Raw genomic sequence first — 248819 nt, 5'->3', positions numbered from 1 at the left:
CACTGGACATCAACTGGCAGGTGTTGGATTTGATCTAAGCCATAGGTCATTTAGTTTTTGTCAAATAAAGACATGGTAACAATATCAAACAAGAGACCCTAAAGGTCTTCATTACCTGGACCTTCATTACTAGGTGTGTTACTAGGTAGCAGAATTTCTGGCTTAAGCAGCTAACATCAAGCTTAGCATACATGACATAGAAACAGAATAAATTATATAGAGATATGTTTAGCTCCACTAAGCATTTATTACGCATTGGCAATGTATGTGCATGCCCTATATGTTCAAATGTTTGTAGGCACCCGTTTTAATGGATACGTTCAGACTATCTGGAGCAGATAAACATGAATCTATTGGCACTGTGCCTAATGTCAGGCATGGGTTAAAGGAGTATGAAGCCCCCAGCATTGCGCTGTGGAGCAGTGGAACTCTCAGTGTTCTCTGGAATGATGGTTGGTGCTCCATCCAATACTTTTGGGGTGAGCTGGGAAAATGGGGATGAGGTTGGGTGATGCACTGCTATGTGGTCTATATAGCTGAATACAGCAGTGAGGAAAGCAGGCTTCTCATCCTCCAGACCTTTATGCTTCGTTTATTCATGTGGTGGACGTACCTTTCAAATGATTGACTTCATTTAGCTGTGCTTTAAATAGAGCATCGGGAAGGCCTTTTGGAAGTCTTACGTACCTTACGCCACTTACGAGCACAAGCAGAAGTCTGACAAGAAGTCTGACAAGATTTTCAGCCAGCGTTCGACAAGGGCTCTGTTCTCAGAGCTACATATATGTTAATGTAAGTCGAAAGCTTCAAATAAAAAAACACAGGAAATTAATTTAGCAAACTTGACATGTGTTTAATCTAGAATCGCCAAAAATAATCACGACTCTAGCATTAGCATTATCACAAAGCCATTATCACTGGGGAATGATAATGCAGCACGGCAACAAGATAATGGGCCACTTCTGGCCTGCTGCCAACCTACCGGATATTTTTAGTAGTGCAGTTCTAGTCCGGCCCAATACCAGCAGTAAGCTGGCTGATCTGTCTGAACTTCAAATGTCTTTGTTTAATCTATAATGGACAAAAATATTGAATTAAGATATTGAAATAATTCTAGCAGGAATTAGCATGATTATAAATGCATTATCGCTGGACTGCTTTAGTTGTTTGTTTTTTTGACAACAGTGTTTTGTGTTTAATGTGTCTGAATGTGTAGTTCTGAATCAAAACGCCTAAGATCTGGTATATGACCAAGATAAAGACTTTTACAGAACTTACAAATAGAGACATCAAGAAATTTACAGAACATGCAGTCAGATGCAGTGAAAAGCTCAAATCCTCAGTGGGGAACGAAAGCCATATTACAGTGGATCTGAGACGTCTGAGATCTACTGATGATGTTAAAAACCTGAATTGATTAAGCTAATTGCTGAACCCCAGCATAAACAGACTGTCTGCTCTCATGTTTGCATTATTAATGCTAAATTAGTCCTGCTTTGATGTCACATGATCCTCACCTCCCTTCGGCATGACTTATGAACACTGGAGTCAAACTAATGGTAATTAAAGCACACTATTACTGAACCAACAGTACCATACAAAGCAGCTCCCTCACTTACGTCCCAGATTCCTGTGATCGATTACATATGAACTAATATCTTCAGATTCAATTACTGACAACAGGCTGGGAGGATGAAGGATGATGGCACATCAGGTGACATCATTACAGCAGTGTTTTCCAGGAAAGATCATTGGTTTAAGTCAGGCCCAGCTTTCTGATGTATGCAATAAATGAGTTGTCAAGAAAGCGAACCACAAGAGGTGGTTATTAAGTCACCCTATGTTTTGCAGTGTTTGACTGTTGAACTGAAGTTATCCACATCTGCATGACAATCTCAAATACTATGATAACTCTTACGTGTTCTGGCTCATACTTTCACAAAGGGAACAGATCATGGAAATGTATATTTTTTTCATAAAAGCTTGACATACTATGTTAACACTGCTTCACTTTCTAGATAATGTAAGATTCTGCAGCAGTATTTTGTTAAATAATGAAATTAAAATGAATAAAAAAAACCACTCAAGGCATTTTGGAAGTCTTACATACAGTCCATCACTGACTGTGAGCGCAAGAAGACGTCTAACAAGAATTTCCACCAGCTCTCTACCAGGGCTCTGTTCTGAGAGATACGCATATGTTACTTTGGGCTGAAAGCTACAAATAAAAGACAGGAAATGAATTTTGCAAACTTGAAATGTCTGTGTTTATTTTTTAAGGGACAAGAATATTCATGACTTTAGCAGGAATTAGCATTATCATCATCACTGGGGAGTGATAATGCAGCAATGGCAACAAGATAATGGGCCAGTTCTGGCCTACCAGAATTTTTTAGTAGTGCAGTGGGCTAGTCTAGCCCAATACAAGCAGTAAGCTGGCTGATCTGTCTGAACCGGTCTGTATTTTTGAAAAAAAAAAAACCCAACAAAAAAAACCATTCGCTTTATGAGTTATATGTTAAATATGTAGGTACTGTATGTAATGCCACTTTGAAGCCAAGAACAGGTGTTGGCTAACTGGGAATTTCACAACGTACCATTTACTCCCAGTTTATACAGTCTATACATGCAAACTAAGCTGCAAAAATTTTGAGGTTTTTAATTTATGAAAGTTTTTCCTAATGAAAACATTACACATGTATCTGCCTATTCGGCCTACAGCAGGTTAGCACGCCATTATCACTGAAAAACAGTTTCAACCCAGACTGTTTCATGAACAACATACACTACAAGACAGCCAATCAGGCCAGAGGTTATTTACATATAGCAAGATTGGAAAATGTTTGCATGAAAATGCCCTTTCAAAATGCGGCTGTGCACTGCTGTGATTGTAGCGGTATGCGATTGTGCAATTCAGTTGTCATATACTGTCATATACATATAATGAAAATACAGTGCAGAATGGCTTTCTGTCCTACATAGTGCACTATATAGTTCCCAACATTGGCACCCAAACATGATCCATAATACATAAAACAATTAATTATGTTTAATATTAATTAATACATTTATTTAATATTAATATTAAAATTTAATAAGTTAATATTTGGGTGTAGAAGCCAAAATCTGCCGACTCACCTAACGTTAGTGTTCTACCTAGGCTGGGTCAACGTTCTCAATGATCTTGGTGATAAAAGGCAGATCTGAGACCGGTCTGTAGTTTAATATATAGAAGCATCTTGATTTCTCTTTAATTTAATTCTCTTTTGTTTAATGCAGAATTCAACTGTCATGAGGTGGTGATAGGTATAGTGTTTAGAAAGCTGCACAGCCAATCAGATTTCAGGACTGGGGCGGTCAGTGTTATACAATGACTGTAAAAAGCATGAGGCTTTTGTAGAGTCATTGGTTTTATTTGAGTGTTTTTAATACGTATAGCTAAACAACTGAACTAATGTCTTAACCCCTTAAGGCAGAAAGGCTTATTACTGTTATACTGTTTATTTTGCAGTGGTGGGGTGACTTCTTATTCCACTGGGTCTCCCCCTGACCGTCAAGAAGAACAGCTCAGCTGCACATTATACACTGATGTTTAGCAGCTGCTCTGGACATGTCTGAAGGAGTGTATCTCTTCTGGGGCCAGTTTCCCCAAAGCATCTTAGTATAAAGATCATCTTAACTGGAAGATGGAGTGTCCAGTGTGATGATTTCTTAACCATTTAAGAATGACTCTCGTTCTATGATGCTTCCTGGAACCCCAGTCCTGTTCAATTTACAGTGAAAGACCACAAATATCCAAAAATGACTGGATATTCCAGGAAATCCATGGACTGTACAATATAACAGAACACAGATCACTCAGCGAAGAGGAGAAAATGCTGGTGATGAGGTGAAAACACTAAACCTGCCCATCCTTTCTCTGCAGCACTGAAACAGCAGAAATGCACCTAAATGAACTCGACAGTTAAAGCATCTGCATCTGGAGAGTCACATGGCTGAGAACTCTGTTTCCGATAGGCTGGCTTTCAATCCTTTAGGTTTGTACCCTCATTGCTCTCTGCCATCATTCATCTATCCATGTAACACAGTGGGTGTAAAGGAGTCCGGATCAGCACTTCAGAAGTTTTGTACACATGACCCAGTGTGTGTTCAGTCTGGAGTCTGAGGGCAGTCAGAGTGGAGCTGAGTGTGGCCTGGGTGACAGGCTGTAGAGGAGAAGGCATTGATAAGAAGAGAGGGGCAGTGGGTGGGGGAGGTGATCTGTATGGAGAGAGACAGGCAGACGCCCTGTGGCTGTCGTCAGCAGTCGCCTGTCTGAGCGCATCACCGTGCCGTCCTGTCTGTCTGACTATTACACAGTATACACACATCCGCTGACTATTTTTGACCTCAGAGTTGCCTGCCGTCCGTCACAAACTTAAGGCCACAGCCAATCGCAAACAGCAATGTTTGTGGAACTGCGTAATGGCAATGTTACAGCACCTAGTTTCGGCACAGATTATTAGCTACACACTGGCCATTTTAATAGAAATACCTGCCAGATAATTGCACCTATTCAGTATTCACTGCCTGTACCCTTCAGTTCCAGAGCAATATCAGTACAATCTTAAATATGGATTTTGAGTTGTAGAATAGAATACCTTAATTAATGTGTAACAATGAGAAGCACTGATTAAAGTTTTGGAAGTTCTGAAAGCGTAGCTGTTTTTAAGTAGATGGTTTTAGATGCAGGCTATTAAGGTAGCCCTCTAGGCCAAAAAGGGTTATCTGACTCACAACAGTACTGAAACTCTTTTCGGTGCTATATAGAACCATCTACAAAAGGTTATCCACCAATCTGAGGCTCCCCTCAAACCAGACAAAGAAGCTTTTCAGTATCTAAAGGGTTCTTTAAGTCACCACAGTTTTATATACACTGATCAGCCCAGCCATAGCTTTATCACCACTGACAGATAATGTGAAAAACACTGATCAAACTGTCAGAGGGTGGGATATATTAGGCAGTTCTTGAAGGTGATGAAGGTGTTCAATGCAGTACAAAGGGACAAGCAAAAGAGACTGAGCCACTTTGACAAGGGCCAAATTGTGATAGCTAGACGTCTGGGTCAGAGCATCTCCAAAATATTGTTGTCAAAATAAGTCTTATGGGTTTTTCTGGTATGCAGTGGTCAGTACCTACCAAAAGTGCTCCAATAAAAGAACAACCAGTGAAGTGGCATTTATGGCTCTATGATGCAATCGATAGAGGCCTTGCCTCACAACTTCCAGGACTTCTGCTGCTAACATTTTGGTGTCATGGTACTTATTCGTGGCCAGATCTGTTATAGCGGCATAAAATTATGCTAATGTTATGGCTGATCGGTGAGTATATATATATATATATATATTTGTAGCCATATAATCATTTGTCATTACTCAAGAACCCCTACTGAACCTTTTTTATAAAGAGAGCATCCAATTGCGAGGCCTTTAGCTGGAGTGTTTTGGGTTTGATTCGTAAATCTACCAATAAACTGATTGGCTCTTTTTATCGTTTACTTTTCATTACCCAGCCTCCATGTTGAGCCTTCCTATTCATATTTCAATCAGTGAACCAGTCTCCTTTTATTAGGGCTCAGTTCTCAGTTATGTGTCGTTTGTGTGCCCCCCTCTGCCCCATGTCCTCCTCTCTCGTTCCCTTGTGCTTAAAAAAGGTGTGTAAATATTGTTGTCAGAACTTATACGTAGTGTGTAAACCCCCACAAAACACTGCTATGCCTGGTAAACACACACCACCAGGAACATGCATTGATATGGCAGTTCATTCTTTAAAGGATGCTACAGTCAAAAGAAATGATGCTGTTGTCACTGATATATTCAAACGGGCATGCATCCAACCTCATATTGTGGTACACCCCCAAAACATAATGCACAATACTAGTTCCCCTAGTAATATGGTAAGATTATAATAAAGGTCTTAAGACTGAAATTTTCACAATTCATACAGCTTTTCTTGGAGAGTTTTTTAAAAAGTGGCTATTCCAAACAAGCCTCTTTCAGTTCAGTCTGAATGGCACACTTTTCACTAAACAAAGCTTAAACACAGCAAATCCCAGTGAATGCCTAAACAAAGCCAAGGACTGAATTCACCCCAAAATGTGCCGAAATAAATGGAGCAAGGCATTAGCTCATATGGGAGCATTCAGACTCGGACATGATTGAAAGCCTCAGCAAGTTGTTGTGGAGACTTCAGTGGACTGAATTTACTTCTCATTATTGGGTCATTGGGCTTTATTGGGCTGGGCTGTTTAATAATTTGGCACATTTTCACTTCATTTTCTATTCTCATCACTCTTATTGTTTTCATTGCTGCATCATGTGTTGTTTGTCCACGTGGGTTCTGGACCTGGACTTCTGTAAAGCTGCTTTGTGACAAAGTCTGTTGTCAAAAAATGAATATGATTTTGAATATGTTTGAAAAAGTATGGTACGTCTACTAGAGCTTTGTACATGATTCTTCTTTCCACAAAAAGCCAGTGGAGTTATCTCAGGTACAGTCAAAAAGGTCATATTCTTTTGATGTCATTTATAAGACATCTACACCTCCAAAAATACATTTACATAATGAATTGACAAGACAACTGAGTCCAGAGATTTCTGCAACGAAAAAAACTACCACTGACGGTGAGATGATCACTTGTCAACGACAAATACTCAAATACTGAAATAAAGGGTATTAAGGGGGAGCTTCAAGAGAGCTCAGACTGATGCCATATCACTTAGCCTGTGCTTAGCCTCCTAAACTTTCCCCCCACTGTTATAACTTAGGACAATGCCGCTAGTTTACACTGCTTTGCTTGTAGTTACCGAATAGTAATCCTAAGGGTGTAATGAAAGTCAATTCCTTCCTTTTTTAAGCATATAGGCCAGGTTGAGTGCTCAGAGACTGCATGTACCAGCTGGCTTTTGTACCGATCTGGCTTATGCATAGATCAACAACAGCAGCTCCAAAACCATCATACTGCACTCAGGTGAGCCTCAGGGGTGCATCTTCAGCTCACTGCTTTCTACACTACTGACTGCACTGCCATACCCAGCACCAACCACATCATCAAGATTGCATATGACATCCCAGTGGTGTACCTGATTAGCCACGATGATGAAACATCCTTCAGAGAGGAGGAACAAAGGCTAGCAGACTGGTGCAGGAGCCAACTATCATCTATTTCATTTTTCCAATGTTCAGAGACAGATTGTTGACATTAGAAGATCCTGTCCAGACGGTGCAACAGTGGAGAGAGAGTCAAGGACCACCACGCATCTTGCAAGAGCTGACACAATGAACTGTTGGTTTGAGCCTCATATGCCATGTTTACATGTTGTACAACCATATAGTATACATTAACGTGTTTCTACCAAGAGACCCTCCAGTCAATTTAAATGCCAGTGTTCATTGTACTGTCCCTTTTTATACAGTTCACAGTGTGTTTCTTATGTGTTAGTCTTGCCTTGTTGTGACTGGATAAACCAACATGAAGACCACAGAGCTGCATATGGAAGAAAAGCAAGAGAGAAAAAAACACTATTGCACAAGCTTTGGGAATAGACAATACAATTACAGAGCTTTTATGAAAAACTAAAAAACAACAGTGAGTGACATCATGACAACCTCCACAGGGCAGGGGTGAAGGTATCACAATCCACCACTCAAAGGGCAGAAATATAGAAGCCATACCACAAGATGCAAACCTCTTATCAGCAGTAAGAACTGGATAGGAATGTACAAAGAAACCCGAGATAGGCCGCAACAGTTCTGGAAGTTCTAATGACTGAAGACCAAGACTAACCTCTGCCAAAAGAATAGAGAAAGAAAAGATCTACTCATGATCCAACACATTGAAGCTCAATGGTTAGCGGTCAGTCAGGAGTGTCATGGCTTGGGTTCATATGTTGCTTCTAGGAGGGGTTCACTGATCTTAATCGATGAGGTTACTCTTGATGGCAGCAGCAGAATAAATGTACAGAAATTTACAATTTACAGAAAACACATCCAGTCTGGCTGAGAGGAACATCATCATGCAGCAAGACAATGACACAAAACACACAGCCAACTGAAAAGTAGTGGACTGGCCTAGTCAATCACAAGACCTTAATTCAACTGAGAATGCATTTCACCTCCTGAACAGAAGACTGAGAAACTCCCCAAAACAAACCGCAACTGAAGTAATCTGCGGCAAAAGCTGAAAAAAGCAGCACCAGACAAACAGTTTGCTACAGTTTAGTGATGTCCGCAGGTTCCCCGCTGGTGACGTTTTCACAAGCAAAGGACATGCAACCCAATATTGAGTGTTATTTACACTTCTTCTCACCTAAAATTAGATGCAAAAGTGCAGCTGTAATAAATAAAAACTGATCAATTGAAACCCATGTTCATGTTTATACCTTAAACCCAAATGTCTTCAGAATTTGCCTTGCCATTCAAATACTTTTGGAAGAGACTGTATCTACATCATCTTCAGTGTTTCAAGTCAAGTCAAATTTATTTGTAAAGCTTTTTACAACTGTTGTTGTCACAAAACAGCTTTACATAATTAGTAATAAGTAAAAGAAGAAGACATTAAGGATCCAAGACCCCCAGTGAGCAAGCCAACGGCAACACTCCAGCAAAGAGGTAGTGTTGAAATGTTTATTTAAGAAACAGTTGGTTTATTAAGCAAGCAAATATTGCTGAAAAATAAAGATAGCGTACAAAGCTGTTGATTGTTTATTAATAATTCTAATTAGATTTATTGAATTATTTTGATTATGATCTGTTTGTTTACTTATTTTACTGTTGACATTCTGAATACAGCCAGGGTTTGCTCTAAAATTATGGTATGGTAAAATTTTGTGCAGGTGTCATAAGAGCATCACCAAAATCCTGTTCTCCCTTATCAACCCCCCTGTATAATCTGCAGCAATATGCATTTGAGGGTAACATGTACACTCACCAAGACATGTCATCAAAACCAATTGGATGTGTATCAGGCTTGACACCCCAGAGATAAGGAGGGGAGTATAATTTCGACATTTCCATTATTCTACAACCAACACACACACACACACACACACACTCACACCACAAAATCATCCTCGTACAACCTACAATAAAATGCATTCATAATGTACATAGCAAGACATTATCAATAGAAACTGGATGTGTATCAGGCTTTACACCCCAGAGATAAGGGGGCAAATTATATTAAATCAGCAGTAAGGTGACCATATTTTGTTTTTTTAAAAAGAGGACACTGGGGACATGGCCATCCACCATGGTTAGGATGTTGTGGCTGGGGTGCTTTAAGTAGGCCTAAGTTGTAAGACCATAGTGGTGTGTATGTGTGAGGGTGGTATGGACTTAAATACCTTTAAAAACCTTAAACTACATTAGTATATTTACATATAATCATTTACCAAGACCGTAATAGCCTTTACAAATAACCGTAATAGCCTATTTGGACCCAGACTTTTTCTTGGTGTGCATTCTTAATTTCTTCTATTTGGGATTAGTAGGACCAAACAAGTATAAAAGCTAAATGTAGTCTTTGTACAGGAAGTCATTTTTGCAAAAAACAATGTCCTCAATTGAGGCCAAAGGATCAAAGATTTAAAAAATGAACTATCATGGTGCAGAGAAGCAGAAATGTAATATCCCCATATGAGGACACAGGGTCTCAATATTAATCATCAATAATATCGTCAGCTACCTTAAAAACTAACATTTCACCTGCACTGTTCAGTCCTCCCATGACATTTCAGAATATTTAATCTACTTGGTTTCATGACTGATTAGTATATTTCTGGGGGGGGTTATTTTCGTTTTTTTTGCTGTTACTCCTTGATATCATTTGAATCTGAGTGAATTTTTTACACTGTTTCAGAATTTCATGTTGAATTGAACAATGGAAATGCTCCAAAATGTCTTGGAATAACAACAAAGCTTTTGGAGATACAGGTTTTTGCATTCACAGACAAATTACATTGTATTAAATGGAATTAAACATTTTTAGGCTGCAGTCAATCGTTACCTCCTGCCATCTTGCTCCCTATAGAGCAGCTAAGATGGGAAGGTGGGAAGTGTTTACAGCTGTTAAAATCTGTACACTGAATATGAGGTCTCGGAAAGAGTCAACCAACCAACCCCAACCAACTGTAACCTACAGGCGAACATCTGAAAACTCAGATCTTTAAAAAAACTTGTCGCAGCCCAGATACAGCCTTAAACATACATATAACTAGCCAAGTTATTGACCATGTCTACAGTTCAAGTAACTGTTCTAGTACATTTGGCGAGTACCTGACGTAACTATATAAACTACCAAAAAAATGAATGTGATGAATCAGACTGGATGTTCCCCGGTGTGTAGTGGTCAGTGTTGTCAGGGTGAAAATGTTTCAGGTAGAGTTTGAAAGGTGTGTGTGTGTGTGTGTGTTTGGGCAGCAGATAACAGGAACAGACCTTTCAGAACCCACACAGGGGTGATAAATCAGCTCCAGCTGTGTTTTGGGATTAAATGTAGGGCGACTGTCTGCCCAGGCCCAAGACGTATTGCAGAAAGTGAAATGTGTGTGTGTGTGTGTGTGTGGGGAGGGGGGGGGGGGGTGTTTTTGCTTCACACCTCTCTCTTTTTCTCTCTCTCTTTTAAACTAGATTTTTTTTCCATATTTTTTCTTTTTTTTAACTCACTGTTTTTCCAGAAACCCATTGAAAAAGAGAGGAGAGGAGAGTGGAGGGGAAACCTTGCTATGTGGAGACCAAACGCCCTTTTTAATTTTGGCCTTTGCTATTCACCATGGTAACCAATTGACAGTGAAGTGGCCAATTTCATCAATATTCAAATTTGGCCATTTCCTCCAAACTGTGATTTAGACGTGTATCAGAACCCGGTGGAACCCTGACACCTGCTGGCAACACCTGCTGTATTTCAGCTAAATGTGAAGCAGCGTAGCAGTGCATGCTGACGATTGGGTGACTGTAGGGTGGCTTTGGTACCCAGTACTGTATTTATAAAAGAGTGGTTCTTAGGAAATGGCATGCTCAGATTCGTTTAAAGCAATGATTTAAATGGAGCTCCTTGAACTTATGTTTGCAAATATTATAAGTTATTTCAATTAATTTTAATTATTTTCATACACTTTCATCATCAACAGAAAAAAAACATAACATAAAGCCCATAAAAATAAGACTCTTTATTTAAATGTATACTCATCATATCATCAGACACATCATATTCAAGCGTGTATATATAAATGCATATGTAGAAAAATACTATGGAAATTAGTAACTGTATGTAATGAATAAAATGCATGTACATGTAACTGACAGCCTGATATATACTGATAAATACATAACGTCTGCTCTCCACACTGTATAATCTCAATATTGCAACAGAATGGTCGTGGTAATGAGAATAGGTGTGCTGCAGTAATAGGATCTTTTTTGTGATTATTATTAAAAATGATCAAATTTGAAATTTTGAAATTCTTGCAGTTAGTGTGTTTTAATCATCTGTAGTTATGAGAATCGCTCATGAACAGGAAGTGTAGCGGTAAGTCATTCTTAAAGGACTAGTTTCTATGGGTGTAGTATGTAGATAATTCTAACGTTAACAATTACTGGAAGTCAGCAGTATGGGTAGTTGCTGGCAGTACCTATCATGATCAGGAGCAGGGACGAGAGGTGAGGCCTGTGACTGACAGGGGCCCTAAAAAAAGAATGGCAGCATTGTTAGTTGTGGGGCCTTAAATCCCTGGTGGTGCCCTTGATCACGATACAAGCAGCACAATAAGACGTGATACATTGATGTGACACACCAGGATTGTAAATCACTCTCTATGACAGAAATAGCACACTTTATAATGTTTCAGCTTGTTGTAGTGCTCTTTAAAACCTTGTATAATCGTTCAGCCATTCAATGGCCATTCTCCAGCTGGTTCACTTTATAGCAATAAGTAACCGTTATAAACTCAAAGCAAACATGGTGTTGTCAATGTTTTAAACCTACAGTAATACATAAATAAATGCACCAATAAGGTTGGGGAAATTATAATGGTCATTTTATATAAATGTTAAAATAGTAAGTATTCATTATTTAATAATGCAGCTGAGGTAACTTCCAAACATTGAATTTTAAGTTGAATTGACTGAGGTGCTGGTTCAGCTTTGTCTTCCTTTTCTAACCAATTCTAAACTGTCATAAAATCCTTATTTTAGAATTGTTTTTAGATATCTCAGAAAACCTATTTGAGAACAGCTCCATGGACCATCTGTTGGGCTAAACACACATGGAAGAAGCCAGCAAGTGCCCTTTATTGCTGTGGGCAAAAATACAATGCGCTGCACAGAAACCCAATAACAAGAAACTTACTAAACAGGAGCTAACATTTGCTACACAAACATAAGGTTGAACGCAGAATGAGCAATGTTAACTACAGGTCTGTAAACACTGGAGCTAGCACTAGCTTGCTAGCTAAAGCTGTATAATGCACTGAACAGTTTGAGGAACAGTTTCATGTGACAATTTGAGTAGTTGAATCTTTTGCAATTGAGTGCCACCCCCTGTTTCTAGTGAACCATAGAAGAAATTGTTGATGTAAGTCAATTTACTCATCCTGCAAAGAAGAGAGCCTTGTAGCATGGGAGGTAAACAAGTTCAAAAAAACATTTTTTTGCCTTTCAAAGTTCGAGATTCATCGATTGTTGTGTCTGAACAGTTCTAGACAAGTCTGAAGACATTTCACACATGTTTTAGTGCTTCGGTAAGCTACAGAATGGGTCTATACAGCTGGCATCATGTTAGCCCAAACTGCTGGATGATGGTATTTTTTTTCCCAAATGGTGGGGTTGGGGTGATTTGTGCCATAGGGCCTGGGTTAAGGTGTACCACTTATGAATATTTTAAAGATATTATTTTATTGTAATTGTAAACCAAAAATAGAAATAGGCCATTATGGCACAGAGTTATAAGAGACATGGACAGAGCAGTTAAACAGGTGAAGAAGAGGAAGTCCATTCGTCAGGTGGCGAGGCGGATGAACATATGCAGGATGTCATTAAATCATACATGGAGTAGATTAAGATAGATTAAAAAGAAATGGCCAGGATTGAAAAAATTATATTTTTTGAAAATGTATATTCCTCTGTAGTATCGAGAAGTGGGATGTTATGCAGTAGCCCAGATCTGTGAAGAGAATTGCAGTCAATTTGGTCTTTATTTAAATTTCATTTTGTTCTGAATATGTTTATGTGGCGCTAGGCCTTGTATAAGAAAATTGACCTTTGAAGTGCTAATGTGACTTTTGGCCTTTAAAATTAGCCTTTAATCTTGTAAAATAACTTTAAATAAACCTTAAATGAGTATTTTTTTTATTGAATTTGTCTAGCTTTTATATGGCATTACAGTTTCTGAGCTCAAAATATACTGTTTTGCTTTAATAATCAATGGCAGAATTTACCCCAATGTATTTACCCTGCACCGGGGGCAAGTTCTGCCACAAGATCACTTTTTCCAGAAAGCTATATTTCATCAATGCTACATTTCAGATCCAAAGTGATTGTTCCCAGGGGTGCACCACATCCTAAAATATATGTACGTATTTTAGTTGGAGGCATTACTGTCATGACCTTGCTTTAAAGTCACTTTAAGCAAAAACTGGCTCAACTCAAACCCCACTCTCCCCTATAATTTAAATATGAAGAAGCTCAATGTTTAAGTCGACAGCACCACATATCAGAGGAAAACGCTAGCGCCATCGCACCCCTCAGATATGAGCGGTGCTGACCAAACGCCACTGCCTTACAAAGACAGGGTTAATTTGAGGCTGTGTGTAGTGTGTAGTGTGTGTAGTGATTAGACAATATTAGAGTGTGATTAGAGTTTTAAAGGGGTTTTTTTTTGTTAACGGCAGGAAATAAGAAGACGGTCTAAAGAGAAAAGTTGTTCTAGTGTTGTTGTGTCAGCGCCTTAACCGCTAGAGGTTGTGTTTCTTGAATCTTGTTGACTAACGAACTTTCAAATAACTATACAATATAATATTATCCACCTCGTTCTGCCATGCCCACTTTCAAAAGTTTATTTCGTCCACCTTCCGCCCTAATGCTTTACGTTCATTTCGTTATAAAAATGAATGCAGTCTGAAGTAGGAACTGCTGTGAACATCGATCATAAAGGGCCATAAAGTGGCTAGCTGTGCTAACCCTACATTCAAACAGCCTGTTTAACCTTCTATAGAGTCTTTCTCAACTCTGGTCCTGGACATTTTAGCGCACTTCCCTGCTTTAACACACCCCTGCAACTCTGAAAGGACTAAATTAATGAATTGGTCAGTTGAACCAGGTGCGTTGGGAGCAGGGAAAGCACGAAAATGTGCAGGGTAAGGTGCCTCCAGGCCCAGGGTTGAGAAACACTGTTCTAGCTAGCTTTCCCACACAACACAAAAAGATCCGACTGCTGTGGGGCACCACATCCAAAAAAGAAGAGGACCTGCACTGTGGTTGAAGGCGCTAATTGTAAAACATCCACCTAAACGTCTGTTCGTCTGCTCTTTCCATTTTGTGGACGTTAGCTTAAAAGCTTATTTAGCCAAAAGCCTCGCTAGCACCTGACGTGTCCGCTTCACCAGAGCTGCGTAACCGAGCCATTTCTCTGGGTAAGGATGTTCTACTGCCGTAAGGATATTTGGGTGGATGCAGACGCAAGTCGGTTAGAAGGTGTCAGATAGTTATATGGCATCTCGCAGCACTCAGCTCCCTTTTTGTGTTATTCAAGCAAGGTCCTCATCTTCTTCCAATAACTGATACACATCTAACTGAGCATGTTATACTGTATTATTGTGAATGTTTGTTATCTCTGTGGTTGTAATCTATATCAGCGGATCCACGATCACACCGGCAGTTCTACACATGATAAACAAAGATGGCCACCCCCCATCGTTTCATAGAAAATAAGGTGGATGCTCTCCTTTTAATAAGAGACAGCAACAGCTCAAGTAAGTGGTAGAGGTATTGTGTAAAACCATAGACATGTACATCACACACAGCACACAGCGCTGTGTGCCAGTAACAGTAACTCACTTCATCTCCGGACTAAAATCATGTCTGTGAAAGTGAAACTAACTTGAAACAGCATGCACGCCTTAAAAGAGGGTAACCACTTCACTCATGCACAGACTTATACATGTACTTTATATAGGTACTGTGCTCAGTTCCTCCAGAACACAGGATGTGCAGCAGGGACTTTAGTGAAACACTTCTTACTTCACTAAAACTGTTCATACAAGATAAACAACCCCCAACTAATGTGTATGTCACTACGTATATTTCCCTATGTTTGCCACAAGCTACGGTAAATGGTAAATGTCACTCTCTCAAACTTGAATGACATATCCAAATCAAAACTTCTCTCAAATCAAAGTAAATTCATGTATTTAGAATATATGGCAAAATATTCTGGCTAATCATACAATGACATATTATAATGACTTATTATTAGTAGTAGGATATAATGTGTTGTGACCCTTATTATGAATCCAGATACATTGTGGTAATAATACATAAGATTTCACTTAGACTTCACTTCACACAGGAAAGTAGACAATTCAGTTTTAGTCATTTTTTTATTACTTAAACCATAATAATCATCCCTTAAGTGTAAAAACTGGTGGCTAACTGGTCATTACTTAGGAGGTCTTCTAGACTGCTATGTTAAACTAGACACTAAACAAGCCAAAGCACTGAAATATATCATTTAGAAACATAACCATCAAATAAAGAAAATAGAAAATAGTACATAATAAAAAGCAAGCTTGTCGGCAAGCTTTGTGATCTTCAGTGTTTTACGTCCTCGCATACAGGACTGGCAGGCGTCTCAATCTGACTATTGTTGAGCTGCTGTGTACTAATCTTCAGACCGTGAAATAACTGAATTCAAGCTGTCCTTTTTTCTGTGATCAAGCACCGGCTTATCCTTCACAAATCTTAATATTATGCTTATTACTGGAGAGGCCTTCCAAACTGGTCTCAGATCAGCTTAATAGGTAATCTCTGGGAGTAGGGGTGAGCAGGTACATGTGTTGTGTATGGTAATGTCCACTAGTAGGAGTATGTACTGGAGTAGGTTTTCTGCACACTCATTGACACCTGCTTAAGAATTCACATAAAATGGGACCATGTGACTATATGTGATATAGACTTCACTTGCTCAGTATACCACCAAAATGCCACCCTGCAGCGTGTTCTGGTTCGAAATGAATTGATCAGGAAAGCTTCCAGCGAAGTAACTCCACTAATCTGGCTTAGATTAGTCCATATAAAATGGATCATTTGAATCGTAGGTCTAATCATATGTATCAAGAATGTCACATTATACACATTCTAAAAATGACGTCATTTTACGGTAGCAATAACTGTTACTTAAACTGCAGTTTTACTGGCTGTGAAAACACAAGAGCATATCAGTATCAGTATCAGCTGATACTCAATATAAACAGACTTGGATCTGATCAAAGGGCAAAGAAGTGAATCAGTACGTACCTGATTTATTTCGCATTTAAGTTAATGTCTAAAAGCTGAGTTAGTGTGTATTAAACACAGTTAAATTCCACAGCTGCACACCGATGAAGGAGTCCAAATACTGGACAAGGTCAAGGTGAAGGGAAAGGAATCCCAAAGCTTACATTCATGTTTTTCAACCTATCAATCTTATTTTAATTTTAGACTTCAAGAGTGATGGCGGAAACAGTAACATATAGCGCATCTTTATAACCAAGAACAGACATGAACGTTTTCTCTTTTGTCTTTAGTAATTTAGTCATATTACAATCGATCAGCTAGCCAAATGACATTCTTGTATTCTCAGTGGTTGGCTGAAAACATTAAACACACTGTAATCAGTAATCAATAAGTCTAAAGAATATATTCAAATGATTCATCATACAGCAGCAATCATTTAAAGTAGGACACATGAACAGTTTCTGGCCGTTTTGCATCTGCTTTTAGAAAGGATGGCAGCTGCTAACATTTCTCTTCATTCCAACCCTCTAAGAGGCCGCTGAGCTGCCTTAAACCCTAACCAACAGACTAATCAGCCTCTTTATCAATATTCACAGCACCTTTCTAGCATTCTTCCGTAATCAAGTTCAATATTGTAAGCTATCACCCTAGAAGATGCTTTGCAAGTTTAATTAGCAGAAACAGAGAGAACAAACAAAACAACAGCCAATATGCAGTGGCATACATATTACTGTAAACACAGATACATTTTCAGCTGATTTACAAAAATGCATAAAGATGAGACATTTTTAAAACATTTTAAGCAATATTGCTCTTTTATTGCCATCTTTTAAAGTTTAAAAATAACATGAACTCTATGTGATCACTATTTTAATCCCACCTTTGGCAAGTATCGCCACTTGTAAACGCTTATTGTAGAGTCTTTTCATTCTTTTTGGGGGGATTTTCACTCGTTCAAGCTTACAGAAGTTTTCTTCTGCTTTTATGAACTTGCACTGCCCTTTCGAGGTACAGCCACGGATATTTAATAATGTTTAGGTCAAGGGAGAGCGAGGGTCCTGGCAAAACCTTCAGCTTGCTGGTATTTAATTAAAGCCATTCTTCCCTCTTCAAATAAAATGCTCCCTGTGCCACTGGCTGCAACACATGGCCAAAGTACGATCAATGCATCGCCACTCCAAAGTTTTTGGTAGTTAAATTGGGGTTTCGATGAAAAGCTTTGCTAGCCAGTGTCTTATAGCTTTCCTTTGCTTTGTGGGCATCAGTGATGTTAATGTTCAGTGTGTTAGGCAGCTGCTTAGAGGAGCCCATTGCTGCTGATTGGAGTTCATCACCCGGCCTTTACTAATGAATGAATGTAAACAAGCTGTAGCTAGTTTGGTAAAAGTTATCTGAGAGCTCAAATCTCTTAGGGTGCCAATGTTTTGTATGGTGCTTCTTGGAAACTAAATGTTATACTTAGTATAAACATGAGGTCTGTCTGTAAGTCTCCATTTTAGCAGAAGCCCACCTAAAACCACTTTATTAATCACTTAATCTCAATTATCAAACACTTGATTACTTATATGAACTGTGGTTCTGCTTGGTTGGACTCACTGACTTCATTTAAACAAAAGAAATGTTATATATTAGAGCGTCCAAACAGTTTATATTAGAAAGAAGACACAGTGGGTTCATTTATGTGATGGATTGATGTTTTTGTATCCGTTTATGAAGCTTTAACTCTGATGGTCCTGTAATTCTTTCAGTATCAACATCTGTCTTTACAAGTGTACGGTCAGGTGGAAAGCAAGTGTAATGAACAGCTCAACACTGGTATATCATTCATTTAAACTGTTAACATTTTAAGAATCTTCAGTTACAAGAATTTGTTAAAGGTGCTAAGGTTAATAACCCCTTGAGTTAGACCGGTTTGTGAAAAGCCCTTTTTTTCTGCAGATTGTCCATAATATATATATTATATCACTGCTGTCAGAACAAAGCAGCATATACAACAATACGGGGAGAGTGAAATAGTGGCCTTATACAAGAACGGAAAAACATTTATAGCATTCAATATCAGTTATTATAACATAATGTTAATGTAAATCACTTTGGACAATTGTATTGGCCTAAATGTGGACACAGTGTAAAGGGCAGCTGGTATTTAATTGTATAATAATAAAAAAGACAAAGGTTTTGTGCTCATTTTTGCTCATCAACTATATAGTAAAAGTTCATGAGATGCAACAAAGGTTTACTACCCTACATTAAGAATCTAATTAAGTTTCATCCTTAATTTTACAAAAAACAAAACAAATATGCAAACAAAAATAATTTCTAAACCTGCAGTGAGTATCAGGTATTTTGTAAAGTGCCATTATATGTGATTACATTTTTAATCACTGATTGATTCAGATGTTTGCAAGTTATTTACACAACATAACATCTAAACATTTTCCAATATTTAACATTCACTTCAAAACTTATATAAACTAAATAATTGACATAGTAACTTGTGTAAATTATTGAAACTCTAATAATTAAGCTTAAATGACTTTTGCAGACATTGATCCCATAAACCATAAAAAGCTTAAAACAAAACCTTATTGAAGTGCTCTAATTACTCATGTTCTACTTACTCTGATTTGAAATAGATGTAGCATTAGGTGAAGTAGTGTGGAAGAGCTACAGAGCTGTGAAAATAGCATTTTAGATATAAAATGGGCAGTCTGTTCAAAAGCAATATTTAACCTCTCCTTTTTATGAGTTTATATTGTGGTTAAACTGTTGGATAAAAGTGCAGACGTTGCCAGGCAGGTCAAGGGCGTATAGTGTATAGAAGAACATCACTTAGAGAAGGGCAATAATGTCTGTTTTGGCTGAGTTATATGAGCAGTTCATTCTTCAGTGCTTAAACCCATATGATGAACTGCCACATTCGTTGGTTCTACGTCTTTAACCCATCTTACAACCATAAGGTTGAATGTAATGTGTCTCTATTCATGGCTCTCTTTGGGCTCTGACAGTGCTGTGATTTGGGGTGCATGTCTTCTTTGCTTGGTTCTAGGTGTTTCTCTCTCTCTGGCTCTCAGCACATAGGGTTTCGGGTGTCTTTGTCAAAGAGGTATTGTGTGGGTCAGCGCACTCTCCATCTCCAGCCAATCCAAGCCACTCTCCTCCCCCATCACACTCACCTGCTCCAATCAAAGTGAAGTCTGAAAATAAACAGCATAGGTTCCACCTCTTTGTTACTGGTATCAAACATGAATAGAGGGAACAATCAGAAGTAAGGAAACATCAAACCTGTGCTTGTGTGGAGATCTAATATGAAAACTGTGAAGGAGTCTGCTTTAAGGTTTGGCCTTTATTTCATGCTACATTAATAGAAGTGATGCGTTAAGAACAGTTTTAGACTAGGCTCGTGCCAGCTGCGGTCAGTTTGATGTTGATAAGTTAACTGAAAATGCTGAAAATACAAACTTACTATTTAGCTTCCACATAAAAAGGCTGATATTTCCACCCCTGAAGCCTTCATTCTTGCACTTCGAGATTCCACGAGGCTCTCTTTTGTTGCAGATTCATCCACAGACATTTCTAAAAGCAAGAGTCCTGCTTTTGGAGATTTCAGCCACAACAGACACAGCTCATCAGTCGCAGATGTAAGTATAATATACATACAGATGGTGAGGCAGTAAGGAGCTATATGAGGTTAATGTGTGCTAGGTCGAGGTGCTGCCGTAGTGATTTTCTGTTAAACATTTGTTCAGTTAAATTTTAATCTGTGTCACATTCTGGCAATACTAGAGTAGTAAGGTTACTACTATTCTCAGCATTAAAAGTATTTTACATTAAAACATTTACTACCTCAGGATTTTCATAAAGAAAACTCTTCGTTTGAACTAATACAGGGCGTTTCAACACAGCCAGCTGTCAATTTTTCAGCCGGTTCTAGAGGCATCAGGACGCCACGCTTGGTAACACACTTGGTAACACACTTTAACCAGCGTGATGCAGGGAGGCTGAAATCAGTGTTTTTCCATCACGACACTAAAGCGGTCAACAGTTGTAGGTATTTTATGGTAGTCATTTAGAGACAGGTTGTTAGATAGTTGATGAGGGTGGGAGAGGGTATAAAGTCATTACTGTGTGGCAATTAAAGAGACAAGATACAGTGACACGAAAGACACATACAGGCAAATCTAGACATTTGCCATTGCTCTGACGCACACAGCCTCATCATTAACATTTTACCCGCATGTCACCTGACGTGCAAGTTAAAGAGTATAGTAGAATTAGCCCTTTAACACAGCAAGGCTTATACACAAAGACACAAAGGTGTATTATTCAGTATACACTTTCAGGGGATGTTCTTTGGTAATAGAAATAGTTTGGAATAACACTTTAGGCCTGCCTTCGGTCCATCGCCTGTTTAAGGGGTTAAAGAAGAGTAGAGTGGGATATAAATGTCTGGTGACCATGTGATTAAAAAAAGCTCTGAAAATCTCTAATTCGCAGAGATGATGGATGAAAAAAAGAACACCACTCGCAATGGCAGCATCGCACACAGTGTGGATTCCAAAATCAAGCCGAATGAGGAGGAAGTCAAAGCAACTGTGCTTCAGAAAGAGGTGAGTCTGTTAGAGAGATTGAAGAGCTAGATTGTGACCTTGCTCTGCAGTGGAATCTGAACAATTTTCTCACGATCATTAGTTTTTCTTTTTTTCCCAGGATATGGGACTGTGTGTGTGTCTATGTATGTGACAGATTTTGTGTGGGGTCTCCTGGCACCACCTGGCACCATCCCTCTGCCCTAATCCCAGACTGCTGGGAAACTGTTCATTTTTATCTACAATCTTAATAGAAACATATTATTAAAAACTGATGTTTCAGTGCTTGTGCACATACATTCGTATAAATACTCATCATGGACATGAATGTCATGGCAATATTGGGCTTTCAGTGATTTCTTTCTGTTGTTTTTCTGTGGCAGATTAATATTTTGACCACAAGGGTGAAGAAGTAGCCATCTATAGGAAAGTTTTATGGTCAGATAAGACTGAGTTGTTTGTCAACAATGACCAATGGTATATTTGGAAGATTAAAAGTGAGGTATTTGACCCCAAGGACCAGCTGTTAAGCATGGTGATGGTAGCATCATTCTCTAAGGCTGTTTTGCTGCCAGTAGTACATTGCACAGAGTGGATGAGGTAATGAAGGAGGACTTTCTCAGACTTATTCAGAATTACCTCAAACCTCGACAGCTGAAAGCAGACTAACATTAAGCTTTTGGAATGGCTTTCTCAAAGTCCTAACCCTATCAAAAATATGTGGACGGTGCTTAAACGTCAGGTCTGTGCCAGAAAACCAACCAACGTAATTATACTCTAACAATTCTGTCCAGAAGAGTGGTCAAATATCCAACCAGAATTCTGCCAGAAGCTTATTGATGGCAACCAAAAGTGTAACGACCAGAGCTAAACACTAACACTAATAAAACCATAACATTAGCGTCATATGCCTTATATTGAATAGGTCCCCCATCTGGCACCACAACATATCTGTTCATTCAATGCATTACCTCCACAAGACTTCTGAAGGTGTCCTGTGGTACCATACAAGACCAGCTGCCCACCCTCCTGCCACTGCTGCCTGTCTAATGACCATGTTAAAACCTAAATGGACTCTTAACTATCTGCCACTATTAATATTACCACCATTAACCATCATTACTCTCATTACTCTGACCATCACTACTATTTCACCATGATTATTATAGACATATTAAGATTATGCTGCACACCTGAGCAGTACAACAGTCTTGATAATTCTTGACTTTTATCAATAATTTATCAATAGTTCTGATCAGAGGAGGATGGGTCGGGTCCCCCTTGTGAGTCTTGGTTCCTCCAAAGGTTTCTTCCTCCAGCTCTGAGGGAGTTTTCCTTGCCACTGTTGCCTTTGGCTGCTCACTGGGGGTCTTGGGTTTTTATGTCTTTGTGAATTTTTTAAAAAGACAAACTACAAATACAAATAAACTTGATTTGATTTGATATCTGGCACCAAGACATTAGCAGAGATCCTGTAAGTTGTGAGGTGCAGCCTCCATGGATTGCAACAGTAAGCCTTAGGTGCCCAAAACCCTGTTTCATTGTTTGTCCTTTCGTGGACTTCTTTTGGTAGTTACTGACAACTACATACTAAGAACACCCCACAAGACCTGCCTACAGTTTTGGAGCTGCTCTGATTCAGTCATCTTGCTTTAAAACATTACTTTCATCCATATTACTTATATGGCAAAAACTACTGCTCCAAAAAACTAGTGCATTAGAGACCACCTCGTATACAGCAGTGTGTATAAAGCGAAATAATCCCATTCCATACTTACATCATTCCTTACCATTGTGTACATTTTACATTGTATTCTTTTCAGCATGTTTAAACTTGGGCCATTATATTTTGTGTGTTGTTTCCTTCTGTATATGTCAGGTGGGTCTGATAAGCGGGATCTGCCTGATTGTGGGGACGATGATCGGGTCAGGCATCTTCATCTCTCCCAAAGCTGTGCTTGAAGGAACAAGAGCGGTGGGGCCATGCCTCTGTGTGTGGGCAGCGTGTGGGGTTCTGTCCACTCTTGGTTAGTAAAGACAGACACTAATGCACTGGTATCATAAGCTTGCTGGCCATCACCAAGACACAATTATTTGTATTCAGTAGATAGACCTTCCAGTCACGTTTTCCCCAGAGATAACTAAACCCTGCCCTGTAGAGCTGAACACACCTGCATCCAATATTCAAATGCTTATGAATACTTTAATTAACTGGTGATGTGTCAGATTAGGGTTATATTGCAGGGTAGATCTCTAGGAGTCACTGCTGAATTCTATACAGAACCAAATTAGAATGAACAGTGCCTAAGAGCCACAGTGTAGCAAATTGTGGTCTTCCAACAGGTTCCACTAGAGGTTATATACTACCTTTATAGAACAAGGGCAGGGATGAGGTGTTGCCAATATTTGTTATATTGTAATGTGATTGTCCTTAGCTGTTATGTGAAACTGCCTTACAATCAATGAAAACCCAACTTGAAGCTGTGTAAATTTCATTCTAACATCAAAAGGAAAAAGAGGGGTAAAGTTCAAATGGGTTTAATCCCTGTTGATAATGAAAAGGGAATGCAATTCCAGTTCAAGTTCCAAGTGGATTTATAGACTGGTGATATACAGTTTTACAAAGGCACAAAAACGGCGTAACAGAAACAATAAAAAAGATAGCAGTGTAGATATGACAGCAATTGCATTTTTATAGTTAAAATGGGCAGTGACACTGCAAAAGGGCAGGAAACCTATGTAAGTGTACCAATTCCAGAAACACAAGGAAATTAGTGCTGGACTGAAAACTACAATACTACCAAAATAAAACTGGTAAAAATCAAATGATCATCATCTGCAGATAAATCATGAATAAGGGTAATGTTTAGACTTTAGAGCAGGCAAAACATTACCTGGAGATTCTACGGTATGGTTTGTAATTATAGTGCTCAGCATATGAACTCAGGCAGGGTTATCCATCTATAGGCAGGATGACAAACAAACACGGAATCACAAATATGGCATAACTTATTCATACATGATAATCAAATAAAAATTAAAAGTATTTTTTGCATAAAATTAATTTTAAATCATAAAATGAAGACCTTTCTAATTTGATTAATTCTAGTATGACTTCATCATGATGCATATTGTAACACTCAATACCAGGCTGGTAGTAGTTAAAGTAGAGCTGCCATTCAATTTGATTATACACCACTGATGTACAGTTGCAAAAAAATTGCAGAAATGATCAATATGCTAGCAAGTAATCAGATAAACATTAACAGGAAATCAGATAAAAACCAAAAGCTACTTAAAAAGTCAAGTTAGTTAAACATTGGTTTTCAAAAACTGGCAATTTTTGGCAATATCTAACTCTCAGTGTACATCAAATTCTTATTCTGAGAATAAGAACAACCTCTTTTGTCACATTAGCACTTTCACACAAAAACTTTATTGCAGGGAAAAAAACTTGAAATTCTGATATAATGTAAAGAACAACTGCCAGATTCACATTAAATCAAAAAGTGGAAAAAAAAAACAAATTGAGCTACAAGGTTTTTGTGTTAAAGTAAGGATATTTTTATATTTTCTCTGTGTATGTAGACTGTAGCATCCTCAGCCCATTCTGCATGCGTTCCAGAAGAACCCAATAGATAATGGATAATGCTAACAGGGGTGACATATAGCCTTACCATTGAGGTTGTAGATTTTGGTAGAAGCTAGCCAAAGCTAGCTCTTTAGTCAGCAGCTGACACAGAAGCTCAGTGGTTAAAACACTGGGTTATTGATTACAGTCCTGTGGGTTTGACACCCAGGTCCACTAAGCGTTCACAGTCAGGTCCTTCAGCAAGACCCTTAAACCTAACTGCTCCTAGAGCGCTGTAGCATGGCTGACCCTTCACTCAGACCCCGGCTTTCTAACCTGGATATGTTGGAAATCAGATTTTCATTGTACTATACATGTATACATGATAATAAAGGGACATTACATCAGGTTAACTGTCTAAGTTAACTGTCCAAACCAAACTTCAATAAACACTGCTGGGCTGGTGACAGCTGGTGCAGTGTGACAAGAGCTTTAAGTTGTATTCAATGCAGAGCTCAGTAATGGGATTATACAGTAGAGTAAACTTGTGTTTGCTCTAAGGTTAATCAGTTCATTCAGGAGCATTCCATCACTCGGCACAATTCATATTCCTGGCACACAAATTCCGAGCGCAGCCCTGAGAGAAATCCTCTTTAGTTTAGTACATTACGACCTCTCCATAGTGGCCTTAGTGACCTCAATATGAACATTAAGCGATATGCAGAGGCTCTGTGTGTTGGGTTTTTGATAGATTTTCTGATATATGTACTTATGTATGTGTATATGTGTGTGTGTGTATCCAGGAGCTCTTTGCTATGCTGAACTCGGCACAATGATCACTAGGTCAGGTGGCGAATACCCATACCTGATGGAGGGCTTTGGGCCTGTGCTGGCATACCTTTACTCCTGGACGACCATCTTCGTTCTGAAACCTTCATCCTTCGCCATCATCGCCCTCAGCTGTGCAGAATATGCCTCCACACCTTTCTACCCTGGATGCACCCCACCAGTGGTGATCAGCAAATGTCTGGCTGCAGCATCTGTCTGTATGTGAATCATTAACATCCCATTATTAATAACTAAAATTAAACAAACTTTGTCTCTCTGTTAGTGCGTATACTGCTGGATAGTTAGAATGTGTTGTTTTTCATATTGTGTCAGAATTTCATGATGATTGGAACCACAGAAATGCTCCAAAATAACTTCTTTTGACTTCTATTGCATGACAGTGACAAAAAATGACATTGAACATACAATATGATCAGGTAAAATACATTGCAATGCAATGATTATTTAGTGCAAAAAATCATTGCATTCAGAAAAAGAGCAAGAAAACATTAAAGAAAGAGTTTTAGATGAATTCATTACACGTTTAATGTTGATCATAACTATTGTAACCTAAAATTCGTTGCACATACAGTTGCAAGAAAAAGCAAGTGAGTCATTTGGAATTAGACAAGCACAATCACTAACCAATTATTAATAACATCTAACCAATTAAACATGCAGAGCCGTGCTGTTCATTGCCTTTTATTGAGCAAAGAAAAAACATCCACAATCCAGGCTAGAAAAACTACTGAATTTAATAACCTATAGATCCTCCCCTTAGGATTCACCTCCACCAAACATTTCCTGTAGCAGCACATTTTCTGCACCACAGAATCTCAAAAGGTTTATGGTTGGGCCACTCCAAAACATACATCTACATCTTCTTTGTCAACCATTTTTATTTTTTATCTTTGGGTCATTGTTTTGATGCATCATCCAGCATCTCTTCTCCTTCACATCATGGACTGCAGCCCTTTTGTTCTTCTGTAAAATGCTTTGATACACCTTTCAAATACCCTTTGATATTGGCCTCATTCACAAATATCTCCTTAATATGTTCTTAAATAAGTTCTTGAGAAAAGTCCTAACAAAAGACCTTCAAAGTACGTCAGATTCAGTTTCTAAATCTCAGAATTGTTCATAGCTCTGCTCTTATAGTGATGATTCCCATTGTCCTTGTAACTAATCAAAGGCAAATAAGTAAACATATGTAAATATCAGAATCTAAAGCAACCATAATGGTTCATCTACCATGCTTCACTGCCGGGATAAGAGGTTTGGTGTTGGTGGGCAGTGTTCTTTTTCTTTTAAACATAGCATTGTGTATTTGTGATAAAGCCTTTGCACTTTTTGGTCTCATCTATCCCTATTTGTGCTGCAATATTTTTTTACAACAGACTTACTTTTGCTCACCCCTGTAGGCCTATATCACTATTCTGTGTTTGCTTTGCATTGTCTGATAATGATTTGTTGTGGCTTGCCTATATATTGGCAAATGTTCTCTCCTCTCTTGACTGATCCACAGTTTTGATTGTGATCGTGAACAGCCTGAGCGTGAAGCTGGCCAGCTATGTGCAGAACTTCTTCACTGCAGCCAAACTCCTGATCATCGTTGTCATAATAGTATCAGGGATTGTGATGCTGGCCCAAGGTTTGCACACATTACTATGCTACCAGTACAGCGTGTAATACCATAATCTGCCACGGCTGTTGCTATGTGACAAGTGTTCAGTAAAATACAGCAGGTATAATTTGGCAGCAGTAGATATTTTCTCTATGTTTACTTCCTTCTTCATTTTGGGTGGGTATGTTAATCAGTGATTTTGCAGAAGATTGATTGAACTGTTGGCAGAGATGTGAAATCATGCCCTTTCATTTATTGTTTTAAGGCAATACACAGAATCTCAGAGATCCGTTTGAAGGGGCTGAAACTTCATTTGGTGCAATTGGACTAGCCTTTTACAACGGCCTCTGGGCTTATGATGGTTGGTAAGTTACCTTTTCTGTTGATTGACTCTGACTGGCAAAGCATGATTGATTCACTGACTCTTTTTCAAAATAAAAACCCTACAACTGCTTATTTTTTTCATAGTATCAAGTCATTATAATTGGGCAGATATCGTGGATGTAAGGTTTATTTTAACATCACAGTAAAAGCTTCAGTCTGCTGATTGGTGGCCGTCTAGCTTACCAGACTGCTTTCTCTTCAAGCTCCTTAACTTTACTCTCTTGAGAAACGCCACAAAATTGTTATATAATAGTTTAATCTACAGTGATTGCCAAGCACTTTTGATATTTAGGAAAAGTTTGTTTTATCTAAACCACATTGCATTGGATGTTAAATCAATATTAGCATCCTTACTCAATGATTTGACATTTTAATATAAATAAATAAAGCTGTCATCTGCGCAAATTATTGGAAGTGAATATTTGAAAATTTAGACAAATCATTAATATTAGAAATGATAATGGTCTAAGCATAGATGCCTGTGAAACCCCATGAAGTAATCTGGCCTTACTGGAATAACAACTCTGAACACAAACAAACTGCCTTCTGTTTAAGTCAACAGTATAATGTAGTCACAGTGTTGATAGGAGATTAAATGTTCTCATGTCTACCCTCTTCAGGAATCAGCTAAACTTCATAACAGAAGAGCTGAAAAACCCATATCGGTAAGTCAAGTCAGTGTTTCATATTGAACCTCACTGATTCATTCTACATAATGCTGTATGATCAGCGGTTTGCATTGAGGTCATTTCATTTCAGTTGCTTCTGGGTAGAATCCTCAAGCTCTGAAAATGCTGCTAACATAGAGCCATTAAATAAAGATAAAGGTTTCATTTAACTTTATTGTATTTACTTATAGTTTAAGTGGAGATTCAGACATAAACACATGATTGCCTCAAGCCTGATATCTTTGCCAACCATGTAATTCCTAATTACACACTCCTCCCTTCGAGCTGTTTTCTCAGCTGCAGAGATGAAATTAACATTTCTTTACAGACAAGAACTTGAGGCCTGGAAACAACAACAACAATGATAATAATAATTTGTCTGCCTATATCAATACTTTCAGGTTAACAAACCTTGTGATGTTCTTTATTGCTCAAGCTGTGAAAAGCTAACAGCAGAGTATTGATGGTCTTGACATCTTGCAGTGGGATGTAGAAAGAATTATAATAATATTTTCTTGGCCTCTCTTAAAGTCACATTTCCTCTTTTTAAGCTACTTCTGCACTGAAGGTGTGTTCTGGATTGTAGGCCAGGAAAGACCCTAGTTCCCTAGCAGAGTGGCTCTAGCCCCTGCTGTTGAAAAGTGTACCACGGTGTAACACCACCACCTCCAGGGCTACCATTATAAAAACTGATAGTGGGCATAGAGTAACCTGTCTCATACACAGTCCTTGATTTGCTCACTGCCCGCCAGCCAGAACCTTCAGACAAATACAGAGTGAGCAGACGGATGCAGAGTGCACCTTTCTCAAAAAGACCTTGAAGATTGTTCACACACGACTCATTCTTCAACACATTGGACATTTTCCTCATACTGTTTATCCTCAGAACTGCCCTTGATGTCTAGCATTTAGATTTGTGTTCATATTTTTCCACCTTAGTCTACACTGAATTGTTTATTCTTTCTTTATTTGTGTACTTTCCTAATCCGAGCGTTCATGTGCTGTTTTGTGTTCAGTTTAAAGCATTCGGTCCTTTATACTTTGTAGTGAACTAATCCTCTTAGAAGAATTAGGTTAACCTTTAATTGAACTTAATCTAAACAAATGTGCTGCCTGCAGTTATTAAAAAGCACATGTTTTGTGTTTGTTTTCTGCTTGTTTAATAAAATGATGGTTAACTGAATATCTCTCTGCCTTGTGGACAGAAATCTCCCACTGGCCATCATTATTGGGATTCCTTTGGTGTCAGTGTGCTACGTGCTTGTCAATGTTGCCTACTTCAGCGTCATGACACCTACAGAACTATTGCAGTCTCCTGCTGTTGCCGTGGTGAGTGCTGTGTAGTTGTCATGGAGATACTGTTCATGATGTATTCATATATAACGCAAGCACTGAGTTCATTTAGTTGGTTAATACTCTACTTTTTTATTTGTTTCTAGTGCTGGACATTTTTAACAGGATTACAAATTCAGCATTCGTCCAGGCTTTGCTTGCTCAAAATGACTTCAGCCACTTTTCTACTCCACAGACTTATGGTGACAGAGTGCTATACCCGCTGTCATGGGTGGTGCCACTGTTTGTAGTCTTCTCCACTTTCGGAGCTGCTAATGGAAGCTGCTTTACTGCTGGAAGGTGAATTCCTAAGAATTCAGATTTTTTTAAACAAGCCTAATAACTGGAAAATAACTGTTATGGAGTGGTGGATTATTATTTATTATATAACCATTTCTAATTATTTTTCGCTGTGTTATTGTATGCAATTATTCGTTTCTGATTTCCATATCATATTTTTTATCCCTTACATTTTTACAGACACTTTCAATGTACTTGTTACAAAAAAACCCAAACTACAAGGGACATTTCATCTGAATTATATGTGATCTTTTCAAATAAGAAGGACAACAAATAACAAATAAAGGCACAGATATATTTAGTTTTTACCTGGCTGACCTAGTGTGTGTAGTGTAGTTTATACTTGGTTGTATAGAAAAACTGCAGCCACACCGGCCTATTGTGGGTATGATAGCTGACCCCTGTTTTAGACTGATAAGCTTGCTATTTGAAAATGCCTATATTATAGTGTGTTAAATATTGGTTATAGTCCAACTATAGGCCCACTTGGTGTTTGTAGGTGCTATAACCATTTTATAGTGTTGTGTGTGCATAATGGTTTAATCTCAAAGGCTCCCTACACTCTACATGTCATGTACTTAAGGCTTCTACATGGCTTCTACATGGTTTTGGTGGCATGTGGCTGATCACTCTGTGCTCATGTTGTACATGCTCATGCTTAGAGTAATTTGCAGATGTTACAAGTTTTGAATAAGTGGAATATCCATCAATTTCTAGACAGTTATTACAAGCACCTACCAAATAGCAGGCAAAACCAACCTTTGGCTCAGACACTAGCAAGATGTTGTGGCATGGACTCTATTAGGTGAGGGAATATAATATCACATAATAAATGAGCCACAGATATATTTTGTTTTTACCTGTTTACCTGAATATCTCAATTAGTAAGTTCCTTTAGATAAAAATTTACCAAACAACAGGGTGTCGCTACATTTAGCTGAGCCTCACAGCTAACTGACGATCTTTTGTGTTTTTGTGTGCACTGCTAAGGCTGACCTATGTAGCTGGACGGGAAGGCCACATGGTGAAGATCCTTTCCTACATCAGCCTGAAACACTACACTCCTTCTCCGGCACTGATCTTTAATGTAAGACCCTTCTTTACTGCCGTAGGAGCTGGAAGATGCACAATTCATGTATGCAGTCAAAAATTCTTCAGTTAGACTGAAAAGAGGAAATCTGTATCACAACCTTGTTGCATTGATTTGATTTGTAATTTCTGTCCTTTCCCAGGGCCTTTTGACAATCTTCTACATAATGCCAGCAGATATCAACACTCTCATTAACTACTTCAGCTTTGCTCAGTGGCTTTTCTATGGGCTCACCGCCTTGGTTCTAATCGTCATGCGCTTCACAAGAAAAGAGTTAAAAAGACCGGTGAAGGTAATTATGAGCTCCCACTGACAGTGCGATTCAATTCTGTATGATAAGCCCAGATGTTGTTAACCCTGGGAATAGCTGTTGATAGCTGTAGTGTGCCAATATTTAGTAAAGACATTGGTTTGTGTGAAGACATAGGAATTGCATGTGAATATGGATCATGAAATTAGGTCAAGGTCAAGACTAACTACAGCCAGAAGATTAACTTATGTTAACGGCATACAGTTGAAGCAATAACCAACCTCTTTTCCAGGTGCCCATAATTATCCCTGTTGTGGTGGTGATAGTGTCCTGTTACCTGGTCCTGGCACCTATCATCGACAAACCTGAGATAGAGTATCTGTACTGCACAGTGTTCATCTTAGGGGGGCTGATTTTTTACTATCCCTTTGTCTACCGCAAGTTCAGCTGGACCCGCAAAATTATGAGTGAGTAACAGCACTGATTTATTCCTTTACTGGCATGGAAGATTTTAGCAGCATGTGGGCAGTAATACAGTGTGTACCATTGTGGTCATGCAAAAACAATGGCACTGAAAAGCTTTTTGTCTCTATCTATTTAGTATTTCCATTTTGTGAGACTTTTCCTTCACTCTACTTTTCAGTGTCTAAAATGCAACGTTTTACTGAAATATAGGCAAACCCATCATTGCTGAACCATTCCCACTGGCTACGGATTGTTCAGTCATAGCTTAGCACGTTTTCAGGGTGATTGCAGTTGGGACACCCTGATCTGTTTTTTTGTTAGTTTGTTAGTTTGTTTGTTTGTTTACTTCCTCCAAAAACACTAATATTAATTATCCAATATTTGAATTTTCATACATAATACAATCATACAGTTTAGACCAGATGTGCTAATCTGCTACTAAAATCACTTGCACTTTCATATGTGAATAGTCTGACATTCTAGATCTGGGGTCACCAGTTTATCTGCAAAGGTCTTGCATGGCTGCAAGTTTTCATTCCAATCAAGCAGAAGCACACTAAGATCCACTTGTTTAATCAGTTAATATCAAGCTTCAGACAGCTGATTAGTGAAAGGAGGTGTGTTTGTACTTGGTTGTATAGAAAAACTGCAGCCACACCGGCCTATTGTGGGTATGATAGGTGACCCCCTTTTTAGACTGATAAGCTTGCTATTTGAAAATGCCTATATTATAGTGTGTTAAATATTGGTTATAGTCCAACTATAGGCCCACTTGGTGTTTGTAGGTGCTATAACCATTTTATAGTGTTGTGTGTGCATAATGGTTAAATCTTAAAGGCTCCCTACACTCTACATGTCATGTACTTAAGGCTTCTACATGGCTTCTACATGGTTTTGGTGGCATGTGGCTGATCACTCTGTGCTCATGTTGTACATGCTCATGCTTAGAGTAATTTGCAGATGTTACAAGTTTTGAATAAGTGGAATATCCATCAATTTCTAGACAGTTATTACAAGCACCTACCAAATAGTAGGAAAAAACAACCTTTGGCTCAGATGACTCTAGCAAGATGTTGTGGCATGGACTGTATTAGGTGACGGAAGGTCTTCATTATAGAGGTTAACTGCTCCTCAGTGGCTCAGTGATTGCTTCATACCACTCGCCGGAGTTGCCATTCACCTCTGGCATCAATGGCTCAGGGGGCACCACCGTTACGTCATTGGGAGAAAGTCACTTCTCCGTACACCCTCACTACAGCAGCTCTTGAACATCTCATGAAGTTAGCTGCTTTTGAGATGCTACCACCCTTCTCCTGGCACCCTACTCTGCTCTTTTGAACATGAGTCCAATTACGTCCTTTGCCCTTGAGGACGGTTTTAAACTCTGCTACAACTGACTGGTGTGCTCGCTTATTTATACGTGCAGCAAGAACCCGGTCACGTGGCATCTGTGACGTCCTGGACCGAGTTTGTTCCAAACCAGGGGTGGTATGGGATGATATTCTGATGTGACAATGAAAGTGAGTGATAGGTGGTAGCATCTCAGAGGCCGGTAATGTTGTGAAGGTGTACCAAGAATGGACTTCTCGCACATGTGGAGCCATTAACCTCTATAATAAACACCTTCCTTCAACCTAATGCAGTCCATACCAAGACATCGGACTAGTATCACCCGAGCCACTGTTAGGTAGGTGCTCATAATATTCTGACATGATTGTGTGTTTATTGATCCCAAACAATGTAAACCTTAAAGTTAACCTTAAGTGACCTGTTTCAGTTGTTTTATGCAGAATATGCCTGACTGTAGCTCTGAAACTAGACAAGCATATGGACTAGAAAGCAGTAATAATCTCATGGTTCACTTACTGACAATTGTGAAGTACAGATACATGTTGCTGAATCATTTTTCAGTGTCCACCAAAGTATTGTTGTATTTTATCTATTGATATGTTTTAATCTATTGACCTGTGTTTATTCCTAGAACCCATCACTATGCATCTTCAATTGCTAATGGAAGTTGTCCCACCACAGAAGTTAGAATGAACAACCTCAGACAGTAAGTTGAGGAAGGACCAGAAGACTGATCTGTCTGCAAATTGCTTCATGAATTCCAAAGGGAAGCTGACTGCACTGAGAGTTGTGCTCTTCATCTACTGCAGGATATTTACACTGGGGGACACCTACTGAGCGAAGAGAACCTTTAAACAGATATCCCCTGGAATCGGCCTCAGCCGTGCTTCTAAAGATCCATAAATGATGCATCACAAATATTACCTCTTGTAGCAGAATACTGGCGTCCCTTGAGTGAAAGACAACAGTAGCAAACCTAGGTGATTTTAGTAGTAAAAATGATGTCAAAATGATACGAACAAACCATAATTCAACTTTACCACCAGGTGAAACCACTTTCGTAGCATTAGAGCATTAGCAGCTACTGAGTGATTCATTAGGAATTGTGGGTGTCCCTCTGGAAAAGTTGTGCAGTGTTAGAACCTGCGTTTCACAAATACAGACCAAAATACTTTTAGAAAACAGTGGAAGAGTTCGTCCTTTGCATTTGAGGCAGATGTATATAGATATTTTATGAAGATGTATTTAAATGTTCTAATTCTGTATTAATTTCACGTTTTGTGTTTTTGTTTTATATATATATGGACTCAGACTATGTTTTTTATAATGCAAAAGCACACATTTTATAATGTATAATTTTTTCTGCATGTAATTTTTGTTTTACAAGGACCTCACGTAGAACTCTCCCTTGTGTGCACATTTTAAGCTACTACTGCCAAAGCCTTCATTGTTGCCTGCTAAATCATATAATGTACTGCTTTTTTGTGTGTGTGATTTACAGTGGTGCACCATCAGTGCCTTAAGAAATTCATACAGGCTAGGCTAGGATAAACAACTGTCCTTTCCTATACTATATCTACAATACTGATAGTATTGCTGGATCATTGTGGAGGTTCTTGATCTCTCTCAAAGTTGACAAGCAGCTGATACACAAGCTACATAAAACATGACCTCTCTTAGAGTGTATAACCATTTACCGGCAGCATTTCAGCATGTAGCAGTGTGGGACAAAAGCTTCATATGCCTGTGAAAGTGCACCTAAAATATAGAATGTGTTACATCCAGCTTTAAACTGCTCTGCCTTCGTTCTTCTGCCATGTTCATCACTATTTAAAGAAAAAAAGTGAAATCTGCTATAAGATATATTTTCTTTCTTCTGGACAAAATCGCATTCACACTGCTGTCGTTGTTTTTTTCTTTTCTTGATTGGGGGTGCAGTTTTACTCAGTTCATGTAATAATAGTTCAGTATAGCTATGTTATATGTTGTGAGTAAATGCAAAGTGCCTGTTTGTGCCTGTTTGTGCCCCCTTTTTTTTTTTTTTTTAATGTGTTGATGGTACATACACCAGTAGCATCTTTGTGATTAGTGATTAGAGATGGAGGTCAAGAGAACTGCTCATATGCTGGTAGCAAAAAACCCCTATGTAACTGCAGAAACCCTGCCCGGAAGGTTTCGCTGTGGACTAATGGAGTTAAAAAGCAATTCTTTGGTCAAAATCAAACAAGTCACTTCTCGTGAAGCATGGAAATGAAGTTTTGACTCTGTAAGGTGTCCAGACCTTTGTACAGGCCACATTGATCACTTTATTTGTATTTGTGCTGAAAATGGTGCGTTTTATGTTTGATGAGCTACAGAGGTTACATATTGCTCATTTGGCCAAGGGAGCCAATATCGTCATCTACACAAGTGCCATAATTAAATTATTAGAATCTATCAGAATATAATGCAGTTATTGTATAGAGTGACCGTAATACATTCATGTCCAGTTGTACACATCCTATCATATATAAGACCATGGCAACCAGAGACGAGCAGGCATTTGACTGAGCACTTTTCAAACCACTGGAGAGATGCTCTAAAAAAGCTTTCTCCCTGACCACACAGACTACTGACCTGTGGGCATAATCAGACAGAGAGTCAAACTGAAGTAGAACTGATCTGATTCAGTTATAAGACATTTCTCAAAGAGTAAAACTGTGAACCACTTTAATCATCAATCTGATTTATCATCCGATTTATCATCTGTCTGATTTACCATCCATCTGATTTATCATCTGTCTGATTTATCATCTGTCTGATTTACCATCTGTCTGATTTATCATCCATCTGATTTATCATCTGATTTATCATCTGTCTGATTTATCATCCATCTGATTTATCATCTGTCTGATTTATCATCTGTCTGATTTACCATCTGTCTGATTTATCATCCATCTGATTTATCATCTGATTTATCATCCATCTGATGTATCATTCATCTGCTTTATCATTTGTCTGATTTATCATCTGTCTGATTAATCATCAATCTGATTTATCATCTGTCTGATTTATTATCCTGTTTATCATCCATCTGAATTATCATCTGTCTGATATATCATCTGTCTGATTTATTATCATATTTATCATCTATCTGATTGTATATCAATCTGATATCATCTATCTAATTTATCATCTATCTAATTTATCAACACATTTATCATCCATCTGATTTATCATCAGATTTATAATCAATTTTATTTATCAGACTGTAATGGGGGTGGGGGGCAATTAAAAGGCTGTAATTGTGATAATATATAACCAGAAGTTAGTGACACAGTAGGGAGATTCCCTCAAGTTATCAAGGATATCTAAACTCAGCAGGCATCTGACGCCAATTTGACGTCAAGAAGATGTCAAAATATATCAATTATATATCAGTTGATAATAAAAATCCGGTCGACATCAAAACCAAACATAGTCCAGACTTCGAATAAGTCACATATCCATCAAGCTCCGCCATTAGACGTTTTCCTGATATTGAATTCTGGTTATCCGACGTCCTGCTCCACATTTAACCAGATGCCGTCTGTTGACGTTGGAGACCAGCTGGTAATGTCCAGACTAAATAGCTCTTCTCAGATCTGGGATCTAATGATCTGATTGATCGCTCCATCAGTAAATGATTGATCAGGGGGAATCGCCACACAGTGCTGGACACTGGGCCACTGGGCCTGGAGGACTGGAAGTGGTGACCCCTGTTGTAGAGCAGGTGAAGAGGTGCAGGATGAGCAGGATCCAAACTGCAACATCACCCACGGTCAGACTGCGGCCAGTAGGGGGCAGTAATGCGCAGGCAGTAAAGGAAGTCCTCTGTTTACTCTGCTGATCACCTTCTGCCTGCAGGGTTAGCGCTGTCTCAGGCATGAACACGGCTCTGAAGCACTGGAAGGAGGCGGCGACGGTGATTCTCGCTGCGGGAATGAAGCGCGGTCCGGTCGCGGAGCCTCCGTGGAGAGCTGCGGACAGAGCGAGCGTCCCTCACGGGTCCGCCTTCGACTACAGCGTGCTGCTGCTGAAGCGGAGCGGGAGAAGCGGCTTCATGCCCAACGCGTACGTGTTCCCGGGGGGGCTGGCGGAGGCCTCCGACTTCTCCCCCGAGTGGGTGGAGTTGTTCGAGCCCTTCCGAAACCTGCCGAACTTCGGGGTAGGGGTGGTGAAACAGCCCCTCGAGACGAGGCCGCCCATTTTCGCCACGGACAGGGTCAAGCTGGGGTCCCCGGTGCCGGGGGACGTCGCGTTCAGGATCTGCGCGGTGAGGGAGACTTTCGAGGAGGCCGGGGTGCTGCTGGTCGTGCCCCGAAAGGAGGCGCACCGTCTGGCCGCGGACCATGACGACCTCTCTCGGTCGTCTCCCACCGCCCTGCCTGAACTGTGTGACCGGGGCGAGATCGCCAGATGGAGGTCCCTGGTCATCCAGAGCTCCTCCAACTTTATCCGCATGTGCAGAGAGCTGCAGTGTTTACCCAACATATGGGCCATGCATGAGTGGGGGAACTGGCTGACCCCTACTGGACTCAGCGGCAGGCGGAGAAGGTACGACACTGCCTTTTACCTGTGCTGCTTGGAGGAGATCCCGGACACCGTGCAGGACGAAAAGGAGATTGTTCACTTTGAGGTGACGGGGTTTATCAATTTGCTGTTTATTGATAAGTTTCATAATCATATAGAAGTATAGCAGCTTTGGCTGGTTTCAGATGGCCTCAGCTGGTCATTCAGGGGGAGCGATATTATCAGCGTATTACACTGGCTGACCACCATATCCCCCGACCAGCATAGCCCCCTGATCATCATAGCCCCCTGATCATCATAGCCCCTGATCATCATAGCCCCTGATCATCATAGCCCCCTGATCATCATAGCCCCTGATCATCATAGCCCCCTGACCATCATAGCCCCTGACCATCATAGCCCCTGACCATCATAGCACCCGACCACAGCATAGCGCCCGACCACAGCATAGCGCCCGACCAGCATAGAGTCCGACCACAGCACAGAGCCCGACCACAGCATAGCGCCCGACCAGCATAGAGCCCGACCAGCATAGAGCCCGACCACAGCATAGAGCCCGACCAGCATAGCGCCCAACCAGCATAGAGTCCGACCACAGCACAGAGCCCAACCAGCATAGCGCCCGACCACAGCATAGCGCCCGACCAACATAGAGACCGACCAGCATAGAGCCCGACCACAGCATAGCGCCCGACCACAGCATAGAGCCCGACAACAGCATAGAGCCCGACCACAGCATAGCGCCCGACCACAGCATAGAGCCCGACCAGCATAGAGCCCGACCAGCATAGCGCCCGACCACAGCATAGAGCCCGACCACAGCATAGCGCCCGACCACAGCATAGAGCCCGACCAGCATAGCGCCCGACCACAGCATAGAGCCCGACCACAGCATAGCGCCCGACCACAGCATAGCGCCCGACCACAGCATAGCGCCCGACCAGCATAGCGCCCGACCACAGCATAGCGCCCGACCACAGCATAGCGCCCGACCACAGCATAGAGCCCGACCAGCATAGCGCCCGACCACAGCATAGCGCCCGACCACAGCATAGCGCCCGACCACAGCATAGAGCCCGACCACAGCATAGCGCCCGACCAGCATAGAGCCCGACCACAGCATAGCGCCCGACCAGCATAGAGCCCGACCAGCATAGAGCCCGACCACAGCATAGCGCCCGACCACAGCATAGCGCCCGACCACAGCATAGCGCCCGACCACAGCATAGAGCCCGACCACAGCATAGCGCCCGACCACAGCATAGCGCCCAACCAGCATAGAGCCCGACCACAGCACAGAGCCCAACCAGCATAGCGCCCGACCACAGCATAGCGCCCGACCACAGCATAGCGCCCGACCAGCATAGAGCCCGACCACAGCATAGCGCCCGACCAGCATAGAGCCCGACCACAGCATAGCGCCCGACCACAGCATAGCGCCCGACCACAGCATAGCGCCCGACCAGCATAGCGCCCGACCACAGCACAGAGCCCAACCAGCATAGCGCCCGACCACAGCACAGAGCCCAACCAGCATAGCGCCCGACCACAGCATAGCGCCCGACCACAGCATAGAGCCCGACCACAGCATAGCGCCCGACCACAGCATAGCGCCCGACCACAGCATAGAGCCCGACCACAGCATAGCGCCCGACCACAGCATAGCGCCCAACCAGCATAGAGCCCGACCACAGCATAGCGCCCGACCACAGCATAGAGCCCGACCACAGCATAGCGCCCGACCACAGCATAGCGCCCGACCACAGCATAGCGCCCGACCACAGCATAGCGCCCAACCAGCATAGAGCCCGACCACAGCACAGAGCCCAACCAGCATAGCGCCCGACCACAGCATAGAGCCCGACCACAGCATAGAGCCCGACCACAGCATAGCGCCCGACCACAGCATAGCGCCCGACCACAGCATAGCGCCCGACCAGCACAGAGCCCGACCACAGCACAGAGCCCAACCAGCATAGCGCCCGACCACAGCATAGAGCCCGACCAGCATAGCGCCCGACCAGAGCATAGCGCCCGACCACAGCATAGCGCCCGACCACAGCATAGCGCCCGACCACAGCATAGCGCCCGACCACAGCATAGCGCCCAACCAGCATAGAGCCCGACCACAGCACAGAGCCCAACCAGCATAGCGCCCGACCACAGCACAGAGCCCAACCAGCATAGCGCCCGACCACAGCATAGCGCCCGACCACAGCATAGCGCCCGACCACAGCATAGAGCCCGACCAGCATAGCGCCCGACCAGCATAGCGCCCGACCACAGCGTAGCGCCCGACCACAGCGTAGCGCCCGACCAGCATTGCGCCCGACCACAGCGTAGCGCCCGACCACAGCATAGAGCCCGACCACAGCATAGAGCCCGACCAGCATAGCCCCTGATCATCATAGAGCCCGACCACAGCATAGCCCCTGACCATCATAGCCCCTGACCATCATAGCCCCTGACCATCATAGAGCCCGACCACAGCATAGCCCCTGACCATCATAGCCCCTGACCACAGCACAGAGCCCGACCACAGCATAGCGCCCGACCAGCATAGCGCCCGACCACAGCATAGCCCCCGACCCCAGCTTGTTTTCCTTTAAGAGTTTGATGGTTTAGCTGTTAGAATAGAGTGGTCAGACTGGCCGTGCTGGTGAACCAGTGTTGTCATTTTGGTCATGGTGGTCAACCAGCTTGGTCAGGTTGGTCATGCTGGCAGACCAGCTAAACCATCAAGCTCATATGAAGGCACAGCATATGCTGGCCAACTGTCACGCCTTGTTGAACCTTGTATCTTCATCTTTGATTGATTGATTAATTGACAACTGATTGATTGATTTTCTTTTTACACAGTTTGAATCCAGCATGGTCAGTTTCATGATAAATGGACCAACAGAAATGACCAAAAATGACTTGGAGTAGAGTCTTTTTCCATTGTCTTCTACTGAAAGTCGCCATTTTGGAGATTAGCAGCAACTACAATCTACACTGGAAAAGGCAATCACTGTCCAAGCATGACCTATTACAGATCCAGTAGATCCAAAATTATGGACAGCGGTTTTCGAATGGCAAAATACAGTAGATGTGGGCTCTTAAAGTATGTCGTCTGGCAAATTTTGTAAACAGTGATTTACAAATCACAAATAATTCAAGAGACTTTTGTTTGGATAGTCGATGAACTCAGTGACCTAAATAATTCCACAGCAATTACCCTGTATTACCCTGTAAGTCTAAAGTCAGAGGCTGCTTTACTGTCAGTGACGTCGTTGGTCCTCACATTTAGAGACAACAGATTTTGAATGACACACCACACTGTATCACATACAGGTCTTTTGGACAAGTGTCCCATAGTTTGGTCCTTGATGCTTCACTATTTAACCATATGTCCTCTGATCTCTTCTACAGTGGTCCACTCCGTCTGAAATACTTAGCAGCTACCTGGAGAGAAAGCTTTGGATAGCACCACCCCAGTTCTACGATCTTGGACGAATGAGCCATATTCCTTTACTAAGTGATCTTCACGACTTTGCCAAAAGAAGATCGGTGGAGGGCTGTGAGCAGTGGTTACCTGTGTACTTGGCGGCTACTGACGGTCACATATCACTCCTACCTGGTATTTATTAGGCACCGTTTGTTATTTTATATACGTATACATATGTTCCCTTACTGACCTCTAGAAGTATTAGCATACTTAATATGCTAAGTCAAGTCAAGTTGAGGGGTCTGTTTTGAGTATGGCATTAATTCTACTTAATTCTACTGTTGCTAAGCTCTGTTGCAGTTGTATTTTCCTATTATATATCAATTTGCACAGCCTGAAAATATAATTATTTTGGGGAATTTATGCCTCTATATACAATTTCAAGTAAAAGCTAGTGAACCATTTGGAATGGCCTGGGTTTCTGCATTGGTTACTAATAAAATCTGACCTGATCTTTATCTAAATCACAATTTTAGACAAACACAATCTCTTACTGCTGCCAGACTGAACTAAAGTGAGACAAGTGAGAGCGCCCAGCAGAGCGCCCATATTGAAGAAAAGTTAAAAAGTGAATCATATGATGCTGTGGAGCAAGGTCACAGGACCCTGCAGTTCCTTATTCAACTGCAATGTGGCGAATTTCACAGGAGAATGTATAGGCAGCAGTCCATGACCTCAAACTGAAGAGACATAGGTGATGCAGAAGCGTTTGTCCACAGTTGGTACGTCAGTAATGCTCAGATTATGATCTATTAGTAATCAATGCAGAAATCAAGGTAAATCCACTGAGATCAATTATTTTTTTTTATTTTTAAGCTAACCATAGAGTGTTGTGTTTAAGGTAACCAACATCCTGAGAAATATATAAGCTGGCTTGTTTGTAGCGTAGGATTTATTACTACAGACTATTTATTTATTTATTTTTAAATATACATTTCCCTGAAAGTAGACGAGAACAGAAACACATTTTACTCAGACTACAAGAGAGATCAACGGTGACTGCTGAATTTATTAAAGAAATGTGTAGACAGAGTGGATATTTCTGTAGAACTCTAATGAAGTATTCAGTCTGAAGCATTTATAGCTGCATATAAATCTGTAGATTTCATTCTATTCGAAAACAGACCACTATTCCCTGAGATATGGATGTGTTGTGTAATGCACGCTGATGGCACATGGATATCAGAAAACCTCAAGGAAAGCAAAAGGAACAGATATATGTTACTCCAGTATCTAAAAGTTGGATAAAACCCTCATGAGAACAGCTTTTATTCAATTTAGTAAATTTCCATTGTTAATTCAGAGTAATTAATTCCACTTCTATCAGTGTCAGTTCTATTGTGTGGTCCACGCTTACAGGTTTTCTGTTTTCTTTAGTGCAGGAAAGTACAGGGAAACACACCCTATAATGTGTTAATATAATATAACGATGTGATACCTGATTTTTTTTTTCTTCATGTTTGAGCGTGCAGGTGACAGCATGTACCCTAAGAATCCAGAGTACACCGAAGAGACGAACAGCTCTGCGGCACCGGAGAAGTGCCGGGAAGAGCTGCTGAAGGGGAGTCCAAACCTACATCGTATTGTGATCCAGGATCTGTACACAGCCTCTGTCTACATGAACATCACACCCAAATACAAACACCTACCTCCTCTCACCAGCTCAGCCTTGAACAACCAGTCAAAGCATGACAGTAAGCTTTAGAGCTGCGGTTCTGCTGGATACACGGAGGATGGCGGAATTCAGCACAACTTCAGCACTAATGAATAAATGAATTTCTATTTATAGTCGGCCACAGAGGGAACGTTTGAACTGGAGAGCACTGTAAATATGTAAATTATACCAGAGAGAGAATTTGTAAATTATAAAATGATGTACAGTGATGCAGATGTCACATTTTGTAATGTACATATCTACAGATAGACTTGGATTAGAACGCTAATGGGAGTCAAGCATCACCTACCCATTCTTTTCTGGAGGTCCTGTAAATGTATCAAGAAAAGCTATGCTGTTATTTGCAGATATTGGTTAAATTTAAACATAACATAGCAATTATCTATCTATACAGATGACTCCAATATTACACCCTTGGGTACACGTCGCTAAAACTCAAAAGTAACTCCTGGTTCTCATTGCCAGTTTTACAACATACTTATACAGGGCTTTTCACAAACGTTCCGTTTGAAATGAAATCCTCCCCTTTATATGCATTTAACATGAGAATACAAGATACTTTTGTAAGTCGCTCTGGATAAGAGCGTCTGCTAAATGCCTTAAATGTAAATCTGTTCCTTTTGTTAAATGCTACTTCATTTCAGCAGTGATGGTTGTATACAGTGCCTGTTGCTTAAGCCTACATTTAACAAAAGTGCAAGTTATACATGAACATTTTTAGAGAAGGCTTATTCATACAATTTCTGAAGAATTAATTAATTTTAAGATTTTGGGTGGGGAGGTAGGGAAACTATCTTTTACATCAAACCCCTTTGAATGACTGTTTGACATCTTGGCAATTTAATAAATTGTATTCAAACATAGTGGAAGCCCCCTTTTTATATTCTGATGGTTTGGATGAATTGCAAAATCAGAACTCCACTTAATGATTTCTTCACAGTCGATAGAAATAAACCCAAATTTCTAACAAACTAATATTTTTAGATAGCACTCCGGCCTCGAAACTGATACATTCCAGAGAGAGAAATTCTTTAAAAAAACAAAAAAAAAAAACAAATAGTAAATGACTAAGAACCTAGAGAAACACTTAGCTGGTACAATGAGGGTGCACAACATTTTACTATGCCGTGTTGCTCGCACAAACATCATAGAAGAGTTCTATACAAACTTACCTGTGACCTCTAGAATCAGGCCTTCACGTGCTGTAGCCTGAAAGTGACAAATGGAAGCCTCAACAAACTGTCTAAAGGGTATATTTGAAGAGGAAGAGTAGCAACATTTGGCAAGCTTGGGTTGTGGATCAGTCAGTAGTAAAGAAAACATTGTGTTTGTAAATTAAAGAATGGATTTGATCACCTATTCTGGAAAATCCTCAAAGGAAGCAACTGTAGACAGCCAAAAATCTGAAGCTAACTGAAAAGGCTGGCAAATGTGCAAAAAATAAGGAGTAAAAATCTGAAACTTTTGGAATAGCCCACCCACTGCCCTGCCCAGCCCAATCAAAATTATTTGGATAGAACCTTCTGTTACCAGACAGCATGTTTAAGCTTGCTTAGATATTAAATATAAAAGTAACTATGCACTGAAACCAATCATTGGAAATTAAAATGGATTGAAAAAAGGAAACAAAAGTAAAAACAAAAGTAAGGTTCAGACACAAAGAGTGTGAATCTTTTCTGTTTAATCAGACAAACAACCCGACCAAAGATAAACTACAAAATGACTTCTTGCTGGGTGTGCATGTTGCTAAATTTCTGTGGAGACAGTAGCATGAAATTCTTAAACCACCATCACATTAAATAAACTTCAACAGAAAACATTCAGGGAAAAATCCACTCCTACATCTAAAAATCAACCCCTCACTCTACAATTCCAATAAAACCATAACTTAAAAATGACAAAACACAAAACAAAAAAAACCAAAATCAGCTTTTAATTGGATTTGAAGGCTGCTTTATAGAATTACTTCCTTAATTCGTACAGACTAATGTTTGGTCAGGGTGGCAAGTTCTACATGGCTCCACGTGCGTGGTAGGATTTAAATTTCACATTGTGAAACAGAACTTGGAAGTAGAAAAGGCAAAAACTGTACAAATCTTTACTATTAAATACAATCACTCTGTACCAATATTGACAAGCATCCCACAGGTAAATTTAGAGTACATTTAAACTCACAAACAGCAGCTTAAAGTCTAAATAGAAAATGCCAAAAATCTCAACCCTCAATCCCAATTAGTTTTTTTTTCCCCCTGTTGAAATAAAGTTTGAAATAATTTTTCAAATTTAAAAGATCATCCAAAAGACGATGATTTAGAGAACCACAAATATAGCTCTCAGGGCTTCAATCATATCGTATGGTAATCAGTTGGCTTTTAGAGAGCACTTTTCAAATGAGACAGACGCTAAAGGCAGTGCTGAAATAGATATGGTTAGACTAATGGCAGAAGAGGGAGAGGAAAAAATAAAAGTAGGTAAACACACTTTGGATTTTTGCTGCCAACCAAACAGTTCCCACACTGTTTCCACAAAAACGGATTAAGTACTAAAGAGAACAGCTTAAATTTGCTTTTGTAGGCACACGTACTTCAACTGAGCTAAGACAAAGCGAATTTGAAAGGTCACTATAAAGCCATGATACCAGAACCAATTAGGAAAAAAATGTAAATAAAATTATGAAAAAAAAGAAGAAAAAAAGGCTCATTCAAACATGGTCTCAACAGGTGTTGAGGTGGGTATTAAAGCCACTGATTATTAAAACAGAGCCATACTGGAAGAGTAAGCAAACGTCATGAAAAGTACAGAAAATGTGACCAACAGCAACATGCAAAACTTTTGGCACCATTTTATTCATTTTATAATTTTGATTATTTTTTTCATTTTTTAAACAGAACTGAATCACATTTTGCTGAGGATGTCAGTGCAGTTACAAAAAAACATGCATACTTTAATATATTAACTAACTGTGACAAGAAACTCAATTCTGCTCAATTTATGCATTTTATTTCAGACTAATCCTGATTTTCACACAATAAGAAAATGAAAAACATTATGTGCCTGTGGTGGCTCGACACAATACAATGGAAAAGAAAAAGAAAGGCAATTCAAGTGTATTGTAATGTCACTCTGTTAATAGGAACTCCCAAAATTACATCATGCCAACTAACCTAGCACAAAATTACAAGGTTATCCTCAGTTTCAGCAAAATGTGACTGCAAAACATCCTAAAAAAAAAAAAAAGATTTAGAACTAACACGTGAGAGAGAAAGAGGAAAAACACACCCACACACACACAAAGTGATTCTATAAATTGATTGGCTGCTTTCAGAAGAAAACAAATGAGTAAAATTGAGTGCACTAGGAAGACTGCATTAAAACGATGAAAAATAAAAATTGCTAAGAAAAAAAAAAAAAAAAGGGAAAACTTAACTGGGTAACGAAACAATGAAAATTAAAAGCTTTTTGCGCTATCTAGTGGTTATGTTTGCAAGTTCTAGAAAAATAGACTCTTTGCTCAGAACAATATTCATGAAACTTTTTACATTTTAGTTATAACAGCAGTCTTTCTAGCGCCCTCTATTGGCAGCACAAACAGAAATGAACACACGAAAAACAAACAAAAGAAGTAAATCACTAAAGCGTCAAAAGTTAACAAAAAAGGTCAAGGGTGAAAATTTCAAGCGCCAGAGAAGCGAAGAGGACAACGGACTGGACGATGAACTTTTGACGTCACATCGACATGCTAGGGAAACGATGAACAAACGGGCACGAAGATATCTAGAATAAAAACAACAAAAACAAATAACGAACAACAAAACTAGGTTAAAGCCACAACGGAAAAAAAGGAAAGGGGAAGAAACAGAAAATCATGTGAAATGATTATCTTTGCATGAGGGGAGGGGGAGGGGAGGGGAGGGAGGTCACAGGTACATATTACCTACTTCAGACAACATTTAATGCAACACAGGGAACAGGAAGGAAGGAAAGTGGGAAGAGGGAGACACAAGCAACATGCCAAAAAGGAGTTAAGGGGAGAATTTTACATCCAACAACACCAAGAGACGACAAACACTGCCTACCACGGCTAAAACAAAACACTGTTTATTTCAGTAGGTAGCTGGGGATTTCAATATACTTCTGAAAATAAGAAAGGGGGGGGGGGTGGGGGGGGGGCAACAACGAGAGAAAAAAAAAAATAAATAAAAATAAATAAATAAAAAGTTGCCATCAGCAACACTCAAACCCAAGCTGCTATTTGTTGCAGCTCAGTGCTCTTCACATTTTAATTGTTGACTAAAATAGATGTCATCAGACCAAAAATGTTTGTGCTTTTCAGATTTGCTAGACCTCTTGCGATGATTTCAGTTTGTGCTTAACTTCTTAATCATAACGTAAAGGCAGCTTATTTGTCCATATCGTTTTCATAGTGGGCAAAACCAGTGGACACAACTGAAATTACATTTACTTTTACCTGAAGGTGAAAAAGTGAACGACAATGGAAACAGAGCTACAGAACGTTCAACGAATATTCAAGTCGCAGAATCTTAAGACGAAATTCTCCACAAGCAGCTTGTATAGGACTTGTTTGGCACATCAGTGGATTTACCATACTGCCATATTGTCGTCGTGCAGCTGCTCTGTCTTAACGTCTCTAACGCAGCAGATCTGCACCAACGGAATCATCCTCATAAAAAAACGTTACCACAAAACATTGAAATAAAAAGTGATTTCCCTAAACAGGTAGATACCAGTAAGACTTACTGGGTAGAGTTGACAAGTTTAAGATGATCTTTGGATTCAATAAACCAGCACTACGCTAGAACACACCCTGTAGGGTTTCCTAGTTTCTTTGATCACTGTTTATGTGAATGTGCATTGTTTTCACACAGGCACAGATCAAGGGGAGGGGGACTGATTCACGGGACCAGAACCTTAACACTGAATGAGGGGCACCAAGAGCAGGGTTCAGGCTAAAGCTGTTGTAGTTTACGTAAAACGAACGATAAGTATATTAATACTACAAAATTAAATTCCAAAATTACGGCAGTTTCTTTTTTTTCATAAAAAAAGGAAATAATCTGCATTTTTCTGGGAGTTATACTGAGAACCAGAATGTATCAATATTCAATAATACTTATTTTAAGTAATCGATATTGGTATGATCTACACGATTACACATTGTCACATTGGGGGGGGTACTTGTGACATCATTCATAAGGGGGTCCTATGGCAATACCAACTATTTCATAAAGTTAGCTTCAAATACAGAAAGAAATTTCAGATGTACAGAACGTCATCTTTTATTTCTGTGAAGATTTCTCCTGATTTCATATTCAGCTTCTCCTGTTTAAGAACTGGGAAAGAACGTAAATAAAACAGTAGCAGTTTTTGCAGCCGTTATGGATTCATTTTAAAAATGATAAAAAAAAAGATTAATTGAAATACTGACGAATAAAAGGTAACGTTCTGTGATCCACATTCGCATCTTAATTGAAACTGTTTGAAAAAGGAAAAATTTCCCCTGTGTATTTGCAAAGTACATTGGATGGCACTGTGCATGACAATCAATTCAACCAAGTCGATCAATTGCAGTGATCGCATTTTAAGAAACCAAACACCTTTCTGCTACTTCACAGAAACGCATCACAACTGACAGACAGCTAAGGGAACGTACTTTACTGTCGCGCCATACGAAAGATGTACGAATTCACGCAGCACAGGTTTTTGATGGGGAAACGGCGTTTCCCCAGGTACAATAACTTTAAACTGAACACTGGAACAGCTTCAGAGACTTCAGCACCCCAGGAACTACACATGAAGAGAGTCAGATACAATTTTGAGTGTTGGACAAAGACAATATACAACACTTAGCTAAAAAGGGCCACACGCCTGTTGCTTTAACAATCTGTGAATGTATTTCACAAAACTTCACATCAGGATTCTACAAAATACTGTTGAATCTTTTGAGTGATTATTAAACAATTGTTTTTAATTCAGAGAAATAATTTACGCAATATTATAAAACCTCTATAAAAATAGAAAAGGCTTAATAGCTAAGTAATATACACGATCTGGACAATGGTTTCTCTTCCATTCCCATAAAAACAATTTAAGACCCTGTAGGCCTCACTTATGCACTGATTTAACTTTCCTCATTGATGATAAACATTTACTAATTATCAATCATGAATACAATTTCAGAGTGTACAGAGGAACTCAAATAGTCATGCTAAACTAGATGTTCTTCAGGGGTTCAATGTTAGTATTAGTAAACCCACACAGAGGCAAAGCTGACTACTTTTAGTGAAGAACAAAACAAAAGGGGTAGAAGTACAATAGCTCATTTCTTTCAACGACAAACTTGAAATTTGGTAGAACGGAGGGGGGAAAATATGAAATGCAGTGTCTTTTTTTGTTATTTTTTTTTTTGGTTTTTGTTTTAGCACTATCAACTGTAACTTCAGACACGCAGGATGCAATTATTGCTGAAAGCATACAACATCCACTTGCACCGAGGTGGAAGATTGTTTGAAACAAACACCACCACAAGTTTAGGATTGAACCTGTTCAGTAGGCAACTCGAATGAAAATCTGTGTAAATGTTATACATCATACTTTGAGTCTGAACATCTCCGTGGCACAAAGTGATACCAGCAGTGAATGGCAATCTGTTAAAATAACTTGGGCAAAATAAAGTGGCTTTAATCATCCTTGAGGCTACATGGAGAAAAAAAAAAAGAAGAGCTAACCAGGGAGCGTGTGCGTGTGTATGCAATGCATAAAACTGTATTGTTCTGTCTAGCTCACCATGAACTGTAGAAATTAGCGACACTCTTCATATTCACCTATATATGCTGCACTGGGTTCATTTTAAGTTAGTTTCATCTGACAAAAGTGAGGCAATCCTGAGAGTAAGCATGACATTCCTTCGCACCTATAGCTGAGTCAACCAACAACTTGTGCTGAATAGCAAACAGTAGACTGTGCCAACAAGATAAGAAAAAAATATTTAAAAAGTATACCAATTCAAAATAAGATGCTGAATTTTTGCTTGCTTTTTTTTTTGGTAGGTGAAACATAAATACATGAATGAAAACATCTAATGAAATATAGATCATTGTTAGCCGAGTTCTCCAAGAAAATAAAAACAAAACAGACTGTACTTTTACATCACCCCATTATGAAAAATTAGCGGTATTCAAAATAAATAAATAAATTAGTGAAATAAATAAACATAATAAAAAAAAGGCATCTATGAAAACAGAGTGTAATGGAGAGCAGCCTGACCTTTCAGATGCTCCAAATCATTATGGTGACAGAATGATTATCTTTTGCAATCTATGCAGCAGGCCTCCAAATTCTATTTAAAAGGCAGCTTAGTAGGAGGCATCAGTTTGACTGTCCAAATATACTGTTAAGAGTCTATAGTGTAAACACAAGAGGATAATCTACAGGGGCATGATCAAGATGAGATAACGACTGTAGAACTGAGAGCAGTCAATGACTGCCTTTCATTGTGCAACATCCTTCGATGCAAGATTTGTACACAGCAAACGTGTAATATGGCACCAAATACTGGTTTAAAAAAAAAAACAAAACAAAAAACACCTTTAACATTAAAAAAAATAAAAACCTGAAACCTAACAATTGAAAAGAATCCATTTCTCAGCTGAACAACCTCGTGGTTTCTACAATTTTGCATGTTGCTTTTCCTTTTCTTGTTGATGGTTAAGAAAGAAGATAATGTAGGAAAGGCAAGAGGAGTGAAGGAATAGTAGGAGAGGGTTAAGGGTGGGGGTAGGCTTTTTAACTTTCCAATATCACACTCCACTTACCAGAAACACATTTTCAAACCAAGTCCATTTTAGAGTAAAAGCACTCAGTATGGCTTGCTGTCGTTTTTGGATCTTTTCAGTTGAACCTTCAGTCGCTTCATTCCGATCTGAAAACCGTTCATTGACTGAATGGCCGCCTGGGACGAAACTGGATTGTCGTAACTCACAAAGCCTGAGACACACACAGAACACACAGTTTGGTCACTCAATGTTCAACAGTTACAGTAATGACCTATTAACACTTAATGGAGTGATGGGTGGATTTATTGCCATCAGAGTTTTCATATTGTTCTATTAAAGAGAGAGTAAAAAATAAATACAAAGTTTATTGGCATACCAAAACACTTGCTGAGGTTGGTCTGTTTATCTATGAACACCTTGGCTGAGATGACATTGCCAAAAGGCATGAACATCTGAAGCAGGTCCTGGTCACCGAATTCCTGTGGCAGGTGATAAATGAACAGATTTGCACCCTCTGGGCCTAGAAAGAAAGGGGTGGGGGGTGGGGGAGAGAAAAAGTAAATGCTTTATTTGGATCTACACGTATTTTCTAGGTGCAGCTGAAAAACTAAGCCATGCAATGTGTTGCCCAATTGGTTTCCAAAAACCATTAGTCTGAGAAATTCCCATTCTAGTTTAAAATGTCTGACTGGGAAAGCCTCCCTGTCTTTATAAATTTTACCAAACCTAACTCATGAATCAGGTTGGTCAAGGCAGGGTTGTTTATCTTTTTTATTAAAATCACTGTACACTTCAGTACTGACCTTCTTTCTGGCTGCCCGCAGCACTGATGCTCTGCTGGGAAAGCAGGCTCTGGTTATAGAGGCTAGGCAGGGCAGCTGCTGCATACTGCTGGATCCCCGAGTATGCTGCCTGGGTCAAGGCCTCCATGGTGCTACCAGAGCCATTAGACAGACCACCACTGCCCAAGCCACCATTTAGCGCAGCCATGCCTGTAGAAAAATCTGAGTGTTTATTCTATAACTGCCACTGAGAAAGAAGTGCCGTCATTGTCCATCTGTGTCCTTTAGACACAGAAGTTAAACGCTGCTTTAAGGCTTTCAATTCACTGAGCAGAACAAACCAAGATGTTCGTTATGTCTCACCTGCTAGTGAGCTCATGTTGAGGCCAGCTCCAGCACCTGCAGCCAGAGACTGCAGGGCACCAAGAGAAGCCATGGGATTCACAGAGGAGCTAGTACTGGATGTAGGAGAAGAACCCGCTGTGAAGACAGAGAGGGGGATAAAAAAAAAAAAAAAAGTAAGAGTGAAAGAACAGACAAAACAAAAGGAATTACAATAAGAGAATGAGAGTTTGCCAAGCAGCAACCTTTATATACACTGTACCAGCCAATAAAATGAAAGATAGACAACCGTAAAAACAAAAGGCTACAAGACAAAAAAATCAGATTAATTAAAAACCTAAACAGTGTAACTTTTAAATAATGGCCAAAATTCTCACACTGAAGAATGTGTATTACAGTGCTAGGTAACTGCATTCTTATAGATCCCTCAGCAAAATCTGTTTTATTAGGAACGCTCCAAAAAGGTTGACATTTGCAACTGTTCAGATGTTACAATAAGTAGTCCATTTTATATCTGGGGCCAAGAAAACAACACGATTTATACTGGCTTTGGTATCAGGTTTTAAATCTTTCAATTCTCAATCTGTTTTTGTTATTTCCTTTATTTACTGTTTTACTAAATGAAAGGCAAGTTCACATTCTATTGCTAATGCACAGAAGTCAAAGCTCAAGTTCAATTGTGAATAATAGAACGCCAGTAACCATCAACCAGCTAAGTATCTGATAAATGTGCAGTTTAATGCTGGTTTGAAACCATTAAGGCACATGGCACACTCACTGGACAGCCCAAGTTTGTGTATTAATCATCTGTCTAATAACAAACAATGTGCATATGACTGCAAGAAAAAACAATTATACAAATATATCAATAAAAAGGTAAACATGGGCAATTCTCTGCTCAGTGATTAACGTCTGTACAGAGCAGGTACTAAAAAGAGTTGCACACTTGGGGCTGGTCTAGTGGAAAACAACAACAAAAAGGCTACATAAAATGTTAAAAGAGCATTGGGAGATAAAAAGCAGAACCAACCCTTGCAGCCATCCCAGGCAGAGTGAGTCTGTTGTCCGGTGGGCGTACCTGAGCTAGTGAGCACGCTGAGGGGCGAGCTGGAGGTGGTTAGCGCACTGCTGCCAGTAGGAGTGGCCTGTGTGGCACTCGCGGCCACCGCCAATGCAGCCAAATTGAGACCTATGCACATGCACAAAAGCACATTAAAACATCCTTCATCAGCCAGGTGACAACTACTTGCTTTTGTAGTCAAAACACTTCAAACATGTGTCATGTAATTTCATTAATATCTTCCAAATCAGAGAAATCAAAGTATCGTAGTTATTGCAGTAAACTTTAGTCTTAACAACTTTAAATTCATTCAGTTTTATCTACAGTCATGTGCCACAATACAGATCCTGATAGAACACCATAAGAAACAGGTTGATGTAAAAACCTATATATAGATGAAGTCATCAGTTAGGCAGACTCCTTAAATGGTCACAGATCAAGATTAACTGCGACTTGTGAAATGAAGCTTAATCGAGCAGTTGCTGTGTGAGCAACATTCAGGTTCGCATGATCACCATGTGTAGATCAGAGATGGTGCGGACGATGGCAATGTCCGTTCAGGACTCCTAAGCGTTTTGTTTTTTTGTGTTTGTTGTCTCATGTAAACCAAACAAGATATACATACAGTGCAGAAGAGTTGCTGAATATCAAGCAGTCTGTGCCAGCAGGCATTACTCCTGAGATTTGAGCAGTTTTAGGACATTTATTCAGCGAAAGCAGCCACTTTCTGCAGCAGATTCAGTCCTGGCTGAAGGCAGGGTAAGCATACTGGTATGGTGATGAACTCTGGGAGCAAAGTTTGCGCGCTCCAGTTACCAGCATCCACATGCAGACCTGGTATGGCTAAACAGGACAAACCGATATCTTTCTTCTCTACCGAGCGAACCACACCACAGAGCTGTTGGGGGAAGTCGTAAACCATTGCACTGGACAAAACTTTTCTACGCCATTCAGGCTGGAGTTTATATTCCACTTCAAGCAGCACAGCAGGGCTCTCAGAGCAGATCACCAACAGACTCTGATTCAATCATTAAAGGAGACTTCGACAGAGCTGATCTCACTCAAACAGCATGTTGCCTTCCCTATTTGGGAGAGTAGACCATTGGTGCACTGTTTTAAAAGAATACACACCACCATGTTCCCCATGAAGCCTCGAACCTCTCAGATCACTGCCTAGTTTATCTTCTCTCAACCTATAGATAGAAGCTAAAATCTGCTAAACCTGTGACCAGTACTGTGGAAAACAGACCAGATTTTACCAGCTACAAGACACCATTCCCCAACAGTGTCATCTGGTTGATGAGCTGAACTATGCCCAGCACAAACCACCTCTCCAAGTTCCAAATCACACCTTATTTAAACCACAGTACAAACATCTGCGCATCTACCCAAAATTCTGACTGCCAAACAACCAACCAGCCTGCCCTGAAGATCGCAGTACAGGCAGCAAGTGAGGAAGGCGTCGGGCAGACGTTCTGCAATAATAACCACTCCCAAGAAAGCAATCATCGCTGGACTAAACGACTACAGAGTGCCCCATCACTGTTACCCTCTTTAAAGACACTGATAATACACCTCTGCAGTTTGCCAACATAAATACATAATGGACCTTTATTCTGTATGGTCCAACCAAGAGCCATAAAGCTCATTTTACCAACAACAACATGGTTGTACTTAAAACAGCTGTGCCACTCATGAAATGCCCTGTGAGTTTAAGTGCTGGCCTTATAAGCAGGAGATCCCAGAATCACAGAGAGCACCACTCTGCAGGTGTCTTGTCAGCTGATAACATAGAACTGGAAGTTAGTGCTTTTCACCAAGTGTGTTCAACTGTCCAATGAGACTGGCTTAGACGGAGTGCTAAAAGATGTGTTTGGCTGGAGACATGCAACCTGGAGGAGAAACATGCTGGCCTTCACTCTTGCAGCACCGGTATTAAGTTATTGTGGAAGTCTGAGCCAATGAGTGGAAATTTGGGGTGTGAAAAACTGGGTTAAAAGAAAAAAAAAAAATCTTAAATCCATAACAATTGCACACAAAACATTTAAAATGGTCACATTACCAGTCACCTTTTTTGGGGCAAGTGTAAGCAATAATAAAGGACCAGGTGTCCTACAGCTAATCCTAAAGGCTGATTTTCGCCTTTGCGCAGATGTCCGTCTGCCCATCAGTAACAATGCGCAGGGAATACAGCAGTGCAGTTATAGCCCCCCCAACTGTGAAGCAGTTTGAAAACTGTTGCCTTAAGAGTTCTAACTGAGCCAGCTAAATTAGATGGCAGTTTAAGAGCATAGTTACCTCTAGAGACAACTGAAACCATTTTCAAGACCCAGAAACAGCCTTTCCAATCTGCAATACTCTGAAATGAAAATAGCCTGTGGGCTCACCTGACATGGGGTGGAGATTGTTGAGTGCATTCCCAGAGGACGCAGATTGCTGCAGGAGCTGCAAATAAAGCTAGACATTACACCAAAACAGAGAACACAGAGAGAGTCAGGACTGCATCCAGGACTGTGAGCACAGGAACGAGAGAGGGGAAAGAGAGAAAGAGCGCGAGAAAGAGTGAAAACGAGAGAACATAGGAATGAGAGAGCAAGAGAGGGGCGAAAGAGAGACACACAAAGTGTAAAGGTGTAAGGTTACACAATCAAAAAAAAATAAAAAGGACAAATGAGAATGGTGGTCCAAGATGGAATCAAGCAGGAGTAAAATAATCCAAAAGTTATGATAACGTCAAAGATTTATGATGAGAAGAAAAGATGAAAGGAGGGGGAAGGGGGGGGGGGGTGGGGCTGGGAAGGAGCTGAGAGAGAAAAGAAAAGAGAAACAGAGGGAGAGAAAGAAAAGAGGATTTTTCACAGCATACCCATGGAGCAGCACTAACACGTTCACACAGGGCTCCACATCTACACTTGCCTAGAAAAAGTGCTAATGCAACATCTTTAGTTTTAGTTTTAAATTCAAGCCAATCAAAAACCCTCCAGAAGAAGAATCGAGATGCCAGATTAGGAACAATTTGGGGTGGCGTCGGCCAAACATAGATCTGTAGCCCAGGTGCAAAAACAAACTTCAAAACACAGCAAAAAAACCCAAAACAAACAAAACAGGTGTGTACCTGACCACCTGAATCACTAATGTAATTATATATAACAAACCAAATGTTTAAAATCATAAATGCTTAACTTATTCAAAAAGGATGCCAGCGCGAGTTTGGGTGCTCAGCATACACCAAGGTTTTAAACTGCATGCTTATGTCCCTCTGCCTATATGAAGCTGCTTGTCTGCCTTTCTGAGCTGTGGGTCTAAATAATAGCATGGTGCTAAAAGAATTTATTACTCTCCTGTGCACTAAAGGTACGTGTGAGAGTGTGGGTGCACGCGACTGCTTGGTAATACTCACTGCGAGGTACTGTGGGCCTAGTGAGTTGAGACCAGTTAAGTTTCCCCACATGGAGGCAGCATTGAGTTGCTGCATCTGCTGTTGCAGCTGTTGTGCCATGCGCTTCTGCTCTTTATCCTTCTGTGTGTCTGCAAACTTCACCACGATCGGAGACGAACAACCCTGACAGACGCCACACACCAAAGTAAGTATCATTTCAAATGTGAAAAAGACCATTTAAAAGCCAGCATATAAGATAAGAAAAAGCTGGACCACGAATATAAACACCGGCAGTCAGACAAGTACCTCCATGGTCTGTGACTGGTGCATGGATTTAATGGCAGACTGGGCCATCTGTCTGGCTGTGAATGTGACAAAGGCACAACCTACAAAGGGAAAGGGGGAAAAAGAATGAAGACTTTGTACAGAAACTACATATAGTTCTCCACATTTACAGAACTCTTACTGTTGTAATACACTGGTCTTATTAATGGGGTACGTATATAGCTATTCACTAGGACTACTTGAGATACAACAGGCATAACTGACAATAAGGGCAGAAAATAAATAAATAAAGGATAAGGAATTACTCCATAAAATAGCACCACCGTGCTATTCCAGCCTTTTAAATCTGATCATTTACACAAACTCTCATGTTGTCCATTTTTTAATATATCTGAAAAGGACTGAATGAATAGCAGTAGAGCATTTCAAAATATGAACACAAATTAATTTATTTAATTCAACATCACTGCACATAATCTAATTATGTTTACTCTAATAAAGCATGCAGTTGGTCAGTGTTCTAGTATTATGGACAATACAATGTATTTTTAGAAAAAGCATCATGGTAATAAGCATCTTGCCTAGCCCAGCTTTATGCATTTCTCAACAGTGATTAAGCAGCAGCAGCAGTGTGTGTGTGTGTGTGTGTGTGTGTGTGTGTGTGTGTGTGTGTGTGTGTGTGTTTGTTTCAGGCCAAGTTGAATTTGTCTCACCACGGCTCAGTCCGTCGGGTCCTCGGAGTATGCGACACTCTTCGATCTGACCATATGGTGAGAACATGAGCCGAATGTCATTCTCGTTGCACTTCTTAGAGATCATCCCAATAAACAGCTTTCTGTCTTCTACCGCTGAAACAGATGGAGAAAAAAAAAGTCACATTTTTATACTTTTTTTTATACCCAAAACAGACTATCCAAAATTGTAGGTCATCATAGCCCCATCATACAGCACCACCAATAGTGTTAGTAGACCAGCGAACATGCTGCTTTCCTAGACAAATGCCATGTTTGGTATCTTTAAAGATTCAAGTCAGAACGGTCCATAAAGTGAGTTGTAAAACATGACCTGATGCCATGTCAGAAATTCCTGTAATGGATAAGATTACTTCAGTACAGTGTAACTGAAATAATACAATATGTACTGAACTGTTTGTATCATATTGGTTTTATATTTACATGCCAAAGCAGATCACAGTTTTTAGCTAAAATCCACAAGCGCCAATTATACATAACAGATTGATGCACACACAAAAATCAAGTGTGCCGTCTTAACCATCTCCCTCCCACTATAATCAAGTATTCAGTACACACTTACAGTTGTTCTTCTCACTGTCTGCTGGCTTCATTTGAATGGGATGATGCATCTGCAACACATGTTTACATATCAGACATTCTGACCTTTACTTAACATACTTAACAGCCATTTCCCCCCAATTAATTTGTAACATGTTTAGTATACTTACCCCTGGAAGAATTTTCATGTTGTGAAGGGCATTTTGTGCTTCTAATGCTGATTTACGTGTGTAATATGTGATGAAACAACAACCTAAAAAAAATAGCAGAATCAAGTAAGCAACACTACGACTACCTCAGCAACTGCTGACATTAAAGAGCTGTTCACCCCTGCTGTGACATCACATTAGTAGCTTGGGAATAAAACTAATTTGGGGGTACTTACAGAGAGGAGCAAGTACTGGAAATTTGCATTACTCTAACTACCACCATTAGCATGCTTAACTGCCAATCTCTAACCTTTGCTCTGTGGGGGGTTTTGACTCCTGTCTCGGAGGACGTTAATTTCGTAGACGGCACCGTAGGGTTCAAAGAGCTCCCGCAGCTGCTCCTCTGACCAGGACCGCGGGATCTGACCCACAAACATCTTTATGGCATCGATGTCTGGCTGGTCCGGGTGGTCCAGTGTCCCATTCATCTTCTTGGTTCTGCAGAGAAAGAGAAACCTTATTGAGAACAACTCTGCTACTCAAATAACAGTTAATCAAATTTGCTCAAGGACTAGACATCACTTCCATACAAAGCAAAACAGACTGTTCACTGGCTGACAGATGATCAGTTACGGAAGTTAACACTTTAAACCTGCAGTTCGACTGGCGCCAAGGATGGAGGTCATAGTTGTGTCGATCGGAGCAGAAAGCAACAAGCCACGCTGTTGTGATTCAAAACAACAGCGAAACAATTTGAAAATGCAAGTCCTTTAGCACAAATAAGGCCTGTTATGTTCTGTTACTGAGGGAACCGCAATATGACTAACTGCCACTCATGAGACGATCAGTGAATGTGAATTTAGGTGGGGGGGGGGGGGGGGGGGGGGGAAACCAAGAGTCGGATAGGTTACCTGCTCTAACACACAAACTAAACATAGTTGAGCAAATTTCCATTACAAAGGTGGTTCTTCTACAGCATCCCTGAAAGAACTCTTTGTAGTAACTTTGAGAGTGTAGTAATGCAGGATTCCACCAAATTACTACAATGATTATAGACTAGCTGCACTAGACAAATAAACTAAGTTACAATTAATTTGGCCCTCTTTTTTGCCATGAAACATGGTAGAGTTTGTGCTCTCAATCCAAGCCATGCTCAGAAAAGCATAATGTTTTTAATAAGGCAATTTCTTACATTATCAGACCCTGTCCTGTCAACTTTCACTCACTCTTTTAAAAATAACTAGTTTTAGTGCCAGGTTACATTCATTTTGCAATAAGCATCTATGCATAGGCCATTAGCAGCTACAGGGTTAATAGATTTGCTTATGCTCTCTTCACACTGCAGTTTTCACAATCAGAAAAGAAAGTGGTTTTATGCCATTTTCAATCAACACTGTCTGCTGCAGTCACAGCATACATGTTCACACTGTAATATAGTAAGCTTCTAGAGGATAGTATTACAGTTTAGTAGCTTAATCATCACAGTGAAGAATGACTCAGTAACTTTAATTGGTTAAAATGACACTTAACCTTCCCTAATTGGACAAGTAACTTAACAGCACCGGCAATGAACCGTTCTCTAATAAGAACAAGACAGCGCAAGCTTTTTTTTAAGGGTATGAAGTAAAAAAAGGCAATTCTGCCATATCAAAACCTCATTTGAATGGGCATAAGGTCAATTCCACAATTCAACAGTATTTTTTTTAAGACCTAGTACAGTTTAGTTACAAGGACCATCACTTAATTCTTCAGAGTTGTAATCTTGCTCAACTGAAACCCATTGGGTTCATCTGGCACAGCAGGACATATTAAACAAGGAAGAGATGGCTGTTAATGCGATCCTAATGGACAGGCTTGAAGCACTTCAGCCGATTAGTATGGCGTCAATTACGGCATGATGTGACCGACTACTTTAAGACAGAACCAAACAGCAATGCAGAGCATAGCTGACAGCCAACAGCCAGATTAATGGAGTGCATTGATCGGTGAGAGGTGCAGCAAATAAATCCTTCCCATTATCGATTCTCCAAAAGCAAGAACAAGGCGATTACACAGACTCCAAACTAAGGCAATAGGGCTTGCAGTGTAATCAACGCAGTCACACTGAGCAGTAACTAAGCTAAAGGACGTTCTGAAATCAGCGCACACTTTTACTACAGAGGACACAGGACTGTTTGTCAAGTGCTGTGAAACATTATGAATAGTGTCTAAGGAGAACAAAATACAGGTGATGTATGGAAAGGACCTTGATCTTGCACATTACGTACATGAATGCATTTTGGCCGACAGAGACATTCACTGTGTAGGAAAGAGTGCAGTGAAGCAATGACCAGCGCATCAAAAATGGCACTCCACACACAAATAGTGAGCCGTGGACTAACTGCCAAAGTTTAACCATTATAGTGGGAAACAGTTTTACTGCTGCTGTAGACTTGTACATTGTTTATTCAAGCAATACACTGACATTTTTAACTTGTACTCCAATAAATGACAAACAGAAGGTGCATTCACCTCTGTAGTTCCTAGTGGACTAAACAGGGAATTTAGACATTTTAAACCATATTCTAAACCTTAGGAATTGAAATCATTTAGTCCTAAATAAACTTCAAACTGCATAGAGGAGTAGTGAGTAACAATTCATCACTACACAGAAGGTTGACCGTAAAGTTCACCCATCAGTCACTGCATGTCTTGGGGTTTAAAACAGCTGCCGCTCATTACAATGCGCAAGACATGCCTCGTGCCGGGCCTGACTGTGCACAGCTGCAACACGCCTTACTGGATTACACTGCATATTTAGAATAGTAAAATTCTGATTTAAAAAACACGCACAACCATAAACCATGTGTAGATCACAATATACTAAAGTTGCATTTCTCAATCAAAACCAGAACTGAACAATGACACTCCCAACATCAAATTAGTGTAATCCAGAAGGCAAAAATCTATAATGTTAATTCTTCATATTGCATATTTTGGGGGGGGGGGGGGGGGGGGGGGGGGGCGCAACGCCTTACACTACATTTGTACTCCGATTTTGCGTTATGCCTAATGTTGAGGAACTAAGGGTACTGAACTGGGACATTCTGGACTCAAGCCACACAGTTGCCATTCCTGCAGCTGGTTTACTGTCAACAGTGGGAACCACAGCAATGGCTGCCCACTGCTCCAGGCACGTGTGCTCACAGTCACTGTGTGTTTTACTGTTGTATACATGTGTTCACTGCATGAATAGGTTAAAGGCAGAAGCAACAGTCCAACAGAAGTGGTGAATATAGTGGTCTTGATACCCTTAGGATGCTTCTACAATGTTTACAAATCTTAAGCACTGTATCAAGCACTTCTACATCAGTATTTATCACTAATCTAATGCGCTTAATTAGCTGTTAATGTATGGCTAAATGACGAATGTCATGTTTGCTGGTTAAGAAACCAATTCCGCCGCACAGAGGCTCACAACAGAGAGGGTCTGGTTTGGGACAACACCGTTCCAATACTGGTTCAGATACTAACAAAATTACCAGGATAGGATCAGATAATTAAACCCATCAACAATCTATCAGCGAGCAATCCATCTTGGCAACATATCTAAAATCACTCACACTCACGAGGAGCGCAGGGATGATGGAGACACGGCCAAACACAGTTTTGAGTCCAAACTGAACAGATTACAAACAGCTATGCTGTTTCTGCCATTTTTCAGGAATGGAGAGACCAGAGCTGAACTGATAACTTGGAGACTTGCGCCAGTAATTAAGGACAGCTGAGAGCGAGGGGGACCGGTAATGACATCACTGCCACAGCTGGTCTTCTATTTAAGGAGAACCAACAAGGGAGGAGCTGCTAGCTCATTTTTGGTCTCACAGACTTCAAATTTCAGAAGAAAAGTCCTGAGCCCAGACAACACTGTGCCAAGGTCCAGCACAACCATTTAGTGACCCAGAAATTCAGTACATTTATACCCGTTTCTTGTGTTCTAATTCATTTTATAAAGCTAGTAATGTTAGGCAATTCTGATTCCTCAGGTCTCTTCCACATGGTGGGGTATATGATTAATTCAACAACGTATCAGTGTCGGCCTGAGGAAAAAGTATGAAACACCACGTAAGCAGGACATTTTCCAGACTTAGACATTTCCCTAAATTAGTGCTTTTCAGACAAAGAACTGGAGCACTGCAAAGAAACCTGAGGACTGGCTACAGTTCAATAGAGGCATCATTCAAGTTAAGGATGACCAGATTCTGTTTGGTTGATCACATACTAAATCGCCTCCGCTACCCATTAGCGACAGGTTTATTATTCAAGCTGATCTGACCCACACTTTAACACACATCAAATTACAGGTAGATCCAATCAGATTCTATATTGTGTCTGATAAAGGTCATTCACTCATTGGATATCGGACAGTGACGGCCAACCCTTTACCGATCCAGATTGAAGTCTGCAGCTTACTTTGGACCATGAACCCACTGCAACATAATGAGATACTGACCTTGAATCTATTCGACATCTTTAGCTTGTAACCGAATGAACATTAGTTGCTGGTTTGACTTAAATATTTCTTAGACTAGAAATTTAGAAACACTTTAATGAAGCACCAGCAGAGGTTTAATGTACTAGAACTTCATGCTAGCCAACAGACAGCAGTGTCTCACTGATGCTTTCCAGTAACAAACTCCCAGCAGACTACCCACAGGCCAAAAGGTAATTAAATAAAATAAAATAAATAATAATAACAATAATAAACAGCCGTTGCTGCAGCAATTGCCCCCAATACTGGGCCTGTTTAGATGATGCAGACAAGCTGAACGTTTCATGATGTTTTTCAGTTTTGCATTTCAAATATTTAATTTTGGTAGACACACCTACAGCTTCAGAACACATTGAATTCAATGCTTTTGAGAATGTTTTGCTCGTCTAACAAAATATTAATGACAATATCCAAGTAAAAAGAGCTCTGTACCAGAATCTGGTCGAACTTGAAAAATGTACCTGCATAAAAAGAGATTAGCTTCAAAAAAAGAACACATTTAGTTATAAAAGACATCAGATTGTCCCTTTATTGTAGAGAAAGCATATCTACTAATCAAAGAAAGTCCTGTTCCTCGGAGTGTTCGTCCTTTCTCTTTTAAATGTTGTCAAGGACAACTCCTGTATTTTTAATTTTAATATTTTTAAGTTTAAACATCCCATAATATACTATCTAACTTGTACGGAAGAACCAAAACTGTACAGACTTCACAGTAACAAATACAATGAATCCAACCTCAGCATCAGTGTGTGTACAAACAAATCCTGTTGTATAAACCACAACGTGCCCTAAAACAGTAGTTGTGGTACATATTTTATGCAGGAGTGAGGTCCATGTTCAGGACAAAGATAAAACCATTACTGTCTGTCCCTTGAGACCTTCTTCATAGAATTCAGAGCAGGCCTTGGGCCTTTTTTGGTCACAGCTACAGATGGAAGGATTGATCAGATATGTAATGTACCGGTGATTTTCAGCTCAAACATGCGATTACTTAACTTATCCTAAGAGCTGATCCGATCATATGATGCATACTTTGTTGTCCTGTGACCTTGTGCAGACCTGCAGCATTTCAGCTGTATCGGAGTCAAATTCACATATTTGTAGAATGTGTAAAAGTAACATGTCTCATGGAGGAATCAGAGTAAAGACTTAATCACTAACCAGATACCCCTCTCGAGAGTCCTTCACTCAGCCCAGTACAGCGAGAATCAGCAGTGCTAGCACTGGGGTCCACAGCGCAGTTCTCAGAGACAGTGTTTTTTTTGTTTGTTTTTTTTTTTATAAATGTACAGTTCATCTAGGCAGAGTGCAGAACACTACAGATGCCCTACATAGTGCATTACCAAGTTCTCCTGGAAAGATTAACGTGGCATCCAGCCATGGGATCGTTAATCGGCCCATCTCTAGTGACAGGCTCTCATTTTCCTTGTGCAAACAGGCATCAGTCAAGAAGATGTGTTTGAGTCGGCATAGCAAAAGAGCTCCTATTTTCAAACTGCAGTTCTGGACCAAGTTGTTGGTCTATAACCACAAAGAACGGCTATACACGTGAATAGTGTATACGTTGCTTTAAAAAATTACTGTACCATAGAATTACAAAACCACTAGACGCTTTAAAGCAATTCTTTAGTTCCAGTTCATGAGCCAAATTACATTTTCCATTTTAAAAGAGCTTTAAAAGTGATTAATCTATCTGGACAGGCCTGAAAAAAGGAGACCAACAGGTCATCAGTTTCTTCTAGCATAGTAGTCACACTTCACAGCCCTTTGTCAAGGGGCAAAATCCACAGACATGTGCCAGCGATCTAGGCTGGGTACAAACTAAGGATGGCTGTACTTACACTGGACTTGAGTTCAGATTGCAGTGGTCCACCATCATCTCTGGCAGAAAGTCCAGCTTAAAGGAAGCCATTTTTCTTAGACACAAATCCACTGTCCCTTCACAATGCCACAACCAAGTGTGACCGATGAGCCTCAAACGAAGGTACAAAGCCTCAACAAGGGGAGGGAAAAAAAAAATCCACGAAGTACAAATTTCTTGCCAATCACAGCAATGAACCAGAGCCTGCTAAATGAACTGTCTTAGTATTCAGTATCTGGGAAAAGTAGATACTGCATCGGCGTGGCAGAGAGAAAGAGCAACACGTTGACCTCATCAAGGCTGATCAGGACAACCAGAAGAAAGGGGTGGGGGGGAAAAATGGAAAAAACACACCCCAAAAATCCAGTACCTGAAGACACAACGAACTCAAATCAACATAGGGCAAAAAAGACACAGCGCTGGCTCCAGCACTGCACTGAGAGACGAACATGGGCCGTGGCCGGTAACCGGGCATGGACTGATAATCAGGCCGGGGTCGACGGGCCACTAAAAGCTGCTCCCCTGTGCCCACAAAGGAAAGTGCTGATGGATGGGGACTTTTTTGTGAGCTTTTCTCTTAGCCAAGCAGAACGGAGTGCAGCGTCAGGTAAACAGAGTGTCAGATTGATGCTGATAAGCGCGAGTGATCGGCAGGAATGAATGGAGACCAGTAACATGCTGGTAATCCCTGTGCTGATGCACCCCCAGGACACAATCAGGTTCCGGCACTGGGCCACTGCTAAAAAGGAGGGGATGTGGACGAGGGGAGGGGTGGTTGGCCATTCGGGGTCATATGACTGGGGTCGCGTAAGCCACTAGACCATGGCTAGCGGTGAGGGAAACTACAGGACAATGGTTGAATCTACAGGACACAATGGTTGCTCCGAAAAAAAATTATCAAAGTAAACAGCGAGGAGAACGGCCTATTTGGGCATCGTTTAGCCCAAATAAGTCAGGAGAGTTCTACAACCTGATGTTATTTCTGAGAATACATTTGCAACTATATTACCTTTTTCTCTCATTTATAAATAGAAAGCTGGGCCTTTCTGTGGGTTGAAGAGGGTATTAAGAGTTCTTCTGGAAAATAAGAGGCTCTTAGGACTACAAATGGTCAGATCTGTAAAGAGTTTACCAAATGACAACAGCAGGTATTTAGAACTTCAGTCTGCCAACAATCTGAAAGAAATAGATGTTGGCATTGGCACAGACATGCTGATACTTCGTCTTGGGGCTTAGTTTTAGGGCAAGGCTTACCCGTCCTTTCACTAGTTTGGACTTAAATGGGAATTAAATGGTAATTAATTACCAGGGTCTTTGATATCATCTTTGGTGACCAACATGAAAGCCATTAAGATCTTTAGCATCATAGGGAGAAAACGCAAGTTGCCTTCCCAGCATATGGTTAAAGAAAAAAAACTAAAACAAACAGATCTTATTCTTATTGTTCTGGGGCAAAAGAAAGGAGTGAATGAGTGAGTGAGTGAGTGAGTTCTTACCCCCCAAGGGTGGGTACCTCCACAGCAGTGTGGGGAAGCTCGCACTGAGGCTGCCCATGCTGCGCGGTGGTCAGGTAAAGAGCTTCAGCGTCGATGCTATCCATCCAGTGCCTTTGACAAATGCTACAGAAACACACCAAACAGTACAGGACACACACATCAGACTCACACAGGAAAACACAAAACAGTGGAAGGGGAATCTCAGGGAAAATAAAAAAAATAAATAAAATAAAAAGAGGAAAGAGACAAGATCTGACGCAACACAGCATGCAAAGAGTTCAATAAAAGGTCATGCACACTGGACAAGACAAACATGCAACAAAAGCCATAACGTAAACAGATTTCCCTTAAGGTGATGGCCAAAGAAGTTTAAGAACCAAGTTTCACCAGAGTCTTCCAGGACGTATGTCACCCGAGCCAAGAACGATCAAGCAATATGGTCATAACGTTGCTTTACCCGCTACCACACGCACACACAAATCAGTGGCCAATTTAATGAATCCAGAGCATGCTCTAAAGAGAGTATGCATTGCATGGTGCATCTTCTTGCCTTTGCACAAGAAACATTGGCTGAAGACTGCAAATGTCATCAATAAAATGAGTCACAGTGCTTGTGATTCAGGCACTGTAAAAAGAGCTTCCTATAAAGTGCAAAGTCTGGCTAAACTCATGCGGGAACAAGATCTTGAGACAAGACAAAATTAAACAAACTTTAACCTGAACAAGGATGATTTAATGGAATTTTAAAAAGTAACATGGAAAGTGGTCTCTTTCTGCTCACTCCATCAGGCTCCCAGGTAAGGTTTGGGTTTCAAATTGACCTGTCTGCTTTGATCTAGAACTCATGAGTACAGGTTCAGGCTTCACTTTCATGCCAGTACTGACCTCAAAGTAAGTTTTCAAGAGTAGGCATGCACAAATGCATCAAAAGCCCACTGACCCCTCACAGCAACTTCGGTTATACATCAACTGCGGTTATATTCAGTTTACTTCAGCAGACAAACTACATTTTCCTTCACACCTTAAAACTAAACACACCAACTTAAACCTCATGCTTCAATAAGCTCCTATTCTGCACTTAAACTGAGTGACTTTCTATGCTAATTCAAGAGTTTAGTATTCAGCCCTCTACTTGAGACTTGTCTGCAGTGACTTGCTCCCTCCTCTGCAACTCCTGAAACACACAAGTGCGTTGTGCTCCCATTCAGAGGAGCAAGAACCAACTTTTTGGTTGCTCAAGAGATTTTTGTAGGGTTTTAAGTAGAGCCTGACCAACAGACATCATGCATATCATTACTGGCTGATTTAAAAGCTCAATATTGACGGCCTGTGGCATTACAGGTATTGTCTGAAAGATCTCTGATTGCTACAGACTAACTGGCCATGGCCTCGACAAGATTCGAACTCCATCTCACAATGAGAGGTGCATAATGCCTGACCCAAACCATAGGATTTTAAAATCGTAACGAAAATGTTGAACGTTTCAGAGAATCCACTTTAGCGGCCTGTCATTAGATGTAGTGTGGGGGATGTTAGGCATACAGATTTTGCCCTGAACAAAACATCAAAGCGCCTTAACATTATGCCCACAAATCAGAGTAGAGACCAATGACCAGCGGTCCTGTCTTGAAGGCCTCAGAATCTCCACACAACCCCCACCCCAACCCCCTCTCTCTAAACCCTGCTTGATGTTGCGTACATATTGAATGCTTAACACTGATCATCATCCCAGATGACTCAATCATTTAGGGTCTGCAATTTCAGTCCTGGCCTGATTCCTGCACAGTTTTGTGCTTTTTCTGATCAAGCACACCCGATTCATCCCACCTGTTAATTTTCCAGGTTTACTAGGTCTGTTAAAGCAGGGAAAAAATAAAAATCAGCAAACTGTGCTGAACTCCAGCTCCCATTGCCCTCCCCTGGTTTAGGATTGGTCTAACATCGAAACACCATTGTGATTGTTGTGAGGGACGAACAGGCATCACAAAGAGCCTGATCTTGCAGGGTCAAGCAGTCCAGGATTAGATCTTTTGCTTCTGAGGAGGTCTGAGAGAGTCACTTTCTCATGCGCACAACACAAAAACCAAAACAGGAAAGAATTACAGGTAGCTCCACTCCAAAAAGGCTAGAAAAATCCATATTTAAAAGCATTAATGGTGTTCACTTTAGTTTAAAATGTAACATGATAAACTACTCCTACAGTCTCGATGACAACACCCCATCAATAATTTATGTACCTCTAGTGGAAACCACATTGTGCAGCTTAACAAAGACACAACATTGACTTACTGTTTTAAAGACAGCTGCAAGACGCATGTCATCATGGCATCTGGTCTGACTATGTAAGGGTGCATAAGCCTGGTATGGAGGCGTCCATGACAGAGAATGTGACAGCATATGGGCAGCAGAGCTCCACTACAAACAAAAACTCTCCCAACACAGCTGCCAGACATGCAGCAAGAGAATCAGAGCTTAGACTGAAGAATCTAGGTACAACCAAGCGCATCTGCAAATCACTGCCTGCAGGACTTACAATCCAAACTACACAGACTTAACACCCTTCAGTCCTTTCACTCCAAGAGTCTCCCATACCTCGGTCCAAATCGTTCTTCAGCCCTTCATGTCACGGCAGGCTTGACGGCGCCTACTTGTTTCCACCCATCCAACACGAGTGTAAACATGGCGAGCAGCAGTACATACTTGAGATTAAATTTGTACGGCTGTTTCGTTCCGATTTTGGGGGCGCACACTGGACAAGTCTATCCCAGTCACAGGGAATTGATTCTATAAATATCTACAGAGAGGTGTCCAGGCCTGCCCTTTCAGAAGGCCAAAGGTCACTGCAGCCACCATAACTTATTGCTCACGTTCTGCAACGGCTAGAGGTTCAAGCACCGTGTAGAGCAGGGACTTGCATAATTTTCTCTTAATGACTGACAGGATTTCAGAAATGGTGTAACTGCAATGGTCAAAGCCTAAAATACAGTGCCTAGTGACATGGGCTCATATTCACAAAGCTTCTCAGAGTAGGGGTGCTGAAAAAACATCTAAACCTAGCTCAATACTGTCGAAACAAGTCATAGGTTGGTTCTAAATGTGATTGGCAAGTATACTCCACCCACACTAAACTCTAACTAGGCACATAATAATTATACATAATATCTTCATGAGCACCAGATCCATATCAACTACATTTTAAGCAAAAATGGCTGCTTGACTTGTAAAGATGGTCTTAATGAACTGAACTGTTTAAGGCAAAGAAGAATTTAAGCAGCCAAAGATCAAGCTGTCATGGTCTATGGCCTATACAGGTCGATGGCCACTGGCTTTCTCACTTTATAAAGAGTGCTGCTCTGTGGACAGCTGACATCAAGGCCTTGAAGTAGACAGGTTTATTGCTAGAAATGCTAGAAATATTGCAGCAACCACAAAGTGGAGCGAGATACTACTAACTATGTCCAGCAGAACAGAAATTAACCTAAATTTTTCTACATCATATATCCACACATATACGTAAACTAAAGCAAGTAATTGTGTATTAAGATGTGCAGAAGTGTGTTCTCTGCAGAGGATGAGTACTTCTTACTGAACTAGATACATTCATACAATACGGTTGCATACAATTGTGCAATGGATTCATTTACACTTCTGAAGGCCCGACCACGGGCGGAGACAATGATCTTTCATGGTATGATCAAGTTAAAAGACCTTAGAAAACGTCAGAGACTGTCCATGTGCCCGGCCTAGTTATGTAGTTTAATGCAGTTTAAACATGGTCAGCATAGCAGGAGTGTCCTGAAAATGCTCGGAACCCAAAACATAACATGAAGTGCACCTGATTTCAAACTAGCAATAAATCTTTACAGATCTGACAACGCTATTCCTACAGGACAAGCAAGTACATCATCAGTACTTGATGACTAAACAGTTCATATTATCAGTAGAAACCACATCAGTGTAAGGCTATTTACATTTCAGCTCCAAGGTTTCTAAACTGTCATGTGATAAGGCCTCTGTTTACAGAGCACTTGTAATGAAGCGATGCGAAACCTAACCAGACCAGATTTTGTTTCCTACACCCCCCCCCCCTTTCCCTGCACAAATGAAAGTGGCGTTCAAGTATAAAATTAGGAGAAAGTTGGAGTCGCCAGTAACAACCGTGAAATCAGAACAAAAGTCTTCAAGCTGACAAGCACCTAAACCAAATCTCACGGAGCGTTTCTTTTTAGACTCTAGTTCGGGTGGTAGAACACAGCGCAGTGTGGGTATTTCTGGAGCCTCGTGCTGCTCACAAAAAGTAGAGCAGTGTGTGATTGATGGCACTTTAAAATGAGCCTGCACTCTGACACACATCCCTGCACCTCCACTGTGGGGTGTTCACACATCTTCATTTGTCTCCTCTCTTTTCCTCAATAACTTCTATTCTGAACAGATGTACACAAAGAGCATTAACCAGTCATTCCACGGAGCGCAATCATCTCCGACCTGCGCGCTCAGTCAAAATTCACAACAGATTCAAAATCGCACACTTAAATTGTTCAATATTAACACACACACAAACTCAACCAGCGCAGCCTGGCCTGCAGTGCCAGATAACAGAGGTGTTGCCATGCAGGACTAAAATGCACCCACAGAGAACAGTCTAGTAGACTGGCAGCTACACATAAGTGGTGTGTGTGGGTGTGCATGTGTGTGCGCGCACACGCTTGTATGTAGGGGGTAGCATGTAACCAAGGAAACCGCTAGTCTTTTAATTGAAGAGACTAGCAGCTTTTAAATAGAACCTTATCCATTACATGCAGTTTTTGTTTCATGCACCTCGACCACAGCACACAGGTTATAACCTACAGGCGGCTCGCAGAAGAAATGCAAGATGCAAAACGGGCGCACGTGTCCATACGAGTGTCAGATAACGAGTATCGTCTGTTCGTTACCAGCAGAAGGCTATAATCCCACAGGGGGACCAACAGCATGAATGAATGTTTAACATGGTGTGAGTGCATCACATATTCTGTGCAGTCATTCCTGATTTGGATCAAGAGTGTAGAACGGCGGATGTGAAGCCTAGGCCTGCAAACTGCACGAGGACAGCCCATTACTTCACTACCGAAGTAGGATTGCTGCCAGAAATTCAAAAGAAAGCCAAAGTGGTTTACATAGAAACCCTCGTCACAGGGCGTTTCCAACTCTCTGCCATGCTCCCATGTCTACGGTCAATGAACAGTGAAATAATGATTTCAACAGAAACTTTAAATTGCATTAAGAGATCTCCTGACTCGAGTATCCATCTTAAAATATGAAGAGTAACTACTGACATCAAAGATGTTTCATGCAATTCTGTCTGGTAATTTGAATATACAAATCGACCTGAGCATGTGTGTATGCTTGTGATGTGCAAAGCAAGCAGGAACTCCACAACAAAAGAATTAGGACTTACCCTGCAAGTGGCCTTTTCTGTATGAAATGTCACTTCTGTCCTGCAAGAAGAACAGAAATCCAGTAAACAGAGCAGCAATCACTGTTAACACACCTGTGCCCATTCCCTGTAGCTTTATGTTTGCGGGGGGATGTTACTGAAGAGCAAGACCTTTAGGTTGCAACCACCAATAACAAGGAATCAGGAAGAGGGACAGAACCAAACCAAAAAATTGTAGTACTAAAGGACAAGACACACACACACACTCAAACATTCAGTATTCAATTACTACAATTTTATATTGAAAATATTATTATTAATTATTATAATATGATTGTTTTACACTTAACTACTGGCTGATACACTAAACTATAACTTGGTGGTGAACAAAGTTACACCCTTAAAAGGGTGTCTGCTGTACAGCTGTGTTTTGATTTGATACATTCAATCGTTTTCAGTAAAGCTCAACACCGCACATTTAAAGAGCTCATTTTAATAACTGTTTTTATGAAGCTTCAGATCGATTGGTTTCATCCTGCTTTACAATAAGAATAATCAGTGCCATCATGGAATTAGACTAATGCTTTTCTGAAAAATCTGAAAATCTGATATTCAAATGTATGAATAGTCAAGTAAACTAATGACTCCAGCTCAGTTTTCCCTGTTCAGTAATGCTAAAGCCAATCAAATCAAATCAGTGTGTAAAACTTTACATACATGGGAGATCAATATAGCAATCTAAACAGATCCAAGGCAATGTTGTCAGCAGAGCTCAAACGAAACTCTTACATCTAGGTACTGGTTTCAGGTAGAGAAGTACTCTGACAGGGGTCAGTGACTTTGTTTACATGTGATTTGGCTTTCACTAGGCATGCAGAAGTAAACAAAAGCAGCAATAAAACGCTTAAAAGCCTTTGTGGTCAAACTTTCTATTGGCAGATTTAGTGGAGACACATTTTATTGAGAAATCTGAGAGTTATATTGCCACTCTACTGGATACAAGCATTTAATAATAATTAATTAAAAAAAAAAAAGAAACTAAACCCCACACATTAACAGTATTCTCCCAGACTCCTGGCCACAAATGTTGAATGTAGCCAAGAAAGAATAGCAAGGGCCTTTGATTTTAGTGTGCTGTAGACAGTCTAGTAACAACCCTAACTGCACTTTCAATCTCAACCGTCCATTTTTACAAGAAAATACATGCCTGTTCCCATAGATCATCAAGGATATGAGTTGCACAAGCATTCAAGGCAGGCAAGTAAACAAAACTTAACTGCACTTGAAATGAAAAAACAAGTACATTTGTCTACAAGTATTAGGGTGTCTACAAGCGTTAGGGGTCACAGCTGCTGAACACTTAGCAAACTCACTTGTACGAATAATCAGGCTGCAATTCAGCTACCAAATAACTGGATTCCCAAGCCAGCAAGCTAATATCACATTAAGACACTTAACTTGAACCACACATTTGTGCCCTGCACTACAGTGCGCTTGTGGCTAAGGAAGTCGCCACAGGTTTGACAATCTCCCCATCACATTTGCTTGCACTGCAATTACTGCAATACTTAAAATGCAAGCAGCAGGGAAATACCTGGTATATCACAGAAACACTGCTCGCCTGCGTCGTGAGGACCTAACTTGCATTCTTTGCATGTCAGCTGACTACGAGCAAAGAAGAATGCAGAAAGTAATAAGGAGGTGAACAAAAGCACTACGCAAAATACATTTATGATACTAAACGACTGTAAGACGTACAGCCTAAATTCAACCCTCGAACACAAATACCTACTCCAGTTAGGTAGAGCAGACATGGAGAAAAGTTTTTTTTAATAGAATTAACCAGAACACCTCCACAAAAACCTCCAGCATAAAGGCACAGCAAGAACGAATGCTTCTTGACACACAGGACCTAAAAAAAGACATCTCGCCAAGAACAATCTGACATTTTTAACGACTAAAAAGTAGGGCTGGGCAACATGACAATTGTTATTCTGATACACAACATGCTTTTGTAAGCATATCGAGGATGTTAGGACTGATCAGAATCTGACTTTATTGGCCAAGTATGCTTACACATACAAGGAATTTGTTTTTGGTTACAGTAGCTCACAGTGCACGATAACTGACATTACAGAAGTAACCAACACACCCAACCTACACACACACACACACACCTGTAAACTTAACATGTGCAGAGTTGTATATTTAAAGTGCTAAGTGCTGCAGTAAAGAACAGTGCAGACTGGATTAAATAGATATAAATATGGAGAACAGAGGAGACACTGGTTGAGACGGTAGTACAGATTGTTCTGAGACACTATCAGATAAATAAAGTGCAGTACAGAGAAAGAAGAGTGAGAGAACATCTGGATAGGATGCATGTATGTAATAGACTGTATTCAGAATGTAGTGTTGTAATGTTCAGCTGTTCATGAGTGTGATGGCATGTGGGAAGAAGCTTCTCTGTAGCCTGGAGGTCTTGATCCTCAACTGGCTGAAATGCCAGCTACACATCAGCTACACATTTCATTACAAACAGATATTATATTATATGCAGCAGATATTAAATTAAAAAACACTAAAAACCTCTAACTATCAGTCAAGACTTTTTTTTTTTTTTTTTTTTGCAGTTTTCATTTTACACAGGAGATACAAGGAGATACTTGGAGTTTCTGGTGTCAGATTTCTGATCAGGTATGTTTGGGATAAAGAAGGGGGGGGGGGGGGGGTATAATCTAATTGACCAAAAAAAACAACCATCCTGCAGAACAGTTTTCACAGTAGGTCCAGACAGTCCACATGTTCCAACAGGCACCAGATGATGGACATCTCAGTGTACGAGCTGCATTGATCCTCTCACAACCTAAAGTCACACAGCTGACCTCCACGGCACTACATCTGTTACATAATGTGAACCATTACAATCAAGAAACTGAGCTTTTGCAGTAATCTTCACTTTCGAGCTCCCTCCTCATCTGTTGATAAGGCCTTACTCCAGCGACTAGGCCAGAGACCACCACCACCACCACCACCCCTCCTCCTCGCTTTGCTCGGGCTCTTGTTCTGCCAGGAGCTAACCTACATAGCTAGCTAACTAAGCAGTGAACGGCTCACACTAGTTTATCACTTTCGTTTAATAATGTGAAACACGGTTGAAAGGGTGTGTGTGTGTGTGTGTGAGAGAGAGAGAGAGGGGGGGGGGTAAGTTTTTCAGTTAGCCAACATGCTAACTAGCTAGCGTCGCAACTCGGTTAGACCCTAACACCGAAGGGGGCGGACAGGCTTTCCCCCAACAGCCAGTTACTGACTTCACCAAGCCGCACATCTGCGTCCAGTCTGAGGAGACTCGGTTCGGCCGGTTTCTCGGTTCACGTTTCGAGGTGTCTGAGCAGAACCGAACCGGGACCCTCCCGGACAGCGGCTAGCTAGCGGCCGTGTGGGGAGGTAACGAGCGGCGGGCCTTGTGGACGTTAGCTGCGCTTAGCTGATGTGATTAGCTGTAGCTCACTTCAACTTTCCTATCGATTAGCAGAGCCTGCTTCTAGGTGAAGCTGGCTAGGTTAGTTAGTTAGCTAGCTAACTGTGACCGTGCAGTTTTAATAAACACCAGCCTGAGCTCGACCAGGGCGAGACACGGTGAGCTAGCTATAACTTAAGCCGTCCACGTTGGGCTCGTCCGCTATAAGGTGACTCCTAGAAGCCATAAAACGCGGCGGGTCGTAAACCGGGCTTCAGGTGGCCCTGATAGCAGGCTAGGGGCAACCAGGCGGCCGCTGGAAATGCGTGTAGATTTACGGAGTGAGTTTAGTCGAGTTGCTCTGCGAGGCAGCGTGACTGACCAGCTGACACACACACACACACACACACCGTCTACGGTCACTAATTTTTAAAGGGGGGGGGAGAGGGGGGGGGGGGTCAGCAGCCGGTTAACCCCCGCTTAGTGACGCACGTTACTTTAGAGCTGTGCAGAGAGTCCACAGTAAACAAGTTAGCGAGCTAGCTAGCTTAGCTTAGCTTAGCAGAGCAGGCTAACTAGCTAGCTAATTTGGTGTTGTGAGCTAGCCAGCGGTTTTCGGACTGCGGGCATGATTTAAGCAGGAGAAATGTAGTACACTTACCCTTGGTGCACCTCTGTTCAAGTGACGGGAACTGAGTTAACACGTGTGCTGAAACAGGGGAATGGTTTTCTTCAACTTGTGGGATTTTTTTTCCAGCTAATTATTCTGTATTGAGAGCGTCTTCCCACGACAGCCCACTTTCTACCAGGGATAGTGCAAAATGGCTGGCTTTCCTGCATTTACCATCGACACGTCTAAAGGGGAGCGGGGTGGAGCCATTATCGACAGGCACTTTTAATAAGTGCGCTTATGCAAGAAACGTGCTCCAACACGCGTGTTTGCAAACCACTCACCAACATCCGTGTGTGTTTATTAAGATTTGAAGACATAAATGTGCGTTATTTTTTATTAGCCATTAGACGCCCACCCCCCCTTCGCCTGTCGAAGTGGACTTTTTGGTCACGTGGTTCCTGAAATCAATAAAATTAAAAGAAGGCGTGTCAGCGGCGATGATCAGTTCGATTCAGTTCACGGAACCGATTCTCCCCGTTGTCCGCTGCACTGAACCGTCTGATTCACTGATTCATTCTGCTGTAAATGTGGGTAGGGTGGTGTTTTTGGTTGTTTAAATGGATGCTGATGTGCCAGTCCTTTTGAGGAACTGCCCGTTGAAATTTAAACTGTGAAACTGTGAACGAGTCAGTCATGATGAGTGACCAAAAAAAAATCAAGGGAAACAAGGGATGGTGGTCGTGAGTAATACGTACAAAAAATGGATAGATGGTGAAAGTTAGATACAGTCCGATAGTTGTTGGATAGTTGTTAGGGAGCTTAGTAAAATTTTTTTTTTTTTTTGCTTTTGATATGCTTATGCTTGTAATCGATTCACTTAAAAGAGTCGATTGATTCGTTTTCAAATGGTCCGTCTGAAAAAACACTCAGGGGGAGAAGGGGAGGGTATGTGTGTGAACTTACGTGTAATTAAAGAGTTTGGCTGCTTTGTAAATACCAGTTAAATGCAAATTCATAAAGTCATATTGTGTCCTAAACCACATCAACCAATCTAGAAGACCCTGATGAAGCCCCCAGTGCGTTTTGAGCAGGTTGAGAAAAGTGTGTGGTGTGTTTACAGACAGTCTGGGTGACTATCGACGTGTAGTGAGTGTCTGTTGGCAACATTAGCCTTGTGGGTCACGTCTGCTCTCTCTCTGAGCCCTCTCTCAGCATTCCTCTCTATGCTTTCTCAGATTTGGCCTTCAACTCAGCAGCGCTTTCGGAGATGTTTTGTTTCTGACCAGCTCCTGTTGACCACCCTCTCTCTCTCTTTCTTTCTTCATTCATCCAGTTCCCTCTCCATCTCCTGCAGCTTTGTGTGAATGACCTCCCTCCATCTCAACCAACATTTTGTCCATCCCTTTCTTCAGCTCCTCTAATCAGCTCCTCCACCAATCCGCACTTCACGGCTCACTCAGGTCTTTAGCTGATGCTTATCTCAGCTTGGTCATCCTCCATCCTCATCCACTCAGCCCCAGCTTGTAAGCATGTATTCAGCCAGCTGTCGGCATCATCATCCATTGTCCTCCTCCTTTTCGTCCTTAATTTTTTTTCTCTTCCTAAACAATCCTACTCTCCAGCTTCTCTCCAGGTCCCTCTATCTCTCCACGGCCTTCTCTGTGCGCTGATGCATCTTCATCAGCTCATGCGCTGTATATTATCCTCTCACCGTGTTCCTTATTCTCTTCCTCTCCATCTGATAATGCCTCTTCTTGCATTATCTCTTCTCCTTTCTCTTTCATTTCCTCCGTTTCTCAGCCTCCTCTCTAGCATCCTTTGTTTCATTACTGCAGGCCCCTCCATGATCATCTCCTTCTCCCCGTGGTGTTCCCGTGGTGATCTCCCTCACTTTTTGCCAGCTTCTTCCAGATATGTTTCCTTCATCATCTTTCTCTCACTCTCACTGCTTCACACGAAGACCTCATGGCTTTCAAAGGATGTGCAGGGAGGAAGAAGATGTGTAATGGTAGAAGAATTTCTACTGTAAGAATTTTGTGCTGTATATTATGGGATGCCGGTGGAGATGTTAGAGTAGGCATTTGTGTGTGTGTGTGTTTACCTGCTATATACTAACCTCCATAGACAGTGGACAGTATATTGTATTACAGTATGCAGTACTGTACAGCATTTTACTAAATTGTATAGATTGTGTAGGTTGTGGCTAGTGCAGTTTTTAATCTATTTCTATAATGTCACACAGTCAAAGCTGAAAACGAAAATATTATCATACGAATGTAATAATTCGAGACACATTTTTTCATCTTAAATAAAAAGAATAGAAATCAAGAGTAAATGTGATAAACAAAGATAAAAACAGTTATAAGAAAGTAAATAAAAATACCCCATGTTATTATATTCTTAAATATTATATTCTTAAAAAAAAGCAACATACAGACTGGCCTACTGTGATCACTGTCCATTACACCGGCCTCCCCATCCTGATCTGCACCAGACCACCCCCGACAGCAGGTGACGCTCACGGTTCAGATACAGAGACGTGATGGTGGCTGGCTCTCAGGGGCTGTGTCCTAAACTGAGCTCCGCATTCATTTTGTAAATGTTAAATGTGTTGGTGGTTGTAATGCTAATCACTCGGTCTCTTGAGCGAGGTCCATTCTTAGGCCTAACTCTGTAAAACTGCACATGAGCTGTACAAATATAGGAGAATAGTTTAGATTGGACATACACTCCAATGTATGTAACAGAGATGTTAAGTGGTCTTCATGTGTACTATGTATGTTAAGCAACGGTGGGGGTTGATTTCCACCGCTTATGGGTTAGCCGATTGACATCCTACATATGGGAACAGTACTATATATGGTGTGTAGTAGGGTATAAAGCGTGAGGTGTTCCTTTGTCTGGGAGAGAGAGCAGAGGGGCACAGAGTATTGGCAGGCTCTCTCCACACTGTACTTTTGATTGGAAAAAAAGGTTTCATGATTGCAACTGAAAGACGGTGGCCACGAGAAGAGAAGAGAAGAGAAGAGAAGTCCTTCCAAGAACATCTCAATAGGTTTCCAGTGGATTACAAAGATGTAGGAATATGTGACGGCCATGGAAAAGAGAAAACTCAATAAACAAGCAGTGCCTTCAATCCTTCAAACAAACTGCCATGTAAACGTAAAAAACGATTGCAGCAACTTCTGCATCTTTGTAAAACCTCTGGATGATCATGTCTTCTTCTGCAAAAAACACTGCAAAGTCACACCATGCTATTTTTGAAGGCCGTATCACGCTTACTCCTGCGTGCTGTCGTCGAAGCCTGAGTGATGTGCTGAACATCACTGATGGTTATTGTTGGCAAATCTTGAAAACATCACTTGTAGAATTCCGCTGGAAAGCGGAAACGCCTGTGCTTACCAGACTTGGAACCGGAAACCAGAAACATCGCCTTTTTGTCAATTTGTCCTGAGCGTTTATTTAGTTATAGTTGGGACTCACTGATCTGCAACATAAAAAATAATGATTAGTAAGTTACAGAGTTGTCTTTCTTAATATCATCAGTAAATGAATTGTTATGAATGAAGAATACAATAGTATATCGTCCACTAAAGAGCTTATAGTAATTGCTAGCTATATCTATACAGAATCTAAAAACCCGCTGTTCTGCTGGATTCAGCTACCTCCTAACCGCCTTATTGGGCAGTAGGTTTCATGTCATTGCTATACATCAATATGTTTACCTAATATTTCCAAACTACTGCTTTGCCTTGTTTTAGGCCACTGGTCTCCAACCCTCCTTCTGGAGAGCTACTATCCGGACACTCCATTCAGCCTATCAAGAACTTCTAAGGCAGTCATTAGTTGGATCAGGTGGGGTGGATTAGGGTTGGGTTTAAAGGCTTTGGAAAGGTAGCTCTCCAGGAGCAAGGTTGGAGACCACTGACTTAGGCTAAGACTATCAATAATTGAATCTAAGTCTTATTCTTTTGTCCTTCGTGTGTGCTTAGGCCACAAGATGGTGTAGATGAGAAGATTGAACTATTCTTTTATTATGAGGTCAGGCCTGTTTGGGATGTCTGAGCTTGTAAATCATGCCCTTTGTGTTGAGACGTCTGATGTTGAGATAGCTGATGAAGGTTTTGAAGCCATAATAGCATGCTACTGATATGTTCTGTAATATCACTAGCATGCTATTATGGCAGAGCAAACCAGTGTTTATTTAAGAGAGTTTAAATTAGGTGTTAATCTTAATCCTGCTCTAAGTATTGCACACCTAGCCTAATTACTGTTATTTAAAATACAATCTTTAATATCTACCCTGATTCATCTTTTTTTTTTAAAGTATCTGTAAATGGATAAGTCAGCATTTTTATGGTTGGAGATTTATACTGTATGATTGGTCATGGTTGCTGTCTTTGGCCAAATCAGACTTGGTTAGACACTAACACTAACATAATATTTTTATCCTCATAACTGATGAATCATTTCAAACAATGTCAAATATGTTTTTCCCCTGATTTCAGAAAGTCTGTCACCACCATTTCCTGTTTGTAACCACAACAAATGAACTGGACACAGTTCTGGAGTGCCACAAGGGACCAACCTTGACCTCTTTGGTAAAGTCATATCTGGCATGACATAGCAGTGACTTTCTGGATGTATGTTTTATTTATTCATTTATTTTAGTATCTCGAAAATGAAAAAATGTGAGTTTAGCTGAGATTTATTTTGATGTTGCTTGGCAATGTTTTTACATAATTATTTGACTGTAATTTGAACATTTTATCAAAATAATAATTCGGACTACTGGAAGCCTTAGATCAGCAAGGCATGATGATGGCAGGAGTTGCAATATATATATATATACAGTGAGTCCAAGAAGTATTTGATCCCTTGCTGATTTTCTTTGTTTGCCCACTAATAAAGACACTATCCTTCTGCACTTTTAATGGTAGATATATTCTAACATGGAGAGACAGAATATCAAGACAAAAATCCAGAATATAATTTTAAAGAATATATTTTAATTAATTTGTATTTCAATGAGGAAAATAAGTATTTGATCCCTCTTGCCAAACACACTCAATACTTAGTGGCAAAGCCTTTGTTTGCAAGCACAGCGGTGAGACGTTTGTTGTAGTTAACCACAAGTTTAGCACACACACCAGGGGGAATTTTGGCCCACTCTTCTTTGCAGATCCTCTCTAAATCATGAAGGTTGGTGGGCTGTCGCTTGGCAACTCTGACCTTCAGCTCCCTCCATAGATTTTCGATCGGATTGAGGTCTGGCGACTGGCTGGGCCACTCCATGACCTTAATGTGATTTTTCTTGAGCCAATCCTTTGTTGCCTTTGCTGTATGTTTAGGGTCGTTATCATGTTGGAAGACCCAACCACGGCCCATTTTCAGATCCCTGGCAGAGGGGAGGAGGTTGTCCCTCAGGATTGTGCGGTACATGGCTCCATCCATCTTCCCAGTGATGCGGTGAAGTAGCCCTGTACCCTTGGCAGAGAAACACCCCCAAAACATTATGCTTCCACCTCCATGCTTGACGGTGGGCACAGTGTTCTTGGGGTCATAGGCAGCATTTTTCTTCCTCCACACATGGCGGGTGGAGTTGAGGCCAAAAAGTTCAATTTTGGTCTCGTCTGACCACAAAACCTTCTCCCAATAACTTGGTTCATCTTTCAAATGATCATTGGCATACTTGAGGCGCGCCTCCACATGTGCTCTCTTCAGCAGGGGTACCTTTCGGGCACTGCAGGATGTGAATCCATTGTTGCGCAAAGTGTTGCCAATTGTTTCCTTGCAAACTGTGGTCCCAGCTGCCTTCAGGTCATTTGCTAACTCCTGCCGAGTGGTTGCAGGACGATTTCTGACTGTTCTCAGCATCATTGCCACCCCACGAGGCGAAATCTTCTTTGGAGCACCGGGCCGAGGTCTGTTGATTGTCATGTTATACTCTTTAAACTTTCTGATAATTGCACCAATAGTTGTTACTTTCACATCCAACACCTTACTAATCTTTTTGTAGCCCATTCCAGCTTTGTGAAGGTCAACAATTCTGACTCTGAGGTCCTGTGACAGCTCTTTGGTTTTACCCATGTTGGAGACTTGAAATCTGTGTGATCTGTCTGATTCTGTGGACAGGTGTTTTTCACACAAGTGATTAGTGAGAACAGGTGGCTTCAGGTCAGGTAACAAGTTGATTGGGAGTGTCTAACTGGTCTGTAAAAGCCAGAACTGCTAATGAATACTAAGGGATCAAATACTTATTTCACTCCATGAAATACAAATCAATTAATATATATTCCTTAGATTTATTTTCTGGATTTTCTTTTTAATATTCTGTCTCTCCATGTAAGAATACATCTACCATTAAAAGTATAGAATGATCATGTCTTTATTAGTGGGCCAACGAAGAAAATCAGCAAGGGATCAAATACTTCTTGGACTCACTGTATATATATATATATATATAGTGGGGAAAAAAGTATTTAGTCATTCACCAATTGTGCAAGTTCTCCCACTGAAAAAAATGAGAGAGGCCTGTAATTGTCATCATAGGTAGACCTCAACTATGAGAGACAAAATGAGAAAAAAAAATAAGGTGGAAAATAAGTATTTGGTCACCTACAAACAAGCAAGATTTCTGGCTGTCACAGACCTGTAACTTCTTCTTTAAGAGGCTTCTCTGTCCTCCACTCATTACCTGTATTAATGGCACCTGTTTGAACTTGTTAACAGTATAAAAGACACCTGCCCACAACCTCAAACAGTCACACTCCAAACTCTTGGTGAAGACCAAAGAGCTGTCGAAGGACACCAGAAACAAAATTGTAGACCTGCACCAGGCTGGGAAGACTGAATCTGCAATAGGCAAGCAGCTTGGTGTGAAGAAATCTACTGTGGGAGCAATAATCAGAAAATGGGAGACCTATAAGACCACTGCTAATCTCCCTCGATCAGGGGCTCCATGCAAGATCTCAGCCTGTGGAGTCAATGATCACAAGAACGGTGAGCAAAAATCCCAGAACCACACGGGGGGACCTAGTGAATGACCTGCAGAAAGCTGGGACCAACGTTACAAAGGCTACTGTCAGTAACACACTACGCCGCCAGGGAATCAGATCTTGCAGTGCCAGACGTGTTCCCCTGCTTAAGCCAGTACATATCCGGGCGCGTCTGAAGTTTGCTAGAGAGCATTTGGATGTTCCAGAAGAGTATTGGGAGAATGTCTTATGGTCAGATGAACCCAAAGTAGAACTGTTTGGTACAAACACAACTCGTGTTTGGAGGAGAGTGAATGCTGAGTTGCATCCAAAGAACACCATACCAACTGTGAAGCATGGGGGTGGCAACATCATGCTTTGGGGCTGTTTCTCTGCAAAGGGACTAGGACGACTGGTCCGTGTACATGAAAGAATGAATGGGGCCATGTATTGTGAGATTTTGAGTGCAAACCTCCTTCCATCAGCAAGGGCATTGAAGATAAAACGTGGCTGGGTCTTTCAGCATGACAATGATCCCAGCACACTGCCAGGGCAACAAAGGAGTGGCTTTGTAAGAAGCATTTCAAGGTCCTGGAGTGGCCTAGCCAGTCTCCAGATCTCAACCCCATAGAAAACCTTTGGAGGGAGTTGAAAGTCTGTGTTGCCCGCCGACAGCCCCAAAACATCACTGCTCTAGAGGAGATCTGCATGGAGGAATGGGCCAACATACCAGCAACAGTGTGTGTCAACCTTGTGAAGACTTACAGAAAACGTTTGACCTCAGTCATTGCCAACAAAGAATATATAACAAAATATTGAGATGAACTTTTGTTATTGACCCAATACTTATTTTCCACCATTATTTGCAAAGAAATTCTTAAAAAATTGAAATGTGATTTTTTTTTTCTCAATTTGTCTCTCATAGTTGAGGTCTACCTATGATGTCACTAAATACTTTTTTCCCCAGTGTGTGTGTGTGTGTGTGTGTGTGTGTGTGTGTGTGTGTGTATATGTATATGTGTGTGTGTATTTATATATATATATATATATATATATATATATATATATATATATATATATATATATATATATAATTATTATTATTATTTATTTTTTTTATTTTTTTTCATTACAAAAAACGAAAGATGAAATTTTAATGATTTTATACCTGGTAGATAAAGATATTCTGAGATATTTTGGCAAATACGCACATTCACTCACTAGAAGCACTCCTAGCCACAGTCAGACTCATGCACTTGCAAAAAGATCAAATGTGACTAATACACTCCTTGTCAGAGTCCAGTTCTAGAGGACCAGATTCCTGCACAGTTTTGTCCTTTCCTGATCAGGCACACCTGATTGCACCCTCTTGTTATTTGCTAGGTTTAGTAGGTCTGTTAGAGCAGGACAATCAGCAAACTGTGCAGGACTCCAGTCACTGTTGCCCACCCCAGTGTCATAATCCTGAAGGACAGTCGGCGGAAGATGAAACTATTACAAATGTTTTATTATATATAATATGGGTTAAATAATTGTCTAAATCTACACCACTGAGTTTGTTTTCTACACACACAGTATCTACACTCGTAGGCCGTTTGATCAGGTACACATTTCGTATATATTCCATTCTGTATATAGGTGCAGTCTCTAGGTTAAGAGTTACTGTCTGTAAGTCACCTGTTGAAGCAGAGTTGATAAGCTCATTACCTCATCTGTCCGTAGAAAGCGACTAGCACAGCTACCAGCGCAAACCTCAACCTGTCACTACCATGTTGTTGTCAGTGCTGTGCTTAGAATGGGTTCATCACCCAAATATCTGGTCAGCAGAGGCCCCCCGGTTAAAAGATGACAAAAGATGGACTCCAGTTGGTAATTGTTGTTTCCTGGACAGGGATTAAGCCTGGTAATGGGTCACATTTTCCGCTGAACTGAGAATCTCCATTCTGAATGCTGTGTACTCCAGGACTAGGCTTAATCCCCATCCACTGACATAAAACCGTCAGTGAAGGATGGTGTATCTCATAGGAATTAACATGTTTTTTAAGAAATATTGTTCATTAATTAATTGTTTGTTATTACAGTCTGAACTGTAAAACTGTAGACAAATCCTAATAAATAATAAATATAATAATAAATAATATATATTTTTTGGAAATGGCTGCTTCTTTCCAAGGCAGCGCAAGAGGACGTGGGTAAGAAGAGAGAATGACAATTACTAACTAACAAACTAACTAACTAACTAAATAAATAAATATAAAATGTAGTGCGTCTTGTTGCTGGTCCTTTTTCTAAGTAGTTTGATACATCTGCTAAAAGCTTACAGATTGAGAAAATTGCAGTAAATAATGCTAAAATAGCTTCACATATACATGAACAAAAGAACAGAAGACTTTCCTTTGGGAAACTTACAAGACAGTATGTTATACATGTTGTGTAGGCTGTTTTTTCTCAGAGCCTGACGTGTAAATATATAAATATTTATATGCGAAGCTATTTTAGCGTTTTGCTGCTTTTATATGCTTTTTTTGAATTGACATTTATATGCTATATGTACATAAATTATTTAACATTTATATTTATTTTATTATTATAATTATTTTTTACATCTTTTATATTTTTTATATAGAAATTGTATTTTTATATTCATTACAAAGTACTAAAAAAGTACTGTGCACATTTATTTTGTTTGGTATGTTGATTTTCTAAAAAAAATCATTGCTGTTCAGGAGTTTTCTCTCAAGTAGGCTAATTTATTATATAATAAATTTATTATATAAAAATAATTTAGGCACATTATTACTAGCGCTATATAAGCAACTAGTCTGTTTTATTGTTATTATTAATAACAATACATAATAATAATTATTCTTCTTATTATTAATTATAAAAAATAACTCTCATGACAACCTTTAAACACATTAAACATTTCTTTTTAAATAGTTTTTATCTCAAACCCTTCACAGCGTGTTAGCCGCTCCAACTGAATTGACCGCTCCATTCGGCTCAACTCGGCTCTTCGGCTCAACTCGGCTCTTCGGCTCAACTCGGCTCCGACTGTTCGCGCAATGCACCATGGGTGCAGTGGTGGGGTGTACACGGGTGTAGTGAGAGCCACAGTGGGCTACAATGTCAGACGCTGTGAGTGTTATGGGCTATGATCTGCGTTAGAATAACTAGAAGCATGTCAGGCGTGTTAGCGCGGGCTCTGTTCTACCCCACACTCGCCTATAATGTCGTGATGGAGAAGGTCTCCTCGAGGCGATGGTTCAACCGGGTGGACCAGACTGTGCTTCTCGGAGCTCTGCCGTTCAGATCCATGACAGAGGAGGTGAGAGGGTCTCTCGTTGAGGGTCAGCTGAGCACCTTTGTAGCTCCGGCTCTACACTCTACGATGTGAATGTGTTTATCTCTTTGATTCACTGCAGTTGGTTCAGATGGAAAATGTCCGGGGGGTGATAACCATGAACGAAGAGTATGAGACCAAGTTCTTCTGCAATTCAGAGGAGGTAAGGATCTAGCTTACAGCTAACATCCCACAACACTGCAGATCATAACAAATGAGGTTTATTAGGTTATTAGGTTAGGTAAATTAGGTTTTGAGCCTGAGCGTAGAATTAACTGTTGTGTTGGTTAGATTACACACACACTCATTATGGACATGAATGCCAGACATGACAGTATCAGGCTTTCAGTTATTTATTTGAGCTGATGCTTTTCTGGGGCAGAATGAATATACAGTATATCTTTAATACAGTAGAACAAGGGTGATAAGCACAGGGTCAAAATTTACATACAGTGGACCTAAGATTTGATTAAAATTCCCTTAGCTAGTTGCACCTTGACCTTTAGTGGTCAGAGTTCAATGGGTCTGAATGCTCCCTGGCATGGACCCGTCCTTTCAGCACAGTCCACATATTTCAATAGGGTTGAGGTCAGGCCTTCAGGAAGGCCGTTCCAAAACCTCAACGTTAGCCTGCTCAACTCACTCCGCAATCACCACTGATGGTGTTTTGGAGTCATTACCGTTTTGACAAACGAAACTGTGTGCTTGAATTCTGAGGTAGTTCTTATAAACTCTTTATTAACTCTTATGAACTATTCCAGCTTCTTTTTATGCAGTGTACCAGTTCACCCTAGCAGCGAAGCAGCCTCAGTGTGCCTCATTATGCTACCACTACCATGCTTAACAGTTGGTGTGGTGTTCTTGGGGCTGAACTCCTCACCTTTACTCCACCAAACTTACCGCTGGTCTTCGTGACACGACAGCTTAATGTCCATAGGAAGACTTTGTCTTTGTCCATGTGAGTAGCTGCAAACTTTAGTCGAGCTTAAAGGTGTCGATTTTGGAGCATTGGAGCACCCCATGTGAGCGTTCATTTTGTTGGTACCCTTCTGGACAAGCTCACCCACTTGCTCATGTCATGAATTGGAGTTATTATTTGCATCTACTCCATATAAATCAGGAAAAAAACAGTGGATTAGTTTTTCAGTATTTGGTCTGGTATATAATTTTACTAAGGCCTAAGTGGGTTTGTTTATGGTTAAAATTAGGTTTACGACTACGTTTACAGTTATAGTTTAGGTAGACTTGGTTATAGCAGTGTTTCCCAGTCCTGCAATTCCCTCGGTCCTACTGGCCAACACATTTAGGTGTTTTCTGATCCAACAGATCTACTCAGCCTTTACTGAGTAGAGGTCATTGTTGGAGCAGTAAAACAAAACATTTGGATGGCGATGGATACTCCAGGAGCCTGTGAAACCTCTATGTTACTCAAATGTAATTACACGCTTAATTACATAATGCTTTCTGATTATTTTTTTATGTTACAACCTGGTAGAAATATGTGATTGCTTTACTTTTAGCAGAGTCTTCTAATCTGCACACAAGAAATCAGTGAAGGATATGGCTAACGTTAGATGATGTCCTCCAAAGCAGCTTATGTGTTGTTGTTTTGTTGTTGTTGTTTTTTACATAGGAGTGGAGGGCAGCAGGTGTTGAGCAGATCAGGCTCAGCACAGTGGACCTAACAGGAGTTCCCAGTCTGGAGCACATCCACCAGGGTGTAGACTTTGCTCTGAAGCACCGTGAGCAGGGGACCAGCGTCTACATCCACTGCAAAGCAGGCCGCTCCCGCAGTGCCACTGTGGCTGCTGCATACCTCATAAGGGTGAGCAACAGGTTTTGTGAGGTGTAAAGGAAATGGTCAGCATGATTTATGAGTGGATGATGCATAAGATGTCACTCCAGGATCACTGATTTTAAATCAGAGCGTTTTATTATATAATGGTGTAACTAAATTTGAATAATATGGAACAAATAAAAGGCATTTCTAAACTTTAACAACCTTCCACTGAGAAAATAATGAGAAATGCACAAAAATGACTACCTAGCAAATCCTGCTCAGCATTTTCTGAGCACTGTTGGTGATGATGGATTGTATTTCTTCCCCCGTTGTTTTTGTGTAGATACACTGCTGGAGTCCAGAGAAGGCCTGCAGCATGCTGGCAGCAGTCCGGCCACATGTCCTGGTCCGCTCCTCTCAGCTGGACGTGCTAAAGAAGTACCACCAACAAGTGTGCGGATCAGGACCAAACAGTGTATAGCACAAAGTATTGTGTTTAAGAGGCTTTGCTAGAGATTTGTGTGCTTGTGTACATAGGCATTGTGATGTGACTTTATAGACCATGCACAGAAGTGCAAAAGCATACCATGTATGATGTCTTTGTATATGATAAAGGAAAAGTTTTGTTACAAATAAATGAAGCTGTTTTCCTAATGACTGATTTTGTTCTAGATGTTTTCTTCTGAATTAGAGAACTGGTGCACTTCCACTACTGTCCAAAGTTTGGAATCACTTTTTCTCAAACATTTTAACAGTATATAGATATATCACTTTCATATTCAGTGATAACTTGATCACAATTAAGACAAACATATTTGCCAAACGTGTTTTGTTCACATGTTATGTGTTTTGGAAATTTTTCATTAATCACAGATATCTTAACACTCTGTTTCCAGTCATTTTTGTCATTGTTAGATTTCCACCATTTCCTTTTAAAATCCTGATATTAATTCACTTTTTAAATAAACTTTACTGTCTTTATCTCTAAATCAATACTTTAGAAACGCATTTAACTTTATTATTCTAGAGATTTCTCAAAGTTGTAATTATTTTTAGAGCTTCATTTTTATATTATAATGAATTTGAAATATATATATATATATATATATATATATATATATATATATATAAAAATTCTGCAAAAAACGATTGGCTTTTTTTCTTTGTTTATTTAAGTACTAGTTTGCATTTCAATTGCCTTTTTGACATTTTGGGGGGAAAATGCTATTACTTTCAAATCTCAAAGATAGTCCTGCTGTTCTATTCATGTTCTCTTGGACCTCTATTGATTTATTCCTAACCAAGCATCTTGAGCGATACAAAAAAGCGTCTTAATAAATAATACTAAAATGATAATGGGATACTAAGTTTTTTATGTCAATTATATATATATATATATATATATATATATATATATATATATATATATATATATATATAGTGTCTTGCTATTGCTTTTCTGCTGTGACACTGTGAATTTCCTCACTGTAGGACTAATAAAGGATTATCTTCTCTCATAATAACGAGATGTTTTCAGGACATCTCACTATAAGATATTTCCTCCAAATAACCGAGCATCTTGAGCGATACAAAAAAGCATCTTAATAAATAATACCATAATGATAATGGGATACTTTCTTGTCATTACACAATAACCCATGTCATAACTGTGGTGTATGTAGCTTTTAACATAATACCCCCCCACCCACTCACCCACCCACCCACCTACATGTTCAATTAAGGGTCAATTTGCAATTATCTGTAAATAATCTGTAAATAATCGTTTTTATTTCTATTATTTCTATTTCTATAAAGACTAATAAAGGCTTATCTTATCTCATAATAACGAGATGTTTTCATGACATATCTCACAATAAGATATTTCCTCCAAATAACGAGACATTTATTGCATAACTAAAAAATATCATGATCACTTTTTTTTTTTATATAGATGTGATTGTGATTTTTGGATGGCAGTAATAAGCCCACAGTTAAGTCATTTATTTTGTCTTTTATATTTGAGGTAGGTTTGGGTGGTAAAATGACTAGCTAGCATGTTAGCTGTGGCTCGCATGGTGTTTCAAACATTGCCCTTTTATAGAGCTGATGAAGCTTCTTATAGCTTTAATCTGACAGATTTAATGACATATCTACTACTGTAACTACACCTGTCTCCATACTTCTCCTCTTAATTGAGTGAGGTAGTGAGGTAGCGTCTGCTGGGTCGTTGCAGTGCTGTGTACCGCTCTCACCTGTTGGCGGCGGCATCACCACTCCAGCACCATCCGCCCGCCCAGCGAAGAAGACTGCCGTTGGCTGAGTGAAGATGGCGGCCTCCTTGGTTAGGCTTGTCCGCGGTGGTATAAGTAGGAGCTTGAACGGTAAGCTGTTAGTCGTACAGAATTACGGCTCTGCGCGATATGCCCACATTTAATCAAGTAGTGTTTGTTCGCGTGTGGTTATTCGACCACTCCGTCCTCGGAGCTCGTCGCTGGCTGGTGACCTTTCTCCTAGCTCTGTGAGCTAACGGCTGCTAGCGGTTAAACCCTGTAACGAGTCTACGACCGAATAGGAGCGGTCCAGCAAAAGAAATAATAAAGAAAATGAATGCCTAGCCGAACTTCAGTTAAACCATATAAAACTCTCCTGATTGTGGCTTGGAAATAATTAGAAAACCGCTGTGTTTTCGGGGTGTGTGTGTTTCGGCTACTCGCATGTTTTGCAGGGGCCGGTAGCGGCGGGGCTGCTGCTGAACAGTCAGACGGTCGGTGTATTTCATTGAGGATTGGGCTTTATTTCTTTTATTTATTTATTACTTCTCTAACACGTTGTTGTTGTTGTTTTAGGGTTATCTGGGTTTTTTTTTTGTTCATTTCGGACCGAATTTCAATCAAGTTATTGATTATTATTACTTATTATTGATAAGTTATTGTCTTTCTCATGTCCCTTAACCAGTTAACCAGCAGGATGAGGGAACTGCCCCTGGATCTCTAGTGTCACGACTGCTCTCTTACTGCTGGAGAAGGGAGAAAGTAGACATAGCTAAGTGATCCACTGGATCCACTATTTTTGACAACATTGCTAAAACAGAGCTTAACAGTGTAAATCAGAATAATCTGTAGTGGGGAAAAAAAATGTCATTTAAAATTTCACAACTTGTCAAAATGCCCAAATCAGACGTGTCTGCTTTCTCTTAAGGTCCTTGACATGAATAAAAATATTATACAAAAAATAAAATATCCTATATATATATATATATATATATATATATAAATTCCTTTGTCCAGTGATTAAGAAAAGTACAACCCACAAATGCAAGCTGTGCATACACACGTTCGAGGCAGCCGTGGGCCTCCGTGTCCCTCTCATCAGTTAAATATCATGCCCTCTGTTATCTGGATCAGTTGTTAAGGGGCAGGGAATGCAGGACGCTGTAGGGTTTTGTGCAGCTTAGCCGTACATGGCACATAAGGCTGGGCTTTTTGAGTGACCTTTCTGCTTTCTTGTCTTTTTAAATCGCTGCAGTTCAGACAGACCGGTTCTTTGGAATTGGTCTGCAACCTGAACTGCAACCTGAGCAAGACAATTTCTCGCAGTTCTTTATATACAGTAGTTCTGTCAAGTTGGGTTCCTTGGGTTCCTTTCTGGCCACAGCTCTGTCGAGGTTACCCCCCCCCCCTCAATCCCCCATCGATCACCCTGAATGCAACTCATGAGGCTCTTGATAATTATCTGATGGGTTTACCTGCTGTGTATAATTGACATGCTCTAGCCCAGTATTTCTAATGATGGTTCTGGGGGCTCACAGTACTGTGCAGCTTCGCTATTGTCTGCCCAAACTGAGCTGATCCAGCTCATGAAGGGCACGTTAATCAGTTGAAGAGCTAGGTCAGATTAGTTGAATCAAAGAGTACTTGAAGCCAGGGCTACAGAAGGCTGCGGGTAGCACACTTTGGCTTAAATTGATTAAAAAAAAAAAAAACCCTTTAATCAACATATTAAACACACAGGCCTTTTGTGGAACGCATACAGAGTTGACCTTAGCTTTACACCTTGTAGGGTTGCAGAGCGGGAGTTTAGAAACACTCCCCTAGGCCAGAGGGTGTCCTTTTTGATGCATTCCCCTGCAGATTCCACCTCCAGCCCAGGACGGACACCCCTGATCCATTTGATCAGTTAAAGACAAATGATTTGATGGGTGAGGTGTAGCAGATTAGGCTAACACCCTGTCCTAACAGTACATTTGAACACTTGCTTAGTATTGCTTTTTCATGGCCTAATGTCCTTCCTGCATTACTGACTCGATAAGTGTCAAACCAATAACTAGTAATAGGACTAATAGGGTACTTAGTCTTTTCCAGTAGGAAATCAAGCATTATCATAAATGATCACACACCGATTAGCCATAGCAATAAGACATTTCTACTCTCATTGTCTGTTTTATCAGCTCCACTTTTAGAAGCACTTTGTAGTTTATAATTACAGACCAGAGTCCATCTGTTTCTCCTCTGCATACTTTGTTAACCTTCTTTCACCCTGTTCTTCAATAGTCAGGTCCACTACAGAGCAGGTATTATTTGGTGGATCATTCTCAGCACTGCAGTGACCCTGACATGGTGGTGGTATAGTTAGTTAGTGTGTGTTGTGCTGGTAAGAGTGGATCAGACACAGCAGTGCTGCTGGAGTTTTTAAACACCTCGGCATCAGAGAATACTCCACCAACCAGATATATCCAGCCTACAACATTCTGTGACCACTAACCTTTGAGCACTGATGAAGGACAAGACACTGACCAACACAAACTGTGCAGCAACAGATGAGCTTCTGTCTCTGACTTTACATCTACAAAGTGGACCAACTAGGTAGGGGTGTCTGATAGAGCAGACAAAAACTCCAGTGGCACTGCTGTGTCTGATCCACTCGTATCAGTGCAACACACACTAACTAACTATACCACCACCATGTCAGGGTCACTGCAGTGCTGAGAATGACCACCCACCCAAATTATAGCTGCTCTGTGGTGGTCCTCTGGGGTCCTGAGCATTGAAGAACTGGGTGAAAGGAGGCTAACCAAGTATGCAGAGAAACAGATGGACTACAGCCTGGACTTGGATGTGGAGTTTGCCTATAAGATTCATGTATTTCCTTCTTTTGTTAAGTCAATTTCATAAGTTGTTGGCCAAGTATGAACAGTTAAATGTTGTGTGCATTACTTGGCGTCATAAGGGTCCAAACAAGCTGATTGCTGAACCTGCTGTTAAACTATGTCACAGATTCAGTCCTGAGTGCTGTCAGTGCTGCTTTTTCCTGTGCATTTATTATGATTACTTTACTTCATAATTTGTGTCGATTGTAATTTGGTCTTCTGTGTTTGCGCATTTGCATGTTATGTAGTGTTGCACTGTTGTCCAAGAAGAACATTATTTGCTCCAGTGTGTACTTGTGTATCTGATAGAAACATCAGTAATGTCTCTTGAACTTGTTTCCTTCTCGATTCTATCCTAGTTGCCAGTCGGAGTGCTGCGCTGGTCCAGAAGCGGCCTGAAGCAACAACAACCGAGACAAGGCGTGAGTAGGCTGACAGTATTTAATTCTGACAGTCTAAAGATCTTGAAACAAACAAATGTTGATTAAGGTCCTGTCTACATGAATTCAAATGTTTTGGGGTTTTGTTTAAAATGAAGAGTTCGCTCACTCCGTTGTTGAGAATATTTCTCTCCACACAGAGATGAAAACACTTGCATGAGCTTACCAACCCTGTATGTGACAGTAGTACCTCATAAGGAGAGAGATCAAAACATCATAAAGAAGAAAGAAAATAAAGGTTTAATCCCAGGTTACACACTGCCCCCTATGTAGTGTGCTATGCAGGTCACAAAATTACTGATTCTAAACAGAGCAATATGGTCTCTGAAATAGAACAGTACTACATTTTTTCATATGTGGAAATCTGATATTTAGTGACGTCTGTGTTGACATGTTGTGACTAAGTAGGTAGTAAGGACGCATTTTGCCATCAGTGTTTTTTTTTTTGTTTTTTTTTCTCTCCTCTTCTTCCCTCAGTTTTCCCTGTTCTCATGACAACACTGAAAACAGTGTTTTCAAACATCTCCACCTTGAAAAGCATTTTCAAAAAGCTCAGTTTTTTGTGACCAACAACAAAGTTCTGGTGTGGACAGAAGGCCGAAACCGTAGACATAAATCTCTGTCGTTGTTGAGTATATTAGTAACTATGTGGGACAGGCTCAAAACTGCAGTGAAGTTAAAGTGTATTACACTTTCCACCTATAGGGGGAGACCAGGAGCAATACAATTCTCGCATAAGGCCACATTGAGCTTCAATTTGAACGTTTACTTGAAATGTCTTCCCCCTCATTCAGGTCTGCAGAGAAGTTTATTTTTGTTTTATAGAACATAAAAAGACTACCATGTTTTGAACCACATCAACATGAATATCTGAATGAGATTGGTGACAGTCTAGGTTCAGTGTTTGTTAGCTACCATAGCCTAGTATCTCCGGTTTTAAACAAAAGAAGCACATGTCAGATACCAAACATGTCGCAGTCGACTGCATCTGGATTCAGTCATAAATCATGTTAATGTCATTTTTCACTGAATTATTCCTTTAAAATACTTCAGAGGCATTTTGCTTGTTCATATTTATTTGTTTGAATCCTGCTCACTCTAATCATTTACTGTCACTGTTTTTACAGCTACAATTAGGCCCAAGGATGCAGTCATGCTCAACCAGCTGTCCCAGTTTGGGGAATATATTGCTGAGATTCTTCCCAAATATGTGCAACAAGTTCAGGTAATCTGCTCAGATTAGTGTTGTCATATTGACTTTTGTAGCAGATGATCAAATAACATATAAAACATGTGTCTTCAGGTTACCTGCTACAATGAGCTAGAAGTTATGATCCACCCAGAGGGAGTCATACCTGTGCTGACCTTTCTTCGAGATCACACCAGTGCTCAGTTCCGCAACCTGATCGACCTCACGGCGGTGGATGTGCCCACTAGGGAAAACCGTTTTGAGGTGATATGATGATAGTGAAAATGAATTCTTCTTTTTATTTATTATTTTACTTTTACTTACATTTAGACAATCCCCCAATTCATCGGTTTCCATCAAGAGCGCCTGTTGAATATAGAGGATGTAGATGTCCACATCTTTAAAAAAAAAAAAAAGTTAGTTTTTGAGAAGTCCAATCAAAAAGTCTACATCTGATTTATGGTATGTTCTTAAACCTCAGAATTGTTCACAGCTCTGCTCTTATGATGATGTATCCCATTATCCTCATAAATAGCGAAAGTGGCAAATAAGAACGCTGGTAAATGTCAGAACTGTGCGAGTGGGTTTAAGAAAAACATTCCAATGTGGTATAGTATGTGGGAAGTATGAATTACTTGTTTACCCACGCCTTGGAATGTCTTCCTCACTCTTAATACATGAAAGGACCCTGATTAATTGGTGATCAATTGGTTAGAAACACTGTGTAGTGTCAAGATCTTGAGAAGTGTTGATAAAACTAGACTATTGGCAAATGTACCAAAAGTCTCCTCTGAAAATATTAAAATGGCAAGGCCAATTCTTTTATTTCTGGTGTAGCCCAAAAACCTCTGGGCTAAAAATCAATGGCTCAATTCCAGGTTCTTTGTTATTTCATCTATGTGTGTTAAAAGGTGCCACCTTTGGTGTCAGTTTACATAATTCTCAAGTGAGGAAAAAATACAGGAACAAATAAAAAGAAAAGAACACATCATATTTGGTTGAATATCCCTTCATTAACTGCATGAAGCCGGTGACTCTCTAAAAAAATATATAAAAAATAAATGTAAAAAAAGTTTACGTTAGTCATACTTGCCTGCCATCATAAATCACTACGCATCTGCTAAAATGCCAACACGCTGTTTACAGCCATGTGTGTAAATTTAGTGTTCAATCCATCTTTATGCTCTGAACAAGGCTTGACTGTCATTACTGGCACCACTGCTGCAGTAAATGGGCAAATGGATTGATTTTAGGGGAAGGAAAAAGCTGCAAGTGAATGGAAGACGTGATCTGGTTCTTGTTATAAACATGGCAGTAACTAGCTATGAGAACACTGACACCAAGCTTGTACTGAGAAAGTCATTAGTGTGGTCTTGACCAAATAACCAGTAAAGTTTTCTTTCTGGAGCAGTTGGCTGTCCTTTTGATACTCTTTTCATACGGCGCAGCTTCTTATTAGGATTTACAGTTATGAGTGACATAAGTCCTGTTCAAGAGGCGGAGTGCTATCGCTCTGTGTTTTCAGGTGGAACAGGAGCTAAACACAGGTACCTTTAGGCTAGGCTAAACACTAGCAGTTTAATCGGCTTAGTATAAGTATCTTGTCTATAAGTTATCTGGCTCACTATGTCAAGGATGTTAACAAAATATACTCAACATTCATGTTATCGACTTCATTTAATTTAGTATGTTTTTTTATTTATTGATTGATTTGTTTATTTAAATGTATGAATTTGCTTCTGTGTTTGTTCCATCTCATCCTTATTACTGTTCGATTAAACCTAGCAAACAGAATTGTTAACCAGCATGGTTCCCGTGTTGAGCTATGACTAGAAAATGGATCTTGCCAATTCTTTTTCAGATTGTGTACAGTCTTCTGTCCTTGAGGTACAACTCTCGCATCCGAGTGAAGACCTACACAGACGAGCTGTCCCCTATTGACTCCTCTGTCAGTGTCTATCAAGGAGCCAACTGGTATGAGAGAGAGGTATGTAATATGATCCTTTATTCTTAATTAAACATGGATTACACACTAAAGTTGATGTTAATTGCAAATTAACCAAACTATCCAAATTGGGCAAATGTTAAGCCCACAGGCTGCAACTGGCCCTATAAAGATTTTAATCCAGCCCAACAAATAAACTTAGACTCTATGTTCTTACCAACTTTTATTTATTAAAAGAAATGAACTCTCCTTAAACTGCTGACGCTAACCTGTAAATATACAGAGAGTCAAGTCAAGTAAAGTGGGTTTTTATTGTCATTTCTACATACAGAGTACACAGTGAAACGAAACAACGTTCCTCCAGGACCATGGTGCAACATAGACACCGTGCATACAGAACACAAGTGCAACACAGTACAGTGCGGACAGACAATACAACACAATACAGACAAGGAATAATAAATAATTAGGGGTAGTGTGAAAATTATGCAGTGTGCAATAAATATTGAGTGCAGTGAGGTAGTAAAGTTATTATTGCAAACAGAGTCCAACTATCAGTCAGAATTTCCATTTAACTGTTCCAATTGGGCAGTGGTGGCTCAGCGGTTAGAGCGCGGGGATATCGATAACAGGGTTGTGGGTTCGATTCCCGGGCTCGGCAAGCTGCCACTGTTGGGCCCTTGAGCAAGGCCCTTTACCCTCTCTGCTCCCCGGGCGCTGGAGTTGGCTGCCCACCGCTCTGGGTGTGTGTGTGTACTCACTGCCCCTAACACGTGTGTGAGTGTGTGTTCACTACCAGATGGGTTAAATGCGGAGGACACATTTCGCTGTACAGTCCACACTGTACAGTGACGAATACGTGCACCTTTATCCTTTATCCTTTAATTATTAGTAGTACCATGTTCAAAACATGTAAAGTGGAGTAAAAAGCCAGATAAAACTCATCTTTGGCTGATAAGGAGAAAGTGAGCATTTCAGAGGTCTGATTTTAAAATATGTGAAATCTGTTTAACTAGTGGTGTAACGGATCATGGATAATTCATAATCTGTTACGCCACTTATATCGCCCCTACAGTTCAGGGGACACGTGAACTGCAGATTAACTGCCAGAGTTGAACCATAACAGTGTGGAATACAGCTTCACTGCAGATGTGGTTACAGTAGTAATTCCCATAATCTTGACGCAGAGCTTTTCATGAATTTATTTATATACATTTTTGTTCAATAAAAACAGGCATAACTGGCATATATTCCTCCTGGGCCCCACTTACAGTTAGGAAGTGTAGCTTGCACTTTGAGCTACCCCTAAAGGACACACTTTTCTGGACAAGCTGAGAGATAAAGAACCATCACTGAAAGTGAAAGAATCATGTGGGCTTAACATGTGGGAGTTTTACACAAATATGGCCCTGATGATACTGCATTTTGCAGTTCTGGAGAGTGTTATTCTGCCTGCTTCTCTGAAGTAACACTGTGTGTGCAGTTAACAGTGTGCCTAGCCTGGAGTAGCAGCCAGTCAGCAGAGCATCAATATGATTTTGTTAATGAAGTTACTTTATGGTTTAAGGTTTGTTCTTAAAATAACAGCTAGATGACTTGCTTGTAGTCACAACTAAAAGACGTTTTGAGGGATCACTTGAGTTTGAGGGGTCATCAGAGTTGAGCATTTTCCAATATAGTTCTGCCCAACTCAACAGGAAAAAAAAGAAGCATGATTGTCAGTATGAACAATAATGTTAGTAGTATTTGTGCAGGTTCTTGAGCAGATAAATGAGAAGCTGACAGCCCTTTTAAAGAAACAGCTATCATAGTAGAGCTTGTAAATGTTTGTGTGTTTGTTTTTTTGCTTAATCTTCAGGTGTGGGACATGTTTGGAGTTTTCTTTTCAAATCATCCGGATTTGAGACGAATCCTGACAGACTACGGTTTTGAAGGCCACCCTTTCAGAAAAGACTTTCCTCTTTCCGGATATGTAGAGGTAAAAAAATGATTTTCTGTTTGGCACCTTTCTGAATGTAATAGTTAAAGTAAACACTCAAGTGTTTTAACCTATTCTGTATCATGGGCTCATTTCTTACGAACAAGAGGTTAAACATGTTTGTGTTCTTGGTCAAAGAATGTCAAATCTGTTGCCTATAAAACAAACTTAAAATTAGGGCTGTCAAATTAATTAAAAAAAAAAATGCAAAAACCTTAATTTCATATAATCCATTGTAATTAAGCTCTTTTTTTACCTGTATAAATGTTACAGAAAATAAGGATTCTTAAGTGAAATGTTATTAAAATGGTGATTTGTTTATGCTAAATGCTTATTTTAAAAACTGCTGGGACAAGAGAAAACTATAAGGGAGTTGTGTTCACTCATATACCAGGTGTCTCATCACTGCTATCATACTCCTTGCACTGTCTGTTCTTAGAGTGCTCACTTTACTTTCGTACTTTCATGACCATTAAAGCATGTGAATGAAGTTGCCACTGTTCATTTATGTAGCAATTCATGACTCCGAGATGGCTGTCATTACCTACTGATGTCGAAGATTCACCCGTATGCAATAGTGGCTGTGAGTTCCAAACCCTGAGCTAGTTTTGCCCTCTCCATCTCGTATGGCTTGTGAATCCTGTTGATGATCGTTGACCCATGTGGTATTTGAAGCTGAATGTACTCCGGTGAGAGCTAAACTCAGCCTGACAATAACTGCACACAGCCTTTGTCTTGTCTAGTGAGCTGTCTGGCAAACTTCAGAACTGAATCTTCCCGTTTAACAGACCTTCCTCCATCACTCACTCACTCCTCTACTCATAATGAGAGATGCCGTGCACGGTCAACATGAGCTACGGATGACTCGCAAGGCCAGATGGAATTCGGTTAATGGCGATATTTTTAAAAATTGAGATTGCATTATCGTTTATCGTGTTAACTTCGACAACCCTACTTAAAATAGAAGCAAGTTGTTGTTGGGCAGTGTGTTGCACTTGTCTGTGGTAAGCAACTATATGCCACAGAGTGTAGCACCAGAGATTATGTATAAAAAAAATAAAAAAAACTTGATACTTCAACTTGTTTTCTTTGCAATGTGTTCTAAAGGCAGTTAGTCAGTTCAGCTCCCAGCTGTTTAGAATACTAATTAGTTTGACCATGGTATCATTACATTATTTTCAAGTGCCTTCTGTAATGTCCCGTGTGTGTCCCTTTGTGTATTTTCAGGTGCGTTACGATGATGAGTTGAAGCGAGTGGTGGCAGAGCCTGTGGAGCTTGCACAGGAGTTTCGAAAGTTTGACCTCAACAGTCCATGGGAGGCTTTTCCTGCATACAGGGAGCCCAAAGACACACCCAAACTGGAGAGTGGAGACAAACCTGCAAAGTAACCTCACTTCCATTCTGTTCTACAACACCTGACGTGTGCTCACACACTCTCCCGTTGTTCTTGCTAGTGTACTTCTGTAAATATGAGACCATGTCTTGTTGGGAGACATCCCAAGCACCCGAATAAAGAGTTAATTTAAAAAATTGCCATGTTGTCATATTTGCAGCTTCACCTTTTTACAGATAATTTGCTAGAGCGAATATGAATCTCACACTGCTAATGTGTGATTACACTGCCTGACAAAAAACTGTAGTGATTCAGATGGGATTTCATTTCTATCGGGTCTTAGGTGTCTTTTTCTCTTTTACAGTAGTTTTTTTGTTTGGTTCTGTTTTCCACTGAACTTAGCAATTCTCTGATACTTTTTCCATCGTCTGGATACATACCTCTATGATTTCCCTGCCGCATGCTGCTTAGCATTTGGTAAAATGGCATTCGACTACTGCTGCTTGTGGTATTCAGTTTCTGAATGTGTCTATATTTCATCTATAACACTTCCCAGATTGTGAAATGGTGGGTGCTTTTGACAAAGGCTCTCAACTAGTGATGTGGTCTGAGTGGTGGGAGAGCATTTGCATGATGATGGAGAACGCAGTCAGAAAAATGTGTTCTGGCAAGCTGAACAGGGTCAATAGAGTGGCTACTACAGCTATAATACATTATTATATTCACATACAGTAAACACCAATTAGTAACTATCCATAATTACTAATGTGATGTTCTTAAAATAGGGTTATTTAATGCTAATAAAACCTAATAAATAAAAAAAATAATAAATCTAATGCACACACCCCTCTGATAAAGGTATTCTATCCACACAAAGCTTTAGTCTATCGTTTAATAGGGTTGGCAGTTCTGGTCCTGGTGATGTCAGATTCCTGCACAGCTTTTGCTTCTCTTCCTCAAATACACCTGATTCAGCTCACAATTGTCCAGGTTCAGTAGGTCTGTTAGAGCAGGGAAATCTGCAAACTCTGCTGGACTCCCACCCCCACCCCTTTTGGTGACCCTTGCTCTAGCATTATTTTAAATGTTAAAAGTGACATGTTTACAATTCAGCAGATTGATATTTGTATTGTCTGTTTCCAGCATGCAAGGACATGTTTAGCTTGGAAGTAATTGTAAGAGCTCATTCAGAAGCTGTGGAAGTGACATGCATGTGGTGCTGGCCTTGAACTGTCTCTGTAATGGACAAGGACAAGTACAGCGTCACAGTGCCCTGGTAGAGTAACTAATGATCCTTCAGCACCCTGCAACCCAGAAGTGGAGAGACTGGAAACAGACAGCAATGGAGATCGTACTGACCTTCTCAGTCATGGCAAATTAGAAATCGATCAGGATCTACTTAGAGAAGATTCCTGAGCTGCCACAGAAAAAAATATTGACCCGGTCAAGCTTTTCTGATGGTGGTGAAAAAGGTACTGTCCTACTTCAGAGCAAGCACTGCCGATGGTGGGTGTCCACACATGTCCAGCAGGTGGCAACATCACTAAAAACACTTAAAGCCTACATACCTAAAACCAACATTAACTGCATCATCATACACACATGGCCTCCGGTCACCTAAATGTGCCCAACTCTCAATACATATGGACTGACCGAAGTTGTGAACTGTCCGGGAGGACCTGAGGACAGATTTGAGAGTCATTCATTTGCAACAAAACAGACTATTGAATTAGGAACTTTACTCTTGGGTGGGAAGGTTCTCCTGTTAGTGATGATTTGATATGTCAAATTTTGGCTTGATATGAAGGAGACCTTACTAATGGGTGGGACCTGACCTAATGACTAAACTGGAGAGGAAAAGATAAGAGGATAAGAGAAGGTACATTTGTTCATTAAACCAGTCCTTGATGACAAAGACCCTTCAGATGTGACCATAGCCAACACTATTACCATAAATATTATAAAGATCAAACAAACTCAACCATAGCCGATCCTCATTAATATACAGAGTAAATCATCTACCACTTTCTCCTTTTGCACAAACATGCAGCCTTCAGCACTCCTGGGCCCGTGCACACACACACACACACACACACACACACACACACACACACACACACACACAAACACACACTGTAAATGGACTACTAAACGGCCTCTTTCCTTATTTTCTTTTTAGTTTCTTTATACTTTGTCTGTTTTTTCAGCCCAAATCACCAGTGAATCTCCATGTGTCTTCTACATAAATCTAAAGGTTAATATATAATGCTGATATGAAGCTAATTTGCCTAATTAATTGTTTCTGAAAATAACTTTTTTGTGTAATAACTTTTTGATGCAGACATGAATGGCTTCAAATGTCTGGATGCTTTCAAAGCACCCTCAATACATCTAAGCTTTGTTCAAATGCAGACATTTGGAAAAAATTTTAATTGTGCCCATTAAACCTTACAAGCACACCTGCTGGCAAAAGAGAAAACTGGCTAGGGCTCCAAAGACTCGACGATCGCATCAAAGCTTTTCAAAAGCTGAAGACAACGTTGTTGAAATGCGTAGTACTTGCACATCCCGATTACATGAGACCCTTAACCCTACCAGTGTCTGTACAGGGGCTCCAGTCTTGTCGGGGCTTGCAAATTGTCCATCTAAGCGGCCAAGATGTGGCACTGATATCAAAGCCTTTGATACTGGTCAAACGGTGTAATTGCCTTGTGCTATCATGAGCCCTGAAAGAGAAACGTTTGTCTGGTATCCTGGCAGGTCATCAGGGACATAGTCAGCCAGGCATTGTCTGGGACATTAAGGAATGTGTCCCCTGTGTTAGTGTGTGTGGTTGGGAAAACTCTGAAACCCAAGGCAGGGGATCCTGGAGATGATATGCATTGATTTTTGGTCAGGTGAATATGGCAATTAATTGTCTGGGGATGTTCTAGTGATCACTGCCCATTTTATCTAACTGGCATCATTATGTATCATTAATGCTAATCACCCAACAAGTTGCTAGAAAGCTGTGGGACAATGCCTGTGGCCTTTCCTGAGAGAATTCATTTAAACCAGGGCACAAACTTTGAGAGCGAACTGATGTCCACAGTCATTGATGTGAATCCTAAAAGGTCAAGTATGCAGGTATCTGTTGTTGGAGGTCAGTTTCTTACCTTTACCTGACTTCAGTCAGTCTGAGGACATTTGCAGTGCTGACAGTGGTGAAGACTCGGACATGGACTTAAATTATTCAAATTCAGCAGCAGTGGCTTCTGAATCACCTGTCTTGCATGATTCCAGCAGCTAGATGTCGTTAATGACCCTTTACAAGGACTCATCACTGCCTGATGTGGTTATTCATGGCAATATGTCTCTAGTGGATTTAGCACCCAGACATGATACATGTGCCCTTGCTAAGCTTTTGCCTAGCCCTTATAAAAACTCCATACTCCATAGAAAAACACCATTGAGCTACATGTTGACACAATACCCATAGCTGGCGTTTCAATCTGAAAGCTGGTTTCCCAGGATAGATTAATCTCATTTTGATCTGAGTTTACATGGAAGATCCTTTAGAAGACTCTTATTTTATTTGTGAATTTGTTTAGCTGTTAATTTGTCAAGATCAAGTGTTATCTAGTGCATCAGGAATCACATTATTTTAGCATCACCTAATTTCTAAGCAGAATTTTGAGATCTGATCAACCTTATTCTTTTAGCAACCATTGTAGGAGGTGACTTGTGGACTGTTGATGTAGACTAGGTCTTCTTTCTCACCTCCTGAACTGCCAGTTAGCCCTCATCAGGTTAAAGGTCATGCATCTATCCCAGTATCAGGATGTCAATGGATTTCACTGAAAGGAAGGAAGGAGGGGTAAATTGGATCCAGTTAAAATGCAAAAGCTACACCTCAATATTTAATCTTTTACATTTTTGCTCATGAACAATGGAGTTTACTGTACTGTTAGGTTAAGAGGCTGATTAAAACAGCACTAAACCAGATAATTACAGCACCGGACCAGCAGACGAGTTCATTTTGAACTCAGACAGTGCTGGATCTTGTACATCTGTACATCTTTTTTCATTTATCGATGCCAAAAAGCTAGACTACAGCTTAGTCCACATTAAAATTAGAAGACATTCTGTTCCAGCACACATAAGATTATATTATTAAGATCTTGTTACATATACAAAACTCTGCACAGCTTGGTGAACTCATCTCCCCTGAATCTTCTCACTAAGATGTGCTTCATCTTTAGCTTGTAAGGTAGGCTGGTTTTTAAATATACTTTTAACCAGATTCTGCTAATACTCTTGTCTTAAGGTTAACATAGAAGCTTGGTGCTCATTAGTTGCAGAGTACTATGGTCTCCTTATGGATTTGTGTGTAGTAGAGTCTAAACTTACTAAATTCAAAGGTATCTTTGAATTATTTGTCTATTAAAACTAGCTGAGTTTTTTTTTTTTGGTAAATAGCAAAGCACTTTTGTACGTCGCTCTGGATAAGAGCGTCTGCTAAATGCCTTAAATGTAAATGTAAATGAAAGAAACCACCCCACTCCACTCCACTCTTATAAACTCACTCCGCACCTTGCATTTTATGCACTTACTGAAACTACACCCACCAAAGACTCTTCTCCCCACTCGCATTTAAAATTCTTACCTAATGTCTATATGTAAATAGTAAACTGTAAAAAACTGTAAACATCTGTTTATTTCATAGTTTTCATAATATTATCATGTCATGTGATGACATGTCATTGTGTATGTATAGTGTTAGTGTTATACATTAGTGTGTATATGTTCTGTGTTTGTATTTTGTGGATTTACTACTGAGAGACTATGCACCTAGGTTGTTCCCACTCACATTTAGACCTGGGTTAATGTGATGTTACAATGGCCATGCTGTGCTGCCTCTGAGTTTTGCCTCATTTGCATAAAGCTGAACAGAGCTGAACTTCATTGTGTCACTCATATTTGCATCTCTGGTGTCTTATTGAATTAACGAGTCAAATGAATGACTTTGGGCCGCGTTCTTGCTTTCATCACCAGAAGAGGGGGTTTGCAGGGTTGCAGTGCATTTACATTGTAGCAAAACAAGGATGTGTGTGAAGGGCTGTAGGTAAATTCTGTGTCCTTATGTTACACTATTAACCTAGTCAACTAACTAGCTACCCACACATGCTAATATATCCCATGCCTTATTAAATGCTTTGTGCATTGTATAATAAATAAATACTAAATATGAATAAATATTACCAATAAATATTAAACCCACCAGGAGCACCAACAATTTCAGTTTCCTTGTTCTTTCATACAGATATGTACAGGAAATCATGACACAGCACTTGGCAACTTCTCAAAACACTGATTTCACTGAGGCCTGACTTATGACAACATGCCTTCCGTCTAGCAAAGCCTGCTCCTCATTTGCCTAAAGTTAAGCTTGGAAATGTGAAGTGATCATGTGAAGAGCATGCTCTGGGTTTTTTACATTTACATTTTACATTTAAGGCATTTAGCAGACGCTCTTATCCAGAGCGACTTACAAAAGTGCTTTGCTATTTACCCAAGAAAAACCTCAGCTAGTCTAAATAGACTAATAATTCAAAGCTACCGCTAAGCTTTAGACACCACTAAACACAAGTCAGTAAGGAGACCACTCTGCTATTCGGCCAAGTATTCTCTAAAGAGGTGGGTCTTCAGTCTTGGTTTGAAGACAGTGAGCGACTCTGCCGTTCGGACACCTAGGGGAAGTTCGTTCCACCACTTTGGTGCAGGACAGAAAAAAGCCTGGACGCTTGTCTTCCGCGGATTTTGAGGGATGGCGGCTCGAGCCGAGCCATACTTGAAGCTCGAAGGGCTCTTGGTGCGGTTTTGGCTTTTGACCATTGCCATCAAGTATGGATGTACTGTATGCTGTGCAGCCATTTCTGCGACAGTATTTGACCTTATGAGATGTGATGTCACTTGTTTATTGTTAAAAGCTATGTTTTTCTATATTCAGCTGCACTGGATGTTTTTTTTATGTCAAATTGAATAAATGTTTAAGGCACCTAAATATGTGAAACTACATGAAAGCAGTTTAAAGCAATAGCCCTCCAGCTAGGCAGGAGAATGAAAGGAAGCACAGATCTGTTTACATTCAGTTTTTTATTCATTTTTGCTTCGAGCTTTGGTGTAGGTCACAAAAGCATCCACTAAACACTGCAAACACTGTACATAATCTCGGCGAGCCTGAGCTCCGACTTCACAAACAGAACAATGCTTGTCCATGGCAGCCTATTCACAACGTTTTCTGCTCATGACCACACATTACAGAACAAATCACTTTGACACCAGTCACGGAATAAAAATGGGAACATTTACTTGAATAAAAATGGATAAAAAAAAAAACCCAGACAAATTTACAGTATGGAGTTGTAGACATGTAGCATGTATGGTTTAATATTATGTTTTTTTGTTACTGCAGCCTGCACAAGTAAGACCAAGCAAACTTGTGATGTGTGTTTTTTAATGAACTGCTTCTGTTTAGATGAGGATGAAAATATTCAATTAATTCTTCGCCCAATAAAAGACCATCTTCTGGCCTTAATATTGTTTCTTTTTCTTTTTTCCCATTTAAAGATGTGACACCCAAAAACTGATACAGTGTCTCCCATAAGTGATACGGAATACGTCTTAGCAAAACTCCAAAATCAACAGTACTCTAGAGATCGACGATATAAGCATTCACATGCAAATTATTCGTGCAAAAAAGGACTGAGAGCAAAATACTGAAAGAGTAAACTAAAGGTGCATGCAGTTTTCCCACCTTTGACTTGTGCATTCATTGGAATCTTTGCTTTCCACCCTTCCAGCTGCCTGCTGTGCTTGCTGAGGGTCAAGGATCTGCACTTTTTGCTACTTAGTTTTTGGTCATTTTTGACACATTTCAATATGAATGCTGAATGGGTACAGTGTCAATAGTGAAGGCCTGAAGCTTTTACCCATGAGCTAGTACCTCATACACATCTTCTGTTGTTAAAAATGCTAAGGTGAGTTTTTTTTATTCCTGCCGAATGTAAAAGGAAACAAGGCTTTCGATGCAAATTTTTGCCCAAAATGTCATTCTTTTTTGGTAATATTTACGCTATTATGATTTTGTGCTTACAGTATCTCTTCTCCGCTTAAAAAATGAAAAGCTGGAGAAATCCAAGATAGCATAGTCTAAAAAGGACAGAACAGGACCAAAAGGTCTCCCTGCAGGAGTTCGCGAGAGTGAGGGAAAGGGAAAGGGTTTCCATGGGTGTGACCCACATCCATTCAAACGCTTTCCCTTCCTCTGCTCCAGCCACAGACATGGACACACTCGGGCTGACGCCTCAGTTCAGCCTACAGCACCTTGTCATGCTTCTGCTGCTGCTGAGCGAGGTTATGGGGGAGCTCTGGATACACCAAGAACCCAGTGAAGGTGATGTACTTGGCGTGGTTACTGTAGGCCCCAAATCCATCCCTTTGGTGGCTGTAGAGCCACACTGTGTCCCCTTTCTTCAGCGACAGCATCAGACTCTGGCTCTGCAAGGCCTTCTCTGTGTCGCTGTCATCATAAATCATGGCCTGTACCTCCAGGTGATTCTTCATCAACTTCACTGAGAGGGTTTTGTGGGGCAGCTTGCCGGCGTTGAACGAAAAGTAGTAGGCCCCGGGCACGCGGCACGCGAACACGCCCAAACTCATGTTGAAGTCGTAGCCGATGTTGACAAACTCTGTGTCAAATGTTATGGGCTTGTGCTCTGGGTAGCCTTTGTCAACACCCACGATGCTCTGGGTGCGGCCCACAGAGAACGCAGACCTCTGGTCATCGTCCTCCTCGACCTCCTTGACCTCACTCTCTCGTACCTCTTCGTCTGTCCGCTCTGGTGCATGGTCAGTGACCGACAGTGGCTGCTCTTTCTGTGCTGGCTCCTGGAAGCCGTAGACATCGGGATAGATCAGGTACCCGTTGAACGTGGTGTAGTGGCCCGTGTTGCTGTAGATGGCATAGCGAGGGTCACCGTGGAGACGTAGCCAGACGGTGTCGCCAAAGTCCAGCTGCAGCATAGCACTCTGGCTCTGGACCTTGCGCTCCTCACTGGCGTTCTCATCGTAGACGATGGCCTGAACCTCATTGCGGTTCTTCATCAGCATGACGGACAGGTCCCGGCGAGGGAACTTGCCCACTGTGAAGGAGAAGTAGTACGCCCCTGGGATGCGGCAGCGGAACAGGCCTGTTTTTGGTTCGAAGTCGCCACCGATGTTCACGTAGGTTTTGTCGAAGGTGACGACCATCTTGGGCCCGCCCTCCATGCTGCTGGTACGAGCGACGGAAAAGGCAGACCGCAGCTCTGCAGTGTCTGACATGCGCGTGAAAGCCCAGGTGGCCGTCATATGGCACAGCACGCACAACAGCAAGGGCCTGGCGCCTGGCAACATCGTTTCTGCCAAGAGAAGAGAGAGAGTGATATCAGGGTCAGGTACAGAGGACAAGAAAATGAACAGGCACATATCCTACATTTCTCAGGTCTGTTACCTTTCCTGTGAGGTCCTCTGATGTTTGTGTGAGTTTATCAGACCCTTTTCAGAACCTCTCTTTATCCCAAATGCGAGGGAGTGAGAAAGAGACAGACAGAGCAGGTGCGCGACCTGATTGGTCTTTCTGTTTACTCAGTAGACCTATCAGTGTTCTCTGTGGGTGGGATTTACAGTCGACCGCTCTCGTTCACTGTGCAGCAGTTCTGTAGGGTCAAAATACCAACAGTGTTGCTGCTCTGTTGCCCATGTGGGTTAAAGGACTGTAAAAGACAAGCTGAGGTGAGTTATCAGCTGACAGTCTTTTATGGTATAAGCTAGCTGTGCCACTCCAGTGATGTCTTTCATGATGAGAACATTGCTATTGATATTTTTTTTTGTTACAACTAATACAAGAGCTTTGCGAAATCCCAGAAAGCTACAAAACAGAGGCAACAGTAGCATAGTGTGGTTGGTGTGGTGCAACAGATAAAACCACTAGCTGCCAGTGAGCTATTACACCATGTGGGAGACCAGGGTTCGATTCCCAGTCTGGGTGCACTACACCAATAAGAGTCCTTGGGCAAGACTCCTAACACTACATTGGCCCACCTGTGTAATACGAGTCATCTTGTAAGTCGCTATGGATAAGGGCGTCAGCTAAATGCCATAAATGTAAATGCATAGAAAACCTCTCTCCAAGCTGGAGGAAGAAACCTTGGGAGGACCCATCAAGGACTTCAATATCACATGGTCAAGGACCCATCATCCTCTAGTCAACCCTACTTAAAACAATACCTAAAAAATGGTGGGAAGTCACTTTAAAACCATTAAGTCTGTTATTGTTCTCGGGCGTACTGATAAAATGACGTTATTTTATGTAATGGTAATAATAATTAAAAGTAATTATAGTAATCAAGTATTAATTCAATTATTAATAGTTTGTCAACGATCAGGTAGTTGTTAATGGAGTGTGGGCAACTGGGTGACTGAGGTGGGCAGCAGGAGACCCCGACGCTCTTCCATCAGAAAAGCGCCAAACACCAAAGAATTCACCAGCAATCAAAACAATAACCAATGTAGCAAAGGAGTTAAAGAGTTCATGTAGAAAAGATAAGGGAATATTGACTGAGGCTCCCCAAGCCAGGCTCACCATGCTGACCACTGTGGTCACTGTGGTTTGGAGCCTTTGAGTGATTCATCATTCTGGTCATCTGCAATATATGGACCCAGGAAACAGAGGGGAGCTATAGGGCTGAAAAGGCTCCTGTTTGAGCTCTTTCCCAAATATACTGTTTTGTTTGATCTTTCAGTGCTGGAAGATCAATTACTGCGGGTTTAGCATGTGACGGACATTTATCTCGGCTTTATTTGTATTAGACAGTGAGATTTTGTGCTCAGGCACAAACGTAAATGATCAGGTGTGTAAACCTGATCTGTGATCGATTGAGTAGTGCGCACACCACTACAACCATATAACAGCAGGTCACAGCTGACTGATGTTGTGTAATATGAGTTAGACAGCGGTTCAGGGATTCAGTCGTGTAGAGTTCTCTCTGCACCAGAAATGAACAGGCTGTTTAGATTTGTTCCTGAACCGTTAGCTAAACTGCTGCAGGCTGAATAAGCAGATACATGGAAATGCGTTGTTTTTATTACATCACAAAAACAATGAATGCAAAATAGCTTTCATTCTCAGCTGTGGCCTGTATGGACCAGGACGTGAACAGCACACTTTCAAATACTAACAGTGTGTATACATTACATCATTTATTGAAGAAAGGTGAGGAATTATGAATTGATTATGGACCCTGTTCTGATCTCTTAAAAATTGCTTTTGTCATTAATTAACAGTGTTAATTATACATATTTATTTTTATTTATTTATTATTTCTTTTCACATTTGTAACAACACCTCTATTAGAAAACCATGATTCAGTTCTGTTCCAATAGACTGGCATCCGATCAGATTTGTCAGCCTTGTCAGGAGTACAGGTTATACACTGCTTAGTTAGCTGGAATATGAAAGTCCTGGCCCAAAATCAGTAATGTACCATTTCAACCATTCATATGTGGACATGCTGGCCTCCCGAACAGCCGGTATTTAGTTTTTGGGTTCAAATGAGTCTACTACTGAGCACTGACCTGTTTAGTTTTTAAAAAGTACTATCTTTTTCATCTATTGCCAACATCCACATGTCATATATCACTGACGTCAACATGATCTCATTCAGCATTTAAATCCAGAGCTGAAAAAGGCAAGAAATCAAAGCTGGGTAAAGGTTTGTTCTGTATCGCATGTCTGTAGAGCATAACCTGAAAAATTACTCTGGTGTGAATGGGACTCTGTGCTGAACTTCAGCTAATGTCATGTAAATGTCTCCCAACGTCAGCAGCAAACATTCCCGGAAGCTGAGTTTCAATTCACACACGTCACAAATGTTGTGAGTAATTACAAAATGTTGTCAAAAAGAGAGAAATAAGCGATTTGAGTCCACTACAGTTGTACGGAGAAACTGTAGAGGACGTAGACTACCGTGATTAGTGAAATGAAGAGATTAAGCTCAGTCTTTGGATCTAGCAGAATCGGCTTTACAGCTGGTTGCAATCTTTGTATGGCTGTGGTGTCTGCGGTTCAGAGACGCCGGGCAGGACAAGCAGTGGCCCATCTAATGAGGGCTGGAATCTCTGTGCCACCTCAACGACATCCATCATACATATGGGAGCGCTAACACATCAGACAGTTCTGGGAGAGCAGTGTAGAGTCATATTCCAGTCGGGTTTTGGGTTCGGCATTTCAACCAAAAGCAACCTGTTAAAAGCTGTGTGTCCTGATCAGAACATCTGTAGAGCCATTTTCAGTCACCGGCCACCCCTACCACACTATTTTCCATCTCTTTTGGCTTTAGCAATATTCTAACTTTTCCACCTTGTCCTAGCATAAAAATGTTTTTGCTTTTTTTACATTTTGGGCTTTTTTCATTCTTTTTTTTTACATTTTGGGCTTTTTTCATTCTTTTTTTTTTTTTTACATTTTGGGCTTTTTTCATTCTTTTTTTATTTACATTTTGTTTTTTTCATTCTTTTTTTTACATTTTGGGCTTTTTTCTTTTTTCATTCTTTTTTTTATTTACATTTTGGGCTTTTTTCATTCTTTTTCTTTACATTTTGGGCCTTTTTCTTTTTTCATTCTTTTTTTTATTTACATTTTGGGCTTTTTTCATTCTTTTTTTTTTTTTTACATTTTGGGCTTTTTTCATTCTTTTTTTATTTACATTTTGTTTTTTTCATTCTTTTTTTTACATTTTGGGCTTTTTTCTTTTTTCATTCTTTTTTTTATTTACATTTTGGGCTTTTTTCATTCTTTTTCTTTACATTTTGGGCCTTTTTCTTTTTTCTTTTTTTTTACATTTTGGGTTTTTTTCTTTTTTCATTCTTTTTTTTTTTACATTTTGGGCTTTTTTCTTTTTTCATTCTTTTTCTTTACATTTTGGGCCTTTTTCTTTTTTCATTCTTTTTTTTATTTACATTTTGGGCTTTTTTCATTCTTTTTTTTTTTTTACATTTTGGGCTTTTTTCATTCTTTTTTTATTTACATTTTGTTTTTTTCATTCTTTTTTTTACATTTTGGGCTTTTTTCTTTTTTCATTCTTTTTTTTATTTACATTTTGGGCTTTTTTCATTCTTTTTCTTTACATTTTGGGCCTTTTTCTTTTTTCTTTTTTTTTACATTTTGGGTTTTTTTCTTTTTTCATTCTTTTTTTTTTTACATTTTGGGCTTTTTTCTTTTTTCATTCTTTTTTTTATTTACATTTTTGGCTTTTTAATTTTTTTTTTTACATTTGGGTCTCTTAATGTCTGGAACATTTTACAACATTATTAAAAATAGAATTTTATAAAGCACATTGGCATGTATCTGCAATGGTAACTTCACAGGGGAAGGACAAAACCTGTGAGCAATTCTAAAAGATTTTTCTTTTTTCATTCTTTTTTTTATTTACATTTTGGGCTTTTTTCATTCTTTTTCTTTACATTTTGGGCTTTTTTCATTCTTTTTTTACATTTTGGGCTTTTTTCATTCTTTTTTTTATTTACATTTTGGGCTTTTTTCATTCTTTTTTTACATTTTGGGCTTTTTTCATTCTTTTTTTATTTACATTTTGGGCTTTTTTCATTCTTTTTTTTTACATTTGGGCTTTTTTCTTTTTTCATTCTTTTTTATTTACATTTTGGGTTTTTTCATTCTTTTTTTTACATTTTGGGCTTTTTTCTTTTTTCGTTCTTTTTTTTATTTACATTTTTGGCTTTTTAATTTTTTTTTTACATTTGGGTCTCTTAATGTCTGGAACATTTTACAACATTATTAAAAATAGAATTTTATAAAGCACACTGGCATGTATCTGCAATGGTAACTTCACAGGGGAAGGACAAAACCTGTGAGCAATTCTAAAAGATTTTATTTCTAGTCAAGGACACAATGTAAAACTGCCAGATTAAAATTAGGACAACAAGTTTAAAAACAACAACAACAACAAAAACAACAGAGATACAGTGTTTTTGCATAACAGTGACATATGTAGGTTATTCTTGAGGCCCTTTAGTAAGAAACATCAGTCAACTGCTTTACATGAAATTGTTGGAATGATGTAGTTCCCCCCTAAAAAGAAGTGAATACATACTTAATATAATATTTATTACAATAATATGCCACTTTTTTTACTGACTGTTCATAATAACCAGAATACAAACTGCTGTTAGGAGAAAGTTATCATCTCTGAGCATTTTACACAGTCTGGCCCATGTTGACTACAGGTGCCCAGCTATTCTATTCTACAAATTCTATAAATGTGTTTATGGATTTAATACCTTAAACTAACTTTATTTCGTTTTAACAGAGGAAATATAGGTTTGCTAACTCGTTAGCTAACATTAGCTAGCTAGCTAAATTAAGTAGTGCTAGCTAGCTAACGCTGGCAAACTAGCTAGCTACATTATTGACTGAATCATCAGTAAAAATTGGCAATATGTTAGCTAGCTATGTTGCTCAGGTTATCTCATGTTACTAAATGAGAGTTTTTTTTAAGTTGTTTTCGCTATTTTTGCTCCTGTTTTTAAAATTCTAGCTAATTAACAGTTAGCTAGCTAGCTAGTGCTTAGATGTCAGACTGGGCTGTGGGCTTAGCATGTTAGTGTTAGCTTCTGGTGCTAGAAGCTTATTAGTATTGGAGCTAATAAAAATAACTCTAGTTAATAAAGTGATACAATGTTAAAAACTGCAGAGAGAGACATTCACTGCTGGGGTAACTGTCTGAGAATAAGGGAAACACAAATGTATGCATTAATGTTTTAGCTAGCTAGTGCTAACGGATCTGCACCCCCAGTCTCACCACTTCCATTGGTGGTCTACATATTTCTACACAGTTTTTCATAAGACTACAAGAGGCTGCTTTCAATAACGTATGATCATACAGAAGGATAAACATTAGAGTATAACACTTGTGAATTTTATGCAACAAGCTTATTTTTAAAGGTGCACGTATTTGTCACTGTACAGCCAAATGTGTCCTCCACATTTAACCCATCTGTGGTAGTGAACACACACTCACTAGTGAGCTAGGGGCAGTGAGTACACACACACACACCCAGAGCGGTGGGCAGCCAGATGTGAGTATGTGAGAATTCTCAAGTTAATGTAAAGTTTACTGTTTTCAAGCAGCGCTGAAACAAATGTAAGCTTTTAATATTGCACAAGCACATGTGTGTCCTGCCCTTTTTTGTCTAATTTGATGATAGCAGATGACTGTCAGTGGTACTATTAAACTGAACTTCTTTTTTTTTTAAGCTTGCCGGGTCATGCACGCCCAAGGTTGCACTCAAGGTCTTTGGAGTGAATTGTGGACACCTTCATTTATGCACAGAGATAAATGGTAAGTCACTCTTCATGTTTGCTTTTCATTCGGTTCCTGTCTAGAAACAAGCTAGAGTGTCATTCCTGCCCTGTACAGCTGACTCCTCTAATCTGCTCATTAAGAAGCTGGGCTGGGCCGGAGTGTGTGGAGTGTGTGCATTAGATTAGAGAAGGCACTAAAATGCACTGGGAAGTTCTCCTGGTAGAATTTGTCCTAACCTGACAGGACATCGGGATCAAACATCGTTACCTGAATGTGAGCTCAGCTTGGGTCAGGGTCAGAGACCATGTTGAGGTTCTCGCATGTCGGCTCCCACTCTTAACAATTACCCCTGGTGTGCGTAGTCCCTCTCTGTATTTACTTTATTCATAAAACAGTGTTTACTCTGTCATGCTGGAGGCATACACTCCTGTTGGTGACAGAATTTAACATGGAGGCCCGTGACCCTCACGCCCCTGAAAAAATGGATGGCAAAAAGTGCATTGATTAAGGCGAGGACAGTGTAGTGCAGCTGAAAGGACATTTATATTTACTTTGTTCAGCTTAAACTACTTTTATGCCACAAAAAGAGTTTAAACAGGAGTAAACAGGTAAAAGCTAGCATAGTAGTCTCCATAGGCTATCAACAGCCCTCAGCCTGAGAACAGCGTGTTGTGGAAATATTTTTTTTTTGTTAAAAATGTTTCAGATGGTGTTCATAAATTTCTTAAAGCTAAGCTAGTGAAGCACTCAGCCATGTTCAAATTAAAGTGCGGTATTGTAGCCTTCTTTATTAAGATAAGATAAGCTAAGATAATCCTTTATTAGTCCCACAGTGGGGAAATTCACAGTGCCACAGCAGCAAAGGGATACCAATATATACACAATAGAAAAAATAAATTGGCCATAGCTACAGTGGGGGAAAAAAAGTATTTAGTCAGTCACCAATTGTGCAAGTTCTCCCACTTAAAAAATTAGAGAGGCCTGTAATTGACATCATAGGTAGACCTCAGTTCAAATGAGACACAGAATGAGAAAAAAATAAAAAAAATCACATTGTCTGATTTTTAAAGAATCTATTTGCAAATAATGGTGGAAAAATAAGTATTTGGTCACCTACAAACAAGCAAGATTTCTGGCTGTCACAGACCTGTAACTTCTTCTTGAAGAGGCTTCTCTGTCCTCCACTCATTACCTGTATTAATGGCACCTGTTTGAACTCGTTAACAGTATAAAAGACACCTGCCCACAAGCTCAAACAGTCACACTCCAAACTCCACTATGGTGAAGACCAAAGAGCTGTCGAAGGACACCAGAAACAAAATTGTAGACGTGCACCAGGCTGGGAAGACTGAATCTGCAATAGGCAAGCAGCTTGGTGTGAAGACATCTACTGTGGGAGCACTAATCAGAAAATGGGAGACCTACAAGACCACTGCTAATCTCCCTCGATCAGGGGCTCCACGAAAGATCTCAGCCCGTGGGGTCAAAATGATCACAAGAACGGTGAGCAAAAATCCCAGAACCACACAGGGGGACCTAGTGAATGACCTGCAGAAAGCTGGGACCAACGTTACAAAGGCTACCGTCAGTAACACACTACGCCGCCAGGGACTCAGATCTTGCAGTGCCAGACGTGTTCACCTGCTTAAGCCAGTACATATCCGGGCGCGTCTGAAGTTTGCTAGAGAGCATTTGGATGTTCCAGAAGAGTATTGGGAGAATGTCTTATGGTCAGATGAACCCAAAGTAGAACTGTTTGGTACAAACACAACTTGTTGTGTTTGGAGGAGAGTGAATGGTGAGTTGCATCCAAAGAACACCATACCAACTGTGAAGCATGGGGGTGGCAACATCATGCTTTGGGGCTGTTTCTCTGCAAAGGGACTAGGACGACTGGTCCGTGTACATGAAAGAATGAATGGGGCCATGTATTGTGAGATTTTGAGTGCAAACCTCCTTCCATCAGCAAGGGCATTGAAGATAAAATGTGGCTGGGTCTTTCAGCATGACAATGATCCCAGCACACTGCCAGGGCAACAAAGGAGTGGCTTTGTAAGAAGCATTTCAAGGTCCTGGAGTGGCCTAGCCAGTCTCCAGATGTCAACCCCATAGAAAACCTTTGGAGGGAGTTGAAAGTCTGTGTTGCCCGCCAACAACCCCAAAACATCACTGCTCTAGAGGAGATCTGCATGGAGGAATGGGCCAACATACCAGCAACAGTGTGTGCCAACCTTGTGAAGACTTACAGAAAACGTTTGACCTCTGTCATTGCCAACAAAGGATATATAACAAAGTATTGAGATGAACTTTTTTTATTGACCAAATACTTATTTTCCACCATTATTTGCAAATAAATTCTTTAAAAATCAGACAATGTGATTTTCTGATTATTTTTTTCTCATTTTGTCTCTCATAGTTGAGGTATACCTATGATGTCATTACCTTAATGTCAGGACATATTATTGGCATTATTGGTCTTTTACACTGCTTTCACTGTTAAAATTGGCTTGTCCCATTAATCTGAAGCTAGCTAGCTAAAGGGCAGATAGACAATGTAAATACTTAAGGTGCTACAAATTTATATGCCAGATAGGTAGCATCTCACCAACCACTATAAACACAAACTGTGCCCACAAACAATTGTCTGCCTCTACACAACACTGCCTCTATGTCCTAACACTTACTTCAAGTTCTTAAAGATAAGGGTTTACATCTGTCTATCTATTTTTCCAGGGAGGTATCATCTCATGTTTTTTGGCCATTGATGACGTTGGAGTTTTGAGAGCTATACACATGCCAGTGAAGTGCATTAGAAGCAATAAGAAGACAAAGAAATGGAGGACTGCGATTGTAAGTAACTAAAGACTGAACAGCAGCAATCAATGTAATCAAATCTATGTGGTCATTAATGGTAGGTCATAAAATGCACAATGTTCTTCATGTAACATCCCTATAGAGATGCTATTGGTGAACCAGATCTCTATAAGAGACAAAAAAAAGCTAGTACACTGTCTGACACCTGATATTGGAAATAAATGAACACATGATAACTTTTCAGCCTTTTATCATATTGCTTTTTTGTCCTGCACCTGGAGGTCCCCTGGGTTCTGTGTTGTTCCTGTTCTAGCACACATAATTCAGCTTCATAATTCTATTAATTGAATTGAGCGTTAGGCCAGGAAAAACTTTTTCAGTGAATTTCAGCAATCCTATCATGATTTATCTAAGACACTCACTTAAAGCCGATACTGTATATTTAAATCCGGCACCCTTTTAGTTGTAGAATAAGAACCTGCTGGACAGATAGACTGGATTCTTGTTTCTCATTAATAATAATTATTATGCATGCAAGTGCCGGCAGGGGGTAGGATCAAAACGGAATATATCTCTGCCTTTGGTGCCAGCAGTACGATGAAAAGACTAATAAGAGGCTCAGACCCCCTCTATCGCCTACAGAGAGAAACTTAATGAGATACACTGTGGCTCAGAACAACACGGGGTAACCAGAGCTGACTCAAATCTGCAGCATCATTTTATAGCCAGAGTATTTTTGCTTAGCTCTGTTTTCTCAGGTTTTCCCTCACATTATTGCCGCACACAAGCTCTTGTTTCCTTGGTGGCAAAATGTCTATTAAAGGGTGAGGGTTTGTATGGGGGGATAACATCGGAACCAACATAGAAAAACGTCTGCAAACATTTGACCTAATGGTAAAAATCCAAGGCATGTCAGCTGAGGCACTGCAAGTGTGATTTTGCAGTTCTCAGATGCATTATGAGTTTCGAATCTGTCTATACTTTGTTCAGAAAGATGAAATTAATGGAATTCATAAAGCTTCAAAAAGATTATTTTGGTATAGACCTCAAGTTCAGTATACCACTAGAACTTACCAGTATATACCATACATGTAGACTTTACAGTAGTCTAAACAGAAGGGGTGTAAAGAACCCTAGAATGGAAAGGCCAGATTAGACTACCAGAAACATTTGAAAAAAGCTTCTGAAACAAGATTCTTAGGACAGATGAAACAGATGAAACCAGGATTAACTTAATTATGGAGGAGAAAAGGAAGCGTTCTGGATCTGAAGCAAATGGGCATGTATGGCTGCCAGTGGAACTGGGTCAGAGGTGCTATTGACTATATGACTCGATATAAGTAGTAGGCCGAATTATGATATAAATATATATATAGAGCTATACTGTCTACTCAGACTGCAGGTGTTTTCATTCAGTCCCATTGCCACGGGTGTATTCTGTAATAGGATGCAACTGTTGCTAATTATATCATATATATTCCACCATCATCTGTGAGCTGGAAGCTTCATGGCTTGAGTTTCCATAAAGATCCATAAAGGCATGGTTGGGGTAAGTTTGTTGTGGAAGAACTTGACTGGCCCACACAGAGAACTGACCTCACCCTATCGAATACCTTTGGGATGAACTAGCATAGAGATTGTGGGCCAGGCCTTCTTGTCCAGCAACAGTGTCTGACCTCAATAATGCTCTTCTGGATGAATAGGTGAAACCTCCCACAGACACACTCCAAAATCTTTTAGCGAGCCTTGACAGAAGAGTGGAAGCTGTTATAGCTGCAAAGAAGAGCCTGACTCCATAATAATGTAGTATCATAAAATCTCCTGTATGTTAAATGCATAGGTGTCCCAGTACTTTTGTCCATATCGCGTAGAATAGTGCTTTACTGTACAGTTCCATAGCCTAAAATATGGGACCAGCCACTGGCTGATTGGTCTATAATTTAGTGTACCCTGAGAAAGTCAGTTACAGCAGCTCTGTGTGAGGCTCCTTGGTCACATGTGGAATCCAGACTTGCCATCGATCGGTATTGGCCCCAAAAACATTGATCGGTCCATCTCTAAGCTGAGATAGTTACCTGACCTTAACAGAACTGAGCAGGCTTTTTACTGACAAAACAGACAGCAGTAAAGCCCACAAACAAGCAGGAACTTAAGCCAGTTCCATTAAAAGCCTGGCAAAGCATCTCAAGGGAGCATACTCAGCATTTTGCAATGTCCACGGGTTCCAGCCTTCAGGCAGTCATTGATTAGTAAGGATTTGCCTTCAAGTATTAAAATAATCGGACATTTATAATTATGATAGTTTGTCCTGCGAAGGCCGCTCTTATGATGTATGGATTTACTTAAATGTATGGACTGTGTTTAAAAATAGTTGTAATTCCTAAATGATTAATGCAGTATTTCTGTTTAACCACTTGAATTAAAGCTGAATTCAAGTTGAATCTTTCACTGTCCAAAAATGTAAAACTTGGCTGCATGTATGGTCAATAATACACATCAAGATATTCAGAAGGATTAGTCTGAGATAAGCTAAACTATTCCATATTCTTAATATGTACTCATCAAAATTCAAATGAGATACAAAAAACATTACATTTACATTACATTTATGGCATTTAGCTGACGCTCTTATCCAGAGCGACTTACAAGGTTACTCGTATTACAGAAGTGGGCCAATGTAGTGTTAGGAGTCTTGCCCAAGGACTCTTATTGGTGTAGCGCAGCATAGCCACCCAGACCGGGAATTGAACCCCAGTCTCCCACATGGTATTGTAGCCTACAGGTAGTGGTGTTATCTGTTGCGCCACACCAACCAACACAAAAAACAGGTTTATTAATGTTAATTGTCAGGTCTGCGTCATCCCGCCCACCCCCGGACTCGAGCCGCAGCCTGCAGACTCCCTTAAGGACTTTTGTTCAGTTTCCGTTCTTGTATCGATTCAGTGACTCGGTTCTTGTTCCTTTACGTTCATGTGTGTTTGGTTCAGTTTGTTTGTGTTCATGTGTGTTTCTAATTTGCACTGTTCATTATCTCTTGTTTAGTTAATGTGTTTCACCTGAGACTGGGGGTACTTCAACACTGAGCTCCTCGCCGAGAATTGCTAGTTTGGGACCTTGAGGTAGCCCGAGAGGTTCCTGATATGGATCACGGTGCGTTTAGGCCAGCTTCGGCTCTTTGTCCACATTCTCGAGCAGGCCACCCAGCCACCCACGGATTTAGCAAGGCTCTTTCGCTCGCTCCCAAGTTAGACCCACGACTCTCGCTCCAGCTAGAGTCTTCCAGGTTTGCCAGGTTTGGTCGGCCTAGCCGTTTTTGGTTCGGCGGCTGGTTCCCCAGCTCTCTTCTCCCCTTTTTGAGTAGTCTCAGCACGGTTTCTCGCGTGTGTTTAGTTCTCCCCTTGTTTCCCCAGACACTGCCTGTAGGTTTTGTTAGTATTCCCCCCTGTTTCCCTGCCCTGCTCACCAAGCTCAGCTCCCAGAGCCCCCCGGTCTCAGGTGTTCTTTGTCCGTTAGCTGCTGCTTCGTTTGCTTTGTTTTGCCCCTTGTATGTTTTTGACTTGTGTTATTAAATTCCTTGCATTGGACCCATCTCTGCGAGTGTTCATCCCTCTGTGTCTGGCCTAACCCGCCATGACATTAATGTAATCTGCCCTGTGGTCCTATTGTGCTGCACTGTTAAAAATATAAGCTCCTTGAAGAACTTTTGGAGGCTTTTCAGTTTGAAACTGTGGAGGAACCTCTTATGGTGCTTTGAGAAATCCTCAAGGAACCCTTTTCTTCTAAAAAAAAACTTTTCTGGAAGGAGCTTCCACTGTTTAAACTGAACAACCTCTAAAAGTACCTTAAGGATCTTATACTTTTAACAGCGTGGTCCCCATCTTGACTCATTCTGGCCTCTAACTTAGAAATTTGACATAAAAATATGTCTGCCAGTAGAAATTAGACTATTATAGTGTATCTTGTTTGGTACATAGAAACCATAAAGATATACTCTTTGTTTTTTTTGAGAAAGACATGTCCATAAGCCATTACACAAAACTAGGGCTTGAGTGATCATTTTCTCCCTGTTTAAATTTGCACATGTAAGTCCCACCTGAGTCCAGGCTGGAGTGGCCAGATGTTCTGATCAGATAAATGTTTAGCATTCCCATGGCTCCAAGTGCTCACTCTGCCATGAGATAATACGTCCAGCCGCTTCCAGTCAGCACAGAGAGGCCAGGAGATTCTCCCGCATGTAAAACGCAAATACTGTGTGAATAATAACAGAAACCAGGTTTTCTTTTAATGAGGTCTCCTGAGACTCGCAGAAAAGCTGCATTCATGTTCTGCTGATTTCAAAGTGAGCAGCACTGACTCTAAAAAGAATGAGAAAAATGGCTCTCCTGCTTTCCGACAGCCGTGAAATTCTGATTTGTGTGTGTTTTAATCTACACAATCTATACTTTTAACCGTCATGGAATAATGTGGAATGAGGAGGAAGCTTTTCATATTTTTGTATTTCCCTGCTTCATAGCAATTAAGGGTCATGGATATAAATAGCATTTTATTAAAACCCTAATGATGCAGCAGCTATTTCATCTCTGTTTTGCGTGGAATAGAACACATCCACTGCCAGAGAAAATTGCAGTTAAACAGAAGGACACATTGATGCATCTATCGGCTGTTGTCTGTTAGGCAAATCTATTTTTATCGGAGCTCAGCTTTCATCTCCCAACACATGAACCCAGCTGTATGTCCAGGCTGCACTGAAAAACAAAGAGCAGAATGAAAGGAAGCAGTGAGGGGAGCGTGGAGACAATGGGAGAACAGTCGCAGGGGGAAATCAAAGAAGACCATTTCCACCTGGGCTGGATTTGATGAGAATCTGTATTGTAAAAAATCAATAGAGGCAGAAAGAACTCGACATCTGGGAGAATCCTGCTCTGCTTCTTTCAAAGCCTGTTCCACCAAATTGTGAGACCAAGCAGTGAAAACATGACGACGATGATGATGATAATGAACTATCTCTAAAAGATTTATAAATGAAAAGGAAGAAATGGTGCACAAACAAATAGAGAATATTACGATCAGTAATTTCAAAGGACTTTGAAAGGATGTTCTTGGCTATTGAGAACGGTAAAGCCAGAAATCTGCTGAAGCGATCAGACACTTTCAGAGGGCAGTTGTTAGATGCAGTGGGATATGTGGGTCAGACGTGGTTCGTGATTGAGTTGTATCAGCATGCTACCTGGGAGATGAACTAACGCTTTCATTTTTGGTTGTGAGCTGTTGTGTTGGGCAGAACAAGCAACATCCGTCTTGTTACTGGCAAGGGAACTGCTTATATTAGCAGTACCCAAGAATAGTCTCCCAGTTTACAACAAGAGGGGAAAACATGGAGAAATATATTAGTCATTTATTGTTTTGTTTTTTTTGTTATGGGAATAGTATTAACCCCTTCACACTCCAAGGCTTATTACACATTAAGGCGTATTGCTATTATTAGATTTAGGCTCCCTGCGGCGTTAATTTAGCAGTTTTTTTCATGCAGTTCTAGTAATAGTTAAGAAATAGGGATGCTAAATGACATCAGAATCATGATTTGCCATTGGCAAATATATGCTTTAAAAATATGAGCATCGAACAGATGTTTTAATCAGTACTTCTGATTAAATAAATCTATATTTCATGATGTGTTTATTGTTCTAGTTCTGGGCACTATGCTACAATATCTGTATTTTATTATGTTTATGTAAATCACCCCCTCATCCCCCTCAATTTTTACATTGACAAACAGTTGTTACTATAAAATATATATATATATATATATATATATATATATATATATATATTTGTGGGTGCAGCATAGATAGGTCAATTACATTACCATCAGCAATACAGTTACAGCTCATACAGCTTAACACATCTCCAGCCCTCTTGGAGCAAGGTCATCCTCCTTGCCAGACTGTTAGTAAAGCTAATAAATTAATAAAGAAATATACAGAGACCCATGTGTGCCTGCCAGTGGAATCATTCTGTTTAGTCTGTGTAGTCACGACTCCTTTGAGAGCCTGGTATGCTTCTGCTTGCCTTTCCACTCGAGTAACAACCAAGAAGGACTAACTGCATAATAAAATATTACAAACCCGCACATTTTAAGAGAGTTTCCTGCATACAGACAAGGCTTAGACTAGGCTGAGTTCCTCTGCTAATAGTAACACTACAGTATGTTCATAGATGAACCACATTGGAGTCCCTAAAGAACCTCACAGTGGATGGCGCAATTCATTTGCCATTTAAATGGTAATAGTAAGGTTATGATCATACAATAGTCCAGATTTCTTTACTCCCTACTTCCCTACTTTCTTGACCATATTTCAACCCCTTCTCCCTTAGTATGAAACAGGCTGATTTTTTGTTTTCAGGCTGACCATTCCCACAGTGGAACCTTAATCACTGTCCAGTAAACCAAGCACCAGGGTTTAATGGCTTTAGTCAAGGGCCTTGGGCTTATTTGTGCACCTGCTCCGTGCTTCAGGTAATGCTGTTATGAGGACAAAGCCGTGGCGTGTTGTAACAGCCTGAAGATGTGTCAGAGGTTCTATTTCAGAGCATTAGAGCTAAGGATGTAAATGCATTAACATGCATTGACATGTGGAGCTTCTGATAAGCACCGCTTCAGTGCTAAAATACCATGGCTATGACATTGTCCCTGAGGCATGACAGCTTGTTTCATTAGCCATTTCAATGGAGAGCACGATTTTGCCTAAATCTGTCACATTCGTGTGCACTCACACACACGGGCACACACACACACACACACACACACACACACACACACACAGAAAAAGCACATTCTGGCAAAGTTCTCCCCACAGAGGGATAAGAGATGACCAGTGAAAGACACTGACTGTAGCTTTGGCTGAGTGTTTTTGATGCATTATTGATGACCCAACAGGTTCACACACTGGCCACAGTCACTAGTAACCTCTCAGCCCTACAAATGCCAAGTCTCTGTTATTGTTAATTTCCCCTTTGAAAATAGGACAAGTGTGTGTGTGTGAGAGACAGAGAGAGAGAGTGAGAAAGTGAGAGAGAGAGAGAGAGGTTTGAGCTGTTGAATCAAAGGTCTGTAGAGTTTCAATGTGAGCTCTGCACTTTAGAACACACTCCAGGGCCCTGTTATCTGTCTATCTGTCTGTCTACCTCTCTCTCGCTCCCTCTTTCAAGCCCCCTCACTTCTCTCTATCTCTCTCTGTCTCTTTTTCTGTCTAGTCTCCCTGCCTTACTGCGTCCCTCCCTAACAGCCCTTATTACCAGATTCTAATACGGCTGGTGCCATGGAGCCGCTCAGCCACACGCTCACACACTCACACACACTGCGCCTGACAGACTGAGTCTCATAACTGCACAGAACAGGACGGAATTAGTGGAGGGCTGAAAAAGCAAAGACACATGAGAACAAGAGAAAAATCAATGACCTGATAAAACATGATTTTATATATAATGAGCACTGTGGACTCCACTGTATTGATTGATCATCTGTGCCTGTTTCTACAAAGTTTGAAAAAGGGTATATTTTTGTTCACCAAGGTGCAAGCAATGTAAAATCTCCCTTAAAGGTACCACAAGGTTTTAAGTTGTGATAGTCCAGTTTTGTTGAAAATCAAACAGGCGGATATATAAACTTAGCACAAAAAGTAAGGAAATTTGTGTTTAGTAGATTATTTCTTTGCTGTAACAAGGATTTTTGGCAGTAAATCTTGGAAAACCGTTGGAAAGCCTGTTAATTTTTTTATTCTAATGGTGCCACATTGGTAAGGATTTGCATTTGTGGAATGAGCAGCAGAGCTGAGTATGTGGGTTGCACCCATGAAAAATTGGCCAAATCTGCCAATGCCAAACATCTTTCTTCATATTCATATTCTGCCATTGACTCATTTGGTGTTTGGTGGACTGGATGATTGAAGTTTGAAGAAATAAGACATATTGTCAATTTAACAATTTATTCACTTAACAAACAGAAGCCTCAGTAGCGTGTGGAAGAACCATACACAGCCACAGCAGCCTGGCGTCTCCTCCTCATGCTGGTCACCAGTCTGGTCACACAGTGCTGCGGGATGTCATCCCATTCTTCAACCAGCATTTGCCGCAAGTCAGCCGACGTGGTTGTTTTGGTCACTCCGACACGAACAGCACGCCCAAGCTGATCCCACAAGTGTTTCATTGAGTTAAGGTCAGGACTGCTGGCAGGCCATTCCATCCTCTCCACTCCCAAATCCTGGAGGTAGTCTCTGATAAACCCCGGTGGTGAGCGTCGTCGTCTTAGAGGATTGAGTTCAGTCCCAGACTGTGGAGTTATGGGATTGACACTGGTTGCAGAATTTCATCTGGATATCTCCCTGCATTGAGATTGCCTCCAATTATGACAAGCCTTGTTTATTCCAGTGAGGGAGATGCAGCCGCACATCATCATGCTGCCTCCACCAAAAGATGTTACTCTATCAGTGCAGCAATCAGCATAGCCTTCTCCGCATCTTCCCCATACTTTGACCCTGCGATCCATCTGCAGGTTCCAGTGCACATGTTTCTGACACCAGCGCAAATGAACCTGGCGGTGAAGGGCAGTCATGGCAGGCCTCCTGGAAGGCCGAAGGGATCGGAAATTGGCTGCATGCAGTCTGGTCCGGATTGTCTGGGCAGAGAACCGTTGGCCATATTGTCCTGCAAACCCTGACTGCAAATCTGTAGAAGAACTGTGGTCACAATCTTCTTGGGGTGTCGTCTTCCTGGGACGCTCACTTCATGGCCAGTCTCTGACATCCCCCGTTATATGGAACTTGGCCTTTAAATTGGAGATGGTAGTAGGGCTCATTTTAAATAATGCAGCTTGGTTTTGCGGAACACCAGCTTGCACACCAGCTATCCAAATCAGTCAAACGTGGCAAACACTGCATTTTTGGAGCAGACACCTACTGCCCACTGTAGCAGGGCCCATGCTCATAGGTGCTGCCAATCAGGGTACCACCTCAGGGTACCAGAAGCTCAAAACAAGTGTCAATAGGAACAGCAAAATAAGCTGATTGGCAATGGCAGTGAAGATTTGGCAAATTCTTCATGGGCGCAACCCACATACTCAGCTCTACTGCTCATCCCAGAAATGTCGCACCATTTAAAAGGGAAATAAACAGGCTCTCTCTCTCTCTCTCTCTCTATATATATATATATATATATATATATATATATATACATATATATATATATACAGACTAAATCAAAGACAAGTGAAATATTGCGATGCTATTACATGAGAGTGGACATGGGACAGTCATGTGATAGTCAGTGGGATCATGGGAATTGGAGATACGGGTAGCATGAAAAAATTTCATAGTTTTATAGAAGGCCTTTTGAAGACTGACATAACTTACCATGTTGTATGTATGCTCTAAAAGGCCCATTTTAAAGTATACAGATATGTACATTATTTAAATGAATGAATGAATGAATCTCTCAGTACAGTGTGCAGAAACATACAGTACAACAGTGTTATATACAGTATAATTCAAACAGCATATTATAGTGTTATATAATGTTGTTATTATTATTATTATATAGAACCCTTTTTGGTGTACTTCTCCCTTCTCTTAAAATGTAATACAGTGTTCTACATGTTTATTTAGATTCGCATATGAAAGAATACAGTTGTATTAAGGATGTACGAGAAAACATATTGATTTGGGTCACTGGTAGGCACATTAGTGTGTATACAATCAAAGGAAATCCTGGGAACAAGTGAGTCCAATTCATTCTGTAATCTAGAGCGCTTGTGTTAAACTGTGTTGGTTTTAGAAGCTGCCCCTGTGGGCTAGCCTGGGTAATCTGTCATCTGTGACAGGACTAATCACCCCTAGCGAGCAGACAGTACCGCTGGTATTCTGCTGTTTAAAACACAACACCGTTCCAGCAGTTGGAGCGGTGCTGAAAATATGCTGCCGTGAATATAGGCTAACCAACTGATGTCACACTGGTATGAAAACACCTTGACAATTTTTTCCCCATTTTCTTCCAATTTGGTACTGTCCTATTAACCCACCCATTAAGCTTCCTTAAAAAAAAAAGGTGCTACAAAAGGTTCTTTGAGTGATGTTGTAAAAGAACCACTTTTGGCTCCATAAAGAACCATTTGTGTTGTAGAGATGTGACCTTTAAATTGACAAAGACCTTTCGCATCAAGAGTTTTGTGGGTCTTTAAAAGATTTTTCACACTCACCCATCTTTCAAGTCAGCCATCTTGCTTAACATGGCATTTTTGGAGCAGACACCTACTGACCACTGTAGCAAGGCCCATGCTCATAGGTGCTGCCAATCAGGTGCCAATCAGGGGCCAATCAGAAACAATTGTCAATAGGAACAGCAAAATAAGCTGTTTGGCACTGCTCATCCCACAAATGTCGCAACATTTTAAAGGAAAATAACCAGGCTTTCCAATGGTATTTATTGCCAAAAAGCATTTTCACAACAAAAAAATAATCTACCAAATACCAAACAAATCTCACCCATTTCACAAACACTCACCCATCTGCCGTCAGCCATTTCGCTTAACAGATGCCTGTGCCAGCGAACATCGTTTCAAGAGGGATCTACCCACCAGCAGAGAGCACAGCCAATTGCACTCTCTCAGACTCTGGCCACTGATGGCAAAGCGGCATGGCTTGGAGGTTGCAAACTTGAATCCAGAGCCATGCCGCTTTGCCAGCGCATTACACCACCGAGCCACTCTGAGCACCACACTGTCACTGAGTGATTTGTTCCTGTTTATTTAAATATACAGTGTTATATATTATATACAGTGGCGTTCAAATGTTTTACCATTTGTTAATGTGACTGGCTAAGTGACTAAAAGGTGGTCAGTAACCCCTCCTCTTGGCTGGTCTTGCAGCACTGCTCTTTTGAGGTCTGTCCACAGATTTTCAATGATGTTTAGGTTGGGAACCTGTGAGGGCCATAGTAAAACCTTCAACTTGCACCTCTTGAGGTAGTCCATTGTAGACTTTGAGGTGTGTTTAGGATCATTACTTAAAGCCGTTCTCATTTCATCTTCACTGTGATGTTCTATCCACTCCGTGCTTAGGCTTTTGCTCATTGCAAAAGGATCACTTTGAATCCTTTGGTGCTGTATTTTGTTGTGAGGACTCAGGCAAGATTTTCTTCTAATGTCATATTTCTGCAAGTGTCACTGCACAGTAGAATAATACACGTCCACTCCGGAATCTGCTAAGTCATCCTAATGGTCTTTTGCAGTCAAATGGGAATTTTGAATTGTCTTTCCAGCAATCCTATGAGAAGTTCCCTCTCAAAGTAGTCTTGGTTTTTCAGACCTCAACTTGACCTCCACCTTTACTGTTATCTTTCATTTCTAAATTACATCAAGAACAGAGGAAAACCTGACCGGAAAAACATTTGCTATCTTTTTATAGCTATCTACTGTTTTCAGTCATTCATTCATCCATCTTCTTGACCGCTTTATTGTGGCCATATTCACGGTGGGTCTAGAGCCTATTGAGAATCATACCCCCTAGACAGGGAGCCATTCTCAGTACCACACCAATTCACACACACATTCACACCTAGGGGCAATTTAGCTTAATCAGTTGCCAGCTTCAGCCTCCCAGTAGATTGGGTTACAGGCACATACCACTGCATCTTGTGGCCAACAATCATTATTATTATTATTATTATTCCCTAACAAGCTTATTTAAGTCTAAAACTTAGATTAAGGCCTGCTTCTCTCCTTGCCAAAGAGTTCTGTTTAGACTTTAACACTCCACAGTATTTTTCCGTTTTATGACTCCTACATGAAGATCATGTTCAACACTAAATATAAACGAAGCACCACCACTCTTGATTTAGATACTCTTTCATGCAAGTTGTTGGCAGTTAAACAGAGGCTTTGCTTTGCCTTTCTAACCAGCATTCAAGCAGTTCTCTCCAAGAGTTTTGATATTTCTTGGTCTTCTTGATTTTATTTCGGCCTCCACAGTTCCCCTAAACTACCATTTATTTATATAATATTATTAAATTGCAAACTAAAGACTCTTGGCCTATCTTGGTCTTGTGGGCATCAATTACTTTGGTTTCCAGATCCTTAAACTGTTGCTTAGAGGAGCCCATGTTGAGTTTATTTTATTTGATTTGTTTAATGCAAAGCACTTCATTGGTCATGGACTCACTCACTCCTATACTCAATCACTTATTAAGGCTTTCTTCACAAGAGAAGAAATATGATTAATAAAATTCTTTCAGATTCTTCCCAAGACAAGGAAAATAATAAAACACTGATTAGATACTGTCAATCAGACCTTTCTTAGAACTGTTTGGGTGTGGTCCTAATAATCTAATGAGCATGCTTGATCAGAAAGACCATCAATAACAGAATTTTCATTATTGATCTGAGAGTTACGTTTCCAGATTCAGAGTACTATATATATATATATATATATATATATATATATATACAATACACAATTTTACTATATATTATGTAGACAATATATAATAATACATTTTACTAAATGCAACATCTAAACTATATCTTATATAAACATGATTATATAAACAACAAGTTGTAAGTACCTGGTCTTATTTTTACAGTTTAATATATTTTGGAATTTTGGTTCAATTTAGAATAGACTTGTAATGGATGTAATGCTCACTCTCTACCAGCACTGCTAAAAGTAAAAATAAATATTTCTGACACCAGTACCAGTATTGAGTAATATCTGTCAGTGCTGGGTACAGATCTGCATGTCATGAGGCATAGTGGATTTTCTAGTGTAAAGATAAATACACAGAGTCTGTGACAGGCAAACTGAGACAAGCTTTAGACTGCTGTTACTTTGACATCTGGAGATCTACCGCTGCGCTGGAGCATTATCCTAAAGCCAACAGTGCTAACTAATTAAAAATGGGGTAAAACAGTGGGTGATATGAAACCTCGCAAGTGGCATCATTATGGACCATCACAGAGATTTGACTCATGGACTCATTTAAGCCATTCATACACTGACATCAAAATTGTTTACATTGAAGTTTTAATATTTATAATCTGCACATATATAATCTTTTAAAGCCTCATAGGAGGCTTAACGTAAATACATATTTCCCTTAGAAATGTACCAAATGTACTTCAGCTTTAATAACATCACATTAAATTAAAAGTGTTTGTAATATCTTGAAAAGAAATGCTTTTACATACACTAGTTTAGCCTCACTCATTTATCCTTAGAATGTGTTACTATTTGAGTGAGACCACTATTTTACAGTGCCACCAATCACTGTGCTTAGTTTTAAAGGGAGAGTAAAAACAAGTGAAAGGGAATAAGAGAGATGGAAAATGAATCATGACCGGTTAATTATGCAAATTCACACAGATAAGTTATACATCAGGAGAAAAATCATTAAAAGTATATTTTCACAGTTTATTGGGTGTCTGTCTAATTCACATGTCCCTGATCTTAAACTGAACTATAATACAGACAGTTCACTTTTCCTGTCTATCATCACTGTCACATAAATAAATAAAAGTTTTTGTTTTGCCTTTTTCTTTTACACAAATTGACAGAAAATTTTACCTTTCATGTATTCCATGATGAATTAACCATGTGGTCCAAAACATGGAACAAAATCTTGCCACTTTAACAATAAAATCATGGACATTTAGTTTGCATTTTGTTCTGCACCTTGATGTAAATAATAATGTGTACTATACTATGAGATAGTAGTGTATATAGTAGTGTGTATAGTAGTGTGTATATACTGCTTGCATTCTAGTCTGCGAAAGCTCAAGAGACAAACATTTAAAAATGTATTTATTTACCTGTTATTTATACAAAAATACTCTTGTATTATCAGCTTTTGTTCGTATCTCAGCAAGCGTCATCTTTAAAACACTGAACTAAACAAGCTAAGCTACCTGCTTTGATTTCACAACTGTCAAAGCTACCAATGTTCATAAAATGTTCACTGTTTTAGCCCCTGTAACAGCTTATTCCCCCAAGGCATTAGACTCCTCATCACTCAGGGACACTCACACATACCTCAGTTGGATGCACACTGACTCTACCTCATCACTCACTGTCACAGACAAAGTTGCTTGGTAAGTGAAGCAACGACTAAACAGCTATCATTGACCCCCATTAAACCAGGCCATTAAGATGAATGAGAACTAACATTTAAAAATTTTGTATTATTGTTGTTTTTCCCTGTTTTGCTCATTATTGTGCTATCCGTGTCTACCAGAAGGATGGGTTCCCATTTTTAGTCATGGTTCCTCTCAAGGTTGCTTTCTCTTGATCTCTTGAGAGAGTTTTTCCTTTCCATTGGCTTTCCATTGGCTTGCCCAAAAAAGGCTCGGACCTGGATCTCTGTAAAGCTGCTTTGTGACAACATTTGTTGTGAAAAACTAAATAAAATACATTTTAATTTAATTTATTTTTAAATTACAATGACTTTTATTAACCTCTCTATTAACCTTCACAATCCAGGTGACTCTGCCTTACATAGAATGCAGGCCCACACAGCTTTTATTCATAATAAATGAATATGGGGTTTTCTCTGCAAAACAGGGAAAAACAGCAATCCGTTAAGTTTGTGGTAAAAAAAAAAAGACAGTCAATTGCCAGGCATGTGTTTATGCATGTTATGCCATGAGAGATTTCAGTTTGGCAGCACTAGCAGTAAATGGTAGATCTCCACCAGTCAGAGGAGAGTCACAAAGCTAGCTCTCCCCTGCCTGGTGCAAAAACTACCACAATGGATGTGCTCAAATCTGTGACTTCTGTGTTTGCGTCACAAAGTGAGCATGCATTAAATCACAGCCGAGCAGGACCCGTCTCTCACCATCTCAGCTAATAGTTAACCAACAGTTAAATCCAGTCAGAGAGCAAAGCTCCACAGGTACTGCAGCTGTAGCTAGTCCCACAGAAGCAACACTGAAACAAGTATCAGGTATATGTTGATTGTTTATTTGACTAAAAAAGTCAAGTCTTGCAAAAAGTGTGTTTAATTTCCTGGATTGAACACAAGTTAAACTTAAACTTGCAAAAAAATGCTCATCTTCTTAAAATGCTGTTAAAATGGTCTTGAGTATTGAAATAAATTGTGCAATATGAAATGGTAATGTGTGATATTGTGATACTGAAATATCACACTTGTTTAGCAGGCATTGAGGGTTAAATGCATGTATACACGATCCATGTTAATGCACTCATGTGGTGGCCTCCTCTGTAAATTGTTTTACAGATTGTAAATGGGGAATATGACTTAGCATGAAAAAACACATTTCATTTCATCACATTTCACATTACTTTAATCCCTGTATATGTTATAAACAGAATGCAGAATACAAGTAATTGTATGTTACATGTTACATATCTCTACACCCTTGTCTTCATCACACACATTCCAGGTCTGTCAGCAGTCATTGTGCCTTTGTAATTACCGTATTTATTGCTATAGGTTTGCACATGTGCACTTTATGTGGTCATGTGTAGTGTTGTGTTTAGGGGTGTTTTAGTTGGCAACTAATTTAATAGTTGATCAGTTGATGCACAATGTTATTCTGCGTGTTTGTTGCGCATACTAGGAATGGTTCAGGCACACGTGAACCATGGATTAAAAGCCAAAGTTTAACCATAACAGTGTAGCATACAGTTTTACTGAGTTTTATTAGTGTAAGACAGCTCATATGGACATGGGATGAGTGTGAAAATGGAGAAAGTAAGTTAGAGACGTTATAAAATGAGGAGACCAACCACTGGTGGAGTGGGTGTTCTCGTAATGCTCAACATGCCGTTTGTTTACGGACCAGTCAGCTTGCTGGTTCAGATGTGAGGAGGTTTGCCGATATTGTGGCTCCGACCAGACCGTGTTAAAATAAAAGTCACTAGTACAAGCGTAACAGTAACACAAAACACTTTCACACTTTCACAAGCTAAAATGGCTGTATACATTGGTCTCTCTTTTTGCTTTTTTTCCTGATCCAAAAAATAATGGGAAACTGATTAAGGGACAACTGGTTTATTTGTGTTCTAATTTATTGCTGCTACTTAGTTTTAAATTATTTTTAAATCATATTTAAAAGGTAAAATATTTACCTTTTCCCTTTTTATTAGCAGGAAAATAAATTAAAACACAGGATACTCATCTTCATTGTTAGTTAGCAAATGCACAAAACAACCTTCAGTTAAAATTAAAAGCTATGCTTTTAATAATTCATAATCTGAATAACTGATTATTAGTTTCATTAATCAATGCAATGGCCGGTGCATCAATAATGGCACCTCCATAAAAATATAGTGGACCACCAGACCATAGAAACACATAATAAGGAACACACGTAGTGGTGTAACATATCACCATATCATAGAAAAGATGTCTGTCAGCTAATAGCTGATTTTCCCCCAAAGACTGCACAATTCCAGCAAGATAGTTGGCCGAATGAGTAGGGAGAGCCCCTTAATGTGAACAAGCCAGTATGTTGAATTAGTTTAAAACCAGTTTTATTTTATTCATGTTTTATGATATTTAAATATTTTTTCATTTCATTTCCAATGTCTGAATATTCTTTATAATCAAAAATGCTTTGCTTTTTTTAAGGGTGTAATTGTATTATGCTATAATATAATCATTATATTAGTTGCATAAAATGGAAACAGGAGGTTCAGTCAGTTCACAAAATGAGTGTCAACTCCGTTTTCCTGAACAGTTACATGCACATACATGCCAAAGACTATCAACCTGTTGATTACTGTAAGTGATATAGCTTGAACTACCCAACTCTAGCTGCAGTTTCACAAATACTTGAATATTTCTACACTTTTTCTAAGCATTGCTCAGTCTGCTAGCTAGCTATTGTCATTTGTTCATAATAGATTGAAGAATATTAGCACTTGCATTAACAGCTAGTGATATTTGGTATTAACTGCATTATCAACTTAGTCAGTTTATGCCAGTATTATTAAGTTAACCTGTTTCATAAACTCATTCTCATTTTTGTTAGGGTTAAAAAAGTGTGGTGAGAATTTGAACTCATCTGTTTTTTTCTTTGGATCACAGAGAGGGAAAGAAAGTAAGGGAGGAGAGAGGAGGAGGAGGAGAAACAATGTGTGAAAATAAACGAAATACAGTAATCCTCTTCTGCCTCTATATCTGCCTCCGTTTACTTTAATTCATATCCAGCTCATGTCTGGTGATTATTCAGATTCGCATTAAGCAAAGAGGGATGGATTTTCATCACCCTATACAACAGATACAGTGCAGTAGAAACCACTGGAGGATAGAAGTTATTTTCCCCCTTTTGTTATCTGCTGTATAAAAACCCCCTTCACTCCTTAGAGAGCGGGCAACCTCACATCCGCTCAGCCTAGAAACACAAACACACACACACACACACACACACACACACCTGTGAGGTGAGGTGAGCTGAGGGAAATTTCCTCCTCAATGCTGATTCATATCTGATTGTAATCACACGACAGTGGGATTTTCTCTCCCTCTTTGTGTTTTTATGTCTCTCTCTCTCTCACACTCTGCGGGGGAGAGAACAGATCTAAAGGCAGCAAGAGTGCACCCCCTGGCATTGTTAATATCGACCCCATGCGCGCAGTGTGTGCGTGAGTGTGTGTGAGAGAGAGAGAGAGAGACTGAGAGAATGAAAAGGGAGACATACAAATTAACTGAGAGAAAGCAGGAGATACTAGGAGAAAGAAAGAGAGAGAGAGAGAGAGAGAGAGAGAGAGAGAGAAACTGAGAGATAAGAAGAGAAACAGATACTAAGAGAATGGGAGAGAAAGAGGGACAGGAAGACTGGAAGAGATGCTGACAGAGAGGGAGAAATACAGAGAGAAAAAATGAAAGATGCTGAGAGTAAAGGGAAGAGATACAGAGACAAAGGAAGAGAGAGAGAGAGAGAGAAAGAGAGATGAACAGACACTGAGGGAGATGGTAAGATAAAGAGGCGGAGATTGCAGATAGAAAGCGAGCTAGAGGAGAACATGGTCTCATGCCATAGAGGAGAGAAACAGATAAACAGAGGCATCATGTCCACTTTACATTCCAGTTAGCTTCACAGTTTGAACTGTCCTATAAAGAGAGCACTGGAAAGAAAATATAAAAAGCTGGTGTGTGTGTGGTTGCTCTGATATTGGGAGAAAGCTGATAATACAACATGCACACAAAGCAGCGGGCTGCGATCCACACTGCATCAGATCAGAGAGAGAGGGGGGGGGGGGGAGATAGAGGGAGAGATGGAGAGATTAGGTTCTTGCTGGTGTCCTTACCGCTGTTCCGTAGGAGGTTTGGGAAAGTTCCTTCAGTGGGTGGATTGGAAGAGTGCTATTCCTCTTTTTCTTTCCTTTCTCCCTGTTTCCTTCTCTGTGTGGGTCCGTTCTCAACCTGCTGCTGATGTCTGGCAAGCTGCGGGCATAGCACACACTCGTGCGAACACACACACACAGGCTCTCACACACATACACTCATTGGAGGATCTAAGAGCAATTGGGGGTCCACAAGCTGATCAGGGGGACTCTGGAGAGGACGAGAGAAAAGAAACGACCGTCCAGGGTAACGCTAGGGGGGCATGTGCAGGGGTGTTTTTTTTTTTTTGTTGTTTTTTTTTTTTGCAGTAGGCAAAGGCAGCAGTCTAGGGCCCCCATGAGCCAAGAGCCCTATTAAATACTAATCAGGCAGATGCTTAATCTTTGCCTAATCTATGTGAATGGGACTGATTACATCTTGATAACAGCACCTGTCGAGAGGTGGGATATATTAGGCAGCAAGTGAACAGTCAGTTCTTAAAGTTAGAAGCAGGACAAACAGGCAACCGTAAGGGTCTAAGCAGATTTGCCAAGGGCCAGATTGTGATGGATAGAAGACTGGGTCAGTATCATCTCCAAATGGCAGGTCTTGTTGGTTGTTCCCGGTATGCAGTGGTCAGTACCTACAGAAGAAATGGTGAATCGGCAATAGAGTAATGGCTCACTGATGTGCATGAGGAGCAAAGGCTTGTGTGTGGTCTGGGGTGTATCTTCCACATTGCATTGAGTTCCACCGAGTGCTGTCACTAAAAAAGTAGTTAGCCAGGCTTCTGGTTTCTGGTTTCTGTGAGGTCTTTGGACCAGGACAGGCTATTTTTTTTTTTTGCAATCTGGCCCGTTTCTTTCATCTGCCTCTGCTGAAACTTTGAAAAGGTGTGAAAGGGTAGAGTCGGCTGAGGTCACTGTGCCAGTAGTTGGGAACCATTTAGAGTACAGGTCAGAGGCGGACACCAAAAAAGCATTGGCGGTTCTGCGTCTGTCTAGTACATGGCCAAATAAGTTCATTCCGCCATTTGCACACACGAGAGCCACAGGGTGGGTTTGCTGTGGGAGCTCATTGATCGGTGATGTAACGCTCTGAAAGCAGGTGGGGGGAAAAAACAAGCCAACCATAGTTGCAAGTTTAGCAACATGCTAGGCTGGAGTTCAGGGAAGAGAAAGCAACCCTGAATGAACCAGTCTGTTAAATGTGTAAAACACTTAATTCACGGTCTCAGGCATGAGGTTTTATCATCTAAACAAGTACAGTAGCTGGAAGACGATCTGTGCTTTCCAGTGAAAGCTTCATGGGAGAGAAGCAGAGAAAAAAAAGGCATGTGGGACCCTCTAAAGTCAACTGGAAGAAGATTTTTTGGTCTGATGAGACTAAAATTAAGCTTTTTGGCCATTAGGCTAGACACAAGCTATGCAAACTGATGTGCAATGGCAAAGGGTGTTTCTCATTTCTATTGAACTTATTTATTATTCATATTTTGCTTCTTCCTGTTCAGGTTCGCAGTGGGTTCAATGCTTGCCCGGAATCATTGGGCGCAAGGCAGGAATACCCCTTTTGGACAGGGTGCCAGTCTATTGCAGGGTACCACACAACCATACACTCACACCTAGGGGCAGTTTAGCACAGGCAGGTCACCTACCATGAGTGTTTTCAGGAGGCGAGAGGAAGCCGGAGTACCTGGAGGAGACCCGCGCAGACATGGGAAGAATGCACCAAGCTTCTCACAGACAAGCTCCTTCCACTCCTAGACAGAGTGAGGATTGAACTCATAGATTTGGATTGGATTGAACCCATATCATATGAGCATAATGTAATGCTGAATTAAGGGCCTGTTAGTGTTCTGGTTCAAATCCTGATACTGTGCACATCCTGTGCTTCCTAAAGGGGCACCTGTGCGTAATCAGGATTTCTCATTGGCAAATCACTTGGCAAATTAAGGAAAGAAAAAATAATCAAGATTCATTCATTACTTATTAAGTCAGTTAAAGTGCTTGAGGTGAGGCACAGCTATACCTGTACCCTGTAAATTTATTTGCGGTGGTGTGATTGATATAGGAGCACACGTGGTTTAGCTACAACAGTGGCAGCAATTTCACACCTCTGCACATAATCCCAGTCATTATCCCGCATAGGGGGAGGGAGAGTGCCAAGCAGGTCCCAAGAGCAGGAGATGACTTGACTGCACTGTACCATGTGATATTGATATCCATCACTTAGGTACCGATATACTGATATGTCTCTCTGTGTTCTCTATCTCGCTCGCTAAGCATTGTCTTCAAGCACTGCTTCCAGCGTGTGTCAGTGGCTGAACTCCATTTGGTTGCATAAGCTGAAAGAGGTGCTGTGGCTGAGGCATCAGGGCTTTAGAGATATGCTGGGGTTGCTGAGGACAAGAATGAAACACGGTTTTTCTTTTAACAGATCAATGAAGCACATAAGGGAACTCAGAATTATGGAGATTTCACAGACCATGCTGTGCTCCATTAGGAACTACTACTTTAAGCATTGGCCCTATCATCAGGGGGTTGCCAGTTCACTCCTTAGTGATGACACAGCCACAACCTGTAGCTGGGAGTCCCAGAGAACATAACTGGCCTTGATTTCTGGTAGGTGGATGGGATTGTCCTGCCTCTTATCCCAATTTCTCAGCATGATGCTAGCCAGGGTAGGTGTCAATTAGCTGAAATAACAAAATTGGCCGCTTGCGTTCTCATCTACGAGTTTTAAGCTGTCGATTGATGTTGTGTTAGTGGCATTGGTCAAATTAGGGTCAAACTAGGAAACTGTTTTAACAGACATCACAGTAGAGCATTAATACTGTATAATTTTTTGTCACGGTTTGTCACGAGACAGAGTGTCACGTCCGCGCTGCCGTGCCCGCCCCAGGGGCGGTCTCAGGCCGCAGCTCACAGGCGATCAAGAACTTCCCCTTCAAAGTCATGTCATGTTTAGTTATGCTCTGGACTTTTATGTTGAAAAGGACTCCCATCTGTGTTGACCCCCATCGTCGCCATCTTGGTTTTAGGTTGTGTTTGTCATGTGTCTGTTCATTGTTTGGTTTATGTGTTACACCTGTGGGCTGGTGCATTTAAGGAGGGCTAGTGTCAGCTGCCGGTTGCCGAGGACTACTCTTAGTGCAACCAATGCATTCAGGATACTCAGCTAACCTTGGGTACTCAGTGTTCACCGGTCTAGTCTGTGAGTCCGTCTGTATCTAGAGGACTCTTCTGGCCGTAGCTAGTTGAGCATAGCAAGCTAACTAGCTACGCAGTATTATTCTCAGGGTCTGTTTGGGGGCTACTGCAGGTCTGCGGCGATCTCGCCAGGCTTCATGGTTTTAGCGTGCTCAGGTTCAGGAGCTCCGGTAGTGAGCAACTCGTACGCTTGTTTTGGCAGGTAGCTTCCCCTCCGTCGGACCAGGTCGGTCGTCTAGGTCTGGCTGTTGAATCCCCACTCCCACGAGTCGTGTAAGTTCAGCGAGCCTGACTAGCGCACCTCTTTTGTCTCAGTTGAGAGTTTTTCCCAGGTTTATGTTTCCGTATAGCGGTTCAGGCTCAGCCCCGGCAGCTAGCTCAGCCCCAGTGCCTCGCCAGCCCCAGGTGTCCCTCTTGGTTGTCACGGTTGTTGTTTCTGTTCCTCTTTGCCCCACGTAATTCTTGCTGCTTTTTCTGTTTGTTTTATGGTTTATTGTACCACAATAAACTTCTCGCTTTGGTCCATCCCCTGCGAGTGTTCACCCATTCTTGTCAGATCATGACACAGAGGCGGACGGAACTCGCAGGATAATGTCTTTAATATAAGACAACAAAACACAATAACCGGAAACCCAACAAGCACAAAGTTTAGCAAAATAAAGAACACAAGACTCACATGAACAGGCCAAATCAACAAACTGTGAACTGGCATGAACACAAATGCAGGACCCACACACATGCACAAGACCAGACCAGTGACGACTGGAACAAAGTCTTATACAGACGCTAACAAGAGACTCACGAGGAACACCTATGACCAACAAGGGGGCGTAGCTACAAAGGAGACACTGGTGGAATCAATAATGGACAGGCGTGGCTAGGGCAGACAAGACACAAACAGAGCCAAACAAAGGCAGACATGACAACAGGGGCAGGCATGACATTATTATTATTATTATTATTATTATTATTATTATTATTATAGTTTACAGTTTGGCCTTCATGTTGTGTATTTTATTATTAGCTTCACTCTGAGCCACCTCCCATCTCTCTCTCTCCCTCTAGGCACCATATGGTTGAGTTCTTACTCATCCTGTTCCCAGCTTTTCCCTTTTTCTGCCCATTTCACTCCTGACCAGATGGAGGGCGTCAGCAGGCAAATCTATTCTTATTTCATCCTTGCTCTGGCCCTGAAAGTTGGAAATCTCTCATCCCCTTATCAACAAATGCATTTTAAATAATAAAGAGGATGAAGAATATCCTGTTGTGTGATGTGTCTGAAAGCGGTGCCAGAGGATTGCAAAATCTTTTAGTTAATTTCAGAGCCGTTCAACTCAGTAAGCTTTACTGGCATATATGATTACAGTACTGCCAAGGCATCATTGATGGAGCAAGAACAAACATTTTAATTTAAGCTTCAGTTGCAAGATAGACTGACATGCACAGTAGTGTTCATCGTTTCAGTTACTGTGAACAGCAGAAGATGAACTGCTACCAATCAATCATTACTTACAGGTGATTGTGCAAAGACTGAGGGGGTCACTATTTGCACAACTGCAACTAGAATACTTTGTGGTTTACTTCCTATCATGCTTCTGGAGGACATTTACAAGTAGATCACCGGCTGAACAATGGAGCAGAAACAGGAGCTTTTGGCCACAGCTGCCTTTGTGCGTGCAGTAAGTTGGAGAACTGTCTGGAGAATGTGGACACACTCTTGTTACATGAACAGGTACAGCAAGGTGCTTCCTGTTTAGTGCTGGAGAGAGCTCACATATTGGTTATTTACAATGCCCATCTGCCTACAGCACAATTTCCATGAGCCAAGACTGAAAACTTTTTTATCAGAACATCAAGATGACAAAAAAAGAGTTATGACAGCTATCCTGACCACTTTACTCCAAATGATCAAGATGACAGGCGCACACTGCAAGTCTAAAAAAATGATTTACAATTACAATTTTAGTCTGACATTGGAAATATGCCTGCAAAAGTGAATTGCTTGAATATTTGCAAGGTGTAAGGTCAGCATTACAGCGGCTGTGCGCCAGAAATAAGAAGCTAGTGAATGTCGGTCATGCAGATTTCTCCTGTACAACATCCAGAGAATTTGACTCTTCCTCTCTAGAGAAGCCGCCCAGGTGCTCGTTCAGTCTCGTTCAGTACTTGATGGCAATGGTCAAAAGTCGATCCGCACCAAGAGCCCTTCGAGCTTCAAGTACGGCTCGGCTCGACCCGCCATTCCTCAAAATCCACAGAAGACAAGCGTCCAGGCTTTTTTCTGTCCTGGCACCGAAGTGGTGGAACGAGCTTCCCCTGGGTGTCCGAACAGCAGAGTCACACACTGTCTTCAAATGCAGACTGAAGACCCTCCTCTTCCGAGAATACTTGGGTGAACAGTAGAGTGGTCACCTTACTGACTTGTGTGTAGTAATGTCTAAACTTAGAGGATCTTTGAATTATTAGCTGAGGTTTTTCTTGGGTAAATAGCAAAGCACTTTTGTAAGTCGCTCTGGATAAGAGCGTCTGCTAAATGCCTTAAATGTAAAATGCAATGTAAATGTTTTCGGGTAGATGTATCTTCAATTTGTAATGTAATAAGTATTTAGAGTGATGGAATGGTCAAGTCTTTGACCTCTGGAAGCATAAACATTAGTAAGATGGTGCACTAAAAAAGATAAGACCTAACTGACAACCAGTGTTCCAGTTTATCCCAAAGTGCCTAGTCAAGTTCTTCCAGATCAAACTCAGACAACATTTCCGTTGGGAAGCACACTTTTAGCATTTAATAATAATGACATACTAAAAGAAGGACGTTACAGTACAGCAAAATTCCCAGACTCTCCCTCTTCCAGAGGTCAAAGACTTGACCATTCCATCACTCTAAATACTTATTACATTACAAATTGAAGATACATCTATCTGAAAACATTTACATTACATTTTACATTTAAGGCATTTTAGGGTAGTTTATATATTTTCCATCTTGATGAGATGTTTTGCATTAGAGATCTAGTCTGCTAAAAGGTTTTCAGGCATTTCCACAGACCTTCACCTGCAAAGCTGCTTTAATCGTAGCTGTAGCAAAGGTGCTGCCTTATTAGGGTTCAGAAACCATCTAAATGATTGCTTTATCGAGCCGTCCATTGATGATTCAGTGACTCAGCCGGCTAACTCACTGACAGTGTGGTTTCCTGTGCTTCAGATCTCCAGCCAGACATGTGGCTACAGACTTGACAAATTGACCAAGGTTTGTTTGACCTTCATGAATAAGTGTCGCAATGAAAACTCTCTCACAATCTCTCTCTCTCTCTCTCTCTCTCTCTCTCTCTCTCTCTCTCTCTCTCTCTCTCTGTCCTTCTCTTTCTGTCTCTCACCGTTCTCTCTCTCTCTCTCTCTCTCTCTCTCTCGCTCTCTCTCTGTATTTCTCTCGCTCTCACTGGCAGGCTCTGGGTGAAATAGGATCTGTCGGAGCTTTGCTGGCTGGTGCAGGACACGGTAGACTTAGTGACAGTGAGAAATGAGATGTTATTCTAATGAATCTCAGTCTGGGGGCTTGAGGATTTTGGAAGTTATTTTTTTGGAGCTGCGGCAGCGTTCACGGTTGATGTTTTAATCTTAATTCTGCTCCTGGGTGAGGCGTTATTTTTGTGACAGGTGTCTTGACAGTGATAGGACTTCACCTGCACCCATACACACACATACACAGAATGACAGAGCTCACTCATTTTGACTGACATTTCTGAGGCTTCACCTTTACAGTTATTTGCATGTTGATGGCAGTTGGTTTACAGCTTACAAAGAGAGTGTCTATATAACCCTTCCTTCTCTTTAAATGAACAGGGGTTTAGCTCTCCCAACAGAAAGGGTGAGGAACAATCAATATTACATAGGTGTCAGCCTTTGACCTGATGCTATTATTACAGTGTCTCTGTAAACACAGTGATTAGATGGGACTGCTAACGCAATGAATAGACTATGCCCAGAGGAAAGAAGTATAGCAGTTTAAATCTCATCTTGATCTCATTCAATTCTATTAAACATGATTAAGTTCTCTTTAAATCAGCGTGAGACTACTTGCATTATCTAACGTCACAGTTCTTAAAGTGGGTTCTGTGAACCCTCTGGGGTCTGTTTGATATAAAAAGAGGGGCTGTGGTGTTTTTCTGAGCTAAACTTTGGAATGCGTGAAAATAAACATGATTTGTGCTACGCCTCAGTGCTTCTACACTCAGCACATCCGAAGCTGCTAGACCAAAATGTAATCTGTCTCAAGATTCTAGCCAACAGAGTCATTACCATGGTCAAGCTACATGTAGTTACAAAGTATCCTGATTATATCAGCATAGCAAAAGATTTTTTTAAATATATAATAAATGGCGAGCCTGGACACTATGACACTATAAATCCTAATGAGTTAAGTCAACTCAAATGGTTGGAGGAAAGCAATTGCCATAAACCACTTAAGTTCAATAGTTCATTCATGTGAACATAACACACCGAGCTAGGTTTAAACAATGCACACACTGACTGTTATGTAGTAAGGTAAATTAACAGAACTGCATTTATTTTGTATCTAATAATTTAGTTTTTTGGTTATCTGGACTCATATGATTTAAAAGAAAAATTGTCTTAAAGGTTTATTGTGTATAAACTTTCTGTAACAACTCTGAAAATGATCAGCATGTAAAATCTGTTTGTGTTTAAGCTGCCTATCCTGCCCATTGCCCCACTCCCCAGTCCTATTGCCACACATATGTATACCTTATCTGTTAAACTGAGCAGTATGTTGTCAGGATCTGTACAGTCGTTACTCCAACTTCAGAGTGAATTTTAGAAGCAGTGGGCTTTTGTTTTTAGGACAATGGGCTTGGCTGTGGCTAATGCAGGCTTGAATGTACTTGAAGCTGGACCATTGCCATCAAATATGGAGGGCGGGTCAAGTCAAGTAAAGTCAAGTCAGATTTATTTGTATAGCGCTTTTTACAACTGTTGTCGTCACAAAGCAGCTTTATATAAATAGTGATTGATAAAAGACAGAGACAAAGAAGAAATTAGAAAATAACGTAAGATATGATGGATCAAAGAGCCCCAGTGAGCAAGCCAACGGCGACAGTGGCAAGGAAAAACTCCCTCAGAGCTGGAGGAAGAAACCTTGGGAGGAACCAAGACTCACAAGGGGGACCCATCCTCCTCTGGTCAGAACTATTTAAACATTAATGATGAAAATTACCAAACCAAATGATGATATTAATAGTGGCAGACAGTTACGAGTCCAAGTGGCAGATAGAGTCCATTTTTTTTTTAGGTTTTAACATGATCACTAAACAGGTAGCAGTGGTAGGCAGGTGAGCTGCTGGTCTGCTATGGGTGGTGGTGGGTGGGGGGCCTGCTGGTTGGACCGGTAGGTGGCAGCTGGGTGGGTCCAGTCTTGTCTTTGTAGGCCAGCCTCAGGGTTTTAAATCTGATGTGGGCAGCAGCTACAGGAAGCCAGTGAAGAGAACGCAGCAGAGGAGTGACATGACTTAACTTAGAAATGTTGAAAACAAAGGGCAACTGAGACCGTAGTCCAGTACAGTTCACAAAACAGTGCAGGAATCCAGTCCTCCAGGACTAGAATTGCTGATAAGACTGGACGCTGCAGCATTTAGCCAACAGAAAGCCACAGTCATTAGCAGAAAAAGTGATACCTTGCTCTCACAGCCTTCAAGACGCAGGCTAGGCAGCTACACCACAATATAGCAATACAGCTGACCAGGGCCTAGGGGGGAATGACTATACACTGGGACACGCTCAGTGGTGTCAGAAGCCAATGGCAATTACTCATCAAGGTTTTACTGCCCATATTACCATATTACATTGAAACAACTCAGATTTAATTTTGTGCTGCCAATTAACGCATCTATTTGTAGCTCCTCCTTGCACTCGCAATTCTCCTGACACTAGGAGCGTAAGGACTTAACATGTTTCCTCCAATACATGTGGAGCCAGCCACCGCCTCTGATGAGGCATAACTGGGTAGCTGGCACGCTCTGAGGAAAGCTCCAGGTCCCCAGCTCCACCTCACTATCTAACAGACGCCTAAATGTCCCATATCGCTTAAGACTGACGACGAAAGAGCTCGGCCAATTGTGCTTTTTCAGTCTCCGGCAACTGATGGCAAAGTGGCATGGCTCGGGATTGGTACTTGTGACCCCCGGCCATAGTTGCAGCACATTACACTGCCGAGGCACTTGGAGCCCAACCACACAGAATGCTTAGTTAAAACATGTCAGAGGTATTGCTGAAGTTACCACCCTGTTGTACAGTTGTAAATAGAAAAATAGCAAATAGCTCTTCTTAAATATGCTTCATTGCTACAGTGCGTAGACCTTTATCAGGGATGTGGCAGATCGGCACTGAACAAGTAATGTCCTAAATTTACTCAAGTCAAATGTCAAATGTAGGCCCCAGCTACATAATTCACACGCAAATAAACGACATCACATCAAGAGTGTTACTGCCAACAGGAAGCAAACTGAAAGACACTGATGAAAAAAAGCAGTAGGAAAGGGATGGTGGAGGGAAGTGCACTGATAAAATGTCTGGCGGTGGCTGAATATAAAAGTATACCCATGTAATGCTTATAAGCTGCTTAGGACGTGTTGTCTTTGATGCAGTGTGTTTATGGCAGTAGGTGGGCATTAGTGTGGCTATTTTTAGAGTGTTTGCTTCTTCTCACACACTCACACTCACACACACACACATTATACTTAATAAGACATATGGCATATGGGCCACCTAGTTTTGCAAGGGTGACAAGGCAAGCATCTGTATCTTCTCTATGGCAAAATTGTAAATAATATACACCTAAAAAAAAGCATCAAAAGAGATGAAGATTAGTCTGACAACCTGCAGCCTTTATTTGTGACAGATTTAAATGTAGTCAAACTGGTCCAAGTAAATGGCATTTTTGTCAATTTCTTACCTGTGTATTTTCACAGCAATCAGATGGAAATCTCTTAAGATTAATAATCATTGTTTTGTACTTTCATCACATGGGTTCATCATGTGTGCTTCATCATAATCACTCCTATATTATGAGACACAATGACAGCTAGCCCTGCCAAAATACAGCCTCCACACTTCAGAGTGTCATAGCTAACACTTCTAAAGAACACAATATCAGTCCATATTTATTTTTTTATGCACAGATTAACCAAAACATACTATAGATATCATGTAGGTGACATGATTGTCAGTTCTGTCTTGCTGAGGTTGAAGTAAGTTTCTTTGGACTTTGGGCTGACACTTGCGGATTGAAAATGATTATGATTATGAACTTTAGATGCTGGACGTTTATTTGCAGCAGAGATGGTCTGAAACGGTCTACTCCTCCACATTTAGAATACTGTGACTCTATCCGTACTGTACCTAACAACTAATGCTTTTTTTTAGATTTACCGTGGCGAGGTTGGAAAAGAGAATGATGGCCAAACTGAGAAATGACAGCACAAAACACAAAATGCCTACATTTAAAATGTGTTATACGCTAGCTTTTCAGGGTGCTTCCGTGTCTGTGTTACCTTCTGGCTCTCTCCTTTTAATTAGGCTGTTATAGTCAGACCTGCCGGAGTCGCCCGAAACACTCTGATACTGCTCAACATTCTCTGCTCTCCATAAAATCCTCTCAGAACTAACTCTCTCTTTTTACCCTCTCCGAGTAAATGGCCACCCAGCCACCTACCATCAGGCTCCCCACCCACCACCACCCATGCCAGACCAGTGGCACACCACTAATTACTAGTTATATAAAGCTGCTTTGTGACGACAACTGTTGTAAAAAGCGCTATACAAATAAATCTGACTTGACTTGACTTGACTTATATCCATTTTATGTACGTAATACTAGAAGAGCTGGATGTAGCTTTTGTCACCTGAGTGAGCTAACGTTAGCATTTGTGGTTGGTGTGGCGCAACAGATAACACCACTACCTGCCACTGAGCTACCACACTATGTGGGAGGCTGGGGTTCGAATCCCGGTCTGGGTGATTGTGCTGCGCTACATCAATAAGAGTCCTTGGGCAAGACTCCTAACACTGCATTGGCCCTCCTCTGTAATACGGGTAACCTTGTAAGTCGCTCTGGATAAGAGCATCTGCTAAATGCCGTAAATGTAAATGTAAGCATGGTGGCAATTCCTTGTTGGTGCTGTCAACCCTCCTAGTTCTTCACAGAATCAACCTATGATAAGCCCTTTAGCAGCTGTGGGTTCTTAAAGCTAGACCTTATTATCATCAGGAGCTCAGAAAGAAATGGATTTGTATGATAAGTTGTACTGAGGCAAAGGAAAGACTGTTTTTTCTGGTTTGCTTGTGTTCAAATGGCTTTAGGGCCGAGACTGTTGTTTAGCTCTTTAGCGGAGTTAGCAATGGCATGTCTGGCAGCTTTGGCTGTGGAAGCTAAGTAAGCACATGAAATCAAGAATACACACAATTTCACGCTCAGCTCGTGACAAGCTGCTCCGGGATGCCAGGCGCCAAACTTCCAGCCTTACGACATCTTTGACAAGACTGCGTATGTGTGGAGTGTGTTTGTCTGTGGGTGTGTGTGTGTTTGTGTGTGCCATTGCAAGAAACACGGAAGAAACCTTCCTTGACAGATCACTGCAGTTATAAGATTTTTTAATTTCCTGCAGTCCTGTATAGCATCCTCTCTCTAATATCTCTCTGGGAGAGAGAGACAGAGAGAGGCTGAGTGAGGGAGAAGTAGGAGGAAAGGCGAATTACCACCCTGCAGCAAAATTCACCTCATTTACCCCATAGCCTCTTTCTACAGGCAAAGTCGTCAATGATGTTGCTTATGTAGGGCCCTAATTATGTCACAGTGTGACTTCTACACACAAACAATGCATTATTAGTCTATAAGACGCTGTGCATCCTATTTTTAGCCCCTGACAGGTAACAGGGCTTTGAAGCCAGTTTGTCAAGTCTGCTGCTACCACATCCACCAGGACGACACTTAAATTGACTTGATACAATCATGGACATAAATATTGGCATCCCACTATTTTTATTCAATTGCACCACATTGTTCCACTCTAGAAATGGACTGGACAAAATTACTGACACTCCCAAATTCATATTTCACTCTTTGTACACAACAACTGAAATCAATCAACTACTGTAACCATGAACCATGAGTGTTTTTACACATCTCTACTGGAATATTTTTCCCAAATGTTCCAGGTCTCTCATATTTAAAGGGCCCTTCTCCACAGATCTTCTATATTATATGAATCTGGACTCATTGTTGGCCACTTCAGAACTCCCCAGTGCTTTGTTTTAAACCATTTCTGTGTGTTTTTATGAGGTTTGCTTTCTGACATGGTTCCATATTGTGCTAAAAAAACTGTGGTACACTTCAGATTTCATAATATCCTACACACAGTCAAGGCATCCAGTGCCAAAAGCAGCAGAACAACCCCAAAATATATTTAAACCTCTACCACGTTTGACTGTAGGGACCATGTTCTTTTCGCTGAAAGCCTTGTTTCAATTTCTCTACATGGTACAATGATGTGATTTACCGAAAAGCGCTATAATGGTCTTATCTGTCCCCAGGATGTTCTCCCAGAAGGATTGTGGATTGCTCAGGTAAGTTCTGGCAATCTCCAATCTGGTTTTTATATGTTTATATGTTTAATGTGTTATTAAATGTGGTCCTCCTGGGTCTCTTACCATAGTGTCCCATTTTATGATGGGATGAAATGATGACGTGTCTGATATGTCAGATTTCTCCTCCATGTCTGTCTAGTTTATGGTCAAAAAAGCTAACTGACTGTACCTGTGTGCTTAGTGACGCGCTAAATTCAATAAAAGGGAAAGCAAGCCAACGTGGAAGAACCAGTCTGCAAGATATCTTTCAAAACAGTCGACTTGCCAGGCCTTATCTTCAAAACGTGTGCGATTTGAGCCTGAGTTAGCTGTGGTGCGGTACTGTGTTTAACCTGCTGGCTAACTTATCTAAGTCTAGATAGCTGGCTATGAGTCCAAACACAGATCCACTGTTTTTTCACTCCCAAAAATAAGCTTTTATCGTCAACACTTGTGTTGGTAGCTCAGCAGTTAGTCACCAGCAGCTGCACTGGGCTGTCTAATCCGCAGTGGATCTGTATCTTAGCTAGCTAAGGCTAGCGAGTAGGCTGCAGATCCAAAACCATGGGATAAAAAATATATTTTAATTGAGCTTTCTGCTCCAGTATATACCATATACTGCGATGATGTTTTGATGCGCTATTTCGAACCATTTGCACCATTCGAACAATCACATACCATCCTGGCAAATACCATCCATCAACTTGTGAATATGTTTCCCATTTCATGTCCAAGGTTGGAAATCATGTTTTTGGAGGGTGAACATATCTATGTTGATTTTTTTTTTTGCTTATGTGAAGCGTTTGCTCTTAATGAAAAATCTGAAAATTGCAGTGTACAAATGGCACCCATTGCGTAGAATGACTCACAAACATCCTACACTATGACATTTGCCTTTTACCCATCAATGACTATCTGTGAGCTTTCACAAGAATTTCATCTAAAAGCAAAGTGGACAGCTTTTCAAAGCCAAGGGGTGGCTCTGGCCTCGCTGAAGTGTACCCAAACAGAGAGTCTGGAGGCTACAGAGTATCATCAGCATTTGTTTGAGTCCTGCTCTGATGCTCTCCCTGATAAACCGCCATCTGCTGCGGCAAAAGGCAGAGATGCGAATGAGAAATGCAGAGAGAGAGAGAGAAGGAAAGAGAAAAGGGAGGCGTGCCAGGCCCGGGGGAGTTCTCAAATCCATTCTCACCTCCCGAGGAGCTCAGAGACAGATGGGGGTGTGTGGAAGGGAGGCGAAATCCGATGATCTGGCAGGCAAAGCTGCTCAGGAGGCAGTGAGGCAGTGCTGGTGATGATTGAGTTAGCATGGCTGATATTAAGCGCTATGCAGTCTATTTTAAGGGGAGGGCTCTGAACAAAGGTGAGAGAAGAGTGTGTGATCAGGTGTGCAGGGAATCAAAGGGTGTAAATAGGTCAGACTAGACAGTTGTCTAGTCTCTATATGTATGCTTTATGCGTGGATGCATGCCTGATGCATCCTTTTTCAAATAAAAAAATTTAGTGTTTGCGTGTTTGTTGTTGTTTGTGGTCGTGTTTCAAAGTCAGAACATAAGTGTGGGTGCGGATTCAAAATAAACCTTTCCTTAGAAAAATTAAATCAATAAACTAAGCTTCATACTGAGGATAATTTTGGAGTTAAAAGACCAACCCAGCATCATTTAACGTAAATGAAGCACACCTCTAATACGAGCCAATATAAAGGTGTTTAAGCATCTGTGCATTGGCTGCTTTGCATGCTCCGAGTTTTACTATACATCAAAATGACTGTCCAGTATCCAGTATGCTTCAGATGTAGCAGAAAAAAGATAAGGTGGAAAAATACTGGCATATTTGTAGATATACTGTATCAGTAACAGTGACACACTGGTCAATAAAATATCCTATAATAATCCCCCAAAACAAGTATCTGTGTCCCTGGGCCATTTTCTATTCTGAGCCACTTTCCTCTGCTGAAAGAGAGGCATGGCGCCAAGCTTACCCAATTATCATAATGCATGTGTACCTATTAGCCTGATTCAAAATACCTGTAATGAGTATGAGACCTATTTACCAATTCAAATGATTACATTTCTTGTGACTGTTCGATGTAAATGCAGAATAAACCTTGGAGCAGCTTTTTGTATTTTGATGGCATTAATCAGAATGATGAATGATGAATGATGTGTTACCCACCCATAGTAAAGCATAGTAGCACTACGATCGTGACAACTGTGAGAATTTTACTATTCAGCATTTCTTACTTCCAAACTGAAAGAAAACCACAGTGCGCAGTGAGCCGATGCTGTGTGTGTGTATGGAAGTCTTCCAAAGCATATACATTTGTATTAAAGAGCTGTTTATTTAGTGATTTCGTGGCTCTAGGCTATATTACAGTTATTAGTAGTAATATAGCAGCAAAATTTACATAAAAGCATGCAGTTTAATCTTGTACAAAAATCTTAATCAGAATTTTGTGATTCTTCCACTGTGTTCAGCATATACTGTACATTTGCAATCGAAATTATTCAAGACAAGTGTCTGTAGTACTTAGTAGAGCACCATTATGCTGTTGATGACCAGCTGCAAACGTCATGCATAGCAAGACACCAGCTTCTGGCAACGTTCCTGAGGAATCTTAGCGAATTCCTCATGGGCAATGGCCATTAGTTCACTAATATGATTGGGTTTGCATGCTGTAACCACCAATAATTTACCTTATAGTGTAAATTATTTATCAAAATTTTTGTAACTTTGTGTCTTGCTATTCCTTTCTGCTGTGACACTGAGAATTTCCCCACTGCGGGACTAATAAAGGACTATCTTATCTTCCACAAATCCCACGAAAGATTTTCTATGGGCTTTATGTCAGGTGACTGGGACAGCCACTCCAGAATCTTCCAGGACTTCTTCTGAAACCAAGCCTTGGTGGACTTTGAAATTTCTAATGCTGCCCAAGCTTCTCCTAGGATTTCCTGATACTTGATTAAATCCATCTTGCCCTCCACACATTGCAGGTCTCCAGTGCCAGAGGAAGCGAAACAGGCCCAGAGCATCAGAGAGCCGCTGACATGCTTCACTGGAGGCAGGGTGAACTTTCTAGTGTATGCTATATTCTTGCTCCTACAGGAACACTGCTGATCCATAAGCCTGAAAAGGTCATCGCTCCACAGAAGAGAATCCCAAAACTTCTGTGGCTTATTTATATCGATTTGAGTAGATTGAAGCTGATGTTTCTTGTGCTTTTGGGTCAGTAAAGGTGTACAGGCATGGAGGCCTTTAGCTTTTAATATGCACCATACTGTGTAAACTGAAACCTTAGAGCCTGCTGCCACTAAATCTTGCTGCAGGTTCTTTGCAGTCTCCTGAAGGTTTTTGACCATCTGCCTCCTCTGGAATCTGGTGGCAGCTGGTAAAAGCTTCATCTCAATGCCATGTCCAGGTAGTGTAGCCAGTGTTTTTTAACTTTGAACTTGCAAACATATCTAGGAACACATATCTAGGAACATTCAGTGCATTTGCTTTCTTTTGATTTCTTTTTATTGTTTGGAAAAGGCAATTATCATTCCTCTGGCACAGGGCTACCACTGCATTGCTGGCTAAAATCTGGCTTGGATACAGCTCCCATTCACAGCCAGATGTAGGACTGCTGGATGGACAGGAAAACTGCCTGGGGGTGCTGTGGGAGCAAATTTCCCAGTGTTGAATGAGTCATATTAAATTACTTTTGAAAGTAATTTCAAGAGAAACAGCACCACCTCTAAGCATGAATAGCCCCGAAGAAGTTTTGCAGACACTGCTCAAAATGATGGCTGCAGGCATGAATGCTCGATATGCTACATTGTCAAAGTGTGCTACTATAGTGTAAATTGCATCAGATGGGATATTTCAGTAGTCTAAATCACTGTTTTAGAGGATAAAGATGAGGTGAAAAGTAATAGTTTTTAATGTAACTCAGTTTGATTGGCAATGTACACTTTGGTGACACTCACACTAACCGTAAATGTAAGCTAAGTATAATGCGCCCAGGGAAAACTTATCATGAAAAATTGATTATGGGTCTATGTGTGTACAGAAGTGCTAGAAAATAAGTAGCTTGACAGAACACCGCAATTTCCTCGAAAACTGGGACCCTTTACCCTTAGGATTACCTAAATCTATTTAGATCAAAGAAAAAGCTTGGTCAGAATTTTATAAAAAAACAAGGTATGGCTGTTTTTGTTTAGAGTTGTGAAACTGAGGATTATATTAAAATGCCTTAAAGCTGGACAGTGCCATTTGTTTTGGTTCAGGCAGAACATTGGTAGCAACATGTGGTAAGGAGAAGTGGGAATTGGCAGTCGCTAAATTGAGACAAATTAGGGGAAAAATGTAGCTCTAAAATCTTTTCACCTGTTGCAATGGTTGTACAGACACACCTCTCATTTTGAGAGATCTGCATATACTAAATTTGGAATGTTTCCAGAAAGAATAACCACTTTTGGTTCCCTAAAGAATGCTAGATAGTGGATGAACCTATTTTTGTGATAAGTGTTTGTAAAGTTGAAAGAAAGTCCATGTATTACAAACCTCTGAGTCAGAGACCATGAAAACCAGAATTTTGTCTTTCTTTCCCAACTACCACCGTTGCAACATCACCGCAACCAACACCAACAGGGAGGAAAGCGCCATTTACCCTGATCTGATGCATCAGCCTGTAGACACCCATGCTGGCCAGCACTGCACTGGAGTGATGTGGGGAGAAAGTGCCAATTGTGCACTCTTGGGGCCCCAGCCGGCAATAGCTGGCAGCATGGCTGGGTTTCAAACTAGTGATCCCCTGGTCACTTGGGGCCTGAAAAACCTTTATAGTGTAAGTGCAAACTGTCGTACAGTAGCTCTTCATATCTATGAGTCAGTGCTGAACGACGCTTTACTACGTTTGGGTTGTGCCAGAGCGACGTCTCATGTGACTCGAAAGACTCTATCAGTGCATCAGCAGCAGGAGGACGTGTCAGGCTGAAGATAGAATCAGAAGAGCATCCTCTGCTTCCATATTCTCTTCACTTCCTCTGTTCATGGGCTGTTGCTAAGAAACCAACTGTCTGCCACATAGTACCTCACATTTCCTCTGCGCGCACCAGTTTCACACCCTCTGCCTGGAGAGAGCGTGTACCTTCCCACTGCAACACACACATATGCACACGGACGCAAACGCACACACACATTGTCTCATACCTTACAAGGTTGCACTATCCCTGAAGAGGACCATACGAGCCTCAGTGCATCAGAGAACGCTGAACACACTTAAAACAATACTGTTGGCAGTTGGAGGTGTTATTCTGTGTAATGGACTGTTTATTTATTTATTTATTTTGCTTGTTGTTATTTGTTTATTTCTTTTCCCAGCTGGATATTAACTGGAGAGCATCTATGTTTGCAGACTCCTGTATCTTTAGGGGCTTAAGGCACACTGTTCATCAAGGGCTGCCATAATTACTCAGATACTCGCCAGTGATAATTAAGGACATGGAATTTTTACAAACCAGTTAACTGGAGGTTGTTATGGTTACAGTTTCAGATGCAGTACACGTCCAACGGTAATGTTAGACGCTGTAGTAGAATGTGGTAGAATGTGTAGTTTTGACATATGTGAATGTCCAGAGCTGTTTGTGATTAGTAAAAGTTGTCCAATGAATGCCAACTTTACAGGAGAAGGAAACCCCCTTCTTAACTTTCAATGGAAGTCAATGTAACAAGACTTTATTCATTTTAGAGCATTTCTATTGGTCCATTCATCTCAAATTATTTACACAGTGTACAGAGCAGCTACAGGGTTCAAATTATGGAGAAAACTAAAAATGGACAAAAGTGAAGATTTTCACTGGACAGTAGCAATATACAGTTATGTAAAAAAAATTCAGACACCCTATGAAAACCTTTTTTAAGCCATTTTAACATATTTTAACATATGGGCATTTGATCTTCATTCTAACAATAAATGATAAATTACCTAAAATATCCATGTTATATTTTACACTGCATTAGGTTGTTCCTCACGCATATATATACCTAAGGAATCTGGTGCATGTCATGGCTGGTTAGACCAGACACCGAGGGATGAAAACTCGCAGAGGTGGGTCCATTGCCAGTACTTTTAATAACATAAAAGGGGAGAAATACACAGTACAAACGAAAGCAAGTAATGCAGCAACTAAAGGGCTTAAACAGGAAAGCATTGTAAACTGGACAACCAAACAGGCGAACACAAAGCACAACTGAGACCGGGGGGGTTCTGGGAGCTGAGCTGGGTGAGCAGGATAGGGAAAACTGGGAAAATACAAAACAACCTTCCAGCAGTGCCTGGGGAGACAAAGGGGGAAATTAAGGACACGTGTGACTCACGCAGAGATTACTCAAAACTGGGGGGAGAAAGCTGGAACCAGCCACTGAACCATAAAGGGCTAGGCTGACCAAATCTGAAGATGACAAGTAGAAGAGGGTCGCCTAGCTGGAGCGTGAGTCGAGGATATATCCAGGGAGCAAGCGAAAGCGCCTCACAAAACCCGAAGATTAAAGCAAGGTCTGCTCGAGGACCTGAACTATGAACCAAACTGGCTTAAACAAACCGTGATCCGTATATAGAACCTCTCGGGCTACCTCGAGGCTCTGAACTTACAATTTTCGGCGAGGAGCTCTGTAGCCAAGCTCCTTAAGTACCCCAAGCCTCAGGTGAAACACATAAAGCGAACAAGACCTGACATAATTAACAAAACTAGGAACATGTGAGAAAACAAATGAACTGAACCAAACACATGAGTATGAACAAAACACTGAACCGACACAAGGAATCAAACCTTAAGGGAGCCTGCGGGCCATGGCTCGAGTCCGCCCCAGACCTGACAGTGCATAGCAGAGCCTATAGCTTATTCGAGGCAAGGAAGTAATTCCTTATTGTATTAAATAACTTTTTTCTTTAAAAGCTTCTTTAAAAAGCTTGCTTTTTTTACAGCTCTGTTTAAAACATTAAAGTCAGATATCATTACTACACAATGTTATCTAGCTAGTTACATTTTCCTCTTGATAATTTAATTCACACTATCCACAGGTAAACTAGTCTGCTACTTATTTGGTGCGCTAGCCTGACATTCTGTGAGCAATAAAAGTAACATATTCCTCTAACATAGCTACTTAGCTGGCTAAAATCTTCAGTCACAACCAGACGTTTTGCCACAGTAATGTAAAGGTAATTTTGTTAAATGCTTTTAAATAATCAATATTCAGTTAGAACTGAATATATTATCAGTTGTCACTCAGAAATGGAACATTTTAATGTTATAAAATATTTGTTTAGGTCTGTGAGCTCTGTTACGTGATCTTCCAGTATACTATAACTTAATGTATTCAGTGGAGGAAATAAGTATTTGATCCCCCACTGATTTTGAAAGTTTGTACTCTGACAAATAATTAAACAGTCTATGATTTTTATGGTAGCTTCATTTTAACAGTGAGAGATGGAGTATCAAAAAGAAAATCTAGAAAAGGAAATAATATTTAAATAAAAAATACTTTGCATTTCATTGAGGGAACTAAGTATTTGATCACCTAAAAACACTGACTAATGTTAGCTCCCACAGACCACTGACACACCCTAATCTCAGTGAAGTCGTTATCTGCATGAGAGACACCTGTCCCAAATTGTCACCTGTTTAAAAGGCCACCTGCCAAGAGACTCAGTGACACTCCAACATCTCCACCATGGGCAAGACTAAAGAGCTGTCTAAAGATGTCAGGGACAAAATTGTTGTCCTACACAAGGCTGAAATGGGTTACAAAGCCATAAGTGAGAAGCTGGATGAGAAGGTGACAACTGTTGGTGCAATTATTCGAAAGTGGACGAAGTACAACATTACTGTCAATCGACCGAGGCCTGGAGCTCCGTGCAAGATATCATCTCGTGGAGTCTCACTGATCATGAGAGGTTAAAAATCAGCCAAGAACTACACGGGAGGAGCTGGTTAATGATCTCAAGGCAGCTGGGACCACATTCTCCAAAAAAAACATTGGGAGACTGGGAAAAGGTGCTGTGGTCAGATGAGACCAAAATTGAGTTTTTCTTTTAAGGGCACAAGCCAACTTCACAGCATCGACGGGAAAATGAACGGGGCCATGTATCACAAAATCCTGGGTGACAACCTCCTTGCCTCTGCCAGGGCACTGAAAATGGGTCGTGGATGGGTCTTCCAGCACGACAACGACCCAAAACATACAGCCAAGGAAACAAAGGAGTGGCTTAATAAGAAGCATATCAAGGTCATGGAACGTTAGGAACTTTCATCAATACTTTACCATTGATCCAACATAGTATTGATATTAAAATTTCAGCCTCAACCAAAATGAAGATTCAGATCAAAAATCAATGATGTGTCAACAACACCTTGCTATCTGAGATAGGTTTGTTTAAACTGTGTGGGCAGAACAAACCACGTCAGCCTCGTGAGAATACTGTGGGATGAAGATTAGCACCTCCCAGTTTACACTGAGAAATATAGTGAAATAAATCAGTGATGTTATTGGAGGGGGGTGTATATTTTTACAGGTATGTGGTCTATGTATAAATGCAGGGAAAAAAAGAAAACATGGAATTTTAAGTTCCTTTAAGCCTCAAAGGCAAACTAACATTTAGTTAGTTAGTAAAACTAAAACCCTGGGAGATTTGAGTGTTACAGCCTGAAACGTTCTTTATATAGCTGCAGGTCAGGGAGAATTCATAAGAAACATGCAGGTTAGCTCTTGCATGTTTATGAGTGTTGCTCCCATGTTGCACTGCATTCTCCTCTTGTAGGAGGAAGTAGGTCATGCAGCAGGTGACCTGTGTGATGCACGTTGTTTAGAGAGACACATTGCCTCTGCCTCTTTACTGCCCTGCAATAAGATGAGCTATGGCTGGACTGCTATCAGCAGAGTAACATAGCTGCTGCCCTTTCACTTTCTATTTTAAATATTTCAAAGGTGGACTAAAAAAACATTCCGCTGATTTCCAGACATAATTAAATGGTTAAAGAAGAAATTATATCTTTTAGAGTGGTTTGATGTGAAACGCCCCATTTTAGAAAAAATGTATTGAGTCAAATTTGTTCACAATGATGGCAACAGGAACCAGATCTCAGTTCTTAACGGCTCTAAAATAAATCTCACGGAAAGCTTATAAATAAAATGTTTCCAATTATGAGGCACATCAAGAACCAGCTGTCTCCTCACTGGACCCACTGTAATTTGCATATCATCCCAACTGTTGGACAATGTCATCTCCAACACACTCTGCCTGGCCCTCACCCACCTAGATAATATGGATACTCAACGTTAAGAGAGCCAAGCAGCAGTTCTACTTCCAGCGTAGACTGGGCAAAGCTCCTCTCTGCCTACCCTTCCCACCCTGTTCTACAGAGTGACTGTATAGAGCGTCTTGATGACGGTGTCACTGTCTGGTTTGGGAATTGCAAAGTCTCTGACTGCAATACAGCGGATAGTGAGGACAGCTGAGAAGATCATCCAGGTCTTGCCCCCGCTCCATTAATGACATTTACACCACGCATTGCATTTACAAAGCCACCAGCATTGTAGACAGCCCCACCCTGTCCTTACGCACTGTCTGGTAGAAGGTGATTTTGCATTACTGTGCACTGTGTATGAGTGAAACGACAATTCAACAAGTCTGTTTAATTCTGTTAGACCCTGAACCTCCACTCTAAAGGAATCTGAATCAGTATGTTACTGTGCACCATTTCTCACCAAACCTACATGAATTACTTTGTTAACAATGACTGTATTATACAGAAATATATATATATTTTTAAATGGTGGAATTGGTCTTTGTGTGAAGACCTACAAAACAACGCCCCAGATTTCTTCTTTCATCCAGTTTAATACTCTTTAACTTGCCCTTGTCAATTTGTCCTTGCCTTTTCCCTTTTGGGTAATCCCCATTACCATTTTAAGAGCCAGAGCAATAGCGCATTAGCTCAAGCTAGGTTCGTTAGATGACCCCTTTGTGAGAAGAGGGGTTAAGTCAGCATGAATGTAGAGTTCATGAACAGCAGAAATCCTCATTAATGTGCTACCCAGCTAGCTAGCAAGCTAACAGCTAACCAGTCAGCAACAACAAAAAAACAGGACAATTCTCCCTGGCTCTTAGTATTTCATTATAGTCAATCAAATTGTATCTTGGTGAATATATTTGAACTAAATATAATGAGAACCTTTTGATCATTCTTTTATATTTATATTTTAAGAAAGTGGATTCGGATTTTTTCCATTCGCTAATGAGAATTGTCACCACTGATTTCGACAGCATTCTATAAGAGGAATGGCAGCACACTGGAAATGCTTTTTTTTTTTATTTCTGAGACTGAGCAGTCAAGCAGCTTTGAGCAGCGAACACTGATGTATCTTCTCACATTCCTCTAGAGGGCCTTGATCGGAGGCTCCTGTGAAGCCTTCTGAGTCTCTGTGAAAAGAGAAAAATGTTCAGTTTGTAAATCTGCATATTTTCCCCATATAAACTGAAAATGTATTATGCTCCCTAGAGAGCCTCGATTTCAGAGGACAATGAGCACATTAAAAAGTCCTGTTTAAATGAATCGACTGTATAACATTATGGCAAACACTCACAGCATTTGTAGAGTCTGTTGAGTCTGTTAATGTCATTTTGGCTCATCTGAGTTGCCTGACCAAAGGGTACATTGCTGTTAGGAATGGGAACCATGGTGGGCTTACCATTCTTGGAGAAAGCAGTCCTGAAATATAATAACACAAAAGAAAGTCAGTGTTTCTCACAATGTTCTCACTGTTAAATATCATGTGTGTTTAGACTCTGGTCATTTAGCAGATGTAAAACAGAGACAGTATTAAAGAGAATGAATGTAACATATTGCTGTAATTTGGCGAGGAGCTCACTTGTGGTACTGCATGACAGAGTTGTAGTCGTAGGGAGTTCCCTGGTTCAGGGTGGCAATCTTGTTGAAGTTGTGCTTCATGCCTGATATAAGATAAGATAGTCCTTTATTAGTCCCACAGTGGGGAAATTCTCAGTGTCACAGCAGAAAGGGATAGCAAGACACTCCGTTACAAAAATATGTAGATAAATAATTTACACTATATACACAATATAAATAAGAATTAAAAAAGCAGTAACTATTATTTACAGGTTATTGCAAATGACTCTTAATTGCACATGTGTGTGGTATAGTATTTTTACATTGAGGGATCTCTGTTCCCTGAACATGTGTGTGTGTGTGTGTGTGTGGGTATGTGGTCCGCTGGGAGCAGTGCTGGTTGTGCAGTCTGACGGCAGCAGGAAGGAAGGACCTGCGATACCGCTCCTTCACACACTTGGGATGGGATGAAGCAGCCTGTCACTAAAGGAGCTGCCCAGTGCTGCCAGAGTCTCATGCATGGGGTGGGAGCTGTTCTCCAGCATGGATGCCAGCTTGGCAGTCAACCTTCTGTCTCCCACCACCTGCACTGGGTCTAAGAAGCACCCCAGGACAGAGCCGGCCCTCTTTATGAGAGTGAATGCAAACCAAAATCAGAAACTTCAGAAACTTCAAATTATTCAATAAAGCAAAAGAATTAAGCACTCGAGCTGGATTGATCTTGCTATTGGATTCAGAAATTTCCATTTCCATTTAAGTTATTTAGCAGACGCTCTTATCCTGAGTGCTTCACTGTTTACTTAGCCAGAAAATATCCTTAGTCAAATTGCATAGGCTAGGATCCAAAAGATATCTTTAAGCTAGGCAAAATCTGAATATTTGAGTTCAGTACACAAATCTGCTGGTTGGTAAAGGAGAAAATAGCTGATATTTCTGCTTGGAGTAGTTCTCCCTTATGCAGCTGAATTGTAGGTAGTGTGAAATGGAGGTATGACTGCTTGAGTTTTACATATGCTGCACTGTCGTGACACTGATGTGCCATGTGTGATGTAAATATGGGGGGAACAAAAACAGCTCAGCTGAGCATGCAAGTATGGGTATGTCTATTACCGGATTAAATATTATAATGAGTATCAAGTATTAACAATAAAATAATGGTCTAGCGTGCTAATAATGGTCATAATGCTCTTGCTCTAAAAGTGGAAAATGTCAGAACTTTACCATCAACAATGTTCTCCCACATGACGCGGATGTGGTTGTCTCGGTCACTGCGGGTCTGCTCGTGGTTGAAGCCCAGAGCATGGAGCAGCTCGTGCTGGACAGTTTTGTGGTAGACACAGCCACTGCGAGCCAAAGACACAGTCTGGGCATTTCCACGGCGTCCAACATAGGAGTAGCATCTGCCAAATAAACAGGGAGTCAGATTTAAGTGCTTCCAGTCTGTGTTTTTAGGTCTAAACCTAATTCTGCTGTTCTAGTCAAATCACGCCCTGCTGTGTCACCTTGTGGTACTGTGCTCTATCCACAACCCTGTAATTTCACCAACTGGCCATGTTGATTTATGCTTGGTCATTGGTCATGCCAGCCAATCATATTGGTCAAACTGGTCATGCCAGTCGACCAGTGTTGTCATGTTAGTTATGCTAGTCAAGAAGTAAAGTGATCTACCATCTTGATAGGGGTAGGTTCCTTGTTTGTAAGGTCTCAAGGTCTTGAATCAGTTGACATTATGTAAGATGAGTGTTTAAACTCTGACTGGATGAGCATGGCAGGTGAATTATTCCATTGAAATACAGTCATTTCAGTGAAGAAGCTTTTTCCCTCTAAACTGTGGGTGGAAGTGTAATGCATACCCATTGCGGGACTCAATGCTGAGGTAATCCCGCTGGCTGGAGCGCCGCATAAAGCGGATGCAGGAAACAGAGGAAAAGGAGTCCAGTCCACGCTGGATGACCTGCACCTCCCGGGAGGCTGAGGGTATACAAGTTAGATGTTCTGTTAGATGCTACGTATTACCTACTCTGCTACACTTGGCTCTTGTGAACACAAAATCTTAAACCAGGGGTGGAGAACTGCGGTACTGGAAAGGTTTTTACAGTCTTGGTGTTTTCCTTCTCAAGCATACCTCATTCAACTCAACCATTAATTGCAGGGTTTAGTAGGTGAGCAAGTTAGGGAAATCACTAATGTACTGGATTCCAGTCCTTAGCTGCTCACCCCTGCCTTAGACAAACATGCATTGCAGCACAGTTGAACAGCTGAACAGATTTGGAAGCTACAACTATGCATTAGTATCAAGTTTAGTACACAGTACAGTAGGACAAACCATATAAAAAAGAGAAAGGAGTTTATCACTGACGTACAGTACTGGTTGGAGATGACGTAGGGCACGTAGACTTTGCCATCACTGGATTTGGGCCACATACACCCACGGGAGGTACAGGGATCAGCATTCCTCTTATCATCAACAGCAATGTCTCCAATCAGCTCAGGCTCATCAAAGTCACGAGCTAATGGAAACACAAGAAAGGTCATGGAGCATGAACATTTCTTCAAGTAAAAATGGGCAGTCCTGGAGCATTGTGTCTAAGGTTTCAGTGATATAAACGAATGTGGATACATTTTGTCAAAAATATTTGGACAGACCAGATAAAATTACATGCTTAGTTGATGTGGCTTTAACAAAATGTCAACATAAGCAGATAAATAGAATTTTTTACATAGAAAATCAACAAAACATGTCATTTGTTTTTACATATGACTGTACCAACACACACTGTATCAGACTGCAGTACGGATATGATTGTCAGTTGTCAGCTCTGCATTTACAAATATTCTCAACTGTTTCATTGCTTAAACTAAAATAAAAACAGTGGAAACTCACAGACCTATATAAAATTAATGCTTCACCACTGAGCTAAACTTCCCAGTATTATTAACAATAGGAAAAGAGTTATGTTCTCAACATTATTAAAGTTAATGTAAAAGCTAGCTATTGTTTTCATATCCTTATAAATTAGAAATGCTGGTCACTTTGAAAGCATGGGTTCATTATAATGTAAAACAATCCACTTTAAAGCGACGTCATATACAAAAGCTTGGACATCCCATTCAAATAATACAAGCGTGAACAAAAAATGAAAAAAGTAAACAAATCCTCCACAGGAATAACAACTGTTTTTTTCATAATTTTTAGACAGATTAATTTAATAATTATTAATACAAATATTAAAACAAAAGCACAATCAATGTCATTACTTTGGCACAACCATTTCTTTAATCTTTCTGCAATATGTTAAATTGAGCAAAACAACTACAGTCATTTAGAAATCTAAAACTCACATGATTTAATCAGGGCTGCACAAACATTTGCATAAGACTGATTTTGCATAGGACATCTTATTTATTTTCACACAAAAAACAATGCATGTGTAATATTATGTGCAATTACAAAGTTCTAGCTCTATATCACAGTGTTATGTGTTTGGCTGATACTGTTTGTGTACATACTGATGTCTCTATTAGCTCTCTCCAGCAGTTCTCCCACAGACAGCTCAGCAGAGGGGTCCTCAACGGCTACAGTACAAGTTGATCAACACACAATCATTAACAATTATGCAAATGCACTACATAATCATTATGCAAATGTACATTATGTAAGTGCTAAGCTTTCATAACAGCTGTTTTGTATTCATTGTATTTGTGATACAGATGTCAGAAAAAGCGTTACATATGTCCTCCAATTTAGTCTAGAGCAGTTTAGCTCCTCCCACTTATAAGAAGTTATATGAAGTGTTTCAGCCTGAACTGAGGTCATTTACATACACAAGTCTTAAAAGCACAGTGAAAAAAACTTGTAATGTAAAGAGATATAATGAAAATCTGTGGGACCTGTGGGAAGTTATAATATGTACCTTGGAATGATGCTCTTTTTAATATCAATAATTTATTTTGCTAGAAACATTTAATGGTCATATTTTGTGTATATGTGAGGAATACGTATTTTGATAAGTCGAATGCACATGATTTACCATGCTACAGAAAGAGTGACACATCACCCATGAAAAAAGAGACAAAATATTAATTCACAACACTTTGAAAGGAACGAATAATAGAGTAGTATGTGCATACTGCCTCTAAAACCTTCTCCAGTTAAATACCAGTGTGTGAACATATTCACATGTGTGAGCATGTGCATATGCATGTGTGTTAATCTCACCTCCTCCTCAGCTTTGACAGAGCAGACCACCAGCAGGGCCAGTAGACCCACAGTCACCTTATTGACAAACATAATGGCTACAGGCCTGCAGGGGGAGCCAGCAGACAGACATATCAAACCCAGTCATTCCAATAATGAGACAGCTTGAAAATGATCGCTGGACTGAATGAGAGTCCAGAGACCAACTGTGATCTGCAACTTATAGACAAAACAGCAAATGTAAGAGTTTAAAGCAGTAAAGAAACAGAGGGCAGATGTCAGTAGAGTGGGAGCTCTTACCTCAGACCTCCTAAAGGAAATGAACTGTTCAGTTGCAGCAGGGGAGAGGGGTTTTATACCCTTTACTGTGTAAGTATGTCAGCTATACGTGGATGTGGAGCTGCTGACTCCTGGAAACACTTATCTATTAACGTGAATGTACAGAACGAGGATTCCTATGGACTGTGCTAATATATAGCAGCTCTTTATCAAGTTTAAAAATATGCGTCCTTGATGTGAAGAAAGCAGATGCAGTTTTCCCTGGCCAGTACAAAGTGGTTCCCAGTTATGGATCTATATATATATGACAGATAAGATTTTTTCCAGATCTTTCTTTCTCCTAGGCCTTGTTTATATGCTGCAAAGCTTCACAGGTGTACAGGTTTGGGGCTAGTTACATAATTATTTTCCAATTGCCTAAAGCTTTTATTCAATTACTGAGGGATGTCAATCAAATATTTCCAATTGATGCAGCTCAAAATGTTTATTTGACTACTAATTGTTTATTAATGTTTATAAATTCCAGTAATTCCAAAATGCATGAGTGACTAACTGTGTTGTGGCAGTGTACTGTCCTCAAAACAACCTCAAAAAATACTTTCAATTTTGTGCTTGGCTGTAAACATGTGGCCGACAAAAGCTTCTAACAAATATTCCTACCTGAGAAAATAACTTAATGGACTACACCTCCAGCCAACAAAATTATGTCCTTAGGATGTTTTTAGAGTACGTTTAAAAGTTGTAAAGATCTTTTTATATAGGCTCCAAGAGATAGTATAAATTTTCCTCCCCAATTTTAGATTAATTAGCCAATTACCCAACCCACTTATTAGTACTCTCCCCCTATGACATGTAATGCTCCCTACACTGGGACTGACAAATGCCTCCTCCAACACATGCACAACCAGCCTCGGAGAAAAGCGTTGGGTACCCAGCTCTGATGCAGATGCTTGTGCCGGCATGATGTGGGGAGAGAGAGAGCCATCTACCCTCTCATAGAGAGCAAGGCAAATTGTGCTCTCTCAGGCTCTGGCTGCTGATGGCAGGCAGCATGACTTGGAATTCGAACCTCATCGGGTCATGGTGGCTCATGGTGGTCATTCAGAGCCAGGACATCTTTTCGGACATTCTTACAGTGTTCCAGGAACGTATCCAAACCATTATTTAAATGTATATGGCATGTATTACTCCTTGGTCAGCTCAAATAACAGGGGCAATTCGTTTTCTTATCCTCTATAAGGGTCAACCCCTTATTTGATTTGTTTTCTGCAAGTGGTGTCATTGCATGAGTTATAGGCCAAAAAAGCAACCAGAAACATTGTCTTATTTTCTTCTTCAGTCACTGCTTAGTAAGTATGCATTGCTATCCAAAATTAGTTCCCACTCCAGCAACTGAAAAAGTCCAAGGACCTAAGGAAGTAAAAGTAATATCCTTTTCCTGTTCCACCCTAGCGCACACAGTAGTTCCACATAGTGCACACAGTCTTGCTATCACAATAAGGTGGAAGCTTGGATTGTACCCTGGTCAGCTGTACCCTGTTGTGATACTGCAGGACATATAGAGTATTTGGGGAAATGCTCTATATGAAAAAGAATCCAGCTGGGTGGCTTACCCACATTTTTACCAGCCTACCCAAAACTGTATTTTAACCTTCTCTTCTTAGATTCACTACTTTACTACACTTTTGAACATTAATAATAGAAATGAAGAGAAACTAAGACACTGGGAGGATCCCCTTTCTCTCTACTAAATCAAAAGTTAACAGATTCATTAACCTAAAAGGGAAAGAATGTTGGAAACACTTGATAAGTTGACTTTGTTATAAATGTAGAACAGATTTTAAGTTACTCAATCTGTCATTAATTTCAAACTCACAACCCACTGTGTGTCACAGGTTGGGGACAAGTGGGTTGTAAAAAGCGTGGTATACATTTCTTTGTTTTTCCATGAGGGCCGAGTTAAGTGAAGGCCACTTTACATTAGAAAATGGAACCGCCCCCACTGCTGCTCTATTGCCACTTGGATGATGGAAAGTCCTATTATTCTGGTTTTTGTACCACCAACTGAGTAGCACCAATAGAGATGCACATTTTGTGCTTATGTTGTGTGTCATTTTGACAGTTTATTTTTTTTGACGGAATAACTAAATTGGAAATAATGAAAATAAGACTTGTTTGATTTATTGATTCACTGTAAAATATGCTGACATGGCAGTGTTCACTCTTGCAATGCTACACGACTAGGCTGTCAGTGTTTTTGGCAAGTTAATAATTGTCATTTAAACAATGAAAGATTGTTATATTAAAAACAATAAGGCTATTCTCCTTCAGTTGAGAGTCTGGATTCACTATGATAATTATAACCTAAACTTAAACATAAACTTATTCATTTTGGTAAAAAAAAGAAACTTAAAGCTACATTTATTTAAGGCAACAGCACGTTTTTAAGTTAAGTAAACTGCACATGACATTTTTGTTGTTATTTAGATCAACATTAGTTGTTATTTAGATCAACCTTTAGATCAATCTATAGTACTTCACTTGAGATAAAATACATTAAATTTTTTTATCCTAATATATTTGTATAATAATTTATACATTGGAGTCCTAGAGAGTTTATAGTTTTTTTTATCTTACCTTTTTCAAGTGAAATGACCAAACATAATAAATTGCCTCTAATTCTATAAATGTTCTCATCTACTTTTCAAGATGTTTTCATCCCTGTTTTTTAGCTGCAAATGAATACTGTCCTATTCTCATCAAAGTTGCAAACGGTGAAATCTGTCAGTATAATCATTTCTATCAGGCCAGCAGGGGGTGAAAATCAGGCCAAACGTTTTGAGAATCAAAAAGCAAAATTGTTCAAAATTAAATTAAACTTTGAACCACGAACAGAACCACTGCCAGGGGGTGAGTGTAACTTTATTTTTTTTCTAAAAGAAGTATCACATGCAAATGTATGTGTTTATGCTACTGGGCTCCCCCTACAGTTAGTACTTTGAGCACCCCCCCCCCCCCTTGTCGACAGCTGTAGACATGCAAGCTATAGTGAAGAAAGCATGTGGACTGATGCAGAACAGTAATAGTACAGGGTTTTACCTAAATACCAAAAGTTTGTCAGAAAGGTTTGTCTCTTCTATTTGGCTATAATGCCAGACATCATGTTGCATGAACTGGTCTCTCTGCATTATATATATAACTTGTAAAATATGTAAAATAAGCAAATGAAAGATGGCTGAACCTCAAAGAACCTGGTCCTATAGCATCTTAAGAGATTCCTAGATGTAACATCTGAGAAACACGGCCAGACAAGAAAACATTATTTAATTGTTTAGTTAAAACATTGTTTAATGTCTGAAATACAATCCACAACAGTGAGGATCCGTAACCAACACTGAGAAATGAGACAAAGGCAAATGTCTGATCACCACTGTGTGTATGATGTATGATCTATTCAGTAATGTGAAAACTGATTGTGATTTCTTTGGGTTAGAATTAATGGAACCCTTTGAGGAGAGTATTAAAATTAGGATACAGGTAATTATATAGTATTTAAAGTGCTAGACAGCTTGACTAAAATGTGTTATTCCCCCATTGTGAATTTCCCCAAATGTGAATTTCCCCACTGTGGGACTAATAAAGGATTATGTTATCTTATCTTATCTTAAACTGAATGAATATTGTAAATTATTTTAGCAGAATCCTTCCAATTGTTTAGTTTCATATGTATCATGGTATCTTACTTTTTATTTAGTAATAACTTTGATTGTCTTTCAATGTGAATGCAGCACTGACTGAAAAATGAAAAAAAAAGATGCCTAATATGATTTTATTAAATATGTTATTATATCCTCTATCAAATCATGATCTGGTCTCTCTGCATCATATATTGTAAAATATGTAAAATATGTACATATTGCATGATAGAGGATATAATAAATATGTTATTATATCCTCTATCATGTATTCTTTTTCACTCAGTTATGACATATTGCATTAAGAACCAAAAGACGAATGACTTGACTGCTTTAACCGATTTTATTCTTAAAACTATTGAATTAAGTTGATTCAAACTGCCATCACAACAGAGGCAGAGGCTCCAGTTCCAGAGGAGTTCGATCAGAGCTTGACCATCTCTCTGCAGCACTCACGAGTCTCTGCACAGCGAGAAATTGTGTAATTAGTCAGCTGCATTTTGATAGTTTTGTTTTCTTCAGAGATTCATTTTCATTGTAGTGATGTAGTTAAACATGGAGGACAAATGATATTATCGTTGAAAACTGAATATATTTACTGTCAAACACTCACAGCAATTGTAGAGTCTGTTAAGTCTGGTGATGTCATTTTGACTCATCTGGGTGGCCTGGCCGATGGGTACATTGCTGTTGGGGATGGGGATCATGGTGGGCAGACCATTCTTAGAGAAAGCAGTCCTGAAAGAACATAACGCAAAGTCAGCTTTTCAAATGTGGATAAAAGATATTTATATATCAGCAAATATTTAAGAAGACCGGTGAAGTGGATTGCTGTAATTTAGTGAGCGTCTGACCTGTGGTACTGCATGACGGAGTTGTAGTCATAAGGAGTTCCCTGGTTCAGGGTGGCAATCTTGTTGAAGTTGTGCTTCATGTCTGATGAGAAAGCAAATTCAAACCAAAATACTCAGTGGTGGAACAGTACAAGCCCTAAAAATCCTTATGATCAAAGGAAAACACAAGGCCTTATGCAATACTGTGCGAGAGCCAAGGTCTATGGCAACGCAGAAAAGTATATTTTAATTTTTTTTTTCTTCAGTAAGCAGAAATTTTGTTTATATTTGCTTGGAGATAAGACTAATAATAGAATAAATGAAATTATATTCATGCAAAAAGTTGTGATTTTATGTGTCATTGTTTTTATTTGACCATTTCAAAACCTTTTCCCTTGTAGTAATCATCCAGTACCTGGTTTAACTAGTACTTATCAATAATTCTTTCTAACTGTTTACTGCATTCATGTTCGCATGAATTCATTTTAATGTTACACAGTGTTTTTACCTGCGGAACATACTTATCAACCAGATAAATGCATCCATAAAAGGTAGGATCTTCAGGTAATGATATCACACAGAACGCTCATGTTTGAATAGTTCTTTCAAAGGTCCAGTGGTTCTATGAGATGGACAGCCTCATGCTGTGTTTTTTAAGAGACAAAGAAATGTAGTTTTTAGAGTGTAAAATATTGGAACTGCACCATCAATGATGTTCTCCCAGACGACGCGGATGTGGTTGTCACGGTCATTGCGGGTCTGCTCGTGGTTGAAGCCCAGAGCATGGAGCAGCTCGTGCTGGACGGTGTTGTGGTAGATGCAGCCATTGCGGGAAAGAGACACAGTCTGGCCATTGCCAAGGCGACCAACGTAGGAGTAGCATCTGTCAAGAAAAAAGAAAGTGACGTTTAATCACTGCTCTCAGAAGCGGACTGATTTTTAATCTACGCTTCATGTAATAATGAAAAATGGTTTTTGAAGCTAACCTTCCTTTATCAGCTACAACAAATATAATGATCCGCAGTTCTCATGCTGGGCATGGTAACGACCATCAGAATGACTTCAAAAACAGATCAGCATTGGCTTGAAATATTCACAGTTTCTGTATAAACTTTCCTTACCAAGCACTTTATTAACTATTTAGTAGTTTGAATTTATGATCAGAAAGGCTAATTTGTGTACATATACGTGTAGCAAATGTAACATAAACATGCAGAAAATTTGCCAGCGTTAAGTCAACACTGGAAGTGTTCATCTTTAACACATTTTTAATATTGGTTTAACATTAGTAGTGTTTTCATAACACTGTAACTGTAAGCATGATTCTAATGTGTACCCATTGCGGGACTCAATGCTGATGTAGTCCCTCTCATTGGAGCGGCGCTTGAAGCGGATGCAGGAGATGGAAGAGAAAGAGTCCAAACCACGCTGGATGACCTCCAGCTCCCGGGAGGCTGAGAACATAGAGATCAAGAAAATATTACCACCCGGACACTCTGGAGTCACTTTGCTCTTTGTCAAAGCACATGCAGTGCAATTATTTGAAGAGGGACAGTATCCAGTAATATTCCCCTACTTTAGCAGATACAGTACAGCACCTAAAGTGGACCCGACAAAGAAACTATGCTATTTCTGCCATTAAAATAGCTACTGTTTCCCTTTAATAACCGCATCTCTCATCGGTTGAGCAGCAGCAAACTGCGAAGGACTCAGGACAACTCTCTGGGCTTGTCCCAAATACACATATAAAAAAAGCCCTAAAAGCCCTGCCTCAAAATATAGCTGGGAATGCATTTAGTAGGGATCCGGTTGCCACGAATCCTGTTTGAAATCCATCCTCACTCTCTGAGTGCAACCTTTGTGGATGACATGAGAATCGAATGGCTACCTGACATACCTGAAGATCCCAGTAATGATAGAGAAACAGAAAAATGAATGTTACGGCATTCGCGTACAGTAATGGTTGGCGATGACGTAGGGCACGTAGACTTTGCCATCACTATACTTGGGCCACATGCAGCCGCGGGAGGTGCAGGGATCAGCATTCCTCTCACCATTTACAGCAATGTCTCCAATCAGCTCAGGCTCATCAAAGTCACGAGCTAACACACACAGCAGAGAGGTTGCAGAACATTTCAATCAACCCAACACAGTTCGTTCAGCACGCAGTACAGTGATCTGTTGGCAAACAAGTCATATTTTCAATGATTTGTGATATGTGAATAAATTAAGTGTGTAGGGAGAGGGGGGTGTAGGTACGGTCATACATACAGATGTCTCTGTTGGCTCTCTCAAGCAGCTCTCCCACAGACAGCTCAGCAGAAATGCCTTCAACAGCTATTAGGCAGAAAACACTACAGCTTTATTACATATAGTTATCTGTAATTTATTTGTATGTTTATTATGTATTGGATATTTTATTTTATATCAACTTACCAGGCTACAAGAGAAGTCCCATGTAGCCCATGTAAAAAAAAGAAAAGAAAAAAAAGGCAGAAAGTTAATTGACTGGATGCTGAAAGGACAAATTAAGCACAGCAAAGTAATGTTTGTTTAAAGGCCCAAATGAAAGAAAAACTTCATGACATTTATGATTTATGGAAATGAAAACATCTGGTCTAAGTTTTGGACACAACATTTAAATGTTTGTTCACACTTTGTTCTTTATTTGCCAAAGTCCCACAGAGTTTGGCTTTTTAGGAAAATTAACAATTTAGTTGATTTGACATTGTGTAACAAAAGTGCATCACATTGAACACATGGCTGTTTATTTACTGGTCAGAAATTTAGCTTGGGCACAAGCTAAAAATGACCTTTTTAACTACTGATGTGTGGTTAGTACATTTACATTTATGGCATTTAGCTGACGCACTTATCCAGAGTGACTTACAAGGGTACTCATATTACAGAGGTGGGCCCATGTAGTGTTAGGAGTCTTGCCCAAGGACTCTTATTGGTGTAGCACAGCATAGTCACCTAGACCAGGAATTGAACCCCAGTCTCCCACATGGTGTGGGAGTTCACTGGCCGGTAGTGGTGTCATCTGTTGCGCCACACCAATCACCCATTTCAAGAACCTTATCTTTTACAAGTTGGAGTCTAACACAATTCCCATATGAAAAAAAAAGTATTTGGACATGTATTTTAAAAATGCCAAAAAAACTTTTTTAACTTCTACTAGCCTATTACTTTATAAATTCCCATGCTCTATGCCTACATGTACTTTCCTAAACTGTAAAGAACTGCTGTAGATTTACAGTGGAAACATTATGGTTTGTATTCCTAAAATACTGAAATATTGCTGTAAAAAGATTGCAGTCTGGGAGATACAGATCAACCTTTTTATCAAAGAAGTTAAAATTTCATATTTTACAGTAATTAGCTGTTATATGCATGGACCTGAGTCATGAGCATTATGTTTCTATATATACACAGTTTTAGTCTGGACTAATTTTTAAATAAAGCACAATATAGAGGTCATTTACATATAATAATACCTTAATAATACATGAACAGTAAAAAGGTAAAGGTGCAGGTTTGTCACTGTACAGCGAAATGTGTCCTCCGCATTTAACCCATCTGGTAGTGAACACACACTCACACGTGTTAGGGGCAGTGAGTACACACACACCCAGAGTGGTGGGCAGCCAATTCCAGCGCCCGGGGAGCAGAGAGGGCCTTGCTCAAGGGCCCAACATTGGCAGCTTGCCGAGCCCGGGAATCGAACCCACAACCCTGTTATCGATATCCAGGCGCTCTAACCGCTGAGCCACCACTGCCCCACAGTAGGTATGGTAGGTAGCAGAAGGTATAAAAAATGAAAGAATTATGTACATAAACCCTTATGAGTGTCATAAGTGGACCTCAGAGTGGCAATACAAGAAAATAGTAGAATATGGTCCCCTTAGTATCTCTCTCTGGCCTGTTGAGTCCTTGTCTAGCCATGTGCCAGACGTGTATGTCTGAGTGTGTGTCACGTTTGTGTGTATATCACCTCTTCCTCAGCTCTGACAGAGCAGACCAGCAGCAGGGCCAGGAGACCCACAGTCACCTTATAGACAAACATGGTGGCCAATGACCTGCAGGGGGAGCCAGCAGAGAGCAGCAACACATATCAAACCTAGTCATTCCAATAATGAGACAACTTGAAAATGATTGCTGGACTGAATGAGATTCCAGTGAGCAACTTTCATCGTTCACTGGATAATTTAGTCAACACATGTAAGAATTTTAAACAATAAAGAAACAGAGGGCAGATGTCAGTAGAGTAGGAGCTCTTACCTCAAACTTCCTACAGGAAATGAACTGGTTAGCTGCAGAGTGAGAGAGGGGTTTTATACCCTTTACTGTGTACCCAACACAATACGCATGTAACCTATACATAGACCATGAGCTGCTGACACCTAAAAAATCTTATCTTTCAACCTGTACAAAAACAGCTTTTTTCGGAAACATGTTGATGTATAGCGGCTCCTTATCACATTTAAATACAAGTAGCCTTGATGTAAAGAAAGCAGGTGCAGTTTTCCACATGCCACACAAAGCTAAAACTGAAGAGGTACTGAAACATTTACAGTCAGTATATTTAATAACATGCAATGAACATGGTTGCAGTTAACAGTGTAAATTGGCATGAATGCATAATTACATTTCCATTTATACATTCGATTAATGATGTCGTTAATACCCGTTTTAAGAACCTTATCTCTTAGAAATAGAGTATAACATAATTCCCATATGAAAAAATATATAAGGATATGTATTTTTATACATTCAAAAAATAATTCACACAGTATAATGATATAATTATATATGCAATGATAATGCCTATATATCATATACATTCTAAATATATTTATTTTATTTTATTTTATCATTTCATCTTTTTTAACTTATGTTAATTTATGTTCGTTTTGTTAAATAAACCCTCTTGCATTGAGTTCCATCTCTGTGAGGTTCCTTCACGTCTGGCCTAACACGCCATGACAGAAATCTGAATAACATCAAGTTCTAGAACAACAAGAAGTTCTAATAAAACAAATATTCAGTATGAATCAAATTTCAAAATTGGAGAAATAAATCTCCAGGTGCATATCATACAAAATACATGAGATCAAACCACAACACGGTTTAAATAAATTACTTAATTATTCATCTTATTATTTAATTTCTTTCTCCTTTTGATTGTGCCAAACTGTATTGCATTGTGATTTAATGAAAAAAAAAAACTACAATTGTTAATACAAATAGACACGTCTTTACAAAATTCCATGGCAACTAACGTAAAACTGGTGTTAAACACTTAGACGTAGACTGTCATGCCGGGTGAGGTGTGGCAAAAAAATAGCGAACACTTGCTAACGCAGAAATGGAGCTAAGCAAGATTTATTAAAAGAAAACACAGAAAACACAAACAGGGTAGCAAAACAAAAGGAGTAAACAGAGTAAGCTGCAATTTAGGGACAAAACAGAAAAATAAGGACTAAGATGACAAACCAACCTGGACTGATGAGCTGATACAAGGATAAGGGAATGACACTGGGAAAGATATAATGGAAAAAAACTGAAATACGCTGATCAGTGCTCAGGAGGGGCAGAAGAAATAAACAACAGAAAACCACAAGCCTTGCTTGGGTGAGTAAAACTGGGAAGGAGCGTAGCGGAAAAAGGGAATAAACCAAAAACTACGAAGCAGTGTTTCGGAAAACGAGAGGGAAGAGAAGAAAACAAACCAAAACAACTTTGGGAGTCCCCGCTCCTTCTATGGGCAAGGAGAGCGGAGTCCTGGGAGCGCCTTGGAGGAGAGCGATACAGCGAAGATCTGACATTGATTTGGAAAGCATATATGCTCATGTTAGGTGTATTTCTAACATCAAGCACTAATAGAACTGTTGAGCATGATAATTACACGGCACAGCCAACTAGATTTAGTTGCAAATAACTGGCTCTGGAAAGTTGTTGAGAACTGAAGGATAAAGATCTCGTTAAGGCTCAATCAAACTCCAAAATAAAACCCCTTAGCCCAGGGGGATCACTGCGTGTAATTTACCAAATTTACCTAAAGGCACATGTTTGTAAATCAGTTACAGGCCTGGTTGTCTTTTATCAGTCAGAGAAAGCTGTATATGACAGGCAGTCTGAAAAGGGATAGGAGAATCAGAATGAGGAGACAGACTGGGTTTTCAAGAATGTCCTGAAAATGACTTGGGAAATAAGGAGACGCTAAATGGACAAAAGTATTGGGACCTTGGAATCATTGAATTTCATTCAGTCCTATTGCCACAGATGTATAACCCTTATAATCCAGCACCTAGTCATGCAGTCTGCCTTTACAACCATTAGTGAAAGAATGGGTGGTTCTCAAGAGTGATTCTGTACTATGGTTTCACTGTTGCCACAAGTCCATTGGTGATATTTCTTCCCTCCTACATATTCCATCAACTGTAAGTGGTAGTGTTTAAACTGTAAGGTGGAGGTGTTTAGGGACCACAGCAACTCAGACACAAGTGTCAGACCACGTAAAGTTCCAAACCTCCTCTGGCAACATTAACATCAGCACTAAAACTAAGCACCAGGAGCTTCATGACATGGGTTTCCATGGATGAGCAGCTGCATGCAAGCCTTAGATCACCACGCTCAATGACAAGTGTGTAAAGCACACCACCACTGGACTCACTGGAGCACTGGACGAATCATGCTTCTCTACCTGGTGGTCTGATGGAGTGATGGAATGATGAGGAACCGTGCACCCCGACCTCCCAGCCTTACTCTCATAATTATATACAGCATGCATTAGCAAAAATAAAAATACAAGCTGCAGGTATTAAGTGTAACTTTGTAAGGAAAAAATAAATATCCATCTTTTAGTCAACTGTTAAATTGTGGTACTTGCTGCACAAAATAAAAATAATAAAAATAGGTAAGATTTGTTAAAAAAAAAAAAAAAAAATTAAAAAAATTAAAATCCAGCTTTCAAATGTGTCTCAGAGCTTTGGGGCATAATTGAGATTCAGGAAACAGGATAAGTGGCACAGTTCATCAATAACAATGACTGCAGCACTGCCCCTGTTGTCATGTCTGCCTTTGTTTGGTTTTGCCATGTACTCCCAGGCACATGGCTCTGTTTGTGTCTTGTCTGCCCAAGCCACGCCTGTCCATTAGTGTTTCCACCAGTGTCTCCTTTGTAGCCACGCCCCCCTGTTAGTCCCAGGTGTTCCTTGTGAGTCTCTTGTTAGTGTCTGTATAAGTACCCCTTTGTTTCAGTCGTCCCTGGTCTGGTCTTGTGTATGTATGTGAGAAGATGTTCCTGTTGTGTTCACGGCCATGTCAGTTCATGGTTTGTAGATTTGGCCTGTTTATGGGATTTTTGTATTTATTTAGTAAGCTTTGCTTGTTTGATTTCTGTTTTTTCTGTTTTCTTGTCTGGCATTAAATTATCCTGCGAGTACGTCAGCCTCTGTCTTGTGGCAATCCGTGGCAACCAGTAAAATGATCTTCAAGTTTAAGTTAAATTTCACATACAGTGGGGAAAAAAAGTATTTAGTCAGTCACCAATTGTGCAAGTTCTCCCACTTAAAATGATGAGAGAGGCCTGTATAGGTAGACCTCAACTATGAAAATTCAGAAAATCCCATTGTCTGATTTTTAAAGAATTTATTTGCAAATAATGGTGGAAAATAAGTATTTGGTCAATTACAAAAGTTCATCTTAATACTTTGTTATATATCCTTTGTTGGCAATGACAGAGGTCAAACGTTTTCTGTAAGTCTTCACAAGGTTGGCACACACTGTTGCTGGTATGTTGGCCCATTCCTCCATGCAGATCTCCTCTAGAGCAGTGATGTTTTGGGGCTGTCGGCGGGCAACACAGACTTTCAACTCCCTCCAAAGGTTTTCTATGGGGTTGAGATCTGGAGACTGGCTAGGCCACTCCAGGACCTTGAAATGCTTCTTATGAAGCCACTCCTTTGTTGCCCTGGCAGTGTGCTTGGGATCATTGTCATGCTGAAAGACCCAGCCACGTTTCATCTTCAGTGCCCTTGCTGAAAAAAAGAGATTGTTTATAGATATAGATAGGAAATACATGGTGCTTAAACAGAGCTATAAATAAAAATAAATAAGTAAAATAAATCAGTAAGATATTTTACAGATGGCTGTTTGGTTGCATCAAACTTTCAACAGAGCTACTTTCAATTGTTGTTTGCAAGGTGCTTGGAGTGATTGAGGCAGTAGAGAGAGTCATGCATGTGTCAACGTATAGATAGGGGGGTCCAAACCTGTGTATGTGTGTGTCTGTGTGTATATGAAAACTTTTGGGAAGAATAATTATAAGGAGTGTGTGTGAGAGAGTTACATTTAACACCCATAGTGTTCAGTTAAATCTAATAGTGTTGATTTAACACTGGCAAGTTTACTGTGTACAGTACCTAAAAGGCAGTCATGTTGTAAAGTATTTGCAACCTTGAAAAAGGATGTCTTAGTCAAGTGAAGCGTCAAACGGAACACATAAGTTGTCATCCAGCTCCTCCTGTTGAGACAATGCACACGTAGTATACGTATGCAATAGAACCAAGTTAAGAATACTGTTAAACATACTGTTAATATAGAGAATAATTTTGTATAAGGAGTTCAATTTGACATTTCAGCAGCTACAACTAAAGAACAAGTCATAAACTAGTGTGTTTGTTTGTAAACTCTGAATGCACATCTTCTGCCTTGTAAACTGGATTGCAATTGACCACACTATTGAAGTTCACCCAGACTTACTCACGGTAAAGAACTTGATATTCATTTAATCATACATTTGTCAACATTAAATTGGCATATGAAATGGTAGATTCAGAAGCTAAGTGTTTGCTAATGTATTTGTGATGAGGACTGTTGATGGAACTAATAAAATGTAATGAGTGATCAGTATCTATCCATCTACTTACTACATTCATCATAGAATGTATGGAACGTATGGAAAAAGATGGCTATTGGCTTTAGTACCTACACAAAAAAGCATTCCACCATGCAATGACTACCAAAAGATGTTAGCTAGCACTCTATTTATGAAGTCCAACAATTTTGTTATCCAGTGTGGGTATATTTATTATTGAACAATGACAGTGTGCCTTAAAGAAATGAATATAATGTATTAAACTGTAAATAATGTCACAGAAAAAAATATTAGGAACGTTACTTGATTTACGTCTGCCTCCAAGCTTAAACCCATGACAGTATTAGGGTTCAATTTAAGGAGGGATGCATTTAGGTTACTTGATGTCTATATAAAATATTTTACATTAAGCTAAAATCCAGAAATTTGTTAATGTAACATATATTGCATTTACGTGAAGCAGATGCAAATACAAAAATTCAAATTGGACAACAAGGGAAAACACTTGATTAACAAAAAGATGCTCAAAGAGATGTATTTTTATTAGGAATGTTGCAATGCCTCTTTAAACCACTGAAAGGTACATTAACAGTGCCCTTATGCAAGTCCCGCAACGTAGTGTACATTTAAAACCCATGACAGTGAATCACCTGGCAAAACTGTTTAACATCCACTTTAATCAGATTAAATTATTTTCACTTATGTTAATTATAGAATCAAGAAGAGGTCTCCAGATCTATGTAGACACAGACAGATCTTTACTGCTGGTTTTCTTGTCTTCTTTCTATGGAAAAAAAAAACATTCAGATGAGAATGTTAAAATTAGAATCTATATATAAATATAATATATAAATACATTAAAGGTGCAATCTCATCAACATATATAAATGTGTATAGACACAGGATGCAATCTACATATATATATATATATATATATATATATATATATATATATATATATATATGCAGATGTATGCTACACTCTGAATTGCATCCTGTGTCAATCTTACCTATCTGTTAATGAGACTGCAGCAGTATTTTGGTGATACTCACAGCACATGTATAGTCTGTTGAGTCTGGTGATGTCATTTTGACTCATCTGGGTTCCCTGGCCAAAAGACACATTGCCGTTGGGGATGGGGACCATGGTGGGCTGACCATTCTTAGAAAAAGCAGTTCTGAAATGACATATAAGAAAATGAGGCGATGGTCCAAAAATAATCTATAACTTACACTTAAGGAATAAAACACCTAATTATGCATACACATTAACTGGCATGTACATTATTATATTATATAAATTACACATATTTGTAGATGGTTCAATACAGAACTCAAGCATCCCTTTCAGTACTGTAAACCTCCTTAAACAACAATGAGAACTGTGAGAAAATAAACTTTGGACTTTTTAAAATATTTTAAGGGAAGGATCAAAGAAGGCTAATGTGGGCTAATGTAATATTGAGAATTCCAGCAAAAATACATTTCTTGGTAATGTGTGGTCTGGGGACAGTCTCTTTACCTCTACTGGTAAACTACTATACCTTTAAAATCAGATTTTGTTAGAAGTAGAAAACAAAAGAACTGAATAAATATGGTTCTTTGATGAGTGCTTCACCTGTGGTATTGCATGACGGAGTTGTAGTCATATGGCGTTCCCTGGTTCAAAGTGTTGATCTTGTCGAAGGCGTACTTATAGCCTGAAGTATGTAGTAAATAAAATAAAAGCATTAATGGTGGCCTGATACAGTATTCAAAAAAGCTTAATGACCTAATGAATAATTGGATGCAGCATTTCACCTTAAATCTAAAAGCTCTGACAATGACGTTTGTATTAAAATGTAGGCTTACTATCAATGATGTTCTCCCAGACGACACGGATGTGGTTGTCACGGTCACTACGGCACTGTTCATGGTTGAAGCCCAGAGCGTGGAGCAGCTCGTGTTGGACGGTGTTGTGGTAGATGCAGCCATTGCGGTCCAGAGAGACAGTCTGGGCATACCCACGGCGTCCAACGTAGGAGTAGCATCTGTTAACAGCAGTGCTTTGTTTGGTTTTGAAGTTATACACTTTGATGTGGTGATCTTGCCTCTTTATATGGTAATAAGAATAAAGAGAAACCACAACAAATTTGCCAGTGTTAAATCAACCCTGTCAGTGTTAAATTAACACTGTTAGTATCAAGAAGGAATACTTACTTTGTTAATTTAACACTGGCAAATTGGCTATGAAGAGATGTATTTTTAATGTAGTAAAACACAGGGCCAGATTCATAAAGTGCACTGCTAGATGTACCATGACATTAAAAGAATCACAGTAACACATTTGCTCATTCACTTTTGTCGGTGTGACATATGGTGCTACTGCTCTTTGTTTCCTGGTTTGTCTGTAAAAAAAATACCACCTAAACTATTCTGACAGTAAAGGGGACGATATACGTTAAAACAAAATGTTCAAAATGTTCATTTTTGGTGACACATGCATCTCCATCAAATGATGTACCTACACCCACTCACCTGATTAACCAGTACATTATAAGGCTGTTTTTGTTGGGATTGAGCATTATCATCACAAGTGAATTTGAAATTTTAGAGCACATTACCAAAAATATTTCCCCAATTTTGGGCTTTTTGGGCTTGTTTGGGCTTGTTGATGTTTTTGTGTTAGAATCCATAGCTCTAATTCAGAGATTTTTGGCCATCTCCATTTCGGCACCCAAACAGGCACAAAACATCAGTCATTAATAATCATTAGCTCAATAACATGGCTATTGTCATTGGCTTTTTTTGTGAAATCTGGTTTTTGAATCTGGTTTACTGTGTCCTGAAGACCCAAAGACATTGCTCTGGGCTGTTTCCTTAGAAAGGATTTTGTCCCTTAAAGGAAAGATGTGTTGTTATGGAGCAAAGTATCAGTTGACTTTAGATCACAGTAGTTGAATGCTGAAATTGAAATATGTCTCTTGGATAACTGAGAGTCTGATTATAATCCTGACTGATTGTAGTTTTAGCCCTGTGCTTTTAACCATGATGTACATGTCAATGTTTAATACTGGGTCCTGTGTCCTACCCGCTGCGGGACTCAATGCTAATGTAATCACGCTGGTTGGAGCGCGGTGTGAAACGGATGCAGGAGACTGAGGAAAAGGAGTCTAGACCACGCTGGATCACCTGCAGCTCACGGGAGGCTGAGAAAAAACAATAGAGGTCAGTAAAATACAGCCAGCTGTGTAACACTAAACATGCTTTAACATGGTTCCTAGTTGGTGGAAAATAGAGCCCTAAACATAAATTACATTCAGTTGTGCAGTGTTGACAGTGTAGCATTATTAATGCATTATTTGTTTGCTGTACAAAAAAATAAATTAATTAATAAATAAATGAATTAGAATTCTGTCCCCGTTACAAATAGTAGTGTAATATTACAGTTATTAAGGTAATTCGCAGTGATGAATGTACAGTAGTGTTGACGTACAGAAGTGGTTGGCAATGACGTAGGGCACATAGACCAGTCCGTTGCTGGATTTGGGCCACATGCATCCTTGGGAAGTGCAAGGATCTGCGTTCCTCTCACTGCTTTCATCATCAACAGCGATGTCTCCGATGATCTTTGGCTCATCAGAACCACGAACTATCACAAACAACAGGACAATTGCACAGGTAACATCAACGGTACAGCTGTTCAAAATAAATCTACCCTTATACAGTGTATGCATGTATACTATATAAACACAATATGGTAGAATAACTGTACCACTGTATATACACCTGCCAGCAGCATGACAAAACAAAAAACTCAGAACGTCAAAATAAATGGTTCAAGCCCCCACCACCAGGAGGGTGAAGACTAGCACATCTCCTCGAACCAGCAATCCTCAGATCACATTGGTCTTTCAGGCCAAAACAGACAGACTGCAATGCTGTGTACATTGTTTTTATTACAGCTTGCTCTATTTTCTGCAGTGTACAGATGCTTTAAAATCAGAGCTCTTTTGACCAAACAAGTGAGCAGAGATGAGTCTAGGTCTAGGTGCCTAGGTGCCTCCTAGTCTGTTATACCCACAAAGAACCCTGAACTACAGCTTTCCTCGCTAATGAGCACTCATGTGGAGGAGGGAAATTAAAGAGAGCAAAAGTGGACAGGGAGCAGAGAAAAAGAAAGAGGGGGGGGGGGGGGGGAGTCCAACACAAGTTCTTTAGTTTACAATGGAGGGACAACACAAGTTCTTTAGTTTACAATAGGGGGTCCAACACAAGTTCTTCAGTTTACAATGGTGGGGCAACACAAGTTCTTTAGTTTACAATGGGGGGCAACACAAGTTCTTTAGTTTATAATGGGGGGTCCAAATCAAGTTTAGTTTACAGTGGGGGGAGGGGGCAACACAAGTTCTTTAGTTTACAATGGAGGGCAACACAAGTTCTTTAGTTTATAATGGGGGGTCCAAATCAAGTTTAGTTTATAATGGGGGGGGGGCAACACAAGTTCTTTAGTTTACAATAGAGGGGGGCAACACAAGTTCTTTAGTTTACAATGGGGGGCAACACAAGTTCTTTAGTTTACAATGGGGGCAACACAAGTTCTTCAGTTTACAACGGGGGGCAACACAAGGTCTTTAGTTTACAATGGGTGGCAACACAAGTTCTTTAGTTTATAATGGGGGGGCAATACAAGTTCTTTAGTTTATAATGGGGGGTCCAACACAAGTTCTTTAGTTTACAATGGGGGGCAACAGAAGTTCTTCAGTTTACAACGGGGACAACACAAGGTCTTTAGTTTACAATGGGGGGCAACACAAGTTCTTTAGTTTATAATGGGGGGTCCAAATCAAGTTTAGTTTATAATGGGGGGGGCAACACAAGTTCTTTAGTTTACAATGGGGGGAGGGGGCAACACAAGTTCTTTAGTTTACAATGGAGGGGGGCAACACAAGTCCTTTAGTTTACAATGGGGGGGCGACACAAGTCCTTTAGTTTACAATGGGGGGAGGGGGGCAACATAAGTTCTTTAGTTTATAATGGGGGGTCCAACACAAGTTCTTTAGTTTACAATGGGGGGCAACACAAGTTCTTTAGTTTACAACGGGGGCAACACAAGTTCTTTAGTTCATAATGGGGGGTCCAACACAAGTTCTTTAGTTTACAATGGCGGGGCAACACAAGTTCTTCAGTTTACAATGGGGGGCAACACAAGATCTTCAGTTTACAATGGGGGCAACACAGGTTCTTTAGTTTACAATGGGGGGGCAACACAAGTTCTTCAGTTTACAATGGGGCAACACAAGTTCTTCAGTTTACAATGGGGGGCAACACAAGTTCTTCAGTTTACAATGGGGGCAACACAAGTTCTTCAGTTTACAATGGGGGAGTCCAATATAAATGGTAAATACGGGTGTCTTTCTATTTACATTTTTTTTGAGGAGGTAAAAGTGATACCCTCATGCTTATCTAAAGAAACAATTTTTGCCAGTCACCTAGATTTTGGTATTAACTCTACTTAGGTGTTAGAATTTGGTAGTGAAGTACCCAGAACTGTATTTGGTGGTCATGGTAATTAGTTTGGTAATCGTAAAAGCATTGATTTTTTTTCTTATTCTATTTTAAGGCTTGATCTACTGGACCACTGAAACCCCATAATGGAAGGGATTGGCCATAACTGTGCTCAACCTTTTCTAGTATTTTGGTAGGATGTCTTCTGTTTAGCTAAGCTAAGCTGTACTTTAGTGTTGCTGCATGGATTAGTGTTGAAGCATGGTGCTACTGCCAGTAATGGTGCTAGATGTGTGTGTGTTTGTGTGTGAGGACATACCAATGCCTCTGTTCGCTCTCTCCAACAGCTCACCAACAGACAATTCAGCAGAATTCTCAACAGCCACTTTCACATAAGACAAATCACACAGTCAGTCATTGAGGCTAATGATTTGCTATCTAAGTTGAAAGTTTTTTATATTAGAAGTTAATATAAACATTTACACTATGATTCAAAAGTTTGGAATCGTATTTCTGACATACTGACATTATGAGTATGTCCAGAATGATGAACAGAGTTGTGGTCATAATGTATTCTTTAAGCTATACAATATTGAGAATGAACATCCATAATGCCTCATTGAAAAGGGGTGATTAAGTGCTATGTTACTTAATAACATCTGACTGTTTCCAAACACATAAACTATTACAAAAAAGTCACATGTGATTTAAAACTGTATTGAAAATGACTTACTAGACTAGACGTGGTGTCACATGGCAAAGACATAAAAGAGATGAAAATGGGAACTTTAGGACAAAGTTTAAACTCTTTACTCTTAAAAAAACAGTTTCCCAAGTAACAATAAGCATCATTTAATCCCTTATTCAAGTTAGTTTTGCACTGGAGCTAATGTAGCTAATACATACTGGGTGACTCAGACTTCTCAACATTAGCCCTGTAGCTCCTGTGCAAAACCAAAGAATCCAACTTACCACACCAAACATGTCTTGACTGGTGGGCTGTATTTGGATGTAAAGGAAAATGATCTACACTTGATTTTAACAGTCAATCACACCTCTAGGCTAAATGTGCTTGTAAGACAGCACAGACTGCTATCTTTCTCTCTTTGTGTGTGTGTTGCTCATAAATGTATTTGCCTCACCTCCTCAGCTTTGACAGAGCAGACCAGCAACAGGGCCAGCAGACCCACAGTCACCTTATAGACAATCATGACAGCCAATGACCTGCAGGGGGAGCCAGCAGAGAGCAGAAACATCATTAACAATGTTGACTAATGTAATTACCACTTAATTTGGAATTTAGTATACATAAGAGCTATTACAAAGCTATTTCTCCACAATCCTGGGAACTAGCTAGAGTTGCATGATTCACTGCTGATTCAGCTTTATGAGATCACATGCACAGGACAGCACTTTAACATTTACCCTGAGCTGTGAATGTGTTTAAAACCATAACCCACTAACACGAGTACCAAGATCTAATAAGAATTGGGTTTGTGAAAGCAGAGCCACTACTGATGAAACTGCTAGATGAAAATGTTTCTTTGATTAAATGCAGTGATGGTTTTTTAAAGTGTACATGGTAATAGTATATCCTGTGAATATCAGCACAGATCTGCATGTAACTACTGAACACATTTTAATACATAGTTTTCGTTGTAGCAGCTCAAGGATCTTAGTCTTATATCTGCCCATCTAGAAGTCACTTCAGTCACAAACAGATTTTTTTTACATTCAAAATGATTAATGTTTAGGTTTAAAAACTTTACATTATCAAATCTTTACCATGCAGTAGTAGTCTTACCTCAAGGCTCTGAGAAGAAACAACCTACCCTGCACTTGAGACAGAAGGAGATTTTATACCCAGTGTCCCCAGTATGATAAGATTCATCACCATTATGGACAACAGAACATGCTGACTCTTAAAGAAAGCTTATCTTTAAACATGACAAAAACAAAGAGACTCATATGAAACTTTTTTATCAAGTTTAAATATGTACAGTCTTTGTGGAAAACAACACAGATGTGGTTTTCCCACCGCAGTAGTTTCACATGAACCAAGGCTGTGACTATAAAACATGGCTCAAATGCCCTTTGGTTTAATTCCTTGCACATCAGTTTGACATGTTTCTTACTTTTCTACTACAAAATATATTTTCATCAGGGCTGAGCTGCTCAAATAATTTTCTGACATTCATGGCTGTATCTGTCCTGCCATCTTAAGAACCATCTGATCAATAAGATTTAACATAAAAACTACCATGTGTTCACTGATCATAGTATATTTTACTTATTTTGCTATTCTTCTTCTTCTTATTATTATTATTATTATTATTGGCAGTGGTAGTAGTAGAAGACATAGTGATATTATTATGGTCCTAAACTTTAGAGTATGTAGGTCTAGTAACTAGGCCTACGTTACTAATTTATTTGACTAATTTCTAGAGCACATGCCTTGAACAAAGCACAGTTCACTAAGAAAAATGCTGGGTGAAATACTTCCCAGCAATAGGTCACTACATAACAGAATGAACCAACATCCTGAGGTCCATACATCCATAGGTGTTGCCCAAATATATGCTTACTTTAACCCAGCACTGCATGAACTATTTTGTTGAGGTTTTTGGTTACATTTTATATAATTGTTTCTTTATACAATTACAAAAAAAATATTATATATGATGACTTGAATGAATAAACAAACATGTTTCACTGTAAGTATCCTTAGCTAGTTTGTGTAGACTAGAATCCAAAAGATACCTAAAACTAGATGCTACCAAATAGAAAAGTCAGAATGGATACCTAGATACACAATACTCAATATACACTACACTTTCAAGTCATCTTGGAAGACAATTTCCATCAAGTATGGAGGGGCTGGTCCATTCTTGGCTTTGTAGGCCACTGTCAGGGTTTTGAATCTGATGCGGGCAGCAGCTACAGAGCTGCAGAGAACGCAGCAGAGGAGTTACATGGCTGAACTTCGAAGATAAGTTGTGCCACCACATTCTGGATTAATTGCAGGGGCCTGATGGTGCGCAAAGGAAGACCAGCCAAAAGGAAGGTTCAGTAGTCAAGCCTTGAAATGACAAGAGACTAAACAAGCACCTGGGTGGCCTTTCTGGAGAGGACATTTTGAATTCTTCAGATGTTGTAAGGAAAAATGTGCTTGACCGAGTCAGGTTTGCAACATGGGCTGAGAATGATAACTGGTCATCCACGACTATACGAAGGCTTTGTGCTTCTGCAGATGATGAGAACAGCAAGTTCTCGCAGAAGTTCCAGCGATGTACAGCAGCTCGGTCTTGCTGAGTTTAAGGTGATGAACTGCCATCCAAGAAGAGACGTCAGCGAGACATGCTGAGATGTGAGCTGAAACCTGGGTGTCGAAGGTGGAACCCAGGCCAGGCAAATACTGTAGATTGTGTTGAGTGAGAAAGAGAGTCAGTTGATTGTAAACAGAGATTTGGCTTCTTCAAGATGGGGATCGCATGACCTGATGACAACAACCTGTTTATGATGAAAGAGATGAAAGGAAGGAGGTTTGGAACAATCGTCTAGCGGCTAGGACTCTAAACACTAAACACTAAACACTATATGAATAATATATGAATACTAAACTGAGGGACATAAGGCAACACAGTACACATAATGTAAACCTACAAAATTGTTTACAAAATGTAAACCTACAAAACTATTTATCCCAACAGTAAACAGGTGAGTTCTGGTTGTAAACATGTAACAATGTGTAGAAGCATATTTCCTATAGTAACAAACAGTTTAACTGGGCTTATTCAGCTCTAACAAATCATATAATGAACCACTGTTTCAGACGAAGCACCAATTCAAACAATTTGTTACTACTTGCATTTTTCTAAAGGGTACTCTGTGAACCCCAGCCAGTGTTTGGGTTTGTTCAGTCACACCACCAGCTCATCAGATTTCATTTAATGAGGGATTGATTAGATAAACTAGGTATTGGATTGCAGCTGCAAATACTGGGGTTCAATGAGAGCTTTGAAAATGATTAAGCTAACACACACGCACATAACATTTTAACACACATGTCAAACTGTAAAACTGTAAATTCATTTAATCTTGTCAAAATTACTTATTATACTTACTATGATATTTAAAAAGCAGTTGAACTAAGCTAGCTCAACTCAAATAAATACTTTTAGTGAAACACAGGTTTATTTATTTTAGTAAAAACAGTACACTAAGTATGGAAAAGTTGCACCTGGTGTCCTTGAAAGCAAGGTTACTCATATTAAAAAACTGATAAACTGTGTTGATTCTCTTACTTCACCAGAATACTTTGAGGAAAATCTTTTTTCCATTTGTTTAAATAAATATAATTGTGCTTGTGTTATCAGATTTAGTACACGGGGGAGGATATAAAACCCCTCTCTGCTGAAAACCATGCTTGTTTCATCTTGGTGGTCTGAGGTAAGGGGAGCTTATCTTACAATCCCTTCTATTTTAATCCCAGTCTTATACATCCTACAGGCTTATTTTCCACAATACAGGAAAATAAATGTGGGATTATTGTCCTGCTCAAAGGTGTATATATATATATATATATATTTTTTTTTTTTTAAGCTTTAGATTTTTAGTAGACTAAAGCAGATTGTCTTCCAGTATATCAACATATCTTCCAAGATTTATCCATCCTTCAGTTTTCATTTTTCCTGCTGGGAAAACAAAATGATGCTGCGACTCCCAGCATATTCCACTACTGGAATGGTGTAGTTGAGTAATGGCCAGTGGTAGGTTGTAGGTAGAATTTTGTACTCCAGATTTACTTTCATTTGTTTTTCTTCAGTAATGGTTCTTGCTAGCTTCACTCCGATACAAGCCAGTTTTATAAAGAGCTTTTAATGTGGTTAACTGGTGCACCTTCATTCAAGTGTCAGCCACTTCAGTGTCCCTCAGAAGGATTCTTGGACTCTTTTTGGGTTGCGTCTCCTTCTTGCTCTTTTCGTTTTTGTCTGGAGTATGCTCAAGTGTTATAATGCTCGTTCCATTTCCTAAGCTATTAGTCCTCGTTGGGATGTGCAAAGATTTGAATATCATATTGTAGTCTTTTCCTTGTGCATGCCAACAGGTATATTTCTATTTTTTTTAAATGTTCTTTGGCCTTAATGTTCACGGCTTTCTTTTTAAAACCAGTCTGATCAATGGTATTTGAATTAAGAGGGTCTTTATCCAGATAAAAATAAAAATGTTTTACTCATTTCCGAGGCCAACTGTAGATTCCATAGCACAGTTGTTTTTTTAGATATTCATTTTTCAGCGTTTGTCATTTATTAATTATTCTGTTATCAATGTGAATTTAATGTGAATGTTTGCAAGGAACTTTATATGCAATGGGTCTTATAAGTATTTAAAATGAAGCAGTTAGGATGTGATTGAAGTTGTTGACTTTTGGCTTTAAATCAAGGGGTTCAACAGAATATTGCTTGAACTATTTAGGAATTTAGGAACAGCCATTTTTTACTCAATCTTAATGACAAACTAAGCTCATAATAAGGGCAGCCGTTTATGCCCATGCCATAACAGTAGCTCTGCCATGTTTAACAGATGTATTTAGAGGAAAGAAAACATGGTAACACACAGAAAGCATGCTGATATGTCTGAATAAGTCATAATAAGTCATTGCTAATCTTGCTATTGTGACTTTACTTGCTGTGCAGATTGCTGGCTATTATGTTTAAGGTTGTGGGTCTGGTGGCCATTTTCCTGGTCTGCTCTGTCAGAGCTGAGGAGGTAAGTCACACTGAAATACACACATTTTCAAAATACACAGTCATGTCAGTTTGGTACTGTTTATTAACTTGGCTCTCATGTCTCTGTTTGTACCGACTGTGTTTCACATGATTCTTGCTGCGTAGCCCCGTAAGTTTACACTCCTTGAAATCCATATATGAATCATACTAATACACTTTGTTGGACAGTGTGCTAATTAGTTTATCTATTAATTCTCTGCTAGTGTTGTCTGTGGGTGAGCTGTTGGAGAGAGCTAACAGAAACATTGGTAGGGATCATTCTGTGCACATACACACACATTTCTCTCCTATGCCACCAAACCTTGCTCTGTTTTAGGGCTGTGTATAACTCATCCTCTCTTTCGTGTGTGTTAGTTCGTGGCCCTGATGAGCCAAACGTTATTGGAGACATTGCTGTAGACAACAGCGGAAGGAATGCTGACCCCTGCACTTCTCAGAGCTGCAAGTGGCCCAAGTCCAGTGATGGAAGGGTTTATGTACCATACGTCATTGCCAACCACTTCTGTAAGTGATAACTGCACCTCAAACACCTTTTTCACTGCAGATCAATTTAACACTGCAATATCATGCATTTTCTCTGATGCAGTCATTTAATATTCAAAACAATTTGTAAAATAGATATAGAAAGATTTTAAATTAGTATTTTTCCAACTCCTCCAAAGTCTCATTCAATGAAGTTGAAGTCTGGATTGTTTAATGTTCTTCTCATTTGCCTGTTTCCAAGCTTCTAGATTACATTCACATTATTTTAGACCCACCTCCTGCTTTCTCACATATTTTCTTTACCTTTCCTCATGCAAGTAGATTATTTAATATATCCTTATATTGTATTATATTAAAACAATAAATTATTTAATGAACCGTTGTATCTCCAATGCATTTGTGTCTTTTTGACATAATGCAAATCTGGCAGTTGTTCTTTATATTGAGTCAAATTTCAAGATGAATGGGTCAGTAAAAATTCTCCAAAATGACCTCTATTGAAAGGTGGAAAGATTCCATTTTTGTCATTTTAATATTCTGTTCATAGTCTGGATGTGACAGTAACTGCTTGTTTCTCTTACCTGCTACCAAGGTTTTTGGTAATACAGTAATTTTTTTAGTAAGTGCGGTAATTGGAAACTAACTTTTTTATAAACACAGCTTCTAACTTCCTCAGAGTGCTTCCAACTAAAATATGCATCCTGCAATAGTGTAAGATTAGAGCCAACAAATAAGCTGAGAACAGAACACTAAAATATCAGCTTTAGCATGAGGCCATATTAGGATTCGTTGGCATTTCAGTCATGTTGCATCATTCCACCTCTCTTACTCAGTTACAAAGTGATTTTTACTCATGTGCTGCTGTGTCCCCAAAGCTTAAATTGGCATGCAGCCATCTACAGATGAGCCAGCTTTATGCAATCCCCTGCTCTCTTTATGCACTGTGATATTTGGGTGATCTGTACTGACCTGTACTGCCATTTCCCTCATCAGCCTCTCGTGAGCTGCAGGTTATCCAGCGTGGTCTAGACTCCTTCTCCTCTGTCTCCTGCATCCGCTTTACACCGCGCTCCAGCCAGAGGGATTACATCAGCATTGAGTCCCGCAGCGGGTAGGCATCAGAATTAAAAGCATTAGCATTAGTCTGTTCTAAAATCTAATTGGCTGATTCACATTCATGGTTGTAAATGTAAAACACTTGATATACATGTGTATGACTATACACTGAGTATTATAATAATAATAATAATAATAATAATAATATGTGAAAATAAAGGAAAAATAAATCAATATGTTTAAAGTGTGTACCAAGCTTGACTGTCTAATAGGTGGAGATGAGTTCCACAATTCAAAAGCAGAACTTAACAGAAAGTAGCCTCTCCACATATCCTGTAATTTTAGGATCACATGTGCAATGTGTTTCAGCAACAGTAGCCTGCAATTAAAGCCGCAGGGAACTGAAATCCATGTTACTGTTCTAATTAGGTTAATGTGGCCCATGTGGGCACACAATAGACCTGTACAAAGTATGCTCATGAGTAATGTTCCAATAAGCAATAAATGAACAATACATTTTACCATATTTCTCCCCTTTCAGATTACACTTTGGTAACGTTTACTTCAGTAGCACTCTTACCAATCAAGCTCCTAACATGGTTTATTCTGTGCCCAGAATTTTAACTAAACAGGCGAAGATACTCACTAAGCAAAAGCTAACAAGTAAGCTAAACAGAACCCAAGCAGCATAACCAAAAACTAGCATGCTGGCTAATCTTTCTCTCTATATCTTATGTGTCTGTCATTCCTTTATTTGTCCAACTGGGCAGTCTTCCAAGCATGTATTCTGTGGCTGCAGACTCAACAGTAAATCAAATATTTCCTTCTTCCTAGACAGTAATATTTTGTGGCCCACATCCACTGTTTTTATCAACCTTTTAACAATAAAAATACTAATAGAGATTATTAACACAAATACCATAATCTATCTGTACCTAGATCTAAAACCATATCTGCGTAGTATGTAGAGCTTGGTGTTCTCAAGCTAGTGTGAATGCTAGTTTAGCATTTTTAGTATTTCAGTTTTAAATTTTAGTATCATATTTTTTATTGTATGTTTGAGGAGACAATTATCAAAGTAAATGGATTGGTAATAACTACTTAAATTACCTTTTTGAAATGTGTTTATTATGTTTTGTACAAAAGCACAAAGCCATCTGAGACCACGTGTTAGTGATTTTCCCACAATTAAGGGTTGACCACGGTAAAATCACTAACTCTCAGCCTACAGTGGTTTATTGCTTTATTATCATTTTAATCTGCACCAAGCATGAAAAATAATAATTAGATTTCAGAATCGGATTTCTGTATACATAAAGATCAGAATCAGAAAACAAATAAGAAATCAGTTCAGATTAGAATCAGACAGTGGGTTTTTGGCTCTTACACTCTCTCTCTCTTTGCTTGACAGATGCTACTCTTACGTTGGTCGCCTTGGTTATGGTCAGACTGTCTCTCTGGACCGCAATGGCTGCATCTACCACAACACTGTCCAGCATGAGCTGCTCCACGCTCTGGGCTTCAACCATGAACAGACCCGCAGTGACCGTGACAACCACATCCGCGTCGTCTGGGAAAACATTATTGACAGTACAGTCCTGATTTTGAATAAACTCTTTTTTAGCAGATTTAGCAGAAACATGAGATTTAGGAGCAATTTGAAGGCTGTGTAATTTCACCAGTTAATATCTTACTTCTTTACCAGACATGAAGCACAACTTCAATAAGATCAACACTCTCAACCAAGGAACTTCCTATGACTACAACTCCGTCATGCAGTACCACAGGTCAGGCGTTCTATTCTCCATTTTATTACATCTATACCAGCAGGGGAGGAACAAATCCTCCACTGCCATTCAAAAGACTGGAACCATGTGTCCTATTTTATATTCATAGTTATACTGATTTTATATAATAATAACTTTAATAATAACACTGAAGGTTGGAATACCTTTCCTGATAAGTATTCTGCCCTGAGATTTGATCAGTACTTTTATAAATACGAGGCTTTCTGGATGTTAAACTTCATTCTTAAAGTTCTTTACTCAGTTTCTGTAGATACAGCTATTTTTTACCACGTCCTTTGAAAATATATTTGATATTAATGAAGTTATGCAGTTACTGTTTGGGGTTGTAACTGTTTGCTTCATGTATCTTTAACTTCATGTAACTTTAACTTTAATTTATCTTTAAATTGTTTTTTTGTTTGTTTGTTTGTTTGTTTTTATTTTAAAACTGAAAACTAAATTTCTGAAATATATAACTGAACAATCCACTTTTGAATGGGAGTGCACATTTCAACATAGACATATACAAAAGTACATTTGTACATAAACAAATGAAGAATTTTCTAGTTTGGTGGTGAGTGATATGGTGAGGAGTGATGGGATGCTTTATTTTGCACTGTTTGGCATAAGGGTAACATAAGCAAGTGAGTGTGTTAAAAGCCATGTCTATAAGGATGAAGGAGTATTATATAGTTTATTATTATTATCAATGTTGTGAATGTTTTTCTTTACATTTATCATTCTAGAACTGCTTTCTCTAAGAATGGTCTGGCCACCATGGTCCCCATCCCCAACAGCAATGTGTCTTTTGGCCAGGCTACTCAGATGAGCCAAAACGACATCACTAGACTCAACAGACTCTATGGGTGCTGTAAGTACACCTAGAGCACTTTAGTGCAATGCTTAAATCCTTATACCACAAAAGCAGCTGTTCTCATATCCACTGCATGCTAATAATAATAAACGTTATGCTTTTCAATATGAGCCTTTGTACATTTATGAACGATTTTGATTAATAATTCTATTTTCATCCATAGGAGCAGAAGACTTCCCTTTATCCACTGCTCAGATACAGCAGGAGAAGACCAATAGCAAACCCCCTTCACTGCATATCACTAATTTACCAATACTTTATTGATGTCATAATTGTAAAACTGGGCCTTAAAATAAATCAGCACTCAACATGATCATGCTCTTTGTGTTTCTGAAAAAACACATAACTCATACACAACTAAAATGATTTACTAGGTATTTGAAGTATACCAAAGTCATTCTATACATCTAGAGCAAATGTTTTTAAGCCCAAAAGTAATTGGGCAATTGACTGACCTGTTCCTTTATTATTTTTTGGCAAATGAAGGAAATCAAAGTTCTAAAGTTTATTCATTTTTGTAAGTATTGAAAGTAATGAGCTTTTGGTAGCCATTCATGAGAACTCTCTAAATGCAATCCAAGTACCTATCAGAGAGACAGAAGACTTTCAAAATGTTCAAATCAACAATTTTACATTTTTTCTTTGAAATAATCAATTCACTGACAAGATCAGCAACGCCAAAACACATAGAAGAACACTGAAGACAATTGAAGTACTGTTGATAATCACAGATTTTTTTTCTTAGCGAAAAGTACACTCTCAAGAAGCTAGGCATCACAGGAAGACCTTTATGAAAGTAAATACAGAGCATATTCAACTACTTTAAAATTTAAACCACTGGTAACGCTACACAACGACTGGGTTGCTGTATGGAGTGTATGGAGCTGTACTTTCTGCTCAGATTTAATCAAATGCTGAACATCTGATAGGATGGCTCTTCTCAGTACGTATGTATAATGACAAAAAAATCATTGTATAATAAAAGTATTGGGGCACTTGCTCATTCATTGTTTCTTTTGAAAACAAGGGTACTAAAGAGGGATTATCCTGCTTTTGTAGGAGTAACTGTTTCTGCTGTTCAGGGAAGGTTTTATACAAGATTTTGAAACATTGCTGTTAGGATTGGATTTGCATTTAGCGACAAGAGCGTTAGTGAGGTCACTAAGTAAAGACCATTATATTACATGCAGGGCTGTATGGTGGGACAGATTTACTTATGTTTGTGATTACAATGCTAGCTATTTAATTCATTAATTAAGCGTTCATTCAAATTGTTATAAGGTTTGGCTCCCTAATATTGCTAATGCTTAGGAATGTAAAAATATGATGGCTGTGATAAAAGTCTATTAGATGGTGCACCCTCATACCTGAGAACACAGTTCCACTACTCCACAACTCATATATATATATATATATATATATATATATATATATATATATATATATATATATATATATATATAATCTGCTCCAAAAAGTGCCATTTTTATGGCAATACTTTATATCAAATCCATTAAGGTGTACAGAGGCAAATGACAAAAATAGTGTCATTGTCCAAATACAGCCTGACTGTTTGTCAATCCTTGGCTTTTTGGGGTAACATTTTGGGGTAAGTGGTCGTGTTAAAGGGGTAACACTTTGGACTGCACTGGAGCAATAAGGCAAGGCTAACTGAGAAATACTGATTTCAGGGTAATGCACACTATTGTTTGAGTGTTATTGAGAAGGGTAAAGGGTAAGGACATTGTAGTCATAGTTTCAATATTGTGAAAAACACTATAACAATGGTCATTGTACAATTACATATTGACATATCTTTATTATCAAAATATGAAATCAGACATTGTTTGATATTGTATGCAGATCGATTACATTGTTTACTACTCATTAATTGCATCATTGCAAGCGAGTGAGTCATTTCTTTGCCATGTCTTAAAAAGTTTTAATCTTGAAAATGTATTTAATGTAACTGCAAAAAAATCAATGCTCTGGTTCTGCTGCACTAGTCTGCTAGACAATGAGAGAGAAATGAGACATTCAGACTGCAGAGGAATAACACTGTCAATGCATTAACACCAGAGAAACTCAGTTAACCACAGTAGAGTCTGTTGATACGCAAGATGTCGACCTGGCTCATCTCAGTGGCACGACCAATGTTCACATTACTGTTTGGTATAGGGATGATGGTTGGCTCTCTGTTCCTGGAGAAAGCATACCTGGAACCACACAGATCATACAAGGTGTATTCATACACCTCATATTCATATTCATACAGTGAATACACCATGGCTTCTGGGGTAAAAAAAAACCCCACCCAAACACAATGTAGGAATGGTGAAGGAGCAACAGCTTCCAAGCTTACCTTCCATAGTGCATGACAGAGTTGTAGTCATACGGTGTGTTCAAGTTTATGGTTGCGATCTTACTGAAGTTATGTTCCATTCCTATTAAATCAACAAGATAATCAGTGAAAGGATGTCAAGTTAGGAAGGATATATCTCAGGATATTGTCCAACATGGTGACTTTTTTTGGATCAGCAGAAGAATTTCCAATGCTAAGGGGGGCAGCGGTGGCTCAGTGGTTAGAGCACTGAGCTATTGATCACAGAGTTGTAGGTTCGATCAAAGGTGTCGAATTGGGTAGGATTGTCCCTAAAAATATCCAGTGAATACTGAATTGCCCCTAGCAATATTTTTATTTTATTCCATGGGCTATTATACGGAACTGGTGCCAAACCTAAATGTAAGCCTAAATTGGTGAAATGCTCAGTCAGGATGACTGGTAATATAATAATAATAATAATAATAATAATAATATTAATAAAAATATTATAAAAATTCAACCAAGCCAAGCTAAGTAGAGGCAGGTGGAGAAGGGTGCTGCTAGGAATTTTGGGCCCCATGAAAAGATATTACACTGGCGTCCACGAAAAACTAAATTCTTACTTTTTAATTGCCTCTGTCAGTCACAGATCCTTAAAATTATCCTAACATTCCCTCCAATATGGTGACCCTGGTCACAGTTGAATGATGACTGAATTTAGTATAGACTTAAAGCTTGTTTAGATTTCCATTATGAAGTACAGAAAGTTAACCATGATGCTGTTGGTTAACAATTAAAGCTGTGTAATTATTGTCACAGGAACATACTGACAGTGTGAAGGCTACCATATGTGATGACATATGGTAGTGTGAAGTCTCTAGATGACAAGAAACTGCACTCATCGTCCAGGGTGCCCAAGTGGACCACTTTTACGTTACCTCCAATGTCAAAATCAAACCTTCACCCTTGAATTTGATACCTGGGGCTTGCCAAGCTGCCTCTATTTGCCCTTGAGAAAGGCCCTAACCATCTCAAGTTTGACCAATATGTTAATGGGGTCCTTCATGTTCACTTCTAAACTGACTGTAGAAGTACACAGCACTAAATTGAGTAAAATGCAAATGGATCATTTCTCAGCTAAATATTTGTACAGTATGTAGGTAGAAACACCCACTTTACCCACCACGAATGACGTTTTGTAAGAGGATCCGGACATGCTGGTCACGGTCACTGCGGGTCTGCTCGTGGTTGAAGCCCAGAGCATGGAGGAGCTCATGCTGGACCACACCCAAATAGACACATCCATTGCGATTAAGAGACACAACCTGCCCTCCTCCTCTTCTACCCACAAAAGAATAGCACCTATAAGTCAAAAACAGCACTTTATTGTTTTGGATGAAAACAAAAGGGAAATAAACAAGTTGTTTATGAATGTTTTATATAATAAGCACACACGTACAGAAAACTCCAGGATTCTAAAGGTCTAGGTTTAAGAGATGCACAGTAAATCAATCTGTATTGGCACACATTTGCTTAAAATAATAAAGTTATGTATTTTTATACATTATGTCTGTTTATGCTCAGACATTTACATTTGACTAATTTCAAATCAATATTTGAGTGCAGAATATCTATTGCTACGTTTTAACCCTATTGAAATAAACATGTCCAAATGTTTGTGGACACTCATTCTAATGAATGCATTCAGATACTTTAAGCACCCATCACAAATGCACACACAGCTTGTCTAGTCATGTATTGCCAATAGAACAACGTTCTCTGGAGCAGATTAACATGAACCTATCGGGAGCATGTCTAATGCCAGGCGTGGGCTAGAGGGGTATAAAGCCCCTCAGCATTGAGCTGTGGAGCAGTGGAACCTTGCTCCAGCCAAAACTTTTGGATGAATTGGGGAGTTGAGCATGAGGTGGAGTGGTGATCATCCAACATCCTGACCTCACTAACGCTTTTGTCACTGAATGCAAGCTCCAAAATCTAGTCGAAAGCCTTCCCTAGACAGTCATTCCAACAAAATCTGGAACTCTTTTTAATACCCTTAAAAAATTCATCCATATTGTATCCATACATTTTTTTATTAGAGTTCAAAGAGTTTAATTAGAGTTCAAAATGATTGATAGGCTTTATCTGGAGTGTTTAAAGACCTGGTCACATACCCAGAAAGAGACTGAATGTGTACAAAGTCTTGCTGTCTTGTGCGAGGTATGAATCGGACGCAGGTGGACCTCTCGAAGGACCTCATAGCACTCTCAATGACATTTTTCTCCCGTGTTGCTGCCAAGGAGATACATATCTCGTCAGATAGAGCAGTTAGGAGACATAATCATTTAACTCTGGTAAGGACGGTCACTCACAGTATTGGTTGGAAATGAAGAAGGGCACGTAGACGTTTCCGTCCCTCTCTTTGATCCATTTGCACCCACGGGCTGTACATGGGTCTGCGTTCTGGAAACCAACATTTACGGCAATGTCACCAAACATCACCTTGGGTTCATCCAATGCCTGTCCTGTGCAATGAAATGTGAGAGTGAATAAGCTGCGTCGCTACTTTACATGGCTAAATCATCTTCTTTTTCAAAAGCACTTTTTTCAGCACTGATCTTGTACTTATTACAGGCTTGTGACTGCACTTATATGTCTGACTTTGATCTCTTTGACATTTAGGCACAGTAATTATGTATCCACATTGACTTTTGTATTTGGCAGTGTCTGAGCTTAGAGGTATCTTTGAAGTCTAGCCTATTCACAATAGCACACTATGTTCTGAGTTGACGAAGCACTTTTGTAAGATGCTCTATTAAATGCCATCATTTTAGCTGCAACTTACGAGTGCAGTTCTGTTGCAAATTAAAGAAAATATAAAAAAATACAAAAAGGTTTAGTTAGACACTCAGTTAGATGTGGGCAATATGACAAAGAAAAATATTATTTACATGTCATATGCAATTTCAAAACATATTGTAGATATAATATCAAGCTAGGCATTAGCTAAGGCATTAGCTTGTAAGGTAACGGCTGTTTCCAAAAGAAGTGAACACAGTCTGGCTTTCCAAAAAGAATTGACAATGGACTATGTAATGTGACCTGTCAAAATATGTAGACCAGACAATTTATGTTTTGCAAACAAGGCTCAGCCACATTTGAAGACATTCTAGAATTAAATCAATACACATTCCTGCAAATATAAATTAAAATATGTTTTAATGCATCATATTTATTAACTTAATTACAAAAACAGTAACTATGTGTTTCAGTGATTTAATCTAAACACTATGGTATTTCTCTAGTTGCTTATTCCTTTAAAATGTCAAAAGATACACATACAGACACAGAACCCATGTCGTACTTCAGTTGAGCTCAGTTAGGCCATGGGTTTAGTTAGTAACAGTCAGCCAGTAACTTTCAGTTTTTGCTGTTTATTTCAATGATTATTTCTAAATACATGCCACAGATTTGATCCATTCAAGTTTACGTTAAACCCTTGCCTGCAAATAGATCTGTGTGAACGTTAAATGAACCACAACTCAACTCGAGCTACAAATATATACACATTTTTAGTTACCTGGCAGCAGGATTTAAAAAAAAAAAAAACTAAATATGATCTTACCAGCATTCTTGTTGGCTCTTTCAATTATGGAAGATACTGAGAGGTCATCCTTGTCAATGCTGTTATCTGTGTAAACCATACATTATACTGTTATTGGTTTCCATTAATAGTATGGTTTTTTAATATTACATTAAATCACATCAATTTGACATCTCTAAACTTAGACACTATGCAGCTGTATCTACTTACCAGTCTCCTCAGAGCTCTGATTAATGCTTGCCTGGCAAAACATTGTAGGAATGAAGATTTTTTTGTTGTTATGTTTGCATACTGCTAAAAGCTTTCACCTTTTCAAAGTGTGTGTGTGAGCTTACCCTTACAGAGCGACTCTGAGCTGGACTGAAATCCAGCAGCAAAAGCAGGATGAGGGTCAGAGTCAGGTGCATGATGAGTGGCACTGGGAATGGAAAGTAGTGAGGAAGAAGCTCAGTTTAAATAAAGTGACAGGTCCTACTAACTTCCCTCAAACAGACCTCTTTGCTGGTTACTCAAGGGTTGTGGTAAACTATTCAGTGAACCAGAAATGAGGTAATCCTTAAGCAAGGGTCCAGTTCCTAAACTCAATGTCAAACCAAATATGTTGCACATAGCCCTTCTTTGCTTTATGCTTTAGGCTACAGGTCATATCTGGGTAACAGTGTCACAAAGCTGAATGGTTACAAATCTACCTCATTTCTGTTTTACTCTAATATAAAAGAGACTTACTTAAGACATTCTCAATGTTACATGTGCTCTCCACTAATTGCAACCTGCATTTTGTGTTTTCACTGCTCTCCAGTATGGTAAACGTGATGGTAAAACCTGATATATCCAGTGTCACCAAAAATGCACAGTGTTATAACATATTTTTGAGGATGATATTTCAATCAAATCCTGCAGAGCAGTGATTTTGATTTTGAGGCCAGTTCAATGTAAATGAAAGCAGAGAGTGGAGGCAAAGAATGTCTAGAACTAGCATGGGTGGCTGTTCCAGCTACACTAACACTGTACTTTACTGCCACATATATGCATAAACTACGGTTGTCAAAGATAAAGCATTGTAGTGTACTGTAGCCTAGGATTGGATTGGATACGCTTCCAATATGCACTGCCAGTTACTGTAGTTGGTTGTTTTGTTAGGGGGAACAAAATGCTGGTTGAAGAATCAGTATGTCCAGATGTGCCTAGCTTTAATAGCTTTATCACTAGCAGTACTAAAAACAAATCTTTGGTGCACATACAGAGCAAAACAAAAACAGTACAATAAATATGTTACATAGGACATGCAGTGGGCACCATAAACTGGGCAATGTGAGCTGATTTAATGAACACAAACACACACTGTCCATTAAATCAGCTCCACTTACCACACAGAAGCACTTTGTAGTTCTATAATTACACACTGTAGTCCATCTGTTTCTCTGCAAACTTTGTTAGCCTCCTGTCACCCTGTTCTTTAAAGATCAGGACCACACAGGACCACCACAAAGCAGGTATTATTTGAGTGGTGGGTCATTCTCAGCACTGCAGTCACTCTGACATGGTGATGAGCTTCTGTCTCTGACTTCTACATCCACTAGGTGTCACAAGCCTGGGTAGGATTGTCTAACAGAGTGGACAGTGAGTGGACACAGTGTTTAAACACTCCAGCAGCACTGCTGTGTCGGATCTACTCATACCAGCACAACGCACACTACAACACACCAACACCATGTCACATTGCAGTGCTGGGTAGACCCACCAGCCATATATCAGCCGCTCTGTGGTGGTCCTGTGGGGTCCTGACCATTAAGGATCAGGCTGAAAAGAGGTCAACAAAGGATGCAGAGAAACAGATGGACTACAGTCTGGAATTGAAGAATTCAAAGTTCTCCTATATGGTAAGTGAAGCTAATAGAATGGGCAGTAAGTTTAGAAAAGGAGGTGGTTTTCCTGAAGTGACCAGAATATATATGTAGTGAACATATGAGTAAATGTTTATTATAGTAGTTAATGATGCATGTGGCATGGGCACACAACCATGATTTTGCATTCTGAGGCATGTTCTGGCATGGTTGGGTGGGTGTTTGGGGGAGTTTTGAGTAGTCACCAACATGGTGTTAAGCAGGCTGAGATAGGCTTGGGGTTGATCCAGGAAAGGGTTGCCTCAGTTTAGAAGGTTTATTGGTGAATATCTTGTTCTTGTAATACAACAGCTGTGTTCAGTCACACATGTTCACAAGCAAATCTGTCAGAAGGTGTGGATTTCAATTGATCGCACAGTTGTGTTCATAAGGCTGGAATACAAACCGGATTCCAAAAAAAGTTGGGACACTAAACAAATTGGGAATAAAAACTGAATGCAATGATGTGGAGATGGCAAATGTCAATATTTTATTCGTAATAGAACATAGATGACAGATCAAAAGTTTAATCTGAGTAAATGTAACATTTTAAAGGAGAAATATGTTGATTCAAAATTTCATGGCATCAACAAATCTCCAAAAAGTTGGGACAAGTAGCAATAAGTGGCTGGAAAAAGGAAATTGAGCATATAACGAACAGCTGGAAGACCAATTAACACTAATTAGGTCAAGTGACAACATGATTGGGTATAAAAAGAGCTTCTCAGAGTGTCAGTGTCTGAAGCCAAGATGGTAAGAGGATCACCAATTCCACCATTGTTGCGCAGAAAGATAGTGCAGCAATAACAGAATGGTGTTACCCAGCGTAAAATAGCAAAGACTTTTAAGTTATCATCATCAACCGTGCCTAACATCATCAAAAGATTCAGAGAATCTGGAACAATCGCTGTGCGTAAGGGTCAAGGCCGTAAAACTCTACTGGATGCTCGTGATCTCCGGGCCCTTAAACGTCACTGCACCTCAAACAGGAATGCCACTGTCAAGGAAATAACAGAATGGGCTCAGGAATACTTCCAGAAATCATTGTCAGTGAACACAATCCACCGTGCCATCCGCCGTTGCCAGCTGAAACTCTACAGTGCAAAGAGGAAGCCATTTCTAAGCAAGCTCCACAAGCTCAGACGTTTGCACTGGGCTAGGGGTCTTTTAAAATGGAGTGTGGCAAAATGGAAGACTGTTCTGTGGTCAGATGAGTCACGATTTGAAGTTCTTTATGGAACACTGGGACGCCATGTCATCCGGACCAGAGAGAACAAGGATAACCCAAGTTGTTATCAACGCTCCGTTCAGAAGCCTGCATCACTGATGGTATGGGGTTGCATGAGTGCTTGTGGCATGGGCAGCTTGCATGTCTGGAAAGGCACCATTAATGCAGAGAACTATGTTCAGGTTCTAGAACAAAATATGCTCCCATCTAGATGTCATCTCTTTCAGGGAAGACCCTGCATTTTTCAAGATAATGCCAGACCACATTCTGCAGCAATCACAACATCATGGCTACGTAGGAGAAGGATCTGAGTACTGAAATGGCCAGCCTGCAGTCCAGATCTTTCACCGATAAGAGAACATTTGGCGCATCATAAAGAGGAAGGTGCGACAAAGAAGGCCCAAGACGATTGAACATGAATGGGAGAGCATTCCTATTTCTAAACTTGAGAAACTGGTCTCCTCTGTACCCAGACGTCTGTTGAGTGTTGTAAGAAGAAGGTGGGATGCCACACAGTGGTCTTGTCCCAACTTTTTTGGAATTTGTTGACGCCATGAAATTTTGAATCAACATATTTCTCCTTTAAAATGTTACATTTACTCAGATTAAACTTTTGATCTGTCATCTATGTTCTATTACGAATAAAATATTGACATTTGCCATCTCCACATCATTGCATTCAGTTTTTATTCACAATTTGTCCCAACTTTTTTGGAATCCGGTTTGTAGATATGAACTCTTACTTCTTTTGCAGATAGATCAAATCTTGCAAAAATGAATGATTAAATAAATAAATAAGAAAGAACATAACTTCTTGAATCTCATGGCTGCCCATTTACTAGACGCAGTCTTTTGAAACACAAGTTTGATCAGAATGTGTTTAAGAAATGCAAGCAGTTCTTGTCATATTTTGCAACATGTTGTGTGAATGTGTGTTTCTATGTAGCTGACTGCTGAGGACACTGATGTTGCCTAATGATAACGTTTTTTAGGCTGCCACACACACATACACACACACACATACACACACACACACACACACACACACACACACACATACATGAAAATGTATGAAGGTCAGTGGAGAAGGAATGACAAGTATTTATAAGACTGATTATATGATTTGGTCATTTTGCATGTAGGCTTATATAAATGAATGCATATAAAGGACGTACTATTAAGTGACCTCTTTGGAATTTTGCATCAATTACTAATCAAACGTTGTCTGATATTTATCAAAATCACAATAATAAACAAACACAACCTAACTAAACTGATAATACACACATGCAGTTGTAATGTTCATGGGAAGTAAAGGTAAAGGTAAAGGTAAAGGTGGACGTATTTGTAAGTGGACTCTGGAATTTAATAAACTGTAGACCAGCAATCACCTCCACCGAATGTTTGCTGTAGCTGCAAATAAGTTGGACCATTCCTTCCAGCAAATGTTTTTCAGTTTATCAGTATTTCTTAAATACCTTGCGTGCACAGTCCATTTCAGGCCATGCCATGTCAGCTGGGTTATGGCCAGGACTCTGACTTGTTTTTCTGAAATCTCTAGTTTCCAGTCTGGTCTAGTTTAAAGAAGGGTTTTATTTATTATTTGTACTTTAATTCATTTATTCTTACAATTAAATATGTGCTTTTCACATTTGGTGGGCAAAGCAACCCACTCCTAGGGAGAACAGCAACAGTCCTGAATTTTCTTCATTTGTAGTCTAGTCTTGACTAGACTAGTGTAGTCTCTAGTTTATGCACACACAAGTATTTAGCAGTGTTTTTGCAGCCTTTTCATGGAACTCTATCTTCTGAAGGCTGAAAGTTGGTTGCATCGAGGTATGGTTCACACTAACAATCCTCCTAGAGAAGCTTTGTCTGTACCCTGATTTTGTTTTGATTTTGTGACCTGTAAAACCAACACTTTCAGTCTCATCTTCTTAATTAAAACACCCTTTGCCAATTAGCTCTCTAAGAGGTTCACTTACTTTTTCTAGCCTGTGCTGTGGATGTTTACTCAGTGTATTCAATTAAAGGCATGAACAGTAGCACTGTTTGAGGTATTAAAGGTAAAGTACTATGTACAGCGAAATGTGTCCTCCACATTTGACCCATCTGTGGTAGTGAACACACACACACACACACCCAGAGCGGTGGGCAGTCATCTCCAGCGCCTGGGGAGCAGAGAGGGTGAAGGGCCTTGTTTAAGGGCCCAACAGTGTCAGCTTGCTGAGCCTGGGTATCAAACCCACAAACCTGTCATCAATAGCCCAGAGCTCTAACCACTGAGCCACCACTGCCCCACAGTTAGCAGAAATATACAGTCGAGATTCAGTTAGCCTGTGTTTGTATGCAATTGTGAATTAGATAATGATCAGACCATTAGTAATGATTGTAGAAATCCAGGTCATTCTGAACCATTCACTTTCACTTATTCACTGTTATCGATGCTAATATAAATATTATAAAATGTCAAAAAGGACAACATCTACCTGGATTAGAAATGCAGTATAATAAATCAAATACAGACATTTTGGTGTACTGTACTGCAGTGTCACCTAAGTATTCTGCTCTTCATGGTTATTATAAATACAACATCATATTTGACTTACTGTTGCAGCTGTAACAACTACAATTTCCCTTCTGGGATCAATAAAGTAGTTCTGATTTTGATTCCGGTTTGGAAATGTCCAATGTTGATATCTTGAAGAAATTATCTTTTGATGCAGATATGTTAACAAAATCATTGTGCATTCTAACTAAAGAAGACTCCAGAGCCAACTGCACTGCACTTACACTTACTACATGTTGAATAGACATGCCAGCATGGTTGACCTCATCTTTGCAAACTTACTGTACTGTGCAAAAGATTTCCAAGTACTAATACTGTTTGTTCCTGGTGGATGTTTGTGTAAACTGTATGTAAATACATTTTGAAGCTTTTTCACCCACTTGCTGCTAAATAAAGAAACAAACAAACAACAGAAATTTGTTTCTTGGTGTCCATAACTGCAGCCTGAGCTCTGAGTCTGAGTCTGTTTACTTCTACAATATATATCTAGCTCCTCATTCTGATCACTAACTTGGTAGTTTTATTCTACACTAAGCACAGCCAGAGTGTTCACAATGCTATTAACTGCGCTCTATCATAATACGAAAAACTGTACAGAACAAAGAATAGACGATAATTGGAGGCTACTCACCTCAGTGAAACACTCTGAGTCAACTGTATACCTTAGTTCGATATTTCTATACAATACAACCTTACCAGCAGTGAGACTGTAATTTATGGACCATTATAGTAATTATGAAACCACTAATTATTTCAGAGACAGCTTGATAAGACTGAAAAATATAATATCAACTGTATGCCAATATTCTCAAAACCACATTGAAATGCTGGTGTTTCTATATTTTTTTGTATGAGCCTCTTTAGAAGAATTGCCCATGTATGATTGAGTGAAAACGGATAGTCGTATGATGTATGTATATATGTATGTAAGAAAACCAACAACTTTACACTGTAGATATGTCTCATGTTATAGCCTACTGTGATTAGAACTTGACCCATGATCTGCCCTCCAAAAAATGCTATGACGTATATACCAGATATATATGTTTGCCCATGTTTATCCAGTCTGTGCACTAAATAAAACTCCACTAATAAATGTACAGATACTCTAAAGCATATAAAGGATGAAGTCTGGCCTCTGCTGCTGGAATGACAAAGAGCTGAAAATGAAACCTTTTCCATTGTATCGCCAGCCTAATGTCCTGGACCTGGGCTGTATTTGCCACCTTGCCACTGGTTGTGGCATTAAAGCAACATCTAGTGGAGCACATATTGTTTGGGAAATGCACCCACTTTCACAAAAAGTAAATGGAAAATCAAAGTACACTATTTTTGCAATGTCTCCATCTCCTGGCCTCAGAGGGTACTACACAATGACAGACTTTGCTTTGGTCAGCTCTGCACTCACACCTGCAGTCACTTACCAGCCTCAGCTGTGTCTCTTTCCAGAACACATTATAACTGCTTATTAGTCTCTGCATTTGCACTGCTCCTTGCAAAGTCTGTGTGTGTCATACTTGGTTCTGAATGAGATGTCTGTGTAGTGTTTCTTGAGTATGAACCCTTGCCTGTTTAACTGACCAGGGTTATGCATATGCCTGCTTTGCTCCTGCCTTTTAATTGACCACTGCCTGCCTTTGTGATAATGAGCAGGGGCACTGCCTGGGATTTTGGGCCCTGTGAAAAGATATTACACTGGTTCCCACAACCAACCAACTCTTGCCAAAATACTTATTTAATACATTTTTAAGGCCCCTGTCAGCCACAGGCCCTTGGAATTAGAAACGTTTCTGGAATCTAAAGGCTAATGCAAGAGAATGTCAGGAATCCCTATCAGAAAGACAACAAATCTATGCAAAAATACAGATTTCTTTTTTACACTAACATTTTTTTCAGTAACAATGTATTATACTATAAGGGGCCGTCATTTCCCAAAGAAAAGCCTCAAACCACAGAATACTAAAACCTTTAGGTTCAGCCTGACAACAGCTAGTGATCTAACGTTGACTCAAACTGCACTTGCATTGTAAAATTTGACCTATGACCAAACTTCCTAATTTTTGTAAACACTTCTGTGAGCTTAAATATATTTGCATTGCAGACTGTATTAGGCAAACATTTTTATTGTATTAACCCAACCTACTCAAATCTTATAAAACTATAATCAACTCTTGCAGACTATGTGGAGGTAGATACAGACTAAGTGTTTAAAATGATTGAGTAACAGAGCAGAGCTTACTATAATAAATGCCAGTTTGCTGATGTACGAAAAAGCTGATTTTAATAAAACATTTGGTACCTAAAGGGTAATCCAGTCACTGGATCGCGTCTGGCAAGTTGTTTTAAAAAAAAGATTAATTTGAGGCAGTTGATACAGGGCACCCAATGAATCAGCAATCAGCATTTGCAGTTTGTAGTTTGAATTTCTACAGTTATACTATATATTTCTCCAGCACTTCAGTGACCATGATAGAACTTGGCTAAAATACTGAGAATCTTTTGTATAGACCTGCTGTGAATACAAATGATACTCACACATTGTGCCTGCCAGTATTTTTTTGTTTTTGCAAACTAATATACTTTTAAAGTAAATTTCAATCAAAGTCAGAATTCATTATTTGTAATCAAATTAACAAAACAAAAATTAGCTGCTATAATTATTCTATAATTATTCAACCTATTCAACTCGGTTCAGCATACACAGTCAAAGCTGAGCAAAATCATTTCCACAACATTATGCTGTCACTTCCATAGTTATTCACATGTATGGTAACCAATTATCTGAAAAAAAAGAAATTAAATAACACTGACACATTTCTGACTATAATGCTTTTAAATCATGTATTGTTCAAAAGCAACAAACTAAAACATAAACAGTAAAAAAAAAACTAATACATATATTATGATGAATAATGAATGTATATGTACGTATGTATTTTTCTGCTGCATGCAGTGCGGTATTACGTATTACTCTTATTGTTTGATATTATATACTTGACTGTATATAAAAAAACTGTGTCACCGATGTTACTTTCCAATTCCAGTTGTTCTTTGATCAGTTTTTGCTATTTTCTTTTTGTGTTGTTTTTCTAGCCACTCTACCATACAAACCAGTTGTATGCAGAGGTCTTGATATCATTGGCTAGAGCACCTTTACCCCAATCTCAGTCACTGGACTCCTTCAAAGTGATTGTGCACCTAATTGTGGTTTCTCTTAGGCTCCCCTGACTTGAATCTGATTACAACTTTTTGAGTAGATCCTATACATCTATGTGTTTGTGATATTTTTGTTGTTTAATAATAATAATTCTGTTGAAACCACTCTCACTGTCTGACATGAATTTAAAATTAACTTTAGGTCAATTAGGATTATGAAAATTATTTCTATTTGTTAAATGCCAGAATAATGACAGAGGTCATTTTTAAAGGAACATTTTATTACCTTCTTCAAAGTCAAAAATGAAAATACATTTCATTAGTATTTGGTACCATTGTCCTTAAACTATATGACTTGGGTCAAACGTTTTGGAAATCCTTCCACAAGCTTCTCACAATAGTTGTCAGGAATTTTGGCCCATTCCTCCTGACAGACCTGGTGTAACTGAGCCATGTTTGTAAGCCACCCTGCTTGCACATGCCTTTTCAGCTTTGCCCATAAATTTTCAATAGGATTGAGATCAGGGCTTTGTGATGGCCACTCCAGAACATTGACTTTGTCATCCTTAAGCCACTTTATAACCATGAGGAAAACAAATACATGTGTCTTTTTATATAGTGTATGTAAACTTCTAGTTTCAACTGTATGTAATACCACTGCTGGATGGAAGATATTTGTTAAAAAACAGTGACATCTGAGCACAGGCCTAATGGTTCAGTAGTGTTTCAGTATAATTTCAACTTTATAAAAATAAATAAATAGAAAAGGACTAAAAACTAATTTGCAAGAGTAAGGTGGCAAAAGGATGAGTGCAACTACTCATGTTCCAAGAAAAACCTCAAACCTTAAAATACTGAAAGGTTTGAATTCAGCCTGGCAACCATCAGTGGTCTAGTGTTGACTCAAGCTGCACTTGTATGGTAACATTAAACCAGCCTAACTTCCTCATTTGTGTAAACACTTCACTTCCACAATGTGAAGTGGGTTTTACAAGAACACTATAGTGCATTTGTACTGCAGATATACAAATTTCAGATCTGGCAAATGTTTCTATTCACTTTTAGGTGAATTATATTAGCTATTGAACAACATGGTGGTACAGCAGGTAGGTTGTGCGCTGCATAGCTCCAGGGGTCTGGGGTTCAGGGTTTGGTCCTCTCTCAGTCTGTGAGGAATTTGATGTGTTTCGTCCTGCCACACAAAAACACACATGGTAGGTGAACTTGCCATGCCTAATTGCAAAGTTAGTGAATGGGTGTGTGTGGTACCCTGCGTTGAACTGGCACCCAGTGCAGGGGGATTCCTGCTTCATGTCCTCTGATTCCAGGTAACCATGACCAGGAATAAGCAGATAAAAAGATGGATGGATATTAGCTGTTACCTGCTGCAGTAAATAATGCTCTCAGTGGACATTAAGAGTAAAATAATTTATTTAAGGCAGTTAAAACAGGGCATTCAGTTTGAGTTTCTGCATTTATTGGCCTACTGCTAAGTCCAGCAGCTTGGGGTCCATTATGGAACCTGGCTATAAGCACTGAGAATGATACTCTATAAACCCTACACTTTACAATTGTTAAATTGCTGTTGGCATGGTTGTTAAATGCACAGTAGCAAGAAAAAAGAAGTGGTCTGAGTATCATCTAATGGAGTAATCATCTAATGAGCACATTTGGTAACCCTCCACAGTGCAGGCTAGAGAAAGCAGGTGAACCCTTTCATTTAATAACCTGTTGACCCCCCTTAAGCAGCAATCACCTCCACCAAACATTTTCTGGAGCAGCAAATAAGATTTGCACAGCGTCTTTTAGTTATGCTGTGTAATATTTTGCGGCTGCAAGTCTCCTGAAAGCAGTTTGCATTGAGACATCGTTCAAACCTAGTTCAAATATTTCTTGAGACAAATATATCTGTCAGTAACCTGCCTCTGTGTGTCTAAAACCCCTCTGCCAAATACGTCTTGGAGAAGTCATTAACACAGAGGTTCACTTACTTCCGTCTTGCAAATCACACAGATAAAATGTGGCCTGATTGTTGGTTCCAGATGAGCTGGTTTGAGTATTTCTAGAACTGCAGATCACCTGGGATTTTCAGCATAACAGTCTCTAGAGTTTACTCAGAATGGTGTAATAAAACTAAAAGTGTTATGTTTCATATGTAAAACTGGATATTTTTTAGCACCAAAAAATAAATAAAGAAAAGAAAACAGACAGTAGAAGCAATTCCACCACCAGGCATTAACCCAGTAACTCAAACCATAGTGATTACTGACAATGCCTCTAAATAATCAGGGAAAAGGCTGGAATTTTAAACGCAGTCAATTTCCCATAGTTGGTTGGTGGTAACTTTTTAGGTCAGAATGAAGCCAGAGTAGTAAGACATCCTGTGCAGCAAACATGTAATTGCCATCAGCTGGATCCAGAAATCCCTCCGGCCTCACATTGTGGAGCACACTGTAGTAGTGCTGGTGACAGCCACCCTCGGCTCTTGTCACAGGTGCTTTATTCTGTTGAACACACACAGAAGGCAAGCTGTAAATCCCAGGGCTGAAACTGTGAGCTGATTTCTTAGACATAAATTAAGCCTGTGACAATAACAATGCTAATTGTCTGTTACCTTTCTTTGAACCTTCTGTGGGGCTGAATGTTTTTTGATTAGTAATCTTTTTAGTAATCTCTTTTTAAAATTTAATAGCTCATTTGTGATGAGTACTATGGGTATTAACAACACAAACTACATGACACATCAGTGGCCTATTTGTGCTACCCTGCAAAGGATTCCTGCTATGCAAGCACACATTATTACTTTTATCAGTACGTTTTATTGCGTTTTAAGTTTTATTCTAAGTTTTATTTTATTTAAGTCTCCTTGTTTTTTTTCAAGTGTATTACACTAACTAAGCCTTAGGCTTTAGTATTAGGCTATCAAAATATCATATCTATAGTTTAGCCTTAATGCTTTCAGCTTTTTTTGAAAGGAAATGATCCTATCTATGGCATTTATGCAGGGAGCGAAGTGTAAATGCACTTTAGTAGGGCAATTTTTCAAAACAGGAACTTGAGAGTATTTCACAAAGGAGGACTTCACTATTTAGCAGCTTAGCTAATCTCAAAGTCAGGCCTATTCTGGAGAGGTCAGGTAAAACTTGGGGGTGGGGGGCTTATCTCCAGCGGCCAATGAGCTGAAAGAGAGACTGGGAGATGCGAAACTGAGAACAACCACAATGAAAAGCAAAAACGAATGATTTCTTAATGTAAAATGCAAGATTTATGCTATTAAAGTCCTCCCATTTACAAAACTGAATTTCTTGGTTATGGATTCTGATTTTTGGTTCTCAAAACATTTGGGCCTATTTTGAGGCCATACACGAACGCTGACATTACTCAATGCAAGAGACACCAATATGTCCATTAAATGTCATCCTGGGTTTTTTTGTGACTTTCTGTAATATTACTTTTCATGCCCTTGAAGTAATGTTTTGCCAGACAACCATGCCTTGAAAGAAAGATGCCTGGTTTATGCTTGACTTTTTGTAAATTTACATAAACATTCAGACACTCCCCATACTTGAAGGGTTACAACGATTCTGAAGTAACAGGGATGACTTCATCAAACATAGAGGAACTCATTCAAACTTTAAAGATGAGGTAAGTCAGTACTCCGATTCAGATTTTTTGAGCTAGCTAGGCTGGCAGCTAGTCAGTATATCATAGAAAACATGTTCAAATATAACTTAAACTAATAAGCTAGCTACGTACCTACCTAAATGTATCCCAGGCTACTTCTAATTTATGGTCATTTTCTGGATTTCCAGCATCTCAATCCTGCACCACCGCACCTCAATGTCTTGGACCCACCCCAATGTCAAGCAAATAAAGGAAAACGTCTACTGAGGATTCCATCTTCTAGAGGTTTGAGAGCATAAATCAAGAGCATCATAAACGTGTTCCAGCTTCTGTATGAGAAAGAACAAATTCAGTCTGAGGAGTAAGATTATGTGTTTAGACACAAAAAGGTTCAAATATGGGAAGTGTATAAGTGTATTAAACCCATATACTTCTGTTTAGATTTGAACATAGTGTTAATATATGAAGCAGTGATATGTCTGAAATGCTCAGTGCTTCACCAAAACAACAGAAACTAGAAAGTCTTTCAAAAGAAACCTTTGCAACCAACTACAATACAAAAAAGCCTACACATGGAAAACATTTTGTTTTAGCTTGAAAGGGCACTAGATTACTTAGAGTACAAATCTAGTGACACAGTACTGTAGTGTTTGTATAAACTCTGACCTTTTGTTTGACCTTTTTAATTTTCCAACTCAATCAATTGAAGGCTAAAATTATAAAAGCAAATCATAGTTAATACAAAGTTCTTTAAAAAATGAGAATCATTACATGTGGTAAAGCAGTGATAGCATTCATTTATACAGATTGCGGGTCTTAAAAGTACTGAGAAGTGTTCCTTTAATTTTGAAGACCTCTCTTAATGACACCGCCATCAATTGCCAGGCACAGGACCTTGAGGGGACTGAAAAAAATGTCTGATGCCCCTGTGCTGAAAAGCCATCTTGGATGCAAGAGGTTGTCCCCTGCCACCTGCTTCCTTCATTCTCCTGTCAGGATGTCCCCTGATGCACTGGTGCTATCTGTGAAGTTTGTTGGTATGTAGCAAGTGACTGGAGCATTTGCTCAGTGTGGGCAAGAAAGGCCTTCACAACATCCACAGCCTCGTCAGAGAAGTCAATGGGCTTACCAAGACTTCGGCAGTGTGCAGCTAGGATTCCAAATGAATTTTCAGTGACCCTCCAGGCTTTAAATTAGAACCTGTCAATATATATATTTAGTTTAATATTTTTTAAGCTTCTGTTCTGCTCTGTCTATTGAATAAGAGAACAACAAATGGTGGATATGCCACACTGTACATTCAGTGAACTTCATGCAGTGTGATGTCTTTAAGACTAGAGGAGTTACAAAATACATTTGGGATTATTACCAGAAATTAGTTTATCAGCATTTTGTTTCGAGACACTGTTCTTATTACAAGCATGTGGAGCATCAGCATGATTTTGTAGCTGTAATTTAAAAGTAAACAAATACTACATAAAGTTGCTTTAACATAATGTAGCTTTTTTAAATCTTGTTTTAGAGAATAGATGAATATCTATCAGATGTACACAGAAATACAAAAAACGCAATGGTTTGCAAAACTTTCTAGTGACACGGCAGTATATACTGTATAACATTGTTCTGTTGAGGTACCATGAGGTAGAATAACCTTAGTATGTACAGCTCAACAGCAAGTATTACAAGTATGTAGACACCAATACATCCCATTTATTTGTGCATGGACATTAATATGGAGCTATTCCTCACTGACAAAACTTTTAACTAGATAACAGCTGTGGAAATTCACTTTACATTTATCCACAGTAAGTATTTTTGCTTATAGTATAGTCAGTGTTCATCTGTCACCAAACATTTTTGCTAGATGACCGTGTCGTGCATTATGATCAGTAAGCTTGTGTGACTGCCCTGCTTTAGAGATTGCCATGAAAGCCGAACACATGAAGCTGTCACCACCATTGGCTGTTAAATTTGAACTGTAAGCAAAGATATTTCATTTAGTTTAGTTTGGATTTTGTTGACATGACAAAGTGTTAACAGTCACTTTGACAAACCAGATTAAGTAATAAACACTAAACATTCTTAAAATTACTTTATTGCAATATTTTTCAAGAATCTACAAGAACCTTTTCTTGAACTCAAGATTTTGCTCAAAGATTTTTCTAAAATAGGGGAAAAAAACCTTTTCAGAACTGGGACTCTATTTCACCCTCTATCACTTGTAACCATCAGTGTCTTTCACAAAAAAAACTTTCCTGACACACTCTGTCTGGGGCAACTTTTAGGCAAAAGGTGCCAGCCGCTGCAATGCTTGACTTTCTTTTGGTTTGAGTTTATTTGGCAGTCTTCTGCACACTCTCTATAAAAACTGAAACTGTAAATCTATGGGGAATATAGCACAGGGCAACCTAACATAAGCAGTAAAAATATTACATTGCAGCCATTCTACTGGGCCATGCAAATTTTACACATTCTAGCATGTATGTGCTGTTTTAGAGATTTCACTTCAGATGGCAAAGAGCGAGTGGCTGCCTACATTCTGGCAAAAATGTGAATGCTCGCAGCTCTCTGTTTAAAAGATGTAAAAAAATGCAAGAGACATCTATCCAACATGAACAGTTTAAAAACAGCGCCTTTAAAATCTGACATTTCTTGCAGATAACAGACAAGTTGTTCAGAGGCATCATCACGTGCCAACATCCAACCTATAGTGAGCAGATATGAGAGATTAATTAGTTTTGAAGTGTGTGTGCGGGAAGATGGGTGTTGGGGGCTTTGATCAAAATTTTTTAGAGGAAACACTGTAAATGTCAGAACAAGTCACTGATGACTTGGTTGTAATGGTATGGTAATGTGGTAAAACAAGTGTGTATCTAATGCAGACATCACTCACAACTTTTCAGATTGTAAATAAGAGCCAGTTAGCGTACACTTTATTGGATATGACAATGGTAAAAAAGTGTATAGGTTTTGTTGTTTGAATGCATTTTGTTCGCTGCCTCTGTTTGCTTGTGCTGCTGTTTGACTCTGCCGCCCAGCTTTCTTAGCAGGGTGTTTGGTGCCGTTCCTCTACACCACATAGTCAAACATCTATCTAAAAGTTACTCATGCCACCCCATGTCAAAAATCTAATAAAAACAAGTCAAATTAAGGAACCTGGCTGCAGCATTTTGAACTAACAATAGTATGTTGCAATGGTCTAGTTTTGAAGTAATAAAAGCATGCACTAATTTGTCTGCATCATGCAGGGAAAAGGCCGTTCTTAGCTTGGCAATGTTCTAAAGGTACTAAAGACACTTGTCATGAAGTGGGTTGATTTATTCTAGTCTGCAGTTGTCATTAAAAGTGTCATTTTGGATTGATTTTGGAGAAAGTGTTTGTCATATTAGTTTTGTTGAGCTTTTTCAATTGTTCTTGTTAAATAGGTTTATTCCAAACAGCTGACAGTGTGAACATTATATAAAAAAAAACTCATTTGCAATGGGTATTGAAATAAGCCAATATACATAATTGAAGTTTAAAATTATACCTTGAAAGACAAGTAAGTGAATAAAAAGCAAGGGAGCATTGTAACAATCTGACAAAAGTCAGCAGTTACTAATAAAATCCTAACACTAATTGGTGAGAAAACAAACATTTTTTGTAATATTAAGTAAAACAAACAGTTTTACTTAATATTCCACACTAACACACTAAAACAACACACTGGAATGAGCTCACCCAGTTTCTTGGGGTATCTCCACAGTTAGAAGGGGATCCAATCTTCAAGGACAAATATGACTACAAAAAGGAGTTACATTTTGTCACGGCTTGAGCATCAATGATCCGCCAGGCCTCTCTTCTCTAAACTTAATCCTACATGTACATTTCTGCCACACGTCCATTTCCTGTTCCCAAACCTGTTCCCATTGGTACAAACAGTAAACGTGTTCAAAACAAAAATACAGAACACAAAACATAATACAAATGCCAAAAAAATAGGATAAGGCCACAGCTCCTATAAGAACATCCCAGTGAGAAGTCATAAAGGAAATTAAAGACTTTATTTTTTGCGGGTTAACCTACATAACACTACCTATAATCTATTTTCTATTATCTATTTGTTAATTATTAAAATGGGCATTCCACAGGTGCTCTTATGTGGTGGTGTCACAGCATTGTTTACTGAAGTGACCAAGTTACCCTTCTTCTAAATCATCCCATTTATCATTTCTCAATTCAAAACACTGTTCATCAAAAATGGATTTCTGACAAAATTATGGCAATATCTAACACCTAAGCTTGGACAGATATGTATTATTGGTTATGCTATATAGAGCCATATAGATCTTGTTTTAAATAACATTTACATATGATTAGTAAGAAAGACTTCGGTGTATGTGTGGTGAGATTAAACAATAATTAAACTGATGCTTTCATACAGTTTGTCTTAGTTCTGTAGTTTTAGGTTGCTCCGTGTAGTCTGGTGTTCTGTGTGGAGATTGGGCATGATGAAACTTTTGGTTAGAATGTGCAATGCTGTTAGTATTTCTTCATTTTGCCATTGTGTTTTGAATGCTCTGATGTTGTGTAACGACAAAGACCATTTTTAAAGCTAGATTGTATGCATGCATAATTATAATATGTATATGATAATATACAGTGGGCAGTTCCTTTTATGCAGAAGTATAAATCACTCTATTTACATTTATTTTAAATATATGAGAAGCAAAGAAGTACAGAGCAAAATTCTGCCATGTATGCTTTTTTGCAGTGCCCTGCATTCAACATATTACATTAGACAACCCGTGCCCACTGCTATTACACATGCAAGAATAGACATACTAGAATTAGAGGGACAGTACTTAGTACGTAGGGTATGTTATTCACACTGACGCTACTTTAAACACTCAATAATGAACCTACACTATATTGCCAAAAGTATTCACTTACCCATCTAAATTATTGAATTCAGGCATACAGACTGCTTCTACAAACATTTGTGAAAGAATGGGTCACTCTCAGGAGCTCAGTGAATTCCAGCATGGTATCGTGCAACAAGTTCTGTTGGGAAATTTCCTCGCTACTAAATATTTCACAGTCAACTCTCAGTGGTTTTATGACAAAGTGGAAGCGATTAGAAACGACAGCGAATAGGCCAGTGAGAGAGCGGGGTCAGCAGATGCTGAGGCACATTGTGCGCTGAGGTCCCCAACTTTCAGTCGCTACAGACTTCATGTGGCCTTCAGACAAGCTCAAGAACAGAGAGCATAGAGAGATTCATGGAATGGGTTTCCATGGCCAAGCAGCTGCATCCAAACCTTACATCACCAAAGCGTTCGATGCTGTGGTGTAAAGAATGCTGCCACTGGACTCTAGAGCAGTGAAAACGTGTTCTCTAGAGTGATGACTCAAACTTCTCCATCTGGCAATCCAATGGACGAGTCTGGGTTTGGCGGTTGCCCGGAGAATGGTACATGTCTGACTGCACAGTGTAAATCAAGTGTAAAGTTTGGTGGAGGGGGGATTATGGTGTGGCTTGTTTTTCAGGAGTTGGGTTCAGCCCTTAGTTCCAGTGAGAGGAACTGCGCACCACTGCACAAAGCAAGGTCCATAAAGACATGGATAAGCGGAGACTGCTAGCCAGGCCTTCTCATTCAACATCAGTGTCTGACCTCACAAATGCACTTCTGGAAGAATGGTCAAAAATTCCCATAAACACACTATTAAACCTTGTGGAAAGACTTCCCAAAAGAGCTGAAGCTGTTATAGCTACAAAGGTTAGCCTGACACCATATTAAACCCTATAGAAGAATGGGATGTCACTCAAGTTCATTTGCATGCAAAGGCAATATCTGGTATCAATCCAAGCTTCTCGCCAGCAATTGATTCTGAGAATTTGGCCATAACCCCTTCAAATCAAGCCACCAGAGCAGTTACAGCACTGGTTCATGTTGGTCATAGTAAAGCTTACATGTAAAATCTGTACTTTATGTGCTACAATGTTTTCACCATATAAAAGATCTATAAAGGCTTACTTTATTGTTGGATGTCCTGAATAATGATAATGAAAAAGGTGAACTACTTCAGAATTGTTCAGCACAGACCCAAACACACATAAAAGAGGGTGGTGAGATGAATAAAGCAGGCTAACATTAAACAATACGTATAATAAAGACGTATTTTGCTCACTCATAGTAGCTAAATTCTATTCTCTTTGTTCATTATTCAAACACATCACATCTGAAGCCAATATACTTTTATAACATTTTCAGAAACATTGAAAACACTGAAATTCCAGTTGAATTGTATAGCAAAAGCAACTAAGCTAGTCTTAAAACACTCTTCTAAATAAAAATGATATCAGAGCATTTCAAAGCTTCTTAAGCTCTTCTTCTGAGAACTAAATTACATTTCATGATATTTTCATAAGAGACTATGATTAACCACAGTAGAGCTTTTTGACACGCAAGATGTCATTGGCATTCATCTCTTTAGCATGTCCAACAGCCACATTCTCATCTGGGATGGGGACAATGGTTGGCTGACCGTTCTTGGAGAAAGCATCCCTAAAACCCACACATGCTCATATCAGTGTCCTCAGTGGTTAACAGTGTGGATATATTTTGAAATGACTGAGATTAAAGGGAAAGTTTACCTTCCGTAGTGCATCACTGAACCATAGTCATAAGGGGTGCCCAAGTTGTTGGTGTTACGTTTTTTAAAGTTATGTTCCTTTCCTGTAAATTAATTCATTAAAAGAATTTGAATTATTTGATCATTTATTTTTCAACCTGTTTTTCATCTGTTTACAAACCTCTCATAAGAATTTACTCTACTAGCAGTACTTACTGAATGACTGAAAAAAAAAAAAAAAATACAGTGAGGCCCAAAAGCTTGAGACCATTTTCATTTTGCCATTTCTGTTTTCATTGAATACAAAGTTTTTCATTACAAATGATAGCAGAACAATTTGACTGAAAAGTAGAATATTTTACATTGTAACATAAATGTAGTATTAGTACCCCATCTGCTTTAATAACAGCAGGCTTTTGGTGAGTTCTGATGAGTAGGTCAAATACAGCTGAGCATCAATGGGAGAGATGAGACTAGATAAAAATGATCAAATAGTGATCCAGAAATAGTGCAGAATATCTCCTCCTCATTTTATGGTCATTCTTTTTCTCAAACCTTTTCTTGTTTATTTCCAGTTTTTAAAAAAATGTTTAAAAATTGATGTGATCTCAGAATTTAGACTTGACTGTAAATACCAGGGATTTTTCCCTATATATATCACTATCCCAGAAGCCCAGCCTAATGACAGACTGGACTGGAGAAGGCTAAATGCATAAATATAATTATTGATTTAATCTGACTCCTAATTATATAAGTAACGTAATTTAAAGTATCAGAGAGGGTCTCTAGATGGGAGGGCAGAAGAAACAGCTATACATATTTTTAGTATTATTTTTTCTGCCCAGTGGAGCATGGTGATGTGTCAAAAAGCCATGCAGTATTTACAAAAAATATTCATCATTAATCAAGATTTTAAAATAAAATCTTTTTCATAATAAAAAATCATAATGTGTTTAATAGTTAAAATGACCAGGAATACCAGTACAGAACAACCATCTTCTACTGATTTATAAAAAAAGGGTACCTATTACCTATCCAGGATTGACAGCCTAATAATCAATCAAATACAAGCTTTAGTTTAAGGGGAGGGACTCATGTGGCCAGTAATATTTCGAATTAACATTTCCCTTAAACAAGCCACTGCTAAAAAATGCACCTACATGGCAGGTGTACCTATAAATAGCCAATGAGAGTTAGTGCAAGGTAGGTGTAGTTACTAAACTGGCAACTACAGTTTTCTATTAGTAAGGCTGTAATTAAGATTGATTATGTGCAGAATGTGCACATATTTGTTAGAACATCAAAAGCTCCCAGAGTAATTAAAAAAATGTTTTGAAGTGGTGCTTTTGTTCTATTCCATTCCTCTCACCTGGGATGATGTTTTCATAGACGATTCGGACATGCTCATCACGGTCCCTGCGGTTCTGCTCATGGCGGAAACCCAGAGCATGGAGGACCTCATGCTGTATCACATGTTCGTAGAGACATCCTCTCCGTGCCAAAGACAAAGTCTGCTCTCCCCCCCTGCGACCCACAGTGGAGAAGCACCTGGGGGGTCACATCAATAAAAAAATATAGCATGGATAAAATTATAGCAGATTTATTTTTCCTTTTGGGTGGAATAAGTCTTAAGTTCAATACACATTATTACATCTGACATAAATATTTAATGATTTAGCATTTGAAAAACTATCACTCAAGTTTAAATACCCTGAGAGACTCTGAATGTGGATGTAGTCTTCCTCTTTATCACGAGGTATGAAACGGATGCAGGTGGAATTTTCAAACGACTTCAGAGCGTCTTTGATTACACTTTTTTCTTTGGGACCTGTCAAGTAAATAAAGTTAGATTGCCAGAAAGAAAAAGGGGAAGGGATGTAATATTTTTCCAAGCCAGGTGAGGCGTTTCACTTACAGTAGTGGTTGGAAATGATGAAGGGTATGTAGACGTTCCCATCACTATTTTTGAGCCACTTGCAACCTGGCTCTCTAGAAGTGCACTGATCTGCATTCTGTAATCCATCAGCCACAACAATATCACCAAACCAGATTGTAGGATCTCCTGGTGTCTGTCCTGTGTAAAACAGGGGGATTATAAACCTACCCAACATTACAACATTCACATTCTTAGTTATCTTAACAACTACATTGGTTGTCATTCTGTTCTTAAGTATATTTGTGCAGGCAACCTACATTTTCCTGTTCAAACAATATTGATTACTTTGTTCAGGCTGTTAAATAAATCCTGTTTTAGAAAATGATTGTTTTTGTGTTTATTGAACAAAAAAATATTCTCTAAGAAATCTTAACCTTACTGAAACTACTGAAATAAGTCTGAATATAAATAAATAAAATAAAAAAGTCAACATGATACACTATGCAATATAAGTTCACTTATATGCTTTGTTAAGCTACAGCCACATACAAGTGTCAGCATAGCCTAAATAGCCTCTCCTCCACTAGATCAGCACCTCGGCTTAGCTACTACACACCCTTAGGTAATACGTTTATGCATTGACAGCTCCTCCCAGCAACATTACAACATAAAAACACCAGTGATTTATTCATTGCTAACATTACGGTGCAATCAAATATATGGCATTTACTCTTGGAATTTCAGAGTAACAGACTGTGAATCATGTTATTTAGATGGCCAGGAGGAGAAAAATAAATCTGCACTCTTACCAACATTCTTATTAGCTCTTTCAATTATAGCTGACACAGAGAAATCATCCTCCACAATGTTGTTCCCTGTGAATAAATTGTGATGAAAGTGAGCAACATTTATCATTTTAAATTTACATCAGAATTTCATGAGTAAAAATATCTTACCAGTCTTTTCTGTGCCCTCTTTTTGGAAAGCCTATTGTAGAGTATTATTTTTTTGTCATTTTTGAAATTTATTTTAACATTATTATTATATTTAAACATTGCATTGCAATAATTACATATTTGCTCAAAGTATTAAGTTAATTCTGGATTTCACATTTATGAAAATGTTGATGTGTGAGCTCACCTTTACAGAGCGACTGTGAGCTGGACTGAAACCCAACAGCAGCAACAGAATGAGAGGAACAGACAGATGCATGATGAGAGTTTACAGAGACACTGAGAATGGAAAGTGCTTGAGCAGAGATTTGGTTTATAAACACTAGCAACAGGTTCAGACCTCCCACTTGCACTTGCTCTCTAAGCTGTCGGAAACCTCAGATAAGCCAAATCATGAAAGCTGGAGCAACATTATTTATTATTATTGCTGATCATCCTCTAGAAAGGACCATAATTATGCTTACATGCACACAATCGCCCACTTCAAATTATAATTAGTAATAAGATACTGGGAAAAACGCAATCACAGGAGCATTATAAAAAGTCAGGCTACATTTTCAGTCATGCCTGCATTCAAAAAGTATAGTTTGACTATATAATTTGCTTTTTACCTGACACAAACTGGTCCATGTACATTGTAAAAAATCAATTGTTGAGAATGTATCTCAACTACATTGGTTGTCATTCTGTTCTAAAGTATATTTGTGCAGGCAACTTACATTTGCCTGTTTTAAAGAATATATTTATTACTTTGTTCAGGCTGTTAAATAAATCCTGTTTTAGAAAAGATTTTCTAAAAGAGATTTTCTTTGTTTTTGTGTTTATTGAACAAAAAATATTCTCAGACAAGAAATCTTAACTTCACTAAACAACTGAAATAAGTCATGTTATTTTCAGTCAACATGATGCACTTTAAGTTCACTAAGCCTTTTATATGCTTTGTTAAGCTACAGTCAAAGACAAGTGTCAACATATGGTGGTCTCATAATTTGTGGTCCAGAAAGGCTTACCATTAGAGATGGACTGATGAATTCTGTATTCAAAAAGCACATTTTACAGAAGAATGTCAGAGTCGAAATGCTGTGGAAAGACCTAAAAAGAGTCATTCATGCCAAAACTGATTTTCACAAACATAACTTTGAAATAGTTTTGTAAGAAGAAATGCAACAGAATTTATCCAATCTATTGTGCAGGATTGATCACCAATAGTCTTAATGTTGGATAGTTTGCTCAATAGTAAATATAAAATATATAAACATTTAATTGTATTTCAGGTCAAATTGATTTAAATACAGAAAATTGGAAATTTAGAAAAAGGTTCAGAAAAAGTTTTATTTTGCTTGGATTTGTATGTATGGGTTATGTTGCCAAAGAGTCTGTCGTTTCCCGCAAAAAACTTCAAACCACAGAATACTGCAACATTTAAGGCCAGCCTGACAACAGCTAGTGGTCTAATGTTGACTCAAACCATAACATAGCATAACTTCCTCATTTTTGCAAACACTTCACTTCCACAATGTGAAGGGGTTTTGTGAGATTGCAGTACATAACTTTACATTATATTTGACTACAGACTGTATTAGACAATCGATACCTGGCAAAGTATGTGTTTACTTTAATATTTGTTATATTAGTTGCTACCCATTGCATTAAATAACCTTCTCTAATAGCAGGAGTGTATGAAAGAGTTAGAGATGGTGTCTGTTGTTGAATTGAAACAATTAGCAATAGATTTGCGCTACACGTTGCGTTTTGAATTCCTACCAAGAAGCTCCATTTTTTTTATCAAAACCTTGTCCCACATTCTAGCTAGATCCCTAATGTTACTTTTAAGCCAAACTTCAGATGTACTTGAATCAGTTTCTGCTTACTTAATGTTTTTTTTCTCACTGCTCTCCCATACAAACCAGTTTTATGCAAAGGTCTTGATATCATTAACTAAAACACCTTCACTTCAGTCTCAACCAATGGACTTATTCAAAGTGATTGTGAATCTAATTGAGCCTAACTTGAACCTGACTGAAAATTTGTGGGTAGATTTTATACATGCTATGTATGCAGGATAACCCAATAATATTGCAGAATTAGAAGTGTTGCAGGAAAGAGTGAGTGAAAATTCCCAAAAAGAACAGACTCCTAACTCGCTTCAAAAGAATTGGCTGACTTTTTTGTCTTCTGTTTTTATGTTAATCTTACATATAATATAGTAAATACACATTACCATGGGCAGATAAGAAAATATATATTTCAATAGTTTAAACAAATAGTCATTAATGGCACTGTGCCCTCCATAATGCGTGGGACAAATACATGTTTTTCTTCATATTTAAAGTTACAAAACCTTTTTATACAGCCCCCTCATTTCAGGGCATCCTAATGTTTTAGACATTTGGCTTAACAGGTGTTTATGATTACTCAAGATGTGCTCAATCACCCCATTGGTGTAGACATACATTGCTTCTAACCTTTCAAACATCTTTGGAGTCTGCAGTTGCTATTGTTCAACACAAGAACAAGAGCTGTGCCGATGAAAGTCAAAAGGGCTAAAACAAGAATAAAAACATTTGAGACATTGTTTAGACCTTGGGATTACCAATGTCAATTGTGTGAAAACATGAGGCTTTTCTTTGTCTAGGGAAGAGAGCAGAGGGGCACTGACAACTGTCAGACTCTGTACTTTTGATTGTAATGAAATGTTTCATAAATTGCAGGAAGACAGTGGTCATGAGTCTCAAGTCCTTCCAAGAACACCTCATTATGAAGTCTTATGTGGATAGTAGTCCCTGAGAAATATACACCAGCCTCCCAAAGGCTATTTCGGATCTGTTGGGCAGACAACTGAGGATTTTTCTAAAGATTAGCGAGGATTCTTCTGCCATCAGCAGTGGAGGTCTTCTTTGGCCTGCTAGTCCCTTTACCATTAAGGAGCTCACCAGTGTGTTCTTCATGATATTCCACACAATTGACTTTGGTAATCCCAAGGTCTAAACAATGTCTCATTTTCACTGTTTTTTTTTCACTCAATTAATTTGAATTTGAATTTTAAAACAGATGGGCATATCATACCGTCCCAAAGATTTTGGAGGGCACTATAAATAATATCACTGCTGAATGGAAGACAAATTTCTGAAACAGTGACATATGAGCACTGACTTAATGGCCCAGTAGTGTTTCATTATCATGTAAACTTTGTTAAAATTATTAAAAAAGACTTCTGATTTCAAACTGAAACTAACTGGCAAGAGTAAAAAAATTGTTGAATTCAGCCTGGCAACCACTAGTGGCCTAACATTGACTCAAGCTGCACTTGTATGGTTAAATTAAACCAGCGTAACGTCCTCATTTGTGTAAACACATGTGTAAAGATCACAACACTATAGTGTATTTGTACTGCAGACTGTTTCAGATAAGCTAAATCTGGCAAATGTTTCTATTCTCTTTAAAGTGAATTATATTAGCTGTTAAGCAGTACAGTGGCAAAGCAGATAGTTTGTAGAACCACCATTTGTTGCAAAAAAAAAACCTTTAAGCCACAATTGTTGGCACACTGTTTATTTGCTAGGCTAAAATCTAACCTTAGCCGACTGGCTACAATCTCTTTAGCTATTTAACTGTACATTTCCCCAAGAGGACTCAGAAAAGACAGCAAGAGCAGAGCAGAACATTTCTTTTTACAAAAAAAGTTATTCAGAATAAGTATAAACAAGTCTGAAACAAACCTGTTAGTCAATCAGATACTCCCTGAGAGTGGGTGATAGATAGATATGCGAAAGAGTATGATGGTATGCATGTTATAGTGAGTATAACAGGTTTTAGTGTATGTGAGAGAATGATAGTGTGAGAGAGTGGGATAGTGAGTATGAGAGAATATGATGTATGTGTGTGAGAGAGTTACATTCAAATAAAAAAATTCTCTCATAAGTCTCAATGTCACTTTACAGTTTAATGAATCAAACACTGTTGGATCACATCTACTTGAATATCAAAGAGGGTTACCAAGGATCAGGTGCAGCTACCCACCACTGTCCTGCCCTGTAGCCAGTATAAGTGTCTCCATGGATGAGACACTCATACTGGCTACAGAACGGTGAGGAGAGCATTAATGCAGGTCTCAACTCGGAAAGAGGCCAGTCCGGATGGAATCCTAGAAAGAGTCCTAAAAGCGTGTGCCAACCAACTGGCTGCCACCATCACGAACATCTTTAACATCTCCTTGGCACAGTCTACTGTCTCTGCCTGATTTAAAGGCACAACCATCAGAGTTCCAAATAAACCTGTCTACAGTCATGCTGAATTTTGCAGCTTCCAGCTTGACTAAAGTTAACAGCTGACCACATGGACAAATGAAACAACTTTGCAATACAAACTATCAAAGGATATTTTCTGAGTAAATGCCTTAAATGTAAATATAAATGTTTCTTTTCTGTAAGTAACATAATAACATCATTTGAATGAATCATAATTGTTTCTCCTGTTTGTGAACCCCCCTATAAGAATGTACTCTACTAGCAGCTTATTACACTTGAATGCCTGAATCTTTTTCAGAGACCACTAGTGAAAATGATTCATTTTTGAGGCCTTTTTCAATAACATTAGAACTATTTGACTGAAGTATTTTTTTAAATGACAACAGAGCAGCATAATACAATGTTTATCCTTAACTATATTTTTATTCTGTCTAACTGAACCATAACTGAACCATATTTAAAGCCACTGTAAAAATAAAAAAGTATGGTATAGTGTTGTTATAGATGAATTTGATAAGTGATAAGTGTTAAAATACTGAAAAAACTATGGATTGTGAAAGCAGTTCAGTTCAACTTTATTTGCATAGCATAGCATCATTTAAAACACTCCAGATCACATATTAAGATGAGAATAAGAGTGTCAAAGAAAGGTTTCCAAAGGTCAAAAACAGATGAGCTGCATAACCTTTCCAGTTCTGTGCAAAACAAAACAGGATCATATTTCAAAGCATTTAATTACCAGACTTTACTATTAGATAGTGGGGAAGCATTTTAGATGCATTTAACCTTTTAAGAGACACTATGGTCCACCACAGTAAACCTTCTTAATACAGAGTCACTGGCATTTATCTCAGTGGAAAGCTCAATGGCCACATTATTATTTGGAATGGGGATGATGGTTGGCTCACCATTCCAAGAGAAAGCATGTCTGAACCTACAAAAGTCACATCAGTTGCCTCATAAACATAAAATATGTTTGAAATCAGCTGAGAAGTGATACACTGGCCACTAGACAACTGTACATTCATAATAGAATATAATAGAGTGCATAATAGAAGCATAGTCATAAGGTGTGCCCAAGTTGTTGGTGTTGGCTTTCTCAGGCATATTCTAGTCCTATGAGTATACAAATAACATGAATATTATAATAATATAATTATAAGAAGATTATATAATTTCTATATAATATAGATTTATAATCTTATTATAATAGTTTGTTCTTTGAGATAGAAAGAAAGTAAATGTATATATGATACAGTGAACACACATTCCTGGAGTGGTGGGCAGCCTACACTGCAGCACCTGGGGAGCATAGAGGGTTAAGGGTCTTGCTCAAGGGACATTGGCACTTTGCAATTTTTAATTAGCTAAATGTAAACTGTTTACTTGCTTAATTTGACATATAATTCAGAAAATACATTTGTGCTGCAACCAGGGTCTTTTTTTTGTAAATTGCTAACATTATTTAAAGCTTTGAATGGTAAAATGGAAAGTAAGACAGCAGTACACTGAAAACCACCACATTAACTTTATGAATAGGACTTGAAATGTACTTCCTTCAAGACCCGTCTGTACCCTCTGTACTTCCTTCAAGACCCGTCTCTTCCAAGAGTACTTGGGCTGGTCACGGCCACTGAGGTCATGTTCATGATGGTCCAAAGCATGGAGGAGCTCATGCTGTATAACATGTTTGTAGAGACAGCTACTGTAAGAATTACAGCCCAGAGACAAAATCGGCTGTGTTAGAAACATTATGTACATGGTTATATATATATATATATATATATATATATATATATATATATATATATATATAACGGTCTGAATCGGATGCATGTGATGTTATCAAAGGTTCTCAGAACATTCTCAAAGAGATTTTTTTCATCAGGTCTTGTATGGGAGATAATAGTAATTTGTTAAATAGAAAGGGGGGGGCACACAATTATTTTATTCCAGGTAAGAAGTGTTACTCACTGTACTAGTTATTAATGAAGTAGGGTACATAGACCTTTCCATCCCTGCTTTTGGGCCACTTGTACCCTGGCTCTCGAAAAAGACACTGCGCTGCATTTTATAACCCATTATCCAGAGACTTTCTTGTGTGGAAAGTGGGCTTTATCCACTGCATTCAAATTTAACTTTAAAAAATACAACTTTTAAAACAACATCATTGTTTAATTCCTAGAGTAGGACAAAAAAGTAGGAGCATAACTTTATACAGTGATACACTGCCAACAATCTCAGCAAGTGAATACGTCTTAAAACTATTCAATACATCTAATGCTTCACATTAATACTTTATAATTAATGTTTTATAAATGCATCTATAAGCATGTTATTACATTTATAATAACATATTATTTATGATATGACATAACACCATATATTTGCTTATAAGTAGTCACAAATCTCTTTTACAGACATGTTTCTTCCATCGCTCAAAGAATATAAAAAAGTCACAGATGAGAGGGAAATATGCGGAATGACATCAGAATCTGTCATTTTCACCATTTTTTGGATAACTGTCACAATGAGATGAATTATTCAGGTGTGTTTACTAGATCTCCTTTGTCTAATAGGCCTCCTTCATGATTTCACATGCTGACAGTACTGCTTAATTGCTAAATGAATGGTAAAACCATTTGCAGTCTTACCAATGCTTTTATTAGCTCTTTTAATTATAGCTGAGACAGATAACTGTGATATCTGTGAATTAATTAATTGAGAAAGAAGTTAACAATGTTTATTTCAGATACAGAAACTTAATTAATCATTTCTAATAATCTGGACAGCATAAAGTAAAAACAGCTCACCAGTCTCTTCAAAGCTTCCTTTAATGAAAGCCTAGTTTAGAGCAACCAACACTCAAATGATTACTCATCTTTATTAAAGAAGAAAATATGTTGGAAAATGTTGTTTCACTTTCCAAAATGTGTGTGTGTGTGTGTGTGTGTGCTCACCTTTACAGAGCGACTCTGCACTAGAGTGAAACCCAGCAGCAACAGCAGGATGAGGATGATGAGAGTCTGCAGAGACACTGAGAATGGATGACGGTCAGGCAGAGTTTCAGTTTAAATAAACTGACAACAGCTCAAAATGCTCTTCTTTGTGTCATAGCTTTCATAAACCTCAAAATAAAGAAAAACATAAAGCTCATTGTGTAACCAAATGCATTTGGCCATCCAAACCTGTTACACATAACTTGGGCAATCCGGTTTTATTACAATACATACATCCTTGAGTGATTTTTCTGTATCGGAAGAAGCAGAGATTGCTGTTGAAATACGGAATCTGTCAAACTCCCGGGTTTGCCTCCTGACTCTGTGGACTATACTGCCCGTGATTCCTCCCAGACTGCTGTCGCTGCTGTCCCTGTTGTTGCTGCCCCTACGCACTTTGAAACTAGCATGTTTGCTGTGAGAAATACACCAAAGAAATACACTGGAACACCCAATGGGATACCGTGTTCCATTTATTTAGCCAATTCACAGTCTAGTTCAAATAAGTCTCTTATTTCATTTTTGATCTCTTGTCTGACTGACTGATTGGGCCTACTAATATAACACGTTTTAACATAAATGTTTTTATAGCTGTTTTTGATCACCCTGATGAAGGTCGCTCTCAGGGACAACTACTCCGTCAAGGTACTGATTACCAGTGATGTCAGTAACACATTACTCTAAACTCACCACTTTTTTCAGTAATGAGTAATCTAACAAGTTACTATTTCCAATCCAGTAATCAGATTACAGTTATTTATCCAAGTCACTGTGGGGGAGAGTTAAAGAAGTTGGTCAGGCAGTAGTTAAGTAACTTATAATCTTAGTTACCTTTAAAATCAAGTAATCAATAAAGTAACAAACATACTTACAAAAAGAAGTAATCAGTAATTAGAAATCCGATTACTTTTTCATGGTAACTATGCCATCACTGCTGATCATGCTCTGGATTTTTATACACTGGCAGCAAGCAGCAGTTTAAATGAATCTGCATTAGTGGTTACTTTTTGCAATAAATTTATGGCTTGTAAGGATGATGGTCTTACCTTAGAACGACTAATATAATAATAATAATAATAATAATAATAATAAAAGCTCCTGTTTCGGTTCCATCATGTCATTCACATCTGCCATCTCATTTTACTATTTTCTTTTACAGCCCTATTATTTTTTCTTTTAGAACCCAGTTCTGCCATTCAACATTCTGCTGACTTGCTCCCTTACAACACAGTAAAAACCATATGAATCCTAGCTCAGTGTAGAAAGTAGAGCAAGAGGAGCAATTTCAGGACCATGCTATACTTGGAAGTTTCATCCCTAAACACGTTCAGTTTGCCTCCAGATATTTTTCTCATATATAGATACCAAGATTTATAGTTCTTTTAAATAAGACAGATCAACTGGTAGTCTGCTGCTAAGTTTCCCCCAGTGACAACTGAACCTCTATAATCATGGAGTTAATGTAGTTAGTGGTTAGCAAGTTCACATCACAACCTATAAGACACTAAAACAGGAGCAAAACTCAGGATTTCCAAGCAAAAACTCACAAACTAAGGATTTCCTATGTTAAGATGGTTGGTATGAATCCTTTGCAGGTCCATTTGTGATAACCAAACCTGGTCATACACACATATTTAATGTATTTAAACATACTGAGTTGTATCTTGTAAATGTATCTGAGGACAAGTATCTTGTAAATGTACTAGCAAAGTGATTTACTTACTTAAAATATATTAGTATTATGCTTTCATAAAACTTTGATCATACTTTTGAAAATATAAAATAGTATATGTTTTATAAATACATTGCTTTAAAGTACACTTTTGTTCAAATTGAGTTCATTTTAATTTAATATACTTCTTAAATACTATTCTATTTCTACTATATACTAATACTAATTCTATTTTCAAATAGAGTTTTGTACATTTTTGCAAAGACACACTTGAAGCACGCTTGAAATATCACATAAAATTATAAGTATATTGTAATCCTAAAGATTGTTTCTACGCAAATAAATTAAATCTGTTGTAAAACTGTACACATCCCTTATATAACTTAACTGTATTGAGATGAACATTTGTCATTATTTTACAGATTCTTGAGTTCAATCAACTTAATAATAATTGAGTTTATTCATTTGCCAATGACAAATGGACAGTGATTGGCCTATGCAAACAAACAGCACACAAAAAAGTAAAATAAACTGCATGGATGTTGGATTAAATCACTTCTGTCTTATTGATGTTTCTCTAAAAGTCCAGTCACTGAGTCAGCTGTGCTGGATTAATACAATACCCGGGGCTTGTATGTGGAATAAAACCTATTTGAGTGATCACTTATGCTGTAATGCAGAATTATGATATCACCCTTTATGAAGATGGTAATTGATGTCATGTAATGTCACTTCCAATAAGGATAAAATCCAGGACTGGAAACTGGATTAACTCTATAAATTAAATTACATTCAATGTATATTTATAGTATATTTCTGGTACACTCAGTGTGTAATAGTAATGCAGTTGTAATATGTATTAAATGTGTTTTAATTTCACTTTAAGTATACAATGTGTACAATATTTTACACTAAGCTATTTATCTAGATTCATCTTAGCAAAGTTTTAACAATTATAATTTTAGATTTAACATCGACATGTTAACATAATATTCTAGTCTATATTCTCATGCTTGATCCTAGTACTGCTAATTGTATTACCTGTAAACATACATTTTGTTAACCTGAGCTGCCTCTAAGTATTTTACAGCACCAAGGATTTGCAAACTTACAGTTTTGGCATTATAAGGCCTTTTTTAAGTAATTTGTTAAAAATCACTGAGCCAATAAGTAGAATTATTTTCAAATTAACAAGAGGAAGACCTTACAATAAATCATTCAGGAAAAGATAAGCTAAGGTTTTTAAACACATAATTAAAGTAAGTAAGTGAAGTGACTAATTTAAAAGATCCAATTGACCTTATTCTGTTCATGCAGCTCTTGCTATTATTTTTACTATTACTATACTTACTTTTTTTTCGCAACTCACAACAGTATATATGAAGTCGCCATTTTACTTTTTTACAAGTATTTATATCACGAGGCCTGAAAAGCTTGCAGTTTGGATGTAATTGCTTTTTCTGTATTCATTTTGCAGATATTTGTCACGCCCGCGCCGCCGTGCCCGCCCCAGGGGCGGTCTCGGGCCGCGGCTCACAGGCAATCTAGAACTCCCCCTTCAAAGTCTTGTCATGTTCATGTCATGTTTAGTTATGTTCTGGACTTTTATGTTGAAAAGGACTCTTGTGTTGACCCCCATCGTCGCCATCTTGGTTTTAGGTTGTGTTTGTCATGTGTCTGTTCATTGTTTGGTTTATGTGTTACACCTGTGGGCTGGTGTATTTAAGGAGGGCTAGTGTCAGCTGCTGGGGGCCGAGAATTACTCTTAGTGCACCGCATGCACCCAGGTTATTGAGTTCACGGTAGAGACTCAGGATTCATCGGTCTAGTCTGTAGAGTCCATCCTCGTACAGGGGACTCTTTCAACCTAGCAAGCTTAGCAGGGAAAGCTAACTAGCTAGGCAGCTCTCGTCTCAGGGTCCATTAGGGAGCTACTGCAGGTCTGCGGCAATCTCTCGCCCAGCTTCATAGGTTCAGTGAGTTTGGGTCCAGGAGCTCCGGGAGTGAGCGACACTCCAGCTTGCTTCAGCAGTTACCTCTCCTCACCGTCGGACCGGATCAGTCGTCTAGGTTTGGCGGCTGACTCCTCACGCTCTCAAGTCTTGTAAGTTCAATGCGCCTGACTAGCGCTACTCTTTATGTCCTAATTCTTAGTTTTCCCAAGCTCGGCTTGGAAGTTTGTTTCGGAGTAGCAGTATTGGCTCAGCCCCGGCAGCTAGCACAGCTCTAGTGCCTCACCAGCCCCAGGTGTGTTCTTTTGTTTGCCCAGTATTGGTTGTCACGGTTGTTGTTTCTGTTCCTCCTTATCCCTGGTTATCATTGCTGCATTTCTGTTTTGTTTACGGTTTATTGTGATCAATAAACTCTCTCGCCTTGGTCCATCCCCTGCGAGTGTTCACCCATTCTTGTCAGACCGTGTGGATCATGACAATATTGTCAATTTGATATGTAGCTGTAATTGTTGTTTGAAGAATAGAAAATAACACAAGAAAATTTTGTAATGTAATGTGCCAAACAGAATCAGACGCTCGCAGTGATAAAATATGAGGCTTTACTAATGGAGACGTAATCTAAGTTCGTAGTCAAAAAAGCCCAAGTCAACTGCCCAACAGAGGCGGACCCAGAGCTGCCGAGGCATGGAGGTGCAGGCAAGCCAGGAGCGAGTTTGAGAGACCCTGTCTCAGGTGGCCCCTAGGGCGAGGAGCAGGCCTGTTGGGGTGACGACTGTGGAATTTCCGGTAAATCAGTTACAAAATGTACCGCGAGATGTGACCAGGGGGCAGCACGGAACAGATAGTGGGACTAGCTTACCAGCTATGTTACACTGATAACAGGTTGTACACAAAGCTTCAAAGTCATGTATGTCTTTAAGCATTGATTCCTGCCAATATTTATGCAATAATAACATTTACCATGACTTTACTGACTTCTTAACAGAAGATATGAATAACCTTAAAACTATTTGCATAACGTTACTACCCAAATGATACAAAAATGATGCATGTTGTAAATGTGAGTTTTAAAAAGTAGTTCAGCAAGATGTACCACATCTTGTGATGGATCAACCATTGCAAGACAGATGCAGATCTTCCAGAGAAGGAAAGCGGCTTATGTTCTGATAGTCACTATAGGTGATAGTTTGTATGAATGGATATCTTGTGATGCAGTACTATTTACCAATAATATTTATTGTACACTTGTACAACATAGTGGGTATGTTAATGTGCTGGAAATAGAGCAGTATAAAACCGAAGATGCAAACCTTGTTTTTGCTTGTATTGCTAAATCAAGGTAAAAAGGAACAGAGCTGGAGAGCGAAAACTCACCCCGTTACCCAGCCTGAACATGGAGCATTGTACTCACCCGACTGTTGAGGAGGCGGTAGTTTTAGGAGGTTGCTGCCGCAGCCGGGATGGAGGACAGGTGGTCTCCTTAGCGTGATACAGCCGTGTACCCTTGAACGGCACCTCCCCCTGGACATGCGGTATGTTGTCCAAAACAGTGGTGCTGATCCAGCAGCTTGGTTCAGCACCTTGGACAGCGTGTTGTTGCTGGGCGTGCTTTTGTGACCCAGGTTATAAAAGCTTGATTAAAGTCCATTTATTAATAAAAGCGATCACACTTAAGATACAATAGAATTAAACTAAGAATGAGTCATTCTTAATTAGACGAAAATAAAAGATTAATGACTGTAAAATAATGAATTAAAGAGCAGAATTGAAACTAGATCCAAGCTGAGATTAGAGGTTAAGGATAAGACGCTGAGAAAATAATATAAATAAATCAAGTATAGTAACAAATATTTGAAGAAAAGAAACTTTATTCAGTTCAGATATAATTTTTGAGAATATTTCACATTTTTGTTCAGCATGTCACACATTTCAGTCAATAAGGTGATCAGCTGAAAAGCATGTGGCCATCACAGATGTGCGCTGCATGAAATGAAGCCTTCGAGAGCTGAATGGAGCATTTTACTTTATTTTCTGTGCACAGAATTGTAAATAAGTTCAATTAATTGTTCATACGGTGTATAAGTGTAGTTCATTGTGGTTGGAGTTGATATTTGTGTTCATAGTGAATTAAAACTTGAAATTAACTTGAAATAAAATTTAGATTATTATAAAATTGAGACCTATCTATTATAGGTCAGTTTTTTTTTACTGGTGTTCAAATTGGACCTTTCTATTTTGGATGGCGAGCCTCCCTGAACTCAGACCCAGGAAAGCTGTTCACAAGCACTGTGGATGTTGCAGATTTGTGAAGGTTTTCGTCCTTGTTGAATTTTGCGGGTTGCGAGTCCTCATCCCCAGTGTGGTAGGAGGAAGCACTTACCTTACCACAGACTGGACCTCTTGCACTTACATACATCCAACTGCAGCCTAAGAAACATAAGGACATATGGCCCCCCGAGCCATAGCATAAATAGTATTGGTAATATTAGATCCTATTCATATTAGTATTCATATTAAGTTGTTTATTTTTTTTCCACATGTTGTATTTTTCCTCCTTTCTTTCTTTAACTAATATTCTTACTTACCTGCTGCTTTATTAAAAGTGAGCCTCAAAATCACAGAGAAGTGGTGCAGTGTCATCTCTCGGGTGATGTTTGTTTGGCTCTGTAGGCGATCCTGGGGTTTTCTGATTGGCCCGCAGTAATCTTTTTATTTCTTGTGTGGAAGTTTACCAGTTCTTACCCTCAGTATTTGGGGCTTTGTATTTACAATACTGAACCCCAGCTGGTACATAACTGCCTTTCAAGATCTGTTACACTTGACTTTGACCGTGGGGCGGCCCGGGCTGGGCTCCACCACACATGATAAAGCAAAAAACAAAAACCATAATTACCTAAAGATCATATTCACAAATTGACCATCTTTCTTTTATTAGTTATTTGTGTAAATTGTGAAAATCTATGGTCTTAACTGTAAAAGTTCAAATTGAATTGTGCTAGACTTACAATTATGAATACAATTGCCATAGAAACAACTAAGATTAACTGTTTAATTGTTTGACCTCAAATAAATATTAAATATTTAATGTTACTCACTGCTGATAATTATGACAAATCATGTATCTTTAAATGCATTTTCTGTTTTCTTTTATTTACATTTATATTCATTGTATTTACTTTAATTTAGTAATGATAAACCTATTACTGTGAAAGCTAACAACTCAAGAAAGTAAATGCAGTCAGATAAAATGACTGAGCTCAACTAATTGTGATCAGGTAATTGTCTTAAAATGTTGTACAAATTTCAAAGTGTATTGTACTGTAGCAGAAATTGGAGCGCTATAGCAAACCAAGAATTATTTATTAATTACTAAATGGTCGAGTCATTGAGTTTATTCATGTATTCCTGACTTACTTAATAACAAAAGCATAGAATTGGTATTATGCTAGTTTTAGGAATGTAAGAGTTTAAGTGTTTGTATGGATAAATAGAGCTCCCTGACATTGACATCAGAGGTAAAGTGGAATATGCAGCAATGTACTTATAAAGTGTATGAATAAAGCATATGTACAGAGCTCCCTGAAATAACATAAAAAGTAAAGTGACATATGCGGCAGATTAAAAATCTGGGGATGGTCAGTGCAAATATAAACAGTGGTGCAAATTGGAGCTTATAGACTCTTAAAGTGACGTGTGCATAACCAGTTTGAGTATTGAGTTTGTGTGTTTTGTGTGCAAGATCCAAAGTTTGTATGTTAAAGGGGTGAAAAGGGAAGTAGAGGCAGTGCAGGAAGTTTAGCAACCTTTCTGCCTGGTGGACTGAGCTGTCCCTCATTCTTCTGGTTCTAGCCTGGAAACTCTGTAGTCTCCTCCCTGATGGCAGCAGGCTGAAGAAGCTGTGTAGTGGGTGGATAGGGTCCCCTGCTATGCAGAGGTCTTTCTGAGTGAAGCAGGTGCTGTGTAGGTCATGTAGGGAGGGGAAAGAGGTGCCAACGATCTTCTCATCTGCTCTCACAATGCGCTGAAGGATCTTGTGGCTGGATGCAGTGCAGGCGCCAAACCACACAGTGATGCAGCTGGTCAGGATGCTCTCGATGGCGCCTCTGTAGAAGGTGCACATGATGGGGGTTGGGGCTCTGGCTCTTCTCAGCTTGTGAAGGAAGTAGAGGTGCTGTGAGCTTTCCTGACCAGTGATGCTGAGTGGAAGCTCCAGGACAGGTCCTCTGAGACGTGCACTCCCAGAAACTTGGTGCTGTTCACTCTCTCCACCGCTGTGCAGTTGATGGTCAGAGGAGCAAGCTGGGAGTGCATTTTCCTGAAGTCCACAACAACCTCCTTTGTCTTCTCAATGTTCAGAGAGATTGTTGTAACAACACTTATACCTACAGGACATTATTCCTGAAATTGTGGTTAGAAAATGAAGGTTGTTTGGAAAAGTATAATGACTGTTATATTAGATCACATGGACAGCTACTGCTATTGGACTGATCTCTCACCTCGAGAATACACATGTGGAAAATCTTCATTTGGTTAAACATGCATGAACTAGAGATTACATCAAAAAGATAAAGAAACAGTGGAACTGCTAAACAAACTTGAGGACAAGCAGCACCTTGAGTGCAGCATGAGTGTGTTTGTTTCACTCTGTGTGTCTAGATGCCTCACACCAACCCAAAGATTGTTACTCTCGGAAATAGGCAAAGCAAATAACCGCACTGTGGACTAATAAGACTTCATAAACAAGTAAGAGTACAAAACTGAGAAGAGTAATAAACTGTCATAAACAAATAAGAGTTTGAATAAGAGAAATACATTGATTATGTTGGTGAATCAATAGAAAAGAGCTAAAACACAAAGAATCTCTAATGAGAAATAAAGCAACTAGTTATATGAAGAGGTTATTTTCCTTCCTCTTCAGCTAGACCTGTTACAGTATGCTACACTCTATTAAACCGTGGTTATGAGAGACATACAGATGTGAGTAAATACAGGTAAATGTGTGGAAGTTATAATGCAGAGAAAATCACACAAATTATTAATAAAGGACACACATGTATTAGGTAAAGTATAATGATTGTAAGAAGGAAGCCATGGGGTGTGAATGGATTGCTCCGGATCACAATCACCATCTCGTACAGTGACCTGGAAAGTTCTGGGATAGACTCATCTTTGGATGAGTCTGATCCTTGGGTCAGAAATGGCAGTCTTGGGCATAGACTATGTTACCTGGGTCTGTTGAAAGGTTAGTGTTGGTCAAGAAACAGATGTCTTTCCTAACAGGGTGACGATCTCTGTAGCAAGAGTGAACATCAGTTAGGGTGCTCTGGAGTGGGCACTCCTCTGTCCTCCAAAGAGGGGTTTTAAAGTTGTGCTCTCCCTTTTAATGACTGCTTTAATAACTTAAGCTAGGACCCAGTGCCCTACGAAGGAGGAGGTGTCCGTGTCAGCGGGTTGGGGTGGATGTCTGGTTTAACTCATCTGAATCTAAAGTGCTTTAGCATTAGTGCAGCATGGCAGTGGCGCAGGGTGTGGGTGGCACAGCTCCAGGGGCTCCAGGTTGTGGCTTTAACCCTGGCTCTGGTCATTGTGTTAAATGACCTCTTACCTCTCATACAGAGAATAGAAAAAACAGAAAGAAATTCAACTGTCCGTGTATCTTTACTTTTGTTTATCTATCTATCTATATATCTATATATCTGTCTATATCTATCTATCTATATATCTATCTATCTATATATATATATATATATATATATATATATATATATATATATATATATATATATATATATATATATATATATATAAATCTATCTGTCTGTCTGTCTGTCTGTCTGTAACACTGTTAAAATTAGGACCCTCTTTCTGAGCTCTTCTATAGAGGCTGTTCATTTGCCCAACAAAAGGAAAAAACTGTTGGTTCACATTTCAGATATAAAGGACTGTTATATTGTTGAGAGTTGAGTTTAATATCTCACGAATTCTTGACTCTGAAGTTTATTATTTTTCTACTCATTGGGTTTTGTTGTTTAATCTGAATTTTTGACTATGTCATCGAGATAGGCTGCTGCATGGTCCTCTGTGCTCTTCAGCACCTCATCCACCATTCTCTGAAATGTTGTGCCACCTCAGTGCAAACCGAATGGCATAACCGTAAAATGGTACAACCCATTAGGCACACGGAAGGCTGTGAGTTCCTTGGCTGCCTGGCTCAGTGGCACCTGCCAGTACCCCTTGCACATATCCTGCGTTGTTAAAAACCTGGCCTTCCCCAGCCTTCTCCCGTCAGTTCATCAGCTCTTGGCATGGTAGGGGTCAAAAGCAGAAACCGCATTTAGCTTTGAAAAGTCCACACAGAATCTCAGGCAACCACTCTTCTTGGGGACCAGTACTACGGGGCTGCACCATTCGCTCCTTGATGGTTGCCCCCCCCCCCCCCCAGCATTGTTTCCATCTCTTTCTTTAGGTCAGGAATCAGACGTGCTGGCACTGTGTAGTGTGTTTGTGTGATGGGCTCTGCCTTTCTCAGATAGATAATGTGCTGCCTGAGGCTTGTCTGTCCTGGATGTTCTTTAAACAGCCCAGCTGGTATCCTTTCCATCAGCTTCCTCAGCTTGTCCCTCATCTTGAGAACGTAGGACAGGATGTTAGCTTTTCTCCTACGTTTTCTCTTTCACAGGCCTTTTTCAGGACGTCCAGCGGACCTCTGACTTGTCTTTCATACAACAGCATCAATAGCGAAAAACCACTGGATGCTTGTGGACCTTCTCTGTAAGCAAACAGAAGATTTGGAAGCCATGTGTCCCAATCTGCACCTGTTTCGGTCACATATTTGTGCAACATGCTTTTCAGAGTCTTGTTGAAACGTTCCACCAGCCCATCTGTCTGGGGGTGGTACGGTGTGGTCCTTATGCCCCTAATGCCTAGCAGTTGAAACATCCTTAATCTGCTTAGGTGTAAAGTTTGTACCTTGGTGAGTTATTACCTCTTTTGGGACGCCCACCCTAGAGATGAGTTGGATTAAGGCATTTACTATCTGACGTGTTTCAGTCTTTCTTGGAGCAAATGCTTCCGGGTAAAGAGTAGCATAGTCCCAGATTACTAAGATATAGTGATTTCCTCACCGGCCTCATGGTAAAGGGTCTAATTTATCCATGGCAATCGGTGAAAATGGCACGTCAATAACTGTCAGACTTGTTAATGGCACCCTGTCTGACTTTTTCTCAGGTGCTGTTAATTGACACTCTGGACAGACATTACAAAATTCAGCTACATCTAGCAGCTGACTTGGCCAGTAAAATAGACTTGCAATTCTGCTGTGTGTTTTAGCCTGACCCAATTGACCTGCCCACGGGTCAGAATGAGATATTTGGGAACCACTAATTGTTCAACACCATTTTTGACCTAGAGCTTGTTGTCTTTCAGAATGAGTTGACTCTCCTGAGCTGATTCTCTTTCCTTAGCACAGTCTAAAAACAAGGGTTTGAGTGTTTCATCCTGCCTTTGCAACGTCACTATGTCACCAGGTAAGGCAAATGTTTCACTTATGGGTGCATCCAATTTTTGTGCCTCTAATTTTTTCCTGTCTCTTCTCCCTTTTTGTTTTCTTGCAGTTTGCCAGCATATGGTAATTCCTTTAAAACTCCACTGTTTTGTTTGCAGTTTAAACCTTTCTAGCCTACAACCTTGTTACAGCCATAATCTCTGCAGTTCTCTGCTCAGTGTTTAAAAGATCTACCAGAATCGGGATATTTCTACCTAAAACAACAGCATGAGCAGATTTTTGCATTACGTCTACCTTTAATATGTAGCTTTGGTTATTGATGTTAACCGTGAGTTTAGTTGTGGGGTATAGGAGCCTAGGACAATCTCTAATTTTGTGGCCAACCTGATTTTAGCTAGCTGTGTTTGGCGATTATCGGTTGCCTGACTGTCTTTGCTTTTTTTTCTATTACTCCAGCTCCCCTGTGTGGTTGATAAATTCACTAGCGGCTTAGGACCACAACTGACCTCGCCCCCAGACTTACTTGTCTGCGCGTACTGGTACACTTTGACGCTGGAATCACAGAGCCGAAGGTCCTTCTCAGCTTGCCTTGCTGCCACGAAAGCTTCAGCTGCTTCCACTGCTTGTGTTATGGACGGCGGGCTGCGTTTAGTTATCCAACGTCTGAGGTCTAGACTCAGTTCTAAGGTACTGTTTGAATATTAGGGTGTTCCCGATGTCCTCTTTCTTTTTTTCCTCTAGGAGTCATCCACTTTTCAGACAGTGATTTCAGTCTGTTATACACTTCACGATAGTTATCAGTGGCAACATATGCAGCTCTAGCTTTTCCCTCTAGCAGCGGGACTACATGTATTGCCCAACTGCTTCTAGGCCATATTGCTGCTTATGCAATGCGCTCGAATGTTGTTAAATAATGTTCAGTGTAGAGATTAGAGATTATGCAATTATTTAAATTAAGTTACCTCTTACACAGAGAGCAGAACACTCGAAGAAATTCATCTATATATCTATCTATCTATCTATTTATCTAGCTAGCTTGCTATGTGTCTATCCAATCGTCATTGTTTTTATTCTTTTGGTGAAATTACAGAGCAGTCAGGACGTTTCAAACACAGGTTTCTGTAATAAAAAAAAGGAAACCGTTAACACTGTTTATCATGGAAATAGAAAAATATAAAGAATTATTTTAATTAAATTACCCCTTACCTCTTATACTGAGAGCAGAAATCTCAGAGAAATTCATCTATTTAACTATTTATATGTTTATTTATCTATCTATCTAGCTATGTGTCTATTAACCCGTTTTTGTTTTTTTTCTAGTTGGAGAATTTGTAGGACAGTCAGGGCGTTTCTTTTTGTTTCATTTCAAACACAAGTTCCAGCAATCAAAAAGAGGAATCAGATAATGCTGTTTATCATGTAAATAGAAAAATATAAAGAATTATTTTATATAAATTACCCCTTACCTCTTATACTGAGGGCAGAAAATGTGGAGAAGTTCATCTATATATCTATCTTACTGTCTATCTATCTATTTATCTGTCTAGATAGCTTTGTGCCTATTAACCCGTTTTTGTTTTTATCCAGTTGGTGAAATTGTAGGACAGTCAGGGTGTTTCTTTTTGTTTTATTCCAAACACAGGTTCCTGCAATCAAAAAGAGAAATCAGATTATGCTGTTTATCATACAAATAGAAAAAAAGAAAGAATTATTTTAATTCAGTTACCCCTTACTTCTTATACTGAGACTAGAAAACTCTGAGAAATTTATATCTTTAACTCTTTATCTGTCTATTTATCTATCTAGCTAGCTAATTGTCTATTGACCCGTAATTTGTTTTTATCTAGTTGGTGAAATTGTAGGACAGTCAGGGTGTTTCTTTTTGTTTCATTTCAAACACATGTTCCTGTAATGAAAAAAAATCATATAATGCTGTTTATCATGTAAATATAAAGTATTATTTTAAATAAATTACCCCTTACCTCTTATACTGAGAGCAGAAAACTTGGAGAAATTCATCTATCTATCTATCTGTATTTCTTTCTATCTTTCTATTTATCTGTCTTGCTAGCTATGTGTCTATTAACCTGTTATTGTTTTTATCCAGTTGGAGAAATTGTAGGACAGTCAGGGTGTTTGTCTTTGTTTCATTTCAAACACAGGTTCCTGTAATGAAAAAAAAGAAGTCAGATAATGCTGTTTATCATGTAAATAGAAAATAAAAATCATTATTTTAATTAAATTACTCCTTACCTCCCATACTGAGAGCAGAAATCTCACAGAAATCTATTTATCCGTTTATTTAGCTAGCTAGCTAGCTATGTGTCTATTAACCCGTCATTGGTTTTATCCAGTTGGAGCAATTGTTGGATAGTCAGGGCGTTTACTTTAGTTGATCTGTAGTTTACTATCTTACTCTCTCTCTCTTTTTTTTTTTCTTTCTATCTACATTTTTATCTGTATTTTTGTCTACCTCTTCTATTTTTGTTTTTTTGTAACAGCTTCTTACCTATCCATTTTCTACCTGTCTAATCCTACATAGATAGATAGACTAAAGTCTTTACCATTAACAAACCTTAATTACTGATTCTGTTCACCATCCCGAAAACATCACCAGCTTCTCAACATTACAACTTTTACCCAGTTAAGATGAAAACACACATCATCAGCAGACTTTAAAAACCCAGTCAGTTCAGCAACCTCAAGACTAAAGCACACTGCCACGGCGGACAGGAATAATGAAAAGACTGTTTGTCCTACATTTGCTGTCCTGATGTGTGGAGATGGTGCTGGTTAGATATGGAAAACTGGATACTTTCTACACTGTATTCCCTGACAGTGTGGTGAACTCATTAAAATTATTCTATTTGTAAGCAAAACTGCAAAACAGTTCAAACAGCTTAAAACATTCAAGTTCATAGAACGATATTCAAGTTTTAATCTCAACAAGCTCAATGTGTTCAAGTAAAGACAATCACTAAACTCATTGTTTTTCATTTAATATTTACGGAGCGTCTGACGCAATGCGCTCCTGCATGCCCATTGGTTATAGCCGTCTAATTAGCATACTGGGATTTCTGAACAAACATGGCGGACAGTGCGGTTGGTGAGGGAAAATAAGTTTATTAGCAGTTTTTAAAAAAGAAACAGTTAATTTACTCTCTTTCTCTGGATAAGTACATGTTTTTGTTCTAAACACTGGCATAATTTGCGGCAAGTGATGTTTTTTTTATTAAGGGGAGCTATTTTGAAGTGCGCGCACGTTTTTTGAACTCCATCTCGCGCGCCTCGTTAACAGCACCTGGAGGGAGAGAGCGCGAGCGCTGCTGACCTGCTGAACTCTCATAGTGCAACACAAGTCCCAGCGGTCTTCATTCTCCTTACTGTGGCTGCTGCTCTCATGCTTGGAAGTGTAATTTGGTGAGTATATTTAAAAATAGTTTAATTGTAGTTCGTTTTTGAGGTAAATAAAACTGGTAGTTTGTCCGTTTACTTTGCCTGTAACTTGGCTTGTCGTAATGGGGAACAGCTAACTTGCTAAGCTAAGCTAAGCTAGTACCTAACCTAGGTTAGTTAACTAGCTAGCTAGCCAACGTTAAAGAAGAAAGTTAACTTAAGTTAGGCTAATTAGGTAACGTTATTTTACATCTAAATACCCATAATAGTTGTTAATGTCTAAACTTGGTTAAACTATAGTTATTTTCTTGGTACTTTACAGTGTGTTTAAACTTGTATTTCCCATATTCACATTTAGTTTGAGTGAGTTTGATATTCCTGCACTGACAACAGAAAATGCAGTGAAATAGAGAGGTTTAGCTAGAGATTGATAGTGGAAAGGCCATGAAAGCAGAGTCTAAACTTTAATTGTTTTTGCTGTGTGTTCATTTAAAATTGCCTAATGTCGATGTAGTTAGCTTCTGAAATGTTTTGTTATTTTGCATGCTTAAGGATTTAATGATAAGAGCAGATAACGTAGATGTAAATGCAATTCATTGGTGCTTTTGATTTTTTTTTATCATTACAAACAAAATCATTATTCTCTGGCATTGACTACTGTGTACACATTGATACATTTGTTGCATTGTCAAAGAGATTTGTATTTGTGTGTGCATGAACAGGAGGGTACACTAAAGATGAACGTGTCCAGCCCCTAAAACATAACTGCATAGGTAAGTATAATATGAGTTAATTAAGTGCTAATTTTGTAAAGCAAATTTAGAGCAGAGAGAAATATAACAGAAATTTTAGAAATATAGAGCTCCTACCTCAACAAGTATTAGCTTTTTGTCACTTGCCTGTCATTTTGTCAGTTGGTTTATAATGGCAGATATGGAGTGGAAATGCAGGTTATGTGATGCCTTCTCTGATACTCGTGGCAAGTTACTTTGTCATTACCGCTTGCAACATAACCACTATTCAAAAGTCTGTCCTTTGCCATGTCTTTACGACTCGTGTATTTGCACATTTCGGTCATTCAATGCACTTAAAATTCATCTTTCAAGGATTCACAAAAACACAAAAGGGACAAGTCAAGGGGGACAAGGAGTGCAAGTGGTGTATACATGTCCCTTGTGTGGGTTTAAGCAGCCTTTTTCAGAGAAAACACTATTCACTCATTTAAGAGGGCATTTGAGGACCCATGAAATGGTAACATGTCCATATAAGAGCTGTGCCTATAGTACTAATGTGTACACTTCCTTTAATGCTCACAAAAGCAGAACACATGGAGACTCTAGTAGTGCAGATCTATTTAATCATGTCTCTACTGATGAAGACTCTGTAGGCCTAAGTGCTGCTGGTTCTTCTGTGGAAAATGTTGACCTGTGTGAGGGGTTGGGACCATCTGAAAATGAAGACACATTAGATGATGAGGATGATGGTTACCAAACATCCTTGCCTTACAGAGCCAGGAAGTCACTGTGGGTGGTATGGCTGGAAGATTAGCCTAAAATTTAAGATGGGTAACTATCGCACCAAGCTGAGCAGGTCTGGATGTGATGAGGTGGCTGTTAACTCTGGTAAGAGGAGCCGAAATAACCCAGAGAGTGAGTCACCCCACTGCAACATCAAAAGACCTCGTCGAGCAGAGGTGAACTATCTACCAAATTTCCCAAGAGGAGAGGATGCCTCAAGTCTGGAGCGACTAAGAGTGCAAGTGGTAGAAGAAGTATCAAAGATGGATAAAAATCTACAGATGATAGAGAGACTAATGCAAACTACATATGCATTACGCCGGAAACAAATAATTGCCGACAACCCATCCCAATCTGTCAAGGACCTTCTGGAAAATTGGCCTGCGCTTCGAATAGAGTCACAGGTAACTTTTTCTTAACTTTCTTGTTACATTTATCCTCATACTGGTATTTGTAGAATCAGATTTCTAGAAAATTTTATTGAAAACTTCTTTATTGCAATCTTCTGTACTCCAAGGTTTGTGATGTGATAGGAATTCCAATTTATAAACAAATTTTAAATGCAGATTGTAATGTACTGTAAAACAACAAATTATACAATTGAACATTAATCTTATTTGTATTTCTATGCCTGAATGTTTAGGTTTGTGCAGAATTTCACAGGATCACAAATATCAACTTGCGAAGCAAGTTCTATGCAGAGTTGGACAAACATACACAGAGGTTATTGGCTGTCTACCGGCAGAAGGCTGCACGTACTGGCAAGACTGCGGAAGCTCTGAGGAGCATATTTAGTGCTTATGATCTTCTGGTATGTGACCACATTTAGTATTAATTTTAACAAAGATATTGCACAAATTTTATGCTTCTTCTGTTTTTTCTTCTGCTTCCCCTGTTTCTTCCTATCCTGCATCTACTGCTGCTTCTGTTGTTTTACTCTTCATTTGTTTCTTCTCATTCCCTCATCTAATCTAAAGAGTTTCACATCTATTTACAGGAGCAATGTGATGTAAACCACAGACGTACTGCTGCGCTTCGAGCCCTCCCTGTGTTCCTTTGTGAAGATGACTCTGCTTTTTTCAGGACTTGGAACGTAAGTTACTAAATATGTACAGGGTTAGTCAAAAGTTGCAGGATACCCTTTTATTAAATGGTCACCATATATTATTACTGAAATAAATGGCGTCCTTTTATTTCAGTACAAGAAGTATTTTTGCTCTCAACAGTAATTGTTCAATCTTATGTCTTGGGACACTTTGTGCCACTACTTAACCAAAAATATTAAAAAATCTATAACCCTCATGTTTTACATTTGAAGACATCCCACCAACACCACTGAATCTTGTATGCTTGTTCTGCTTTGGAAAGAAAGCATAAGTTGGAAGAAAGAAATCAAAGATTGGAATTATTGTTGTATGTGTGTTTACTATTTTGTTTGTTTTTGTTTAATTTATTTTTCAGACTGAGAAAGAGAGTGAACCGGACATCGCAGACTTGGCAGTTGGTCAGACCCAAGTTCCCCTGTTCAATTCAGCCCTGCAAGGATTGCCATTGTGCTGGAAGGTGACATTGTGCTGAATGACCTTTCTTATTTGGCTGATGCTTTTCTCATGTTACTTGGTTTAATGTATGCATTAAACATCTGCTATCCAAAAAAACTGATCCACACCTTCCACTTCATTCAGAAAGTCATTATGGGCTTGGATGACTTTAAACCACTAACACCCAGGCTGCTAAATCTAAAAAATGATCTGCTAGGGAGGGTGTAATTGGCGAATGATACACTCCCTTTTGATGGGACTTTTGTAGGTTCTGCCTGTTGTAAATTCCTGTTGAAGCATCACCTTTCTATGCTCTGTTAGATAAACCTGCTGTTGTGGTAAGTTTTTTTTTTTTTTTTTTTTTTTTTTTTTTTTTTTTTTTTTTTTTTTCCTTTTTTTTCTAGATTGCATTACCACCTCTTTAAATTCCAAGTTCCAAAAATTGTTCTGTTGGAGAGTCACAAATATGTTCAGAAAATATGCCAGTTTTTTTTTTTTATTATTGTTGCCATGGTACAGGCCATTGTACACAGAATTGTTACTGCACAGGTACACATTACTAAGCATTAAGGGCTTAACTAAACATGCTTAACATATTTTGTTTAATACTATATTTTATTTTATTGTATTTTATGGAATATTTTTTCAGTTTATTGTATGCAGAGCAGCCCTATTAATACATGGCTAGGCCTGTCACGATTGCTGTAATGTATTGTACTATATACTGGCCCAAAGATTATTGCAATAGTAAAATAATAAGTTATTTTAAGGCAAATGTATGTGACAGATATAATGATAATATAATGGCATGATAATGCAATTAAACCCTTTTAAAGAGCAATGTACTTTTAATAATTATTAATATTAAGAATTTGTGAGTGGAATATAAGTAAATACTCATTATGCACAAGTTAAGCAAATAAAATGAAACCAAAAAAGCTGACATACTTGCTCCTCATTTGCTTTATTCATTAAACCCATTGTACCATTAGTCAATGTGATTATTGTGACAAGCCTATGCAAAGCCATACATTTTTTTTTTTTTTTTTTTTTTTTGGTTTAAATGGTGTAATGTGTTTTGACTTCAGCAAAGTTTTATTGTACCTCAGAATGGGTTTTATATATTTGTTGAAATGAGTGGTTTATGACTTGCATCCTGGTTACTGATTTGCTAAAATAAAATGTTAATTTTAGCAGATTAACGTTTCCTTGTTTTATATTTATTTTTTGTGAAGGTATTTTGAGTTAAGTTAACTCAATTACTTTGTGGTAATTAGTTTCCTCAAATGTTTTAAGTAAAGTATTAGTCAAGTATGAGTATTTTCTAGTTGAAATGTTTGAGTAAATGAAAAGTGTGTCTGACACAATATTTTTAATTTAAACTTAATACAACTTTTTGAGTATTCCAAACTATTACAGTATACATTTTTTGAGTTCATTAAAAGTAGTTTAGTATAGTTAAGAAAACATTTAAATATTAAGTACAACATATACAGTTATTTTAAGTAAAGTTAGACTGAATTTAAATAGTTCTAAAAATGTAATAATATTGAGTACAAGATAATAAGGTTTATAAATTTCAGTGCACATAAAAATGTTATATTCTTTGCACTTAAAATAATAGAGTTTGTCTACTTAAATAGTTTGTGGTAATCAGTTTCCTCAAAAAATTTGAGTTAACTGAACTTATTCGGGTTTACAGTGTACTGATTAAGGTGTGATTTATCTAGCTAGCTGCCCTTAAATACGTGTCCTGTAGTTCGTATACCTGAGATGTCAGCTGACCTGATGATGGTAGCTACGTAGCTTCAGGTATGTTAAGTAGCTTACAGCTAGCTAGGTGGCTAGGCTAATGCGGCCTCTAACGTAGCATCAGGTACACAGCGAGCTGTAGTTGTGGCCATTTTCGTGTAGTTTGGTGGATAAAACAGATCTACACACACACCATATGACCTTAGAATTACAAGATTTTACCTGATAGGTTTTGTGAAAATGGGCTAATTTGATTATTTGATGTTAATTATCTGAATGTTAGAACTATCTGGGCTGGTTTCACAGACTTGCATTAAACCTAGTCCTTGACTAATAATAAACCTAGTCCTTGACTAATAGAGAACTTCAGTGAAGATCACCACTGGAAAAAAGGATAATGATCAATCCATGTCTGGGTAATCGTCCCTTCCTGCTCTAAATCACCTGGTCTGATAATGTGTGAATCACACAGAGCGGTGAAATGTGTCCATGTTGTGGGTCACCTAGAGTAGTATTTAAAAAAAGGTGTATATCGCCTGATTGAATTTTAGAAAGCTGCTATTGAAGACGAGGATAGTTGGTCAGTTTTGGAGGTGTTGCATGGCTGTTAATGGAAAAGTGGTGGTATGGACTTAATTCTTACTTACAATGACTCACTTATGCATGTATTTTATCAGACTGAGAATCCATAAAATGTCCATCTCTGTTCTTTCCATATTTTCTGTGAATCAGAATCAGAAATACTTTATTGATTCCAAGAGGGACATTGCAGTTGTTTCAGTTGCAACCGTTTGTGTAAGAATAAACACTCTATAAAATGAAATTTAAAACAAAAAGAGAAAGAAATAAAATGTGTCTATAATATAAATATAATAAAGTGTCAGTAACTGTGATAATAAATATAAACACACTGTATAAGGTAGTTGAAATTATTGCACCTCTGAGTTATTGCACATATTTAAATGAATTGCATTACCGTTATTATTGCACATATGAACAGTATAATGTATTTTACAGATGAACTACTGCACAGATGCTCTGTGGTGCATTTAGGTGGAATGAGTCTTGCACTGAATCCTGTGTCTCATCACAGTGTTGTAGAGGGGGTGGGAGCCATTATCCGTAATGGCATGCAGCTTATACAGCATCCTCCCAGTTTACACTGCTATCAGCGAGTCCAACTTCACACCCACATCATCACTGGCCTTTTGGATCAGTTTGTTCAGTCTGTTGGTGTCTGCCACTCTCAGTCTGTCCCAGCATGCACTTGCATTTGCCACCACAGACTCATAGAAGATCCTGAGCATAGTCTGGCAGTTATTGAAGGACTTCAGAAAATAGAGACGACTTTGGTCCTTCCTGTAGAGGGCGTCAGTGTTCTTTACCCAGTCTAGTTAATTCATTGTAAACACCCAGATATTTGTAGTTCACCACAGTGTACACATTGACCCCCGATGGACACGGGGTTCACCGGTGCCTTGTCCCTCCTCAGCAGGTCATTTTGTAAAATTTTCATGAGTCACTGAACAATAGCAAAAAATGGTTCAGCTTGCCATCCTCTAGGAGGAAACATACGTCATGTTGATTTGCATGTTCTGTGTATGTATGAAAATGTATTTTATAAAAGTTATATTATTATAATATTATTATATTATTAAAAAAGGTTTAGTTCCAGAAACTGCAAAATATCTCAAGCCGCAACTAGTGAACAATGCTTTGCAGATGTAAATGTACACCACGTGATTGGTATGTATTTTTCACACCTAAAATGTTATTCATTTTGACTCTAGCTGTATCCTCATAATGTTATATCTATAAAATTCAAAAACTGTTTGATAAATGTTAGATGTACATTTTTGCTTCATAATTTTAAATGTATAGAACTTGAGATTATTTGTTTCATGCATTTTTTTATTATTATTTTCAGGAACAAAGTCTGTGCTTTTGGTGTACAAGCTTGTAACATGTAAGGAATTGTATAATGTTCATTAAGTCATTTTATTTTTATTGCCAGATTTACAACTACAACTACTCCAGGATACACTGGACGGTGATGTTGCAGAACCCAGATGCCCAGCATCTCACAATTGGGCCTTAAGACAATGTTTGTCTAAGGGTCGCTGGAAGCAAGACCTAAACTCCGTTATCAGGTGCATGGACTGTTTGCCAAAATCTCATTTCTGTGGGAAATGTGACATTTCCATACATCCAGATCTTGTCTTTCACAACAGGGAAACTCTTGTAAATGGGTTTTATAAACTCCTTCCACCATCAACTGTTGTGCAAGACCTCAGCGGCCAAAATGTCCTAAATGAGCGAAGTAAGAGCTACTTAAAAACTTAAACTCATTTGAATATTTTTCCTTTCTTATAGTTCATATATATATATATATATATATATATATATATATATATATATATATATATATATTTTTTTATTTTTTTTTTTTTTTTTTTTAATAGCCTGTTTGCTGC

General features: G+C 39.4%; 13 protein-coding genes across 25 annotated transcripts; 6 read left to right on the top strand and 7 right to left on the bottom strand.

Annotated features, from left to right (window-relative positions):
* Positions 1–21027: 21027 nt before the first annotated feature.
* slc7a9 (solute carrier family 7 member 9) lies at positions 21028–33696 on the top strand. The gene is made up of 12 exons (XM_072671479.1): positions 21028–21138; positions 22997–23144; positions 25492–25734; positions 27042–27167; positions 27406–27505; positions 28145–28189; positions 29398–29521; positions 29721–29824; positions 30815–30911; positions 31057–31206; positions 31457–31631; positions 33611–33696. Exons 1-12 carry the CDS (start codon positions 21028–21030, stop codon positions 33670–33672), a joined length of 1485 nt encoding a protein of 494 aa, XP_072527580.1. The 3' UTR covers positions 33673–33696.
* A 3158-nt stretch (positions 33697–36854) lies between these two features.
* nudt19 (nudix (nucleoside diphosphate linked moiety X)-type motif 19) lies at positions 36855–43555 on the top strand. The gene is made up of 3 exons (XM_072671434.1): positions 36855–37636; positions 40942–41149; positions 42490–43555. Exons 1-3 carry the CDS (start codon positions 36884–36886, stop codon positions 42720–42722), a joined length of 1194 nt encoding a protein of 397 aa, XP_072527535.1. The 5' UTR covers positions 36855–36883; the 3' UTR covers positions 42723–43555.
* Positions 43556–44356: 801 nt separating this feature from the next.
* celf1 (cugbp, Elav-like family member 1) lies at positions 44357–75342 on the bottom strand. 12 transcript variants are annotated; one of them, XM_072671730.1, is made up of 16 exons: positions 75200–75342; positions 71100–71139; positions 65663–65785; positions 58085–58272; positions 57796–57878; positions 57648–57696; positions 57047–57181; positions 56355–56434; positions 56070–56231; positions 55057–55126; positions 52640–52798; positions 51631–51747; positions 51289–51489; positions 50862–51005; positions 50525–50696; positions 44357–46466 (listed from the first exon to the last, which is right to left on the bottom strand). In XM_072671730.1, the coding sequence occupies exons 3-15, from the start codon at positions 65764–65766 to the stop codon at positions 50569–50571; spliced, it is 1620 nt and encodes a 539-aa protein (XP_072527831.1). In that variant the 5' UTR covers positions 65767–65785; positions 71100–71139; positions 75200–75342; the 3' UTR covers positions 44357–46466; positions 50525–50568. The 12 variants fall into 12 exon arrangements, with proteins under 12 accessions (XP_072527831.1, XP_072527835.1, XP_072527838.1 ...); XM_072671734.1 differs by having other exon boundaries at positions 51289–51477; XM_072671737.1 differs by having other exon boundaries at positions 52688–52798.
* A 9873-nt stretch (positions 75343–85215) lies between these two features.
* ptpmt1 (protein tyrosine phosphatase mitochondrial 1) lies at positions 85216–87905 on the top strand. Its single transcript, XM_072671452.1, has 4 exons — positions 85216–85456; positions 85554–85634; positions 87105–87296; positions 87595–87905. Exons 1-4 carry the CDS (start codon positions 85283–85285, stop codon positions 87730–87732), a joined length of 585 nt encoding a protein of 194 aa, XP_072527553.1. The 5' UTR covers positions 85216–85282; the 3' UTR covers positions 87733–87905.
* Positions 87906–89524: 1619 nt separating this feature from the next.
* On the top strand, positions 89525–99482 carry ndufs3 (NADH:ubiquinone oxidoreductase core subunit S3). Its single transcript, XM_072671312.1, has 7 exons — positions 89525–89632; positions 92757–92819; positions 93965–94062; positions 94141–94290; positions 95888–96013; positions 97830–97949; positions 99177–99482. Exons 1-7 carry the CDS (start codon positions 89578–89580, stop codon positions 99336–99338), a joined length of 774 nt encoding a protein of 257 aa, XP_072527413.1. The 5' UTR covers positions 89525–89577; the 3' UTR covers positions 99339–99482.
* Positions 99483–105403: 5921 nt separating this feature from the next.
* On the bottom strand, positions 105404–134996 carry c1qtnf4 (C1q and TNF related 4). The gene is made up of 2 exons (XM_072671423.1): positions 134817–134996; positions 105404–107724 (listed from the first exon to the last, which is right to left on the bottom strand). The coding sequence occupies exon 2, from the start codon at positions 107717–107719 to the stop codon at positions 106640–106642; it is 1080 nt and encodes a 359-aa protein (XP_072527524.1). The 5' UTR covers positions 107720–107724; positions 134817–134996; the 3' UTR covers positions 105404–106639.
* On the bottom strand, positions 124508–162863 carry LOC140548015 (low choriolytic enzyme-like). The gene is made up of 10 exons (XM_072671364.1): positions 162792–162863; positions 162083–162140; positions 160936–161082; positions 160426–160543; positions 159794–159972; positions 158595–158676; positions 158310–158434; positions 148873–149014; positions 145485–145518; positions 124508–124828 (listed from the first exon to the last, which is right to left on the bottom strand). Exons 1-10 carry the CDS (start codon positions 162861–162863, stop codon positions 124508–124510), a joined length of 1278 nt encoding a protein of 425 aa, XP_072527465.1.
* A 4168-nt stretch (positions 162864–167031) lies between these two features.
* LOC140547785 (high choriolytic enzyme 1-like) lies at positions 167032–171643 on the bottom strand. The gene is made up of 8 exons (XM_072670975.1): positions 171595–171643; positions 169849–169914; positions 169533–169679; positions 168914–169031; positions 168282–168460; positions 167599–167680; positions 167358–167482; positions 167032–167206 (listed from the first exon to the last, which is right to left on the bottom strand). Coding segments are annotated over exons 1-8 (768 nt in total). The 3' UTR covers positions 167032–167204.
* Positions 171644–176979: 5336 nt separating this feature from the next.
* LOC140547784 (high choriolytic enzyme 1-like) lies at positions 176980–185094 on the bottom strand. Of its 2 annotated transcripts, XM_072670974.1 has the most exons (10): positions 185054–185094; positions 183088–183169; positions 182852–182858; positions 182265–182330; positions 179934–180089; positions 179529–179646; positions 178310–178488; positions 178077–178158; positions 177512–177636; positions 176980–177242 (listed from the first exon to the last, which is right to left on the bottom strand). In XM_072670974.1, coding segments are annotated over exons 1-10 (843 nt in total). In that variant the 5' UTR covers positions 185080–185094; the 3' UTR covers positions 176980–177240. The 2 variants fall into 2 exon arrangements, with proteins under 2 accessions (XP_072527075.1, XP_072527074.1); XM_072670973.1 differs by lacking the exons at positions 182852–182858; positions 183088–183169; positions 185054–185094 and adding an exon at positions 182679–182695.
* A 138-nt stretch (positions 185095–185232) lies between these two features.
* On the top strand, positions 185233–192935 carry LOC140548014 (low choriolytic enzyme-like). Its single transcript, XM_072671362.1, has 8 exons — positions 185233–185264; positions 187903–187982; positions 188089–188238; positions 189211–189328; positions 190685–190863; positions 190979–191060; positions 191807–191931; positions 192098–192935. Coding segments are annotated over exons 1-8 (768 nt in total). The 3' UTR covers positions 192100–192935.
* An 863-nt stretch (positions 192936–193798) lies between these two features.
* On the bottom strand, positions 193799–198270 carry LOC140547783 (low choriolytic enzyme-like). The gene is made up of 8 exons (XM_072670971.1): positions 198197–198270; positions 198072–198102; positions 197883–197948; positions 196630–196782; positions 196432–196549; positions 195441–195619; positions 194297–194378; positions 193799–194150 (listed from the first exon to the last, which is right to left on the bottom strand). The coding sequence occupies exons 1-8, from the start codon at positions 198266–198268 to the stop codon at positions 194024–194026; spliced, it is 828 nt and encodes a 275-aa protein (XP_072527072.1). The 5' UTR covers positions 198269–198270; the 3' UTR covers positions 193799–194023.
* Positions 198271–216742: 18472 nt separating this feature from the next.
* LOC140548013 (hatching enzyme 1.2-like) lies at positions 216743–220024 on the bottom strand. Its single transcript, XM_072671361.1, has 8 exons — positions 219953–220024; positions 219769–219784; positions 219622–219687; positions 218852–219010; positions 218647–218764; positions 218306–218484; positions 216959–217040; positions 216743–216869 (listed from the first exon to the last, which is right to left on the bottom strand). Exons 1-8 carry the CDS (start codon positions 220022–220024, stop codon positions 216743–216745), a joined length of 819 nt encoding a protein of 272 aa, XP_072527462.1.
* Positions 220025–241223: 21199 nt separating this feature from the next.
* On the top strand, positions 241224–248443 carry LOC140548012 (uncharacterized). The gene is made up of 7 exons (XM_072671360.1): positions 241224–241559; positions 242258–242308; positions 243044–243456; positions 243696–243863; positions 244050–244145; positions 244514–244615; positions 248360–248443. The coding sequence occupies exons 3-7, from the start codon at positions 243097–243099 to the stop codon at positions 248441–248443; spliced, it is 810 nt and encodes a 269-aa protein (XP_072527461.1). The 5' UTR covers positions 241224–241559; positions 242258–242308; positions 243044–243096.
* The last annotated feature ends 376 nt before the right edge of the window (positions 248444–248819 follow it).

Source organism: Salminus brasiliensis, chromosome 25, assembly GCF_030463535.1.
Source record: "Salminus brasiliensis chromosome 25, fSalBra1.hap2, whole genome shotgun sequence".
NCBI lineage: Eukaryota > Metazoa > Chordata > Actinopteri > Characiformes > Bryconidae > Salminus > Salminus brasiliensis.
Note: the sequence above shows the minus strand (reverse complement) of the source record. Positions and strands in the feature narration are given on the sequence as shown.

Coding starts and splice junctions, on each gene's coding strand:
- nudt19 (XM_072671434.1), top strand. CDS start 36,884: ATGAACACGGCTCTGAAGCACTGGAAGGAGGCGGCGACGGTGATTCTC. Junction 37,637..40,941: donor AGGAGATTGTTCACTTTGAG/GTGACGGGGTTT, acceptor TCTCTTCTACAG/TGGTCCACTCCGTCTGAAAT. Junction 41,150..42,489: donor TCACATATCACTCCTACCTG/GTATTTATTAGG, acceptor TTGAGCGTGCAG/GTGACAGCATGTACCCTAAG.
- LOC140547784 (XM_072670974.1), bottom strand. CDS start 185,079: ATGTCCTCTCCAGAAAGGCCACCCAG. Junction 178,489..179,528: donor AGCATTGAGTCCCGCAGCGG/GTAGGACACAGG, acceptor TGCTGTTAACAG/ATGCTACTCCTACGTTGGAC. Junction 178,159..178,309: donor CTGGGAGAACATCATTGATA/GTAAGCCTACAT, acceptor TACATACTTCAG/GCTATAAGTACGCCTTCGAC.
- ndufs3 (XM_072671312.1), top strand. CDS start 89,578: ATGGCGGCCTCCTTGGTTAGGCTTGTCCGCGGTGGTATAAGTAGGAGC. Junction 94,063..94,140: donor AATATGTGCAACAAGTTCAG/GTAATCTGCTCA, acceptor ATGTGTCTTCAG/GTTACCTGCTACAATGAGCT. Junction 94,291..95,887: donor CTAGGGAAAACCGTTTTGAG/GTGATATGATGA, acceptor ATTCTTTTTCAG/ATTGTGTACAGTCTTCTGTC.
- LOC140547783 (XM_072670971.1), bottom strand. CDS start 198,268: ATGCACCTGACTCTGACCCTCATCCTGCTTTTGCTGCTGGATTTCAGT. Junction 198,103..198,196: donor CTCAGAGTCGCTCTGTAAGG/GTAAGCTCACAC, acceptor ATGTTTTGCCAG/GCAAGCATTAATCAGAGCTC. Junction 194,379..195,440: donor CTTACAAAACGTCATTCGTG/GTGGGTAAAGTG, acceptor TTGATTTAATAG/GAATGGAACATAACTTCAGT.
- LOC140548013 (XM_072671361.1), bottom strand. CDS start 220,024: ATGCATCTGTCTGTTCCTCTCATTCTGTTGCTGCTGTTGGGTTTCAGT. Junction 217,041..218,305: donor CTATGAAAACATCATCCCAG/GTGAGAGGAATG, acceptor ATTAATTTACAG/GAAAGGAACATAACTTTAAA. Junction 216,870..216,958: donor TCAGTGATGCACTACGGAAG/GTAAACTTTCCC, acceptor TGTGGGTTTTAG/GGATGCTTTCTCCAAGAACG.
- celf1 (XM_072671730.1), bottom strand. CDS start 65,766: ATGGATAGCATCGACGCTGAAGCTCTTTACCTGACCACCGCGCAGCAT. Junction 51,490..51,630: donor CAACATGAGCTCACTAGCAG/GTGAGACATAAC, acceptor ATAAACACTCAG/ATTTTTCTACAGGCATGGCT. Junction 51,006..51,288: donor TGCGGGCAGCCAGAAAGAAG/GTCAGTACTGAA, acceptor CTTTCTTTCTAG/GCCCAGAGGGTGCAAATCTG.
- slc7a9 (XM_072671479.1), top strand. CDS start 21,028: ATGATGGATGAAAAAAAGAACACCACTCGCAATGGCAGCATCGCACAC. Junction 30,912..31,056: donor CTCCGGCACTGATCTTTAAT/GTAAGACCCTTC, acceptor GTCCTTTCCCAG/GGCCTTTTGACAATCTTCTA. Junction 31,632..33,610: donor CTGGACCCGCAAAATTATGA/GTGAGTAACAGC, acceptor GTTTATTCCTAG/AACCCATCACTATGCATCTT.
- LOC140548012 (XM_072671360.1), top strand. CDS start 243,097: ATGGGTAACTATCGCACCAAGCTGAGCAGGTCTGGATGTGATGAGGTG. Junction 244,146..244,513: donor CTTTTTTCAGGACTTGGAAC/GTAAGTTACTAA, acceptor TTTATTTTTCAG/ACTGAGAAAGAGAGTGAACC. Junction 244,616..248,359: donor GATTGCCATTGTGCTGGAAG/GTGACATTGTGC, acceptor TTTTATTGCCAG/ATTTACAACTACAACTACTC.
- LOC140548015 (XM_072671364.1), bottom strand. CDS start 162,863: ATGTTTGTCAATAAGGTGACTGTGGGTCTACTGGCCCTGCTGGTGGTC. Junction 161,083..162,082: donor GAGAGCTAATAGAGACATCA/GTATGTACACAA, acceptor TGTTTCCATTAG/CTCGTGACTTTGATGAGCCT. Junction 145,519..148,872: donor GTCTCTGAGCTCCTCGGGAG/GTGAGAATGGAT, acceptor GTCATTTCTCAG/TTTGGCCATCATTCTCTTTT.
- c1qtnf4 (XM_072671423.1), bottom strand. CDS start 107,719: ATGTTGCCAGGCGCCAGGCCCTTGCTGTTGTGCGTGCTGTGCCATATG.
- LOC140547785 (XM_072670975.1), bottom strand. CDS start 171,643: ATGTTTGTCTATAAGGTGACTGTGGGTCTCCTGGCCCTGCTGCTGGTC. Junction 169,680..169,848: donor GAGAGCCAACAGAGACATCT/GTATGTATGACC, acceptor TGTGTGTGTTAG/CTCGTGACTTTGATGAGCCT. Junction 168,461..168,913: donor AGCATTGAGTCCCGCAATGG/GTACACATTAGA, acceptor TTTTCTTGACAG/ATGCTACTCCTACGTTGGTC.
- LOC140548014 (XM_072671362.1), top strand. CDS start 185,233: ATGTACAGCAGCTCGGTCTTGCTGAGTTTAAG. Junction 185,265..187,902: donor TCGGTCTTGCTGAGTTTAAG/GTGATGAACTGC, acceptor TTTGTTGGACAG/TGTGCTAATTAGTTTATCTA. Junction 190,864..190,978: donor CTGGGAAAACATTATTGACA/GTACAGTCCTGA, acceptor CTTCTTTACCAG/ACATGAAGCACAACTTCAAT.
- ptpmt1 (XM_072671452.1), top strand. CDS start 85,283: ATGATCTGCGTTAGAATAACTAGAAGCATGTCAGGCGTGTTAGCGCGG. Junction 85,635..87,104: donor TCTTCTGCAATTCAGAGGAG/GTAAGGATCTAG, acceptor TTTTTTACATAG/GAGTGGAGGGCAGCAGGTGT. Junction 87,297..87,594: donor CTGCTGCATACCTCATAAGG/GTGAGCAACAGG, acceptor GTTTTTGTGTAG/ATACACTGCTGGAGTCCAGA.